This window comes from Podarcis raffonei, chromosome 10 (assembly GCF_027172205.1).
Source record: "Podarcis raffonei isolate rPodRaf1 chromosome 10, rPodRaf1.pri, whole genome shotgun sequence".
NCBI lineage: Eukaryota > Metazoa > Chordata > Lepidosauria > Squamata > Lacertidae > Podarcis > Podarcis raffonei.
The window spans coordinates 73041511-73296879 of NC_070611.1; the positions used below are offsets into that span (position 1 = coordinate 73041511).

General features: G+C 45.6%; 8 protein-coding genes, 1 long non-coding RNA gene and 1 pseudogene across 9 annotated transcripts; 3 read left to right on the top strand and 7 right to left on the bottom strand.

Moving 5' to 3' along the window:
* Nucleotides 1–1358: 1358 nt before the first annotated feature.
* Nucleotides 1359–14240, bottom strand: LOC128421656 (C-type lectin domain family 1 member B-like). Its single transcript, XM_053404689.1, has 6 exons — nt 13920–14240; nt 10871–10969; nt 9306–9404; nt 5195–5346; nt 3467–3609; nt 1359–1967 (listed from the first exon to the last, which is right to left on the bottom strand). The coding sequence occupies exons 1-6, from the start codon at nt 14149–14151 to the stop codon at nt 1844–1846; spliced, it is 849 nt and encodes a 282-aa protein (XP_053260664.1). The 5' UTR covers nt 14152–14240; the 3' UTR covers nt 1359–1843.
* LOC128421657 (C-type lectin domain family 1 member A-like) lies at nt 12871–38688 on the top strand. Its single transcript, XM_053404690.1, has 7 exons — nt 12871–13032; nt 23547–23680; nt 29103–29189; nt 31451–31549; nt 33915–34069; nt 35063–35205; nt 38394–38688. The coding sequence occupies exons 2-7, from the start codon at nt 23581–23583 to the stop codon at nt 38512–38514; spliced, it is 705 nt and encodes a 234-aa protein (XP_053260665.1). The 5' UTR covers nt 12871–13032; nt 23547–23580; the 3' UTR covers nt 38515–38688.
* A 1863-nt stretch (nt 38689–40551) lies between these two features.
* LOC128421655 (C-type lectin domain family 4 member A-like) lies at nt 40552–84805 on the bottom strand. Its single transcript, XM_053404688.1, has 9 exons — nt 84722–84805; nt 73960–73985; nt 72551–72691; nt 70180–70278; nt 68123–68221; nt 55944–56030; nt 48049–48200; nt 43313–43425; nt 40552–40939 (listed from the first exon to the last, which is right to left on the bottom strand). The coding sequence occupies exons 2-9, from the start codon at nt 73970–73972 to the stop codon at nt 40777–40779; spliced, it is 867 nt and encodes a 288-aa protein (XP_053260663.1). The 5' UTR covers nt 73973–73985; nt 84722–84805; the 3' UTR covers nt 40552–40776.
* LOC128421654 (myb/SANT-like DNA-binding domain-containing protein 4) lies at nt 63158–64868 on the top strand (annotated as a pseudogene).
* A 6685-nt stretch (nt 84806–91490) lies between the features above and the next one.
* LOC128422520 (C-type lectin-like) lies at nt 91491–97677 on the bottom strand. The gene is made up of 5 exons (XM_053406613.1): nt 97672–97677; nt 97376–97531; nt 94621–94761; nt 93439–93550; nt 91491–91737 (listed from the first exon to the last, which is right to left on the bottom strand). Exons 1-5 carry the CDS (start codon nt 97675–97677, stop codon nt 91667–91669), a joined length of 486 nt encoding a protein of 161 aa, XP_053262588.1. The 3' UTR covers nt 91491–91666.
* A 5049-nt stretch (nt 97678–102726) lies between these two features.
* LOC128422521 (C-type mannose receptor 2-like) lies at nt 102727–130061 on the bottom strand. Its single transcript, XM_053406614.1, has 10 exons — nt 129995–130061; nt 129237–129331; nt 128285–128434; nt 125905–126016; nt 122662–122731; nt 115337–115551; nt 109250–109344; nt 106203–106352; nt 105256–105379; nt 102727–102997 (listed from the first exon to the last, which is right to left on the bottom strand). The coding sequence occupies exons 1-10, from the start codon at nt 130059–130061 to the stop codon at nt 102927–102929; spliced, it is 1149 nt and encodes a 382-aa protein (XP_053262589.1). The 3' UTR covers nt 102727–102926.
* Nucleotides 130062–136472: 6411 nt separating this feature from the next.
* On the bottom strand, nt 136473–151585 carry LOC128421658 (C-type lectin BpLec-like). The gene is made up of 6 exons (XM_053404691.1): nt 151519–151585; nt 150760–150854; nt 149282–149435; nt 147361–147365; nt 138876–138978; nt 136473–136540 (listed from the first exon to the last, which is right to left on the bottom strand). Exons 1-6 carry the CDS (start codon nt 151583–151585, stop codon nt 136473–136475), a joined length of 492 nt encoding a protein of 163 aa, XP_053260666.1.
* Nucleotides 151586–176273: 24688 nt separating this feature from the next.
* On the top strand, nt 176274–189604 carry LOC128422522 (C-type lectin lectoxin-Lei1-like). The gene is made up of 5 exons (XM_053406615.1): nt 176274–176340; nt 178508–178602; nt 186905–187054; nt 188893–188995; nt 189537–189604. The coding sequence occupies exons 1-5, from the start codon at nt 176274–176276 to the stop codon at nt 189602–189604; spliced, it is 483 nt and encodes a 160-aa protein (XP_053262590.1).
* A 6727-nt stretch (nt 189605–196331) lies between these two features.
* Nucleotides 196332–201899, bottom strand: LOC128422523 (C-type lectin BpLec-like). The gene is made up of 4 exons (XM_053406616.1): nt 201641–201899; nt 200083–200180; nt 198715–198861; nt 196332–196454 (listed from the first exon to the last, which is right to left on the bottom strand). Exons 1-4 carry the CDS (start codon nt 201897–201899, stop codon nt 196332–196334), a joined length of 627 nt encoding a protein of 208 aa, XP_053262591.1.
* Nucleotides 201900–211742: 9843 nt separating this feature from the next.
* Nucleotides 211743–214252, bottom strand: LOC128421659 (uncharacterized). The gene is made up of 2 exons (XR_008332362.1): nt 214153–214252; nt 211743–211966 (listed from the first exon to the last, which is right to left on the bottom strand). It is a non-coding gene; the product is annotated as an uncharacterized LOC128421659 (long non-coding RNA).
* Between the last annotated feature and the right edge of the window lie 41117 nt (nt 214253–255369).

The following is a 255369-nucleotide window of genomic DNA, read 5'->3' on the forward strand; positions in this document are numbered from 1 at the left end:
CTACAATGCTGTCTCATTTACAGTGGTACCTCGCAAGACGAATGCCTCGCAAGACGGAAAACTCGCAAGAAGAAAGAGTTTTCCGTTTTTCGAGGTGTTTCGCCAGACGAATTTCCCTATGGGCTTCCTTCGCAAGATGAAAGCCCATAGGGAAATCTCCGGGGACAGCGGGGAAGCGCAGCGTGTCTTCCCCACTGTCCCCGGACCTCTTCCGAAGGCTGGCGGTGGGGCGGAGAGACCTCCTCCCCCCGCCAGCCTTCGGAAGGCTGCTCTGAAGGCTGGTGGTGGGGCGGAGAGACCTCCTCCCTGCACCAGCCTTCGGAAGGCTGTTCTGAAGGCTGGCAGTGGACCGCCAGCCTTCAGAACAGGTCCGGGGACAGAGAAGCGCAGCGCACCTTCCCCTCTGTTCCCGGACCTGTCCTGAAGGCTTGCGGTGGGGAGAAAAGCCCTTCTCCGCACCGCCAGCCCGGCAAGCGGTTTCCATAGGAACGCATTAATTGATTTTCAATGCATTCCTATGGGAAACCGTGCTTCGCAAGACAAATAACTCGCAAGAAGAAAAAACTCGCGGAACAAATTAATTTCGTCTTGCGAGGTACCACTGTATTTTATAGGACAGCACCTTGATTGTTGCTTTCATTGTATAGATCAATGGTCTCGTTAGATAGTAAAAATCCATGTTAAATTGCTGTTTTAGGGGTTGATTTTAAAAGTCTGGAACGGATTAATCCGTTTTGCATTGCTTTCTGTGGAAAAGTGCAGCTTGGTTTTGGAACGTTTTGGTTTTGGAACGGACTTCCGGATTAAGTTTGATAACCAAGGGACCGCTGTATCTGCAAGGACATGAGCGCCTGGGACTCCTCCCTGACAAGCAGAGACATTTCACTGTGGTGGGCTGGCAGAAGAGGACCCCTGAAGAGTGCCTCCTCCCCCAGCCCACATTTGTGGCTTCCCACCTCTGGTGGAAGGCTACAAAAGGAAAGATCTCTTGGGTTACACCCCTTCTATGATGTATGTATGATGTATGGAGGGGTGGTCGAGCTCCAGGGCAGGGAATTTAAAATGTCTATATAAGGGCGGGCACACCTTTGTTCTGGGTCCTCTTCTGTCCTCCTGCGTGTGAGGGGAGCACCCTGTTGCAACAGCTTTAATAAAGATCAGGCTTACTAGCTGCTTTGCTTCTCAATATTCTCTGGCTGGCCTCTGTTATTTTCTCCTACCAATAGGGAACCTACGTAAGGACTCTATACGGGCTCTTGGATACCCCATAAGGGGAAAAGGGAAGGTTTTGTTTACAACACCACTGAGCATCAGTCTTGGGCAACCCAAGAGAATTCAACGGTCGAGAGCTGCGGAGGTAGTATAATACACATTTATTTTTAACATCTATTGACTTATTCTTCCAGATCACCCTCCCATCTGCCAGGATCACAGAGCGGTTTACCATAAGCACATGAGAACGGCAACGAAAACATCAACAAACCAACGGCCAAGCTGATGCACGGCCGGTCAAACAGTAAAAAAGAACGGCTGCAACTGGATTTCAGCGGCAGACGGGGAGTTTGCATTTCGGCAGATCTCGCCCAGCATGCCTCCAAAGGCCGAAGCGAAAACACAAGTCTTAAGGGGCAGAGGTAGAAGCTCACTAGCGGCGGTGGATGACTTCTCCGACCATTGCAGAGAGAGCAGCTTGTGGCCCTGGCAGAGACAGTGGCCGGAAGACGAGGCCCACACCATGCGCCTTCGTAGGGTAAGATGCGCCCCTTGACGAGAGATGTCCGTGGATGCTGTTTTCGTGAGGGCCTCTAGAGCGGGGCGCCTGGACCCGGGATTGCTGCCTGCTTCATTCCACTGACTTCTTGCACAGACACTGGTGCTTGCTGTTGCATTCAAAGATGGACGAATCACCTTGGCTGAAGGTGACGCAGATGTCCACCATGGCGGAGACGTGCTGCCAGCCTCCAGACCTGTTAGGGATAAGGAAGCTTAGCCTATTTTATTTTTTAACGCAATTCCTGAGATTGGGGAAGCGGGCTGCCATAGCCAGCGGGAAGAATCTGCTGCAAGCAGAGATTGTGGGAGATAACTGCAATTCGCACAGCAAGGCGCTACTACTAAAACATTTGCTAACAGCTACTTGCCTAGTTACCAGGACGCGGGTGGCGCTGTGGTCTAAACCACTGAGCCTCTTGGGCTTGCCGATCCAAAGGTCGGAGGTTCGAACCCCCGCAACGGGGTGAGCTCCCATTGCTCGGTCCCAGCTCCTGCCAACCTAGCAGTTCGAAAGCACGTCAAAGTGCAAGTAGATAAATAGGTACCGCTCCAGTGGGGAGATAAACAGCGTTTCTGTGCGCTGCTCTGGCTCGCCAGAAGCGGCTTAGTCATGCTGGCCACATGACCCAGAAGCTGTACGCCGGCTCCCTGGGCCAGTAAAGCAAGATGAGTGCCACAACCCCAGAGTCGGCCACGACTGGACCTAATGGTCAGGGGTCCCTTTACCTTTGCCTGCCTAGTTGCAGCTTCTGCATCCGCTGTTACAGGCTGGTTTTAAAAAGCTTTATTCATAACCAGAGAAACGGACCCACCAACTCTGGGTTCTCAGAGGGGAAGCGGAAATTTTGGGCTACACAACTGTCTGGAAGGTCGTGTGTTTCTTATTAGCTTATTTAAGGACACAGTCTCACGGGTGGCAAATTCCACCCAATTATGATTTTGCCTTTCACTGTTTTTCCATTATATTTTTTTTCACCCCCTGTTTATGTCTTGGCTTTGAATATTGATGTATCGCCTCTTTTGAATGAGTTTCTTCTAAATACAGTGGTACCTCGGGTTACATACGCTTCAGGTTACAGATTCCCCTAACCCAGAAATATTACCTCGGGTTAAGAACTTTGCTTCAGGATGAGAACAGAAATTGTGCTCTGATGGCGCGGTGGCAGTGGGAGGCCCCATTAGCTAAAGTGGTGCTTCATTTTAAGAACAGTTTCAGGTTAAGAACGGACCTCCGCAACGAATTAAGTACTTAACCCGAGGTACCACTGTATATAGTGCGTTCAGTCGAACCTCGGTTGTCGAGCGTAATCCGTTCCGGAAGACCGTTTGACTTCCGAAACGTACGACAACCGAGGCGCGGTTTCTGATTGGTTGCAATAACGTCCTGCACTTGACCGGAAGCTGCGTCGGATGTTCGGGTTTCGAAAAAGGTTCGGAAACCGGAGCATTTACTTCTGGGTTTCTGGCGTTCGGGAACCAAAACATTCGAAAATGGAGCCGTTCGAGAACTGAGGTTTGACTGTACTGTTGTAAGAAATCACCAGAGAGACCCTTGGCCAATGCAGCTATGCCCTGCGCTCAAAGGACAGGACACAGTCTTTTCATCATTATTATTAAATCAATATTATATGTAGGCAAAACCATTATACATCAAACACCCTTGCTTCTCGTGCAGAACAAGGAGGAGACTCACATCCTGATGTGCAGGTTTGCCCCGTCGGCCCACTTCCAGATTCTGTCGGACGTGTTGTACATCAGGCCGATCCAGTAGCTTCCACCTCGGAGCCGGTTGTTGTGCATCGTGAACCAGTCCACCGTCTCCGACAGCAGGAATTCCTGTGGGAGAAGGAACCCCCAAGGCCCATCATGCGGGGCGCATCATGCAGGGCTGCCAGAATTTTGCAGGGAGCATGCAGGGCCGTCTTACCCATAGAGGCTAGTGGCGCAGGGCGCCAGGGCGCCAAGTTCTGGAGGGCGCCAGGGAAGTGGCTGGATGCGGCCCCTCCTGGCATCAGCTCGCTGCCCTCGCCTGCCTCCACCATGCCACGCCAAAGCAGCGCAGCACCCGCAGTCTCCACTTGCCGTGGCCACCATGGCACGAGGTGGTCAGCTGAGCCAGGAGCTGTCACTTCAAGCCTCCGCCTCTTCCCCACCAGAGGAGCTCCCCTCCAGCCGCTGCCCGCCTCCTCCAGCCCCGCAAAGCTGGGCACGTCGCCGGCAGCGCCATCCTCCCTAAAAAAGGTCGGCAACACTGGGAAACGGGGGGTGGGGTGGCGCCAGAGGGATCTTTGCACCACGCGCCAGATATGCTTAAGAGCATGCAAGTGCACACCAGGAAACTCAGGTTTGCACAAGTAAAGCGATCTGTCACTCTAGCATAACACTAACAAAAACCCAGACTTTTTGCAGTTAGGAAAGTAATGGGGAAAGGCACTGAAAAGCCTGGCTGAACAACTGATTAGCAGAAAGATGGATGTACAAATCCCTGCGTATCAATATCTGGCAGGAGGCTTAACTATTTTCTCTTTTCACAGCTTTTTCGGCTGTGGCCCCGATCTGGTGGAACACTCTGTCCCAAGAGACTAGGGCCCTGCGGGACTTGACATCTTTCCGCAGGGCCTGCAAGACAGAGCTGTTCCACCAGGCCTTTGGCCAAGGTACAGAACTCTAGCCCAATGGTTGCCATTGATTTGATTTTGATTTGATTTTAGAATGAATTGATTTTAGAATGCATTTCAATTGATTGATTGTGATTTTGTGTGAACTGTGTTGCTTTTATTGTTGTTGGCCGCTCTGAGCCCGGCTTCAGCTGGGGAGGGCGGGATAGAAATAAAATTATTATTATTATTATTATTATTATTATTATTATTATTATTATTATTATTTTGAGCACCAAAGGAGGAACAGTTGAGGGAGCTGGGGATGTTTAGCCCGGAGAAGAGGAGACTTAAAGGTGTCAGGATAATTATCTGGAGGGCTGCCAGACGGAAAATGGAGCAAGCTTGCTTTCCTGCTTCTCCGGAGGGTAAGACCTGAACCAATGGATTCAAATTACTGAAATTGAGATTCCAACATCAAGAACTTCCTGGTAGGAAGGAGCATTTGACGGTGGAGTGGACTCCCTCTGGAAGTTGTGGACTCTCCTTCTTTGGAGGTTTTTATGCAAAGGTTGGACAGCCATCTGTCAGGGATGCTTTGGCTGAGATTCCTGCATTGCAGGAGTTTGGACTTCCATGTTTTTAAGAAATTTCAAGGACAGTATATGAGGTCCCAATGTGCAACGAGCCCGAAAGGAGTGTCAGGGTTGCGTGTGAGAACTGCACACCTATCGTGGAGGTTTATGCAATTTCTGCCCTAGACACATGCCCCTACCCCGTGCCAGAGCAGGAACCCCGCACCCCCAACTCCAAAGAGCTTTCACCATTTCTCCTTCGGTGCTCCCGATCAAGAGGCCGCTTTTGAGTGACTTGCAGTGGCTCAAGCAGTCTTTCCAGGACATGGGCTCAGTGGTATGCAGGTAGCAGCTGTCTCCCCATTGCATCCAGTGCCTTTTGCAGGATCTGCATGTCAGGGCTGTGGAGATAAAGCACAAGGGTTGGCGGGAGAGAGATATTTCGGAGGATTTCCGGAGGTTGAGCAGAGATGGAGAAGGTACAAAAAGTTTGCTGGGTTAGGTCCAAGGGCCCATCTGTTCTCCAAGCAGCCAACTAGTGTAGTGATCAGGTGGGATTGCTATGAGGAATTATAACAAATATAGAGTAAGCCATCTGTGTCAACAATGAAAGCATTGCGTTGACTGGGTTTAAACTATTTTGGTATGATTCTTGATCAATCCACACCTCTGGATCCCTGTTCCATTTCTCTTTCTTCACAAGTCACCTACACACTTAGACAGGCAGGCTCCTGGGTCATCAAAGACAGTGGGCAGTTTCTTTGATGTAGCTTTTCTGATATTTTAATCTTAGGATGTTAATCTTAGGGCCAGGAAACAGGTCTCACAAAAAGGTGATAATGATCGCTGTCCTCCTGGCCATCCTTCTTATCATGTGTATTGATTGTTTATGACCTCCGGGGTTGCTGAATGTACTCCTTTGTAGTTTTCATTTATTTACCCCCAAAGTATGCATGCCTAACTAGTGTTTGTAGTTTAACTTTGTCCCCACGCGGGTTTGTTGAAATGCTCAGAAGAAATCTGATTGGTTCTTACGAACACTCTGTAAAAAGTTCTTTTGTGAATAAAATGACCTGGGCTGGAGGGTGGAGACAGGTTATTATACGCACCCTTCCCAGAGTCTTGCTGGTTCAAGCCTCTGTGTGTATTCTAATTAATCAGAGTTCAATCCTTCCTTTACTTTGAGAATGCCTCAAACTAGGTGCCCATTACTGGACATCCGCGAGCAGGATCCGAGCATGAGAGCAACACTCTCCAATCCTGCGGTTTCCAGAAACTGGCAGCATCCAGCCTCTGTTCAGCTGCGTTTATTTTTTGAAACACACACACAAAAACCCTGCGTTAAATATTTTCACTGCACTGATTTCCACATTCGTTTTGCAGAAGAGCCGGATATGCGATGCTGGAAGGACAGGCAAGAGTGTCGGTATCAAGAAATCCCCTTTTGCACCCCGGAATTGCAGCGGCGAAATTTTTCATAGGGGAACTGTTAGGGCCAGAGGCACCAGCTTTCGAGGGCAATTGGTGGTGACGTGAGCAGGGCCGAATTTCGGTTTGATGAGGCCCTAAGCTCTTGAAGATAATGTGGCCCTTGATATGTCCAGCTGTCCTTTGTCAACAACAAATTGTCACTGTTTTTCGTGTGGAATATATGCTATATGGTAATTGATGGACCCAGTAGGTATCTCAAGCCATTTGCACATGTTGCCGTGCAATCAGTCCATGCAGAATGTAGGCACCCTATATATAGAAAGGAGCAAAGCAGCGATATTTTAGGGAGCAGGCGGGGCCCATGACTTACATCATAGGAGCCTACACAACACAAAGCACTATTGCTGTATGTAGGTTTTATTGTATTTTCCTTTAAATTTTTGTTGGGCCCCAAGAGAGTGGGCCCCTAAGCTATAGCATGTTTAGCTTATACGAAAATCCAGCATTTAAGCTATACCGTGCAGGGGTCAGCAAACTTTTTCAGCAGGTGGCCGGTCCACTGTCCCTCAGAACTTGCGGGGGGCCAGACTATATTTTGAAAATAAAAGTGAACAAATTCCTATAACCCACAAATAACCCAGAGGTGAATTTTAAATAAAAGCACACATTCTACTCATGTAAAAACAAGCTGATTCCCAGACCATCAGTGGGCTGGACTGAGAAGGCAATTGGGCTGGATCCGGCCCCCAGGCCTTAGTTTGCCTACCCATGAGCTATAGCGTATAAGCTAAACTGGGCATGAGCATTGTGCCTCCCCACTTAAGCTGGACAGAAATCTTCTCGGGCCTTGGAAAAGAGGTGCCGTGTTTTAATACTTCAGTGCTCTAATTTACCAGGAACATTTAGGGAACTAGCCTCGTACCCGCAGGCCCCTGACCGCACGCCACTGCTTTATTGTCGAATTATTTTTTCCCTTTGCAGAGCACAATTGATGTGGCATTTTTGCAGAGCGACATAAATTCTCCCTGGAGCAAGCTGGATTGGGCTGGGCCTCGGATATCCCCAGAAGAGTCAGGAAAACCAGCGCCAGGAGGGTCGGCAAACCTTGGCTCCTCCGCAGCCTGGCTGGGGAATTCAGAGGCTGGTGGCGCAGATCCAGACCCAGGGACTCCTCATAAGCGCACCTGTGATGTACTGAGTTGAAGAGGATCCAAAATGCAGCAGTCTGATTGGTCCTAGAACAATAGGATCCAGAATGCAGCAGTCGGTTTGGAACAAGAAGGAGACAAATTGAAATTGCAGAGTTTTGAGAAATTAAAAGATATAAAGTGCGAGACTGGCTTCACTATTATCAAATAAGGGAGGCTTACAATCTGGACAAAAACATTGGCTTCCAGGTGGAAAAATCAAAACTGGAAACAGAACTGTTAGATCCCAAAACAAAGATACTTTCAAGAATGTATAACTTGCTGTTGAAATGGAATACTCAAGATGAAACGGTTAAATCTGCTATGATTAAATGGGCACAAGATGTTGGACATAACATTATGTTTGCTGACTGGGAACAGTTGTGGACCACAGGTATGAAATTTACGGCATGCAATGCCTTAAAAGAGAATATTATGAAAATGATATACAGGTGGTACATGACACCAGTCAAGCGGCCTTAGCAACAAGGTTAATAAGAATATGTAAAAATGGATTGATAACGGATGAAAATATAAAGTTATAATATGTTGAGATATTGAGTTAAGATAAAAGAAAGAGGGTAAGGATTTGCTGAATTAATCATGTGAACGGGAATACAAAAAAGGGAGGTGTGAGGAGGTCAGGGAAATAAGCAAATGAAATTTAAGATATAAAAAATTGATTTGCTTTTAACTACTTTTTATCTACTTTTTCTGTATTTTTTATCTTTTTTTCTATGTATTTTTGTATTTTTTGTACTTTTTTACTTTCTTTTTTTCTTCTCTTCTTTTTTCTGCTCTCTTTTTACTTTGTAATTTTCTTCTTTTTGTAAAACTTCAATAAATATCTTTTAAAAAAAAACAGAATGCAGCAGTCGGATTGGACCTAGAACAATAGGATCCAGAATGCAGCAGTCTGATTGGTCCTAGAACAATAGGATTCAGAATGCACCAGTCTGATTGGTCCTAGAACAATAGGATTCAGAATGCAGTAGTCTGATTGGTCCTAGAAGAATAGGATCCAGAATGCAGCAGTCTGATTGGTCCTAGAACAATAGGATTCAGAATGCAGTAGTCTGATTGGTCCTAGAACAACAGGATCCAGAATGCAGCAGTCTGATTGGTCCTAGAAAACAGGATCCAGAATGCAGCAGTCTGATTGCTCCGAGAACAATTGGATCCAGAAAGCAGCAGCCTGATTGGTCCTAGAACAACAGGATCCAGAATGCAGCAGTCTGATTGGTCCTAGAACAACAGGATCCAGAATGCAGCAGTCTGATTGGTCCGAGAACAATTGGATCCAGAAAGCAGCAGTCTAATTGGTCCTAGAACAATAGGATCCAGAATGCAGCAGTCTGATTGGTCCACAGGAGCCACCCAATCCAGCTCCAGGTGGAAGTGAATCCTCAACCTGATTGGCCTACAGGAGAATCCCGGAATTAGCCAATCACGTGGGGCCCATTGTGAAAATAATGTATATAAAGCAGACATTCTGGGGGAACTTCCATTCCTCCTCACCACTATGAGCTGAATAAAGACAGTGAAATCCACTCTCGACTCTGAGTATATTTCAGCAACAGAGCTTCATTGATGAGAAGCAAGGGCTGCTTATTTGCCAGAGACTAATTGGTTTTGCCATTTTACCAATTCCCACCGGTTTCCCTGCTGCATCTCTCCTGCAATAATGATTGCTGCTATTGCTTTAATAAACAGGTGAAGAAAATATCAAGAGCTCCTCTCACTTCTGCCTTCTGCTTGCTGCTGAACGGCCATCTTCAGCCTCTTCTCTGAACGCTGCAGCAGTTTAGATTCGGCAATGATTTCTGTCGCCACGTGGGTGTCTGAAATGAAAACGTATTTCTCTCTGTGTGTTTTGTTTTTAAAAAAAATAATAATAACAATGTTAACGGAGAAATCCGAGGGCTCCCTTGAACAAAAAACAAGGACACCAGCCAGGAATACCAGAGCAAAACAGCAGCCAGTAGGCTTGGTCTTTATTGAAGACTGTCGCGACAGGACTCCCACCTGCCACAAGGTGGAACAAGATGGAAGCCCCAAACAAAGGAGAATCCAAACTTTTATTAGCTGCTAATCTCCATGTTACACCCCCCCCCAAAACTACATCACTAATACATCACGGTTACATCATGAAAGGGGAGGTCTGGTGGCAGGAATCTGAGCATCCTGGACCCTGCCCCACAGTTCTCCTTGCCCTCCACCAAACACCCATCAAGTGTAACAAAAGAGACATTTACATTTCCCTGTTTCCCAGCCAAGTTAATCACACTCTTTTGTCTTCATCTGGGTTTGTTATTTCTGCTACCTGTCTGGCACTCAGGTATCAGGAGGCCAGGGATTATCCCTCAGACAGAGGGGCTGCTGAGGAGCTGAGCTCACATGTCTATATGAATTTCTGAAGATTCCCCAGTGAGCCAGTACACAGAGACATTTATCAGTGAATTCTTACATTTGGTATCGTGCAGGAAAGGCCCTTTGAATAGATAGGAAGAATGTGGTGAAGTGCTTTGTGGGGACAACTCACAAAAGTCACAAAAGCGATTGTGCTGGTTTTGGTAGTGGGCTGCATGTGCATGATATCTGCTGCCCCAACCTATACATAAATTCCTGCAACAACAATAATAAATTTATAGCACTGGGGCAACAGAGCACTTTCCTTGTGCAGACGTAAAGGTATGTGCTTGAAGCTCTCCTGGCTGCCAGTCTTGTTAACTTGCCCTGGGACCGCATAATAATAATAATAATAATAATAATAATAATAATAATAATAATTGTTATGTACTGAAGTTCTCACCCTGGGCCCGCAGGGGGATACTGTAGATAGTTATGCAAATGAAGGATCGAAAGTGACGTTCAGTGATTGGATAGTTTGTATGCAAATGAAGGATCGAAAGTGACGTTCAGTGATTGGATAATTTTAGAAAGTTGCTACAGTAACGTTGTACTGGAGCTCTATATAAGCAGGCTGACTGAGCTCTTCAGTTCAGTTCTGTTCTGGCCTCTGAACAAGAGCTGTTTGAAGAATCGCTGTGTCGTCTGATATGTTCACCCACAACTTAACAATAATAATAATAATGGCCTTGAGTTCTGCAGTCCCAGAGCCAGTTAATGATAGAGAACGACGCGCTGCATCATGGATCATGCAGCCCAGCCCCTTTATGATTATTTCTACCCCAAACAGGGCAGCGGGTGCCCGCTCTAGGGCAGCGTGCAGGCCCCAGAGGAAGGGAGACCCGGGTTGGGGGTGTCAGAAGCCTCTTTCGAAGCCCCACCCCACCCCGGTACTCACAATTGTAAATCAAAATGAGCAGAGTGCAGAACAAGGCCAAGGAAAGAGCCACCAAGAGCAGCGCCCAGATTTGCCACCAGGTGGAGATGCCCAAAACATCTGCGGAGGGAAAAGGAGAAGCATTAGAAGCACGCCCATTCTGCTTTCCTGCCTGGCACGCCGAGGCCCCTGAAGAATTGCAGAGTGTGAAGGGGACCCTCAGAGGCCATCTAGTCCAACCCCTTGCAGTACAGGAACAAATACAGAAATGCAATAGTGTCATACCTCGGGTTGCAGACGCTTCGGGTTGCGCGATTTCGGGTTGCGCACTGTGATAGGAATTTTGAGGTCTTAGATATATGTTAAATGTTCATAAGTGTACCAACCAAGCATGTACATAGATCAGCACAGGAAGACCTGGAACCATTTTGACTCCTAAACTGAGCAAATGTTTTCTCTGCAAGGTCAAAGTGGGAAACCTCCCTCACAAATCCTGTCTTAAGTGCACATTTAAGATATGAATAGGGTGTGAGCCTGTGACTTGGCCCAGGAACTAAGTATTTATCATTACAAAAGACTAGCCAGGCTCCCCAGGCAATCCAATCAAGTGACCATTAACAGTTAACCTGCCAGACAGGAGATAAACAACGACAGGAGAAAAAACAACATTCAAAATATCTGTTTTAGACCACCTTCTTTGTGATGTAGGTATGGTGTATCTGAGGGGTGGTCTTAGGTTACACCCCTTCTGTGATGTAGGTATGATGTTTCTGGGGGTGGTCTTGGACTCCACGGAGGGAATTTAAAATGTCTATATAAGGGCAGGCACACTTTTGTTCTGGGTTCCTCCTCCCTCCTGCGCGTGGTGAGTGAGGACCCTGTTGCAACAGATCAATAAAGATCAGGCTTACTAGCTGCTTTGCTTCTCAATATTCTCTGGTTGGCCTCTGTTATTCTCTCCTACCAATAGGGAACCTATGTAAGGACTCTATATGGGCTCTTGGATACCCCATAAGGGGAAAAAGGGCAGATTTTTGTTTACAACAGCACTGTGCTGAACCCGAAAGTACCGAAAGGGGCTACTTCTGGGTTTTGGCGCTTACGCATGCGCAGAAGCGCTAAATCTCAGTTTGTGCATATACAGAAGCGCTAAAACGCGCTTCCACTAAAATGCGCTTCGCAACCCGAGCGTCCACTATTTAGTTTGTTTCTTAAAGGAGGGGGAATACCCTTCAATGTTTCTCCGATGGAAACGGAGACGTCCTATTTAATAATAATAATAATAATAATAATAATAATAATAATAATAATAGTTTTACTATTTATACCCCGCCCATCTGACTGGGTTGCTCCAACTTTTTCTGGGAGGCTCCCAACATAGACGAAAACACAATAAACATTTTAAACCTTCCCTATATGTACAGGGGTGCCTTCAGACAGCTTGGGGGTCACAAATCTCCATACCCTCCAACATTTCTCTGATGAAAAATAGAAACGTCCTAAGGAAAAGGGGGATCAAATCAGAAACAGGGATTTTCGAAATCTGGGACTGTCCCTGGAAAATAGGGACACTTGGAAGGCCTGGAATCTCAGAATGGCAGAATGGGAAGGGGACCCCACAGGTCATCTAGTCCAGCCCGCTGCAGTACCTAAACAAAGACATAAATATAATGTTGTTGGTTTTATATATATATAAAAGGTAGTGGGTGAATTAAGCCAGGATGGGGTGCAGGGAACAGCGTCCTAAAATCCCCACCCACTGGGACGCTGCTATTGTTACTTTCTGTTTTGCAGAGTTACCATATTTTTCCATGTATAATACTAGGTTTCCCCCCCTAAAAAATATTGTCCAGAATTTGGGGGCATCTTATACACGGAGGCCATCTCCACCCATTTTCTTAAACCGGAGTCCCCCCCAAATAGGGGTCTTCTTATACATGGGGGCGTCTTATAGACGGAAAAATACGGTAGCTGTATAATCCGGTATTTTAACAGGAGGAATTCTGCCTTCGGACGGAGCCGTGTGAGGACCTGCTAAACTCAACCGAAATAAATAAAATTAACAAAGAGTTGCTGATAGAAACGATGTACAGGGTCGGAGCCGTAGACGAAAGACGGCAGCCGGTTCCAGACCTCTGGCTTTAAATCAGCCTTCCTCAACCAGGCTTCAAAGAGCCAGGGAGGTAAAGCAGATAATGATGATGTGGATGTCTAATAATAATAATAATAATAATAATAATAATAATAATAATAATTTTTATTTATACCCCGCCCTCCCCAGCCAAGGCTGGGCTCAGGGCGGCTAACAAGCAATAATGAAAACAAGTTGAATGAATACAACTTAAAAACAAGATTAAAATACAGGAGGAGAAAGGAAAAAGAAAAAAGAAATGGAAAATAAATAAAAATTTATACCGCGGTACCTTGGTTTGCATACGTCTTGGTTTGCACACATTTTGAATTACAAACATATCAAACCCGGAAGTGCATGTCCCGGTTTCTGACCTTTTAAAAATTATTATTACAACCCATTTTTGGGGGGGATTACCGACAAATTTATTTGGGGAGGCGCCAGTGGAGAAAGCGTGCCTTGGGTTACAACCTGTTTTGGTTTACGAACGGACCTCCGGAAGGGATTATGGTTGTGAACCAAAGTACCGCTGTATATATCAATCAATCAATCAATCAATCAATTAATCTGCATGCTCCCCGGAGATCTCGGGGGGCGGTAAGTGAAATAAAAAACCCAAACCCAAAATCAAAAACGGGGAATCTCAAGGGAGCAGGAACCTCCGTAACGGATTATGGTTGTAAACCAAAGTACCGCTGTATATATCAATCAATCAATCAATCAATCAATCAATCAGTCAACCAACCAACCAATCAATCAATCAATCAATCAATCAATCTGCATGTTCCCCAGAGATCTCGGGGGGCGGTAAATGAAATAAAACACCCAAACCCAAAATAAAAAGCGAGGAATCCCAAGGGCCTTGGGGATGCATGGCTGATCCTGGTCGCCAGGGTCGCCCGCTGCCACGCTGAGGTGCACACCCCACCTGCCCCTCACCTGGGGGGCCGGGGATCCTGTTCTGCAGGGCCCAGGAGACCCAGGAGGGCCGGCTGGGGGGCTTGGGCAGCTCCCGGCGCAGCTGGGGCGAAGACTTGCTCCAGAAGGCCGGTCCTTTTGGGGTGGCCCTCACCTCCGCCGAGCGGGACTTGGCGCTCAAGACCTGGGACTTGGCCTGGAGGCTGGAGGCCGGGACCACCTTGGCCCCCGGGGGCCTGGGCTCCAGGGGCATCTTGGGGCCTCCGTGGGGCAAGAGGGGGTCCGGGAAGAGGCTTCAGGGACCCCTTTGCAGGGGTTGGGGGGGGGGTCAGGAGATCTGGGCTCTTGCTGGGTGGCAGAGGGTGCCCCCTAAAAGCAGGGTGGGTGGGTGGGGTCAGGCCTAGCTGGGGGTGGGTGGGGGGCACAGCCTGGCAGCGGGGGGTGGGGGTGGGATTCAGACCCCGATTCTATTGATTCCCCAGGGTCTCAGATATCTATGGTTCCAGTTTTTAAATGTCTTGACGTTTTAATGTATTTTTAATCTTTGGTTGGAAGCCGGCCAGATGGGTGGGGTATAAATAAATAAGTTGTTGTTGTTGTTGGGTATAAATAAACAAACAAACTGTTGTCGTTGGGTATAAATAAATAAATAAATTGTTGTTGTTGTTGTTGGGTATAAATAAATAAATTGTTGTTGGGTATAAATAAATAAGTTGTTGTTGTTATATTTATTACTCTGCTTTTTCCTTTTTATATATATATAATTTTTATTGATTTTAACATCTTTGGGGTGGGTTGAAAACATTGTCACCCTATATGAATATGATGTATAGATATCTACAGTTAAATCAGCAAAAATGTACAAAACTAAGGAAAGCAAGTGTTGGAAATGTAAAATAACTGATTTTTTTCCCCGTATGTGGTGGGATTGTAAAATCATAAAGAAGTATTGGGAAATGATCTATAATGAAATGAAGAAGATGTTTAAAACAACATTTGTTTAAAAAATCCAACAGCTTTCCTGCTAGGCATTATAGGAGTGGATGCACCAGGATTATAAAAGGACTTATTTATGTCTGCAACTACGGCCGCACGAATATTGCTAGCACAATACTGGAAAGAAGAAGGTGTGCCAGCTAAAGAAGATTAATGGAGTCAAATTAATGGAATATGCTAAAATGGCAAAAATGACAATGAAATTGAGAGGAAGTGACTGGCAATGAATTTAAGGAAGAATGGAATATTGCATATACAGTATACAGAAGCATTGTACACAGTTTAATACATTAGCAGGGTTTCAGGATTATGTGCAATTTTGTTATGAATGGGCAACAGGCAATTCAAATGATTTTTTAAAATTTAACCATGGGCATGCGGTATGTTGATGAATAATGGAACCAAGGAAGGGACTAGGGGGAATTCAATCTGTTTTTATTTTGTTTTGATATTGTTTTGGTGTTATTTTTGGAAAATTAATAAAATATTGAAACATGAACATGAAATTGATTGCGGTCAGAGACCAGCTTGTGAAACACAAATGGAACTACAATCCCAATAGCAAAAAAACAACAACATTTAAATTAATAAAATATTATAAAAAAAGGAAAACATTGCCACCCTTTTCAAGGCTTTGGACTCCAGCAAGACTCGCAAAGATGTATAAAAACAGATCAGCAATTTGCTGGAGGTGTAAAGATGGTATAGGGTCATATATGCACATGTGGTGGGAATGCACAGCCATTAAAGAATTTTGGAATAACATCTATAATGAATTTAAAAAACCCTAAGTTTTCATTTAAGAAAAAAACCTGAAACCTTCCTCCTGGGAATAATGTCACCAGAAATCAGAAAAGAAATTAGACCACTTTTTATGTGTACAACAGTAGCAGCCAGGATCCTAATCGCAAGAAACTGGAAAAGTGACAAAACACCTACGATAAATAAGTGGCAGGTCCAAATGATAGAATATCTACAGATGGCCATGATGACAGGGAGAATTAGAGGTTATCCAAAACTGAAATTACAGAAAGAATGGAAAATCTTTAAAGAGTATTTGGAAAAGCATTACAAATATCTCCTGGCAGAAATAGAATGATCCTTGTAAAACAACAAATATAATGTTTATTGATATCGGACGAAAACAAAGGAAGAAATACAATAACATGGAACTGTGTGTGAAAAAATTGTAGAAATAATAATACAATTGAAGCCTTAGATTAGCAGTACCCGGAGGTCCAGCGGTCCGCCAACCCCGTGGCCAGAGGGGAAAAACAATTCCAGAGACTTCTTGGTCAGAGAAAAGAGATTTATTGAGATCTGCGCAGAGGCAGCCAGTGGAGTCCTCTCCAAAGACTGGCTACGCCCAATTTCACATTTGCAAACTTTCTTATACCTTGAAAACACCCTTCCCTCCCCCAAGCTTCCCCAAAACCTTCTCCAATCAGCTGGCAAGTTTTAGCTTACTTCCTTATATGGCATATGGCTATCTAAACACCCCTCCTTCCCTTGTTCGTGTGTTCTTCTCTTGCATTACTGCATCAGAGAGCATGTGCAAAGAGTACTGCAGTTTCTACTTAGCTGAGAGAAAAAACAGGAAATGGGCTTCCCTGCTAGCCAGCAGAAAGAGGAAGCTGGCCTTTCTGCAAAGCCGCTGCTCGCTGTCTGCTAGCCGGCAGAAAGAGGAAGTGGGCCTCTTCCCAATTCAGCAAAGCAGGATAATATGCAATTTTAACAGAGCAGTTTACTTTAGAAAACAATTTATCAGAGCAGAGCAATTTACTTAAATATAAAATACAGGGAATACCTTCCCTGTCCCTTCATTCCCTCCTCTTCTTTTGGGACAACCTATCTCCTAGGTTCGTCCTGGTCTCTCGGGTTTATAATCCTGGGGAAGAGCAATAAGGGCCATGATTCTTTTTGCATCACACCTTGTAAGCATTGCACGAAGCAGGGTATACAGAGGCAAAGAAGCAGAAGGATTAACAGCGGCCCTGCTAATAATACCACAATATGCCTGAGCCAACTGTCATGAGGCAGCCAGGAATATAACCAACCCCATAGATCACCTCCTGTAGTTTTCAGCGGGTTCCTGGCTATCATTGTTTCCATGTGATCAATGGTGGCTGAAATGCTGACATTATTATCTGGGACATATCTATTTTATTGCTGAAGGGCCCACTGATACTCGTGCTCTATCAGCTGCCTTGCTTCTTGGGAGGTTGTGTCCCACCTCTCTAAGGAGGAGCCTATTATCTTAACCAATTTTCCCACCTGTCCTTGTGGATGCTTAATACTCTCATGATTTCTTCCCAACATACTGTATCCGAAAGGGGCTTCTCCCTCTACATATATTAACATATACCCACAGGAATATATATCCACCCTTGCAGAGGCCTGACATACGGAGTGACTATATCAAAGAGTTCTGGCCCCAATATCAAAAGTCCTGGCGGTGCCTCAGACTTTGCTGGGGAAAAAAAGTCTCTACGTTGGGGACGCTGCCCGCGGGCGTCCCTCCCATCCACTTGTCCAGTCGTCTGGCGCTCTTCTGGAGATGGTTAGCTTCAGAGGATCATCAGGATTTGGTGTAACTGTCCAATCTAAAATAGCCTTCTTCACTTAAGTGTGGTGGACCCAAGGGGTGAGGTCAGGAACTTCAACAGCAGTGGGCCTGGGTCCACCTGTTAAAAAAAAGAGAAAATCTCGGGAGAATAACTGCACATAATTATCAAACTGCACATTTTGACTAGCATGGGGGGTTATTGCAAAACTGAGTGGACAAAGGCTGGTCCATTGTCAGATCCTATTGACCTAGGTAGTCCATAGCGGGGAATGATCTTCTATAACAGGCACCTGGTTACCTCTGGAGGTAAGCAAACCTCTTTCCTTCCAGAAGGCTCCATGGGCATGTAAAGTCAGAAATGCATACTTGGAATCAGTATAAATGTTTATCCTTTGTCCCTTTGCCAAGCACAAGGCTCTGGTGAGCGCTGTTATTTATGCCAGCCGGGCCGACGTTCCAGGCGGGAGTGGCTGCACTTCGATCACTTGGTCTTCCAAGGCTACCACTGCATAGCCTGCTTTTCGCTGTCCAGCCTTAACAAAGCTGCTTCCATCCACAAACCATGAAGGCCAATGGGGGTTTGCCTCCTCTTTGAGGTCAGGCCTGCTAAAATATTCTTCATCCATTACTTCAATGCAATCGTGCATCTGCTCCTCACCTTCTCCTACTGTCAACAGGGTAGCTGGGTTGAGGGCGGTGGTGACCTGAAACTTCAAACGCGGATGCAGCAGTAACATCTGGCACTTTCTCATCTTCGCTTGGGAGAGAAAATAGGTACCCTTCATGTCAAGCAGAGCTGGGGCTGCATGCGGGGTCACACAAATGGTGTCTTGGCCAAAAGTAAATTTGTCTGCTTTGTTCAGTAGGGTGGCTACTGCCACAACTGCTCTCATGCACGGCGGTAAGCCTTGTTCTGTAGGCGTCAGGCGCTCAGATAGGTATGCCACTGGCTGTTGCCAGCTTCCCAATTTTTGGCACAAAACCCCTTTCGCTGTCCCTTGGTCCTCATCCATGAATAGAGTAAAGGGTTTCTCAGGATTTGGGATGCCAAGCGCTGGGGCTTGCTGTAGTGCCCTCTTCAAATCCACGAAGGCTTGCTGTTGTTCTGTGCCTCAAACAAAGGGGTCTCTCTCAGTTCCTCTGGTTGACTCATGTAAAGGCTTGGCAATGATGCTGTAATTAAATATCCATATCCTACAAAATCCTGCAGACCCCAGAAAGCCACGGAGTTCTCTGCAGTTCTTTGGCTCTGGTATCAGGATAATAGCCTGCTTCCTTTCTTCACTGGTAACAAAGGGGTGTTTCACTGTGATTGGCATTGCCTCAAGATCCTATGTTGGAGCAGTCGCTCTAGATGCACCCACACTCCTTCAGTTGCCCTTCGTGGGATGGGATACTTATTTACTGCAACAGGATTGACAAATGGCTTGGGCTTCACAATTATTGGTGGGATATTCTTTGCCATTCCTGGGGGGTTCACTTGTTCCAGAATACTGGCGGGGATGGGTCCCTCCTCTTCTTTTATCATCATGAGGCGCCAGTACTCCCTCAGGGGTGCCTCCACAACCAGTTCCCCAAGTGACATAGTGGACAATGTGGCTTCTCCGATGGCTTAAAAATAATTTGGGCTTGCAACTTTACCAACAAATCTCTTCCTAATAATAGAATAGGGCATTCTCTCTTCCAGTGCCCTTCCTGTCGGCAGATGGCGCACTGATTCCTTCCAAGACGGCTTCGCCCTCCTCCCCGGGCACTTCCTCTTTCCTGAGGGGTGGGTGTGGTAGTCTGTAATGCCATCAACTTCCTTGTTTGATACTTCTCCTTTTTTCTCTGGGCTTCCTCATCTCTCTGATTGTAAGTGGTTTGAGCTAACTTCAACATCCATTGCAGCCCATGGTCAATGCACCCCTCATGCTTTTGGATTTTTTCTTTTGGCGAATATCGGACGCTGCCTGAGCTACAAAGGCAGCCTTTATAATGGGGCGTTGGCAATATCATCTGGGTTCTCCTCAAAGGTAGGGTTCTAATTTCTCCAATTGCACACATCAGCACTTGAAAAAGGCACATGTTGGACTGTATAAGTGCATGGTGGTGCTTCCCCACCCTGTCCTGGGGGGCTGGTGGGTCATACACTCTGCGTAGAGGCATCATTGCAGTCCCACCCTTTTTCTGTGCCTTATGGGACTTATGGAGGGACGCCCTGGTTGCTGCTTCTATCCATTTCTTCTGCCATTTCTTCCCTTGTGTTGGGAAACATCCTGCTGCTGCCAACAAATGGGAACTAACATCCACTTCTTTCGCATAGGGTTGTACATACTGTTGCAATCTCAATGTCCACCTTTTTTCCTTTCTTTGCTAACTCAATTAGTCCCTTCATAAACTCCTCATCATTCTCTTCCTCTTTGCTCTCTAATTCATCAACCTTGGAGGGTTCAGGCTGAGGGCCGGCTCCTCCCTGGTCCTGGGGCCCTGGGCCTGGGGGATTCGCTAGAGGGGCAGCTGGTGGAGCATAGGGTGGCGGCGGTTTAATGACTTCCCCCTCTTCTCCTTCCTCTCCTTCCTCTCCTTCCGGCTCTGATATCACCGGGGGCTTTTCTGACTTCCCTGCCGGTCAGACTGCACAAATTGTATTTTGTGGGGCGTCGCCTCGGCAGGCTTTCAGCCACGGTGGATTCTTTTCTACATTGATTTTCCAGGTAGAAATATAAGGGATCTGGTCTGGGTGGACGTTCAAGATATTTTGATATAGTGGGTTGATTAGTTGCAAATTAAATCTGCCCTCCAAGGGCCAATTAGTTCCTTGGGTGGGCCAATCAACCTCACATAATGTCCTCATCCTCTCTCTTCTCAATTTGAACCCAATCATCATGCTTCGTAGCTGCTTTCCAGTTGGTTAAAAAACATTTCAGAGGACTACGTTAGCTTTCCCCAGACCCCATTTTTTTTCAGATACTCCGCTCCTAACCGGGCTTAAGATCCTTTCACACACCAACCACTACAGACTGTGACTTGGCGAACTCGCGTTGCTAAGAAATGCACAGCCCTGCAATCGCTCGGCCAAGGGGACGCTAAGCCCCGGCCCACACTTGACAATTCAGCCACTGGAGTATCTGACATGCAACATACAAAACACCCAACATGCAACACACAAAACACACCAAAATAATTTTCCCTCTGTTTCCCCTTTCCCCAACCTTACTGGCGGCACTCTACTGCCACCTCTGTTTCCCCTTTTCCCTTTTCCCGTCTGGCGGGGCGGCACCTTATTGCCACGGCCAGTTCCTTTGTTCCTTTTCTGGCGGCACTCTACTGCTCACAGCCAGACCCTTTATCCCTTTTCTGGCGGCACTCTACTGCTCACAGCCAGACCCTTTCCTGGCGGCACTCTACTGCTCACGGCCAGGGGAAGCTGATCAGGCTTCCTACCACGCCCTTTCCCTTGGGCTTACCTGTTCCGCTGCGGACCCCTCCTTCGGCCGTCCTCTTTTCTCTCCCGACTGGGTGTCTCGGCTCAGGCACAGCGTGGCGATCTCCCCCTACGAACTGGCAGGGTGCGCGCTGGAGATTGCGAGCGCTGGTCCCGGTTGCTCACCCGGTCGAGTCTGGCCCCTCGGTCCACCTTTCGTGGGGTGGGGACCCATCCCGGACACGAGCCCCCAAAATGAAGCCTTAGATTAGCAGTACCCGGAGGTCCAGCGGTCCGCCAACCCCGTGGCCAGAGGGGAAAAACAATTCCAGAGACTTCTTGGTCAGAGAAAAGAGATTTATTGAGATCTGCGCAGAGGCAGCCAGTGGAGTCCTCTCCAAAGACTGGCTACGCCCAATTTCACATTTGCAAACTTTCTTATACCTTGAAAACACCCTTCCCTCCCCCAAGCTTCCCCAAAACCTTCTCCAATCAGCTGGCAAGTTTTAGCTTACTTCCTTATATGGCATATGGCTATCTAAACGCCCCTCCTTCCCTTGTTCGTGTGTTCTTCTCTTGCATTACTGCATCAGAGAGCATGTGCAAAGAGTACTGCAGTTTCTACTTAGCTGAGAGAAAAAACAGGAAATGGGCTTCCCTGCTAGCCAGCAGAAAGAGGAAGCTGGCCTTTCTGCAAAGCCGCTGCTCGCTGTCTGCTAGCCGGCAGAAAGAGGAAGTGGGCCTCTTCCCAATTCAGCAAAGCAGGATAATATGCAATTTTAACAGAGCAGTTTACTTTAGAAAACAATTTATCAGAGCAGAGCAATTTACTTAAATATAAAATACAGGGAATACCTTCCCTGTCCCTTCACAATGAGTCTAATCGGAAGCCAAATGTGTTTGTTTTGTTTTGTCTTCTTTTTCCTTTTCCCCCTTCTTTTTCCTCTTATTTTTCCTTTTTGTGTGTGTGTGTCTCCTGTCTTGGTCTTTCTCTTTTTGATACGTTAAGAAAGCGATAAAGAGCTAAAAGTGTAATATGAAAACTTCCGTAAGTCAAAAGTGATGTTCAGTAATTTTCTATTACTATTTGTATATTGTTAGAATAGGTTAATTGTAATGAATTGATGTAGGAACTGAAAAAATAAAATAAATAAAGCTGGGGAAGCCAAGGTTTCGGGACATCCCAGAGAGCCATGTTGCCAAGGTTTCTGCATGGACCGGGGTTGGGATGGATGACCCTTAGGGGTCCCACTTCCAAAAATCTTTTAGGATCCTTTAGATAAGTTTTTTCCCTCTCTCAGGGATAGACCCCACAATAAGAGGAGAAATTCACAGGTCCCTTTGGCGGGAAAGGGGGACATTTTTAAATTTGAGAATTTGATGCAAGCGCCCATCGAAACATGGCTGACGTGGCTTCACAAAATGGCTGCCAGGAGGCCATGAAGGGGCACAAAATGGCTGCCGTTTCTGGAAGGCCCCAAACGGCGTTTTGTAGCATTAAATGGAGTTTTTCCTCACGTTGCCCTTTTCTTCTCCCCACCCCCACCCTTTATTTTGGCATGGACATTAAAAAAAAACCAAAATAACCCAGAAAAACTCTCTCCTGCAACCCGGCCTTTGGCCTTTCACTGTTGTCGCTGGCCTTTTAGAAGCCGGACGGTTTTGTTTTAAATAAATGCATTTCTCCCACTTTGCATCCAGTCATTCATTTGATGCATCTTTTTAAAGGACTTTCCGTTTTTTGCTTTCGTGGGTTTTGCAAGTCTTATCTTCGTGGTGCAAGATAAGAGCAAGCGGCAAACCCCATGAACGAAACCACCGATTTCGTCTATTCATTCTTCATTTTATTGCTCCATCGGTCGTTATGTATTTATTTATTCATTCGTCATTATTTGTGGTTTATTTGCTTGCAATCGTCATTTATTGATTGATTGATTGCCGTTTTCATTTCACTCTTTATCAGCTGTTTGTTTAGTCACCATTCCTCACTTATTTATTCGTTTATTTTATTGAATCTATTTCAGCGCTCTCTCTCATTTAGGGAAGTTTTTAATGCTTGATATATTTATCGTGTTTTTAATATTCGGTTGGCAGCTGCCCAGAGTGGGTATAAATAAATTATTATTATTATTATTATTATTATTATTATTATTATTATTATTATTAAACTTTAACCCAGTGTTGCTGAGGTTTTTTTGTGTGTTTTTTTGGGGGGGGTTGTTTGTTTTTTCGCCTTCTGTGGGGCCGCAGAGGTGCGTTGTGGGAAACGTAGTCCCTCATCCGCCCCCCCCGCCAGATTTGAGGCCCTGAGGAATTTATTTTTGTGGGGCCGCAGGGGTGCATTGTGGGAAATGGAGTCCGCCACCCCACCAGATTCAACGCCCTGAGGGATTCACCTGCGCCTGGGAACTACAACTCCCATCCTGCCTCCCTTTCCCCAGCCTGAGGCTGCCCCCCCTTGTGGCTCTGCCCTGAAGCCCCCCAGGAGGAGAAGCCCCTCTTTCCAAGCAAGTCTTCCTGGGGAGCGGTGGCCTGTTCCCTTTCCCTGGTGCCGAGTGCGAAAGGCGGGCGCCTTTAGGCCGCGGTTCAGCCTTGCAGGGTGCCTGAACCCTTTTTTGGGGGCCACAAAGACTCTCCTTGTTCCTCGGGAGGTTTATTTGGGGGGTGTTTTTGGGGGCAGGTGCGGTCGCCGGAAGGCGCTCCCCGGAAGACCCATGCTCAAGGTCGCCCGCTCGGCGCGCTCTTTCCGCTCTAACACTCCCGACAGGTCGCGGGTCACCATCGCCAGCAGAAAACGCCTGGAGGATGAAGAGGGTGAGGAGGAAGGCGGCCGAGCCTGTTGTAAACAAAAATTTCCCTTTTTCCCTTATGGGGTACCCAAGAACCCTTATAGAGTCCTTACATAGGTTCCCTATTGGTAGGAGAAAATAAGAGGCCAACCAGAGAATATTGAGAAGCAAAGCAGCTAGTAAGCTTGATCTTCATTGATCTGTTGCAACACGCAGGAGGGAGGAGAACCCCGAAAAATGGCGCGCAAGGCCTTATAAAAACTTTTGAAATTGCCACTGTAGATCAAGACCACCCCCAGAAACATCATACATACATCACAGAAGGGGTGTAACCTATGACCACACCTCAGATACATCACACCTACATCACAGAAAAGGTGGTCTACAACAGAAATCTGAGTGCGTTTTTTATCTCCTGTCTGGCAGGTTACTTGTTAATGGTCACTTGATTGGATACCCTGGGGAGCCTGGCCAGTCTTTTGTAATGATAAATACTTAGTTCCTGAGCCAGGTCACAGGCTCACACCCTATTCAAAGACAGACATACCCTTAAGACAGGATTTGTGAAGGAAATGACAATGGGGAGGCTTTTCCACTTTGACCTTGCAAAGAAATCATTTGCTCAGTTTAGGAATCAAAATGGCTTCAGGTCGGTCTTCCTGTGCTGATCTATGTACGTGCGGTTATGAACATTACCATATATCTAAGACCTCAGGAAGCAAGGAGCGCGCGGCAGGCCTGTGGAACTCCCTGCCACAGCTTGGCTTGAGAAGATGGCCGTGCTCATGAAGATGATGGGTTTTTCAGAGCTAGCTGACCTGGCTGGCAGAGTCTGTGATCAGAAGGAGGAGGATTACCAGGAAGAACAGACGAAATTTAAAGACTATTTAGTTAAATATGTTAAATTCAACTAATTGGAAAAGCTTGCAAAGAACAGATAGGCTTAGGATTTAAAGACGTAATGCGATGAATTAATATGTTTCATGCTGAATTGGAAAGAAAGAAAGATGTTAAGTGATTAAGTTAATTTCATAAGAAGACTGGTTTTGGAAAACCGTTAAAATGATATACACCAAAATTCAACCCCATGCTCTTTCTTTTCAAAAATTTTTTGATTAATTTTCCAGATTTAACACAACACAAAATAACAAACATATAAAAAGAAAAACAAACATACATTCACAGCTTCTTACAGTTAAAACTCCAAATTGCATTCAATTATTGGGTGACTTCCTCAAATCCTTCCTAACTGATTTTCATTCAATCTCATTTTAGCAGTTTTCCAATATCCACTTTCTAATAAAATTTACTTGTTCAAATGACTAACTTCCTTTCTTTTCGTAATATTCTCAATCCATCATTTTATACAATTCAACATAATTTAATCCTAAACCAAATTTAGCACTTGCAAGTATTTCCACTTACGTTGTATTATTACGTTTTACTAAATATTCCTTAAATTTCTTCCATTCTTCTTGATGTTCCTCCTCTTTCTGAACGCGGATTCATCCAGTAAGGTCAGCCAGCTCCAAAAAGTCCAACATCCTCCTCTGCCAGTCTTCCAATGTTGGTATTTTCTGTGATTTCCAATTTTGGGCAAGTAAAATTCTCGCTGCAGTTGCGGCATACAAAAACAATTGAACATCTTTTTAAGGCAATCTCCCCATGCTCTTAGGGCGCAGAGCTCTCCGTCCTGGCGGAAAAGACCGCCCTGTGGCTAATCTTCCGCCATGCAGGCTGATAGATGAGCTAAATTTTTGGGCACCTTGGCAAGAAATTCCGACTTTTGGAAAGGGTGCATACCTTTGCCACGTTTCTCCGGCGAAAACGGGGGTGCCCTGTTCCGCGCCAGGAAGCTTCTCCCGTAATAATAATAATAATAATAATAATAATAATAATAATAATAATAATAATTTATTATTTATACCCCGCCCATCAGCCACTCTGGGCGGCTCCCAATCAAGTGTTTAAAACAGGACAGCGTTAAATATTAAAAACTTCCCTGAACAGGGCTGCCTTCAGATGTCTTTTAAAGATAAGATAGCTGCTTATTTCCTTCACATCTGAAGGGAGGGTGTTCCACAGGGCAGGTGCCACTACCGAGAAGGCCCTCTGCCTGGTTCCCTGTAGCTTTCCTTCTCTCAGTGAGGGAACCGCCAGAAGGCCCTCGGAGCTGGACCTCAGTGTCCGGGCAGAACAATGGGGGTGGAGACACTCCTTCAGATATACTAGACCGAGGCCGTTTAGGGCTTTTAAGGTCAGCCCCAACACTTTGTGGGTTTTTTTAAAGAATATTTATTAAGTTTTCCAATTTTTTAAACAAACAAACAAACAAACAAAACAAACAAAAACATTAAACAAAAGCATAAAATTCATAAACCATACTTTTAAATAACAAATTTCTCAGACCTCCTCATACTTCTCCTTCTTGTATCCCAATTAAGATTATTTGTTCAGCAAATCCTTCATTTAAAGCATTACAGCTTGTAACATTACCTTACTTTTCAAACCCTTTTCCCCCCCATCTATGTTCTTATATATCATTGCAGCTCGAAACCTCTCAATTTCAATCCAACACCATCTAACTTTCTTAAATTTTACAATATTTCCGTAAATAGTCCTTGAATTTTTTCCAATCTTCTTCAGCCGACTCTTCTCCCTGGTCATGGATTCTGCTCGTCAATTCTGCCAGTCCCATACAGTCAATCAATTTCATCTGCCATTCTTCCAGAGTGGGTAGATCTTGCGTCTTCCAATACTTTGCAATGAGTATCCTTGCTGCTGTTGTAGCATACATAAAAAAAGTTCTATCCTTCTTTGGCACCACTTGGCCGACCATGCCCAAGAGAAAGGCCTCTGGTTTCTTCAAGAAGGTATATTTAAATACCTTTTTCAATTCATTATATATCATTTCCCAGAACGCCTTAATCCTGGGACACTTTGAATGGTGCTCGGAAACGTACTGGGAGCCAATGTAGGTCTTTCAAGACCGGTGTTATATGGTCTCGGCCGCCGCTCCCAGTCACCAGTCTAGCTGCCGCATTCTGGATTAATTGCAGTTTCCAGGTCACCTTCAAAGGTAGCCCCACATAGAGTGCATTGCAGTAGTCCAAGCGGGAGATAACTAGAGCATGCACCACTGTGGCGAGACAGTCTGTGGGCAGGGAGGGGCTCATCCTGCGTACCATATGGAGCTGGTAGACAGCTGCCCTGGACACAGAATTGACATGTGCCTCCATGGACAGCTGTGAGTCCAAAATGACTCCCAGACTGCGCACCTGGTCCTTCAAGGGCACAGTTACCCCATTCAGGACCAGGGAGTCCTCCACACCTGCCAGCCCCCTGTCCCCCCGAAACAGTACTTCTGTCTTCTCAGGATTCAACCTCAATCTGTTAGCCGCCATCCATCCTCCAACCATTTGATCTCGGCGCACATGCAGACGTTGTAGGCGCATTGACGCCGGCCGCCTTGAGCCAGTTGCAACCTCTCCGCCTCGCCTCCCTCTCTGGGTTGTTGCAAAGAATGGGCGAGGGAAGGGATCGTGTGCAACGCCTTCTGCGGATAAATGGAATGAAATAAAATTTTAGCTGTGATTTGTCAGGGAAAAAGGCAGAAAATAATAGTATTATTATTATTATTATTATTATTATTATTATTATTATTATTAATAGAAACTGTGAGAATGATCAGGAGAGAGTAAATCCTCAAAGGGAGTAGAACTCAGGTCAGAGTAAAAATCCTTAGGATTTCATTTTTTCCCCTTTTTATTTTATTAACATATAAAACACATACATATACATTTACACAATACACGTACACAACACACTACCTAACTTTCATAACATAAAACATACCTACATTACTCTATATAATACCTACCTATATCAATATACCTACTCCATATGGACACCCACCACGTGACTTGACTTCCAGCCGTTCTTGTTACGCTACTTTATTTTTCCAACTAGATTAAACGCATTTCATTATTTCTTTAATCTCTTCTTGTATCTTAACTTTACTCTCCTTTCACTCTAATCATTTTCTGGATTCACTCAGTATCTGTCAGAAATTCTACTTTTCCCACATAAATGTTGATGTACTCCTTAAAGATAGCCCACTCCTTATTCACTTTTTGTACCCATTATCTCCTCTTATCCTCCCTGTTAGTTCGGCAATATGGAAGTATTCCATCATTTTAGATAACCAGTCTGTTTTGGTTTGGATGCTGTTGCTTTTCTAAATTTTGGCAATCAATAACCTTGCCGCCGTAGTTGCATACATACCGTAAATATTGGTCTGACCATTCTTTTTATTTCCTCTGACATGATACCTAGGAGAAAGGATTCTGGTTTTTCCCCAAATGAAAATCTAAACATATTTTTCAGTTCATTATAGATATTTTCCCAGAATCCTACTATCTCTTTGCACTCCCACCACATATGTAGAAAGGTTCCTGCCCTGTTGTTGCATCTCCAACATACATTATAACAATTTTTGTACATTTTTGCCAATCTGGAAAAAATCCTTAGGATTTCAGTGTAAGGCTGCACAGTCTTTACCCAGCTACACGGGAGTAAGCTCCATCGAATATTGTGGGACTTACATTTGAGTTGACCTATAAAGGCTTGACAAGAAAGGAATCGACACTGCTAAGAAATGGTTGCCTCTTTGAAGCATCACAAATAAAGAATTTAAGGCGACCTTTTCCTTCAAAATTGTAGGAAGGGCTCTCGATCGGTGCAGGTATTTTATTTTCAGCATAAAGAGGACTCTCTTTTTTAAATAATATAATAAAATTTTATTTATTTTTGCGGGAGAAGCTTCCTGATGTAGAATAGGATGTCCCTATTTTCCTCGGAGAAATGTTGGAGGGTATGTAGCAGGGAGATGTTTATCACGGCCTATTGGAGCGCATTGGAGCCTTCCGTGCCCAGTATACCAGTGTGAGATACTGGGTTTTGTGTGCGTGCAAACTGGGCGGGTGGAACTGTCCCATTTGGAAACATGAGGTTGCATTTGACGGAAACGTGGGCTGATCCATCAGGGCTCTCCTCCTACTCAGATCTGTAAGCAGATGGGGCACCTCGTGAGTTACAACGCAGGGCATATGGCGGACCTGGGCATCAGGAAACCAAAACCATGCGCCATTTCTAGCTCTCTGTATGTTTAGGATGGGCCGAACCCGGAAACTTTGGAGCTCTTCCATCTAGCCCAGTGTTGCCAACTCAGACTTGCAGCAGAGGGGAGCATTTCACATCATATGCTGCCAGCTGCCAGGATCGAACTGGAGTCCTGCATGCAGCCCATGCGCTTGGCCGTATCTCCCTCCCTCGCCATATCTCGGCGGCTTGAGATGCCTGCGTACCTTCATTCTCAAGAGACCAATCTCCCTGGCAACCTGGGATTTCCTCCTCTCACACCTGTCTCTTTCCTTCCCATTTCCAAGACACCAGTTACTGGCGCTCGGCCACCTTTGGCGTCCTGCTCACCTCTGCCATTCTGGCCACGCTGGTGACACTTATGTGCTTCCAAGGTAAGCAAGCGAGAGGGAAGGGGCTGACCGAGTCCCTTTACCTTAAAGAAAAACACGAACCTCGTTTTTGTGTTGGCTTAAGACATGGGTAGGGGATGCGGGTGGTGCTGTGGGTTAAATCACAGAGCCTAGGACTTGCCGATCAGAAGGTCGGAGGTTCGAATCCCCGCGACGGAGTGAGCTCCCGTTGCTCGGTCCCTGCTCCTGCCACCCTAGCAGTCCGAAAGCACGTCAAAGTGCAAGTAGATAAATAGATACCGCTCCAGCGGGAAGGTAAACGGCGTTTCTGCTGTGGTTCATCAGAAGCGGCTTAGTCCTGCTGGGCACATGACCCGGAAGCTGTATGCCAGCTCCCTCAGCCAATAAAGCGAGATGAGTGCCGCTGCAACCCCAGAATCGTCCGCGACTGGACCTAATGGTCAGGGGTCCCTTTACCTTTACTTTAAGGCATGGGTAGGCAAACTAAGGCCCAGGGGCCGGATGCGGCCCAATCGCCTTCTCAATCCGGCCCACGGATGGTCCGGGAATCAGCATGTTTTTACATGAGTAGAATGTGTGCTTTTATTTCAAATGCATCTCTGGGTTATTTGTGGGCCACAGGAATTTGTTCATTCTTATTTTTTTCCAAAATATAGTCTGACCCCCCACAAGGTCTGAGGGACAGTGGACCAGCCCCCTGCTGAAAAAGTTTGCTGACCCCTGGCTTAAGGCATGGGTAGGGAAACTAAGGCCTGGGGGCCGGATCCAGCCCAATCGCCTTCTCAGTCCAGCCCACAGACGGTCGGGGAATCAGCGTGTTTTTACATGAGTAGAATGTGTCCTTTTATGTAAAATGCATCTCTGGGTTATTTGTGGGGCATAGGAATTCGTTCATTATTTCCCCCCCAAAAAAAATATTGTCCAGCCCCCCACAAGGGATTTAAATTAAATTTAACTTTTTTTTTAAAATGCACCAAGTAGGAATGGGATTGGGGCTGCTTCGATGGGAAGGGAGGCTTCACGCTGCCTAACCGAGAGCTACTTGCCCCCTATTGCTTTCACACAAGTAGGAATGGGATCGGGGCTGCTCCGACAGGCAGCGCAAAGCCTCCCTTCCCAGCTGAGGGACCCCAACCCAAGAAGCCATGCGCGCCTCCACGCCTCCTGCTCCTTCCCCTTTCGGAGGAGAAATAGAGGCGGCAACGGCTAGAGAGGTGCCGCCTGAGATGTTTCCCACAACAGAAAGGGACTTGGGCTCCTCCTGCGCCCACTTGCACACAGCCCCTCCCGGGAAAGGCCCTACCCGCAGTGAGTAATTCCCGACTCCTCAGCGAGGCTGCATCGCCACGTGGAGCTGCCCGAGCCGAAACGATTGCGCGCCCCACTGCTCACTCTGTCTGCAGCGCCAGGGCAATTGCCGGGCGCCGGTGGGCCGGGTTTAGAACCCTGGCGAGCCTGATCCAGTCCGGGAGCCGTAGTTTGCCGACCCCTGTTATAAACCGTGGGATCCTTCTGGGTCATCGGGGCACGGTTAGGTCATTGTTATGTACTGAGTTGAATAGGATCCAAAAGGCAGCAGTCTGATTGGTCCTAGAACAATAGGATTCAGAATGCAGTAGTCTGATTGGTCCTAGAACAATAGGATTCAGAATGCAGCTGTCTGATTGGTCCTAGAGCAATAGGGTCCAGAATGCAGCAGTCTGATTGGTCCTAGAACAATAGGATCCAGAATGCAGCAGTCTGATTGGTCCTGGAACAATAGGGTCCAGAATGCAGCAGTCTGATTGGTCCTGGAACAATAGGGTCCAGAATGCAGCAGTCTGATTGGTCCACAGGAGCCACCCAATCCAGCTCCAGGTGGAAGTGAATCTGCAACCAGATTGGCCTACAGGTGAATCCTGGAATTAGCCAATCACATGAGGCCCATTGTGTAAATAATGTATATAAAGCAGACATTCTGGGGGAATTTCCATTCCTCCTCACCACTATGAGCTGAATAAAGAGCATGAAATCCATACTTGACTCCGAGTATATTTCAGTCATCAAATGAACCAATGGGTTCAAAACCAGGGATGCTTCTTCACCATAGCTGTCAAGTATTCCCTTTTCTTCTGAGGAATCCTATTCAGAATAAGGGAATTTCCCTTAAGAAAGGGAAAATGTTGACAGCTATGTTTTTCACAGAGACAGCCTGTGCTTCTCAGGGGCTTTGTGAGAATGGCACGGATGAATTTGGGTCTTCAGTCCACTCAACCTGTCTTGTCTTTGGTTCTCTTTTGAAGTGGACAAGCTGTCGAAACAGGCCGAGAGTCACAAGGACGTGCTGGAGCTACAGATCATCATCCTGACTGAAATTCTGAGGCAGCTACAGATCGGCAAAGGTAGATGGGGGCATTGTTGTGTCTCCCCCTTCTCTTAAACCAGTTTATTCATTCGTTCATTTTAAAAAATAATAATAAATCGTATCACAGGAGAAACAACGGCCAAGGATTGCAAATGGGAAAAGTTTTTAGTAAGAAAGAAATTATTGGTGCCAGTTCTAGTGATTTGTCCATTTACAGATAGGGTGTAATATATAGGACACTCTGGACAGAATTGTTGTAATTTGCAGTAAAAGGAACCACAAGCCAACAAAGAACCGTGGAGATCTTCTGATCTCCTTGCACCTCCTGGAACCTCCAGCTATTGCAACGAACATCTCCAGGGCCGGATTTCGGTTTCATGAGGCCCTAAGCTCCTGAAGGTAATGGGGCCCTTTATATGTCCAGCTGTCCTTTGTCAACAACAAATTGTCACTGATTTTTGTGTGTTGAATAAATGCTATATGGTCATTGATGGACCTCATAGGTATCTCAAGCCATTTGCACATGACAAAAAATGTATTTTATCAAAGAAATGGTTGAATTGAAATACAATTAAGAAGATCGTGAAGCTGAGGCTCCAATACTTTGGCCACCTCATGAGAAGAGAAGACTCCCAGGAAAAGACCCTGATGTTGGGAAAGATGGAGGGCACAAGGAGAAGGGGAGAACAGAGGACGAGATGGTGGGACAGTGTTCTCGAAGCTACAAACATGAGTCTGACCAAACTGCGGGAGGCAGTGGAAGACAGGAGTGCCTGGCGTGCTCTGGTCCAGGGGGTCACGAAGAGGAGGACACGACTAAACAACAACAACATATTAATAGTGAAATACAAGTAAGAAGGAGTACAGTGGATGCTCAGGTTGCGAACGTGATCCATGCGGGATGCATGTTCGCAACCTGCAGCGGCGCATCTGCGCATGGGCTGGTTGCGATTTGGCACTTCTGCGCATGCACAAAGAGCAATTTAGTGCTTCTGCACATGCACGGCCGCTGAAGCCCAGAAGTAACTTGTTCCAGGGTTTGGCGTGTCTGTAACCCGAAAAAGCTCAACATGAAGCGTCTGTAACCCGTGGTATGGCTGTATATTAATAGTAAAATAATTACTAAGCTCTAACTGTATGTAGGTTTTATTTTATTTGTTTTTATCTTATATTTTGGAAATGTATGCTCAGTTTTTTTTTCATTAAATTTTTTGGGGGGGGCCCCCAAGAGAGCGGGGCCCTAAGCTATAGCTTGTTTAGCTTATACGTAAATCCGGCACTGCCTGTCACCCTTTTGGCCCATTTAGTTTTTTTTTTTTAATAAATGTTTATTGGAATTTTACAAAACATAGAAATCAAACAAACACATATATCAAAACAGAAAACAGAAAATACACACTTAATAAAGAAAAGAAAAAGAAAAAGAATCCACTTTTAAATTTCAAGGTTCTATATCCCTCTTTCCTGACCTCCTTGCATCTCCCTTTTTTGTATTCCTCTTTATTCCGTCAAATTCAGCAAATTCTAACCCTCTTTCAAACCTCGTTTATAATTATATATTCCCACTTATTATGTCTCTAATTTCTCTTATCTTGGTCCTTTACTCCACTTTATATACTTTGACATAATATTATTCTAGTCATACCCCCCTTCTCTTTTTTAAAATTCTTTTTTCATACCTCTTTTAACCATGTCCCAAATGCCATGTTACCTTCACATCCCACATCATTTTAACATTCAAACATTTTACAATATTTCTGTAGATAATCCTTGAACTTTTTCCAGTCCTCTTCCATCAACTCTTCTCCCAAGTCTCGGATTCTGCCGGTCATTTCTGCCATCTCCATGTAATCAATCACTTGCATCTGCCACTCTTCCACATTGGGCAAATCTTGTGTCTTCCAATATTTAGCGAGAAGTATTCTTGCTGCTGTTGTTGCGTACATAAAAAATGTTCTGTCTTTCTTTGGCACCAATTGGCCGACTATGCCCAAAAGGAAGGCCTCTGGTTTCTTTGGAAAGGTAAATTTAAATACCTTCTTCAGTTCATTATATATCATTTCCCAGTAAGCCTTAACCTTTGGGCATGTCCACCAAAGATGAAAGAATGTTCCCTCAGCTTCTTTACATTTCCAACACTTGTTGTCAGCCAGGTGATAAATTTTTGCAAGCGTAACTGGGGTCATGTACCACCTGTAAATCATTTTCATAATATTCTCCTTTAAGGCATTACATGCCGTAAACTTCATACCGGTGGTCCACAACTGCTCCCAGTCAGCAAACATAATGTTATGACCTATGTCCTGCGCCCACCTTTTGGCCCATTTAGGGATAGGGAAGGGGGATAAATGATACTTCTGTACAACTGTCAAGCTTTTCATGCACAACCACCCCCCCTTTAGCTATCAACTGCAGTGTGTGCAAGATGCAGTGGTTGCAGCACAAAGATTCCTGCTACCTTTTCCGAGAAAGGAAGATGGGCTGGCGTTCCAGCATGGGCTTCTGCAGAGACGAGTTCTCCTCCCTGGCCGCCATCCACAACGACACAGAACAGATGGTACTGGGGCTTGTCCGGTTCGCTGCCGGGATGGAGATGGGCAAGGCTCGATAGCTTCAGGGTCCCCCCCTCCCCATGCCTCACCCCCATATCACGTAGCAGTAGTTCAGCTGTGCCCCCACCATATACCGTATTTTTCGCTCTATAAGACACACGTTTTCCCCTCCTAAAAAGTAAGGGGAAATGTGTGTGCGTCTTACGGAGCGAATGCAGGCTGCGCAGCTTTCGCTGAAGCCAGGAGAGCAAGAGGGATCGGTGCGCACTGATCCCTCTTGCTTTCCTGGCTTCTCTTTGCTGGAGAGGCGCTGAGCAGAGAGGGAGAGAATATTTTTTTTCTTGTTCTCCTCCTCTAAAACTAGGTGCGTCTTATGGTCGGGTGCGTCTTATAGAGCGAAATATACAGTATTATACCTTTAAAGCAACCCATTTGATGACTGGACTGTGTCCTTAGAGAATAATCAGCGATTTTTTTAAAAAACAGAAACCCGATAGGTACTGTTACAAGTAAAAATACCAATCTCAAGGCCTGAAGCCCTAAACGGCCTCAGTCCAGTATATCTGAAGGAGCGTCTCCACCCCCATCGTTCTGCCCTGGACACTGGGGTCCAGCTCTGAGGGTCTTCTGGTGGTTCCCTCCCTGCGGGAAGCCAAGTTACAGGGAACCAGGCAGAGGGCCTTCTCGGTGGTGGCACCCGCCCTGTGGAACGCCCTCACTTCAGAGGTCAAGGAAATGGGAGCTCAAGAGGATCTCTGTGGGAGTGATCCGGCCCATGCCCAGTAAGCCTTGCCGACCCCTGCCTTATTGCTTTCTGCCATCCCATTGTTCCTCTCCTCCCGTTTTTTGCTGAGCTGGTTGCAAGGGAAGAGAGGCAGATTTCTCTTGCCGGGGTCTTGAACTGACAGCTCACATACTTGGGTTTTTGAAAATTAGGTTGAAAGGCAGTGGTGTATCTTCCCTCCTGAAGGCAGGGTGCTTGTGGCTTTGCCTTGCAGAACTTTCTGAGGTTTGAATCAAAGAAACATTTCCGCCAGCACCGTGGCAAGAATAAATACTACAAATTTTGGATGGGCCTGACGTACGACGTCGTCACGAAGCAATGGAAATGGGCAGATGGCTCTCTCTATGACCCCAAAATGTAAGTGACTCTGGCATCCCCTTACTCCCTAACTCATTTGTCACAAGATTGGGTACTCATTATTAAGCTATATTTCATCATCATCATCATTATATTTATGATTTTCAATTTTATACATTTCAGTACAGTGGTATCTTGGTTTAAGAACAGCCCTGTTTACTAACTATTTGGTATGCGAACTCAGCAAAACCGGAAGTAGTGTCCCGGTTTGCGAACAGTAGCCGAAAGGTGGAAAGGCACCAGCGGCGAGAGGCCTCATTAAGGAAAGCACACCTTTAACATGTTAAAAAGCGCGTTTTAATATTTCAAAACTCGACTTCCTTCCCTTTCTTTCTGTGGTTCCTTAATTATTATTTTTTATATTTTCTGTATATTTCAAATTAACTGAATTTGCTCATTTATTCATCTACTTTAAATATATACAGTGGTGCCTCACAAGACGAACGCCTCGCAAAATGAAAAACTCGCAAGACGAAAGAGTTTTCCGTTTTGGAGGTGCTTCGCAAAACGAATTTCCCTATGGGCTTGCTTCGCAAGAAGAAAGCCCATAGGGAAATCTCCGCCAGCCTTCAGAAGAGGTCCTGGACCTCTTCTGAAGGCCGGCGGGGGACAAAAGTCTTTGCTCCCCCCCGCCTGCCTTCCTGGGATAGCAGAGAAGCGCAGCGCGTTTCTCCGCTATCCCGACGGCTTTTGAAGGCAGGCGGGGGGGAGCAAAGACTTTGGCCCACCGCCGGCCTTCAGAAGAGGTCCTGGACCAGCATTTTCCGCCCGCCAGCATTTTCAGATCGCCCCGGGACAGCGGAGAAGTCTCCGCTGTCCCGGGGGCTTTTAAAATGCTGGCGGGCGGCAGCGCAGCGTTCACTGCCGCCCGCCAGCAGTTTCAGATCGCACCGGGGCAGCGGAGAAGTCTCCGCTGTCCTGGGGGCTTTTAAAATGCTGGCGGGCGGCAGCGCAGCGTTCGCTGCCGCCCGCCAGCAGTTTCAGATCGCCCCGGGGCAGCGGAGAAGTCTCTGCTGTCCCGGGGGCTTTTAAAATGCTGGCAGTCGGGAGGAAAGCCCTCCTGTCCCCGGAGCTTGCGGGGTGGGAGGTGGGGAGAAGGGCTTTTCTTCCCACCGCCAGCCTTCAGAACAGCCTTCTGAAGGCTGGCGGTGGGAAGAAAAGCCCTTGTCCCCCCCCCCCCAGCCTTCAGAAGAGGTCGAGGGACAGACTGTCCCCGGACCTGGTCTGAAGGCGGTTTCCATAGGAACGCATTGATTGATTTTCAATGCATTCCGATGGGAAACCGTGCTTCGCAAGACGAAAAACTCGCAAGAAGAAAAAACTTGCGGAACGAATTAATTGCGTCTTGCGAGGCACCACTGTACTCTTATAAAACTGGAGGTTATTACAATAATCCTGCCAGTGTTCTTATCTGTTTACAGTTTACAGTGGTACTTTGGTTCCCAAACAGAATCCGTTCCGGGAGTCCGTTCGCCTCCCCAAACCGTACAAAAACCAAGGCATGGCTTCCGATTGGCTTCAGGAGCTTCCTGCACTCAAACGGAAGCCGCGTCGGATGTTCGGCTTCCACAAATCGTTCGCAAACCGGAACACTTACTTGCGGCACTCGAGAGCCGATTTGTTCAGGAAATAAGCCGTCCGAGAACCACTGTACTTGTAAATATTCAATAAACCATGGAGGGGCAGTGGGAGGAGGCAGGCTCCGTGCAAAGTGGTGGAGAAGGAGGGAGGGGTGCTGGAGGAGGCAACAGTTGCAGTGTGTAGCCTCAAGCGCGGGGATCTTTCAAGGTAGAGTGGACAGGGGGAGCAATGATAGAGTCACGTCTATTACCGTATTTTTCGCTGCATAAGACGCACCAGACCATAAGACGCGCCTAGTTTTTGGAAGAGGAAAACAAGAAAAAAATATATATTCTGAATCCTAGAAGCCAGGAGAGCAAGTGGGATCGCTGTGCACTGATCCAGCTGGCAGCCCTGGCTTATGGGATAGCCGCATGCAGCCAATCCCGGACTGGGGAGGCTGCGTGCGGCTAAGCAAGAAGCCAGGACAGTCAGGGGGATCGCAGCGCAGCGATCTCGCTGGCTGTCCTGGCTTCTTGCTTGGCTGTGCGCAGCCTCTCCTGGGCAATGGGAGCCCCCAAGAGCCGCGCTCCCTTTAAAGAGCACACGGAGCGTGTGTGCAGCAAGAACCGCACACATGCTCCACGCGGCTCTTTAAAGGGAGCACTGAGCAGAGCCTCCTGCCTGCATTCGCTCCATCAGTCGCACACACATTTCCCCTTACTTTTTAGGAGGGGAAAAGTGCGTCTTATAGAGCGGAAAATACGGTATGTGCAGAGCTTGGGATGCAAGCACACACCACGCAGCTGAGGAGGTGGTGTGTTGCGAAGCCAGCGGAGAGAGCTCTGGACCGCGGGAAAACACCCGAAGCCTTCCCGCCTCCGACGGGCGCTGGAGGTGCGCAGGCACCAAGCCCCCGGTCTGCCTCGCTTACCTCCCCGCTCTCCCCTCCCCGGACTCTCCCCGGACTCTCCGCCTAGCGTCCTCCACTGCTTGGCGCCCTGGCTTGCCGCTCCACTACGCCCAGTGGTAAAGACGGCCCTGCGTAGAAATAAAAGGCTGTCCACAATATCTTTGCTTAGTTTTATTTTCAGAAACGTAACTGTCAAAAACTGCAAGCCATCACTTGTGCATAAATTACGGAACATGCCGAACTGGCAAAATTAACAGATAAATTACATGAAAAGGATAACAAAGACTTTAATAATAATAATAATAATAATAATTTTATTTATACCCCGCCCTCCCCAGCCAAGACAGGGGAACCATTTACAAGATATATGAAGAAGCAACGTAAAGAATTGGACTCATTGGCAGGGTTTGACTAAATGAACACAATTGTATATAACAAAAAGTAAGATTATATGGATTGGGAAAATTTTGGGAAACAACACACAGGGTGAGTAATATGGAAATAAAACAAAATGGGAATATGGAAAATTGTTAGAGAAATGTTGTTAGAGGATGTATACATGGAAAAACCAATTAATGTATATATATTTTTTTTAAAAAGAGAGAGACCACAGGTGTGCAGCTAAGTAGGTCAAACTGCAAACATGCACCTCTGAGTAGCACCATTGACCTTAAGATAAAGAAAAACCGACATCTTCTCCCTTTCTGTGTTGCAGGCATGGAAAGCTGCCTCCCAAGGGCTGCGCCTACCTCCAAAACGGATTGCTTTTCTCCCAGGAGTGTGAGGAATTGGCTTACGTCATGTGTCAGACGGCGCTTCGGTTTGGCTGGAGTTGAGCAGCTGTGGAAGAGGAGAAGGAGGCGCAGAAGCAAGTGTGGGTATGTGGTTGTGATCCCAACATGTCGTCGGATCAGGACCCCCTCCTCTCCCCCATCTCACGGCAGTGTTGTGGCCGTTTCCCTTCAGAAGTCCCCAGAACGTTAAAGTAAATAAATTTTCATTTCTCAGAATGTCTTGAGACTATTGATTCCCCCCCCCCCCATTATTTTTTATTGTTTTTCCACATGTTTACAAATCGGTCCAAATTATTTAAATTTAATACAATTTCTTTTTAAAAAATCAGGTTTTCCGCTCCTGTTGCAAACCTACGTCCATTACTTCCTGATGTAGCGACTTCATTCTTCTTTAATAATAATAATAATAATAAATTTTCTTTATACCCCGCCCTTCCCGGTTCAGGAAACCGGGCTCAGGGCGGCTAACAACAAATTGAAAACACTTAATTGATGCAACAAGAAACAGCATAAAATACAGTATAAAATGTGAGTAACGATAAATTTAGAATTCAAAAATCAATTTAGGGGGTAAATCCATCCAATAAACATTAGATGATCACCAGGGCTAGCTGGCTAATTTAGTCCTATTTGGGCCAACGAGGAGACCAGGGGAGAATTAGCTGTGGGATCCCAGAGCGAGTGATCTTCATAAAAGGGGAGGGGGAGGGAAGGAAGGGGAATAAGAGATCATGCTAAGTTCATATTGAAAGCCAGGTGGAATAGCTTTGTCTTACAGGCCCGATAGAAGGAGGTTAAATCCTGCAGGGCCCTGGTTTCATGGGACAGAGCATTCCACCAGGTCGGAGCCATCACTGAGAAGGCCCTGGCCCTGGTGGAGGATAGTCTGACTTCCTTAGGGCCTGGGACCTCTAAACTGTGATTATTCATGGACCCCAAGGTCCTCTGCAGGGCAGACCAGGAGAGGTGGTCCGTAATACTGAGGAGATTTCACCCCTCCCATATCCACGAATCTCCTGATGAATCTGCTGGGGCCTGATCCTGAAGAGTCCCTGAAGAGACCTGAGTACTCACAGGAGGAGTGGTCGCCTTCAGGCGAGACAGGGAGGTGAGTTGCCGGGGGACCAGGACCGGCCATTACCCCGACAAAGATAAAAGGCTACTGGACCCCGCCCCAGGTTGTGGGAGCAATGTTGCTGTTTGCCAGAACCTGCCTGATTCTGTGCCTGACCTTGCCTGGTTTCCTTCCTCATGTCCTGCCTTGGCCCCATTGGACTGACTCCTAGCGGAACCCTTGGATTCTGGACCGGACCTGGACTGCGTTACTCGGGTTACCCCCCGGGCTCAGCACATCCAGATAGGGGCTGCTTTAAATGGCGGCCGTTCGAGGGGGCGCTCAGCCAACCATGGCTCCTGTCTTACGAGTAGCAGGGGCTGGCGGTGGCGGTGGTGGAGGGATGATGAGCAGTGCACGAAAGGGCTCTGGAGAGGGGCTGGAACCCACAAAGCCTAGACCCCTTCCTCCTCTAGGCAGGGCGGGGAGAAGCCAGGAGGAGGGAGGGAGGAGGCGCTGCCGCTGTGTGTGTGTGGAGAATGATGAATCTCGAACAATCAGAATCAGATCCACGCAGTGATTCCCGGACTGTCCGCGAGCCAGATCCAGAAGGCAATTGGGCCAGATCCGGCCCCCGGGCCTTAAGTTTGCTGACCCATGGGTTAGGCTGAGAGCCAGGGACTGGCCCCTCAAGGTCACCCTGTCAGCTTCAAGGCCCAGTGGGGCTCCGAACACTGGTCTCTCCCAGGTCCTAGCCCAACCCTCTCACCACTACACCACACTCTCTCGCCTTTCGATGGATCTTAAAAGGGCGTCTTGTCCAGATTAGGAACACGTGCTACGCCACAGTGGAGAGACACTCCTTTATTTATTTCAACGAAGAGGTTTGGTGGGGAACTTCAAAGAGCATTTCTCCTCCTTTCCTGCTACATGACATTTCCAGATAAATATTTTTTAAAAATATTATTATTCGTGGTGCTCGTGAGGAAACTCCCCCAAAGATGGAAAACTGGGAAAGGAGAACGTGAGGAGGCAAATGGTTTTATTTTGGGTCTTCATCATCTGCATCTTTGAGGGGTTCAAAATAAGGTCTCCCAATTTAGGGAAGCAACATTATTGATAAGGTGTGAGAGCCAGAAAGCGGAGTGGATTCCTTCCCCGTCTCTCTGCGTCTGCTAGCTGACTGGGTTATCCTTTGTTTTCTTGGGATGAAATGGTCCTCTGTCCATTTTTTCCTTCTTGTGTAGAGCTTAAGGCAAATAGATTGAGTCTGGGAACATCACACAAACTGGGCTTCTTTGATCAGTGCAGTCTGCATCTTCCCAGCAGAGGCCTGGAGTGTTGCATTCATTGAGAACTTCAACACATTCTTCCAGTACTGGCCCAGGGATCTTGCTTAATTCATTCCAGTAACTGAAAAGAAGAGGCAACGTTCGTCAGTGCAGATTGCAATCCTACTTTGGTTCTGTTCTGTACACCGTAACAAAATTTCTCAGCAATTTGATGCGTCCCGCCTCTGTGTCCAGCTACTTTCAAACTACCACACCTGTGTCCAGTTCTGGGTGCCACAACTACATTCCAGGAAGTTTTGTTCATGGGATTTGCAAGTGAAAAGACAATTGGAAAGCTTCCTTGCAGAGAAATATCTGAGGCCCTTTGAGGAGAGTCCAGATGGCTTCAGGATTGCCCTCCTGTACTATTTCAGACCTGTGGCTTATCTGCTTATGTATGTGTGTTTGCCTTGCACATTTATGAGCATTTTCTGTATTCTATGGAGGCACAAGTCAATTCTGTGTCCAGGGCAGCTGTTTACCATCTGGTACCCAGGCCGAGACCCTCCCTGCCCGTGGACTGCCTCGCCAGAGTGGTGCATGCTCTGGTTATCTTCCGCTTGGACTACTGCAATGTGCTCTATGTGGGGCTACCTTTGAAGGTGACCCGGAAACTACAATTAATCCAGAATGTGGCAAGGGTCTTGAATCAGTCCTACATTGGCTCCCAATACATTTCCGGACACAATTCAAAGTGTTGGTGCTGACCTTTAAAGCCCTAAACGGCCTCGGTCCAGAATACCTGAAGGAGCGTCTCCACCCCCATCGTTCTGCCTGGACACTGAGATCCAGCACCGAGGGCCTTCTGGCGGTTCCCTCACTGCAAGAATCCAAGTTACAAGGAACTCGCATCCACCTTCTGTGATAAGAATTTTAAGGTCTCAAATATAGATGAAATGTTCATAAATGTACCAACCAAACACATACATAGATCAGCACAGGAAGACCAACCTGAAACCATTTTGATTCCCAAACTGACCAAATGTTTCTTCTGCAAGGTCAAAGGAAAATGGAGAAACCTCGCCATTGGCTTTTCCTTCACAAATCCTGTCTTAAGGGCACATTTAAGGTATGAATAGGGTGTGAGGCTGTGACCTGGCTCAGGAACTAAGTATTTATCATTGCAAAAGACTGGCCAGGCTCCCCAGGCAACCCAATCAAGTGACCATTAAACAGGTAACCTGGCAGACAGGAGGTAAACAAAGCACTCAGATTTCTGATGTAGACCGCCCTTTCTGTGATGTAGGTATGATGTTTCTGGGGGTGGTCTTGGACTCCAGGGAGGGAATTTAAAATGTCTATATAAGGGCAGGCACACTTTTGTTCTGGGTTCCTCCTCCCTCCTACGTGTGGTGAGTGAGGACCCTGTTGCAACAGATCAATAAAGATCAGGCTTACTAGCTGCTTTGCTTCTCAATATTCTCTGGTTGGCCTCTGTTATTTTCTCCTACCAAAAGGGAACCTACGTAAGGACTCTATATGGGCTCTTGGGTACCCCATAAGGGGAAAAAGGGCAGATTTTTGTTTACAAAACTTCCAAGCACCTTGCGTAGTAGGCCTATCCAAACAGGAATGCCTAGAATGGCTGGTGAATTGTGCTGCGAAATTCGGACAAGACCAAAATTCGAAGCACGATTGTGTTTCGGTCTGTGCATTGACTGGAAGAAGCGTTTGGATTTGATAGCCCGCTTTATCACTACGCAGGTGGTGCTGTGGGTAAAAGCCTCAGTGCCTATGACTTGCTGATCGAAAGGTTGGCGGTTTGAATCCCCGCGGCAGGGTGCGCTCCCGTCGCTCGGTCCCAGCGCCTGCCAACCTAGCAGTTCGAAAGCACCCCTAAGTGCAAGTAGATAAATAGGGACCGCTTACTAGCGGGAAGGTAAACGGCGTTCCGTGTGCTGCGCTGGCTCGTCAGATGCAGCTTGTCACGCTGGCCACGTGACCCGGAAGTGTCTGTGGACAGCGCTGGCTCCCGGCCTCTAGAGTGAGATGAGTGCACAACCCTAGAGTCTGTCAGGACTGGCCCGTATGGGCAGGGGTACCTTTACCTTTACCTTTTTAGCACTACCCGAAGGAGTCTCAAAGCGGCAAACATTCTCCTTTCCCTTCCTCCCGCACAACAAACACTCTGTGAGGTGAGTGGGGCTGAGAGACTTCAGAGAAGTGTGACTGGCCCAAGGTCACCCAGTAGCTGCATGTGGAGGAGCAGGGAAGCGAACCCGGTTCACCAGATTACGAGTCTACCGCTCTTAACCACTACACCACACTGGAGGTGTGAACAAGGTAGCTTCTCGTCAGAATGCCAAGAGAACCTCGTTTTCTGAGTCTGCCCTATTCCCGCTTCTTGTGAAGTTAAAGTCGGGGAAAGGCAACCTTCCGTAAGCTGCTTTCAGGGTGGGAAGGAGAAAACACCGAAGAGTTTCTTTACGGTATAGAGGTTTCTCCAGACACTTGCCTGCTATTTGCATTGTACGGTGTCCCATCAAGCCATCTCCATGTGAGGCCGTCCTTTTTGAGCCCAATCCACACTCCCTTACTCGACTCCTTGGCAATTGTCTCAATGAATAGCTGCAAGAGAGACAAACAGGAGGCCTGACTGGGACGAAGGACCCTTCCGGGAGGAGTGTTCATCAATTTTCTGGCAGAAAGCTCACACAGGAGTGGGGTAGCTGTGCTTTACAGTGGTACCTCTGGTTGCGAACAGGATCCGTTCTGGAGGCCCGTTTGCAACATGAAAAGAGCACAACCCACGAAGAAATAAAGAAAATATTAAGAATATAATATCATAAAAGGCCAGAGGCATTCCTTTTAGGAATTTTAAATGACGATATTCCAAAAGACAAAACTAAATTTTTCTTATGCGCAACATCTGCAGCAAGAATCCTGGTGGCTAAGTACTGGAAAGGGAATCAGTTACCCACTAGGGGAGAATGGCTATGTAAGCTCTCAGAATACTTAGAATTAGCCAAATTGACAGACGTAATGAGACAAAAACCAAAAAGCGAAGTAAAAAAAAGGAATGGGAGTGCCTAAATGAATACCTCAAAAGTCAAGCTTCGAGGGCAGAAATCTGGCTGAGTCTGGAATAACCTTGTGAAGTGAAAGGATATGAAAGAAGGATTTATATCTAGATGTTAGGATAGAGATGATAAAGAAAACAGGAAAACAGGAAGACACAATGAGAGATAAAGGAGGTGCTGTGGGATTGGTGGAAGTCAATGTCTTGTTGTTTTAGTGTTTATAATATTAACTTGTAAGATGGTTTTTTTTGTTTTTTGTTTGTTGTTGCTTTCTTTAGTTTTTGAATGTTGATTTTAGTGTGTTGTGTATTGTTATTTTTTGATATCTTTCGTGTTGTTGCTGTTTGGAAAATACTAATAAAATTTATTAATTTTTTTTTAAAAAAGAAAAGAGCACAACCCGCAGCAGCACATCTGCGCATGCGTGGGTTGGGATTCGCTGCTTCTGTGCATGCGTGTGACGTCATTTTGAGCATCTGCGCATGCGCAAGTGGCAAAACCCGGAAGTAACCCTTTCTGGTACTTCCGGGTCGCCGTGGGACGTAACCTGAAAGAACGTAACATGAAGCAGACGTAACATGAGGTATGACTGTACTGAGTCAGACCCTACACTGGCAGGAAGCCACGCCTCTCCAGGGTTTCAGAAAACGTTCCCAGCCCTACCTAAAGATGCCGTCAGGGAATGAACTGGGCATCTTCTGTTTGCAAGGTATGTTCTCCACCAATTGATCTACACCCCTGGCCACGCAAGGGCAGATGAAACCCTGGCTTCATTGAGCATGCGTTCAGATTTGTCCAGTGGCATAGCGTGGTGGTGGTGGTGGAACGGGATGACAAAATTGTTGTTGTTGTTTAGTCGTTTAGTTGTGTCCGACTCTTCGTGACCGCCGGGACCAGAGCACACCAGGCACTCCTGTCTTCCACTGCCTCCCGCAGTTTGGTCAAACTCATGTTGGTAGCTTGGAGAACACTGTCCCACCATCTCATCCTCTGTCATCCCCTTCTCCTTGCGCCCTCCATCTTTCCCAACATCAGGGTCTTTTCCAGGGAGTCTTCTCTTCTCGTGAGGTGGCCAAAGTCTTGGAGCCTCAGCTTCACGATCTGTCCTTCCAGTGAGCCCTCAGGGTTGATTTCCTTCAGAATGGATCGGTTTGATCTTCTTGCAGTCCATGGGACTCTCAAGAGTCTCCTCCAACACCATAATTCAAAAGCATCAATTCTTCGGCGATCAGCCTTCTTTATGGTCCAGCTCTTACTTCCATACATCACTACTGACAAAATTATTAGGGATGCAAAATATCAACGCCTGGTGCTGCCGCAATGCAGCTGCGCTCTTCCGTCGCTGGACTCTGTTGAAAACAGCTTCTCCATGAGATCAGGAAGTGAACCTCTCCAGACCAATGGAACGATTCTTCTTTTCTTATCTCTGCGCCTGCGATCTCTTGGGTGATGTGGGCGTCATTAGGCAGCCGATTACACACACACATACTCTGTCCGTTTCCCTCCATAGCCCCGGGCTCTGGCAACCCACGCTACACCACTGGAATTGTCTGCAGGATAGCAAGTCCATTCCCAACTAGCCAGAAACTGACCAGCACTTAGCTGTGATGGTTGCGGGTTTATTTTAGCCTGCTGTGGGCTTGAAACACTTCTGCAAAGCAATGGACTTCCTTCATTGAATGGCACTAACAGGGCTCTGCATTTTTTCTTAAAATCTGAAAGCTGGATAAAGCAGTAGAGGAAGGCAGTCGAGTATTTCCTGCTTCTCGAGACAGCATTCAGTTCCATCTCCAGCTAAATTTGGCTTGTGACTGCTGCACAGATGCTCAAAATGGTTCTGAGTGCAAGTGGGAAGATTCTCAAGGGACCATGTGATCCCAAAGAGAAGATTCAGATGTTCTCCCCCCCCCCAAAGATGCATAGCTGTCAACCGCCCCTTATTTGGCGGGAAACTCCCTTATCCCAGTGCCGTGTCCCACTGCTGTCCCTTATTGATGATGTCCCTTAAATTTCCTGAGTTTCAAAGGAAGCAGCTCCTCTCCCTCCCTCCCTGCCGGCCAGGGAGGAGGGAGGCTCCAACTGTGTTGCTTGGCTGCGTTGCTCACCGCATAAGGAGTCTAAGAACGACTGGGGGGTGGAGCTTGCATGCCTTGTGCCGATCAAATTGGCCACGTTGCCTGGGGACTCGCCTTTGCTCAGCGCTTCTCAGCGGAGAGGTGACGGTGGTTTTCCTTGCTGCATCCCCTTTGCCGGGTTGCTGCGCTGTGGGAACCAACGCTTGAGGCTTCGTTTGGCTGCTGGCTGGGCTTTCCGCCTTTGGCTTGGAGGGGCTCAGAAGTTGAACATAGCTGTGTTCTGAAAATCCCTTATTTTGGCTGCTGATTCCCTTATTTTTGAGGCTGCTGGTCCCTTATTTTCAAATCTGTAAGTTGACAGCTATGCAAAGGTGCCAACTCTACAGGGCCCTGGTCTCTTTGTGCACCCAATAAAATATTTACTCCCCCCACCCATATTTTCTCCTCCCCTCCATTCCGTCCTCCTTCCCTCGGGCAATCCCCCACCAAGCCGGGTACCGCTCTACTTTCCTGGGTTGAGTCCTGGCTTTTGGCACCATTTCTGAGTGTGTCTGAGCTGGAACAGCCAGGGAAAGGCAGGCAGGCACCCAGGAGGAATGGCTGACCACTAGGAGTGGGCGAACGGGCAGTGGGTGAGCAGGCAGAAACTTCTTGCATGTGGGTGAGGGGCAAGAGTCGGGCAGAGGAGACAGGGAGGCCTGCACACAGTTGTGCATGGCAGAGGAAGTGTGGAGAGGTGGGTTGGGGGTGGGATTTGAGGTTTGCCTTTAAATCTCCCTCTGCTAAGTACGTAGGCAAGACTTCGCCATGAGTCTTTACAAAGACTCGGCTGCTCCTTTTGCGACATTTCCCTGGCAAACTAACTTGCCGATTCATAAACCCAAGAAAAAAGCCCACCAAGAACTCTGGCCAATATCAGTTTCAGCAGTGGGAGGGGTCCCTACCCGCAAATCAATAATCAACTGTAACAAAAACTAATCCATTCAAAAGTATGTATTCTGACAAGGATAACAAACTCAAATAGAGATGTGAAGGTCTTAGTTTCAATCACTGAGCAGAAGTCAGAAGTCTGCTCAGATTGAAACTAAGACCACCACATCAAATCTGACTATTGACTAACATGAACTTATCTTTACTCATAAACTCTTATCTCTAATTCAGTAACGAATTATTGTGCTATACATATCCTTATGAGTTTGAGTTGTAATCTCTGTTTGGGTTTATAATCTCTATTTGAGTTTGTAATCCTTGTCAGAATACATACTTTTGAATGGATTAGTGTTTGTTACAATTGATTATTGATTTGCGAGTAGGGACCCCTCCCACTGCTGAAACTGATATTGGCCTGAGTTCTCGGTGTGCTTTTTTCTTGGTATATATAATAACAAGAACTCCAACTTATTTAACGATTCGTAAACCCAAACTGCTTTCTGATTATTTCCACAAGGTGTAGATCAAGGGTCTCCACACTAAGGCCTGCAGGCTGGATAAGGCCCTAGGGACTCGTTTATTTGGCCCGCGGCGACCCCCGCCCCCCGCTGTCCACTCTTACTGGTGCTGCGCTGCGCAGCCGCCCACTTCTGGGTCGGAGGAGCACTGAAAATAGCTTGTGCGCATGCGCAAGCATTGTGTGCATGTGCAAGCATTATTTCCGGTGCACATCTGGGTCGGAGGAGGCCCGTGCACATGCGCACAAGCTATTTCCGGTGCTCCCCTGACCCGGAAGTGCGCCGGAAATAGCGTGTGCGCACGATTATGGGCACATGCTCCCCTGCCCTCTGGCTTGCCGCAAGATGGGCTCTGGAGACACCAGCCTGAGGCACAGTAAGTTTGCTGACCCCTGGTGTAGAGCATTTTTGCAAAAGAGCTTCACGTATTGACTTGGTTTCCTTCCACCTGTGATCCTGTCATGCGTGATTTAGTTGAGATTCCTGCATTGCAGGGGGTTGGAAACTAGACGGACCTTAGGACCCCTCCCGGCTATAACAAATGTCCATTTGCAGAAAAAAAAATGGTGGACATTTGTCCTGTTCCAGCGGTCCACAGTGGGTTTACCTGGGGAGAGCGAACATGTGGATCGCGGTCCTCAAACTTACCTCCTCTTCCTTCGTGACAATGGTGGGCAGTATTGTCCTTAATTTCTCACATTCACTCTGAGCGAAATCAAAACCCATCGGGTGCGAGATGAGGTAAAAGAGCCGGCCTTTGAAGGGCTGCCACCCGCCGTTGATCAGTTTAATTATGTTGTCTTGCGAGGAGAACCAGAAGCATGCAGGAGAGAGACAGAAAGAAGGATATGTGTTATAAACTAGCCGGTCCATCTGTTTAACAACAACAACAACAACAACAACAACAACAACAACAACAACAACAACAACATAATAATAATTTATTTTTATTATTTATACCCCGCCCATCTGGCTGGGCTTCCCAGCCACTCTGGGCAGCTTCCAACCAAATATTAAAATACCATAATGCATCAAACATTAAAAGCTTCCCTAACTAGGGCTGCCTTCAGATGTCTTCTAAAAGTCTGGTAGTTGTTCTTCTCTTTGACATCTGACGGGAGGGCGTTCCACAGGGCGGGCGCCACCACCGAGAAGGCCCTCTGCCTGGTTCCCTGTAACTTGGCTTCTCGCTGGGAGGGAACCACCAGAAGGCCCTTGGTGCTGGACCTCAGTGTCCGGGCTGAACGATGGGGATGGAGACGCTCCATCAAGTATACTGGACCGAGGCTGTTTAGGGCTTGAAAGACCAGCACATTGAATTGTGCTCGGAAACGTACTGGGAGCCAATGTAGGTCTTTCAAGACTGGTGTTATGTGGTCTTGGTGGCCATTCCCAGTCACCAGTCTAGCTGCCGCATTCTGGATTAAGGTGAGGGTCTTTGAATGAATGATGCCAATCTTCGTGTGTGTGTGCCAGTGCTTATGTTACTGTGCCAGCAGCCGGATTGGGAAGAGTACTGGAAAATCATCAAAAGTTCCTTTGCGGGAGCCGATGTGGTGTAACGGTTGGAGTGTTGGGCTAAGGCATGAGATGAGAAAGCTGGGTTCGAATCCCCACGCAGACATGAAGCTCATGGGGAGACCTTGGAGTCAGTGGCCGCCTTTCTTGGCCTGGCCTAAATTGTAGGGTTGTTGTGAAGATGAAATGGGGAGGGGTGAACCAAGTACACCCCCTTGATAAGGAGACATACAAATAAGTACAGTGGTACCTCGGGTTACATACACTTCAAGTTACATACGCTTCAGGTTACAGACTCCGCTAACCCAGAAATAATACCTCGGGTTAAGAACTTTGCTTCAGGATGAGAACAGAAATCGTGCTCCGGTGGCAGCAAGAGGCCCCATTAGCTAAAGTGGTGCTTCAGGTTAAGAACAGTTTCAGGTTAAGAACGGACGTCCAGAACGAATTAAGTACTTAACCCGAGGTACCACTGTAAAATGAAATGCTAAAGTATGGAATGTTTAAGTTATAGGTTTATTGCACATCAAAGGTAATCTTTGTGTTATAAGAATTCTCAGGTCCCCAATATAAAATAAGCATTCACAAATGTACGAGGCAAACGCATACATAAGTATATAAACCAGGTGTCTGTAATAGTACAGGAGAACAATCCTGAAGCCATTTTGACTCTCCCAGTCACCTCAAATATTTCTCTGCAAGGAGGAAGGAAATGGGAAATTGTCTTTTGTCTTTTGCTTACTTGACTTAAGGTTGTATTTGCGTGGACAGGCGGAGTCCCCAGATCACCCGCGGTCCCCCCGTCATGCGGAATAACGACTCGAGACAACGTGCTATGGGATTAAATTGGCCACAACTTTATTGAATTTCAAATGTGGGTAGACCTTGGCTCAGGCATTGGGCGTTCTCCCTCCCCAGTCCCCAGCCGGGGACCTAGGGAGCATCAGGGTTATCCAGTGTGTGTGTGGGGGGGATGGGCCGGCTCTGGAGAACATATGTTCAAGCAGAGACAGCTGCCCCCGTTACACCGCCGCCGCAGGGGAGAGCAATGACGACCTTTCGGCGCACGGCCAAAGCCTCCCTTCAGAAACCCTTTTAACGGGGAACCCTGGTATCGGCGCCGCAAAGAGGAAGATGGACTAAAGGATTCCGCCCAAGGCCTGATACCGCCAAAGTTGTGACGTTTTGCTACGGGAAAGGCGAAACCTGCCAATGCAGGGAAATTCCTTTCCGGCCCTTTAACAGCGACCTTACGTAGCAGCGCCCGCATACCTGTGAAGAAAAGTTAACCTGCGAAACCTGTGAAGAAAAGTTAACCTTCAAAATAAGACATTAACTGAGGGTGGGTAGGGTGGGAGAAGCTCTGGAGCCAAGTGAGGATTACCAGGTAAGATCCTCCCTCTATTGTGTGGGCAGGTAATCCCTCCCCTCCCCTACCTGGACTGGTCTCCTTGGCAACGCTTCCCCCAGGTGGGATTGGGCAAATGGCTGAGGTAGGCGGAGACCCCACGTATCCCACCTGAGGGAAGGCAAGGCCAAGCCTAAGTTATTGGAGCTGCTCCAGATCCAGGGGCTGCACGCGTCCACGCAAAGGGCGCCCCCCGTTTTTAAGCGGGGAGCGGTCATTGTGGATGAATAGGGTGAGCCTGTGAGCTGGACTCAGGAATTAAAGTATTAATTCCATCACAAAAGAATGGTCGGGCTGTCCAGGTAAAGCAATCAGTGACCATTATCAGGTATCCTGGCAGACAGGATTTTTGCTGTACACCACCCTCCTTTTGTGATGTATGCATGATGTTTTGGGGGGTGATCTTGATCTACAGGGTGGGCAATTTCAAAAGTCTATATAAGGGCTTGAGCACCATTGTTCAGGGTTCTCCTCCTGCGTGTGGTGAGTGGGGACCCTGTTGCAACAATTAACAAAGATCAGGCTATACATATACTATATAAACAATAACTATACAGGCATACAGTGGTGCCTCGGGTTAAGTACTTAATTCATTCTGGAGGTCTGTTCTGTTGTGGGGTCAATTACGTCCAGGGGTCCGGCACACTTCTCTTGCGCAGCTCTGGTCTTCCCCCCTGGGACCTTTGACTCAGCAGAGCGTAAAACACAGCAGAAGCAGAAGCAGGAACGTTCTGTCGTGTGGTGGCAATAACTCAGGCTGAAACGCAGCAGTCTCCTTATCTTTAAAGTCTTTATTCCTTAGCAAAACACAACAGCTATAAATCTCCTGCCTGGAGACAGAGCGGACATCTCGCTTGCTCAACGGAGCAAACACGCACACTGAAAGAACACAGAGAAACCACTCCCTTTCCGTGTTCTAAACCCGCCCTCAGAATGTGAGGCGTCATCACTCAGAACTCTTAACCCTGTAAGTTCTGAGCCTCTCCTAACACCCCCTCTCGAATCACGTTCTGAGAGGACCTCTGAGTGTTCAACACCTTCCCCATTGCCTTCCGCCCCTTCCTGGCATCGTTGTTAGGCACCTGTTGAACCTCACAAACCTTAGGTTCGCACTGTGCGAAACCAACCCACGCATTTGTGACCTGAAACCTCTCAGGTGGAATTCCCTTTGTAGCCCGCGAAGACCGCCTGGGCACAAACTGGGGTGCTCCTTTTGACCCACTGGGGCCATCATGTGCGTCTTCCTCATCAGAAGACTCCCCCTCTGACTTGACACGTCTGTGAGCTTTCTCCATTATGCGCACAGGAGATGAGGGCTCACTCTTGGACACTCCCTTAACAACCTGTGGAGACGCCCTACTCTGTTCAGGGACCTGGTCTCCACCAGCAGGTTCAGGCTCTGGCTCTCTTTCCTCCTCAGCGTCAGACAGACAATCTGAGTGAACGTCAGAGTGCACTTTGCGCCTTGCCCAACCATCCTGCTCAAAGAACTCAGCCTGTTTACTGACCAGAAGCTTGGTCTGATCACCTTCTGGATATGCGAATCTCCACCCTTTTGTCGCAGGCTCATATCCACAGAAGATCATTTCCTGGTACTTTGGACCACCCTCTTGCTGCAACCATTTTGGTACAGGCACCATGGCCCTGCAACCAAACGAACGGAAGAAATGCACCTGTGGCTTCTGTCCGTTGAGCAAGAAATATGGGGTGTCACCTACCACTGCATTGTAGCACCTGTTCATCGAGAAATTGGCCGTTTTTACCGCCTCCCCCCAAAAACTGTGAGGCAAACCAGAGTCATCCAGTAGGATCTCGGATGCTCGAACCAGAGCTTTACTCCTCAGCTCTGCCACGCCATTCTCCTGAGGAGAAGTCACCTTGTGACGTATCCCCCTCTGGCGAAAGAAACCCTTTAGAGCAGACCCAGTGACCTCAGAACCACGGTCAAACTGGAAACCTTGCACCTTGGTGGAGAACCTCAGTTCCACCTCAGCAACCCAATCTTTGATCAGTTGCGTTGTCTCCTCCTTCGTTTTCAGCGTGAAAGCCCATGCGTTCCTAGTAAAATCATCGATCAAAATCAGCAGATGCCTGGCTTTGCCCAGACTTGGCTGAGGCATAGGCCCAAACAGGTCTGCGTGCACAAGCTCAAAAGGCTTTGTGGTTACCCTCTCCACTCTGGGATCATTAAACCCCTTGTTTTTGGCTTTTCTGCAAGCCTTGCAATTCAAAGGTTTACCACATTCTTTTACCTTGCAACCTTTGGTGCACTCTGATAACATCTGAACGTCCTCACAGGACCCATGTGACATCCTCTTGTGCCACACGCAAGCACACGACACATGAGTGTGATCAGTGGCTTTCCCAGTATTCCCCTCACCCTCCAGAGGTGTTTCTAAAACAAAGAGGTTGTTTTGATCTTTTCCAACACTTAAGAGCTCCTTCCCATCTCTGGAAATTGTACAAACATCTTTTTCAAAACTCACAGAATATCCCTCCTGTAAAAGGCAAGGTACAGATAGCAGGCAATGTTTTATCTCAGGGAGAACATAAACCTTCAATTCAGCCTGCAAGAAAGAGACAAACATGTTAGAAACATGGGTTACACGTCCCTGTGAACCTGTAGCAAATCTAACTGTTTTCTCAGTTGAAACAGCCTTGCAGTTCCACATTTGTCCATCAGGTGGCGCTGTTACCAGATGGGCATTCGCTGCCGAGTCAACAACCCAACGTAGCACTCTCCCCCCTCCGGAGTTGTCCTTCTTTGTTGCCTTAGCAACTGACTTCCTGCTGCCCCCGACCTTGGGGTGTTCGCTGCAGGTGGTGGTGTCCAAAACCGCCATAGACGCAGTCAGCTGATAAACGTTTTCTTCCCCTTCCGGCCGACCCTGGGACTTTCCACGCTGGCCTCTTCTCCCGGGCTGGTTCCCATGGGAAATGTCCTTGGGACTTTCCTGCCTTTTGTTTCGCTGTGGACAGCTTCGGCGCAGATGTTCAGCCGAGGCACAAACAAAACATCGCCTAGTGGAAAACTTTGCAAACGTGCCTTTGGTCTTCTCTGCCCCCCCAACCTTTCCAACAGCACTCCTCCTCGAGGCTTTTCTGCCGTTGGGAAAATGGCTTTTGGCTTCTGCTGTGGTTTCTCTGCAAACCCCCTCCAGCTCCTGCCAAACAGCCTGGGCACTCTCAAGACCCTTGGAATGGCCTTTCTGGCCTGCACCCCCAAACTTGGGTGCACAGCCTCCAGAGGAACAGCTAGCCACTGCTTTCCTCTTCCCAGCTTCCAGCAGCTTTCCAGCACACGGCTGCCTGTCTCTCTGGCGTGTCAAAGCATCGCAGCAGCTTTCAGACACGGCTCCAGCCCACTTTGGGCTTCCAGGGCGTCCCACAGCCCCTCCTTGACTCTCTGGGCGTTCCCCAGCTTCTGTGCAGCTCTTGGCCCCCTCTGGGCGTCCCTCAGGCTGGCGTCTAGCCCCCTCTGGTCTGGCTCCCACTCTCTTCAGTGCCTGCCAACCGACCCAGGGCTCCTTCCCGTCTGCCTCTTCAAAAGGGACTGCACGCGATTCATGGCTGTCTGCCATCTCTCCCCCGGGGGCCCAGCCTACTCACGATACAGTAGCACCTCCCGGTCCGGCAGATCCTTCCCAGCGAGCTCCCTTCGCTCTAGCTGGCTCCAGCTACTCCTTAGCTGGCCTTTGGCTGCTCCTCAGCCGCTTCTGCCTGCAGTTTCACTTCCCAGCGTCTCATCAGCTGGCCTCTGGCTGCAGCCTCCTCACACGCACGAACGTTGCTTATCTTTATTGCTGACCTCCATAACCTGTTGTGGGGTCAATTACGTCCAGGGGTCCGGCACACTTCTCTTGCGCAGCTCTGGTCTTCCCCCCTGGGACCTTTGACTCAGCAGAGCGTAAAACACAGCAGAAGCAGAAGCAGGAACGTTCTGTCATGTGGTGGCAATAACTCAGGCTGAAACGCAGCAGTCTCCTTATCTTTAAAGTCTTTATTCCTTAGCAAAACACAACAGCTATAAATCTCCTGCCTGGAGACAGAGCGGACATCTCGCTTGCTCAACGGAGCAAACACGCACACTGAAAGAACACAGAGAAACCACTCCCCTTCCGTGTTCTAAACCCGCCCTCAGAATGTGAGGCGTCATCACTCAGAACTCTTAACCCTGTAAGTTCTGAGCCTCTCCTAACATGTTCTTAACCTGAAGCACCACTTTAGCTAATGGGGCCTCCTGCTGCTGCCATGCCACCGCTGTGCAAATTTTGCTCTCATCCTGAAGCAAAGTTCTTAACCCGAGGTACTATTTCTGGGTTAGCATAGTCTGTAACCTGAAGCATATGTAACCTGAAGCATATGTAACCCGAGGTACCACTGTACTATAGGATTTCCTGCCTGATTATATTGTGATTTTGCCACCTGAAGCAGCATTCATATACCTTTAATACAGCGGTACCTTAGTTCTCAAACTTAATCTGTTCCGAAAGTCCACTCCAAAACCAAAGTGTTCCAAAACCAAGGTGGGCTTTCCCATAGAAAGCAATGCAAAACGGATTATTCCGTTCCAGGCTTTGGAAAACAACCCCCAAAACAGCAATTTAACATGAATTTTACTATCTAACGAGACCATTGATCCATAAAATGAAAGCAATAAACAATGTACTGCAGTCACACAATCAGTCCATCAGTAGCTGAACTGGGTTCTACAAAACAGAAGCGTAACACTCAAAACGGAGGATGTTCGGCTTCCGAAAGATGTTCGCAAACCGGAACACTTACTTCGGGGTTTGCAGTGTTTGGGTTCCAAGTTGTTTGAGTACCAAGGCATTTGAGAACCAAGGCACCACTGAATCATGTAAAAAAACAACAACCAACCAACATCCCCTCAATCTTTCTTCATTCCTCCTGTGTGAGAACTCTTGGGTGAAAGGTTAAGAGTGAACACATATTTGTAAGTAAAGCACATTATAACTCCAGCCATTGGTCCTAAACCAAATACAAGTCATTGCTGGGTTGGCCTTCAGCAAGGGCAGCCAGAATTGAAGAAGGGAATAAATTCTCCATTTCTGGAAATGATGTTGGGAAACTGTGTATGTGCAGCTACTCACACAGAGGCAATTAAGGTTTGGCAAACAGCCAGAAGGCAATCTGAAGGAGTAAGTCTGCCTGGTGATAACAGAGACATGGAGACAGCTCCCTGATTGGTCAAGCTCTCTCAAGGGAGTGATAATTAGTGGCCTACTAACTGGAATGTGTTAGTTCAGAGCTCACTGTTCAGAGTTCTATGCGTCAGTGTAGGAGTTGAGAGTCGTGTATGAGAGCACTAGCTAAAGATCCGTGTTCTGTTCCTGTAAATAGTCCACTGTATATAATAAACACCCAACTACAAGTTCCTGGTTCCTGCTTCGTCTATCCTGTCTGCAGCCAAGTTGCCAATTGCTTCCGTGGATTCTGAGTTTACCCTGCTAGGTCTGGCTAAGGTCCTGCAACTAGTCAGAAAGTTGCAAAACACCAAGAAGTTTTTACCAATAAATGAGGGATGGGGGGGGGGGAGAAAAGGCTTCCAGCTTGTGTCTCCCCCCCTCCCCGATTCTTTTGCAGACAAACTTACCAATTGCGACATTCACCGCAGTAGTCCTTGTCTTGATGTCGCGTAGAAACCCCGCTAAATTCTCTGCCAACCCTAGGATTTCCGTATCTAGAACAATTTGCAAAAGTGCAAGTCAGGGAGGTCTCGGGCAGTCGAGCATAAATATATAGAAAGGTTCCCGGGAGTGTAAAGTGTGTCTGTCTGCCGATTGCATTGGGTACAAGCGACGTGGCCTGCCTCCAGTCCGGAGAATAATAAACCCGAAAAAAATCCCCCTGTGTTGCAAAACAGAACAATCTGAACAACATCAAGCAACACATAGGCTAATAATATATTGACAATATTTCTATTACCCTATCCAAACTGTTTCAAAATTCATAAGCAGAAGACATGTAATATGTGCAGGGAGTCACAAACTAATAAGAGTCAAGTAACTATTTCATAAAGGGACGCGGGTGGCACTGTGGGTTAAAGCACAGAGCCTGGAACTTGCTGATCAGAAGGTCGGCAGTTCGAATCCCCGCGATGGGGTGAGCTCCCGTTGCTCGGTCCCTGCTCCTGCCAACCTAGCAGTTTGAAAGCACGTCAAAGTGCAAGTAGATAAATAGGTACCGCTCCGGCGGGAAGGTAAACAGTGCTTCCGTGCACTGCTCTGGTTCGCCAGAAGCGGCTTAGTCATGTTGGCTACATTACCCAGTGTGACGTTAACCTATATGAGAGAGTGCTGGAGGGGAAATAGTTAAATAGGTTGCACAGACAGGACTCAGGGGGGTGGAGTCAGTGGGTATATAAAACTAGTTCTGAGAGGAGTTTGTTGGGAGTTGTGGGTGGGTAGTTGGTTGGTTTGAGTGGGTTGGCTGGTTGGGAAAGGCAGTTGGTAATAGAGAGACAGTTAGGGCAGTTGGTCCTTGAGTGTGGTGTTATGTACTGAGTTGAATAGGATCCAAACTGCAGCAGTCTGATTGGTCCTAGAACAATAGGATCCAAAAGGCAGCAGTCTGATTGGTCCTAGAACAATAGGATTCAGAATGCAGCCTTCTGAGTGGTCCTAGAACAATGCAGCAGTATGATTGGTTGGCAGGAACCACCCAATCATTCTCCAGATAGAAGCAAATCCACAACCTGATTGGCTTACAGTAGAATTCCGGAATTAGCCAATCATGTGCAGCCCATTGTGTAAATAATGTATATAAAGCAGATACCTTGAGGGGACATTCATTCATTCCTCCTCACCACTATGAGCTGAATAAAGAGCATGAAATCACTTTGCGACTCTGAGTATATTTCATGTGGGGAGGTAGCAGAGATAGAGAGAGGAACATAAGACTAAGAAAGTAAAGAGGAACACCGTTTGGAATGCTGTACAAGTTTTGTTTTATGTCTGAAATAAAATACACTCTTCTTTATTAATTGAAAAGCTGACTGAGACTGAAGTGGTTTTACCAGGGAGGACCTGGTTGGTGGCAGCGGATTAGTGGTGTACGGGTCAATAGTCCGTGAGATGACCGGGGGCTCCGTACGAACGCCACAAAATTGGCGGCAGCGGCGGGATTCAATAAGTCTAAGAGCCTGTGAGGGGAAGCAATACACCTGGAGAGGGGAAGGGTAAATCGGTGAAGAGATTCCCTGGCCCGAGGGTGTGATTGAAGATAAACCCCAGATGTTGTGTGGCCGAGATAACAATAAGAGCAAGAGATCTCAGAAGACTGTTCTGGCGGAGGCTTAGGCTCAGGGTCAGAGGAAGTAAGCTTGAAAGGTTAGAGGGAAAAAACCTAAAGCTATACTTTGGGGACCAGGGTCTTGGAAAGCCAAGCCGGGAGGAACAGTGCCGAGAGTGAAAGTCTCTTATTTAATTAGTGCAAAATACGGACTCAACCAAGAAGACCAAGCACCCCGTGAGAGAAAACCCACATGAAAGCTCAGGAGAAGAGAATGGGAATCCCCAGGGGGAAGAAACCAGAATAGAAGAGATGACCAAAACCCCGCCTGAAGTAGAAGTTCCACAGTTTTCAGAGGATTTTGAAAAGTGGAAATTAGTTCAAGAATATAACCAGAAATTAGAGCTTGAGAAAAATAGAACTGAATTGGAAAAAGAAAAATTGAGGGCTGAGCAAGAATTGGAAAAATTGAGGGCTGAGCAGGAAAGGGAACAGCAGCGGTTTCAGTTAGAGATGAGATGGTTGGAATTAACGGTTTTAGAAAATCGTAATAATAGTAATAACACCGATGGGCAGAATCAAATGAAGATAGATTTAAAACGCTTTCCTGAGTTTAGAGATAAGGATAGCTCAGAAGCATTTCTAGTATCCTTTGAGAGGGCCTGTCACAATTTTCAAGTGAGAGAGAAAGATAAAATGATGATCTTGAGAGCTAGGATAAGCGGTCCTCTAGCCGAATTATACGCTCAAATGACTGAGGAACAATCCCGAAATGTTGAGGTGTACAAGCAGTTAATATATACACGCTTTGGGATTACCTCAGAGCAGTTGAGGAAGAAATGTAGAAGTGTGACAAAGGTGAGGGAGGAAACCTATGCGCAGATGGGCGCAAAGATAAAAACTTACCTCACAAGATGGTTAGAGCAAGAGAACGCAGACACGGTACCTAAGATTAGAGAAGTGATAGCGTTGGAGCAATTTTACGACACAATAAATGGCCAATTGAAGTACCTGATAAAAGAAAGGAACCCCAAGACAATAGAGGAAGCAGCGGGTTTAGCCGATAAAATAAATGAAATCAGAGACCATGGATTTGATGGGCCAAAATTTGGTGGGAGAAATTGGGAAAAAAACAAAAATAAATTTCAGCAAACCAAAGGAAAGATTACCTCAGAAACAGATAAGAGAAGCAGCCCCTCACCAGAAAGCCCACATGAGAAGGCACACACCCATACAGAGTTTGCTGAGGGAAAAGTCAATAAAACAAGTTCTGCAGGACCCAAAGACATTTCATGCTGGAGATGTGGGAAATTAGGTCATAAAAGTTTTGATTGTAAGCCAGGAGAAGAAACATCTAGTTATGTTGTTGATGTTTAGTCGTTTAGTCGTATCCGACTCTTCGTGACCCCCTGGACCAGAGCACGCCAGGCACTCCTGTCTTCCACTGCCTCCCTCACGTTGGTCTCTTCGAGAACACTGCCCCACCATCTCGTCCTCTGTCGTCCCCTTCTCCTTGTACCCTCCATCTTTCCCAACATCAGGGTCTTTTCCAGGGAGTCTTCTCTTCTCATGAGGTGGTCAAAGTCTTGGGGCCTCAGCTTCATGATCTGTCCTTCAAGTGAGCACTCAGGGCTGATTTCCTTCAGAATGGATACGTTTGATCTTCTTGCAGTCCATGGGACTCTCAAGAGTCTCTTTTTTTAAAAAAAATAAATTTTTTATTAATTTTCCAACACATATTAAATAACAATACAAAACAATACAAACACAAACAAACATATAAACATGTATAATTTCTTAACCTTCTTTTCCTTAAACCTTCTTTCAACAACTTCCCCATACCTCCTTTTTCTGCATCCTTATTTTAAAATTTTTCCAGCAACCCCTAATTTTATTTACTTATGACACTTCCTTTAAATCCTTTTTCCCATGTCCAAGGGACTCTCAAGAGTCTCCTCCAGCACCAGAATTCAAAAGTATCCATTCTTCAGCGGTCAGCCTTCTTTATGGTCCAGCTCTCACTTCCATACATCACTACTGGGAAAACCATGGCTTTAACTATACAGACCTTTGTTGGCAAGGTGATGTCTCTGCTTTTTAAGATGCTGTCTAAGTTTGCCATCGCCTTTCTCCCAAGAAGCAGGCGTCTTTTAATTTCGTGACTGCTGTCACCATCTGCAGTGATCATGGAGCCCAAGAAAGTAAAATCTCTCACTGCCTCCATTTCTTCCCCTTCTATTTGCCAGGAGGTGATGGGCCCAGTGGCCATGATCTTCGTTTTTTGATGTTGAGCTTCAGACCATATTTTGCACTCTCCTCTTTCACCCTCATTAAAAGGTTCTTTAATTCCTCCTCATTTTCTGCCATCAAGGTTGTGTCATCTGCATATCTGAGGTTGTTGATATTTCTTCCGGCAATCTTAATTCCAGCTTGGGATTCATCCAGCCCAGCCTTTCGCATGATGAATTCTGCATATAAGTTAAATAAGCAGGGAGACAATATACAGCCTTGTCGTACTCCTTTCCCAATTTTGAACCAATCAGTTGTTCCATATCCAGTTCTAACTGTAGCTTCTTGTCCCACATAGAGATTTCTCAGGAGATAGATGAGGTGATCAGGCACTCCCATTTCTTTAAGAACTTGCCATAGTTTGCTGTGGTCGACACAGTCAAAGGCTTTTGCATAGTCAATGAAGCAGAAGTAGATGTCTTTCTGGAACTCTCTAGCTTTCTCCATAATCCAGCGCATGTTTGCAATTTGGTCTCTGGTTCCTCTGCCTCTTCTAAATCCAGCTTGCACTTCTGGGAGTTCTTGGTTCACATACTGCTTGAGCCTTCCTTGTAGAATTTTAAGCATAACCTTGCTAGCGTGTGAAATGAGTGCAATTGTGCGGTAGTTGGAGCCTTCTTTGGCACTGCCCTTCTTTGGGGATGTAGACTGATCTTCTCCAATCCTCTGGCCACTGCTGAGTTTTCCAAACTTGCTGGCATATTGAGTGTAGCACCTTAACAGCATCATCTTTTAAAATTTTAAGTAGTTCAGCTGGAATACCATCACTTCCACTGGCCTTGTTATTTGCAGTGCTTTCTAAGGCCCATTTGACTTCACTCTCCAGGATGTCTGGCTCAAGGTCAGCAACCACACTACCTGGGGTGTACGAGACATCCATATCTTTCTGGTATAATTCCTCTGTGTATACTTGCCACCTCTTCTTGATGTCTTCTGCTTCTGTTAGGTCCTTACCACTTTTGTCCTTTATTATGGTAATCTTTGTACGAAATGTCCCTTTCATATCTCCAATTTTCTTGAACAGATCTCTGGTTCTTCCCATTCTGTTGTTTTCCTCTATTTCTTTGCATTGCTCGTTTAAGAAGGCCTTCTTCTCTCTCCTTGCTATTTTTTGGAAATCTGCATTCAATTTCCTGTATCTTTCACTATCTCCCTTGCATTTTGCTTGCCTTCTCTCCTCCGCTATTTGTAAGGCCTCGTTGGACAGCCACTTTGCTTTCTTGCATTTCCTTTTCATTGGGATGGCTTTCGTTGCTGCCTCCTGTATAATGTTGCGAGCCTCCATCCATAGTTCTTCAGGCACTCTGTCCAGCAAATCTAAATCCTTAAACCTGTTCCTCACTTCCACTGTGTATTCATAAGGGATTTGACTTAGATTGTATCTTACCGGCCCAGTGGTTTTTCCTACTTTCTTCAGTTTAAGCTTGAATTTTGCTATAAGAAGCTGATGATCTGAGCCACAGTCAGCTCCAGGTCTTGTTTTTGCTGACTGTATAGAGCTTCTCCATCTTTGGCTGCAGAGAATATAATCAATCTGATTTCGATGATGCCCATCTGGTGATGTCCATGTGTAGAGTCGTCTCTTGTGTTGTTGGAAAAGCGTGTTTGTGATGACCAGCTTGTTCTCTTGGCAGAACTCTATTAGCCTTTGCCCTGCTTCGTCTTGAACTCCAAGGCCAAACTTGCCAGTTGTTCCTTTTATCTCTTGACTCCCTACTTTAGCATTCCAATCCCCTATAATGAGAAGAACATCCTTCTTTGGTGTCAATTCTATAAGGTGTTGTAAGTCTTCATAGAATTGGTCAATTTCAGTTTGTTCAGCACCAGTGGTTGGTGCATAAACATGGATTACTGTGATGTTAAAAGGTCTTCCTTGGATTCGTATCGAGATCATTCTATCATTTTTGAGATTGCATCCCAATACAGCTTTTGCCACTCTTTTGTTGACTATGAGGGCCACTCCATTTCTTTTACGGGATTCTTGCCCACAGTAGTAGATATGATGGTCATCCAAACTGAATTCGCCCATTCCCATCCATTTTAGTTCACTGATGCCCAGGATGTCAATATTTATTCTTGCCATCTCATTTTTGACCACATCTAACTTACCAAGGTTCATGGTTCTTACATTCCAGGTTCCTATGCAATATTTTTCTTTACAGCATTGGACTTTCCTTTCGCTTCCAGGCATATCTGCAGCTGAGCGTCTTTTCGGCTTTGGCCCAGCCGCTTCATCAGCTCTGAATCTACTTGCACTTGTCCTCCACTCTTCCTCAGTAGCATGTTGGACACCTTCCGACCTGAGGGGCTCATCTTCCAGCGTCATAACTTTTATATGCCTGTTTTCTTTGTCCATGGAGTTTTCTTGGCAGGGATACTGGAGTGGCTTGCCGGTTCCTGCTCCAGGTGGATCATGTTTGGTCAAAACTCTCAGCTATGACCTGTCCATCTTGGGTTGCCTGCACGGCATAGTTCATAGCTTCTCCGAGTTATTCAAGCCCCTTCGCCACAGCAAGGCAGTGATCCATGAAGGGGCATCTAGTTATAGCACTGCACAGAAACAGACATATTGTATGCAGCCTGTGGAGCAGGGCCCAACTAGTCAGGTTGTCAAGGAAACGGACATGCCAACTAGGCCCGAGCCTGCTGAGGTAGTAGAGGCCCAAATCCTGCACTGTTATGCGATTCAACAAGATAATCTCTTGTTAAAAAACGCTGGAGAGTGTATCTGGATAGACGGGAAAAATATATCTCGGGTTAAAGGACACGGGATCGCAAGTCACCATAGTCCACCCGGAAATAATCAGGGATGAGGCCATAATTCCAGGAAAAGTAATGAAATTAAAAGGAATTTCGAAACAAGCAGAGATCCTAAAGGTGGTGAAAATAGATGTCAGGTTCAAAAACTGGGCAGGGAAGAGGCAAATAGCCGTTTCGGAAGAAATTCCCGCCCCTGTGCTCATTGGTTGGGACATTTTAGAACATGTGCAGAGTACTTTCATAGTTACCAGAGCAAAAGGGAGCCCACAGTCACCTAATCCTGAGGAGGTGGATACAGTAGCAGAGGCAGACAATGCTGAAGGACAGCAAGGGGGTGATCAGTGTGAGGAACGAAAAAACACCTTTTTATTTCCTTTGACTAAAAGTCAAACCCCAAGTTTTGCCAAAAAGCAAAAGGAAGATACTGAGTTACAAATGTGCTTTGAGGCAGCCGAGTCGGAGAGGCCATTAACTTCTGAGTGCCCAGAACGGTTTTGTTTGAGCAGGGACCTTTTATATCGAGAAGTCCTTGACCCACCATGCAGGGGGGTTGACGAAGTGAGAAGACAGTAATCCCACATGAATACCGAGGCAAAATCCTGCAGCACGCTCACAACAGTGCATTTGGAGCGCATATGGGTATTACATGTACAAAACGGAGAGTGGCTCAAAATTTTTATTGGCCAGGAATGGGGAAACAAATAAAACAATACTGTCAAGCCTGTGACATATGTCAGAGAAGAGGCACCGGGCAAGACAAAACAAAAGCCAAGTTGTGCCCCTTGCCTATCATATTAACCCCTTTTCAACGGTTAGGGCTGGGCTGGATAGGGCCCTTGCCTAGAGCCAGCAGGCGGGGAAATAGATACACTCTCACCATAGTGGATTACGCAACCATTAATGAGATGAAGCGGAAGGCTTGGAGGAAATAGCAGAATGTGTTAATGCTGTTGGTGAAGGAGAGCAAAAGACGGGAACAGAAGTCAAAAGGCGATACTTCGATTGGAGGGCCCTTAAGAAACGGAAGCGACTTAAGACCAACATAAAGCTTGTGGGTGCTGGCTTTCACTTTCCATCATCTGATTTGGATGATTCTCTCAAAGAAGATATTGATGAGAAAATTGGGTTTCCAACTGAAGCTGGTTTTGAATGGCAGAATATTACAGACTTCAGAGAAGCAGGTGGATCGTTAACAGAAATAAAAGTGGAAGAAGAGGAGGAGGATCCACAGAGTTTTGAATTTCCTATTGAGGAAGAAGAGGAGATTCTGTCCTCGGTGTCACCAGATTCTAAAAAGGAAAGTGACCTTCCTGATTTCACTCACATGGAAGAGTTTGGCAATCTAAGCTCTGCTCAAGCTAGGCTGGCCTATGAAGATTCACATCTGATGATTAGCCTTGAAAAACAGAAGCTGGAGTTAGAGAAACAGCGACTGGATATCGAAGCAGAACGCCTGCAAGTGGAGAAGGAGTGCCCGCAGATCGAAAAAGAGCGGTTACGACACATTGACCTGGAGCATGAGAGGCTTCAACTGGAAAAGGAGAGATTACAAATAGAGCGAGAGAAACCGAGGCTTGAGGCTTTGCATGCTGAGAAACCTGTGCTGGAAAATGACCCCAGCCAGTCAGAAAAACCTGCCTTGCAACCTCTGGATCTAGAAACTGAAAAACTAAAAGTGTGAAAGGATCCTTGAACATTGTGGAGGATGCCTTATCACGAAAACCAGAGAGTGAAGGATGAACAAAGACAATCAATACTTTACTTGTTTATGTATGTATATAGATATATATAAAAAAACAAAACCACATACAAAACTGTTTGATCAGAAGTGTAACTTTAAGAAGTTAACCCTCCTGAATCGAAACTTCTTAAGGGGGGAGGTATGTGACGTTAACCTATATGAGAGAGTGCTGGAGGGGAAATAGTTAAATGGGTTGCACAGACAGGACCCAGGGGGGTGGAGTCAGTGGGTCTATAAAACTAGTTCTGAGAGGAGTTCGTTGGGAGTTGTGGGTGGGTAGTTGGTTGGGTTTCATGGGTTGGCTGGTTGGGAAAGGCAGTTGGTAATAGAGAGACAGTTAGGGCAGTTGGTCCTTGAGTGTGGGGTGGTAGCAGAGATAGAGAGAGGAACATAAGACTAAGAAAGTAAAGAGGAACACTGTTTGGAATGCTGTAATAGTTTTGTTTTATGTCTGAAATAAAATACACTCTTCTTTATTAATTGAAAAGCTGACTGAGACTGAAGTGATTTTACTAGAGAGGACCTGGTTGGTGGCAGCGGATTAGTGGTGTACAGGTCAATAGTCCGTGAGATGACCGGGGGCTCCGTGCGAACGCCACAAAATTGGCGGCAGCGGCGGGATACGATAAGTCTAAGAGCCTGTGAGGGGAAGCAATACACCTGGAGAGGGGAAGGGTAAATCGGTGAAGAGATTCCCTGGCCCGAGGGTGTGATTGAGGATAAACCCCAGATGTCGTGTGGCCGAGATAACAATAAGAGCAAGAGATCTCAAAAGACTGTTCTGGCGGAGGCTTAGGCTCAGGGTCAGAGGAAGTAAGCTTGAAAGGTTAGAGGGAAAAAACCTAAAGCTATACTTTGGGGACCAGGGTCTTGAAAAGCCAAGCCGGGAGGAACAGTGTTCAGAGTAAATGTCTCTTATTTAATTAGTGCAAAATACGGACTCACACATAATGCCACCCAAAAGACCAAGCACCCAGTGAAAGAAAACCCACATGAAAGCTCGGGAGAAGAGAATGGGAATCCCCAGGGGGAAGAAACCAGAATAGAAGAGATGACCAAAACCCCGCCTGAAGTAGAAGTTCCACAGTTTAGACTAGTGGTGTACGGGTCAATAGTCCGTGAGACAACCGGGGGCTCCGTACGAACGCCACACCCAGAAGCTGTGCACCGGCTCCCTCGGCCAATAAAGCGAGATGAGCGCTGCAACTCCAGAGTTGGTCATGACTGGACCTAATGGTCAGGGGTCCCTTTACCTTTACCTTTACCTTTACCTAACTATTCCATAAGCAGAATGATAAGAATGGTATGTCACTATAAAGAATCACTGAAATTGAGGCCAAACACCTTTCCACAGTAAATATTATATCCAAAATGCTGTCTAGAGTGAACTGGAGCACGGTGGAGCTATAAGAACAGCAACACAGAAGTGAGATGGTAGGTGCGCCAAAAGTCACAAAAGGTTGCTCAGAGCACAGCAGCAGACAGAACAGTTCTTCTGGGCTAGCGAACTGACAATTCTTCATCAGCTGGCGATAACATAAAATGAAATCCATTACATTCAAATACGGTCATACCTCGGGTTACATACGCTTCAGGTTGCGTTTTTTCAGGTTGTGGACAGCCAAAACCTGGAAGTATCGGAACGGGTTACTTCCGGGTTTCGGCAGTCGCGCATGTACAGAAGCACTAAATCGCGCTTTGCGCATGTGCAGAAGCGCCAAATTGCAACCCGCTCGGCGCTGCGGGCTGCGAACACTGTGGGTTGCGAACATGCATCCTGCACGGATCACGTTCCCAACCCGAGCGTCCACTATACAATGCAGGGAATGATATGACAGGCCTGCATATGAACAACCAATAAGAAATACATACCAAAATAAACCAAAGGTACATCAAGTGGCAATGGATCAGCGATAGTAAGCTGATGCTGTATCAGGCATGTCCAAGGTCTGTTTTGGGGGCCTAATCCGGCCCGCTGGTTGGTTTAATCTGGGCCTTGTGGCAGTTTATTTCCTGGGGTAAAACCCCAACAACTTCAACTTCAACAACTTTGGGGTAAATTGTAAAAAAAAGCTCAATCCCTTAAAAGGTCAACAACCTTGGTCAGCCCTCACGTATGTTCACTTCATCAAATCTGGCCTGCTTTGAAAAACGTTTGGGTACCCCTGGTGTAGACAGAACCCTAGTAGCATGATAAAGGCTACCCACAGGTGCAATGAATCACATGAAATTCGGCCCTGTGTGCCTTCCAACGACATGATCCTATGTCAAGTGGGCACACCCCCCTCTGTCCCCTCCCCACTTCAACCCATGTACTGAGCCACCAGGGGCGTCTTGCCCATAGAGGCAAGTGGTGCGGGGTGCCAGGGTGCCAAATTCTGAAGGGCGCCAGGGAAGAGGCAGAGGCTGGGTGTGGCGCCTCCTGGCATCAGCTCGCTGCCCTCGCCCTCCTCGCTGAAGCAGCGCCGCGCCCGGAGCGTCCACCTTTTCCCCCGCCAGAGGAGCCGCCCTCCAGCCGCTGCCTGCCTCCTCCAGCCCTGCAAAGCTGCTGGCAGCACCGTAAAAAGTGTTAGGATGTTCCATTCCACCGTAAGGAACAGACATGGGACTGTTGTGTGTCACATGTCTGTAACACATACCAGCATTGCATGCTGGGAACTTCCGTTTGTGTATAGCTTTCTGTTTTGCTTTGGACACGAAGGAGATCAGACATGTTTCCTTTTGTCCTGATCGACGCTGAATAAAACCTGCTTGTAAAAACAGCCTCTCGTGCAACTTCTGTTTGCACAGCTGAATAGCGTGCTCAGTCTTCTAAAGCCTGGGTCGCTGCATGCAACAGTCCCATGTCTGTTCCTTACGGTGGAATGGAACATCCCAACACTTTTTACGGTGCTGCTGGCAGCTTTGCAGGGCTGGAGGAGGCGGGCAGCGACTGGAGGGCAGCTCCTGCGGCGGGCAAGGGCAGCGAGCTGATGCCAGGAGGCACTGTGTCCAGCCTCCGCCTCTTCGTATAGTTAAAGCCATAGTTTTCCCAGTAGTGATGTATGGAAGTGAGAGCTGGACCATCAAGAAGGCTGATCGCCGAAGAATGGATGCTTTTGAATTCTGGTGCTGGAGGAGACTCTTGAGAGTCCCGTGGACTGCAAGAAGATCCAACCTCTCCATTCTGAAGGAAATCAGCCCTGAGTGCTCACTGGAAGGACTGATCCTGAAGCTGAGGCTCCAAGACTTTGGCCACCTCATGAGAAGAGAAGACTCCCTGGAGAAGACCCTGATGTTGGGAAAGATGGAGGGCACAAGGAGAAGAGGAAGACAGAAGACAAGATGGTTGGACAGTGTTCTCGAAGCTACCAGCATGAGTTTGACCAAACTGCGGGAGGCAGTGGAAGACAGGAGTGCCTGGCGTGCTCTGGTCCAGGGGGTCACGAAGAGGCGGACATGACTAAACGACTAAACAACAACAAGGATCGGAGGTCGCCCGGCACACCGGGCCGGTGGGCTGGAGCCAGCTAGGGGGCCTGCCAGTTGCCCCTGTTTCCTTGGGTGCATGCCAACAAAAAGGTCGGCAACTCTGGGAAATGGGGGGGGGAGGGGACGCCAGAGGGATCTTTGCACCACGGTGCCGGATATACTTAAGATGGCCCTGTGAGCCACAAGACTAGAGGATGGGGCCAGTGGTTGGGGGCTTGGTGAGAGTGGCTGGTGGGCAGGTAGGCGGGACGCAGGCATTCTCACGGCAAGCCATCTCTTACCGTTCAACGCATCGAGGGTTTGATTGTGACTGACGAAAAAGACCCGTATTGTCTTCGCAGCGTCGATGTTGTCCGATAGCCGTAAGACCCGTTGCTCATCTGTTGTGGAGGAAGGCAGGAAAGACAGGCTGCTATAACACAGGGGGCACGTCCCAGACAAGACTGGCAAGTTAATTTTCCACAGTTACTGTTATATACTGAAGTTCTCACCCTGGGCCAGCAGGGGGATACTGTAGATAGTTATGCAAATAAGGGATCGAAAGTGACGTTCAGTGATTGGATAGTTTTAGAAAATTGTTACAGTTATGTTGTACTGGAGCTCTATATAAGCAGGCTGACTGAACCCTTCAGTTCAGTTCTGTCCTGGCCTGTGAATAAACAAGAGCTGTTTGAAGAATCGCTGTGTCGTCTGATATGTTCACCCACAACTTAACAGTTACGTTTTCACAATTAAAAGCAAGAGTTAGCCCACATTTCTATCAGATCTAGATTTATGCAGATACATTTTCACTAACCTTCTCTTTGAAATTCTTTGAATCTTCCTTCCCTACTCTCTCCTGATTCCTTATGCAAACAAAGTTCTGCTGCATTTCCATACTTAAAACTTTCCTAATTATTATTTCCCTTAATTTTATCTAACTTCCTGCTAGTTGCAAGTGTTTACTTAAAACCCCGCCAATGTACCAACTTGTTTGCAGTATTTTTGCACATAAACAATAGACGATTCCTACTCTTTTTAAAAAACTTATTGTTGTCATAGTCCAGGGATGTCCAACCGGTCGACATGTCGACCCTTGGGCTCATTTTCCTCTGTGGGGAAATAAATAACTATAATTTGCACCCATGCTGCTTCCCTCCACCACAACTCGACATCCTTTACTGCATAATCTTATTTACCTTGTGTCCTTATATTGATCCTTTTATATCTATTAATAACTTTACCTTGAATTAGTTCCTCTTTACACACTTATTCTATACATATCAATGTGTTTTCTTTAGAACAGTGTTTTTTTCATATATTCTTCAAAACATTGCCATTCCTTCCTTAGACTGATAAGGCTGATTTCTTATGGCTGCCGTTAGTTTAGCTAATTCTATACATTCACATAATCTACTGATCCAATCTTCCTTTGTGGGGATAGTATCCCCTTTCCATTTTCTAGCAAGTAATAATCCGGCTGCGGCTGTAGCATATAAGAATAATCTTTTCTTATCCTGTGGGATGTCTTTTCCTAAAATCCCTAATAAATATGCCTGCAGTATCTTTTCTACTGAAATTTTAAACATTAGGTTTTCCTTGATGGCATTACAGGCGGTAAATCTAATATCCAACCTCCCAAGTCTCTACCACTGTTCCATCTGAATTGTATGGCCGATACAAACTATTTGAAGAGCAATTGTAATCAACAAATTACGCCAGTAGGACTACAAGAAGTTTTGTAAGGAGAAATGTAGGAAGCATTGCAAAGTAGAGAAAGAATAGAGATATTAGTTATGAGTTAAATGTAACTGTGGAAGTAAGAAAGGTTTATTTAGTGAACAGATTGTGATTGATGGAAGTCAAAAAAAATATGGTATAAGATATGAAAGTATGTTTAATTACTGTTGAAAATGATATGTCGAAAAACTAATAAAAATTTATATAAAAATAAAAATAATAATTGTATAGCTGATGTCCTGGGCCCATTTTATCATAACATCTTTTACTTGTTCGTCTTTCAGATCCCATTCTAGTAGTAAGTCATGAATTTTAGATAATAATTTCTTATTGGTTCTTAATAGAACAATTTGCAGTTTAGAGTCTTCTTTTCCGAAACCTAATTTTTTTATCCATATTAAATATATTATTTAACTGGTGATACTGGAGCCAATCGGTGAGGTGACTGCAGTTACAAAAATAAATATGAAAAGTAATTGGGCAACCTAGAATCAATTATTAAAAGAAGAGCAAGGACATTTGAAATTAAAACGATTCTGGCCTTTTTCTTCAAGGTGTGTCGCCCGCCTTGCCCTACGTTGGAGTAAAACACACTTATTCTGAACAGAGGTGAACTTACAGTTATGGTACAGCACACTTGAGCCGATTATCATCAACAAACACAGCCAGAATGTATTCGTTGCTCCCCTTTTAATTTTCTGGATAGCTTCCTCTTTTTCTAAAGGGAAGAGAGGGAATGGAAATTAATCCGGCGCCAGCAGTAGCAAATATGCCCCTCTCATCAGTTTGGCAAGGCTATTGGAGACAGTGTGGAGCAGTGGTTACAGTGCTGGGTGAGGACTTGGGTTCGAATCCCTACTTCGCCGTGAACTTTACTGGGTGACCTGGGAAGGGCCGTGGCCTGATCTCAGTCTCACAGGGTCGTTGCACAGATTAAACACATAGCAGGAGGAGGTCCAGCTCCGAGGTCCTTCTGGCGGTTCCCTCCCTGCGAGAAGTGAGGTTACAGGGAACCAGGCAGAGGGCCTTCTCGGTGGTGGCACCCGCCCTGTGGAACACCCTTCCACCAGATGTCAAAGAGAAAAACAACTACAGTGGCACCTCGGGTTACATACACTTCAGGTTACATACGCTTCAGGTTACAGACTCCGCTAACCCAGAAATAGTGCTTCAGGTTAAGAACTTTGCTTCAGGATAAGAACAGAAATCATGTGGTGGCGGCACAGCGGCAGCAGGAGGCCCCATTAGCTAAAGTGGTGCTTCAGGTTAAGAACAGTTTCAGGTTAAGAACGGACCTCTAGAACGAATTAAGTACGTAACCAGAGGTACCACTGTGCCTGACTTTTATAAGACATCTGAAGGCAGCCCTGTTTAGGGAAGTTTTTAAGGTTTGATGTTTTATCGTGTTTTTAATTCTGTTGGGAGCTGCCCAGAGTGGCTAGGGAAACCCAGGCAGATGAGCGGGGTATAAATGATGATGATGATGATGATGATGATGATGATGATGATGATGATGGACAACCCCTTGAGCTCTTTGGGGGCATAAATGCAATAAATAAACGAAATATCCCGCGGCAGACCGTGTAAATGAGGAAGAGACAGCCAGCTTCCAGGGCCGCATTTAGGTTTGATGAGGCCCTCAGCTGCTGAAGGTAATGGACCCAATGAGATGGGCAGGGTATAAATAATAAATTATTATTATTATATTATTACTGTTGTAGCCTTTGAAAGGCGTGCTTTCTGGATTTTGAGATGTATGTGAGAACGTGCATCTTGTGTAACGTACGAAATAGATTCCATTCAAGGCAACTGCTTGGAAAAATGCAACTCTAAGATTCTTTGATTACCGTATTTTTTGCCTTATAGGGGAAATGTGTGTGTGTCCTATGGGGCGAATGCAGGCTCCTTGGCTTCAGCGATAGCAACGCGAAGCCTCTGAAGCCTGCGCTCCGGAGGCTTCACGTTGCTTTCGCTGAAGCCAGGAGAGTCTGCTCTTTGAGGCTGTGGGTGGGGGAAAGCAGCGCTTCCCCCCATCGCCAGCCCCAGAGGATCGGGGGGGGGCAGCGGGAAGGCGCGCAACGCCTTCGCGCTGCTCCCCGACCCCGCTTTGAGGCTGGCGGTGGGCCCTGTTACGAAAAAGGAGCAATGCAGAAGCGAGCTCCAGATGGCTGGGATGCAAAACAGGATGTTGATGTTATGGGACTGTACCGTGGGAACCAGGGACGGTCTATTAAGTGCACTGAGCACCGGATGTTAGCTCAGAGTGGCACATGACCCTGTACTGGAAGTACATGGGTGGAGTAATTCTCTCTCTGCAGTTGGTGATGAGAGTATACAGACATGTTTTCTCTGTACTGCTGGAAAGACAGGAATAAAGGCATGTAAATATATTTCTGTCTGTCTCTTTCCCCTCCCTGGCAATGGGAGGGGGGAGGAGTGGTGTGTTCTTCTTCACGTTGGGAAGAATCGCCGAGTAAGACCTCGCCTTGATCTTGCCGGGAGTCGCAGACAGGAGGTCAACAAGGATTCAAGCCGGGCACCTGGAGGGTGGCCAATTCCTCTGACTTTTGGTTTTTATTGGCTTGAATCAACAGGCCCCCCATCGCCAGCCCCACAAGCTGGGTCGAAAAGCCCGCAGGAGCAGCACACCCTTTAAAGAGCGCACCGCTCTTGGGGGCTTTTCCCCGAGGAGGGACAAGGGACTGACTGGCCGTTTCAGTCCCTTCTCCCTCCTGGTCAAAAAGCCCGCAGGAGTCGCGCTCGGCTTCTATGGGCTTTCGCGGGAGGTGGGGAAATTCCGCCACCTCCCGCAAAAGCAGGGAGAAGGTCTTGGAGTAGCGCACAGGATGTGTACAGTCTGTCTGCTGCTCCCAGAGCTGCGGGGGGGGGGGGAATCATATTTTTTCCTTGATTCCCCCCCCCTGAAAACTAGGTGCGTCCTATGGGCACCTTATAGGGCGAAAAATACGGTAGGTGCGCAGGATACAGACCACGTTGATCTTTTTCTTCTTCAGTTAATTCTTTCTCCTCTCCTTCTACTTCCTCTTCTACCTCTTCTCCTTCTCCTTCTCCTTCTTCGCCTTTTTTCCCACCTTTTTTTGCTTCTGCCCCTCCTTTCTTTGCTTTCTTATCTGCAAAATAATGTCTGTGTTAGAAGAGGCCAGCAACACACACCAGAATTACAAGCAGTTGAGTAGTCAAGCCTTCTCTCTGTCACCCAATACCATTTCTCCGTTTTCTCCAAGTTGAACACCTACCACTTGCTTGTTCTTCCTCTTCCATCAGACATAGCTGAGGAAACCTTTTATTATTTTCCACCTCTCTTGCAAGCCTGAGCTCATTCTGAGCTTTTGCCAGCCTGACTTTCCTGCTGCAACTGCTGGCTCCTTGTGTATACGCCTCCTTTGAGAGTCCTCCTTTCTTCTATTTCTTATACATGGAGCTGACCTTGAAAGCCCTAAATGGCCTCAGCCAAGTATCCTTGAAGGAGCGTCTTCACCCCCATCGTCCATCCCGGACGCTGAGGTCCAGCTCCGAGGGCCTTCTGGCAGTTCCCTCCCTGCGAGAAATGAGGTTACCGTGAACCAGGCAGAGGGCCTTCTCAGTGGTGGCACCCGCCCTGTGCAATGTCCTCCCATCAGATGTCAAGGAAATAAAGAACTTCCTGGCTTTTAGAAGACATCTGAAAGCAGCCATGTATCAGGAAGTTTCCAGCATGAATCCAGAACATTTTTATGCATTGATGCGATGTTAAGCACCACCACAATATGGCCCAGCTCCTTATGAGGTTCGCTGGGCTTGAAGCAATGATTCTTCAACATCAACTTCATGTTGTGCGCATGCTTGGTTATCGTCTTCCAAAGCAACTACTCCATTCCAAACTTAAAAATGGAAAGCGTAATGCTGGTGGTCAACAAAAGAGATTTAAAAACTGTCTCAAGGCAAATCTTTAAAAAATGTAGTATAAACACTGACAACTGGGAATCACTGGCCTGCGAGCGCTCCAGTTGGAGAACAGCCTTGACCAAAGGTGTCGTGGGCTTTGAAGACACTCGAACTCAGGACACAAGGGAGAAACATACTAAGAGAAAGGCACGCTTGGCAAATCTACACCGTGATCAACTCCCGCCTGGAAACCAATGTCCCCACTGTGGAAGGATGTTTGGATCCAGAATTGGCCTCCACAGTCACTTACAGACTCATTGTTAAAACAGTGTTTGTGGAAGGCAATCTTACTCAGCTACGAGGGATCACCAAAGAAAGAAGAATCTTGAAAAAACAGGACACGAAATCCTTGGCAGAGCAGCTGGCTGTCTAGGCCGGGCACCCACAGAGCAGATTTCTCACCCCCTTCCACTGTCTGTTCCTGAACCCGGTATGGGCATGGCGGCATACATACCTACTGCAGGCATCCTTTCATGTTCTCTGTAAAACAAGAAGGGAGAATATCAGTGTGAGCAGACTTAAGGTTATAAGGACATCGGAATGACCTGGGATGGATCTACACTTGTGGTTTATAACGTTAAAAAGGCGTTATTTTAAAAAATGCCTCTTCTGGTTAACAACATGAAAACTTTGCTACAGAAGATGTGAGCCAAGAAACAATGGCTGATTAGACCAGGGGTCAGCAAACCTTTTCAGCAGGGAGCCGGTCCACTGTCCCTCAGACCTTGTGGGGGGCCGGATTATATTTTTTGGGGGAGAAGAAGAATGAATTCCTATGCCTGACAAATAACTCAGAGATGCATTTCAGATAAAAGGGCACATTCTACTCACGTAAAAACATGTTGATTCCCATGGATCGGACGGAGAATAAAGATGGATAATATTAGTTTTGAATTTGAAAAATACCGAAAATGCAGAGACATGAATGAGGACGATTATCTCTAGACATCTGGAACATGGGAAGTCAAAATAATTTTTTTAAAATAATTGGAATATATAATTGGTGTAGTTATTATTGTAATTTGGATTGATTTGATTTGACATTAATTGGAAGATTGTTATTGAAAAGGAATAAATTCTTTAACAAAAAACAAAAAAGGCGTTATTAAAATGTGGCACCAGAGGGTGCTGCAGAGCAGCGAACCTTAGGCAATGGAGAACTGTGTTGAGAGTTAGATAATGTTATATGAAATAACGTTTTTACAGATTAGTGTAGATCCAGTCCTGGTGGAGCAGGTGTCTAGTCCAGTATCCTGTTCTCATAGCGGCGAAGCAGATGCCTGCTCTGGGAAACCCGCAAGCCAGATCAGAGTCCAGTTGCTTTCAGAAAGTGGTTTTCTGAAGCATGGGGGCAGATCAGAGCCATCGTGGCATCTAAGAACTTCTAAAAACCACCCAAATCTTTCTTGTCACCATGTCCCGGGGAAAGTCCAGACCAGAAAATGCCGGATGTAGAAACAAGTTGCAACCAAATTGTACCCACTTCCTCATCCACCCGGGTCCAGAATGGTTGCCAACCCTCCGAAGCAGAGACCCTTTCGAAAATCACAGGCAGGAGAAGCCTGTGACCATGGGACTCGGTGGGCACCTTCAGCGCCCCCCCCCCAATCTGCAAAGGAGCCCGGTTACGGGCTCCGGAGCGAAACGGGGTGTCTGGCGCGGTGCTGAGAGTCAATTGCTCTTTCCGTGGGGTGAAGCCGCACAGCTGTTGCCGGAGAGCGCTGACCTTTTTCCTGTGACAATTCGGCTGCTAAACAACTACCCGCGAGTAGGTGAAGCTTAAGATCTGGGACTAAAAGGAGAAAAAAGGGATTGATTTGGCACTGAAGCGGGAAGGTGTAAACAGGAAGTCCGCCTTCCTTTCTGTATACAGATCAAAGCAAAGACTCTCTGAGCTAAGACCTGGAGAGCGGTGCTTCAAAGCTCCAAATCTGAACATCAAAGTAAAAGAACTCCCTCCCCAGGTTGCAGGAGAGGGGGGGAGGAGGGGAAAGTGACTTTTTTGCCTGCAAAAGAAAGGAAAAGGGAATAGAGACCACCACCTAATTCCTGGGAATAGACTGCAAGGATCGTTAGAATTGTTGCACTGAGAGTTGCACTACTTATGGACAATGTAACTTTTTAATGGTTAACTCTGCAAAGGAGATATTTGTTAAAGGTCTTCTCTGGATTTGAAACTGTTGCCTGCTTTGCTGAGGGGGACTTTGGAAAGTTGGAAAAGACATTTTATTGTAACATTAATGACTGCTACAGTGTCCCCCTAGAGGAACATTGAAACTATACACCCAGCTGGGGGATTTTTCCACTCTTAACTTTTAACTCTGGGGAATTTCCATTGCAAGCTTTTACCGTGGGATTGACCTTGACTCATAGACAAAGTGTGATGAATGAAAAAACAACAAGATCCGGCAAGGTTAGAGTGCAGCAGCCTAGTGCAGCATCCCAGCAGCGTAGACCATCTGTTCCTGGCCCTCCTGTGACACAGGGGGAAGATACTGCACAAGCTGGGTTAAAAGGAATGGCCTCAGAAAAGGGATTCACTTTGGTACTAAGCAAAATTTATGAAAAATTGGAAAGCCCAAGTAAACAAGTTACTGAACAAACAACTAAAATTGACCAGAATACTGTTAGCATTAATAGCTTGGGACAGAAGGTGAATTCCAATACAGAATCTATTGAAAAATTGTTGCAAGAATCTGCCTTTAATCGAAAGACAGCTGAGGAAGCAAAAGAAAAAGCAGCGGCAGTAGAGGAAGAAATAAAACCGATGTGCAAACAGCTCAGGGACCATCAGTCGCTTCTGTCTATGATTGAACTGAGGGAGAAACAGACTAATTTGAGGATCAGGGCAGTACTGGAATTTGAAAAAGATAACCTATGTGACTACCTTGAGCAGGAATTTGCAAAATTTTGGAATCTGGATGCTAATCAAGACTTCAAGATAGTGAGTGCTTTCAGACTTGGAAGAGGAGGGAGAAAGAACAGGGTGAGAGACTGTTTGGTCACCCTCCGAACGAAAGAAGAGAGAGATAAAATACTGAGTCTGCACTACCAGAAAAGTTTGGAAATAAACGATTCAAGAGTGGAGATTTTTAAGGATATTCCGAAATATTTACTGGATCTTAGAACTAACTACGGAGACTTGGTGGCCCTGCTGAGAAGAAACAGAATTGTTTTTAGGTGGGAATTCCCCCAGGGCCTATCCTTTACATTTAAAGGGAAAAAATTTAAAATAAGATCAGTGGAAGACAAGGGAAAATTTCTAAGAGACCACGAAGAAGACCTGCAGAAAGAAGCTTTAGAAGAGTTAAGAGCCTTAAAACCAGGAGTATTAGACATAGCACCACCATCTTTGGGATTGGACAAACCAGCAAAAGTGATACCACCGTCAGAACAAGAGGAATTACTGGGAGCAGTTGGAGGAAAGTAGAATAATTACACAATGTCTCTACAATTGCTAAGTTGGAACATTCATGGATTTAACTCCCCAGAGAAGAGGAGGAAAGTTTTTCATTTATTGAAAAAGGAACAGTTGGACTTAATTTGTTTACAGGAAACACATGTGATAAGGCTACACAGGAAAGTATTGATTAATAAAAGATTGGGTCAAGAGTTTATTTCATTGGATAAGGTCAAAAAGAGAGGAGTTGTAATTTATGCCAAAGAGAGCCTATCACTGAAATTTGTTTTTAAAGATGATCAAGGAAGATTTGTGGCAATCGAAATTCAATCACAAGGAGAAAAAATTTTAATCGTAGGAGTTTATGCACCAAATGAGGGGAAATCTGAATTTTTTTAAGAAATTGCATGAGACATTGTTGGACTACATGGATTACAACATTATTATGATGGGAGATATGAATGGAGTGGTATCTACAAATATGGACAAGTCGCAGAGACAGATTGTAACTAAAGATGGCAGACTACCAAAAACCTTTTTTGAACTGACTGACAATATGGACTTGATTGATATTTGGAGAATTAAGAACCCCTTAGGAAGAGAGGGAACATTCTTCTCTGAAGCCAAAATGACAGGGACTAGAATTGACCAAATATGGATAACTAGAGGACTGGCACCTAAGACTCGAAAAGTGGAAATTTGCCCAAAAACTTGCTCCGACCATAATGCCGTGAAAATGGAGATGAAACTAACACCAATCGGTTCCTTCAGATGGAGGATGAATGACACCTTATTTAGAGATCAAGAGGTTGTTAAGAAGGCCCAAAAAACCTTGAGAGACTATTTTGAGATAAATTTGAATACTAGTATTGAAAAAAGAATAATCTGGGACGCAAGTAAAGCAGTTATGAGGGGGTTTCTGATCCAACAGAATACAATAAAGAAGAGAGCCCAAAATGAAAAAAAAGATAAAATTTTGGAAAAAATAAAAGAGGGTGAGAAGAAACTAAGAGCGAAACCAAAGTCACAAGAGATTCTGAGAGATATAAAGTTATATCAAGTGCAATATATGAAGATGATGAACCAGGAAATTGAATGGAAAATTAAACAAATGAGACAAAAGACATTTGAATCAGCTAATAAATGTGGAAAATTGTTAGCTTGGCAAATAAAAAAAGACAAAAGCTCAATACTATCACTAATTTGAAAGTGGAAGGAAAGAACATTCAGAATCCAGTGGAGATTAGAAAATGCTTCCAGAGGTATTTTAGTTTATAACTGTATATAACTGTATATAACTGTATATAAACAGTTATATACACATGGGCCACAGAAAGAGTTTGACATAGACCAATTTTTAAAAACAAATGGATTACAAAAAATCTCTCAGGAAAACAAGATAATGCTGAACCCCATAAAATTACAGAACAGGAGGTAGAAGGTGCCATTCAGAATATGCAGTTGGGTAAATCTCCAGGGCCGGATGGTTTAACCTCAAAATATTATAGATCTTTGAAGGATTGGTTAATTCAGCCACTAAAAGAAGTTTGTAACAAAATTTTGGAGGGTGAAAAAGCGCCAGAGTCGTGGAAGGAAGCTTATATTACACTTATACCAAAAACTGAGTCGGAAAAGACACAACTTAAGAACTACCACCCCATATCCCTGCTCAATGTGGATTACAAAATATTTGCTGATATTTTGGCTAATAGATTAAAAAAAGTATTAGTGGAAGAGATACATAAGGACCAAGCTGGCTTTCTCCCAGGTAGGCACTTGTCTGACAACACGAGGAACATAATCAACATTTTGGAGAAGTTGCAAGTGAATATTAATACTAAAGCAGTTTTAATTTTCATAGATGCGGAGAAAGCCTTTGATAATATTTCTTGGAATTTTATGAAGAAAAATCTCCAGGGGATGGGGGTGGGTCAAGGGTTTGAAAATGGTATAAGTGCAATTTACTCAGAACAAAAGGCTAAGCTAATAGTCAATAATGTGATGACAGAGGAATTTAAGATAGAGAAAGGTACGTAGGCTGAGACCCTATCTGCCTGCGGACTGTCTCGCCAGAGTGGTGCATGCTCTGGTTATCTCCCGCTTGGACTACTGCAATGCACTCTACGTGGGGCTACCTTTGAAGGTGACTCGGAAACTACAACTAATCCAGAATGCGGCAGCTAGACTGGTGACTGGGGGCGGCCGCCGAGACCATATAACACCGGTCCTGAAAGACCTACATTGGCTCCCAGTACGTTTCCGAGCACAATTCAAAGTGTTGGTGCTGACCTTTAAAGCCCTAAACGGCCTCGGTCCAGTATACCTGAAGGAGCGTCTCCACCCCCATCATTCTGCCCGGACGCTGAGGTCCAGCGCTGAGGGCCTTCTGGCGGTTCCCTCATTGCGGGAAGCAAACCTACAGGGAACCAGGCAGAGGGCTTTCTCGGTAGTGGCGCCCGCCCTGTGGAACGCCCTTCCAGCAGATGTCAAAGCGATAAACAACTACCTGACATTCAGAAGACATCTTAAGGCAGCCCTGTTCAGGGAAGTTTTTAACGTGTGATATTTTACTGTATTTTTGGTTTTTATGGAAGCCGCCCAGAGTGGCTGGGGAGGCCCAGCCAGATGGGCGGGGTATAAATAATAAATTATTATTATTATTATTATTATTATTATTATTATTATTATTATTATTATTATTATTAAAGGTACACGACAAGACTGCCCAATTTCCCCATTGCTTTTTATTTCGGTCCTGGAGGTTTTGCTAAATATGATTAGAAGGGACCGTCTGATTAAAGGTATGCAGGTCGGAGCCAAACAATACAAATTGAAAGCTTTTGCAGATGACCTAGTTTTGACGTTACAGGAGCCAGAATCTAGTACGAAAAGAGTATTAGAACTGATTCAAGAATTTGGTCATGTGGCAGGATTTAAGCTGAACAAGTCAAAAACTAAAGTTCTTGAGAAAAATTTAACACCGATTGAGAAAGAGGTTTCAGAAGGAGACAGGTTTAACATTAGTTAAGAAAGTAAAATATCTGGGGGTTAATATGACTGCTAAGAACTTAAATTTATTTAAAGATAACTATGAGAAATGTTGGACAGAAGTGAAAAAAGATTTAGAAATATGGTCAAATTTGAAGCTTTCCTTGTTGGGTCGAATTGCAGCTATAAAGATGAATGTATTGCCAAAAATGTTATTTCTGTTTCAATCATTGCAAATTTTGGACAAGATGGACTGTTTCAAGAAGTGGCAGAGAGACATTTCTAGATTTGTCTGGCAGGGCAAGAAGCCCAGAATAAAATTTAAAATATTAACTGATGCAAAGGAAAGAGGCGGATTTGCCCTGCCAGACCTTAAACTTTACTATGAATCAGCAGCATTCTGCTGGTTGAAAGACTGGCTGCTTCTTGAGAACACAGACATTTTGGATTTGGAAGGTTTTAATAATGTTTTTGGGTGGCATGCATATTTGTGGTACGACAAGGTTAAAGCACATAAAGCATTTAAAAACCATATTGTCAGGAAAGCATTGTTCAATGTCTGGATAAGATACAAAGACTTATTGGAAAATAAAACCCCAAGGTGGTTGTCACCAATGGAAGCGAAGGCTCAGAAAAAGCTCAATATGGAGGCCAAATGGCCGAAATATTGGGAAATATTGGAACAAGAAGGAGAGAAATTGAAACTGCAGAGTTTTGAGAAATTAAAAGATAAAGTGCAAGACTGGCTTCATTATTATCAAATAAGAGAGGCCTATAATTTGGACAAAAAAATTGGCTTCCAGGTGGAAAAATCAAAATTGGAAACAGAACTGTTAGATCCCAAAACTAAGATACTTTCAAGAATGTATAACTTGCTGTTAAAATGGAATACGCAGGATGAAACGGTTAAATCTGCAATGATTAAATGGGCACAAGATATTGGTCATAACATTTTGTTTGCTGACTGGGAACAGTTGTGGACCACCGGTATGAAATTTACGGCATGTAATGCCTTAAGAGAGAATATTATGAAAATGATATATAGGTGGTACATGACACTAGTCAAGCTTTCAAAAATATATCATTTGCCTGATAATAAGTGTTGGAAATGTAAAGAAAATGAAGGTACATTCTTTCACCTTTGGTGGACATGCCCAAAGATTAAGGCTTTCTGGGAGATGATCTATAATGAAATGAAAAAGGTATTTAAATATACCTTTCTGAAGAAACCAGAGGCCTTTCTCCTGGGCATAGTCGGCCAATTGGTGCCAAAGAAGGATAGAACTTTCTTCATGTATGCAACAACAGCAGCAAGAATACTTATTGCAAAGTATTGGAAGACACAAGATTTACCCACCCTGGAAGAGTGGCAGATGAAGGTGATGGACTATATGGAATTGGCGGAAATGACTGGCAGAATCTGAGACCAGGGAGAAGAGTTGGTGGAAGAAGATTGGAAGAAGTTTAAAGACTATTTGCAGAAACATTGTAAAATTAATGAATGCTAAAATGATGTTGGATTGAAATGAAGTGGCTTTAGCAATAAGGTTAAAAAGAATATGTAAAAATGGACTGATAATTAGATGAAAATATTATAACTTTATATTTTCATCTAATTATCAGTCCATTTTTACATATTCTATATTACATGTTAAGATATAGAATTAAGATAAATACAAAGAGGGAAAGGATTTGCTGAATTAACTATGTGAATTGGAATACAAAAAGGGAGGTGTGAGGAGGTCAGGAAACAAGTAATTTAATTTAATTGTTTTTTATTTTTTCATGTGTTTTGTATTTTTCTTTGCATTTTTGTATTTCTTTTTCTTTTTCTTTTTCTTTTCTTATTCTGTGGTTCTCTTTTGTCTGTGAAATTTCAATAAATATATTTTTTTTAAAAAAAACAGAATGGTTGCCAACCCTCGCCCTGGGAAGGTAAAGGTAAAGGGACCTCTGACCGTTAGGTCCAGTCGCATACGACTCTGGGGTTGCGGCACTCATCTCGCTTTATTGGTGGAGGGAGCCGGCGTACAGCTTCCGGGTCATGTGGCCAGCATGACTAAGCCGCTTCTGGCGAACCAGAGCAGCGCACGGAAATGCCATTTCCCTTCCCGCTGCAATGGTACCTATTTATCTACTTGCACTGGTGTGCTTTCGAACTGCTAGGTTGGCAGGAGCTGGGACTGAGCAACGGGAGCGCAACCCGTCGCGGGGATTCAAACCGCTAACCTAATTGTACCCGCCTCCTCATCCACCTGGGTCTGGAATGGTTGCCAACCCTCACCCTGGCAAAGAACAGAAGAAAAGCACCCTTGTGGAACAGCAGGCATATTTGGGATTTTGTGACTGTCAAGAGTCCAGGTTCCTGGCTTGATAACACAGTAAGTGTAGATCAGGGGTCAGCAAATTTTTTAGCCGCAGGCCGGTCCACTGTCCCTCAGACCTTGTGGCAGGCCGGAGAAGCAGCACTGGGAGGTGGGGTGGGCTGGAAGAAGAGGTGAGGGGGGCAAGTAGTCCTCCTCCCCACCCCCAGCCTCTGCACTTACCTTCCTTTTTTTTTTTAATAAATTTTTTATTAGTTTTCCAACATGAATTAAACACATTACAACTCCCAATACATAGACAAACAAACATATAAACACGTATAATTTCATAACCTCCTTTTCTTAAGCCTTATTTCACCGACTTCCCCATGCCTCCCTTTTCTGCATCCCTGTTTTAAAAATTTCCAGCAACCCCTGATTTCGATTAACTTATAATTCACTTTCTTTAATCCTTCTTCTCTTACCCAATCATTTACCGCTGCAATTCTGTTTTACATTACCCATGACATTTTAGCACTCATTAATTTTACAACAGTTCTTAAGATAAACTTTGTATTTCTTCCAATCTTCTTCCACCATCTCTTTTCTTTGGTCACGGATTCTGCCAGTCATCTCAGCCAGTCCCATGTAGTCTATCACCTTTGTCTGCCACTCTTCCAGCGTGGGTAGTTCTTGTGTCTTCCAATACTTTGCTAAAAGAACTCTTGCTGCTGTTGTAGCATACATAAAAAACGTCCTATCTTTCCTTGACACCAATTGGCCCACCATGCCCAGGAGAAAAGCCTCTGGTTTCTTATGAAAGGTACACTTAAGAACCTTCTTAATTTCATTATAGATCATTTCCCAGAAGACCTTAATCCTTGGGCACGTCCACCAAAGGTGGTAGAAAGTACCTTCCGTTTCATTGCATTTCCAGCATTTATTATTGGGCAAATGATAGATTTTTGCAAGCTTGACTGGGGTCATGTACCACCTATAAATCATTTTCATAATATTCTCTCTTAAGGCATTACATGCCGTAAACTTTATACCGGTGGTCCATAACTGTTCCCAGTCAGCAAACATAATGTCATGACCAATGTCTTGTGCCCATTTAATCATAGCTGATTTAACCGTTTCATCCTGTGTATTCCATTTCAGCAGCAAGTTGTACATTCTTGACAAATTCTTAGCTCTGCACTTACCTTCCCAGGGGCTGCCACTGCTGCTGCCGCCACCACTGCTTCTCGTGAGTAGACAGAGTGAGCTCATCCACTCCACTCTCTGGCCCACAGGAGCACCAGGGTGGCAGAGGCAGAGGGAAGATGAGCGGCACGAAAGGACTGGCTCCGGAGAGGGGCTGTTTAAAATGGTGCTCAGCCAGCTCAGCCCTGCCCCCTTCCTCCTCTAGGCAGGGCAGGGAGAAGCCAGGAGGAGGAAGGAAAGAGGCATAGCCATGGTGTGTGTGAGCGAGAGGGGGGAGAAATGGAATGGCGCAGGGGGGGGGAAATGGCGCAACCCGAACGAACAGAATCCCCACACCAATCCACGGACAGTCCGCGGGCCGGATCCTGAAGCCAATTGGGCCTGATCCAGCCCATGGGCCTTAGTTTGCCGACCCCTGGCGTAGATAATTAAAAAGGAGGATTTATTGCAAAAGCTAACAGATAGCTCCGGACGGTTCTAACAAAGCCTCCGACATCATTACTCAAGATGACCCTTCTGAAGACTCCTTCCGGTGTCTACAGAATATATTGAACTTTCGCACCTTACATCTCTTGTTTTGCTTCAAGTCTAGTAGCCCTCCCAGGGAGCAGAAAAGACTACTTATGTATGTGACTACAGCTGCGCAGATGCTATTGGCCCAGAGATGGAAAGAAGATAAAGTCCCTATCAGAGAAGAATGGCAGATGAAGTTAATGGACTATGCCAAAATGGCTAAAATGACCGGAACAGTCAGAAATCAGGAAGACCAAAATTTTAATAATGAATGAGGGAAATTTATACCTTATCTTAAAGACCACTGTAAACAGTTAAAGTCGTTAGTAGGATTGAAATAACACTTGTAGTTTAATGGTGAATTCTGGACACAATGGAAGAGGCAAAGGGTTTGGATGATCATAAAAGATGCAGGAGGAAATGATTAATAATAGGACCCACAAAGGGGAGGGTGGAAGTCCGGGAGATTCCTTCGAATCTGGTTTTTATGATTTATGTTGGATATATCTCTGTAAAATTTTAATTTGAAAAACCAAATAAATAAATTTTAAAAAAGAAAAGAAAAGTAACGGGCCGGCTGGCGTTTGGTGAGTTGGAGCTGAATGCCTGTATTTTGCATGTGGGAGTTTCCTGGGTTGAACCCGGGTTCGAAGACCCAGAAGAAGGGTCTTGGGGGTTATAACTGGGAGAGATCTCCTTTCTCTAGAGATTTTGGGGAGCTGTTTCCAGCAGTCCCTGGGACAGAGATCACCAGTGAGCTGTCTTTCAAGGCGATATCCCTCCCTCTGCGTTGCCCCTTTGGTTACCTTGGCGCATTGATGGATCGATCCCCCTTTGCTCTGCCTCCGGCTCTTCCGGCAGATGCCCCTCCCTCCAACGGCTTCGACCACCTTCGGATTTGATGCAGAACATTCCAGAACCTCACCATTCAGCTCCTCCTGCGCCCTGATTGGCTGCCTGCCCTTTCTAATCTGCTTCTTCTTCTTTGGCAATCCCTCGTAGCCGAGTAAGATTGTTTTCCATAAACATGGTCTAAACAGTGAGTCCGTAAGTGACTGTGGAGGCCAATTCTGGATCCACACATCCTTCCACAGTGGAGACATTGGTTTCCGGATGGGAGTTGATCACGGTGAGGATTAGCCAAGCGTGCCTTCCTCTTGGCACGTTTCTCCCTTGCGTTCTGAGTTCGAGTGTCTTCAAAGCCCATGACACCTTTGGTAAAGGCTGTTCTCCAACTGGAGCACTCGCAGGCCAGTGTTTCCCAATTGTTAGTGGTTATACTACGTTTTTTAAAGGTTTGCCTTGAGAGAGTCTTTGAACCTATTTTGTTTAAAAAGGGTTGTGTCAGGGAACTGCCATCGGAAGGAGAGGAGGAGGAGGGGCTCCACGACGATGCTGGAGAGGGGCCAAGTAGGGAGAGAGGCAGGTCTCCTGTTGGGGAAGAAATTCAGCGCGACACCAGGGATGGAGGGGGGGCCAATGGGGGAAGCGGAGAGCAGGCTCAGAGACCCTTCACTGGACACCAGCGGAGAGAGCACAGGTCCTCCGCTACCCACGCCCACCCTGCGCAGAAGGCTTCCGCGCAGGGAGGCTAGGAGGAGACTGGGCGTCAAACAACTTTTATGTTGGAAAAGGTTGAAGAAACGCCCACTGTCGAATTCTGCCAGCGACTGAGCAGCCACGAAGTGAGGGGCTGTCCAGCCAGGAAAGGTTTAACCAGGTCACCTACCCAGGAGTGGCGGCAACTTACGCACGAGCAACCCCATAACCATTAGAGGTTGTTTAAAGAGGACGTGGGTGGTGCTGTGGGTTAAACCACTGAGCCTAGGGCTTGCTGATTGGAAGGTCAGTGGTTCGAATCCCTGCGACAGGGTGAGCTCCCGTTGCTCGGTCCCTGCTCCTGCCAACCTAGCAGTTCGAAAGCACGTCAAAGTGCAAGTGGATAAATAGGTACCACTCCGGCGGGAAGGTAAACGGCGTTTTCGTGCACTGCTCTGGTTCGCCAGAAGCGGCTTAGTCATGCTGGCCACATGACCCGGAAGCTGTACGCCAGCTCCCTCGGCCAGTAAAGCCAGATGAGTGCCACAACCCAAGAGTCGGCCACGACTGGACCTAATGGTCAGGGGTCCCTTTACCTTTATACTACATTTTAAAAGATTTGCCTTGAGACAGTCTTTAAACCTCTTTTGTTGACCACCAGCATTACGCTTTCCATTTTTAAGTTCTGAATAGAGTAGTTGCTTTGGAATACAATTATCAGGCATCTGCCCAACATGACCAGTCCAGCAAAATTGATGTTGAAGAATCATTGCTTCAGCACTGGTGATCTTTGCTTCTTCCAGTACACTGGCATTAGTTCGCCTGTCTTCCCAAGTGATGTGTAAATTTTTTTTGAGACACATTCCACCCATGGCCGAAGCCCAGGGAGATGTGGCAAACATGTCTGAAAAGCATTGCTCTTCATAATACTTATGCTAACAGTAGCATCATAAAACTGTAGACTAGGGCTATCTAGTCCAACCCCCCACAATGCAGGAATCATTTGCCGAACGTGGGGCTCAAACCCCCAACCCTGGGATTAAAAGCTCTACTCATGGAGCTATGTGGAATCTTTAATAATAATAATGATAATAATAATAATAATAATAATAATAATAATAATAATAATAATAATAATATTTTTAATATTAAATTCTTTCAACAGCTGCTCTCTGGAGCGGGATCAAACATGCTTACTCAGTCATCCATGGGGCAGCTCTCTTTTTTAAAAAATATATTTTTATTAAAGATTTCTTAGTTTACAAAAATACGTGCATTGTCTCTTTTTTCCAAGTTGGGCTTTCTTCTTTTTTTTAAAAAAAAAAAAATTTATTAAAGTTTCAAAAAGTTACAAAAATAAGAAAAAAATAATAAAACAAAAAATACAAAATACAGAAAAATAAAAACAATTAAAAACAAATCAACCTTCCCATTACTTATCTTTCATTGGCCTTATTTCCTCGACTTCCTCACACCTCCCTTTTTGTATCCCACTTCTAATATTTGTTTCAGCAAATCCTTTCCATCTTTCTCTATTTTCTGTCATCTTATCAATAACATATTCTTTAACCTTATTTCCCATTAAGGGTAAATTACCTATATGTACTTAACTCCTTATATCATTTCTGCTAAATCCATAAAATGTCATTCCATCATTTTTCTAACAGTCATTACTTTAACAATATTTCTAAATAAACATTTTAAATTATCCAATAATCTTCCACTATCTCCTCTCCCTGGCTTCGGATTCTGCCAGTCCTTTCCGTCAGTTCCATATAGTCCATCAACCTGGAGATTTATGTCCGAGGCTCTTAAATCTTTTCCAAGCCCCTTCTGCGGATCTTCTTCATATTCTTTGATACTCAGGAGCAAATCTCGAGAAAACTCCAACCTAGCAATTCCTTCTGAAAAAGTCAACCAAATTTCCATAGTTAAAAGTAAAGTCTATAAAGAATTTCAGGACGTATTTCAGAATTCTTCCACTTCTAGATGTCCCCAAAACTTCAAGCACCTCCAAACCCAAACCCATGTCCCAAAAGTCAATCAATCCCTGGATAGAGGGATCTTTCCAACTTTCCTTCTTCAATCCAAGTTGGGATCCAAACCTCAAAAATTGGCTTTTGCTAAGTTCAATCATGAATGACCTCGATTTGTAATCCACAACTTGCTTCTGAGAAGTTAAGGGTCCCGCTTGTACAACTTTAAGTTCCGCAACAACACCTTTCTCCTTTTCCTCCACCATTTGTCCTGCCAAGATATGTTCCTGTGCCAACTCCTGAATTGTTTCTGTATTGATACTCACTTTTTGGCTCAAATTAGTCACTTTCTGCTCCAAGTTGTCAATTTTAAATATCGTGTCCTCTGTCTTTTTGTGGAGCTGTTCCAGCGTATAATTTATCTTATATAAAACAGTCACAATAGCTTCTCCTATCAACATTTTGAAAAAGTCCAAGGTCAGTCTCTGGTTCTCAGAGTCTTTATCTTGCAGCTGGGGTTCTCCTTGTTACTTTCCTGCAACAGTTTCACATGCTCCCTCTAGAGGGGAACAGTTTCACTTGTAACAATGTTTTTAAACACGACTCAAGCAAATAACAATAGCTTCAATTTTCGGTTACTTTTTCCTCCTTTTTTTTAAACGCAAAAGAGAGCAATGGAAACAGTATCTTTCTTGTGCTAACTGTCAAATCCGTTCTGTCAATAAACATTCCCCGAAAGTCAACTGGCAGCCCTTTCCCAGGCTCGGAGCAGTGGCCATTTAATTTTCACTCTCTCCTGCAGGCACACTAAATCCAAGACTTCCCCCCTCTTCTCCTGCTTCCAAGGGGGGTTATATGATTTTGTCCGATGGAAATTTAATCCTTTGTCAAAAGCTTTCAAAGACTTTAGCTTATGGCATCTTTGCTTCAGTCTATTTACAAAAAGCGGAAGGCGGACTTCCTGTTTCGAACCTTCCCGCTTTGGTGCCAAATTAAAGTATTTCAAGTATTTCAAATCCAATTTTCCGTTCTACTCACGGGTACTTGTTTAGAGTCCAATTGTCCACAGGAAAAAGTCAGCGCTCTCCGGCAACGGCTGTGCGGCTTCACTCCGTAAAAATAGCGGTCGATTCAAAACACCACGCTGCTCACCCCACGTCGCTTCGGATCCCCGGAAAAGGTTTTCCCTGTGAGTAGGGGAGGCGCTCCTGGTGTCAGCCGAATCCCACGTTCCCAGGCTTCCTCCGCCTGGGATTTTTGAAGGGTCTCCGCCTTCGCCGCGGTGGCAAGACCCGATTTTCGCGGAGCGGGTTCCTCTCAGTCAGAGGAACTCCGCCATTGCCGATGGCGCTAACCCGGAAGTCCTCCAAGTTGGGCTTTCCACAGAGCATGGGAAAGCTCTTGAGATGTTTGAAGATAGCTCTCATAACTCCTCTCAGGCTCTTCCTCTCCAGGCCAAACATATCCAACTCCTTCAACCGTTCCTCATCAGGCTTGGTTTCCAGATCCTCAATCATCTTGGTCTTGCACACTTTCCAGCTTGTCAATATCCTCCTTAAATTGCGATGCCCCTAACTAGACACAGGACTCCCAGTCCTGGCCCAGTATAGTGATTAAAACATTACGTAATGGCTTTCATCCTGCCTAACGACGGTGCGATGGACTTTTGCATCGCACGTGTCATTGCATTTTTATATCTTACATTATGTACAGGCCTGCTGATGTTATCGGCTGACGTTTCCTAATTGTTCTTATTCACAAATGAATGAGTCAGGTAATCACCCGTCAAATTGCCATCTGTCCTCAGGCTTAATGAATGGAACAAAGACAGGACCCAGCTGCACCCACCATTTTTTTTGCAATTATATGAGGCATGCAGCAGAACATAAGTTTTTCCTCAGTTTGTGAAACCCAATCATCCCAGCCTGTGCCCATGTCCTGGGTTCGAATCACCCTCCGGCTAATTCATGGCCCTCACTGGTGTTTATGTCAGAGATATTTCACCTGTGATTCCTGCTGGAATAGATCGGGGTCAGCAACCTTTTTCAGCCATGAGCCGGTCCACCGTCCCTCAGACCATGTGGGGGGCTGGACTATATTTTTTTTGGGGGGGGGGAATGAACGAATTCCTATGCCCCACCAATAACCCAGAGATGCATTTTAAATAAAAGGACACATTCTACTCATGTAAAAACACGCTGATAACCGGGTTGTCCGCGGGCCGGATCGAGAAGGCGATTGGGCCGCACCCAGCCTCCAGACCTTAAGTTGCTTACCCCTGGGCCTTAGGATGACCCCCGCCCTGGGTACCCTCCTATAACTTACAGCCTTGAATTGCTTCTTGACCTTACTCTTAACCGTTGTCGAGAGACAATGGAGCGCACCTCTGGGGGTGAAGTCAAACTGCTGGGGAATCACAGCGCCAGTTGTGGCTGCAGAGATGGACAATTCACCATTGCTCCCTCCTGTGCTGCTTTTGCTATGTTCGTAGCACCAAAGTGACCCCCTCCCCGGGCACAAGCCTGGACAGTGTGCTTGGAAATCTTGGGCTGCACAGCCAGCCAGACCCCCCTCCCCTTAGCCGCGGGGGTCTCAGATCCCTTGAGAAGGTAAAGGGACCCCTGACCATTAGGTCCAGTTGCGGACAACTCTGGGGTTGTGGCACTGATCTTGCTTTATTGGCCGAGGGAGCCGGCGTACAGCTTCCGGGTCATGTGGCCAGCATGACTAAGCCACTTCTGGCGAACCAGAGCAGCACACGGAAACACCGTTTACCTTCCCGCCGGAGTGGTATCTATTTATCTACTTGCACTTTGACGTGCTTTCGAACTGCTAGGTTGGCAGGAGCTGGGACCGAGCAATGGGAGCTCACCTTGTTTCGGGGATTTGAACCACACACCTTCCGATCAGCAAGCCCTAGGCTCAGTGGTTTAACCCACAGCGCCACCCGCGTCCTCTTTAAACAAAAGACGTTTAAAAACTGTCTCAAGGCAAATCTTAAAAAATGTAGTATAAACACCAACAATTGGGAAACACTGGCCTGCGAGCGCTCCAGTTGGATAACAGCTTTTCCCAAAGGTGTCACGGACTTTGAAGACAATCAAACTCAAGACGCAAGAGAGAAACGTTCCAAGAGGAAGGCACGCTTGGCTAATCCTCACCGTGATCAACTCCCATCCGGAAACCAATGTCTCCACTGTGGAAGGATGTGTGGATCCAGAATTGGCCTCCGCAGTCACTTACGGACTCACTGTTAAAACCGTGTTTGTGGAAGACAATCTTACTTGGCTACGAGGGATCGCCAAAGAAGAAGAAGATAGCTAAACTGTAGCAAATAATAATAATAAATAATAAATGTTTATTTATACCCCGCCCTTCCTGCTTCAGAAAACTGGACTCAGGGCGGCTAACAACAAATTTAAAACTCTTAATTGATGCAACAAAAAACAGCATAAAATACAGTATAAAACGTGACTAACAATAAATTCTGAATTCAAAAATCATTTTAGGGGGAAATCAATCCAATAAACATTGGATGATCACCAGGGATAGCTGGCTAAATTGGTCCTCTTTGGGCCAGCGAGGAGACCAGTGGAGAATTAGCTATGGGATCCCAGAGCAGGGAATCTTCATAAAAGGGGAGGGGGGGAGGAAGGGGAATAAAAGATCAGGCCAGGTTCAAATTGAAAGCCAGGTGGAATAACTCTGTCTTACAGGCCCTGCGGAAGGTTGTTAAATCCTGCAGGGCCCTGGTCTCCTGGGACAGAGCATTCCACCAGGTCGGAGCCATCACTGAGAAGGCCCTGGCCCTGGTGGAGGATAGTCTGACTTCCTTAGGGACCTTAGGGAACTATAATTATTCATGGACCTTAAGGTCCTCTGCGGGGCAGACCAGGAGAGACGGTCCCGTAAATACGAGGGCCCTAAGCCACAAGTGGCAAAGGCCATGTTGGAACGGGGTGATGCTCATTTGGAATCAAAGAATTTAGGACTCGGTAAGAAATCTCTGGGACTAAAGTCAGCTAAAATATTTTTATTTTATTTTTTTGCTTAGCAAGGATTCTCAAAAGTTACAGAGTAAAGAGGTTAGGTAGCACAACCGCAACAACTTTACCACTGCTAGGCTGTGGGGAGCAGAGGGGAAGGGGGCTGGCTTGCCAGGGGCTGGTTGGTCAGGGGTCCCTCTCGGCTGGTTTCTTGGCTTCATTCGTTGAGCACCCAGACGAACGGCTGCCATCATTCCAGGGGCAAGTTGCACATATACCTCAGCCTCAGCGAACAGGGGGCAGCTTTCCATTTTGTGAACTCTGAAAGACAACGGCAGAGGAAGGAACATGTTGCGTCTGTCTGCACGGGATTGATTTCCCCTGTCCTCTGTGATTGGGGCCGGTGCTACCATAAGGCAGAATAAGATGGTTTGCCCTAATTGTTTCCCAAGGTTTGCTCAAGCAGTGCATCCAACTAAGTCAAGTTGTTCCTGTGCACAACACAAAACTACATTCAGATTGCCAAGGAGAAATTAAAAGGAAAGCATTCCACTTTCTAGACAGCTAATTAAGCTGTTGAAGGGACCAACTATATAAAGAAAGGAGTTATAAAGTGAGGCGGGGGTCTCAGATTCTTTCAGAAGGTAAAGGGACCCCTGACCATTAGGTCCAGTCGTGGCCGGCTCTGGGGTTGTGGCGCTCATCTTGCTTTATCGGCCGAGGGAGCCGGCGTACAGCTTCCAGGTCATGTGGCCAGCAGGACTAAGCCGCTTCTGGCGAACCAGAGCAGCGCACGGAAACGCCGTTTACCTTCCTGCCGGAGCGGTACCTATTTATCTACTTGCACTTTGATGTGCTTTCGAACTGCTAGGTTGGCAGGAGCTGGGACCGAGCAACGGGAGCTCACCCCGTTGCGGGGATTCGAACCGCCGATCTTCTGATCGGTAAGTCCTAGGCTCTGTGGTTTAACCCACAGCGCCACCCGCATCCCTGTTGGGGCCGGTCCTACCATTAGGCAGAATGAGAAATTTAAAGACTATTTAGTTAAATATGTTAAGTTAAATTAATTGGAAAAGCTTGCAAATACCAGATAGGCTTAGGATTTAGATATGTAATGTGATGAATTAATATGTTTCATGCTGAATTGGAAAGAAAGAAAGATGTTAAGTGTTTAAGTAAATTTTTTAAGAATTTAGGTTTTGGAAAACCGTTAAAATGTTATACACTAAAATTCAACCAGGGCAGGGGGATATGAGGAAGTCACTTAACAATGATACAAAGTTTGGTTTAAATACGGTTGAGATTTATGTTTGTTTGTTTGCTTATATGTTTGTTTGTTTTATTTTTTGGGGAAAAACAATTAAAAAATTGAATTTTTTTTGAAAATGACATCATCTCTCCTTGGTCTCTCGCTTCCCAATGCAGAGAAATCAGCAACTGGGCTTTTGTTTGAGTCCCAGACTAGTGAAGTTTCCTTTCCAGCCATCCTTGTTGTTGTTTAGTCGTTTAGTCGTGTCCGACTCTTCGTGACCCCCTGGACCAGAGCACACCAGGCACTCCTGTCTTCCAGTGCCTCCCGCAGTTTGGGCAAACTGGTAGCTTTGAGAACACTGTCCACCCATCTCGTCCTCTGTCGTCCCCTTCTCCTTGTGCCCTCCATCTTTCCCAACATCAGGTCTTTTCCAGGGAGTCTTCTCTTCTCATGAGGTGGCCAAAGTCTTGGAGCCTCAGCTTCAGGATCTGTCCTTCCAGTGAGCACTCAGGGCTGATTTCCTTCAGAATGGAGAGGTTTGATCTTCTTGCAGTCCATGGGACTCTCAAGAGTCTCCTCCGGCACCAGAATTTAAAAGCATCCATTCTTCAGCGATCAGCCTTCTTTATGGTCCAGCTCTCACTTCCATACATCACTACTGGGAAAATCCAGCCACCCAGGTTCCCCCTTTCTCCCCCAAAGCTTTTGCAATTCAAAACCCTTTTGCATTCCTCATTTGTAAAGGCTCTTGAGCCCGATTGCCCTCTTACCTTTGTCATATGTCAGCATGGCACATAACTCGGTCCACGAAGGTTGTGGGGCGGAATCAATCCAAGGTGAGAAAAAGACTGTGGAGGAATCTGCCCATCTCCACTTTCCACTCTGCAAAGAGAGCAAAAAACGGACAGCTTATTTCTCGGAGAAGGTAAGGCTGGAGTGCTTGGTTCGGCCGGCACTCTGCACATGCCCTGGAAAAACTGGAAACTTTCAGTTCCCCTGGAAAGGTGTCATACAGTTTTCGGAAGCTGACATCGAATTTCTGCAAAACTCGTTATTAGCCGGGACACCGCCATGTATGCAAGAGGGCAGCCTGGCCACAAAATGGTTAAAGGAGAGCGAAAACCGACTCTACTTAAAGTTCAAGGAGGGCTCTGCGTGCAGAGTAAAAAATGGGTTGAATAAAGTTGCATTTAGGGATGCAGCTGGTGCTGTGGGTTAAACCACAGAGCCTAGGACTTGCTGATCAGAAGGTCAGCGGTTCGAATCCCTGCGATGGGGTGAGCTCCCGTTGCTCGGTCCCTGCTCCTGCCAACCTAGCAGTTCGAAAGCACCTCAAAGTGCAAGGAGATAAATAGGTACCGCTCCGGCGGGAAGGTAAATAGCGTTTCCATGCGCTGCTCTGGTTCGCCAGAAGCGGCTTAGTCATGCTGGGCACATGACCCGGAAGTTGTATGCCGGTTCCCTTGGCCAATAAAGCGAGATGAGCACCGCAACCCCCAGAGTTGGCCACGACTGGACCTAATGGTCAGGGGTCCCTTTACCTTTAAAGTTGCATTTCAAGGACTGTTGCAGGACAAAAAAAACATGGCGAAGCGATGAGGTAGCAGAATAATAATAATAATAATAATAATAATAATAATAATAATAATAAACATTAAAAACACGATAGAAGATCAAACATTAAAAACTTCCCTAAACAGAGCTGCCTTCAGATGTCTTCTAAAAGTCAGATAGTGGTTTATCTCTTTGACATCTGGTGGGAGGGCGTTCCACAGGGCAGGAGCCACCACCGAGAAGGCCCTCTGCCTTGTTCCCTGCAACCTCACTTCTCGCAGGGAGGAAACCGCCAGAAGGCCCTCGGAGCTGGACCTCAGCACCCCCCTGCTCCCACATACACGGACCCACACCTTCTGCGCCCAGTCGGGGTGCCAGGGGGAGGGCCGGACACTCACCCGAAATGGGTCGTGGAGTCCGATCCAGATTCCTTCGGAACCGGGATGCTTGTCCAGGATGTAGCGGCTGATCAGAGCCGCCTCCGTCTCGGTGAGGATGGAGGAGAGATGGGCGTTGGGGCCATATTTCTGGCAGTTGTTCTGCGTGGGCGCAAGAGAAATGGGTTGAAGTTAAGACGTGCTACTGGGAAAATCCATCAATCAATCAATCAATCAATCAATCAATCAAGGCCTGCATGGAGTCCACATCCATTGAACTATAGGGGTGGCCAACTCCCAAGAGTTGGGTTGAAGTTAAGACGTGCTGCTGGGAAAATCAATCAGTCAGTCAAGGCCTTCATGGAGTCCACCTCCATTGAACTATAAGGGTGGCCAACTCCCAAGAGTTGGGTTGAAGTTAAGACGTGCTACTGGGAAAATCAATCAATCAATCAATCAATCAATCAATCAATCAAGGCCTCTACATGGAGTCCACCTCCATTGAACTATAGGGGTGGCTAACTCCCAAGAGACTGCGATCTACTCACAGAGTTAAAAACTGGCAGTGACCATTTTGGGGGGTTCAGGTCAAAGTTGTTGAGCTTTTTAGGGGAGCCAGTGATCTACCAGTGATCTACCACAGACTGCCAGTGATCTACCGGTACATCACGATCTACCTGCTGGACATGCCTGAACTATGCCCATTCCCTGTGCATTCAAAAGGTAAGGTGAGGACAGGGAAATCTGAAGGATATCTTGAAAGCATTGCACATTGGGGATGGGCAGGCGAAAAGCAGGAAGATGCTGTGAGCATATAACACCCGTGATTAGAACTCAGTACTGGTTGCCTGTTTGCTACCAGGCCAGGTTCAAGTTGTTCCTATTTAGTGTATGATTCCCTGAACAACTTGGGAGTGGTGCGCCCATGAAATCGCCCGACTCCATTTGCACCCACTTCGACCCCTTCAGTCTGCAGAACTGGCTCCGTTAAAGCTGCTGCTTAATTCCACATTTGTGAGAAACCAGGCCCCATCCTTTGGAACTCCCCGCCTCTTGACAAGGGTCTTCGCTGCATACTTTCTGGTGCCTGTGGAAAACATTCTTCTCTTGGCCAGCCTGCCCAGAAATGCAGAATGCTGGTGCATGTTTTGATCTGGCTTTTAGCATAAAAGGTAAAGGTAAAGAGACCCCTGACCATTAGGTCCAGTCGTGGCCGACTCTGGGGTTGCGGCGTTCATCTTGCTTTACTGGCTGAGGGAGCCGGTGTACAGCTTCCGGGTCATGTGGCCAGCATGACTAAGCCACTTCTGGTGAACCAGAGCAGCGCACGGAAACGCCGTTTACCTTCCCACTGGAGTGGTATCTATTTATCTACTTGCACTTTGACGTGCTTTTGAACAGCTAGGTTGGCAGGAGCAGGGACCGAGCAACGGGAGCTCACCCCGTTGCGGGGATTCGAAAAGCCGACCTTCTGATCGGCAAGTCCTAGGCTCTGTGGCTTAACCCACAGCGCCACCCGCAACCCTGGATTTTAGCATAACACTGACTTAATTATTGTTCTTTTGGATGTTTCAGATGGTTCTTTTTCACTGTCCTGATGTATATTTTGCTGTAGGAGGCTTAGTTTGGTCAGAATCGAGTATATACTATAGGACTCCTAGGGGCCAAAGGGTCTTTGCCTCCCCTCCCAATAAAATATTTGAGAGGGCTGCCCCCCCCCCAAGTTGGCAAACATTGCCGTTCAAATGGTGTCTGTGCAGCACGATCGAATATGAAGAGCAAAACTTACTTATCCCCCCTCCAATATTTTATTCAAGTTGGTACCCCTGGAGTATACACTTCCAGAATTGATGCTCTATCCAGGGGACAGCAAACTTTTTCAGCAGACCCTCAGACCTTGTGGGGGGCTGGACTATATTTTGGAGAGGGGGAATGAACAAATTCCTATGCCCACAAATAACCCAGAGATGCATTTTAAATAAAAGCACACATTCTACTCATGTAAAGACACGCTGATTCCTGGACCGTCCAAGGGCCGGATTGAGAAGGCAATTGGGCCGGATTCAGCCCTCGGGCCTTAGTTTGCCTATCCATGCTATATACATTACTTCTGGTAAATGGGCCACTATAGCTACTAGAGGGCTGTGAAAATTCCTGTCCCAGTCTTTTTAGACTCTTCTACGCATGTGCTATCTAAAACACAAGGGGAGCGTGGATTGCCAGAGGTGAAATGTATTTGGTGTTATTTTCAGCTCTCCTAGGTAAAGGTAAAGGGACCCCTGACCATTAGGTCCAGTCGTGGCCGACTCTGGGGTTGCGGCACTCATCTCGCTTTATTGGCCGAGGGAGCCGACGTACAGCTTCCGGGTCATGTGGCCAGCATGACTAAGCCACTTCTGGCGAACCAGAGCAGCGCACAGAAACGCCGTTTACCTTCCCGCCGGAGCGGTACCTATTTATCTACTTGCACTTTGACGTGCTTTCGAACTGCTAGGTTGGCAGGAGCAGGGACCGAGCAACGGGAGCTCACCCCGTCGCGGGGATTCGAACCGCCGACCTTCTGATCGGCAAGTCCTAGGCTCCGTGGTTAAACCCACAGCGCCACCCGCGTCCCATTCAGCTCTCCTACCCCACTATAATTATTTTAATTGTGCAATGCGGCTTATTCTGTTTTATGGTTTCTTTGCAACGGCTTTGGCAGCGCAAGTAAAATAATATTTGCATTCATTTTGGCAAGAATCAGTTCCCCTCAATGCACCGTAGGAACGCTCCTTACTTCTGCATCTTCCCACGAGACTCGTGCGTCGAAGACTCCATAGCAGATTTTCTGAACGTACAACCAGTTTTCAGGGCAGCTCAAGTTTTCTGATGCGCCTGTTCGAGGGGTGGGGAATATAGAGTCGCCACATTTCAAAGAGTAGAAAAGAGGACGCTATGACGGCCGTTCAAAGCAAAGAAATGCAACTTGTCTCAAATGTTACCCCTGAAAAAGAGGACGTGTCCTAGAAAAAGAGGACACATGGAAACCCTGGCTGGGAATGCATGGGCAGGGCCTAGGTCCCTCGTACCTACTGGCATGCCCCGCAGAGGACCTTAAGGTCCACAAATGACAACATATTGGAGGTCTCAGGTCGGAAGGTGGTTAGCTTGGACTCAACTAGGGCCAGGGCCTTTTCAGTACTGGCCCCGACTTGGTGGAACGCTCTGTCCCAAGAGACCCTGCGGGTCTTGACATCTTTCTGCAGGGCCTGCAAGACAGAGCTGTTCCACCTGGCCTTTGGTTTGGAATCAATCTGACCCTTATGTTTCCCTCCCCTTATGGTTTTGATCTATGGGCTACTTTTAAAATGAGGCTGCATAACCCATATTTTAAATTGTTTCCCCCCCCTTCCCCTCCCCTATTATGTTTTTATTGTGATTTTCCTGGTGTTAGCCGCCCTGAGCCCAGCTCTGGCCAGGGAGGGCAGGGTATAAATAATAATAATAATAATAATAATAATAATAATAATAATAATAATAATAATAAATGCCGCAATGGAGCGCCCCCAAATTCCGTAATGCAACAAGGGACAGGACGGCACGTGTCTCCTCCCTGATAGAGCTGGGAGCTGGGCTATCCCTTTGTAATGGTCAGAGGATCAGATTAGGATCTGGGAGACCACAGTTCGAATCCCTTACTGGCCATGAAGCTCACTGAGTGAGACTTTGGTAGACTCACTCTCTCTCTCCCCCCCCCCAGCCTAGCCTACCTCCTTAAATGGGGGGGGGGGAGAGAATGGGGCATACAGTTGTACCTTGGTTCTCAAACAGAATCCGTTCCGGAAGTCCGTTTGACTTCCAAAAACGTTCAAAAACCTGAGCTCAATTGGAAGCCATGTCAGAATTTTGGGTTCCAAAGACTGTTTGCAAACCGAATGCTCACTTCCGTGTTTGCGGTATTTGGGAGCCAAAAAGGACGAGTAATAATAATAATAATAATTTTTATTTATACCCCGCCCTCCCCAGCCAAGGCCGGGCTCAAAGCGGCTTACAAGCAATAATTAAAACAAGCTGAATGATTACAACTTAAAAACAAAATTTAAATGCAACATTAAGATATTGAAACATTAAAATATTAAAATGCAGCCTCATCGCAGGAGGAGAAGGAAAAGAAAAAAAGAAAGTGGGGGAGGGAATCAAATTGGCTCCAAGCCAAAGGCCAGGCGGAACAACTCTGTCTTACAGGCCCCGCAGAAAGAAATCAGATCCTGCAGGGCCCTGGTCTCATGAGGCAGAGCGTTCCACCAAGTCGGGGCCAGTGTTGAAAAGGCCCTGGCTCTGGTTGAAGCTAATCTAACTTCCTTAGGGCCTGGGACCACTAGGGTGTTGCTCTTTATGGACCTTGAGGCTCTCCGTGGGGCAGACCGGGAGAGGCGGTCCCGTAGGTACGAGGGTCCTAGGCCGTGAGTACCAAGGCGTTCAACAACCAAGGTATGACTGTAAATGCAATCAATCAATCAATCAATCAATCATCAATCAATCAATCAAGGTTGGAGCTAAGGCACAACTTTGCTAGAAGCCTGAGGCTGGGGACTTGGGCTTCTCCTATAGCCTGAAGCTTCTACTCTCTCCCCCCTTGCATTTCAGGGGGTTGGACTAGATGACCCCTGGGAATGACCTCCCAACTCTCCTATGATTCTATGACTGCTTAGGTTCAGTCGCTGGATCCCAAGGAGGACTCACCTTGCGGGATGGAGCTGGCGATCAGGAGCCCCAGGAGGAAGAGATGGAGTCTGGAGGCTGGACCCATCTGGGAGAAAGAGAGAAAACAGGGAAGGGCAGGAACAGCGGGGGGGGGGGGGCGAGGTGATTTTGCTGAAGGTTCATCGAAAACAACTTGCAATATGCACCCAAATGTCAAATCCAGAATCATTTGCTTTCCCTTCTCCAACTGAGTTCATCCATCGCCCCCTTTTCAACTGCTGTGGCACCGACAGCGACTGAGCGCCTCTTAAGTCATGGGCAGAATGAAACCACGATACTCACTTATTTGCCCGTGTCTGTTAGAAACGATGGCAACTTCCCTTCCTTAGAGAACTCAATCTTTCTTGCAGGGGTTCGAGGCGAAGGTGGACGCTGTTTCTTTGCTCTGGTGCAAATGCTGGAAGTGACCTGTGTGTTTCAACGGTACATCAAACTCGGATAATGTGCATTTTCATGCTCTCATGGTTGAGCAGTGATCCAGGTACCAGGAAGGACAGAGAAATGGGACTTGGCAGCTGGAATCGATCAATGGCTTTATGTTTTCAAGACAGCAAGTTATTTCAGTCCCCTGCAGCTAGGGGAGGGGAGAAACTCAGCTCAGTTGGTCGTGGGCTGTTGTGGAGCAATCACTGATCCTGAATGGGGTAACTGTGCCCCTGAAGGACCAGTTGCGCAGCCTGGGAGTCATTTTGGACTCACCGCTGTCCGTGGAGACACAGGTCAATTCTGTGTCCAGGGCAGCTGGCTGCCAGCTCCAACTGGTACACAGGTTGAGACCCTCCCTGCCTGCAGACTGTCTCGCCAGAGTGGTGCATGCTCTGGTTATCTCCCGCTTGGACTACGGCAATGCGCTCTATGTGGGGCTACCTTTGAAGGTGACTCGGAAACTGCAATTAATCCAGAATGCAGCAACCAGACTGGTGACTGGGAGTGGCCGCCGAGACCGTATAACACAGGTCTTGAAAGACATACATCGCCTCCCAGTATGTTTCCGAGCACAATTCAAAGTGTTGGTGCTGACCTTTAAAGCCCTAAATGGCCTCGGCCCAGTAGACCTGAGGGAGCGTCTCCACTTCCATTGTTCTGCCCGGACACTGAGGTCCAGCTCTGAGTGCCTTCTGGCGGTTCCCTCCCTGCAAGAAGCGAATCTACAGGGAAGCAGGCAGAGGGCCTTCTCGGTGGTGGCGCCCTCCCTGTGGAACGCCCTTCCAAGCAACTCTGATCCAGTGCAAGCAACTCTGATACTTGCAGAGAGATGCCAATATGTGTTCACAGCATGATACTGTCATAAAAAGACTATAAATCTACCAGATGCTGCTCATTAATTCTTATCCATAAGCTACCAGGAGGGAGAGGGCGGACTCCCATACTTGACAAGTAGGCAGAGTGGGCTGAATCCACTTCTCAATGCAAACCAACCTACTTTCCATTTCCTGAATGGATACCAGGGCCGTCTTAAGCATAGGCACCAGGGGTGCAGGGCACTCGTGCGCTGGGCTCTCAGGAGTCCAGGGCCCAAGAGTTGGAGTCCAGCAAAGATCCGCCTGCCATTTTTTATCTTATATTTTGGAAATGTACATCCAGTTTTTTCCCCTCCTTTTAATTTTTTTTGGGGCCCCCCCAAGAGAGTGGGGTCTTGAGCTATAGCTTGTTTAGCTTATACGTAAATCCGGCACTGGCTGGACTCCTTCACTGGTGGTTTTGAAACAGATGGCCACCTCTCAGGGCTTCTTTAGCTGTGATTCCTGCATTGCAGGGGGTTGGACTGGATGAGCGCTGGGGGTCCCTTTCAACTCTACAGCTCCATGATTCTATGAGAGAGCGAGGAGAGCTTCTGTGCAGAGCAGATAAAGGGTTGCTCAAGGGAAAGCAAATGCCCGTGGAGGTCGAAAATGTATAGAACCAGCTCCAACATCTGCTGGAAATGCAAAGAAGCTGAGTGTGCCAGGTGTCATATGTGGTGGAATTGCAAAAAGGTAAAGGGATTTTGGGAAATCATTTATGATGAATTTAAAAAAAAAAAGGTTTAAATTTAGCTTTTGTCAAAAGACCTGAAGCCTTTCTCTTAGGTATACAGTGGTACCTTGGATTAAGTACTTAATTCGTTCTGGAGGTCTGTTCTTAACCTGAAACTTAACGCTGTTCTTAACGCTGAATAAAATGCTTGTAAATATGCTCATCACAGCCTTTCCCTACCACTTCTGTTGCGTAGTGTTTACTCTACTGAATAGAGCGTGCTCCAGCTTCTGAAACTGGGGTCGCTGAAGCGGCTCTAAGGACTGGAGATGGCCCAGCACATCGGCTGGTGGGCTTGGGAGTCATGGGCAGGTGTGTTGTGGTTCTGGACAGTTAAGAGTTAACACTCCAGGAAGTGTTCTGATTCGCTGAGTGCAGTGCCCACATGACCCGGGCATTTTCCTTTGATCTGTGCTCTGCGGGGGCTGAGCTCCCTCTGGGAGCAGTCTGTCTGAGAATGTGAGCAAGGTAGTGTCGTTTTGTTAGAGACAGAAAGCTGCGAACATGCAGCTAGATTCTGTAGGTCTTTCTTTTCTGTTTTTGTAAGCTTCTAAATGTATGGAAGTATGATGTATGGAAGTGAGAGCTGGACCATCAAGAAAGCTGATCGCCGAAGAATGGATGCTTTTGAATTCTGGTGCTGGAGGAGACTCTTGAGAGTCCCATGGACTGCAAGAAGATCAAACCTATCCATTCTGAAGGAAATCAGCCCTGAGTGCTCACTGGAAGGACAGATCCTAAAGCTGAGGCTCCAAGACTTTGGCCACCTCATGAGAAGAGAAGACTCCCTGGAAAAGACCCTGGCGCTGGGAAAGATGGAGGGCACAAGGAGAAGGGGACGACAGAGGACAAGATGGTTGGACAGTGTTCTCCAAGCTACCAGCATGAGTTTGACCAAACTGTGGGAGGCAGTGGAAGACGGGAGTGCCTGGCGTGCTCTGGTCCAGGGGGTCACGAAGAGTCGGACACGACGAAACGACTAAACAACAACAACAAGATTCTAAATAAAGAGTGATAGATTAAAAGCACTGGTGTCGAGCTGAGTTATTAAAGACGCCACGTTGACACAGACAAAGCCATTCTACGCTGCGTGTGCTCTGACAACTGAGAAGAGTGGCAGTGTGTGAGTGGCAGCGTGTGGGCGCCACTGAAATTTGTTGGAGTGGCAATAAATCAAATTTATTGCAGTGCCGTTGCAGCAGACTCCATGGGTCAAAGGATTTACGACCCACAAACTGTAACAAGGTGGCACGCTGAATGCCACTCCTCTCAGCGAAGACACCCCGGGGTGGTCCGTCCCCACCGCAACCCCCTTCCCCTCTGTCTCCCCATCCCCAGTTTGTCTGCAGGACAGAAAGGAGTCAGCGGTTGAATGGCCAAAACATGGTTTATTGGGTTCAGCAGGAGCCAGTTTGCCTCACCATAACCCCCATGATGATAAGGAGAGGGGCCTGGTGTGCTGGAGTTGGGAAGGGGCCATTCTTTGCCGGTTTTCTTGTCCAAGGACTCTCCAAATGCTGCTTTTCTGATGCCAGGGGTCCTTTGCAGACACAGTCAGACAGCTGCTTTCACCCGAACGTCATCCTGCACATGTACCTCATCTTTTCTGAGCATGGTGCAATGTGAAATTTTGCAAAATCTGGAAGATATGAGCAAAGGTACATTTATGCACATGTGGTGGGAGTGTAAAAGAATAAGAGGATTTTGGGATGCCATATATAATGAACTTAAGAAGATTCTTAAATTTTCATTCCCCCCAAAAAACTTCCTGTTAGGGATAATGCCCACTGAAATAAAGTAAAATCTGATACCCCTTTTCATGTATGTAACCACAGCGACTAGGATTCTAATAGCTAAGAACCGGAAAAGGGACAACATCCCCGCCGAAACGCACTGGCGAGGGAAAATGATTGGATGTTTACAATTCGCAAAGATGACAGGGAGAATAAGAAGAAACTCAATACAAAAAGTTAATAAAGATTGGATAATTTTAAAAAGAATACATTAGAAATTACTGTGATAATGCTAACCTCCTGGCAGACATAGAATGAACCATAAAACATAAAGAAAGTATATAATAAAATCAGTTGGAAGAAATGGAAACTAAAATAATGATAATGAAATGTGTATAGATTAACAAAACGTAAAATAGCACAATGAAAGGAATCGGAAGTTAGTGTCAATGGTGTGTGTGGTGTGTTTATGTTGTAATATGTGTAGTGTGTTGTTTGTACTGTCTAAGTTGAATGTTATTACTAATATGTAAACTTAAACCACAGAGCCTAGGGCTTGCTGATCGGAACGTCAGCGGTTCAAATCCCTGTGACGGGGTGAGCTCCCGTTGCTCGGTCCCTGCTCCTGCCAACCTAGCAGTTCGAAAGCACGTCCAAGTGCAAGTAGATAAATAGGTACCACTCCGGCGGGAAGGTAAACGGCGTTTCCGTGCGCTGCTCTGGTTTGCCAGAAGCGGCTTAGTCCTGCTGGCCACATGACCCGGAAGCTGTTCGCCGGCTCCCTCGGCCAGTAAAGCGAGATGAGCACCGCAACCCCAGAGTCGTCTGCGACAGGACCTAATGGTCAGGGGTCCCTTTACCTTTCCCTAAACTGATCTTAATTGATGTATAATAAAGTTCATTTTTTAAAAAAGAAGAAGATATGAGCAAAGTAAGGCAGACACTGTCTCTACCTACACTGCCCTTGACAGTGAATGCATATTTTGGTTGAGATTCCTGCATTGCAGGGGGTTGGACTAGATGAAACTTGGGGTCCCTTCCAATTCTACGACTCTACGATTCACCCAGAGGACAATAATAATGATAATTTATTAATTATATCCTGCAAATCTGGTTGGGTTTCCCCAGCCACTCTGGGCGACTTCCAACAGAACACTAAAATACAGTAGTCTGTTAAACATTAAAAGCTTCCCTAAACAGGGCTGCCTTCAGATGTCTTCTAAAAGTCTGGTAGTTGTTTTCCTCTTTGACATCTGGTGGGAGGGCGTTCCACAGGGCGGGTGCCACCACCGAGAAGGCCCTCTGCCTGGTTCCCTGTAACTTGGCTTCTCACAGCGAACAAACCGCCAGAAGGCCCTCGGAGCTGGACCTCAGTGTCCAGGCTGAACGATGGGGTGGAGATGCTCCTTCAGGTATACAGGACCGAGGCCGTTTAGGCTTTAAAGGTCAGCACCAACACTTTGAATTGTGCTCGAAAACGTAGAGGAGAAGTTCCCCTCCTTCCAAGCACTGATGTGCCCCGAGGAACAGAGTTTTGCTGGTGCTTATAGATATGGACGAGGGAGAAATTCAATCCAGCTCACGTTTAAAAGCGAAACTATCAAATTTTCACGTTCCAACGCTATACGAGAACCAAAACACAGCTATCCTTCGGAAATCACATTTAATCTGAAGCTGGCAATCCGGAAATTTTACAAAAATGCACAACTGCGCATAAAAGCCAACGCATTGGTGAAAAGTATAAGTGCATTATATTAGGGGAGGTTGCTTGCGGGGGGGGGGGGGAATATGTGCCTTAGTCAAAACTTGCACCCCGAGATGTGTTTATTGGGGGAAGTGTGCAGTGAAACACTGGCGGATTTTAATGAGGATTTTTTTAAAAAAAAGGTCATTGCAGATTGCTGTAGAAATGTGGGGACAGAGGTGCATTTGGGGGAATCTGGACAATGGACTAGATAGTCCCACTTTGGCCTGATTCACACACAGAGCCACGGGGGTCGTAGTTGAGTTCCCCCCTTTGCCAGCAGAAAATGATGAGACTGGCCAGAGTTGGTACACTTGACTTTTGATTGAGAAAGGAGTGAAGGGGGCTTGTGGGACACCTGCTCCCCACATGTCCCTGGGGTGAGATCCTTGACTCCCGGTTGCCTGAGCACCTCCTCACCTGTTCTGGCAGACAGGTAGACGCAGCCTCCTTTTGTCGGGGTACCAGGTTCAGGCAAAACCTCCTCTTTACTCCAAGGTGAATAGTTCAGTATCGAAAGATCTGCCCATTTCCAATATCCCTTCTGCAAAGATGATGATGGATATTATTATTATTGTTATTATTATTATTACTGTTATTATTTAATATGTATGCCACCATTCCTCCAAGGAGCTGAGGGATGCTTATATAATTCTCATCCCTCTTTAATCCTCACAGCAAGGAACTGGGGGTCTTGGTGGACAACAAGCTTAACATGAGCCCACAGCGTAATGCAGCAGCAAAAAAAGCTAATGCTATTCTAGGCTGCAACCACAGAAGTCTGGTGTCCAGATCAAGGAAAGTCATAGTCCCACTCTATTCTGCTTTGGTCAGACCACACCTGGAATACTGTGTCCAGTTCTGGGCACCACAATTTAAGAAGGATGCTGACAAGCTTGAAGGTGTGATGAGGAGGGTGACCAAGATGATCAAGGGCCTGGAAACTAAGCCTGATGAGGATCGGTTGAAGGAGCTGGGTATGTTTAGCCTGGAAAAGAGGCAGAGGGCCTTTTCGGTAGTGGCACCCGCCCCGTGGAACTCCCTCCTGTCAGATGTCAAGGAAATAAACAACCATGTAGAAGACATCTGAAGGCAGCCCTGTTTAGGGAAGTTTTTAATGTTTAACAGACCACTGTATTTTAATACTTTGTTGGAAGCCGCCCAGAGGGGCTGGGGAAACCTAGCCAGATGGGCGGGGTATAAATAATAAATGATGATGATGATGATGATGATGATGATGATGATGATCCCTGGTGCCCCTCTTTGGCTTTCTCACATCTCCCTGCTCCTGCCTTCTCTGACCCACGCCTTCTACTCTGTGGGGCTTTGGCAGAGAGGGGTCTGCAGGTCTGGGATTGTACATTCACCTTGTTGGGGTCGTGCATTCCAATCCAGATACCGGTCGGAAAATCCTCTTCGTCCTCCAGGGTCTGAAGGTGGCTGCTGATCATCGCACCCTGAGACGAGGAGAGGATGGAGGCCAGGTGTCCTCGCTTGTTGTAAGCCATGCAGTCCTCCTGAATTGGTCCGAGAAAAAGCAGGGCTCATTACTATTGGATTTGTAGCTCACTGTTGCACGCTTGAAGAAGCCACGAACGGCACACACCACTCTTTTTTTTAAGTAGGTCTGCCATATGTCTCAGATTTCCCACACATATAATAATAATAATAATAATAATAATAATAATAATAATATCTTTATTGTCATTGCCCCCTCTCAGGGACAACGAAATTACTTGACTGCTCCATAAAAACACTAATTAAAACAATACAGTATAGTACAGCAAGGAAGATTAGATGACTTTCAAAGTCCAGGCTTCCCATTCAGGGCCGAGATCGCTCTGGAGAAGAAGCTGTTCTTAAGACAGCTCGTTCTTGTCTTCATCCTCCTGTATCTCCGTCCCGACGGCAGGAGCTCGAAGAGACAGTGACCAGGATGCGATGGATCTTTTACTATGTCCAGTGCCTTCCTATGGCACCTTGTGGCATAAATCTGCTCTAAGGTGGAGAGTGGGCAGCCAACAATGTTCTCTGCTGCCTTAACAACTCTGCACAACCCCATCCTGTCCTAGGTAGTACAGCTTCCGTACCACACACATAAGCCATAAGTGAGCACGCTCTCAATGGCACAATGATAGAAGGCAAGCAGCAGTTTCTGCGGAAGATGGTTTTTCCTTAGAATTCTCAAAAAGTACAGTCTCTGCTGCGCCTTCTTCACAAGCCCCCTTGTGTTGACACTCCAGGACAGATCCTCTTGTAATTCAATGCCCAAAAATCTGAACGTTGTTACCCTCTCCACACAGACCCCATCAATCAAAAGTGGCTGGACATTGCTCTTCTGTCTCCTGAAGTCCACCACAAGCTCCTTTGTCTTCCTTGTATTTATGAGCAAGTTGTTAGCTCTGCACCACTCTGTCAGCCGCTCCACCTCATCTCTATAATCCGTTTCGCCCTCCCTTTCAGGGATGAGCCCAATCACGGTTGTGTCATCTGCAAATTTGACAACCCTATTACTAGGGTGAGTAGCGACACAGTCGTACGTGTAGAGAATATAAAGGAGCGGACTGAGTACGCATCCCTGTGGTGTTCCTGTATTAGTGTCAGGATCCGTCTGCCGGAAATAGCGCCGGGGCAGAATTTCCGAAAATCATTTAAAATGTCGGGGGGAACCAGGGCCTAGGGCAACCCGTGTAGATTTTTTGGGTGATTTTCCTTAAAAAAAAGTTTGCCCAAACAAAAGCTCAACAGCTTTTCCAGGCTAAATATACCCAACCTACTTATCTCTTTGGCTTGGGAGGGGGTCACATAACTCCATACCCTCCAACATTTCTCCGACGAAAATAAGGATGTCCTAAGGAAAAGGGGACGTGGGTGGCGCTGTGGGTTAAACCACAGAGCCTAGGACTTGCCGATCAGAAGGTCGGCGGTTCAAATCCCCGCGACGGGGTGAGCTCCCATTGCTCGGTCCCTGCTCCTGCCAACCTAGCAGTTCGAAAGCACACCAGTGCAAGTAGATAAATAGGTACTGCTCCGGTGGGAAGGTAAACAGCATTTCCGTGCACTGCTCTGATTTGCCAGAAGCGTCTTAGTCATGCTGGCCACATGACCCGGAAGCTATATGCTGGCTCCCTCGGCCAGTAAAGCGAGATGAGCACCGTAACACCAGAGTCAGCCACGACCGGACCTAATGGTCAGGGGTCCCTTTACCTATTAGGACAGGGGTCAGCAAACTTTTCCAGCAGAGGGCCACTCCACTGTTGCTCAGACCCTGTGGGGGCCTGGACTATATTTTTTTTTGGGGGGGAATGATGCGAGAGCACATGAGCCCCAGTGGCTGCTTACCTGTGTCTTGCGAGCGGCAAGGGCTGGCGGTGGCGGCGGAGGGACGCTGAGCAGCGCACAAAAGGGCTCCGGAGAGGGGCTGCTTAAAATGGCGGCTGCCTGAGGGCTGCTGCTGCTGCTGCTGCTGGCACCAACAAAGCCCAGCCCCCTTCCTCCTCTAGGCAGGGCGAGGAGAAGCCGGGGGGGGGGAGGAGGCGCTGCCGCCATCATGGGAGAAGGAGGGAGGGAGAGGGAAAGAACGCATGCACTGGCGATCCACGCGGCAATTCCCGGACTGTCCACAGGCCAGATTCAGAAGGCAATTGTTCCTGATCCGGCGCATGGCCCTTAGTTTACCAACCCATGTTCTAGGAGGAAGGGACGGAGCTTCGGTGTTTAATGGGAAGCCGCCAAGTGGATTTCACCTGGTCATCTGCTAGTCTCAACCCTGCCCTGCCCTAACTTAACCTGAAACTGTTCTTAACTTGAGGTACCACTTTAGCTTATGGGGCCTCCTGCTGCCGCCGCACGATTTCTGTTCTCATCCTGAAGCAAAGTTCTTAACCCGACGTAATATTTCTGGGTTAGCAGAGTCTGTAACCTGAACCATCTGTAACCCGAGGTACCACTGTAGTTGTTTATTTTCTTGACATCTGATAGGAGGGCATTCCACAGGGTGGGCGCCACCACCGAGAAGGCCCTCTGCCTGGTTCCCTGTAATCTCACAGTGAGGGAACTGCCAGAAGGCCCTCGGAGCTGGACCTCGGTGTCTGGGCTGAACGACCGTGGCCACCGGCAAAGCCACGCAGCTCCCCTACTCGCTGGGGCGCCCTTGAGAGGCCATCGCCCTGGTGCAACGAACCACTAAGCTGTATGGGAAAGATGGCACTGGTTGCGAGGATGAAATAGGGCAGGGAGGGCTGTGGACGCTGCCTTGGAGCAAACCATAGACCATGTGGCCATCATAAGGCCGCTGTGTTTCTAACAAAGGCCTTTGCTTGACGCAGCTCCTCCTGCCTGACCCTTTTCTGCTCGCAAGCATCTCTCGAGATGAGTTTCGGTGCCTTCCAAGCAACAATAACATCCCTCTTACATCAGCATCTTTCCAGGATAATTTAGTGCTGAAGACTCCATAGCAGTAGGCTCCATGCAGCAGCCAGCCGGTGGGACACTCAACCGCCTCGGTGCCTGTATGTGGGGCACAGAAACATAGTCAGGGGCACAATGCCGGAACGAGAGGGGTGGAAATAGTTTCCCCGAACTGAAGAATGGCAGACGAAAACAATGGACTATGCAGAATTGGACAAAAGGACAGGAAGGATTCGAAACCTGCGGGGCCAGAGATTTACAGAAGATTGGAAGAAGTAGATTTGAACTATTTGAAAAGCAATTGTAGCCAACAAATTACGGTAGTAGGACCACAAGAAGTTTTGTAAGGAGGAATATATGAAGTGCTGCAAAGCAGATAAAGAACAGAGATATTGGTTATGAGTTTTAAACGCAACAGGGAAAATAAGAAATGTATACTAAGAGATTAAGTTGGAAAGTTTTCAGACAGGACTGATGGAAGTCAAAAAAATTGAGTAAGATGTAAAAATATGTTTAATTACTGTTGAAAATGGTATGTTTAAATAAACCTTTATATATATATTTTGATTGGTTCAAAATTGGGAAAGGAGTACGACAAGGCTGTATTTTGTCTCCCTGCTTATTTAATTTATACGCAGAATACTAGGGGAGCTAGTCTCAAACGTTTGTTGGGGGAGATATAGGTTTATTTGGGGGGATTTATTTGTCCTGTCTTCACGCTTTTTATGATGGAGGACCGCTGTAGTCACCCCCAACGACACCTTCTCAAGATGGAGGGTGAGGGAACAGCTGCAGTCGCCTGTGGTTCCTGCGCAATGTTTGCCATCCTGCCAAAGGTTGCAGGCAGCTTTACCTGCAGCAATTGCATGTTGATTGCCCTCTTAAAAGACAAAGTCCAGCAACTGGAGGAACGTGTAGCTACGCTCCAAAGAATTAGAGAGCTGGAGCTCTTCTTGGAAGCAACAGAGCACACCGTCTCCACCAAGGAGGAGACAGGGGACTCCCCTGAGAAGGAGGCTAGTTCACCAACACAGGAGCCAGATATATGGAGAAACGTGACTCAAAGAAGTAGGAGGCCCAGGGTTCGCTCTGATTGTTTAGAAATACGCAATCGCTTTGAGGTCCTTTCCCCTAGCATGGAAGACGAAGAGCAGACTCCATTTGAGGATCTCTCCCTCATTACAGTCGATCAGGTATATGAAGACGAGCAGCAAAGGCAGTCTTCAGGGAATGTGCAGGCGACCTTGGAACGGACAGCTCACGGAAGAACCCCGACCAGACCTAAGAGGAGGCGTGTAGTGGTGATAGGGGATTCCCTACTGAGGGGAACAGAAGCAGTGATCTGTGGGCCTGACAAGATGTCTCGGGAAGTGTGCTGTCTCCCCGGGGCTAAGATCCAAGATGTAACTGAACGACTGCAAGGAATCATAAAACCCACTGACAAATACCCCTTCCTCTTGGTTCATGTGGGAACCAATGACACTGCAAGCAATAGCCTCCAGAAGATCAAAAGAGATTACGAGGCTCTGGGCAGGAAATTGAAGCAATTAAATGCACAAATTGTCATCTCATCTGTCCTCCCAGTTGAACGACGTGGCCCAGGGAGAGAGGGAAAAATAGTGGAAGTGAACAACTGGCTTCGCAAATGGTGTAAACAGGAACGGTTTGGATTCTTAGATCACGGAATGCAGTTTCTTGAAGATGGACTTCTGGCAAGTGATGGGCTGCACCTCACAACGGTTGGTAGGAATGTTTTTGCAAAAAATCTCAGAAACCTCATCAGGAGGGCTTTAAACTGACTAATGTGGGGGAGGGAGACAGTGCTCCTGAAGGTAGGAGTCTATCAATTGATGAAGATGATCATCCAAATGTCATAGACCGAATGGAGCAAACAGCACGCAGACCTAGTGGTGGGAGGAAAAAATCCTTAAATAAGAGACACGGGGGAATGATTAATGGACTTCAATGTCTGTACACTAATGCGCAAAGTATGGGAAATAAACAAGATGAGCTTGAGCTCTTGGTACAGCAAACTAAATATGACATAATAGGCATCACTGAAACCTGGTGGGATAAGTCCCACGATTGGAATGTAATAATGGAGGGATACAATCTATTTCAGAGAAACAGACCAGACAAGAAAGGAGGAGGAGTGGCGTTATATGTCAGGGATGTGTATACCTGTGAAGAGATCCAAGATTTAGAACCTCAAAGCCAAAGTGAGAGCATTTGGGTCAAAATTAAGGGAGAGAAGAATAACAGTGACCTCATTGTGGGAGTTTACTATAGATCCCCAAGCCAAACGGAGGACATAGATGATGCCTTCCTGGAACAGATGGCCAAGCATGCAAAAGGAAGGGAGATAGTAGTAATGGGGGACTTCAATTACCCGGATATTTGTTGGATGTCAAACTCAGCCAAGAGCATAAGGTCAAACAGATTCCTCACTGGCCTTGCAGACAACTTCATTGTCCAGAAAGTGGGAGAAGCTACAAGAGGAACAGCCATTTTAGATCTGGTCCTAACCAATGTTGATGACCTGGTTAGTGGGGTAGAAGTGGAAGGATCATTAGGCGCGAGTGATCATGCTCTTCTGAAGTTTACTATACAGCGGAAAGGAGCAGCCAAGCATACTAGGACTCAATTTCTCGACTTTAAGAAAGCCGACTTCATAAAACTTAGGGAAGTGCTGGGTGAGATCCCATGGACAGTAATACTAAAAGGAAAGGGAGTTCATGATGGCTGGGAGTTTGTTAAGAGGGAGATAGTAAAAGCACAACTTCAGGCAATACCAATGAGACGGAAACATGGAAGGTGCCTAAAGAAGCCAGGGTGGCTATCTAAAGAACTTTTAAATGAGTTAAGATTAAAAAAGGATGTGTACAAAAAATGGAAAAGGGGGGAAACCACCAAAGAGGAATTCAAACAAATAGCCAGCACGTGTAGACACAAAGTCAGAAAAGCTAAAGCACAGAATGAACTCAGGCTTGCTAGAGAGGTTAAAAGCAACAAAAAAGGCTTTTATGGGTATGTTCGTAGCAAAAGGAAGAACAAAGAAACAGTGGGGTCACTCAGAGGAGAAGATGGTGAAATGCAAACAGGGGACACAGAAAGGGCTGAACTCCTCAATGCCTTCTTTGCCTCAGTCTTCTCCGATAAAGAAAACAATGCCCGACCTGAAGAATTTGGAGCAAATGATTCAGCAGAGGAAACACAGCCCAGAATAACTAAGGAGATAGTACAAGAATACTTGGCTAGTCTAGATGTATTCAAGTCTCCAGGGCCAGATGAACTGCATCCAAGAGTATTAAAAGAACTGGCAGATGTGATTTCAGAACCACTGGCAGTCATCTTTGAGAATTCCTGGAGAACAGGCGAAGTCCCGGCAGACTGGAGGAGGGCAAATGTTGTCCCTATTTTCAAAAAGGGGAAAAGAGAGGACCCAAATAATTACCGCCCAGTCAGTCTGACATCAATACCAGGGAAGATTCTGGAGCAGATCATTAAGCAAACAGTCTGTGAGCACCTGGAAAGGAATGCTGTGATCACCAATAGTCAGCATGGATTTCTGAAAAATAAGTCATGTCAGACTAACCTGATCTCATTTTTTGACAGAATTACAAGCCTGGTAGATGAAGGGAACGCAGTGGATGTAGCCTACCTTGATTTCAGCAAGGCATTTGACAAGGTGCCCCATGATATTCTTGTAAAGAAGCTGGTAAAATGCGGTCTTGACTATGCTACCACTCAGTGGATTTGTAACTGGCTGACTGACCGAACCCAAAGGGTGCTCATCAATGGTTCCTCTTCATCCTGGAGAAGAGTGACTAGTGGGGTGCCACAGGGTTCTGTCTTGGGCCCGGTCTTATTCAACATCTTTATCAACGACTTGGATGATGGACTCAAGGGCATCCTGATCAAATTTGCAGATGACACCAAACTGGGAGGGGTGGCTAACACCCCAGAGGACAGGAACACACTTCAAAACGACCTTGACAGATTAGAGAACTGGGCCAAAACAAACAAGATGAATTTTAACAGGGAGAAATGTAAAGTATTGCACTTGGGCAAAAAAAATGAGAGGCACAAATACAAGATGGGTGACACCTGGCTTGAGAGCACTACATGTGAAAAGGATCTAGGAGTCTTGGTTGACCACAAACTTGACATGAGCCAACAGTGTGACGCGGCAGCTAAAAAAGCCAATGCAATTCTGGGCTGCATCAATAGGAGTATAGCATCTAGATCAAGGGAAGTAATAGTGCCACTGTATTCTGCTCTGGTCAGACCTCACCTGGAGTACTGTGTCCAGTTCTGGGCACCACAGTTCAAGAAGGACATTGACAAACTGGAACATGTCCAGAGGAGGGCAACCAAAATGGTCAAAGGCCTGGAAACGATGCCTTATGAGGAACGGCTAAGGGAGCTGGGCATGTTTAGCCTGGAGAAGAGGAGGTTAAGGGGTGATATGATAGCCATGTTCAAATATATAAAAGGATGTCACATAGAGGAGGGAGAAAGGTTGTTTTCTGCTGCTCCAGAGAAGCGGACACGGAGCAATGGATCCAAACTACAAGAAAGAAGATTCCACCTAAACATTAGGAAGAACTTCCTGACAGTAAGAGCTGTTCGACAGTGGAATTTGCTGCCAAGGAGTGTGGTGGAGTCTCCTTCTTTGGAGGTCTTTAAGCAGAGGCTTGACAACCATATGTCAGGAGTGCTCTGATGGTGTTTCCTGCTTGGCAGAGGGTTGGACTCGATGGCCCTTGTGGTCTCTTCCAACTCTATGATTCTATGATTCTATGCGAAAGGCTGGGCTGGATGAATCCCAAGCTGGAATTAAGATTGCCGGAAGAAATATCAACAACCTCAGATATGCAGATGACACAACATTGATGGCAGAAAGTGAGGAGGAATTAAAGAACCTTTTAATGAGGGTGAAAGAGGAGAGCGCAAAATATGGTCTGAAGCTCAACATCAAAAAAACTAAGATCATGGCCACTGGTCCCATCACCTCCTGGCAAATAGAAGGGGAAGAAATGGAGGCAGTGAGAGATTTTACGTTCTTGGGCTCCATGATCACTGCAGATGGTGACAGCAGCCACGAAATTAAAAGACGCCTGCTTCTTGGGAGAAGGGCAATGACTGGCCTAGACAGCATCTTGAGAAGTAGAGACGTCACCTTGCCAATAAAGGTCCGTATAGTTAAAGCCATGGTTTTCCCAGTAGTGATGTATGGAAGTGAGAGCTGGACCATAAAGAAGGCTGATCGCCGAAGAATTGATGCTTTTGAATTTTGGTGCTGGAGGAGACTCTTGAGAGTCCCATGGACTGCAAGAAGATCAAACGCATCCATTCTTAAGGAAATCAGCCCTGAGTGCTCACTGGAAGGACAGATCCTGAAGCTGAGGCTCCAGTACTTTGGCCACCTCATGAGAAGAGAAGACTCCCTGGAGAAGACACTGATGCTGGGAGAGATGGAGGGCACAAGGAGAAGGGGGCGACAGAGGACGAGATGGTTGGATAGTGTTTTCGAGGTTACCAGCATGAGTCTGACCAAACTGCGGGAGGTAGTGGAGGACAGAGGTGCCTGACGTGCTCTGGTCCAGGGGGTCACAAAGAGTCGGACATGACTAAACGACTAAACAACAACAACAACATATATATATATAGTTTCCCCGACCCAAACAGTGCCCACAGAAGGGACACCCCAAGAGGAATGGGGCAGCTTACAGTGTGCTGGCAATACCCAGCTCCATGTCTCTATTACACATGAGTCAGGAATGACAGAATGGTGGCCTTGGAAGTGACCCCCCCCAAAGGTCATCTAGCCCAACCCTGGGCAGTGCAGGGATCTCGGGAGAAGCCGTGCTAGTCCTGGACCAGTAAATGGAACTCGATTCCTGGGGAGACTGATGGTTCCCATGTCTGGATAGCCTTCTCTCAGGGATTATTTAGCTGCGGTTCCTGTATTTCAGGGGGGTTGGGCTAGATGACCACTGGGGGTTCCCTCTGAGCTCTTCAAATTTGTGATTTGTTTGCTTTGTGTAGCATGGGCTGGATTCTGAGGGCTTTAGAAAGGGGGACTCACCTCGCGGGAAGAAGCCAGTGGCCAGGAGACCCAGGAGGACACAGTGGAAGCAGGAGATCGGAGACATCAGGATCAGGACCTTGGGTGGTGGAGAGAGGAAGGAAGGAACAAGAGGAACAAAAGCTGAGATGAGCGCCTTTTGCAGAACGTCTATCCAAACCGACTTGTCCTTCCAGCAACCTTTGGGGAGCACCTGTTCTTTCAAAGTGCTTCCCCTGAGGGTGCAAAAAGGGTGCGAAGGGGTTTCACTTGCCTGTTGCACGTCTCTCTCCGCTGCAAAATGCCGTCCTTCTTAGGGGAAGTGAAGCCACACAGGTGAGTGAGCAAATGTTCCCCGGGTGGCAGACGTCAGGCACAACCGCTGTGGCTCAGCCCGCAGCCAAACTCAGGTAGTATTTTTTATTTCAGGGCTTGCATGGTTGAGCAGTGCCCCCGGAGCGAGGAAGGAAATGGGCACAGCAAGAACACAGGAAATTGGATCCCTTCGTCCTTGCAGGTTACATGACCAAACTAAGCGTGCCCAAGCTTAAGAAGTTCTTATAGCTTCTCCGATAACCTTTAGAAATCCAGGACATCTGACGAAGCTGAACGTTGGCAGACTTGGGACAGAGGACAGAAAGTCCTTCTTCACATGGCACAGAGTTAACCTGCAGAATTCCCTCCATCAGGAGGCAGGTTTGCCCGCCACTTGGATAGCTTTGAAAGAGGATTGGACCAATTCCCAGAGGAGGAGAGTGTGCTGGGCCCGGGGGTAACTCGAGTAACACAGTCCAGGTCTGGCCCCGAATCCAAGGGTTCCACTTGGAGTCAGTCCGACAGGGTCAAGGCAGGAAACCAGGCAAGGTCAGGCACAGGATCACAAACAGGTTCTGTCAAACAGCAACGTTGCTCCAACAACCTGGGGTGGGTCCACCAGCCTTTTATCTCTGTCGGGGTAACGACAGTGACTCACCTCCCTGTCTCGCCCGAAGGCGAGCACTCCTCCTGCGAGTACTCAGGTCTCTCCTTCTCTCAGACCTCAGTCTCTGCAACTCCGGAGATGTTGGTGGGTTACTAGACCCAGAGGCCACCTCAGCCTCCCCTGACCCAACTGGTAGTGGAGCAGCTGTAAGTGACGGCCCAGCTGGAGGTAACAAGGTCATCCCCACATCTGGAGCCAGGGCAGGCTCAGGCCCCTGACTCGGCCCAGCTGGTGTTTGTTGCCGGGGGACCTGTGCAGACTGGGACTCTTCAGGATCAGGCCCCAGATTTGGTTCAGCTGCCGCCTGAGGCAAAGGATCCGGTGCAGACTGAGACTCCTCTGGTTCCAGGGAAGGTGAGAGATTGGTTGCACTATCACCAAATAAATGAAGTGTTTAAATTGGACAGTAAAATTGGCTTCCAGGTGGAAAAATCAAAATTGGAGACTGAATTGTTAGAATCCAGTACTAAGAATTTGTCAAAAATGTACAATTTGCTGCTGAAATGGAATACACAAGATGAAACGGTTAAATCAACTATGATTAAATGGGCTCAGGACATTGGTCACAATATTTTGTTTGCTGATTGGGAAAAGTTGTGGACCACCGGGATGAAATTCACGGCATGTAATGCCTTAAGAGAAAATATTATGAAAATGATCTATAGGTGGTACATAACCCCAGTCAAGCTTGCAAAGATTTACCATTTGCCTGATAATAAATGTTGGAAATGTAAAGAAAAGGAAGGCACATTTTTTACCTTTGGTGGACGTGCCCGAAGATTAAGGCATTCTGGGAAATGATCTATAATGAACTTAAAAAGGTATTTAAATATACCTTCCCTAAGAAACCAGAGGCCTTTCTCTTGGGTATTGTCGGCCAAGGGGTGTTAAAGACGGATATAACTTTCTTTATGTATGCTACAACAGCAGCTAGAATACTCATTGCAAAGTACTGGAAGACACAGGATCTACCCACACTGGAAGAATGGCAGATGAAGGTGATTGACTACATGGGCTTGGCAGAAATCACGAGCAGAATCCGAAACCAGGGAAGAGAAGCAGCGGAAGAAGAATGGAAAAAGTTCAAGGACTATCTAAAGAAATATTACAAAATTAATGAAAGTTAGAATGATGTTGGACTGGAAAGTAAATGGTTACTATTAGCAATGGTTAAGACAAGGAGAATAAGGAAGATTAGCTTAAATTTAAAGTAAAATAAGGGAAGATTTGCTGAGTAATTGATTAGAATCGGGAATACAGAAAAGGGAGGCATGAGGAAGTCGGGGAAGAAAGGTATAAGAAATTAAGATATGAAATGGTACTTGTTTTTTGTTTTGTTCCTGTTTTTGTTTGTTTATGTATTTGTTGTTTTTATGTTATGTTTGTGTGGTTATAAAAACTGTTTAATAAAAAATATTTTTTTTTTAAAAAAAGAGACTCCTCTGGTTCCGAGTCTGAGCCCGAGGCCCAGGCCATCACAGAGAGAGCACTCGGTGGCTCCTAGCCAGGATGCCTCCATACTCAGAAGTAGCAATGATTCCGAATATCAGTTTCTGGAAACCGCAAGAGGGGAGAGTTGATTGCTTCTGCCCCAGCCAACTGATGGCAGTAGTTGGCACCGGGTTGGCGAAGGCTGAGTTAATATGAGCTTGATGGTTTGCTCCATGCCCCGCATGTCTCTGGAATACAACTCCTATCATCCCCAGTGCTGGATTTACGTATAAGTTAAACAAGCTATAGCTTAGGGCCCCTCTCTCTTGGGGTCCCCCCAAAAAAATCTAAAGGGAAAAAAACCCTGGATGTACATTTCCAAAATATAAGGTAAAAAACAAATAAAATAAAACCTACCTACAGCAACCGTGTTTTGTGTTGTGTCGGCTCCTATGATGTAAGTCAGGAATAGGCGACCTTCAGCCCTCCAGATGTTTTGGCCTACAACTCCCATGATCCCTAGCTAACAGGACCAGTGGTTAGGGATGATGGGAATTTTAGGCCAAAACATCTGGAGGGCCAAAGGTTGCCTACGCCTGATATAAGTCATGGGCCCTGCCTGCTAGCCTGCTCCCTAAAATATCACTGGTTTCCTCCTTTCTATATACAGGGTGCCTACATTCTGCATGGCCTGGTTGCATGACAGCATGTGCAAATGGCTTGAGATACCTATTAGGTCCATAAATTACCATATAGCATACATTCAACACAAAAAACAGCAACCGTTTGTTGTTGACAAAGGGCAGCTGGACATATCAAGGGCCCCATTACCTTCAGTAGCTTAAAGGTAAAGGTAAAGGGACTGCTGACCGTTAAGTCCAGTCGTGGCCGACTCTGGGGTTGCGGCGCTCATCTCGCTTTATTGGCCGAGGGAGCCGGCGTACAGCTTCCGGGTCATGTGGCCAGCATGACTAAGCCACTTCTGGCGAACCAGAGCAGTGCACGGAAATGCCGTTTACCTTCCTGCTGGAGTGGTGCCTATTTATCTACTTGCTCTTTGAGGTGCTTTCAAACTGCTAGGTTGGCTGGAGCAGGGACCGAGCAACGGGAGCTCACCCCATCACAGGGATTTGAACTGCCGACCTTCTGATCTGCAAGTCCTAGGCTCATCAAACCCAAATCTGGCCCTGCTCCAGTCTTGCTACCTGCAGCGACAAGACTCGTTTCGGTGACCCCTGTTTTTGCTTCTATGACGCTAGGAACCTAAATCCGGCCCTGATCATCCCCGACCATTCACTTTGTGAGTTGCCAGGGCTAATGGGAGTTTTCAAGTCCAACCCCACTTGGAAGATACTAGCTTCCCCCATACTTGCCCTAGATGGCAAAACTCAATGAATGTTCCCTGACGTCAGGCCCCCCTCCTTCTCCTGAACCTTCCCAAGAACAGGAGAACAGTATAGATTTAAAACAGTGGTTTGCAGAAGGGCATAGTTCAGAAGCTGCAGAGGGGAGAACCTGAGAAATATTGGAAGATGAACAGCAGGAAGAAGCAGCAGGGGGGAGACAGCTGACAGACTCAGTGTCTCTAGAAAGCATTCCTGATCCTCCCTCTCCCAGGACCAGGCGTGTATTGAGAGTAGGAGAACAGAAAGTTCAGAGGCAGAAAGCTCAGATTAGCCGGCGCAGGGGTGACGTAGAATAGGGATGACGTAGGGGGGTTGGACTTGGAGCAACACCATCATGGCTTAGAGACTACATTCCTTTGTCTCTCTCTGTGAATACTGAATAAATTACATGGTAAGGACTCTTTGTGTTATCTGCTTTTTTGGCTGCCACCGGGGGAGGGAACCGACACCACCCCTACCACAAATATGTCAGAACCTCCATACGACTGAGCTGTAATTGCTACTCCTCCTCGTATCTTCGGAACCCATCCAGGCTCTCCTCTGACGGTGATTAACGACCTAAGCCTTTGAATGAGACTTCAGGCACGCTCTCCATTGCGCAGAGTACTCAGACAGCATCAGAAGGAGCCAGAAATATGTGCTACATTGCTACTTTATTTCTAGCTACGTAGGACAGAAAAGAATATGCATCTGCTCTCTGTGAGAGACAGAAAACAACAGGACAAAGAAACAGGAAACCAGTAACATCAACATCCGTCTCCCATCTCCTGTGAGACTTCCAACTGTCTGGAATGTCAACAGAGTCTTGTGACTCCAAGAACTGCACAGTGGCACAACAGAAACCTAACAAAATAATTGCAAAACAATCCAGGACATCAATGCAACTGTGTGCGAGGAGGGGAGATTCCCCCTGCCCAACCAAAGCCCAATTGACTAAATTTTGCAGGAAGGGGAGTCTGGGGAACCGAGGCAGTGAACGGTGATGAGAGGTAATTGCACCTTGCAAAGTTCACCTTGCTTTGGTTTTTAATGGCTTGAGGAAGTTAGTGGCCAGATTGCAAGCTGGTCTGGGGACTTTAGGCCCCCTGGTGCATGGCGTGACTTCCTGATGGCATCAAGTTTCTGAACCATGAGTAGCCGATTGGAGATAGCCATCAGTAGACGGCTCCCTTTGCGAAGGTATTCATCGCACAATGCTATCAGTACACGCCGCAGCTGGGGTAATCTTTGTGCTGCAGTTCTGTGAGATCCTCTGCAAGATCTGGGACGTTTGAAAAGGGTTCCCAAAGTGGGAAACATGAAGCGGGAGAGAGCCAGGATGATGTGGGACTTAGAGTGGGAATCCAATGATAACTGGACTTCCTTTGTAGACCAGCACATTCTGGAACCATTTTGCAGTTTCTCGTCTGAGTTCTTTAAGAGGCAACTGGACCCTGCAATTAGTTAGCTATAAGTTTACCTCCTAGATCCCCTAGCCCCACAAAGGCCCACTCGGCTGCATCCATCAGTGCAACTGGCACAGTTAACCAGTGCCACATAATCACCCGTTCCACTTGGGCAAGAGCCTTCACCTTTCTGTGCCTGCTAAAAATAGTATACCTAAAGAAGCATATACCTGAAGGATTCCTGAAGGCCCAGCATACCTGAAGGAGCATCTCCACCCCATCATTCAGCCCAGACACTGAGGTCCAGCTCCGAGGGCCTTCTGGCAGTTCTCTCCCTGTGAGAAGCAAACTTACAGGGAACTAGGCAGAGGACCTTCTCGGTAGTGGCACCTGCCCTGTGGAACGCCCTCCCATCAGATGTCAAGGACATAAACAACTACCTGACTTTTAGAAGACATCTGAAGGCTGCCCTGCTTAGGGAAGTTTTTAATGACTGATGTTTTAATGTATTTTAAATCTTTTGTTGGAAGCTCCCAGAGTGGCGGTGGAAACCCAGCCAGATGGGCAGGGTAGAAATAATAAATTATTATTACTATTATTATTATTATTATTAGACATGTGTGGCGCTGTGAGTTAAACCACAGAGCCTAAGGCTTGCTGATCAGAAGGTTGGCGGTTTGAATCCCCGCAACAGGATGAGCTCCCGTTGCTTGGTCCCTGCTCCTGCCAACCTAGCAGTTCAAAAGCACGTCAAAGTGCAAGTAGATAAATAGGTACCACTCTGGCGGGAAGGTAAACGGCGTTTCCGTGCGCTGCTCTGGTTCGCCACAAGCGGCTTAGTTATGCTGGCCACATGACCCGGAAGCTGTACGCCGGCTCCCTCGGCCAATAAAGCGAGATGAGCGCTGCAACCCCAGAGTTGTCCGCGACTGGACCTAATGGTCAGGGGTCCCTTTACCTTTTATTATTATTATTATTATTATTATTATTATTATTATTATTGAGAAGCCCACCCAGTTGTTTGGGAAGCTGGTGCAAGTTTTAACCTTGCTTTTAGCCTGTTGCCATTTTAACTTTCCAAAGTCTTAAATTATTGGCGTTTGTTCCAATTACGGATAATTTTATAACTTTAATAAAAAATAAAAATAATACAAGCATTAGGCAAACTCATGGAGGAGAGGGCTAGGGATGGACACGATGGCTCTGCTCTGACCTCCGCAGTTGGAGGCAGCCATGCTTCTAAATCACAGTTGCTTGAAACAGCAGGAGGGGAGAACGGTCTTGTGTTCAGATGCCGCTTGCTGGTTTCCTATTGGGCCTCTGGCTGTTAGAATTCCTGCTCCTTGATTGCAGTCATGGGATTGTTGTCTATCACATGACGGTGTAGGTTTTGACTCCACAGAGTGGGAAGTGACGGAGACAGGATGTTTGTGTTATTGTGTTTCGTGAAGTGGGACTATTGTCCTTTGTTCTTTTTCTCTTTGCTGTCTGATGCTAGAGAGAGAGGGAGCCATGTTGCAGTGCTCCGTGTGTGCTTATATGTAAACAAAGTAGATTAGCCAAAATGCTGAGTTGCTGAGCTCTGTTACGCAATCTGTGACGACTCTGCAGATCCCTAAGTGTGCCGATGTCTGTTGGCATTGGTCGCTGTGATGTTCGGAAGTGAAGAAAGCTTTTGAAGCTCCCGAACGATCGACCAGGAGGGAGAGAACATGCCAGTCGGGCATGTGTCTCTGCCAGGGTCCTAGTCGAGTGTTGGACGAGCTCCTGACACTGGCCACTCACTGTGAGAACAGGACACTGGACCAGAGGGGGCCATGGCCCTGATCCAGCAGGCCATTCCCATGTTCTCATGGATTCGCTTCCCTTCCAGATATGCTCAAAGAAATTGATGTGCGCTGTGTCTGCCTCTGCAGCTGACGGACCCCTCTGGCATCCCTGGCAAGCAGCGCCACGAACAGACACAAGGAGACAGAGGCAGGCATGGAGGAGACTTTCTTTATTGATTTCTCATGAATGTAGGAGCTGCTGCAGAATTGGGGTGGGGTGTTGCAGTTGGGACAGAAGGTCTTGGGCCTCCATGGAAGGGCCTTAATCCTCGTTCTCCAAGGCACTCATTTTGCCGAACCCTTGTCCGAATACCACGACACTGGGATTTTACAGATGTAATAGTTCTCTGCCTCGCAACTATTGTCTTCCCAGAACATGTATTCTAGAAAAACAGGGAAGGAGAAGCATTAGAAGTCACTGCCCTTCGTCACCTCCTCCCGGCTCATCCTTCTAAACTGGGAAACCAAAATGGATCAGTTGAAAGAGGGGCTGTCCCGGGATCAGAGAAAGTAGAGTCAGAAGGGATCCCTAGGGACCCCAAGTCCAACCCTTGCAATGTTAGTTTTGACGTGCTTTGCTTTCTTCTTAGCAAGTAAGTAAATGTGGGCTTCTTGATCGTGAACTTTTAAAAATCAGTTTGACATTATAGTCCATGCCCACTTAATTTTGCGTATTGATCTAATCTGATCTAAGCTGAATTTGTAACTGATCATTTTGTTGTGATATTATAATTATCTATTAAATTTGTATACCCACAGATACATTAGGTATATAGATTAACCTGCCCACTTAACTGGGAGGGTTAAGATTTGAATGGATCTTTAAAAATCGGGCATCTTTTAAAGAAAAAACAACGCACACACAGTCTCATAAGCCTCCGAGTTGAGAGTAATAGGGAGCAGGATTCAAACTGGTATGCAAATTATGATACCACAGCTCTTTGCCGGTCACCCTGAATACCTTTTGCAGTACTCTGTTCCTGGCTGTGTCCTACACGGCTATGAATGTGAAAAGAAAATGCTCCGAGCTGTATATAAACTGAAATTTTGCATTTGAGTAGATTTGGGGATTGTTAAACTTGGCCTATTCAGGGTTTGCGACCATGTAGACACTGCTTTTGGCTAATAATTGCCACACTCTAACTCAGGGGTCCTCAAACTACCATCCGCAGGCCAGATGCGGCCCGCCAGGCTCGTAAATCTGGCCCGCAGGCCGCCCGCTCAGTCAGTTTCCGTGCGATGAGGTAAACCCGGCGCAGTGTTTCCCACAATGCACCGTGAAAGCAGACTCGGTTCGGCCATGCCCCCTTCCCCTTCCCACTATCCCATAATCCATTGCAGGGAGATGGGAGCTGTAGTGTCGGTGATGTTGTGCTCAAGGGTTAGATATCAACGAGGATAAGTTTGATCAAACGAAGTGTCGGTGATGTTAGGCACAAGAGTTAGAAACAGGTGACAAACGCTGGCACCCTGTCTAACTCTTGTGCGTAACATCGCTGACACTTCATTTGATCAAACTTACCTTTGTTGATATCTACAGGAGCCTGGCTAAAGGAACTTTAAAGACTGAATCTTCCTTTTGGACACAATTGGAATGAGATCTCTCTTTGTGGCTTCTGTAGATGATCTTGTACCTAGCTCTCTCAATTTTTGGATTATTAATATAAGATTTGGAAGTAGAATGGTTTGGTAGCACTTTGTGTGCTGCTTATGTGCTACTTACTTTATACTGGCCAGGTAAGGCCAGCAGCCCCGTGGAGAGGTGTCCGCATTCCTCTCGCTTCTGACTGTTGGGGGTCCTTCATCGAAGACCTCTCTCCCGCCAAGTGCTCTTCACTAGCTGCAAGGCAGGAGGCAGCGAAGAGGACCCTCGGAGCCTCTTATCTTTGTTTATGTAACCGTGCAAACCAAAGGCTGTGTCTAGTTGCAGTGGGACAGCTCAATCTCTCCAGCGAGAGTCTGCTTTGCCTTCAGCACTGAAGCTGGCGTTCACCCAACTGTGGTAGCTTGCTCCTTCCTGCATCCCTCCTCTCTCTCTCTCTCTCTCTCTCTCTCTCTCTCTCTCTCTCTCTCTCTCTCTCGTATTCAGTAGTGCTGAGTAGTTCTTGGAGAATGCTTTTAAGTGCATACTTGCCCATTTCAGCAGTGACCTTGAAAATCAGCGTACAGTGGTACCTCGGGTTAAGAACTTAATTCGTTCTGGAGGTCCGTTCTTAACCTAAAACTGTTCTTATCCTGAAGCACCACTTTAGCTAATGGGGCCTCCTGCTGCCGCCGCCGGGCCGCCGGAGCACCATTTCTGTTCTCATCCTGAAGCAAAGTTCTTAACCCGAGGTACTATTTCTGGGTTAGTGGAGTCTGTATCCTGAAGCGTCTGTAACCTGAAGTGTATGTAACCCGAGGTACCACTGTATAAAAGTTCAAATTGGTCGTACTTGGCACAGATCCTCTCTGATGAACACTTGCTACGACTAGCAGTGACAAATATGTAACCAGATATTGACCATCTCCTTAGCCAAAAGCAGGCCCATACTTCCCATTGAAATACTTATAAGTTTATGTTTATTAAAATTGTTCTCCATTTTAAATTTTATATTGTTTTTCCTGTTTTTGTGTGCACTAGAAATAAAATAAGTGCACTGTGCATAGGAATTCGTTCATCCCCCCCCCCAAAAAAAATATAGTCCGGCCCCTAACAGTGTCTGGGGGACAGTGAACCAGCCCCCTGTTTAAAAAGTTTGAGGACCCCTGCTCTAACTTGTGAGTCGCAAGTCATGCGGCCACAGTTATCTGGTCAGTGACTTGACCCAGTGGGTCCCTTCCAACTCTACAATTCTATGACTTGCTGCTTCTATGCTAGTAACGCAGAACTTTTCATTTTTCTTTTAGGAAACTTTTATCTTCATTTCATACAAACCTCACGGTCCCCCTAAGGCTGTTTTGGAGAAAGACAGCCCAGGTCTGGTGGGGGGCATAAATAAATTTCACCCAGTGACAGGAGAAAGGTTGAAGATTCCCCACCCCTCAGAGGACAATATACAGTACTGCTGTTTTGTGGTGAGGGCTCCAGGAGACAGAAGGAAGCAGAGTAGGACCACCTATGATATCTGTGGAGAACCAGAAATCTGCAGGCCAGATTTGGCCTACTAGGTTTCCCATTTAGCCTACAAGGTCATGTTGGCCAAACCATGTCCACCTCTCCTACCCCTGGTATCAAGTATCATGTCAGGTGAGGAGCATGTAAAGATGTCTAACCCTGTCAAAAGTTGGCCCATAGAAGTGAGGGGGTGAGGTGACCATCCCATCCCCATGTCTGATCCAGTTGCCCACCTATGACCCAGTCTAGCTAGTCTTCCTCCTAACCAGCCTGGTCAATCTGCCACAAAATGTCCCGCGAGGTGGACACAGTTCTTGGGTTCACATTGTTGACTCTGTTTTCTTTCTTTCTTAGCAGGCAAAACATGAATAACTTGTTATCAGAAGCATGGAAACAAGGTTCAAGGAAGCCCTCCCAGAAACCCCATAGAATTTAAGATCCTGGAACCCTCTTCCTCACCTGCGCCGTACAACTCAATGCAGAATTCTTGATTGTGAGAGTAGGAAGGCTGTCCAGGCCCCCAGGGCATATAGTTGACCACAGCACTATCGGTCCATTTCCACACTGTAATCTGTGGAGACAACCAAAAGAGACAGGGTCTCAGCTGAGGAAGAACCAGGGCCCTTTGATGTCCTCCCTAATTCTCAAGCAGAAATAAAACATTCAGATGTTCAGGACCCCAAACCTATTTCAAGGAGGAGGAGGAGGAGGAGGAGGAGAGTTTGGATTTAATATCCCACTTTATCACTACCCGAAGGAGTCTCAAAGCGTCTCACAATCCCTTCCTCCCCCACAACAAACACTCTGTGAGGTGAGTGGGGCTGAGAGACTTCAGAGAAGTGTGACTAGCCCAAAGTCACCCAGCAGCTGCATGTGGAGGAGTGGAGACGCGAACCCAGTTCACCAGATTACGAGTCTACCGCTCTTAGCCACTACACCACACATACAAGTGGATAGCTCTGAGGATAAGAGACCACCAAGACTTTTGTGGCCCACACATGGGGCCATGTCAGCCTCGGGCAGCAGAATCTACAGGAGCAGCAGAGCGAGCCTCCAAGGAACATCAAGGACTCTTGGGATGGGAGGCAGGAGAGAGCCCGACCGCAGTGTAGCTATATCCATTTGGCTACTTCAGACCCTCCATGTCCCTGTTTCCTTATTTGATCCCACGCCACTGATCTTGGAATGTCCCGCTTTTCCTTAGGACATGGGTAGGCAACCTAAATAAGGGACGCGGGTGGCGCTGTGGGTTAAACCACAGAGCCTAGGACTTGCCGATCAGAAGGTCGGTGGTTCGAATCCCTGTGACGGGGTGAGCTCCCGTTGCTCTGTCCCTGCTCCTGCCAATCTAGCAGTTCGAAAGCACCTCAAAGTGCAAGTAGATAAATAGGTACCACTCCGGCGGGAAGGTAAAGGGTGTTTCCGTGCGCTGCTCTGGTTCGCCAGAAGCGGCTTAGTCACGCTGGCCACATGACCCGGAAGCTGTATGCCGGCTCCCTTGGCCAGTAAAGCGAGATGAGCGCTACAACGGCAGAGTCGGCCACGACTGGACCTAATGGTCAAGGGGCCCTTTACCTTTACCTAGGCAACCTAAGGCCCGGGGGCCGGATCTGGCCCAATCGCCTTCTAAATCTGGCCCATAGATGGTCCAGGAAGCAGCATGTTTTTACATGAGTAGAATGTGTGTTTTTATTTAAAATGCATCTCTGGTTTATTTGTGGGGCATAGGAATTCACTCATTCCCCCCCCCATTATAGTCCGGCCCCCCACAAGGTCTGAGGGACAGTGGACCGGCCCCCTGCTGAAAAAGTTTGCTGACCCCTGCCTTAGGACATCCCTTAGGACATTCATCGAAGAAATGCCGGAGGGTATGGAGTTAAGCGACTCCCCACTCCCCAAGCCAAGGATATAAATAACTCTACAACTTTTAGAAAACATCTGATGGCAGCCCTGTTATGTTTCATACTTGTTGGAACCTGCCCAGAGTGGCTGGGGCAATCCAGTCAGATGGGGAGGGGTGTAAATCACCACCATCATCAACATCATCAACATCATCATCCCTGCTTTTTTCTAAAGGAAATGTTATGGGGTACTCTCATTCTCCTACTCATATTGAAATTTTGTTGTTGTTTAATTGTTTAGTCGTGTCCAACTCTTCACTGCCCCTCAATGAGGCCAAACTTAGATTCACAAAATGTTTAGGGGTATGCGTACCCCTGCGTCCCCCCAGGAAAAAAGCACTGATAATAATAATGGAATAAAAGGTAAAGGTGACCCCTGACTATTAGGTTCAGTCGTGGCCGTCTCTGGGGTTGCGGCGCTCATCTCGCTTTATTGGTCATGTGGCCAGCATGACTAAGCCGCTTCTGGCGAACCAGAGCAGCGCACGGAAACGCCGTTTACCTTCCCGCCGGAGCGGTACCTATTTATCTACTTGCACTTTGAGGTGCTTTCGAACTGCTAGGTTGGCAGGAGCTGGGACCGAGCAACGGGAGCTCACCCCATCGCGGGGATTTGAACCACCGACCTTCTGATCGGCAAGTCCTAGGCTCTGTGGTTTAACCCACAGCGCCACTCGCATCCCAACAATAATGGGATAGGATGTCCCTAATATCACAGGAGAAATGTTGGAAGGTATATGCCAGTTAGCGAGTGCATGACAACCTTAAGTCCAGTGTGTATTAGCTGAACAAGCCTTAGGAACTTTTTTGTTTTAAAGGTTGATGCAGCAGCCGTGGAATTCAGAGCTCTCGTCTTCTGGACTGCTCCTCTGTGTGCTTGCAGGCTGATGTTTCCTGCCAGAGGCAAATGAAAAGCAGAGGCTGCCTCCTTTACTTACCCTCCCACCGCGTTTGACTCTGAACAACCCAATCCAGATGTGGAATCCAGGGTCTTCGCCTTGTACTATAGCACTGGCTATAGACCTGTGCTCTTCCCAGTTAAGGATGGAGGCCAGGTGGCTGTCAGTCCCAAACCTTTGGCAGTCTGCCTGGGAGAGAAAAGAATAAGGGGTTTTACCCTGCAGGTGAGCTGCCTAGCTGCATCGAGCGGCTCCTGTAAGATTTCCCAAGCAGGATTGTGCAAGGACCACAGCACAACGATAAGATTTTTGTGTAGATCACTGTGACCTCACAACCATGGATGGATCTGCAGTACCAGGTGCCAGGGATATACTAAGCAGTGTGATCAAGACAGTTATTGGTTCTGCTTCTCTCAAAGATGGCATCTGAGGCCAGAAAGAGAGACCCGAGGTGGGGAATAAATGGAGGGCAGGTGTACTTAGAATCCTTTCCCTGGTTCAACAGGTGCTCTTTGTGTGCTTACTAGGTGGAGGTGAAACTGTCTGTTTTGATTTCCCCCAATTTCTCATTTTTCCAACATTAAGTTTAGCGCCACCAGATTTCCACATCCCTTTGATTGGTTTATTAAAGAAGAAGTCCTCATGGAAATTTTTGATTTCTCCTTTCTCCATTTTGATTCCCCCAGTTTCTCCTTTTCACAACCCCACATTTCTACATCAGTTTTGGGGGTGGGGGTGGGTTTTTTTTTTAATCCTCATGAAAATTCACCAGCACTTTGTTGCAAGTTTCCTCTAAGAAACACATTTTTTTTTGCAAGTGTTTTCCCCTAATATATTGTATTTTTTTACATCACCAAGCAGGTCTTATGCACCAACAGGGAAGGGAGATCACTAGTGAAGTTCTGCATGGGTGTGCCTATCTGTCTCTCTGACACCAAACATGGTGTCTTGAGGAATTTGCAACACAGGGCTTCCGAGAATCTCTCCTTACCTCTGCATCATTCCAGTTCCGCTTCACTTTTCTTAATAAATAACAATGTCCATGAAAGCCGAACCAATTCTGAGGGCAGCCTGATGCTTCTGTCCCTGCCAGAGAAGAGGGAAAACATTATAAAGGTCAGTTTGGGGAGGAGATCTCTACGAAATGAATCCACAATCCAGATTATTAGCAGGAGGGGGATGTTCACCCAGGACTGAGGGTTGAAACTGGAAATTCTGGCTGAAAAAGAGCCTTGGTTGGCAAAATATTGCTCAAAAAAAGATATGCTAATATGCCTAAATTAAAATGTGAAGTACTGGATGGAAGAAAAATTAGTAAGGAAAGATAATAAGAACTTATAGATGACTTGAGAAGACTGTAGAATGCAAAGATTATTGTAAATTGTATAATGTGGAGGAAATTGAGTGGGGGCGGAGGGAAGTGGGAGGAGGGAGAAGAGAATAATATGATGGATCGAGGAAATATAAATGTAAATGTATGGGGGGGATGGGGAGGAAATGGTGCTGGCTTTGGTACATTTGTATTGTAATGTAATAGGTGAAAACCAATCCATTAGGAAGGAAGGAAGGAAGGAAGGAAGGAAGGAAGGAAGGAAGGAAGGAAGGGAGCCTTGGTGCCCCCATTTCGTCCTCTGATGTTTCAAATCTATATTACTAGGATTTGCCTCATGAGCCATGCCTTTTCTCCTAAGGATTGCTATCTGCTTGGCTTCTCCCAGTCCAGGTTTGTGGAGCCCAGTTGGGATGTACCTTGCAGAAAGGAGCAGGCAATCAGGAAGCCCCAAATGGAGAGGTGGAAGAAAGTGACGCGTCCCATCGGCACCTGAGGAGAGAGAAATAAAGAAGAAGAGACTCCTGAGATCTGTGAAATGGGATCGTGCATTTTATAGTCTCCTCTAGATCTGTCATCTGTTGATAGAAGGGTTATGGGTGGCAGGCCAAAAGAAGTCACCTAATGGAGTTAATGGACAACAAGTCTGCAGCAGACGAAAGGCAGTCCCTGTTCGCACAACTCGTCATGAAAACTCCCTACTTCAAGCATAAGGAAGGCTACTGAGGAGCAGCTCCCCAGCTGTGAGAGATGGGATGGCAGCTGTTGGGAAGACCACCTGCTTATTATTAAGGCATGGAGAAAGTGGACAGGGACAGGTTTTTCTCATCACATTGGAAGTCGTGGGCATTAAATGGATCTGAATGTTGGAAGAGTCAGGACAGGGAAAAGAAAGAACTTTCTCATGCAGTTCATCATTAAACTATGGAATTCACTCCTCCAGTAGGATTAGACAAATTCACAGAGGCCAAGGCTTTCGGTGGCTATTTACTCTGATGTTCTACCTTGCCTGTCCAACGCCACAGTATGGCACTGAATACCAGTTGCCAGAAACCGCAGGAGGGGATGTGCTGAATAAATTTGGTTTAGAGTTTATTGGACTCCACTACTCTTGCTTAGAAAGAAGAAGAAGAAGAAGAAGAAGAGTTTGGATTTGATATCCTGCTTTATCACTACCTGAAGGAGTCTCAAAGCGGCTAACAACCTCCTTTCCCTTCCTCCCCCACAACAAACACTCTGTGAGGTGAGTGGGGCTGAGAGACTTCAGAGAAGTGTGAGGAGCCCAAGATCACCCAGCAGCTGCAGGTGGAGGAGCAGGGACACGAACCCGGTTCCCCAGATTACGAGTCCACCGCTCTTAACCACTACACCACACTGGCTCCCAAGGGGCTGTCTACACCAGGGGTGCCCAAACTATTTTTCAAAGAGGGCCAGATTTGATGAAGTGAACATGTGTAAGGGCCGACCAAAGTTGTTGAGCTTTCTTAACAATTTTTTTAAGGGTTTTACCACAGGATATATACTGCCATGGGGGCCAGATTAGGCCTCTGAAATGGACTTTGGACATGCCTGGTCTGCAACAACACGCTGCTGGAGGATGTGAGAAGGAAAATGCTTTTTTGAAAAACATGTGGGCATTAAATGAACTGAATGTTGGAAGATTTGTGGAGGAGATTGTGCATTTTGTGGTTTTATATTCTGATTTTAGTCTGTGAACCACCCCGAGACCTGCGAGTATAGGGTGGGATATAAAAATAAAAAAGAAGGCTTTCAGTGGCTACTAACCCTGAAGACTGAACTCCAGAAGGGGCAAGGAGATTCTTCTTATGATTGCTTCTGTTGGTCCTATGCCCTGATGAAGGAGCTGCCAAATTGTTTGCCATTTACTGTATTTGCTTTTGTGAATTTTTTCAATTGTGTGCACTATTAGAAAAAGGCATTTCTTTTCTCGTCATTTTATTTGCTGCTCCTTGCTCTGGGACTGAATGTATTCAGTGAACACACACACACACACACACACACACACACACACACACACAGACGTATGGATGTATACTGTCAAACCTCGGGTACAGACGCTTCAGGTTGCATTTTTTCAAGTTATAGACCCACCAAACCCAGAAGTACCAGAACGGGTTACTTCCGGGTTTCGGGGGTTGCGCATGCACAGAAGTGCTAAATTGTGCTTTGCACATGCGCAGGAGCACCAAATTGCAACCAGCGTGTGAGCGTGTACGGGTTGCGAACACTGCAGGTTGCGAACGTGCATCTCGCATGGATCATGTTCACAACCCGAGCGTCCACTGTACTGCCCTTCGTTCACAGATCTAACGATGGTTCACAACAACAAATGATCATATAAAAAGCACAAAATACATAGTAAAAATAAGAACAAAAACAAACCAATAACCCCCTCCCCTCCGCCAGAATACATTTAAAAGGCCCAGGAGCGCAGATTAGACTGCTACTAGGCCCATGAAGATTTGGCCATCCATACTTCTGGGTGGTTAGTGAAGTTCCACAGCTGAGGCACCACAACCGAAAAGGCCCTGCCCCAGGGAACAATGACACCCCTACTGGGCAGGCTGATATGGCAGGAGATGCAAATAGCTGCCATAGCCATTACATTCAGGGCCGTCTTAACCATAAGTGCCAGGGGTGCGGGGCACCCGGGTGCCGGGCTTTCAGGGATGCCAGGCCAAGAGTCTGGGGCCCGAGAGTTGTGTCTGGGGAAGAGCCCGTCTGTCGGTCGGAGCGCTGTGGCAGGCTCTTCTGCTGCTCTGCACCATGAGTTTGGGGGCGACCAAGCCAGAGAGTCGCTGAGGCAGCCAGCCAACTCCGTCCTCCTGAACACCTGGGACTGGGCAACCGGGGGCGGCGGTGCCAGGCAGATCTTTCCACCCCAGCGCATATGCTTAAGACAGCCCTGATTACATTATAGCATGTGTTATATGTACGTAACTGATATCAAGGTTTCTTATAAAGGTCACACAGCCCATCATTCTCTCAGCACAAAACCCACATTAATTTTCAGCACTACGTTGCACAAAACGAGGAGCCAGTTTGAAGAATTGCAAAATTGCAAAATAAAAACACAACAAGATAAATTTCTCTAGCACAAGCGATGCTTGGGTGAGGGGCTACTTATATTTCCGCAAGTGATGTCACCTTCAGCGTCTCACTCCCGCGAGAATGGATGGAAATATCTATTGCAAAAATATATGGCAATTACAAATTTATTTATTTTTAAAATTATATATATTTAAAAGTAAGCATGAGATCACATCCTAGGCCCTATACGGCCTAGGACCCTCGTACCTACGGGACCGCCTCTCCTGGTATGCCCCACAGAGAAACCTACGGTCTGCAAATAAAAACATCCTGAAGGTCCCAGGCCTCAGAGAGGTTGATTGAAACAAAAACAACATTCTCGGCAGTACATTCATCTTAATGACAGCAATCCGACCCAGCAAGGAAAGCTTCAAATTCGACCAAATCTCTAAATCCTTCTTCACTTCTGACCAACATTTCTCATAATTATCTTTAAATAAATTTGCATTCTTAGCAGTCATATTCACCCCCAAGTATTTTACCTTCTTTACTAATGTCAGATCTGTCTCTTTCTGAAACCTCTCTCTCTCCATCGGCGTCAAGTTTTTCTCCAAAACCTTAGTTTTTAACTTGTTTAACTTAAAGCCTGCCACATGACCAAACTCCTGGATTGAGTTTACTAAACCTTTGAATTTCCAGAGGCACAGTGAATTCATAGTCCCACTCTATTCTGCCTTGGTCAGAGAACACCTGGAATACTGTGTACAGTTCTGGGCACCATGTGCTGCCAAACACAGCAGTTCTTTCCAAGGATATCAGGACAAAAGGAATGAGGAGGTAGAAGGGGAACCAAAACAGTTTTATTAACAAATAAACAGCAGGCATACAAAGCTTAAGATAAAACATACCAGACAGGGGCTACCCAATCTCCCCTTCAGCTGCCCGGAACCCCAGGTAGAGCAGCAGGAGAAAGACCCCGACCGTCGGTCTCCAAGCATCAGGTCCTTTGATCTGGGCAGAAGCTCACCGGGCCCCTCCCACCTATGGCTTTTATAGCTTGCCTTGATGTAATCAAGTGCATTTGACATTACTCATGATTAATGCAGAGCGGCTGAGAGTCTCCCACTACCTGCAGCTGGCATCCAGCCAGCACTTGCAACACAGAAGAACCCAATAAACTCCCGACAGGTGTGTGAAACACAGGAATCCAGCAGACCTCAAACTGGGGATGTTAAAGGGAAAGGGACATGCCACCTAACTCCTCGAAATACAATTGTCTTCTGCATTTCCACTACATACCACAATTTAAGAAGGATGTTGACAAGCTGGAACGTGTCCACCGGAGAATGACCAGGATGATCAGGGGCCTGGAAATGGTTATGAAGAACAGTTAAGGCAGTGATGGCCAAACTCAGCCCTCCAGATGTTTTGGGACTACAACTCCCATCGCCCCTAGCTAACAGGACCAGTGGTCAGGGATGATGGGAATTGTAGTCCCAAAACAGCTGGAGAGCCAAGTTTGGCCATCACTGCGTTAAGGGAACTGGGCATGTTTAACCTGGAGAAGAGGAGAGCCATAGGAGAAATCTGAAGGGCTGTCACAAGGAAGATGGAGCAAGCTTGTTTTCTCATGTTCTGGAGGGCAGGACTCGGATTCAAACTGCAAGAAAGAAAATTCCGAATAAACATCAGGAAGAACTTTCTGACAGTAAGAGCTGCTCAGCAGTGGAACTGTCTCCCTCAGGAGGTGGTGGACTCTCCTCCTTCCTTGGAGGTTTTTAAGCAGAGGTTGGATGGCCATCTGTCATGGATGCTCTAGTTGAGATTCCTGCATTGCGGGGGGTTGGACTAGATGACCCCTGAGGTCCCTTCCAACTCTACAATTTTATGATTCTATGTTTCTATACTTGGTGGGTAGGGCTGCTTGTTTCTATGCATCTTCTCCATGATTACTTAGGGTTTTCCCATTATTTCTGTGCATCCACTAGTAGTAGCAGGACTGTTTATAGTCAAATTAAAAACATAAGAAGAGTATGCTGGATCAGGCCAATGGCCCATCTAGTCCAAGGTTACCAGACGTCCCCGTTTCCCAGAGACAGTCCCCAGATTTACAAATCAGTCCCCATACAAAATCCATTGAAGTCCCCGGATTCATTGAAAAAAATCTGGTAACCTTAATCTACCCCAGCATCCTGTTCTCAGAGGGGCCAACCAGATGTCCCAGTGGGAAGCCTGTGAGCAGGATCTGAGCACAAGAGCCCACTCCCCTCCTGTTGTTTCTGCCAGCTGGGATTCAGAAACATTAATGCCCCTGGCTGTTGAGTCTGAGCACAGCCATCCTGGCTGCTAACCCTCTCCTCCGCGAATCTGTCTCATCCCCTTTTAAAGCCAACTAAGTTGGTGACCTTCATGGCCTCCGGTGTTATACCATTGGGGGAGTGGTGCAGGAAAAACAACTTACTCCTTAACTTAAAGAAAACAAAAAAGATTATTGTGGACTTTAGGAAATGTAAATTGAATATTCAGCCACTCATTATTGAGGGGAAGTGTGTGGAACAGGTCTCGGTGTTTCGATTTCTGGGAATGGAGTTGAGAGATAATCTAACCTGGGGAGAAAACAGCAAAGACCTGATGAAGAGAGCACTGCAGAGGTTATATTTTCTGAGAATCCTCCGGAAAAACAATCTCTCAAAGGACCTGTTGATGGCATTTTACCATTGTACTGTGGAGAGTGTATTAACTTATGGTCAGTGTGTGTGGTTTGGGAGCTGCACGGTCAGGCAAAAAACAATTGTGTCCAGGGTTGTAAAGACTGCGGAGAGAATAACTGGGTGCCCTCTTCCCACCTTGGACCAAATCTATGCTTCCAGGTGCCATAAGAAAGCTGCAGAGATAGCGCAGGATAGTGCGCACCCCAGAAATGATCTCTTTCAGCTTCTGCCTTCTGGAAGAAGGTCCAGGGTTATAAAGACTAGGACTAGCCGCCTGAGAAACACTTTCTATCCAAATGCGATTTTGGTTTTAAACACAGTGTAAGGTAGTCTCTATGGGAGTATATTGTATTTAAAAATGGGGCATCAGAGTTTTTAGGGGGCTAACCAGGTTGGGATAGTTGGGATAGCTGGGATAGCAGGCTTGTTGGTTTTTGAATGTCTTATGTAGATTTTTTCAATTTCGTTGTTCTGTATGGGACAATGACAATAAAGATTATTGCACTGTATTGTATCATAACATAAGCCTCACTCCCCCCCCCCCAAATTCCGAACATGAAAAGTTAAAGTGCGGCTTATATTTGCGACCTTACTGTATGAAGACAGGAGCACGGGGTAAACAGCGCCAGGAGCGTGGCAAAATGGCGCCCACCCTGTGTGTAGGCCCCTGTCTGGAAAGGGAGAGAGCGAGGAAGGGGATAGGCCGCCAGCAACGCAGCATGGCCCCCCCCACGCCCAGTATGCAGCCAGGAACAGCGAGGAAGAGAGCGGCTACTATTCAAGTATTTTTTTTTCTCCCCACCCCCTCCAATTTTAAAGGTGCAGCTTATATTCGGGTGCGGCTTATATTCGGGCCAATACGGTATGTGTTTTGTTTGTGGTGATGTAATTTCTCTCCACCCCAAAAATGTTACGAGTCCTTTGGTATCCCCATGGATGTTTTGAAGGAGACAGAGGCAGATGTGCAGGAGAATCTCTTTATTGATGTCTCGATACAGAGAAGAGCAAGTCTGGCTCACGAGCGATCTCAAAAGCTGCGACGGCTGGGCAGGCAGGTGGACATGGGCAACGCGGAAGACAAGGACCTACAACTTGGTCCCGTTCTCCAAAGCACTGAAATTGCCGAAGCCCCTTCCTACAGCAGGAGTTTGCAGATGTAGTAATTCTCAGTATCGCAGTGATTATCATTCCAGTCCATCAAGTCTAGAAAGACGAGGAAGAAGAAACATCAGTTGGAGGAAGCAGTGTTTCTGAACAACAGCTGCTGGAAGCCAGAGGAAGAGAGAGGCCTCAGAGTCCTACTTGTGGGTTTGCAATTGCAATTGCTCTAGGAAGCATTTTTTAAAGGGAGCCTAGTATTACTCATGCTAGCCAGTTTCATCCAGTATAGGGCTAGAGCTACATGCACACTGGTTTGTAAGGAGAAGGGCCTTCTTGGTGGTGGCGCCCGCCCTGTGGAACACCCTCCCATCAGATGTCAAGGAAATAAACAACTATCTGACATTTAGAAGACATCTGAAGGCAGCCCTGTTTAGGAGGGCATTCCACAGGGCGGAGTTTAGGAGTTAATTGCTTTAATCCACAAAGAAGAAAGGTATTCTCACAACCTTAGTAATAAAATCCTTGCTTTACGATCTTTACAAGGCGGGTGGGTGGACTTCCTTTTTACACCTCACCCGGTCGTGCCTAATTCCCAAAGAAAATTTCCCTTTTAAGTCCAATTTCTGTATTACTCACGGGTTGTTACTTTTAGTCCAAATGTTCAGAGAAAGAAGTCAGCGCTCTCCGTCCATGGCATGCGGCTTCACTCAGCAGGAGAAGCAGTCGACTCACAGCACCGCGCTGCTCTCCGTGCCCCGTTCCGGAGCCTTTAAAAAGGCTCCTTTGCGGGTCGGGGGGGCGCAAATGGTGCCCGCCGAGTCACCAGGTCCACAGGCTTCAACGCCTGTGGTTTATGAGGGTCCCCGCGTCGCCGCGGCGGCAGGACCCAACCCCTGCTGAGCCGATTCCCTCCGGAGCTCGGAGGGAATCCGCCATTAGGCGATGGCGCTAACCCGGAAGTCTTAATGACTGATGTTTTAATGCAGGCTTCCTCAACCTCGGCCCTCCAGATGTTTTGGACTACAATTCCCAACATCCCTCACCACTGGTCCTGCTAGCTAGGGATCATGGGAGTTGTAGGCCAAAAACAACTGGAGGGCTGAGGTTGAGGGAGACTGTTTTAATGTATTTTTAATCTTTTCTTGGCAGCCGCCCAGAGTGGCTGGGGAAACCCAGCCAGATGGGCAGGGTATAAATAATAAATAATAATAAATTAAGATTATGATTATTAGCCCTGTTTCAGCTCTTAAAAAGGGGACGGGTGTAGTTTTGGAGACAAACAGCAGTGATTTCAGGAAGGAGTTCTGACGGGAGGAGATTCCTATATCCCCAGATCTCTGCACCGTACAATAATTGTGGCACTATCTTCTTTTGAAATACCTCAACTGTGGGAGCTACTAAGCTCCCCCCGTCCTGAACTCTTGAAGCCTCAAATAAAATTCAAGATATTAACTGATGCTAAAGAAAGAGGTGGATTTGCCCTGCCAGACTTAAAACTTTATTATGAATCAGCCGCTTTTTGTTGGCTGAAAGAATGGATGCTTCTTGAAAACACTGAAGTGCTGGATTTAGAAGGTTTATCAATGTATTTGGGTGGCATGCATATCTGTGGTATGACAAGGTTAAAGCACATAAAGCGTTCAAAGACCATATTGTCAGAAAAGCACTGTTTAATGTTTGGATAAGATATAAGGACTTGCTTGAAAATAAAACCCCAAGGTGGTTGTCACCAATGGAAGCGAAGGCTCAGAAAAAGCTCAATATGGAAGCGAAATGGCCGAAATATTGGGAAATTTTGGAACAAGAGGGAGATAGATTAAAACTGCAGAGTTTTGAAAAATTAAAAAATAGAGTGCGAGATTGGCTTCATTATTACCAGATAATGGAGGCATATAACTTGGACAAAAAAATTGGCTTCCAGGTGGAAAAATCAAAATTGGAAACAGAACTGCTAGATCCTAAAATTAAGAATTTGTCAAGAATGTATAACTTGCTGTTGAAATGGAATACTCAGGATTCCCCACCTCTGACCAAAGGGCCCCATCTAATAATAATAATAATAATAATAATAATAATAATACAGTGGTACCTTGGTTTAAGAACAGTCCGGTTTAAGAACGATTCCGTTTACAAACTCCGCAAAACCGGAAATAGTGTCTTGGTTTGAGAACTTTACCTCGGTCTGAGAACGGAATACGAATGGTGGAAGGGCACCGGTGGTGGGAGACCTCATTAGGGAAAACACGCCTTGGTTTAAGAACGGGTTTGGTTGAAGAATGGACTTCTGGAACGGATTAAGTTCATAAACCGAGGTACCACTGTAATATATTTATATGCCACTCATCTGACTGGGTTGCCCCAGCCATTCTGGGTGGCTTCCAACAAATTCAACCCATTAAGCACAATCTTTACAACTTGTGAAACCCCCCCTCCTCACCTGCACCAAGCATCTCGACACAGTGTTGGTTATTTTTGCAGTTGGAGGGTTGTCCAGATCCCCAATGCATGTAGCTGAACACGGCATTATCGGTCCATTTCCACTGTACATTCTGTAAAGGTAAAGGGACCCCTGACCATTAGGTTCAGTCATGGCCGACTCTGGGGTTGCAGCGCTCATCTCACTTTACTGGCCAAGGGAGGCGGCGTACAGCTTCCAGGTCATGTGGCCAACATGACTAAGCTGCTTCTGGCGAACCAGAGCAGCGCACGGAAACGCCGTTTACCTTCCCGCCGGAGCGGTACCTATTTATCTACTTCCACTTTGACGTGCTTTCGAACTGCTAGGTTGGCAGGAGCAGGGACCGAGCATTGGGAGCTCACCACGTCGCGGGGATTCGAACCGCTGACCTTCTGATTGGCAAGTCCTAGGCTCTGTGGTTTAACCCACAGCACCACAGTAAAAAGAGTTGAGGTCTTGACTGAGGAAGGGATGTCCCAACGTGAGGTCAGTCTCCCTTCTGCAGTAAGCGGCTCATGAAAATACAGTGTCTGGTTTTCAGCTAGAGGGATGGGAATAAATCCCAAGGAAGATGAGGCGGTTGGACCTCTCAGACTTGTAGTGGATGGGGGAGATCTAGGAAGGATCAGCTGTTCTCCATCACCCAGCACAAGAAATGCACCTGCTACATCCCTCTACTCTGCAGAAGTGTTAAAGGTAGAAAAGACGGTATGTCCTCCTTTCCAACTGGATAGTCAAATACAGTGGAACCTTGGGTTACATATGCTTCAGGTTACAGACTCCGCTAACCCAGAAATAGTACCTCGGGTTAAGAACTTTGCTTCAGGATGAGAACAGAAATCATGCTCCAGTGGCGCGGCAGCAGCAGGAGGCACCATTAGCTAAAGTGGTGCTTCAGGTTAAGAACGGACCTCCGGAACGAATTAAGTGCTTAACCCGAGGTACCACTGTATTGCTCCAAGGCTAAGAGGCATATCAACTTTGCTGATTTAAAACCTTATTAAAGTAACATTGCGAGAGTTCTAAATGGGACCTGTGTTGCATCCTGGGGATGCAGGCAGATGGCTACTCTTTGAATTAAGAGCTTCACCAGAGCCCCAGATCCTCCCTTACAGAGATGGGAAGACTAGACCATGTCATTACAGAGGGGGCAGGTTTAGTCGTTGTCTGAGGACTATCCCTGCCTCCGGGTCTGGTCCTGACCGGATGGATACTAGAATCAGCAAGGGATACCCACATGACCTGAAGGTGCTGCTGTGCAATGCCAGGTCAATGATTCATAAGACCACTGCCATCCATGACTTGATCATGGATGGAGGACTTGACCTGGCATGTGTAACAGAGACTTGGTTGGATGAAGCAGATGGGCCTGTCCTTGCCGCTGCTTGTCCACCAGGTTTCTCTTACGCACAGCAACCCAGGTCATGTGGGCGGGGAGGGGGGGGTTGCAGTGATTTTTAGGAAGTCATTAGTTTGCACCAGGCGTCCTATTGGGAAGACCCAGTTTTCCGAGTGCATGTTCTGGAAGTTGGGCAATAGGGGCAGTACAGGATTCCTTTTGGTGTACCGACCTCCCCGCTGCACCAAGGATTCCCTGCCTGAGCTGCTTCAGGTCGTGGCGGATGTTCTCCTGGAGACACCTAGCTTGGTCGTCCAAGGGGATTTTAACATCCATGCGACACGACCTTACAAGGGGCCGCTCTGGACTTCGTGGAAAGCATGGCCTCCATGGGGCTGTCCCTGAATAAGTCTGGCCCAACCCATAGCCGCGGACATGCCTTGGACCTGGTGTTTACCTCTATGGATGTTGGTGATCTGACACTAAGTAAAAGCGAAATGAAAGAAGTGCCATGGTCAGATCACTTCCTGGTGCAACTGGACTTCTCTGCGACCCATCCCCTCTGCAGGGAGGTGGGACCAATTCGGATGGTCTGCCCCGCCACTTAATGGATCCAAATGGAACTTCCGGAGGCGGCGCCAACGGCAATGGGGGTCTCCTTCTAGCTCGGAGGGAGAAGCTCCGCGGAAATTGGGTCAGTCCGCTACGGCGAAGCGGAGACCCTTGTGAAAATCACAGGCAGGAGAAGCCTGTGACCGTGGGACTCGGCAGGCACCTGCAGCGCCCCCCGAATCAGCGAAGGGACCCCGTAAGGGGCTCCGGAGCACAACGGGAGTTTGGCGCAGTGCTGAGAGTCGATCGCTTTTTCCGTGGGGTGAAGCCGCACAACTGTTGCCGGAGAGCGCTGACCTTTTTCCTGTGACAATTCGGCTGCTAAACAACTACCCGTGAGTAGGTGAAGTTTAAGAATTGGGACTTAAAGGAGAAAAAAAAGGATTAATTCGGCACTGAAGCGGGAAGGTGTAAACAGGAAGTCCGCCTTCCGTTTTCTGTACACAGTTCAAAGCAAAGACTCTTTAAGCTAAAGACCTAGAGAGCGGTGTTTAAAAGCTCCAAACCCGAACATCAAAGTAAAAGAATTCCCCCCCCCCAGGCTACTGGGGAGGGGGGGGAGAGGGAAAAGTAATTTTTTTACTTGTGGAAAAAAATAGAGACAATTATCTAACTCCTGGGAACGGACTGCCAGGTCCACTAGAATTGTTGCACTGAGAGTCACACTATTTATAGACAATGTAACTTTTTAATGGTTAACTCTGCAAAGGAGATACTTGTTGAAGGTCTTCTCTGGATTTGAAACTGTTGCTTGCTTTCTTGAGGGGGACTTAGGAAAGCTGGAAAAGATTCTTTATTGCAACTTTAATGACTGTTACAGTGTCCCCCTAGAGGTACATTGAAATTGTACACCCAGCTGGGGGATTTTTCCATTCTTGACTCTGGGGATTTTCCATGGCAAGACTTGACCATGGGACCGACCTTGATTCATAGACAAAAGTGTGATGACTGATAGGACAACAAGATCGGGCAAGGCTAGAGTGCAGCAGCCCAGCGCAGTTTCCCAGCAACATAGATCATCTGTTCCCGGCCCTCCTGTGACACAGGGGGAAGATTTTGCACAAGCTGGGTCAAAAGGAATGGCTTCAGAAGGGAATTTTACTTCTGTGTTAAATAAAATTTATGAAAAATTGGAAGGCCTAAGCAAACAAGTTACTGAACAATCAACTAAAATAGACCGGAATACTGCCAGCATTAATAATTTGGGACAGAAGGTGAATTCCAATACAGAATCTATTGAAAAATTGCTGGAAGAATCTGCGTCTAATCGAAAAATAGCTGAGGAAGCAAAAGAAAAAGCAGTGGCTGTAGAGGAAGAAATAAAACCGATGCGCAAGCAGATTGGGGACCATCAGTCACTTCTGTCTATGATTGAACTGAGGGAGAAACAGACCAATCTGAGGATCAGGGCAGTACCGGAACTTGAAAAATATAACCTAAGTGACTACCTTACGCAGGAATTTGGAAAATTTTGGAATTTGGAGGTGGAGCAAGACTTTAAGATAGTAAGTGTGTTCAGACTTGGAAGAGGAGGGAGAAAAAACAGGGTGAGAGACTGTTTGGTTTCCCTCCGAACGAAAGAAGAGAGAGACAAAATACTGAATGCTCACTTCCAGAAGACTTTGGAAATCAACGATTCGAGAGTGGAGATTTTTAAGGATATTCCGAAACATCTATTGGATCTTAGAACCAACTACGGAGATCTGGTGGCCCTACTGAGAAGAAACAGAATTGTTTTTAGGTGGGAATTCCCCCAGGGACTATCTTTTACCTTTAAAGGGAAAAAGTTCAAAATAAGATCAGTGGAAGACAAGGGAAAAGTTTTGAGAGACCACGAAGAAGACCTGCAAAAAGAAGTTCTAGAAGAGCTAAGAGCTTTAAGATCAGGAGTACTAGACATAGTACCACCACCTTTGGGACTGGACAAACTAAAAAAAGTGATACCACCGTCAGAACAAGAAGAACTTTTGGGAACAGTTGGAGGCGAATAGAATAACCACACCATGTCTCTGTAATTATTAAGTTGGAACATTCATGGATTTAACTCCCCGGAGAAGAGGAAGAAAGTCTTTCATTTATTGAAAAAGGAACAATTGGATTTAATTTGTTTACAGGAAACACATGTGATAAGGCTACACAGGAAAGTACTGATTAATAAAAGATTGGGCCAAGAGTTTATCTCATCGGACAAGGTTAAAAAGAGAGGAGTTGTTATTTATGCCAAAGAGAGCCTATCACCAAAATTTGTTTTTAAAGATGAACAAGGAAGATTTGTGGCAATTGAGATTCAATCACAAGGAGAAAAATTTCTGATTGTAGGAGTTTATGCACCAAATGAGGGGAAATCTGAATTCTTCAAGAAATTGCATGAGACATTGCTAGACTATATGGACTACAACATTATTATGATGGGAGATATGAATGGAGTGGTATCTACAAATATGGACAAGTCGCAGAGACAGGTTGTAACTAAAGATGGCAGACTACCAAAAACTTTTTTTGAATTGACTGACAATATGGACTTGATTGACATCTGGAGAACTAAGAACCCCCTTGGAAGAGAGGGAACATTCTTCTCTGAAGCCAAAATGACATGGACAAGAATTGACCAAATATGGATAACTAGAGGACTGGCACCTAAGACTCGAAAAGTGGAAATTTGCCCAAAAACTTGCTCCAACCATAATGCGGTGAAGATGGAGATGAAACTAACACCAATCGGTTCCTTCAGATGGAGGATGAATGACACCTTATTTAGAGATCAAGAGGTTACCAAGAAGGCCCAAAAAATCTTGAGAGACTATTTTGAGATAAATTTGAATACCACGGTTGAAAAAAGAGTAATCTGGGACGCAAGCAAAGCGGTCATGAGAGGGTTTCTGATTCAACAGAACACAATAAAGAAGAGAATTCAAAATGAGAAAAAAGATAAAATCTTGGAAAAAATAAAAGAAGGAGAGAAGAAATTAAGAGCGAAACCAAAGTCGCAAGAGATTCTGAGAGAAATAAAGCTATATCAAGTACAATATATGAAAATGATAAATCAGGAAGTAGAATGGAAAATTAAGCAGATGAGACAAAAGACATTTGAATCGGCTAATAAATGCGGGAAACTGCTAGCTTGGCAGATGAAAAAAAGACAAAAATTAAACACTATCACAAATCTGGATGTGGAAGGAAAGAACATACAGAATCCACTGGAGATCAGAAAGTGCTTCCAGAGATATTTTAAACAACTATATACACAAGGGCCACAGAAAGAGACTGATTTAGACCAATTTTTAAGAACAAATGGATTACAAAAAATCTCTCAAGAAAATAAGATAATGTTGAACCACAAAATTACAGAACAGGAGGTAGAAGGTGCCATTCAGAACATGCAGTTGGGTAAATCTCCAGGGCCGGATGGTCTAACCTCCAAATACTATAGATCTTTGAAAGACTGGTTAATTCAGCCACTAAAGGAGGTCTGTAATGAAATTTTATAGGGGAAAAAGGCGCCAGAGTTGTGGAAGGAAGCCTACATTACACTTATACCGAAAACTGAGTCTGAAAAGACACAACTCAAGAACTACTGCCCCATATCCCTGCTTAATGTGGATTACAAAATTTTTGCTGATATCTTGGCTAACAGATTAAAAAAGGTATTAGTCGAAGAGATACATAAAGACCAAGCTGGCTTTCTCCCAGGTAGACATCTGTCTGACAATACGAGGAATATAATTAACATTTTGGAGAAGTTGCAAGTGAACATCAATACCAAAGCAGTTTTAATTTTTATAGATGCGGAAAAAGCCTTTGATAATATTTCTTGGAATTTTATGAAGAAAAATATTCAGGGAATGGGGGTGGGCCAAGGGTTTGAAAATGGTATAAGTGCAATTTACTCAGAACAGAAGGCTAAGTTAATAGTCAATAATGTGATGACAGAGGAATTCAACATAGAGAAAGGGACACGACAAGGCTGCCCAATTTCCCCATTGCTTTTTATTTCGGTTCTGGAGGTTTTGCTGAATATGATTAGAAGGGACCGTCTGATTAAAGGTATTCAGGTCGGAGCCAAACAATACAAATTGAAAGCTTTTGCAGATGACCTAGTTTTGACGTTACAGGAGCCAGAATCTAGTATGAAAAGAGTATTAGAACTGATTCAAGAATTTGGTCATGTGGCAGGATTTAAGCTGAACAAGTCAAAAACTAAAGTGCTTGAGAAAAATTTTACACCAATTGAGAAAGAGAGGTTTCAGAAGGAGACAGGTTTAACATTAGTTAAGAAAGTAAAATATTTGGGGGTTAATATGACTGCTAAGAATTTAAATTTATTTAAAGATAACTATGAGAAATGTTGGATAGAAGTGAAAAGATTTAGAAATATGGTCAAAATTGAAGCTTTCCTTGTTGGGTCGAATTGCAGCTATAAAGATGAATGTATTGCCAAAAATGTTATTTTTGTTTCAGTCATTGCAAATTTTGGACAAGATGGACTGTTTCAAGAAGTGGCAGAAAGATATTTCTAGATTTGTCTGGCAGGGCAAGAAGCCCAGAATAAAATTTAAAATACTAACTGACGCAAAGGAAAGAGGTGGATTTGCCCTGCCAGACCTTAAACTTTATTATGAATCAGCAGCTTTTTGCTGGTTGAAAGAATGGCTACTTCTTGAAAACACAGACATTTTGGACTTAGAAGGTTTCAATAATGTTTTTGGGTGGCATGCATATTTGTGGTACGACAAAGTTAAAGCACATAAAGCATTTAAAAACCATATTGTCAGGAAAGCATTGTTCAATGTCTGGATAAGATATAAGGACCTATTTGAAAATAAAACCCCAAGGTGGTTGTCACCGATGGAAGCGAAGGCTCAGAAAAAGCTCAATATGGAGGCCAAATGGCCGAAATATTGGGAAATATTGGAACAAGATGGAGACAAATTGAAATTGCAGTGTTTCGAGAAATTAAAAGATAAAGTGCGAGACTGGCTACATTATTATCAAATAAGAGAGGCCTACAATTTGGATAAAAAAATTGGCTTCCAGGTGAAAAAATCAAAATTGGAAACAGAATTGTTAGATCCCAAAACTAAGATACTTTCAAAAATGTATAACTTGCTGTTAAAATGGAATACGCAGGATGAAACGGTTAAATCTGCTATGATTAAATGGGCACAATATGTTGGACATAACATTATGTTTGCTGACTGGGAACAGTTGTGGACCACTGGTATGAAATTTACGGCATGTAATGCCTTAAGAGAGAATATTATGAAAATGATATACAGGTGGTACATGACACCAGTCAAGCTTGCAAAAATATATCATTTGCCCGATAACAAATGTTGGAAATGTAAAGAAAATGAAGGTACATTCTTTCACCTTTGGTGGATGTGCCCAAAGATTAAGGCTTTCTGGGAGATGATCTATAATGAAATGAAAAAGGTATTTAAATATACCTTTCTGAAGAAAGCAGAGGCCTTTCTCCTGGGCATAGTCGGCCAATTGGTGCCAAAGAAGGATAGAACTTTCTTCATGTATGCAACAACAGCAGCAAGAATACTTATTGCAAAGTATTGGAAGACACAAGATTTACCCACCCTGGAAGAGTGGCAGATGAAGGTGATGGACTATATGGAATTGGCGGAAATGACTGGCAGAATCCGAGATCTGGGAGAAGAGTTGGTGGAAGAAGATTGGAAGAAATTTAAAGACTATCTGCAGAAACACTGTAAAATTAATGAATGTTAAAATGATGTTGGATTGAAAATAAGTGGCATTAGCAACAAAGTTAATAAGAATATGCAAAAATGAATTGATAATGGATGAAAATATAGAGTTAAAAAATGTTAAGATATTGAGTTAAGGTAAATGAAAGAGGGTAAGGAATTGCTGACTTGATTATGTAAATGGGAATACAAAAAGGGGAGGTGTGAGGAGGTCAAAGAAACAAGCAAAGGAGTTTAAAGTTATGAAAAACGGATTTGTTTTTAAATTTTTCTTTTTTTTGTTGTCTTTTGTATGCTGTATTTTTTATTTTTATTTTTTATTTTTTCATGTATTTTTGTATTCTTGCCTTTGTAAAACTTTAATAAATATTTCTTAATGGATCCAAATGGTTTCCAAAGAGTGGTAGGGGATGCTTTATCCCATGTTGATGGCCTTTCAGCTGATTCCCTGGTGGCCCACTGGAATGTGGAGTTAACCAGGGCTATTGACTGTTTGGCTCCGAAGCGCCCTCTCCGATTGCATGGAGCCCGGACAGCCCCGTGGTTTTCCACGGATCTGAGGGCAATGAAACAATCGTTGAGATGGCTAGAGCGCCGGTGGCGGATAACTCATTCCAAATCTGACCGGACACAGGTTAGAGCTCAACGTCGAGCCTACCAAGTGGCGATAGCGACGGCGAAGAAGACTTTCTTCACCGCCTCTATTGCATCTGCAGAAAACAGCAGCAGGAGACTTTTTCAGGTGGTTCACAATTTAGCGGAACCACCTGCAATATCGGGGCCCAGTACGGGCCACATGTTCTCCTGCAATGATTTTGCAAAGTTTTTTGCAGATAAAATCGCTCAGATTCGGGAAGAAGTAGACTCCACCGTGGGAGCAGGGCCGGGGCGGGAGAGTGCTAGAGTTTTGTCTAGTCAAGTTGAGTGGGATCAATTCCAATCTGTTACCTCCGAGGATGTGGACAGGCTGCTTGGACGAGTGAAACCAACCACCTGTCTCCTGGATCCTTGCCCATCCTGGCTTATAAAAGCTAGCCGGGAAGGACTGGGCGATGGGCTTCGTGTGGTGGTGAATGCTTCCCTCCGTGAGGGAGCCTTCCCAGACCCGCTGAAAGAGGCGGTTATTAAACCGCTTCTTAAAAAACCATCTTTAGATGCAGCCACGATGGCCAACTATCGCCCAGTCTCAAATCTTCCATTCTTGGGCAAGGTGATTGAGCGAGCGGTTGCTGAACAACTCCAGGCACGCCTGGAAGAAGCGGATCATTTGGATCCCTTCCAGTCGGGATTCAGGCCTCATCATGGGACTGAAACTGCCTTGGTCGCACTGGTTGATGATCTCTGGCGGGCTAGGGACAAAGGTGAGAGCTGTTTCCTAGTTCTGCTGGATCTCTCAGCGGCGTTTGATACCATCGACCATAACATCTTTCTGGACCGTCTTGAGGGACTGGGAGCTGGGGGCACTGTCATACAGTGGTTCCGCTCCTTCCTCCTGGGCCGTGATCAGAAAGTGGTGGTGGGGGATGAGTGTTCAGACCCCTGGGCTCTCACTTGTGGGGTGCCTCAGGGTTCTGTCCTCTCCCCCATGTGTTTCAACATTTACATGCAGCCACTGGGAGAGATCATCAGGAGGTTTGGGCTGGGTGTTCATCAGTATGCGGATGATACCCAGCTCTACCTCTCTTTTAAATCAGAACCAGTGAAGGCGGTGAAGGTCCTGTGTGAGTGTCTGGAGGCGGTTGGAGGATGGATGGCGGCTAACAGATTGAGGTTGAATCCTGACAAGACAGAAGTACTGTTTTTGGGGGACAGGAGGCGGGCAGGTGTGGAGGATTCCCTGGTCCTGAATGGGGTAACTGTGCCCCTGAAGGACCAGGTGCGCAGCCTGGGAGTCATTTTGGACCCACTGCTGTCCATGGAGGCACAGGTAAAATCTGTGTCCAGGGCAGCTGTTTACCAGCTCCATCTGGTACATTGGCTGAGACCCTATCTGCCTGCAGACTGTCTCGCCAGAGTGGTGCATGCTCTGGTTATCTCCCGCTTGGACTACTGCAATGCACTCTACGTGGGGCTACCTTTGAAGGTGACTCGGAAACTACAACTAATCCAGAATGCGGCAGCTAGACTGGTGACTGGGGGCGGCCGCCAAGACCATATAACACCGGTCTTGAAAGACCTACATTGGCTCCCAGTACGTTTCCGAGCACAATTCAAAGTGTTGGTGCTGACCTTTAAAGCCCTAAACGGCCTCGGTCCTGTATACCTGAAGGAGCATCTCCACCCCCATCGTTCTGCCCGGACGCTGAGGTCCAGCGCCGAGGGCCTTCTGGCGGTTCCCTCATTGCGAGAAGCAAACCTACAGGGAACCAGGCAGAGGGCCTTCTCGGTAGTGGCGCCCGCCCTGTGGAACGCCCTCCCATCAGATGTCAAAGAGATAAACAACTACCTGACATTCAGAAGACATCTTAAAGCAGCCCTGTTCAGGGAAGTTTTTAACGTGTGATATTTTACTGTATTTTTGGTTTCTATGGAAGCCGCCCAGAGTGGCTGGGGAGGCCCAGCCAGATGGGCGGGGTATAAATAATAAATTATTATTATTATTATATTATTATCCCTTCCCTGCAGGGAGCTCTCGTCTTCTGGACTGCTCCTCTGTGCCTTTGCCGGTTGCTGTTCCTACTGAGAGGCAAATGAAAAAGAGAGTTTGCCCCCTTTACTTACCTTCCCGCCCCGTTTCTTTCTGAACAGTCCAATCCAGATGGGGCCTTTGATCTCATATGCCCCTGTTATCGCAGAAGCTAAACGTCTGTGCTCTTCCTCGCTAAGGATGGAGGCCAGGTGGCTTTTTTCCCCATACGTTTGGCAGTCTGCCTGGGAGAGAAAAAGAATAAGGGGTTTTACACTGGAGGTGAGGGAAAGCTGCCTGGTTGCATCGAGCGGCTCCTGTAAGATTTCCCATGCAGGATTGTGCAAGGACCACAGCACAGCTATCAGCTTTTTCTTTAGATCACCGTGACCTCATAACCATGGATGGATCTGCAGTACCAGGTGCCAGGGATATACAAAGCAGTGTGATCAATACAGTGATTGGTTCTGCCTCTCTCAAAGATGGCACCCCAATTTCTCATTTTTCCAACGTTAAGTTTAGCCCCACCAGATTTCCACATCACTTTGTGATTGATTGGTTTATTAAAAACGAATTCCTCATGCAAATTCTTCGATGAGACTTTCCACTTAGATACACCATTTTGCAAGCAATTTCCCCTAACATGATTGAAGTTTGCACATTTCCCCCCACTAATATCTCCTATCTGTACTGTGCAGCCACCTTTGTGGACATCATTTGGATGGAGAACTTCATGCATTGGCAACTTCAAGGCTTCCTGCTTCATGGCTGCCTGCAGAGAATCCTGGGAAATGTAGTTTGTTAAGAGTGCTGATGTCACAGAGCTCCAAATCCCAGCATCCTTATCAAACCGCAGTTCCCAGGATTATCTAGAATTGTCAATATGATAAAGGAGTGTTTTAAATGTGGTGCGGATGTGAGCCTTATCTTCCGATTCAGAAGGAAAATAATCAACTGGTTTCTTCTCTTCATTGAGAAACCAGTTTTATGTATTCCTTTTGTTATGTACTGAGTTGAATAGGATTCAGAATGCAGCAGTCTGATTGGTCCTAGAACAATAGGATTCAGAATGCAACAGTCTGATTGGTCCTAGAACAATAGGATCCTGATTGCAGCAGTCTGACTGGTTCTAGAACAATAGGATCCAGAATGCAGCAGTCTGATTGGTCCACAGGAGCCACCCAATCCAGCTCCAGGTGGAAGTGAATCCGCAACCTGATTGGCCTACAGGAGAATCCCAGAATTAGCCAATCATGTGTGGCCCATTGTGTAAATAATGTATATAAACCAGACATTTCGGGGGAACTCCCATTCCTCACCACTATGAGCCAAATAAAGAGCATGAAATCCACACTCAACTCTGAGTATCTTTCACCTTTATAGCAGCAGCAGCATCTTTCTTTCATTATTTTTTCAACCTGCCATGTGACATATGCAGGGTTAACTTTGTATCCCAAGACTATGCTTCATTTGCTGTGAGTTGCTTGCCAGGGAGGAGAGGAAGGGTGGGTGGGAAACATGGTGTCTGGAGGAATTTGCTACACAGGGCTTCCAAGAATCTCTCCTTACCTCCGCATCATACCAATTCCGCGCAGTTTGCCTATATGAATAGCAATGCCTCTGAAAGTTGATCCAGTCCTGGGGGCAGCTATATGCTTCTGCGCCTGTCAGAGGAGAGGGAACACAATGTCAAGGTTGTGGAGGAGGTGGCTGGGTCAGAATCCGGACTATTTGCAGGAAGTGGAGAGGGGCCTCACCCAGGACCTTGGGGTGAGACCTGAACGGCTGTCTGGCCAGCACCATCTCAAGGATGCTGAGAACTTGTGGGAATGGGGATCTAATATCTGCTGTGATTGAGAAGCAAGGATTTGAGCAAAATGGCACTTAGGGAAGAAGATGCCGGAGAGAGGTTGATACAGCACCCATGGGAGGTAAGCTGGGTGAGGGGAAGATAAAAGAACTTTTCCCATATTGTCCAGAAGTGAAAATAAAGAGGGCATAGAATTTCTCTCTATTCCAAGCCCCTCAGAAATTCAGTTAAGGATCTCTCCAAACAAATAGACAATAGGTTAAAGATAAGTTTGGTTCCTCCTTTGATGAACTAAGGAGAAATTCTACAACTTAAGTCCTATGAGCTTAGGACAATAAAGCTTACATCAGTATGTTACGTTTGTCACAAAAACATATAATGCCCCCGTTTCGCCCTCTGATTGATGTTTCAAATCTATATTACTAGGATTTGCCTCATGAGCCATGCCTTTTCTCCTAAGGATTGCTATCTGCTTGGCTTCTCCCAGTCCAGGTTTGTGGAGCCCAGTTGGGATGTACCTTGTAGAAAGGAGCAGGCAATCAGGAAGCCCGAAATGGAGAGGTGGAAGAAAGTGACGTGTCCCATTGGCACCTGAGGAGAGAGAAGAAAAGAAGAAGAGACTCCTGAGATCTGTGAAATGGGATCGTGCATTTTATAGAATCCTCTAGATCTGTCATCTGTTGATAGAAAGGTTACGGGTGGCAGGCCAAAAGAAGAAGACACCTAATGGAGTTAATGGACAACAGGTCTTTAGCAGACGAAAGGAAGTCCCTGTTCGCACAACTCGTCATGAAAACCCTCTACTTCAAGATATAAGGAAGGCTACTGGCACTGTGGTTTAAACCACAGAGCCTAGGACTTGCTGATCAGAAGGTTGGCGGTTCGAATCGCCGCAATGGGGTGAGCTCCCGCTGCTTGGTCCCTGCTCATGCCAACCTAGCAGTTCAAAAGCAAGTCAAAGTGCAAGTAGATAAATAGGTGGGAAGGAAACTGCATTTCCGTGCGCTGCTCTGGTTCGCCAGAAGCGGTTAGTCATGCTGGCCACATGACCTGGAAGCTGTACGCCAACTCCCTCAGCCAATAAAGTGAGATGAGCGCCGCAACCCCAGAGTCGGCCATGACAGGACCTAATGGTCAGGGGTCCCTTTACCTTTACTTACTAACTGAGGAGCAGCTCCCCAGCTGTGAGAGATGGGATGGCAGCTGTTGGGAAGACCACCTGCTTATTATTAAGGCATGGAGAAAGTGGACAGGGACAGGTTTTTCTCATCACAATGGAAGTCGTGGGCATTAAATGGATCTGAATGTTGGAAGAGTCAGGACAGGGAAAAGAAAGAACTTTCTCATGCAGTTCATCATTAAACTATGGAATTCACTCCTCCAATAGGATTAGACAAATTCACAGAGGCCAAGGCTTTCGGTGGCTATTTACTCTGATGTTCTACCTCCCCTGTCTAACGCCACAGTATGGCATTGAATGCCGGTTGCCAGAAACAGCAGGAGGGGATGTGCTGAATAAATTCAGTTTAGGATTTTATTTTATTTTCAATTTTTTTATTAATTTTCCAAAAATTTAAAACAAACAAACAAATACACACAAACCCTATTTATAATTAAACCAATCTTTGTAACATTATTAAGTGACTTCCTCAGATCCCCTTGGCTGAATTTCATTATATATCATTTTAACAGATTTCCAAAATCAATTTTCTCAAAAAATTAACTTGATCACTTAACATCTTCCTCTCTTTCTAAATTAGCTTTAAACATCTTGAATCCTATCTTTACATATTTAAATCCTAAGTCTATCTAATATTTGCAAGCTTTTCCAATTAAGTTATCTTAACATATTTAGCTAAATAGTCTTTATATTTCATCCATTCTCAGTTTAGGATTTATTGCACTTGCTTAGAAAGGGACTGTCTACAACAACACACTGTTGGGGAATGTATTAAGGAAAATGCTTCTTTGAAATATATGTTTACATCATGGGCAACACTCAAACATTTTTGGAGAAAAAAACTAAGATGTATAAATACTACTTGGGGGGAGGGAAATAACATTATCAGATGATGATATTATTTTAAACTATATGCCAACTATATGGGGTTTGACAAAGGGTCACCGCAAATGGATTCTCCATGCCCTTATTTCTGCTAAAAGGCTGATTTTAATTCCTTGAAAAGATAATACCATGGCCGCCTTTGATCGATGGATAGAAGATATGACAGTTCTTGCAACATATTGCAAGAATTGCTTTTAGCTGCAGATTTTGTATGGATAAATACAACCATATGTGAAATCTATTAACAAAGCATATAATGTCTTGATAATAATTTTACATTTATTGGATTAATTGTATTCCTTATATACATATATACTCTATTGTATTGTTTATGGTTATTTTATCTCCCCCTCTTTCACATTATTCACATTTCCTTTCCTTTATATTATTTTTTCACTGAACGCTTATAATAGAATATAAATATTAAAAATTGTATACATTTATTCTCATTATCATATCACTTTCTCCCCTGCTCTGAGATTGAAAATATTCAGTTAATAGGTTAGAAAGGAATAAAAAGGAAAAAAATGATGATGATGATGATATAAAGTAAATTATGAAGAATTACAGACAAACAACAGGCCAAGGGATCACATTCATACCCTGCTGAGGGGCTTTCCAAAGGCATCTAAGTGGCTGTTGCTGGCTATTTCTATGAACGTTACTCACCTTGTGGCCTATTAGACTCTCTTTGTTTGGCAAGTCTGGAGAGATGGGAAGCTGATCTCTTCTGCAACTGCTATTATACAGTCCTGAAGCTTCCTTAGGCGAACTGGTGGGAGTGGTGTGTGCATGTGGCCCCGTCATCAGGAAGAACTACTGAACCCAAAAGCACATCTCAGCCATTTGGGAGTTTCATGGCTGAGCAGTGATCCATAAGGAATCACAGCAATAAAATGATCAGGAAACTCTCTCCTTCAGTACAACAGCGGGAGATTATTGAGTCGAGTAGCACATCACAGCAAACGTGGCGCCTCTGCTCCCATCATCCTTGACCATTGGTCTTGCTGGTTGGGACCGATGGGAGTTTGTAGCCCACTAACATGCAGAGGGCACCACCTTGGCTTGGTGTGATGAAAAGTGGTCTTCCCAGGAAAGTGGCTCGGCTGTTCTGCTAGGGAATTCAGAACCCTGGACAGCTCCCAGTGGACTCTTCCAGCATAGCTCAGTTTGGGGCAAAATGCAGCAAAATGCTAACAGTCTTTTAAAAAAGGCTGGCAGGCCTTCGCCTTCTGCTGGTCTCCCTCTTCTGGAAGAGCTGTTCACAGTGTTTGAAGTTCTGGTTGTCTGTTTGTCTGTTTGGCAATCTTCCTCTCCAAGATGGTGTACCTGATTCTCTCCCCCCCCCCCATTTAACCCCCACAACAACCCTGTGAGGTGGGCTAGGCTGAGAGACTTCCGGAGTTGGCGCCATCGGCAATGGCGGATTCCCTCTAACTTCGAGGGAGTTAACTCTACAGAAATCGGGTCTTGCCGCTGCGGCGAAGCGGGGACCCTTTAAAAAACCACAGGCGGGTGAAGCCTGTGACCGTGGGACTTGGCGGGCACCTTCAGCGCCCCCCAATTTGCAAAGGAACCCAGTTACGGACTCCGGAGCGAAACGGGGTGAGCGGCGCGGTGCTGTGAGTCAATTGCTTCTTCCGTGGAGTGAAGCCGCACAGCTGTTGTCGGAGAGCGCTGACTTTTTTCCTGTGACAATTCGGCTAGCAAAACAACTACCGTGAGTAGGTTGAATTTAAAGATTTGAAAATAAGGGAAGAAAAAGCACTAATTTGGTACCGAAAACGTGAAGGTGTAAACAGGAAGTCCGCCTTCCATTTTTTGTAAACAGATCAAAGCAAAACTATTTAAACTAAGACCTGGAAAATTGCTTTAAAAGGACTTAAATCCTAACATCAAGACAAAAGATCTCCCTCCCTGAATTGCAGGAGAGGGGAGGGAAGAGGGAGAAGTATTTTTGCCTGCAAAAAGAGAGGAAAAAGAAACAAAGACCACCGCTTAATGCCTGGGAACGGGCTGTCAAGTGCTAGTAAGATTGCCGTACTGTGAATCGCACTGTTTATGGATATCGTAACCTTTTGACAGTTAACTCTGCAATAGAGATACTTTTGATTCTGACTGGCTTCTCCGGACTTTAAGGAACTGTAAAGTAACTGAAATTGAAATTGAAACGGTTGTTTACTTTGTTAAATGGGGGACTTGGAAAAGTTACTTTAATGCAACAGGAATTGACTGTTACTGTGTCCCCCTAGAGGAACTTTGTAATTGTTACAACTGGCCAGGGAATTTTCCACTTTAAACTGGCCAGGGGAATTTTCCACAGCAAAACAAACTCCGGCAGTGGGATTGACCTTGAGCTTTAGATAAAGTGTTATGGCAAACTTGCCTCAGGAAAAAACAACAAGATCTGGTAAAATTCGGCAGCAGCGAAGAGCATCAGCATCTGGCCCTTCTGCACCAGCAGGGGCAGCACCTGTTCAAGTTGGGCCAAAAGGAATGGCATCTGAAGATGTTTTAGCTGTGGCATTAGGCAAAATTAATGAATCTCTGGAAAAACTGAGTAAATAAGTACCTGAAGCATCAACTATAATTGACCAGAATACTACAAGCATCAATAATTTGGGACAGAAGGTGAATTCTAACACAGAATCTATCGAGAAATTGCTGCAGGAATCTACTTTGACCCGAAAGACAGCTGAAGAAGCAAAGGAAAAAGCACTGGCCGTAGAGGAAAAGATACCACCGATATGTAGGCAACTTGAGGACCACAGGTCAATGTTATCTATGATTGAACTGAAGGAAAGACAGACAAATTTTAGGATCAGGGCGGTACCTGAACTTGAGAAAGATAACCTAAGTGACTTTCTTATGCATGAATTTGCAGACTTTTGGAACTTAGATTCAGAGAAGCAAGATATCAAGATAGTAAGTGCTTTCAGGCTCGGAAGAGGGGGGAGAAAGAACAGGGTGAGAGACTGTTTGATTACCCTCCGAACAAAAGAGGAGAGAGACAAAATATTGAGTCTGCATTTTCAGAAGACCTTGGAAATACATCAATCAAGAGTGGAGATATTTAAAGACATTCCGAAACACCTTCTGGATCTTAGGTCTAACTACGGAGACCTGGTGACCCTGTTGAGAAGTAATAGAATTGTTTTCAGGTGGGAATTCCCTCAAGGCCTATTTTTTACTTTCAAAGGAAGAAAGTTAAAAATAAGATCAGTGGAAGATAAAGAAAGATTTTTGAAAGATCACGGAGAAGATTTGCAGAAAGAATCTGAAGAAGAGCTAAGATCACTAAAACCAGGAATACTAGACATATCATCACTATCCTTTGGATTGGACAACTTAGAGAAAGTGATACCACCGACAGAACAAGAACAATTGCTGGGTGCAGTTGGAGGAAAAGCAAAGTAACCACGCATGGCTCTGCAACTATTAAGTTGGAATATTAATGGTTTTAACTCCCCGGAGAAGAGGAAAAAAGTCTTTCATTTATTGAAAAAGGAACAATTTGACTTGATTTGTCTACAGGAAACACATGTGATAAGGCTGCATAGGAAAGTATTGATCAATAAAAGATTGGGTCAAGAGTTTATTTCATCAGATAAGCTTAAAAAAAGAGGTGTAGTGATTTATGCAAAAGAGAGCCTATCACCGAAATTTATGTTTAAAGATGACCAAGGAAGATTTGTGGCAATTGAAATTCAAGCACAAGGAGAGAAATTTCTGATGGTAGGAGTTTATGCACCAAATGAGGGGAAATCGGAATTTTTAAAAAAGTTGCATGAGACATTGCTGGACTATATGGATTACAACATTATCATGATGGGAGATATGAATGGAGTGGTATCCACAAATATGGACAAGGCACAGAGACAGGTAGTTACTAAGGATGGCAGACTACCAAAAACCTTTTTTGAGATGACTGATAATATGGACTTAATTGACATTTGGAGAACAAAGAATCCCTTGGGTAGAGAGGGAACTTTCTTTTCTGAAGCCAAAATGACATGGACAAGAATTGACCAAATCTGGATAACTAGAGGACTGGCTCCTAAGACTCGAAAAGTGGAAATTTGCCCTAAAACTTGCTCCGACCATAATGCTGTGAAAATGGAGATGAAACTAACACCAACTGGTTCCTTCAGATGGAGGATGAATGACACCCTGTTTTGAGATGAAGAGGTTACCAAGAAGGCCCAAAAAACCTTGAGAGACTATTTTGAGATAAATATGAACACTACCATTGAAAAAAGAGTAATCTGGGACGCAAGCAAAGCGGTTATGAGGGGGTTTCTAATTCAACAGAATGCAATAAAGAAGAGAACTCAAAATGAGAAAAAAGACAAAATTTTGGAAAAAATAAAAGAGGATGAGAAGAAACTGAGAGCGAAACCAAAGTCACAAGAGATTCTGAGAGAAATAAAGTTATATCAAGTCCAATATATGAAAATGATGAATCAGGAAATAGAATGGAAAATTAAACAGATGAGACAAAGGACATTTGAATCGGCTAATAAATGTGGAAAACTGTTAGCTTGGCAAATGAAAAAAAGACAAAAACTTAACACCATTACCAACTTGGAAGTGGAAGGAAAGAATATTCAGAATCCAGTGGAAATTAGAAAATGTTTCCAGAGGTATTTTAAACAGTTATATACACAAGGGCCACAGAAAGAGTTTGATATAGACCAATTCTTAAAAACAAATGGACTACAAAAAATCTCTCAAGAAAACAAGTTAATGTTGAACTATAAAATTACAGAACAGGAGGTAGAAGGTGCCATTCAGAATATGCAGTTGGGCAAATCTCCAGGGCCGGATGGCTTAACCTCAAAATACTATAGATCTCTGAAAGATTGGATAATTCAACCACTAAAGGAGGTTTGTAATGAAATTTTGGAGGGGGAAAAAGTGCCAGAGTCATGGAAGGAAGCTTATATTACACTTATACCGAAAACTGAGTCTGAAAAGACACAACTTAAGAACTACCGCCCCATATCCCTGCTTAACGTGGATTACAAAATTTTTGCAGACATTTTGGCTAAAAGATTGAAAAAAGTACTAGTGGAGGAGATACACAAAGACCAAGCTGGCTTTCTCCCGGGCAGACACCTGTCTGACAACACGAGAAATATAATTAACATTTTGGAAAAACTGCAAGTGAATATTAATACTAAAGCAGTCTTAATATTTGTAGATGCGGAGAAAGCTTTCGACAATATTTCTTGGAGTTTTATGAAGAAAAATCTTCAGGGGATGGGGGTTGGTCAAGGCTTTGAAAATGGTATAGGTGCAATTTACTCAGAACAAAAGGCCAAACTCATTGTTAACAATGTGGTGACAGAGGAATTTAAGACAGAGAAAGGGACACGACAAGGCTGCCCAGTTTCCCCATTGCTCTTTATTTCGGTCCTGGAGGTTTTGCTAAATATGATCAGAAGGGACCGTTTGATTAAAGGTATACAGGTCGGAGCCAAACAGTACAAATTGAAAGCTTTTGCAGATGACTTAGTACTGACGTTACAGGAGCCAGAATCTAGTACTAAAAGAGTATTAGAACTGATTCAAGAATTTGGTCATGTGGCAGGATTTAAGTTGAACAAGTTAAAAACTAAGGTTCTTGAGAAAAACTTAACACCAATTGAGAAAGAGAGGTTTCAGAAGGAGACAGGTTTAACATTGGTTAAGAAAGTAAAATACCTGGGGGTTAACATGACTGCTAAGAACTTAAATTTATTTAAAGACAACTTAAATTTATTTAAAGACAACTTAAATTTATTTAAGTTTAAATTTATTTAAATTTATTTAAAGACAACTTAAATTTATTTAAAGACAATTATGGTCAGAAGTGAAAAAGGATCTAGAAATATGGTCAAATTTGAAGCTTTCCTTGTTAGGTCGAATTGCTGTTATAAAGATGAATATATTGCCAGGAATGTTATTTTTCTTTCAATCATTGCAAATCTTGGACAAAATGGACTGTTTCAAGAAGTGGCAGAGAGATATTGCTAGATTTGTCTGGCAGGGCAAGAAGCCCAGAATAAAATTTAAAATACTAACTGATGTAAAGGAAAGAGGTGGATTTGCCCTGCCAGACCTTAAACTCTATTATGAATCAGCAGCATTCTGCTGGTTGAAAGAATGGCTGCTTCTTGAGAACACAGACATTTTGGATTTAGAAGGTTTTAATAATGTTTTTGGGTGGCATGCATATTTGTGGTATGACAAGGTTAAAGCACACAAAGCATTTAAAAACCATATTGTCAGGAAAGCATTGTTTAATGTCTGGATAAGATATAAGGACCTATTTGAAAATAAAACCCCAAGGTGGTTGTCACCGATGGAAGCGAAGGCTCAGAAAAAGCTCAATATGGAGGCCAAATGGCCGAAATATTGGGAAATTCTGGAACAAGAAGGAGATAAATTGAAATTGCAGAGTTTTGAGAAACTAAAAGATAAAGTGCGAGACTGGCTTCATTATTATCAAATAAGGGAGGCTTACAATTTGGACAAAAAAATTGGCTTCCAGGTGGAAAAATCAAAATTGGAAACAGAACTGCTAGATCCCAAAACTAAGATTCTGTCAAGAATGTATAACTTGCTGTTGAAATGGAATACTCAGGATGAAACGGTGAAATCTGCTATGATTAAATGGGCACAAGATGTTGGACATAATATTATGTTTGCTGACTGGGAACAGTTATGAACCACAGGTATGAAATTCACGGCATGTAATGCCTTAAGAGAGAATATTATGAAAATGATATACAGGTGGTACATGACACCAGTCAAGCTTGCAAAAATCTATCATTTGCCCGATAATAAATGTTGGAAATGTAAAGAAACTGAAGGTACATTCTTTCACCTTTGGTGGACGTGCCCAAGGATTAAGGCTTTCTGGGAGATGATCTATAATGAAATGAAAAAGGTATTTAAATATACCTTCTTGAAGAAACCAGAGGCCTTTCTCCTGGGCATGGTCAGCCAATTGGTGTTAAAGAAGGATAGAACTTTTTTTATGTATGCCACAACAGCAGCAAGAATACTTATTGCAAAGTATTGGAAGACACAAGATTTACCCACTCTGGAAGAATGGCAGATGAAAGTGATGGACTATATAGAATTGGCGGAAATGACTGGCAGAATCCGAGACCAGGGAGAAGAGTCGGTCGAAGAAGATTGGAAGAAATTTAAGGACTATTTACAGAAACACTGCAAAATTAATGAATGTTAAAATGATGTCGGAATGAAATGAAGCGGTTTTAGCAACAATGTTAAAAAGGAGTATGTAAAAATGACTTGTTAATAGATGAAAATGTAAGGTTATAATATGTTAAGATAAAGAACTAAGATAAAAACAAAGAGGGAAAGGATTTGCTGAATTAACCATTTGAAATGGAATACAAAAAAGGGAGGTGTGAGGAGGTCAGGGAAACAAGTAAATGAAAGGCAAGACATTGAAAGATGGACTTATTTTTAACCGTTCTTACCAACACAAGCATTAAGAAACAGCCAGTCAGTCTTCTTCATTCTGTTTTTTATTTGCTTTAGTTTTTTGAAGTCAACTTCAAGTTCTTCTTTGCTGCCAACGGCTCCAGCCAGCTCAATTCTCTGAAAGTCCATTTTCATTTCAGATTCCCGTTTGGTTGTAGGAGGTGATCTTCTTTGGCTATTACCACTACTACAGCTGCCCCTCCATCGAGTTCTGTCTTGCTCATTTATTATTGAGGAAGCTTCGTCTGTTTCTGCCAATTCTATTGCTTCAATGTTGTTGGGTCTTGGATGATCACACACAACACACTTTCTGGCTTTAGCCCAGTTTCTTTTTTCTATTTTCTTATCACCTTTGTAATCTTTTTCTTGAAACTTTAATAAAATATCATTTTTTAAAAAAGAGATTATTATCACCCGTATTTTTCCGTCTATAAGACGCCCCCATGTATAAGACGCCCCCTATTCTGGGGGACTCCAAATTAAGAAAACACCCCTCAGCACTACCAGTGTATAAGACAAGCCCCAATTTTAAACCTATTCTTTTGGTTTAAAAACCACCCTAGTTTTAGACAAGGAAAAATACGGTATTTAATACATTTGTAGGTTGTCCTATACCCGCAGGTCTCAGGGTGTTTACAACGTAAAATCAGAATATAAAAACACAAAACACAAAACAAAAACAACCCAATACACCCCCCCTTCAACAGTGACCAAGGTTGAAGGCCGAATGGGGATTCAAACCCTGGTCTCTCCCAGGTGCTTGTTCAACACTTTAACCACTACACTGCACTGCCTCCCTGTCTCCACCATGAGTGTTTGGCTCCCAACAGCTCCATATTTGCCCCCCTTCTTCACCTTCCACCCTTCTTCCTCTCTGGTGATCCCTTGTAGCCGAGTAAGATGGTCTTCCGTGAATGTGGTCTTAACAGTGAGTCTGTAAGTGACTGTGGAGGCCAATTCTGGACCCACACGTCCTTCCACAGTGGGGACAGAGGTTGCTGGGCAGGAGTTGAACACGGTGAGGGTTTGCCAAGCGTGCTTTCCTCTTAGCACGTTTCTCCCTTGAATCCTGAGTTTGAGCGTCTTGAAAGCCCACGAGACCTTTGATAAAGGCTGTTCTCCAATTGGAGCACTCGCAGGCCAGTTTTTCCCACTTGTCGGTGTTTATACTACTTTTTGGGGACGCGGGGGTGCTGTGGGTTAAACCACAGAGCCTAGGACTTGCCAATCAGAAGGTCGGCGGTTTAAATCCCCGCGACTGGGTGAACTCCCGTTGCTCGGTCCCTGCTCCTGCCCACCTAGCAGTTCGAAAGCACGTCAAAGTGCAAGTAGATAAATAGGGACTGCTCTGGCGGGAATGTAAACGGCGTTTCCGTGTGCTGCTCTGGTTCGCCACAAGCGGCTTAGTCATGCTGGCCACATACAGCCTGGCTGTACGCCGGCTCCCTCGGCCAATAAAGCGAGATGAGCACCGCAACCCCAGAGTCGGTCATGACTGGACCTAACGGTCAGGGGTCCCTTTAGCTTTATACTACTTTTTAATATATAGATTTGCCTTGAGAGAGTCTTTGAAGCTCTTTTTGTTGACCTCCAACATTACGCTTACCATTTTAAAGTTTAGAATAGAGTAGTTCCTTTGGAAGATGATAATCAGGCAGCCGCACAACGAAGTTGATGTTGAAGAATCATTGCTTCGACACTGGTGATTGCTTCTTCCAGTACACTGGTATGAATGAATGAATGAACTTTATTACAGTCTCAGACCAGGATTAAGTACACTGGTATTAGTTCGCCTGTCTTCCCGAGTGATGTGTAAAATTTTTCGGAGACACATTCCACCCATGGCCGAAGCCCAGGGAGATGTGGCGAACATGCCGAAAAAGCATTGCTCTTCATGATACTTATGCTAACAGTAGAATCATAGAACTGTAGACTAGGGCTATCTAGTACAACCCCCCACAATGCAGGAATTGTTTGCCCAACGGCTAACGGATTGAGGTTGAATCCTGACAAGACAGAAGTACTGTTTTTGGGGGACAGGGAGTGGGTTGGTGTGGGGGATTCCCTGGTCTTGAATGGGGTAACTGTGCCCCTGAAGGGCCAGGTGTGCAGTCTGGGGGTCATTTTGGACTCACAGCTGTCCATGGAGGCGCAGGTCCATTCTGTGTCCAGGGCAGCTGTCTGCCAGCTCCATCTGGTACACAGGATGAGACCCTACCTGCCCGCAGACTGTCTCGCCAGAGTGGTGCATGCTCTGGTTATCTCCCGCTTGGACTACTGCAATGCGCTCCATGTGGGGCTACCTTTGAAGGTGACCCGGAAACTGCAATTAATCCAGAATGCGGCAGCTAGACTGGGGACTGGGAGTTGCCACCGGGACCACATAACACCGGTTCTGAGAGATCTGCATTGGCTCCCAGTACATTTCCGAGCACGATTCAAAGTGTTGGTGCTGACCTTTAAAGCCCTAAACGGTCTCGGTCCTGTATACCTGAAGGAGCGTCTCCACCCCCATCGTTCAGCCCGGACACTGAGATCCAGCGCCGAGGGCCTTCTGGTGGTTCCCTCATTGCGAGAAGTGAGGCTACAGGGAACCAGACAGAGGGCCTTCTCGGTAGTGGCGCCCGCCCTGTGGAACGCCCTCCTATCAGATGTCAAAGAGATAAATAATTACCTGTCATTCAGAAGACATCTTAAGGCAGCCCTGTTCAGGGAAGTTTTTAATATGTAACGCTGTACTGTTTTTAACACTGATTGGGAGCCGCCCAGAGTGGCTGGGGAAACTCAGCCAGATGGGCGGGGTATAAATAATAAATCGAATCCCCAACCCTGGGATTAAGAGCTTTACCCACAGAGCTATGTGGAATGCTCCTAGGTGGTTGAAGACCAGCTTGCGTGGGCCTTGGCAGTGTAGAAAGGGCTGCCAAGGGCACCTCCTTAAGTGGGGTGATTGCGGCTTCATTCGTATCAGAGTCCTCCTCGGTCCAACAGTGAAACTCAGGGGCATGAAGCATTATGGGTATTTTGATTTCTCCTTCCCTTTGGCATATTTAGAAGACCTCATGTAGTTTAGGGCTGGGTACCTCATGGTGCTGTCTCTGCTTTTTTTTAAAAAAGCAGAGACATCACCTTGCCAACAAAGATCCGTATAGTTAAAGTTATGGTTTTCCCCGTAGTGATGTATGGAAGTGAGAGCTGGACCATAAAGAAGGCTGATCACCGAAGAATTGATGCTTTTGAATTCTGGTGCTGGAGGAGACTTTTGAGAGTCCCATGGACTGCAAGAAGATCAGACCTCTCCATTCTGAAGGAAATCAGCCCTGAGTGCTCACTGGAAGGACAGATCATGAAGCTGAGGCTCCAAAACTTTGGCCACCTCATGAGAAGAGAAGACTCCCTGGAAAAGACCCTGATGTTGGGAAAGATGGAGGGCACAAGGAGAAGGGGACGACAGAGGACGAGTTGGTTGCACAGTGTTCTTGAAGCTACCAGCATGAGTTTGACCAAACTGCGGGAGGCAGTGGAAGACAGAAGTGCCTGGCGTGCTCTGGTCCAGGGGGTCACAAAGAGTCGGACACGACTAAACGACTAAACAACAACAACCTCATGGTGCAAATCTCCCAGTAGTAATTTTACTCCATGTTTAAGCCATTGGACGTTTGCTCCCTTTGACTGTTTTGCTCTATTAAGAGGACAAAAAGAAGTCTGCTTTCTATGTAACAGCCAGTAAGCCTCACAGTTACGTTCTTCTCCTTAGTTTTCCCTGTAAGAACTGCCTTATTGAGGGATTGAACCCCCCCACACCCTGTGTAAGGACACACCTGAGGTTAATGGTATAAATATCTTCATAAGATACTAACATTACCAAGCTGATAACGTGATAAAATGTCAAGGAAAAACAAGACTGCATTCCACTAAATATCCTACTTTATAAAGGGATTTGATAAATCATATGCCCCAAGTACATTCCTTGAAACGTCTGCAACAATTTTGATTAAACTTAGTTCTGCTATCATTAAAGTAAAATAATTGTAAAGGTAAAGGGACCCCTGACCAATAGGTCCAGTCTTGACCGACTCTAGGGTTGCAGCGCTCATCTCGCTTTATTGGCCAAGGGAGCTGGCGTACAGCTTCCGGGTCATGTGGCCAGCATGACTAAGCTGCTTCTGGCGAACCAGAGCAGCACACGGAAACACCGTTTACCTTCCCGCTGGAGTGGTACCTATTTATCTACTTGAACTTTGACGTGCTTTCGAACTACTAGGTTGGCAGGAGCAGGGACTGAGCAATGGGAGCTCGTTGTGGGGATTCAAACTGCCGACCTTCTGATTGGCAAGTCCTAGGCTCTGTGGTTTACAGTGGTGCCTCGCAAGACAAAATTAATTCGTTCTGCGAGTTTTTTCGTCTAGCGAATTTCAATTCAATTAATGCGTTCCTATGGTCAAAAAAAAGTCCAAACAAAGCCAAATTTGGTACAACAAGAGTTTATTAACTGCTCTTTAAAGTCACACATACTGTAAAGACCATTTCAAAAATTGAAGGAACAATAAATAAAGTTTTTAAGCATGACAGAAAAACATTTAAAAATCAACAAAGTGTACCGTACATTTTCTAAGACTCTGGGGGACCACTCGAAGAAGGTTCCTCTTCCACTGTTTGCTTCTTGCTGAAGAACCTGTCCATGGTCTGCTGCTTCATCCGCCTTTTCAGCACCTCCCTGAAAGGCGACATGACCCTCGTATCAAAAGTGTTCGCAAGGTCATGTGCCACGTGCTTGTCAGGGTGGTGCCGCTGTGCAAAAGCCTGCACATCCTTCCACTTCATGCAAATGTCCCTCAGTTCTTTAGAGGACAGCCGTTCCTCAGTTGCTTCCTCCTCTTCCAGCGAGGCCTGCTCCTGCGCAGCCTCTGCCTGCAGTTCGACCAGCTCCTGGGTGGTCAGCTCGTGGTCGTGCTCCTCCACCAGCTCGCTGACGTCCTCCTCTGTGACCTCCAGTCCCATGGTCCTCCCCAAGGCAACAATGTCCTGCACCACTGTTGACTCTGGTGCATCAGAGTCACTTGGTGCCACACAGTCCGGCCACAGGCTGCGCCAAGCGCAATTCAAATTTCTCTGGCTGATCCCGTCCCAGGCCGTGGTGATCATCTTCAAGCAGGTGACGATGTCGAAGTGGTCCTTCCAGAATTCCCGCAGGGTGATGGTGGTGCAGTCAGTCACCTCGAAGCATAGCCTGAAAAGCTCCTTGGTGTAGAGTTTTTTGAAATTGGCGATGACCTTCTGATCCATCGGCTGGAGCAGTGGCGTGGTGTTAGGTGGCAGGAACATGATTCTGATGAAGCTGAACTCCTCCAACAAGTCCTCCTCAAGGCCTTTAGGATGAGCAGGAGCATTGTCCATCAGAAGCAAAGCCTTCAGCGGGAGGTCGTTGTCCAGCGGGTACTGTTTGACAGCAGGGCCAAAAGCAAGATTGACCCAGTCCACAAACAGCACACGTGTGACCCAAGCCTTGCTGTTGGATCGCCACATGACACTCAGCTGCTCCTTGTTGACCTTGTGTTTCTTGAAGGCCCGTGGGTTCTCCGAGTGGTACACCAGCAGGGGCTTGATCTTCAGGTCGCCACTTGCGTTGGCACGGAAGAGCAGGGTCAGACGGTCCTTCATGGGCTTGTGGCCAGGCAACTTGGCCTCCTCCTGTGTGATGAAAGTCCTTTTGGGCATCCTCTTCCAAAACAGCCCGGTCTCGTCGCAGTTGAAGACCTGCTGTGGAACGTAGCCCTCCGTCTTCACAGCCTCCAGGAACTCTGCTGCAAAGTCTTCAGCCGCAGGAACATCAGAACTGGCAGCCTCTCCATGCCTGTCCACGCTATGGATTCCAGATCTTGTCTTGAACCGGTCAAACCAACCTCTGCTTGCCTTGAAGACTTCTGGCTCGCCTGAGGTTCCTGGCTGTTCCCGGACAAGGTCTGCGTGCAAGGCCTTGGCCTTCTCACAAATGACGGCCTCAGTCACTGTGTCCCCTGCACGCTGCTTCTCTTCTAACCAGATGAGCAGCAACTTCTTGACCTCCTCCAGAACAGCTGGGCAGTTCTTCATGATCCTGGTGACTCCCTTGGCTGCATCCGTTGCAAGGATCTTCTCCCTCATCTTCAGGATGGTCCCGATGGTCGATGGATTCCTGCCGTACTCCCTGGCGAGGTCTGTCACACGCATTCCACCGTCGTGCTTCCGGATGATCTCCTTCTTCATTCCCAGCGTCACCTTCTCCTTCTTCCTCTCGCCGGCCTCTGCAGCAGCAGTCTTCTTGGGTCCCATGGCAGCACAGCTCCTACCTTCGTAAACTCAGAAAAGAAAAAAAAATATCAGTGCTCCACTTCCAAAAAATTCAAAAGCACCCAGCCACCCACCACACAGAAAATCAAACCCAGAACCAAGTCCTTGAATTCCAAACACCCCAACCCAAAACCCCCCCAAAAAAGTTTTAAAACTTTAACTTACCAAATGGCTGCAAATCACCAAAGTCTTCAAAATCCTCAAATGGCTGCAAAAGAAGTTTTGGAAAAGCTTTAAAAATCACCAAAGTCTTCAAAAACCTCAACTGTTCCCCCAGCCACCCAGCCACCACACAGAAATTGCAAACCCCTCCCCAACTGTTCCCCCAGCCCCTCCACAACTGTTGCAAACCCCTCCCCAACTGTTCCCCCAGCCAGCCACCACACAGAAATTCAAATCCAGATTTTTTTTAAAAAAACAACAACATGGCCCAATGGTCACAGAAAATCATAAAAATGCAGAAAAAACCACACAAGCTCCCAGATTCTTTCAAACCCCTCCTCAACTGTTCCCCCAGCCAGCCACCACACAGAAATTCAAACCCAGAATTTTTTTTAAAAAAAACAACATGGCCCAATGGTCACGGAAAATCATAAAAATGCAGAAAAACCCATACAAGCTCCCAGATTCTTTCAAACCCCTCCTCAACTGTTCCCCCAGCCAGCCACCACACAGAAATTCAAATCCAGATTTTTTTTAAAAAAACCACATGGCCCAATGGTCACAGAAAATCATAAAAATGCAGAAAAAACCCCACACAAGCTCCCAGATTCTTTCAAACCCCTCCTCAACTGTTCCCCCAGCCAGCCACCACACAGAAATTCAAACCCATATTTTTTTAAAAAAAACACCACATGGCCCAATGGTCACAAAAAATCATAAAAATGCAGAAAAACACCCACACAAGCTCCCAGATTTTTTCAAACCCCTCCTCAACTGTTCCCCCAGCCAGCCACCACACAGAAATTCAAATCCAGATTTTTTTAAAAAAAACAACAAGGCCCAATCATCACAGAAAATCATAAAAATGCAGAAAAAAACACACAAGCTCCCAGATTCTTTCAAACCCCTCCTCAACTGTTCCCCCAGCCAGCCACCACACAGAAATTCAAACCCAGAATTTTTTTTTTAAAAAACCACATGGCCCAATGGTCACAGAAAATCATAAAAATGCAGAAAAAACCCCACAAGCTCCCAGATTCTTTCAAACCCTTCCTCAACTGTTCCCCCAGCCAGCCACCACACAGAAATTCAAACCCAGAATTTTTTTTTTAAAAAACCACATGGCCCAATGGTCACAAAAAATCATAAAAATGCAGGAAAAAAACCACACAAGCTCCCAGATTCTTGCAAACCTCTCCCCAACACCAAGTCCTTGAATTACAAACACCCCAACCCAAAATCCAAAAAACCCAAAAAAAGTTTTAAAAGTTTGACTTACCAAATGGATGCAAAAGAAGTTTTGGAAAAGCTTCAAAAATCAGCAAAGTCCTCAAAAACCTCAAAAAAGGCTACCACACCGTGTGCTATGTGTTGCTCCTCGAAGTTCAAGTCGCAACTGCACCTCTTCAAGCAATGCACGCTGGGTATTAACGGTTTTACGAAAAAGGAAACAAACTTGCAAGACATTTTCGTCTTGCGAAGCAAGCCCATAGGGAAACTCGTCTTGCGAAGCACATCGAAAAATGAAAAACTCTTTCGTCTAGCGAGTTTTTCGTCTTACGAGGCATTCGTCTTGCGGGGCACCACTGTAACTCATAGCGCCACCTGCATCCCTCCTTCAAGGAATAACATGCTGTAAATGTCAGATCGCTCTTCCAAACATCTAGACCTGCCTTTCAAACCACTGTTCTGGGCGCTGCATGATGGGATTTGTAGTCCCGTGCAGGTGTGGGGCGCCAGGGCTAATGAAAGCAGACCTAGGATCTATTTTAAAAAACCCTCTGGGATTCTCAGGGGCTTGAATTGAGCCCCAGAATCTGTTGCCAGTGCTAAGGGGACACACGCCTGAAATTGCACTTCAGCTGCAGTCTCCTGGTCCTAAGTGGGGCCTTTTCTGGATATTTTGTACCCTTAGATCTTCAAATATCTGAGTGGCTGTCCCATGGAAGATGGAGCAAGCTGGGTTTTTTGCTACTCTGGAGAGGAGGACCCGAACCCACGTCTTCGAATGACAAGGAAGGAGAGTCCCAACTAAATGTCAGGAATATTTCCCTGATGCTTGGACTGTGGAAGATGGTGGACTCTCCCTCCTTAAAGGTAAAGGGACCCCTGACCATTAGGTCCAGTCGTGACCGACTCTGGGGTTGCGCGCTCATCTCACTTTATTGGCCGAGGGAGCCGGCGTCCAGCTTCAGGGTCATGTGGCCAGCAGGACTAAGCCGCTTGTGGCGAACCAGAGCAGCGCACGGAAACGCCGTTTCCCTTCCCGCTGGAGCGGTACCTATTTATCTACTTGCACTGGTGTACTTTTGAACTGCTAGGTTGGGAGGAGCAGGGACCGAGCAATGGGAGCTCACCCCGTCGCGGGGATTCGAACCGCCGACCTTCTGATCGGCAAGTCCTAGGCTCTGTGTTTTAACCCACAGTGGCACCCGTGCCCCTTAAAATAATTGTAGTAACATCTTATAAAATTATATCAAAAACAAGCAGCTGCTATTAAAAGAAAAGGCATATCTGAATGGAAGTTCCAAAGGCCTATTATCAAAACCTAAATTATACAAATACTGCCTACTAACGGTATCAATTCTAATAATTGCTGTCGCATTCTGAAATGTCAAAAAGATGTGCTTGGGCTCTGTGCCTTCAAATCATGTTGCCTGGCTGTACCACAGCATCATGGAGATGTTCTCTGTGCAGTTCACTGACTACCAAATGCCCCAAAACGTAAAGGATTATTGACCCAAGTTATGCTCATATCTCAGAAATGTTAATTTGAAAGGAAATTTCTTCCTGATGCAAGGGGCATAAGCAAGATTTAGATGGTTTTGATTAGCACTAAGCTTCCTGAAGAAACTCACCAGGCATACATCAACTTTGGTTGCAACAACTTGCGTGGTGCTGATAATGCGATGGTTGCAAGTTCAGTCCTTGCATGGGACAACGCCATATCCCTGCACTGCAGGGGGCTGGACTAGAATCAGCCTTTCTCAACCTGTGGGTCCCCAGATGTGGTTGAACTACAACTCCCATCACCCCTAGCTAGCAAGGCCAGAGCTCAGGGATGATGGGAGTTGTAGTCCAACAACATCTGGGGACCCACAGGTTGAGAACCACTGGACTAGATGATTCTATGATTCTATGACTTCAGCATTAAGAAGTTGATGAGATTAGAAAAAGCTTTGTAACCTGGAGTAAATTAAAATTAACATTTCTGGGTAGGATTTCTATTATAAAGATGAATGTGCTTCCAAAATTAATCTTTTTATTTCAAATGATTCCAATACTGGGCAAAGCAGGTTGTCTCAAGATATGGCAAAGAGAAATTTCCAAATTCCTGTGGGAAGGGAAGAAACCTAGGATTAAACACCTGGTCTTAATAGACATAAAAGAGAGAGGAGGCTTTTCTCTACCCGACCTAAAACTTTATTATGAGGCAGCCTGTTTCACCTGGCTAAAAGATTGGTGCACGTTGCAGGATCCGGATCTCCTGGACCTGAAAGGTTTTGACAACAGTTGGCGATGGGACGCCTACCTGATATATGGAAAAGCGAAAATTCATAAAAATTTTACTAACCATATAATAAGAAAGTCACTTTTTGCTGTATGGGAAAAATATAAAGACCTGATGGCATCTAAAGTCCCGTGGGGGACTTCTCCAATAGAAGCCATAGCAGTAAAACGGAAAAATACTCAGGAAAGCTGGCCAACATATAAAACACTTCTAAAAAATGAAGATAACCAAATAAAATTAAAAACCTTTGTGGAAATAAGAGAACACATCTCAGACTGGTTCCAATACCATCAGTTATTTGAAAAATTTAAATCTGAAAAACAAAAGGGGTTCTCAACAGAAATTTCCCGATTCGAATCTGATCTTGTAAATTCTAAAAGAAAAACGCTCTCCAAAACTTATCGACTCCTCCTTGACTGGACAGTCAAGGAGGAGGAGGTAACAGTGGCAATGGTGAGGTGGTCCCAGGATTTTGGCCATTCAATAACCATGGCCCAAAGGGAAAATTTATGGAAGATCAATTGGAAATTTACAAATTGTTACACGATTAGAGAGAACTTTAAAAAAATGCAACATCGATGGTATCTAACACCATGGAAACTTTCAAAAATGTATAAAAATGTGTCAAGTAATTGTTGGAGATGCGGAGACTCAGGAACATTCTACCATATGTGGTGGACATGTAGGAAAATGCAGGTATTCTGGGAGAGTATCCATGCAGAACTGCAAAAAATGCTAAAGATCTCTTTCAATAAAAAAACAGAGCATACCTCCTGAGAATAACAGATTCGGATATTCCACAAAAGAGGAAGGGTATCTTTTTATATGCGACTGCGGCAGCAAGAGTTTTGATCGCAGCAAAATGGAAGAGTAATGAAATCCCCTCTATACAAGATTGGATCAAAAGCTGACAGAATATGCCGAATTAGATGGTTTATCAGAAAAAATAAAGAATAAATCAAAACAGGAATTTGTTTCAAAATGGGAGGTTTTCAAAGAATATCTGAAAAATAAATATAGTAGTTTAAATTCTGTTGCAGCATTCGAGGAACTTCAGAAATAGTTGTAAGGTAGATATAAGAAATTAGATTTATTAAGAATAAGTTTAATTATGATAAAAGTGTATATTGGCAATAAGTAAAATGAATTTGAAATATGGAATAGACGGGAGGTTGGGTCTTTAGTGTTAAAGTGTTAAGACCAATAGATGTTTTATTGTTTGCTAAGAAAATTATGTGTCTATGGTTATTCTTGTGTGTAATTTGGTATTTGTGTTTTTTTCTTTTTTCTTGTATCAATAAAAAACTTTATTAAAAAAAAGTTGATGAGCCTTCCTATTCTGCCACTCACAGGACCATTATTTGGGGGGAAGGTGCCCCGAATTAGGCCCACTCTTGTTTTCACACCATGAAAAAAGAAGGGTAATGTCAGGGAACTGACATCGGAGCCAGAAGTGGAGGCAAGGCTCCCAAGCGATGCCTGAGAAGGGCCCAGCAGGGAGAGAGGGGACTCATCGGCTGGGGAAGGAAATCAGCGTAACACCAGGGATAAAGGGGGGCGGATGGGGGAATTGGAGAGGAGGCTCCAGGACTCTTCGCCGGAGACCAGCGGGGAGAGCACAGGTCCTCCGCTACCCACACCCACCCTGCGCAGAAGACTTCCGCGCAGGGAAAGTAGGAGGAGACTTGGCGTCAAATAACTTCTTTGCTGGAAGAAGTTCAAGAAACGCCCACTGACGGATTCTGCTAGCGACTGAAACAGCCACGAAGTGAAGGGCTGTCCAGACAGAAAAGGTTTAACCAGGCAACCTAGCCAGGAGTGGCGGCAACTTACGCACGAGCAACCCCATATAACCATTACAGGTAACATGCCCATACCTTGTGGAGCAATTTCACAAGATCAGTTAACAATTGGGGGGGGGGGAGAAAGAGTGGATCTAACTGAGGACATCCCCCACAAATGATCCTTTGAGAAATAAAATGGAAAGGTATGTCATGTCCTTAGCCCTGAAGTAATTGAAACCAAATGCCTGGTGAATTTGTCCAGGAAGATAATGCCTAATCAAAACAATCTAAATATTGTTCATGCTCTTTGGGTCATGAAGAAATTTCCTTTCGTATTAACATTTCTGAACAATAAACATAAGTTGGGTCAGTGGTTGTTGACATTTTAGGGCATTTGGTAGTCAGTGAGCTGTACATTGGAGGCATCAGAACGATGCTGTGGTACAACCAGGCAACATTATTTTAAGGTACATAGCCCAAGCGCATCATCTCCAGGGTTCAGAATGTGATGGTATCATCCACAGTAGTCCTTCTGAAGGAAGGTCAGAGTGGTAACTTACAGAACACTCTAAAAGAGGAAATGTTGTTTAGTCATTTAGTCGTGTCCGACGCTTTGTGACCCCCTGGACCAGAGCACGTCAGGCACTCCTGTCTTCCACTGCCTCCTGCAGTTTGGTCAAACTCATGCTGGTAGCTTCGAGAACACTGTCCCACCATCTCGTCCTCTGTCGTCCCCTTCTCCTTGTGCCCTCCATCTTTCCCAACATCAGGGTCTTTTCCAGGGAGTCCTCTCTTCTCATGAGGTGGCCAAAGTATTGGAGCCTCAGCTTCAGGATCTGTCCTTCCAGTGAGCACTCTGGAAAGAGGAAATACACCACCCCAAAAAATGAAAATGAAGACACAGGTATATGCAAGATTTGTGTTTGCCAAATTAAATGCAAATCTAGAAATGGTTACTATAATCTAATTTATAATCTAACTACCATAATCTTAGGGTTGCTGTAGAAGAAAAAGAAGAGTTTGGATTTGATATCCCGCTTTATCACTCCCCTTCAGGAGTCTCAAAGCGGCTAACATTCTCCTTTCCCTTCCTCCCCCACAACAAACACTCTGTGAGGTGAGTGGGGCTGAGAGACTTCAGAGAAGTGTGACTGGCCCAAGGTCACCCAGCAGCTGCATGTGGAGGAGCGGAGACATGAACCCAGATTACGAGTCTGCCGCTCTTAATCAGTACAGCACACTGGAGAATTCCACAGGAAATGGAAATGCTCCCCATAGGAGCAAGCCACTGCCAAATGTTAAACAATGTGAACAGCTTTCCCAGAAGAATGAGAGCACAGGAAGGTCAAGGCTTGCCAGGCTGTTTTTAAGGCTTCAGGTGACTGTTAGCGTTTTGCTGCAACATCATCTCCCCAAGACCAGCTATGCTGGAAGAGTCCACTGCGAGCTGTCCAGGGTTTTGATTTCCTTAGCCTAACATACCCAGCTCTGCTGGGAAGACCTAATAATAATAATAATAATAATTACAACCACCACCACCCCAATTTATTATTTATACCCCGCCCATCCAGCTGGCTTTCCCCAGCTACTCTGGGTGACACCCAATAGAATATTAAAAACTTTCACAATAAAACATCAAAGAATTTAAAACTTCCCTAACGTGGGGTGCCTTCAGATGTCTTCTAAAAGTCAGATAGTGGTTTATTTCCTTGACATCTGATGGGAGGGAACCGCCAGAAGGCCCTCAGAGCTAGACCTCAGTGTCTGGGCTGAACAATGTGGGTGGAGATGCTCCTTCAGGTATACTGGGCTGAGGCCATTTAGGGCTTTCAAGGTCAGCACCAACACTTTGAATTGTGCTCAGAAATGTACTGGGAGTCAATGTAGGTCTTTCAGGACCTGTATTATGTGGTCTTGGCAGTTGCTGCCACATTCTGGATTAGTTGTAGTTTCCAGGTCACCTTCAAAGGTAGCCCCACATAGAGCGCATTGCAATAGTCCAAGCAGGAGACAACCAGAGCATTACATTCCACCACAACAGGGATAACCAACATGGCAACCTCTGGATGCTGGAGGAATACAAACTCTCATTGGTTCCAACCTACAAAGCCAACAGTCAATGAAGGATGACTAGTGGCACCATGTTTTCTGTGAGATTTTGTCTAGATGAGCTACTCAACCAGCCACAGGACTCAATAGTCTCCCGCTGCTGTACCGAAGGAGAGAGTTTCCTGATCGTTCTACTGCTGTGTTTCCTTATGGATCACTGCTCAGCCATGGAATTCTCAAATGGCCTAGATGTGCTATTGGGTTCAGTAGTTCTTCCTGATGACGGGGCCACATGCACACACCACTCCTCACCAGTTGCTATATAAAACTGCAGGAGTATCTCACATCCTTCACAGAAGACCTAGACTAGCCAAACAAGTGCAGTCGAAAAGGACACCTGGTGAGTAACTTCCATAGCTAGTTTTTATGGGAATGGCCACAACCTCTTAGTTTCCTTGGAAATCCCAACAGCAGGAAGCTAAAAAAGCCAATGCAATTCTGGGCTGCATCAATAGGAGTATAGCATCTAGATCAAGGGAAGTAATAGTGCCACTGTATTCTGCTCTGGTCAGACCTCACCTGGAGTACTGTGTCCAGTTCTGGGCACCACAGTTCAAGGAGGACACTGACAAACTGGAACGTGTCCAGAGGAGGGCAACCAAAATGGTCAAAGGCCTGGAAACGATGCCTTATGAGGAACAGCTAAGGGAGCTGGGCATGTTTAGCCTGGAGAAGAGGAGGTTAAGGGGTGATATGATAGCCATGTTCAAATATATAAAAGGTTGTCACATAGAGGAGGGAGAAAGGTTATTTTCTGCTGCTCCAGAGAAGCGGACACGGAGCAATGGTTCCAAACTACAAGAAAGAAGATTCCACCTAAACATTAGGAAGAACTTCCTGACAGTAAGAGCTGTTCGACAGTGGAATTTGCTGCCAAGGAGTGTGGTGGAGTCTCCTTCTTTGGAGGTCTTTAAGCAGAGGCTTGACAATCATATGTCAGGAGTGCTCTGATGGTGTTTCCTGCTTGGTAGGGGGTTGGACTCGATGGCCCTTGTGGTCTCTTCCAACTCTATGATTCTATGATTCTATGATTCTAGGATATGAAGGAGTGCTGTTGGCTATTGTATTTGGTATTCAGATCTAGAGGCTCTCTCTAAGTGAGAAGTTTTTTGAGATATTGGGACTCATGAAAATTAAGGGGGAATCTTCATTATTTTATATGATTCTTATTTTTGGCATTTCTAGGTCCTGCCCCCCTTAGAGCCAAACTAGACAATATCATAAAATGCATGGCTTCGTTTCACATATCTGGGGTGTGTTGTGGTAAAATAACAGCTGTGGAGAAACCTGATTGGGAGTTACTCCTTTGTCACTGTGCTGTGTTCTTAAGAACCATCCCCTCGCCCTTGAAGCCTCTATTTGCTGCAGAAGGAACATTAATCTTGCCTTCCCACCATATTCCAGAAGATGACTGAGGTTTCCCAGCTGCTCTTTAGTTTTAATTCAATATTTATTAGATGTCACAGAGTCCCTCTTGAGGGCTTAGGGTGGGTGGGCAGTCTTCTGAACATTGTGGGATAGGGTAGGAAAGGAAAGGATGAAGAACAGCCAAGCTGAAAACTTCATCAAGTTAATGATGTTGGGTCCCAAGCCAGAATCTTCTCTGCACCCCAGTTCACACTGCTTAGGAGCCCCTCTCCCAACTGAGTCTCAGGGGAACCACCAGAGATGCTCCATCAGAGTATCTTAGTGATCGAGGTGCAGCATAAGGAATCATAGTCCTCTTTTTAGAAGAATGGCAGAGGTTGCATGAGAGCATCTGTTCTACTAACCAGAACTTCCTCTTCTTTGATTTTCCCTCCTCAGCTGAAGATGAGTCGTATCACTTTCTTCCATCTCTCCATTTTGGGCTTCCTGGCTGCCTGCTTCTTTCTGCAAGGTACATCCCAGCTGGGCTCCTCCATCTCTGGCTGAGAAAAGCCAAGCAAACTATAGTAGTTCTCGGGAGGAATGGCATGGCTTGATGCCTAGCCAAGTGGGGTTTCTGCCGTGCTTGAGTCAATGTGCATGTACAGAGGGCAAGAGAGAAGAAGAGTCCCTTTTAACTTTCCATCAGGGAAGCGGGGCATTCATGATAAGAATAATAACAATAATAATTTTTTATTTATATCCCGCCCTCCCCAGCCCAAGCCGGGCTCAGAGTGGCTAAACAATAACAGTACTAACAATTAATAACAATAAAAGTAACACAATTTACATAAAAACACAATCAATTGGTTGAAATGCATTCTAAAACCAATTCAAAATCAAATTAATGGCAACCAGAGTTCTACGAGGATCACCAAAGGAGGCGGTCAGACTGTGCCTTGGCCAAAGGCCTGGTGGAACAGCTCCATCTTGCAGGCCCTGCGGAAAGATGTCAAGTCCCACAGGGCTCTGGTTGAGGCCAGCCTAACCTCCCTGTGGCCCGGGATCTCCAAGATGTTTTTGTTTGAAGACCGTAAGGTCCTCCGTGGAACATACCTGGAGAGGCGGTCCCATAGGTACGAGGGTCCTAGGCTGTATAGGGCTTTAAAGGTTAAAACCAGCACCTTGCCCTCCTCCAGGAGAAAATCATGCTAAGCATGATGGTTGGCAGTGCTGGAGATGGTTTGGAAGGGCTGTCCAGCGCAGCCAAAGAAAGAACATAAAAAGGGCTCGCTGGTTCAGGTCAATGGTCCATCTAGTCTAGCATCCTTTTCTCATAGTGGCCGAACAAAAGCCAGCAAGCAGAAGATGAGCACAAGAGCTCTCTCCCCTCCTGTAGTTCTTACCAAGTTTGATTCGGAAGACTGCCTCTAGCTGTGGAGACAGAGCAGAGCCATCATGGCTGGTAGATTCTCCATAAATGAGCTACATAAATATTCAAATGCAACTTTCTAGCCCGCTAGGAGTTTGGGGAGTTTGGGGGTAAGGTGGACAGAGGAAGTTTTCTGAGACTCTCACCTCAATATCTGGCTGGTGAAAATGTTGCTGGAAGACCTTTCTGATGGTAAGAGCTGTTTGACAGCGGAACAGGCTTTCATTTGAGGTTCTGAAATGGAGGCTGGATGGCCACCTGTCAGGGATTATTTAGTTGTGATTCATGCATTTCAGGGGATTGGATTAGATGACCCTTGGGTCCCATACTAAAACTAAAACTAAAACTAAAACTAAAACTAAAACTAAAACTAAAACTAAAACTAAAACTAAAACTAAAACTAAAACTAAAACTAAAACTAAAACTAAAACTAAAAACTAAAACTAAAAAACTAAAACTAAAACTACTAAAACTACTAAAACTACTAAAACTACTAAAACTACTAAAACTACTAAAACTAAAACTTTTATTATTTAAACCCTGCCCATCTGGCTCGGTTTCCCCTGCCACTCTGAGCGGCTTCCAAAAGAATGTTAAAAACACAATAAAACATGAAACATTCAAAACTTCCCTAAACAGGTTTGCCTTCAGATGTGTTCTAAATGTTGTGTAGTTCTTTATCTCCTTGACATCTGATGGTAGGGCATTCCACAGGGCGGGTGCCGCCTGGTTCCCTGTAAATTCACTTCTCACAGTGAGGGAACCACCAGTGAGGGAACCAGGCAGAGGGCCTTCTCGGTGGTGGCGCCCGCCCTGTGGAATGCCCTCCCATCAGATGTCAAGGAGATAAACAACTATCTGACTTTTAGAAGAGATCTGAAGGCAGACCTGTTTAGGGAAGCTTTTAATATTTGGTAAATTATTGTGTTTTAATATTTTGCTGGAAGCTGCGCAGAGTGGCTGGGGAAACCCAGCCAGATGGGTGGAGTATGAATAAATTATTATTTTTATTATTGTTGTTATTGTTACTGTTGTTATTGTTCAATAAGTGTCTTTTTGCACAAATCCTTGCTTCTCAATAGCACATATATTAGATCCCCCTCCCCACAGGTCCTCAGCATCCTTGAGATTGTGCCCGCCACACAGCCTTTCAGGTCTCACCCCTAGGTCCTGGGTGAGGCCCCTCTCCACTTCCTGCGAATAGTCCGGATTCTGACCCAGCCACCTCCTCCACAACCTTGACATTGTGTTCCCTCTCCTCTGACAGGCACGGAAGCACGTAGCTGCCCCCAGGACTGGATCAACTTTGAGAGGTATTGCTATTCATTAAAGAAAATTGCGCGAAATTGGAATGATGCGGAGGTAAGGAGAGATTCTTGGAAGCCCTGAGTAGCAAATTGCTCCAGACACCATGTTTCCGGTCAAATGTCAAACACCCACCCACCCTTCCCCTCCTCCCTGGCAAGCAACTCACAGCAAATGAAGCATAGTCTTGGGATACAAAGTTATCCCTGCATATGTCACATGGCAGGTTAAAAAAATAATGAAAGAAAGATGATGTCGCTGCTATAAAGGTGAAAAATACTCGGAGTCGAGTGTGGATTTCATGCTCTTTATTCAGCTCATAGTAGTGAGGAATGGGAGTTCCCCCGAAATGTCTGGTTTATATACATTATTTACACAATGGGCCCCACATGATTGGCTAATTCTGGGATTCTCCTGTAGGCCAATCAGGTTGCGGATTCACTTCCACCTAGAGCTGGATTGGGTGGCTCCTGCGGACCAATCAGACTGCTGCATTCTGGATCCTGGTTTATGTGGATCCTATTGTTCTAGGACCAATCAGACTGCTGCATTTTGGATCCTATCGTTCTAGGACCAATCAGACTGCTGCATTCTGAATCCTATTGTTCTAGGACCAATCAGACTGCTGCATTCTGAACCCTATTTTTCTAGGACCAATCAGACTGCTGCATTTTGAATCCTATTCAACTCAGTACATAACAAAAGGAATATATAAAACTGGTTTCTCAATGAAGAGTAGAAACCAGTTGATTATTTTGTTTTTTTATAATAATATTTATTAAAATTTCAAAGAATTACAAAAGTAAAAGAAAATAAAACAAAAATGCAAAATACAGAAAAATACAGAAAAATAAAAACAATTAAAAACAAGTCAATTTTTCCATATCTTATCTTTCATTTGCTTGTTTCCTTGACCTCCTCACACCTCCCTTTTTGTGTTCTAGTTCAATTAGTTAATTCAGCAAATCCTTTCCATCTTTGTTTTTATCTTAATAATTTATCTTAGTATATTGTAACTTTACATTCTCACCTGTTAACAGTCCATTTTTACATACTCCTTTGTAACATTACTGCTAAAACCACATAACTTCATTCCAGCATCCTTCTAACATTCCTTAATTTTACAATGTTTCTGTAGATAGTCTTTAAATTTCTTCCAACCTTCTTCTACCGACTCTTCTCCCTGGTCTCGGATTCTCCTTCTTTGGAGGTCTTTAAGCAAAGGCTTGACAACCATATGTCAGGAGTGCTCTGATGGTGTTTCCTGCTTGGCAAGGGGTTGGACTCGATGGCCCTTGTGGTCTCTTCCAACTCTATGATTCTATGATTCTATGATTCAGTCATTTCCGCCAGTTCCATGTAATCCATCACCTTCATCTGCCATTCTTCCCAGCTGGGTAGATCTTGTGTCTTCCAATACTTTGTGATAAGTATTCTTGCTGCTGCTGTAGCATACATAAAAAAAATTCTATCCTTCTTTAACACCGATTGGCCGACCATGCCATCTCCCAGAAAGCCTTAATCCTTGGGCACGTCCACCAAAGGTGAAAGAATGTACCTTCAGTCTCTTTACATTTCCAGCATTTATTATCAGGCAAATGATATATTTTTGCAAGCTTGACTGGTGTCATGTACCACCTGTATATCATTTTCATAATATTCTCTCTTAAGGCATTACATGCCGTAAACTTCATACCCAGTTGATTATTTTCCTCCTGAATCGGAAGATAAGGCTCACATTCGTACCACACATTTAAAACACTCCTTTACCATAGTGACAATTCTGGGTAATCCTGGGAACTGCAATCTGATAAGGATGCTGGAAATTGGAGCTCTGTGACATCAGCACCCTTAACAAACTACATTTCCCAGGATTCTCTGCAAGCAGCCATGGCTGCCTAAGCAGTTACCTCCCTACGAGAAGTGAGGTTACAGGGAACCAGGCAGAGAGAAGAAGAAGAAGAGTTTGGATTTGATATCCCACCTTTCACTCCCCATCAGGAGTCACAAAGCGGCTAACAATCTCCTTTCCCTTCCTCCCCCACAACAAACACTCTGTGAGGTGAGTGGGGCTGAGAGACTTCAAAGAAGTGTGACAAGCCCAAGGTCACCCAGCAGCTGCCTGTGGAGGAGCGGAGACGCGAACCCGGTTCCCCAGATTACGTGACTACCGCTCTTAACCACTACACCACACTGGCTCTCTTGGTTGTGGAGCCCGCCCTGTGGAACACCCTCCCTTCAGATGTCAAAGAAATAAACAACCATCTGACTTACAGAAGACATCTGAAGGCAGCCCTGTTCAGGGAAGTTTTTAATGTTCAATGCTCTATTGTGCTTTTAATTCTGTTGTAAGCTAGATGAGCACGGTATAAATAATACATCATCATCATCACCATCATCATTATTATTATTGAAGAGTGCTTTAGTGTATGTCATGAATGCCGAAGAAATACAAGCAAAAAGCACACCAAGAACTCTGGCCAATATAAGTTTCAGCAGTGGGAGTGGTCCCTACTCGCAAATCAATAGTCAATTGTAACAAAAACTAATCCAGGAAGGAAAGAATATACAGAATCCAGTGGAGATCAGAAAGTGCTTCCAGAGGTACTTTAAACAACTATATACAAAGGAGACGCAGAAAGAAATGGACATTGATCGATTTTTGAAAATAAATGGATTACAAAAAATCTCTCAGGAAAATAAGCTAATGCTGAATTATAAAATAACGGAACAGGAAGTAGAAGGGGCCATACAGAACATGCAATTAGGTAAATCTCCAGGCCCGGATGGTTTGACTTCAAGATACTACAGATCTTTGAAAGAATGGTTAATACAACCTTTAAAGGAAGTCTGTAATGAAATATTGGAAGGGAGACAGGCACCAGAGTCGTGGAACGAAGCTTATATTACACTTATACCGAAAACAGAGACTGAAAAGACACAGCTTAAGAACTACCGCTCCATATCGCTGCTTAATGTGGATTACAAAATTTTTGCAGATATTTTGGCTAAAAGATTAAAAAAGGTTTTAGTAGAAGAAATTCATAAAGACCAAGCGGGCTTTCTCCCGGGCAGACATTTGTCTGATAATACGAGAAACATAATTAATATCTTAGAAAAACTACAAGTGAATATTAATACTAAAGCAGTTCTGATATTTGTGGACGCGGAGAAAGCCTTTGACAATATTTCTTGGAGTTTTATGAAGAAGAATCTACAGGGGATGGGGGTAGGTCAAGGTTTTGGAAATGTTATAGGTGCAATTTATTCAGAACAAAAGGCTAAATTAATTGTGAATAATGTAGTGACAGAAGAATTTAAGATCGAGAAAGGAACACGACAAGGTTGCCCAATCTCTCCATGGCTTTTTATTTCGGTCCTGGAGGTTCTGCTAAATATGATTAGAAGGGACCAATTGGTTAAAGGTATACAAGTGGGAGCCAAACTGTACAAACTGAAAGCATTTGCTGATGATTTGGTATTGACTTTACAGGAGCCAGAATCTAGTACTAAAAGAGTACTGGAACTGATTCAAGAATTTGGTCAGGTAGCAGGCTTTAAGTTGAACAAGACCAAAACTAAGGTTCTAGAGAAAAACCTAACTGTGATATAGAGAGATAAGTTTCAGAAGGAGACAGGATTAACATTGGTTAAGAAAGTGAAATATCTAGGGGTTAATATGACTGCTAAGAATGTGAATTTATTTAAGGATAATTATGAAAAATGCTGGATTGAAGTGAAAAAGGACTTAGAAATATGGTCAAATTTGAAGTTATCACTATTAGGCCAAATTGCTGTGATAAAAATGAACGTATTGCCAAGGATGCTTTTTTTGTTTCAAACATTGCAAATCTTGGACAAAATGGACTGTTTCAAGAAGTGGCAGAGAGATATTTCCAGATTCGTCTGGCAGGGCAAGAAGCCTTGAATAAAATTTAAGATATTAACTGATGCTAAAGAAAGAGGTGGATTTGCCCTGCCAGACCTTAAACTTTATTATGAATCAGCCGCTTTTTGCTGGCTGAGAGAGTGGCTGCTTCTTGAAAACACTGACGTGCTGGACTTAGTAGGTTTCAATGATGTATTTGGTTGGCATGCATATTTGTGGTACGACAAGGTTAAAGCACATAAAGCATTTAAAAACCATATTGTCAGAAAAGCACTGTTTAATGTCTGGATAAGATATAAGGACTTGTTAGAAAATAAAACCCCAAGATGGTTGTCACCAATGGAAGCGAAGGCTCAGAAAAAACTAAATATGGAGGCCAAATGGCCGAAATATTGGGAAATTCTGGAACAAGAGGGAGACAGAATAAAACTGCAGAGCTTTGAAAAATAAAAAAAACAGAGTGCGAGACTGGCTCCATTACTACCAAATAATGGAGGCATATAATTTGGACAAAAAACTTGGCTTCCATGTGGAAAAATCAAAATTGGAAACAGAATTGTTAGATCCCAAAATTAAGAATTTGTCAAGAATGTATAACTTGCTGTTGAAATGGAACACTCAGGATGGAACGGTGAAATCTGCTATGATTAAATGGGCACAAGATGTTGGACACAACATCATGATGGCTGACTGGGAACAGTTATGGACCACAGGTATGAAGTTTACGGCATGTAATGCCTTAAGAGAGAATTTAATGAAAATGATTTACAGGTGGTACGTGACACCAGTCAAGCTTGCAAAAATCTACCATTTGCCCGATAATAAATGTTGGAAATGTAACGAGACTGAAGGTACATTCTTTCACCTTTGGTGGACATGCCCAAGGATTAAGATATTCTGGGAGATGATTTATAATGAAATGAAAATGTATTTAAATATACCTTCCTGAAGAAACCAGAAGCCTTTCTCCTGGGCACGGTCGGCCAACTGGTGCCAAAGAAGGATAGAACTTTCTTTATGTATGCTACAACAGCAGCAAGAATACTCATCGCAAAGTATTGGAAGACACAAGATCTACCCACCCGGGAAGAATGGCAGATGAAGTTGATGGACTATATGGAACTGGCGGAAATGACTGGCAGAATCCGAGACCAGGGAGAAGAGTCGGTGGAAGAAGATTGGAAAAAAATTAAAGACTATTTACAGAAACACTGTAAAATTAATGAATGTTAGAAGGATGTTGGAATGAAGCTATATGGCTTTAGTAGGAATGTTATAAAGAATTAAGTAAGAATAGATTGTTTAATGGGCCAAAGGGGAAAAAATAAGGTTAGATTGGGTTAAGATAAGTTATAGGACAAAAAAATGAGAAAGCTGGAAAGGATTTGCTGAAATAGCTAACTGAACTGGAATACAAAAAATGGAGGTGTGAGGAGGTCGTTGAAACAAGTAAATGAAAGACAAGATATGGAAATATTGATGTGTTTTTAATTGTTTCTGTTCTTGCTTTTGTTTTGTTTAGATAAGCAGTGTTTTTTTGTATTGTATTGTATTGTTTTGCTTTGTTTAACTCTTTTTCTTTTTTTGTAATCTTTAAACTCTTAATAAATATTACTTAAAAAAAATAAACTAATCCATTCAAAAGTATGTATTCTGACAAGGATTACAGGCTCAGATGGAGATTACAAGCTCAAACTCATAATGATATGTATAACACAATAATTCATTATAGAATTAGAGATAAGAGTTTATGAGTAGAGATAAGTTCATGTTAGTCCATAGTCTGATTCAACGTGAAAGTCTTAGTTTCAGTCATTGAGCAGAAGTCAGAAGTCAATTATGGATCAGAAACCAGGACAGGGCCCTGTTTCGATGTCTTCATCTTCATCAGCTAATTTTTAAGGGGTGGTGTAAGATTGAGGAATTTGTATAAATATATCCTGTTATTTTCTACGTTTCTCAGAGATAACAACTAAGTGTGAGTAGATCAACGTGTATCTTGAGCTTTTCTCAAGCTTCACGTCGAATTGGACTATGGACTAACATGAACTTATCTTTACTCATAAACTCTTATCTCTAATTCTATAACGAATTATTGTGTTATACATATCATTATGAGTTTGAGTTTGTAATCTCTGTTTGAGTTTGTAATCTCTATTAGAATACATACTTTTGAATGGATTACAGTGGTGCCTCGCAAGACGAAATTAATTCGTTCCGCGAGTTTTTTCTTCTTGCGAGTTTTTTGTCTTGCGAAGCACGGTTTCCCATAGGAATGCATTGAAAATCAATTAATGCGTTCCTATGGAAACCACTTGCCGGGCTGGCGGTGCGGAGAAGGGCTTTTCTCCCCACCGCAAGCCTTCAGGACAGGTCCGGGAACAGAGGGGAAGGCGCACTGCGCTTCTCCTCTGTTCCCGGAGCTTGCGGGGCTTGCGGTGAGGAGAAGGGCTTTCCTCCCCACCGCCAACATTCAGAACAGCATTCTGAATGTTGGCGGTGGGAAGGAAAACACTCCTCCCACCGCAAGTCTTCAGGACAGGTCCGGGAACAGAGGGGAAGGCGCGTTGCGCTTCTCCTCTGTCCCCGGACCTGTTCTGAAGGCTGGCGGTCCACCGCCAGCCTTCAGAACAGCCGTCCGAAGGCTGGCGCAGGGAGAAGGGCTCTCCGCCCCACCACCAGCCTTCGGAGCAGCATTCCGAAGGCTGGCGGGGGGAGAAGGTCTCTCCGCCCCACCACCAGCCTTCGGAGGAGGTCCGAGGACAGTGGGGAAGACGCGCTGCGCTTCCCTGCTGTCCCCGGAGATTTCCCTATGGGCTTTCGTCTTGCGAAGGAAGCCCATAGGGAAATTCGTCTGGCGAAGCACCTCGAAAAACGGAAAACTCTTTCTTCTTGCGAGTTTTCTGTCTTGCGAGGCATTCGTCTTGCGAGGTACCACTGTAGTTTTTGTTACAATTGACTATTGATTTGGGAGTAGGGGCCCCTCCCGCTATTGAAACTTACATTGGCCTGAGTTCTTGGTGTGCTTTTTTCTTGGTATATCAACGAAATACAAGCACACTGAATGGATCCATCTTTACTAGGTGAACCTTGCCAGTCCCTTCTAACTCTATAATTCCATTATTCTTTGTAATGGGTCATTGTCAGATGATGGATTTCCTCTTCCTCTTGCAACAGAAACCAGTGATGTGGTCGGAAAGGTGTGGTACACAGAGTGTACACTCACACAATGTTGCATGTTAATAATCATAGAAGTATGCAACTCAGCAGTTTGCAAACACAAGTAGGCAAACTGTACATGGGTTGCATGTAGAATCATAGAATCATAGAATCATAGAATCATAGAGTTGGAAGAGACCACAAGGGCCATCGAGTCCAACCCCCTGCCAAGCAGGAAACACCATCAGAGCACTCCTGACATATGGTTGTCAAGCCTCTGCTTAAAGACCTCCAAAGAAGGAGACTCCACCACACTCCTTGGCAGCAAATTCCACTGTCGAACAGCTCTTACTGTCAGGAAGTTCTTCCTAATGTTTAGGTGGAATCTTCTTTCTTGTAGCTTGGATCCATTGCTCCGTGTCCGCTTCTCTGTAACATGTGAACATGCCCTAAGATCATGACAACGACGACGACGATGATGATGATAATTTATTTATACCCCGCCCATCTGGCTGGGTTTCCCCAGCCACTCTGGGCGGCTTCCAACAAAACAATAAAATACAATAACCTATTAAACATTAAAAGCTTCCCTAAATAGGGCTGCCTTCAGATGTCTTCTAAATGTTTGGTAGTTATTTTTCTTTGACATCTGGTGGGAGGGCGTTCCACAGGGTGGGTGCCACTACCGAGAAGGCCCTCTGCCTAGTTCCCTGTAACATGGCTTCTTGCATCGAGGGAACCGCCAGAAGGCCATCGGCGCTGGACCTCATTGTCCGGGCAGAACGATGAAGGTGGAGACGCTCCTTCAGGTATACTGGACCGAGGCCATTTAGGACTTTAAAGGTCAGCCCCAACACTTTGAATGGTGCTCGGAAACGTACTGGGAGCCAATGTAGGTCTTTCAAGACCGGTGTTATATGGTCTCGGTGGCTGCCCCCAGTCACCAGTCTGGCTGCTGCATTCTGGATTAATTGCAGTTTCCGGGTCACCTTCAAAGGTAGCCCCACATAGAGCGCATTGCAGTAGTCCAAGCGAGAGATAACCAGAGCATGCACCACTCTGGCGAGACATTCCATGGGCAGGGAAGGTCTCATCCTGCGTACCAGATGGAGCTGCTAAACAGCTACCCTGGACACAGAATTGACCTGCACCTCCATAGACAGCTGTGAGTCCAGAAGGACTCCCAGATGAAGTCTCATCTTTGAGACCCCACATAATCCTTCTTGGGAAATCTTGCAGGAGCCACTCGCTGCAGCCAAGCAGCTAGCCCTCATCTCCAAGGTAACCCCCCATGTTCTTTTCCTCTCACAGGCAGACTGCCAAACGTATGGGGAAAAAAGCCACCTGGCCTCCATCCTTAGCGAGGAAGAGAACAAGCGTGTGGCCGCTGTTATAGCAGGAGGAAATGATCCCGGATATCGTATCTGGATTGGACTGTTCAGAAAGAAAAAGGGTGGGAAGGTAAGTCAAGGGGGCAAACTCTCTTTTTCATTTGCCTCTCAGTAGGAACAGCAGCCGGCAAGGGCACAGAGGAGCAGTCCAGAAGACGAGAGCTCCCTGCAGGGAAGGGAAGGGCAGATATTCCCATCTCTGTAAGGGAGGATCTGGGGCTCTGGTGAAGCTCTTAATTCAAAGAGTAGCCATCTGCCTGCATCCCCAGGATGCAACACAGGTCCCATTTATAACTCTCGCAATGTTACTTTAATAAGGATTTAAATCAACAAAGTTGATATGTCCTTTAGCCTTGGAGCAATACAGTGGTACCTCGGGTTAAGCATTTAATACGTTCCGGAAGTCCGTTCTTAACCTGAAACTATTCTTAACCTGAAGCACCACTTTAGCTAATGGGGCCTCCTGCTGCTGCCGCGCCGCTGGAGCATGATTTCTGTTCTCATCCTGAAGCAAAGTTCTTAACCCGAGGTACTATTTCTGGGTTAGCGGAGTCTGTAACCTGAAGCGTATGTAACCCGAGGTACCACTGTATTTGACTATCCAGTTGGAAAGGAGGACATACCGTCTCTTCTACCTTTAACACTTCTGCAGAGTAGAGGGATGTAGCAGATGCATTTCTTGTGCTGGGTGATGGAGAACAGCTGATCCCGGCTAGATCTCCCCCCAGGCAGTACAAGTCTGAGAGGTCCAGCCGCCTCATCTTCCTTGGGATTTGATTCCACCAGCTGAAAATCTATTCATTTTACAGCCTTGCTCTAAAATCACACTGGGGAGAAGAGCTGAAAGGTCAGGGCAGGGGCGTAGGAAGGTGGGTGCGGGGGGGTGCGGACACGGATGGGTGTCATCCGTGGGGGTGTGTGTGGAAAAAAAGGCACCACCGCCGCTGTTGTGCGCCATGGATCGCCCTGCCTCGCGCAGCAGATCACTCCACCACCACCGTTGTGTGCCGTGGATTGCCGTGTGTGGCGGGTCACCCTGCTGCCATTGCATGCTGCATGCATGGCGGATCGTGCCCCCAGCTTGCACCGCCCCTGCCGAGTGCATGGCATAGTTGTCGCTCCAGGTGCCCATGCAGCTAGCTCCGCCACTGGGTCAAGGTCCTCAAATCAATGCGGCTCACTGCTGCCTCCAGAAGTCTTAAGGAATGGGTGCCCTCGCAGCACCCCTGGCCTCAAATGGAGTCCTTGCAGCTCCTCTCAAGGATGGGCAAAGTCTCAGGGAGGTATCCCAGTGTGCCTCAGGCTGAAGCTGCTTGGGGGTGATTGCTTGGTGCCACAACAAATGATCCCATTGGGGGGAGAAAGGTTGTTTTCTGCTGCTCCAGAGAAGCGGACACGGAGCAATGGATCCAAACTGCAGGAAAGAAGATTCCACCTAAACATTAGGAAGAACTTCCTGACAGTAAGAGCTGTTCGACAGTGGAATTTGCTGCCAAGGAGTGTGGTGGAGTCTCCTTCTTTGGAGGTCTTTAAGCAGAGGCTTGACAACCATATGTCAGGAGTGCTCTGATGGTGTTTCCTGCTTGGCAGGGGGTTGGACTCGATGGCCCTTGTGGTCTCTTCCAACTCTATGATTCTATGATTCTATGACTCATGTCCCTGGGAGTCAGTTGGTAGAACAATGGGAATCTTCATCTCATGGTTGTGGGTCCGAGCCCCACGCTGGGCAAGAAATTATTGCATTGCAGGAGGTTGGGTCCCTTGCAACTCTACGATTCTAGGAATGTGCCCCCAAAGCTCCACGCCCAGCGAGGCCAAACCAGCCACGCTCCCCTAAATTCGATTCTGAATGAGGCAACTGGAAGCTCCTGTTCCTTCCTCAGCAAAGACTTTTTGTTCTCTCTACAGAACGTACAGTTAAGATGGTCTGATACCGCCAATTTTGACTACGCAGCTTGGGGAGAAGGACAGCCAGACAAGAGCGGATACTGTGTCGAGATATTTGGGGAAGGTAAGAAGGGGGCTTCATAAGCTGAAGACCTTTGCTTCTTTGTATTCTGTGAACCTTGATTCCGTTCTATTGATTACTGTTATCTATATAAGGCCTTTCAGGACATACCGTATTTTTCGCTCTATAGGATGCACTTTTCCCCCTCCAAAAATTAAGGGGAAATGTGTGTGCGTCCTATGGAGCGAATGCAAGCTCCCTGGCTTCAGCGATAGCAATGTGAAGCCTCCGAAGCCTGCGCTCTGGAGGCTTCGCGTTGCTTTCGCTGAAGCCAGGAGAGTCTGGTCTTTGAGGCTGGCGGTGGGGGAAAGCAGCACTTCCCCCCACCGCCAGCCCCACAAGAATTTTACAGCTGGAATTCCCCCACCACCTAGAAAAGCCCACAGGAGCCGTGCATCCTTTAAAGAGTGCGCGGCTCCTGCGGGCTTTTCGACTGAGCTTGTGGGGCTGGCGGTGGGGGAAAGTTTTACATTTATCCATGCTGGTTTCTAAACGTGGAGGGAGGGAGGCAGGTCTGACGGTTCTTTTTTGCTGTTTTCTCTAGATTATGATATGTGGAATGATACCGACTGCGACGACGAGAACTATTACTTGTGCAAAATTCCACTGTAGAGATGGGCATCCTTCACTACTGAGGCTTTGACAAGCTCAGCACCTTGGAGAATGGGACCAACCTGGAGGTCTTTTTCTTCCACCGGGGCATTCGTTCACCCACCCTCATAGCATCCCCATGTCATAGCCTTTGAGATGTCTCCATCTTGAGACTTCAATAAAGAAATTCTCCTCTGCATCCCATCTCTGTCTCCTTCAAACTGATCACGGGGCTAATCAACCAGGGATGTCAGAGGTCGCTGTCAGAAACACAGGCAGAAACAGCCAATGTCTGCTTTTCTCACCCCATGTCTGGAAGGGAAGCTGTAGCCTTCTTAGACTTTACCGATTGGTTGGGTGAGTGTTGCTCCCAGAGAGGGAGGAAGGAGTCAAAAGACACCGAGGTTGATTCAGAGAAAGAGTTCTTTATTTCTGCTCTCCGGAGGAGCAGGAAGGCACTTGCGTGGTCAGTTCACAGCAAGCCCACTGAAAGAGAAATTTCAAGCAGTATATATCCTCTCCAGGCACCCTCTTCCCTCTCCCCAGGAATCCAGCCACGTTGGCTTATACATGTAAGTTGACATCCATGACCATAAACAGATGTTCCTGTTCCTGTCTTCCTTATCTTGGGGTAAGAAGGTCACCAACTCTAAGAGCACTCCTGGCACCATCCCTGAGCATGGGGGGGGGGTGTTGCAAGGTGTGTGCATCAGTGTGTCAGGATATTTACAACCTACAAGATAAGATAAGCCCCAGCTCTGCTGTCCCGTCTCCACTTCGGAACTGACAAGGCCATCTATTAAGCGTCACGTACTGATAAAGGAGAGGGCTTTGTTTATACAGCTGGGTCCCTGTTATACATGAGCTCAAGTTAATGGATTTTAGCTAATGGATCCCTGGAGAAGGAAAAATTGGGATTTTGGGGCCCGTTTCAGACTGACTGCACAGTCAGGTTTTAGGTTTGGGAAACCTGCTCCTTCAAAGCTAATCCACCCTGGCTTACGAGTTCCCTGTTCCCTAATCTTACTTCTTTATTACACTTATAGCTCTTTCTTCCCTCCAAGGAAATCGAGGTGGTGTACCTGATTCTCCTCCCCCTATAACAACCCAGTGAAGTAGGCTAGGCTGAGAGATTCTTCTTCTTCTTCATTACATTTGCATCTTGCCCTATACCCGCAGGTCTCAGGGTGTTTACAACATAAAATCACAATATAAAAACAACCCTATAACATCCCCCCCCGAAAAAAAACAGTGACCAAGGTTGCCTGGTGAGCCTCAAGACATAATGGGGATTCGAACACTGGTCTCTCCCAGGTGCTCATTTGACACTCTAACCACTACACTGCACTGCCTCCCTGTCCCTACCATGAGTGTTTGGCTCCCAATAGTTCCATGTTTGCCCCCCTCCCTCGCCTTCCACCTGTCTTCTTCTTTGACGATCGTAAGATTGTCTTCCATGCCCACAGTCCTAACTGTGAGTCTGTAAGTGGCTGTGGAGGCCAATTCTGGATCCACACGTCCTTCCACAGTGGGGACATTGGTTTCTGGGCGGGAGTTGATCACGGTGTGGATTTGCCAAGCATGCCTTCCTCTTAGCACCTTTCTCCCTTCCGTCCTGAGTTCGAGTGTCTTCAAAGCCCATGACACCTTTGGCAAAGGCTGTTCTCCAACTGGAGCGCTCGCAGGCCAGTGATTCCCAGTTGCTGGTGTTCATCTACATTTTTAAAAGATTTGCCTTGAGAGAGTCTTTGAACCTCCTTCGTTGACCACCAGCATTACACTTTCCATTTTAAGTTCAGAATAGAGCAGTTGCCTTGGAAGACGATAATCAGGCATCCACACAACATGACCAGTCTAATGAAGCTGATGTTGAAGAATCATGGCTTCAACGCTGGTGATCTTTACTTCTTCCAGTACACTGCAAGTACCCAGATGCCTCCTCACATGCCCCACAAATGGGTTTTGCTTTGCTTCCCTGCCCTGTGCTAGACTTGTTCTTTGCAATAGCTTTTGGTCCCTCTGGGCAAGTCCAGGCCCCTCAACTTTGGCCGGACTGCACTTGCCATGCTGCTGAGCAAGGAGATCCAAACAAAAACAATATCTTATTAAGCAGATGCAATAGTTGTGGGAATGCTTAGGTATGCGGGGGAGGATATATTGTCTAAGATATCCTATCCCAATTTGTCTTTACAAGTTCAACAAAATCAGCAGAGTTAACATTCCCCTTTTTTAAAACACATGCACAGCAGATAGCTTCCTCAGACTCGTTAGAGTCTCTGTAAATATTTCCTGGTATTTCCCCTGTTTAATCCCTCCTAAAATAAGACGCTACGCAGTATCCTGTAAAGTATAAAAGTTACTCACAAGTAATCATCTGTTCACACAAAGGTTCCCAGAAGGCGGACTTAAACGGTTATAACATAGTTTAAATGTGGTGACTATCTCCTTATGGGAGAAAGCCTCCCCTTTTCTTCTCTTGGCCTGGAGCCAAGGGTGCATCTTAGTAGTGCTGTTGTTAAGATGGCATCAGTAGAGAAAAGAGAGACAAGAATGGTCGCCAGCCTGTGGTTCTGGTTCTTTCTACTTCAGGAGAGGCCACGCTCATCTCAAGTTACACACAGGAAGTTTAGTCTCAGTCTTGGAAAGCAGGAAGTTCCGGCTAGAGGACTGAGATAACCTTCATGTCTACTCTAGCCATGTTGTGTTTGACTGCGCCTGATTCTTACATCCCACATACCCCTTCTCAGACAAATACAACATACAAAAATGCAGATAACTTCAATCAACCACCCAGAGTCTCACTTTGATACGTAGGTTCTGGAAACTCTCTCTTGGTAAGGGTTTTGTCAGGATGTCAGCAGTCATCTCGTCGGTGCAGCAATAAGATAATTCTACAAGTCCATCTTGGATCATCTGGCATATATAATGTTACCTGACTCCAATACGTTTCGTTCTGGCTAGAAATTGCTCACTCTGCGTCAGCTTTATGCAACTCTGATTGTCCTCTAGCAAGCTGACAGGTTCTTTTCTCATCAACCCAAAGTCTTTTCTCATCAACCCAGAGTGCAACAGGCTCAGAGGTAATGTTTGTAACAAATTTCTTTACTGGTTCCTTCCTATTATATGGATCCAATTCAGGATGTGCACCATATACAATCCTTAAGCAAGGTATAAAGGTAAAGGGACCCCTAACCATTAGGTCAAGTCGTGGCCGACTCGGGTTGCGGCGCTCAACTCGCTTTATTGGCCGAGGGAGCCGGCATACAGCTTCCAGGTCATGTGGCCAGCATGACTAAGCTGCTCCTGGCGAACCAGAGCAGCGCATGGAAACGCCGTTTACCTTCCCGCCGGAGCGGTACCTATTTATCTACTTGCACTTTGATGTGCTTTCGAACTGCTAGGTTGGCAGGAGCAGGGACCGAACAACGGGAGCTCACCCCGTTGTGGGGATTCGAACCGCCAACCTTCTGATCGGCAAGTCCTAGGCTCTGTGGTTTAACCCACAGCGCCACTTGCGTCCCTCCGCGTCATGTTTTAATAATGGGTTAAAAAGGTAAAGGTAAAGGACCCCTGACTGTTAGGTCTAGTCGCGGACGACTCTGGGGTTGCGGCACTCATCTCGCTTTACTGGCCGAGGGAGCCAGCGCTTGTGCGCAGACAGTTTTTCCAGGTCATGTGGCCAGCATGACTAAGCCGCTTCTGGCGAAACCAGAGCAGCGCACGGAAACGCCATTTACTTTCCTGTCGGAGCAGTACCTATCTATCTACTTGCACTTTGACATGCTTTCGAACTGCTAGGTTGGCAGGAGCAGGGATCGAACAACGGGAGCTCACCCCGTCGCGGGGATTCGAACCGCCGACCTTCTGATCGGCAAGCCCAAGAGGCTCAGTGGTTTAGACCACAGCACCACCTGCGTCCCACACAACACATTTAAAAGGCCATAAATTAGACCAAGGCCTGGGAGAAGAGGAATGCTCTTGCCTGGTGCCTGGCACAGCCATTGTGATTAATCTTGAATTGTTTTGTAGACAGATGAAACAGGCTATTGGGAGACATTAATGAGTATGAAAATGAGTCAGTCGTAATAGCGAAAGACATCAGAATTTTAAATATATATAATCGCCCGCATGAGATTATGATGAGGCTCAGTGGTTTAGACCACAGCGCCACTCGCGTCCCTAATAATGGGTTATGAACCTTAAAAGTAGGACGTCCTGAGTCCATATAGTTACCAAAACCATTCCTTAACCTTTCCTTAACATTTTAAACCAGGAGTGTATAGGGAAGCTTCCCGTCAAGCAGAAACACACTGAGACACAGCCTGACACGCCAGAACTTTTGTAAGCCAGTATTAGCAGCAGCGCCATCACTAGATTCAAGGGGGCAGAGACAAAACCGGCGTCACATATGTGCTTGAAAGAGAGTTTATTCGTCGGTGTGTCACACACAGGCCAGGCAGGAAAGATGCGAAGGTGCTGGATCATAGCAAGGACAATGGCTTGGGCCCCCAAGGAAGGAAAGGACTCGAAGCCAACCCTGTTATTCAACGTGTGGGGCTCATGGAAGCTGTTTGGAAAGCCATGGCAAACTGCTGCACTCAGTACAATGAAAATCGGCACAGAAAGGGAAACTTTTCATCACACTTATTATCATTCCATAGAGAAAGGTCTGGAAGAAATCAGAAAGAAATGTCACCGGGTTTTCCCTACTGAAACAGTGCTATTTATCACAGCTGGTAAAATGATACCGATGGTATCATGTGGCTCACACATGAGAGCACATAGCGTTTTCAAGAAAAACCTTTAAAAAGGAACTTTCCAAATTCTTTAAACATTGCAGGTTTCTTTTTTTGTCTTTTAAAAAGGTAAAGGGACCCCTGACCATTAGGGCCAGTTGTGACTGACTCTGGGGTTGCGGCGCTCATCTCGCTTTATTGGCCGAGGGAGCCGGCATACAGCTTCCGGGTCATGTGGCCAGCATGACTAAGCCGCTTCTGGCGAACCAGAGCAGCGCACGGAAACGCTGTTTACCTTCCCGCTGGAGCGGGACCTATTTATCTACTTGCACTTTGACGTGCTTTTGAGCTGCTAGGTTGGCAGGAGCAGGGACTGAGCAACGGGAGCTCACCCCGTTGTGGGGATTCGAACCGCCGACCTTCTGATCGGCAAGTCCTAGGCAAGATCAGCTGTGCCAGATGACAGGGACTGATGGAGACTCCCCTTTATTCTTGAACTGAAAATTGATATATGCCACCCAGAGCACAGGGCAGAGAAAACTCTGAAGGATGAGCTCTGCTCTTTGGCAACAGCTTTTCTTAAAAACATACAAATAAACAAACAAAACAAAAAACCATTGGTGGTGCATTTGCCAAATGATGGGGGCGGGGAAAAATCTAATATCTGATCCCTTTGATTTTCAATCTAAAATCAATAGTGGCAATCAATCTGGTATGGCGCATCCAATGGGTAGATTGTGATCTACCAGTAGATCACAGGACACCTGTGGTAGATCACTGGCTCCCCACAAAGAAGGTCAACAACTTTGGCTCCCCTACTTTGGTTCAACATTTTAGCTCTGTACCCCCAACTTTGATGACCTGAACCCCTGAAACCCCCCAAAATGGGGTAGATCACTGGCAGTCTGTAACTCTCTGAGTAGATCACAGTTTCTTGGGAGTTGGCCACCCCTGCTATATCAGAATTTGGGATCTCTGCAATATTAGTAATACAGCAAAGTTTGCCAAAGAGAAACGGTGTGCTGCACACACAAAGCTTCATTTCAAAGGGGGTGGCACTGTGGTTTAAACCACTGAGCCTCTTGGCCTTGCTGATCAGAAGGTCAGTGGTTTGAATCCCCGCGATGGAGTGAGCTCCCGTTGCTCTGTTCCAGCTCCTGCCAACCTAGCAGTTCGAAAGCTCGTCAAAGTGTAATTAGATAAATAGGTACCACTCAGGCGGGAAGGTAAACAGTGTTTCCATGCGCTGCTCTGGTTTCGGTGTTCTGTTGCACCAGAAGCGGCTTAGTCATGCTGGCCACATGACCCAGAAAACTGTCTGTGGACAAACGCCAGCTCCCTTGGCCAGTAAAGCGAGATGAGCGCCACAACCCCATAGTCATGTTTGACTGGACTTCATCATCCAGGGGTCCTTTACCTTAGAAGCATGGGAAAAGGAAGTCCTCACTGGTGCCAGATATGAGTAAGTAAGATTTCTCATATGGCAGACAGGTTCTGAGACTGTGTCCTGGTTCAAATAAAGCTCTTCTTGCAACTGAGAACTCAGCTAGACTGGTAAAAAAAAAGTGATTTATATGTGTTGTATGTGCGATATAACACCCTGCCATCAGATTGCGATGTGGAGTCCTGTTTGTCTCTACCTGCTTTCCCTGTTTAAATTTATGCTTTAAACTGAAATGCTTCTTCGACGTGTCTAGATCCAGCCTAACAAGCCCTGTGTGACTGCTAATCTGTTTTGTGGACTATACAACCAGTCCTACTCTGCCCTGAAGACTTAGGGTTGCCACACCTCTTTTTGTCAGCTGGCTGGCTCTGAAATGGGACTCTCCTGCTGCAATTCAAAATCCCAATTTTCAAATGCAGCTGCCCAAGAACATTCTGAATTATGCGGGGAAGCTTGTCCTTGCTATACAGTGCGTATCTGCAAAGGGTTGCCTTAACAGGGAGGGCAGGAAAGAAGAATTGGAAGACTGAAATTAAGAGGAAATGTTCTCTGAACCCCACCAAGGTGGTCAAATCTCCTTACTTTCAGCATGCAGCGCTACACATTGCTCTTTTTCCCGAGGGTGCGATTCCCCAACTGCCCAAGGCATGTAGTCAGCTGACGCAAAATCTGCCCACCTCCACCTTGGGAACTGTAGAGATAGCAAAAGGGTCAGTGTCTTTTTGAGAAAGCAGCACCTTCCAATTCTACCTCCTCATCCCCGACTCAGACTCTTTCATTGGCTCTGCCCAAGTAAAAGACAAGACAAAACCCATATGGATTTCCAAAGTATGTAAGGATTTGCTGAGTTACAACAGTCAGTTTTGGGGAAAATATTAGGCGGGCAATGGTCTCACACCAACATGGAATGGAGACAGTGTGAGGTGTAACATAAGCATAACAGCCTTGGCCCAGTATACCTGAAGGAGCGTCTCCACCCGCATCGTTCATCCCTGAGGTCCAGCTCTGAGGGCCTTCTGGCGGTTTCCTACCTGTGAGAAGTGAGGTTACCAGGAACCAGGCAGAGGGCCTTCTCAGTGGTGGTGCCCGCCCTGTGGAATGCCCTCCCATCAGATGTCAAGGAGCTATCTGACTTTTAGAAGACATCTGAAGAAAGCCCTGTTTAGGGAATTTTTTAATGACTGGTGTTTTATTGTGTTTTTAATCTTTTGTTGGAAGCCTCCCAGAGTGGCTGGGCAAACCAGGCCAGATAGGCAGGGTATAAATAAATTATTATTATTATTATTATTATTATTATTATTATTATTATTAGTCAAGTACAACACTTCCTGTTTGCCCAGAGTGGACACACAGGAGGGTGTTATTCCACAGCCAGTAGGACTTCGTGTCACATCCTCAGCGTGTGACCAGGTAGGTGGGCATGACCCCGGAAGACCCCATAAAAGGGCCAGTCACACAGCCACCTCCCTTCTCTTGATGCTATGTTCTCTTGATACTGATGTATTTTGCTGTCTGCTGGCCCTTAGCCACCAGGACACAGGCTCGTTCCCATACAGGATGAACTCTAACCCTCTTCTGTAACTCTGAGCCAGGCTTCCTCAACCTTGGCCCTCCAAGATGTTTTTGGCCTACAACTCCCATGATCCCTAGCTAGCAGGACCAGTGGTCAGGAATGATGGGAGCTGTAGTCTCAAAACATCTGGAGGGCCGAGGTTGAGGAAGCCTGCTCTAAGCTAAAACCTGTCTTCAGGGATCCAACCGTGAACTGAATGTGAGTAAATTTCTTAATACTTTTAAAAGAATACTTTTGTGTCTTTATTCTTTTTAGGAGGGATAAAAGGGGGCTTTTGCGGGAGGTGGGGGAAAGGGACAGTGTCTGGGGAAAATATCTAATTTACCTTAAAAACCATTGTAAACAATTAAAATTATTAGTAGGATTGGAATAACACTTGTAGTTTACTGTTAAATTTTGGGTGTCGTGGAGATGTCATAGATTTGGATTAATAGACGAGATGCAGGAGGAAAAGGTTAATATAAGGACCCACAAAAGGGAGGAGGGAAGTTCAGGAGACTCTCCGGAAACTCTCTTTCTTTGTTGGCTGTTTGATAACCGTTTGCAAATTGGTAAAATCTGAAAAACTAAATGATTTGTTTGTTTTAAAGGAGAAAAATGAAACAAGATGCCAAATGTAAAGGAAGCTAGGACCTCTGTCCCTCTAACATTCATACCAAAGAGGGGATAGTGGCAGGTGCACCATTAGCGGAGGAAGGGGGTGTGGGGGTGCGGCCTGCCTTGGGTTTCATCCCTGGGGGGGGGTGACATCGCTGTGCCACTCTCCCTGGGACGCTCGCCACAGCAGCGCTCCCCAGGAGGCTTGCTGGCGGTGGCGCACGCCCGGGAGACTCACCACCGTTGTACCGTAGTAGGCCTGGGAGGCTCGCCACTGTTGCACACTCAGGAGGCTCGCCGCCACCAGCGCAGCCCCCATGCACCGTGCCGTCCCTATGGGTGGTTTGCCCCGCCCCTGAGCTCACTGCCCCAGGATAGCAGCAAAAAATGCAGGCTGCCTCTGTTGGGATACTGCCAGGGAGATAAAGTCCATCTGAGCCCCCAAGCTCGGTGCCGGACGATCCATCGACCTCCCGTAGTCACGCAGTACCAGCAATTTAGCGACACTAAGCCTCAGGCTTAGTGCACACTCTGACAGCAGAATTCACACAGCAAAAGTTGCACAGCATGAGAGCAGAACATGCATATTTACAGTTTATTCAGCGTAGGTCAGAACATGAGAAGACATGACCGTCTGCTCCGACTGCTCAGGCAAAACAGCAGAAAACGAAAGGAACAGACAACATAAACATCCTGTGAGACAGGAAACGCGCAGGCTGTTATACAAACATCCTGCTCTCTTTTAAGGTGGAACGGAAATATCCTAACAGCCTCTACTCACCTTGCCACCTTTAATCCTGTGCATCCCAATCCAGACCTGATGCTTAGCTCGAACGCGCTTAGCTAGTTCTTTGGCCACACCGGCCATTTCTTCACAATTGGCAATGGTGGCAAGATGCACGTCTGGGCTGTAGGCTTGGCATTTGGCCTGAGAGAGAACGAGGAAAAGGAGTCGGTTAGCCCAACGAACAGACGGTCGCCTCGTGAATACCACAAAGTTCTTCTTATTCCTTCTGTGCATCTGAACAAACAATCACTTCTGAGGGATAACAGGATAGGTCACACACACCCCTGCCAAGTTTCCCTGAACCGGCATTTTACCCTAAAAGAGCAATGGAGCAGGGAGAGAAGTGGAGCAGGGAAAGGAAGTAAATTGTGGCACCAGCTAGTTTTGGTGAGGATTATTGTCATTTATTGCTACTTAGCAACATCCCTTCTCATTTCCTGAACCCTTCCGCTATATTTTCTGGCTAGCAGCTACCATAGGTAAAGGTAAAGGGACCCCTGACCATTAGGTCCAGTCATGGCAGACTCTGGGGTTGCGGCGCTCATCTCACTTTACTGGCCGAGGGAGCCGGCGTGCAGCTTCCGGGTCATGTGGCCAGCATGACTAAGCTGCTTCTGGCGAACCAGAGCAGCGCACGGAAACGCCGTTTACCTTCCCGCCGGAGCGGTACCTATTTATCTACTTGCACTTTGATGTGCTTTCGAACTGCTAGGTTGGCAGGAGCTGGGACTGAGCAATGGGAGCTCACCCCGTCGCGGGGATTTGAACCGCCGACCTTCTGATCGGCAAGCCCAAGGCTCTGTGGTTTAACCCACAGCACCACCCGCGTCCTTAGCAGCTACCATAGTCCCATATAAATAAACCTTAATAAAAAGCCCTCTCTCTGTGTGTGTAATCAATAATGAATACCAATATGAAGTGCTTTCCCCCCCCCTTCTAAAAAACTATTTAGGAGTACTCTCATTTTGACTCAAGAAAACCACCATTTTATAGTTCGAATCGGGGAAAATAAATACAGGCAATGGACAAAAGTGCAAAGATTCACAAAATGTGGGGGAAACACACTGCCAATATGACAATATGCCCTTACCATATGGACAAACCATTGTTTTCTTCAATTACTACTGCACAATTCGACTACTACTCCCTCCCTTTGATCCTGGGGTACATTTGCTTGGCCAAGGTTTTTACCAAAGGAAAAGGGGTTCACCTGTTGCAGGATCTCATGGCTTCCAAGAGTGTGGTTTTGATTGTAGCTTAAAGATCATCAGAGAAATAAGTTTTGGCATGCAATGCAAGTTGGGCAGCAAAGTCAGGGGCTTAGGGATTTGGTGTGCAGAAGTTCCAAGATTCATGCCTTACCTCTGCTCTGTTCCAAGATTCTGGGTTCTCGTTGTATTTATAGCAAAATCGGGAAAAGGAGAACCAGTCTTCGGGGCAGCGGCCTCCTGAGCCTTTCACTGGAGAAGGAAAGGAGGGTCAGAGGGGAAGCAGGGTTTGTTTCCCAACAAAGCCACTTCCGCCCTTCGAAGGAGGTGGAGTTGTGGGCTTCACAGCCCAGCCCCGAGAGATTGGGGAGATTCCCGGCCGCGTCATCCTCTAGCCAGCAAATTGGTTGGCTCTGGGGGCGTGGCCTGCCCTATTTAATGCAGGCGCGGCCGGGGATCTCCCTCTTTTCCCGCCTGCCAGCTGTTCCGGTTTTTCCCACCCTCTCGCCCTATAAGGTTTTCGTTCCTTGACCTTGCTATGGACCTTGGTTGGTCGCCATTGAGGAGCCTGGTAGGAATTTTTCCACTTGGCAAATTGGCCCCAGCCACTTGGTTTTTGCCTACCTCATAGCAAATCGTCACAACTTTCTGGGTATTGGCGGGTAGGCATTGGTATTGCTCTGTAGATGGAAGAGGGGAGGAAGCGCCATCACCTGCTCCCCATTTTGAAGGGTAGTCCAGTAAAGGATTATGGGGGGCGTGGCCCTATCCGAAGCCTGGGGAGGTGAGGGCCTAAGGCACGCCCCCTAACAGTGACCCCAGGGGAGTTCCTAGTTGATGTGCATCAGCAGGACTCCCCCTACTGGTGGTTAACCCTTCCAAGACTTCAAGCAGATGGGCTGAAGCCGGATATAGTCAGTTAGGACCAATGCCTAAGCCAATACCGCTCATCACCTATAACCAATAAAGTTGTGGCCTTATTTAGCCCATTAACCTTAATAATTATGTCATGAGTCATTATTTCCACTGTGGGGGCGGGAATCCGCCACGCAATTAAAGCCATAGCCTTCCTGCATTTCATCCAATAAAGACTGAACAGGAGACCCCTCTTGATATCTAGCACAGCATATTTTATGTTCCAACATCTCCCATTAAAAAGTCCTGTATAAATTTAGCAGACAATGACAAACCTAGACAGCATCTTAAAAAGTAGAGACATCACCTTGCCAACAAAGGTCCGTATAGTAAAAGCTATGGTTTTCCCAGTAGTGATGTATGGAAGTGAGAGCTGGACCATAAAGAAGGCTGATCGCAGAAGAATTGATGCTTTTGAATTCTGGTGCTGGAGGAGACTCTTGAGAGTCCCATGGACTGCAAGAAGATCAAACCTCTCCATTCTGAAGTAAATCAGCCCTGAGTGCTCACTGGAAGGACAGATCCTGAAGCTGAGGCTCCAAGACTTTGGCCACCTCAGGAGAAGAGAAGACTCCCTGGAAAAGACCCTGATGTTGGGGAAGATGGAGGGCACAAGCAGAAGGGGACGACAGAGGACGAGATGGTTGGACAGTGTTCCCGAAGCTACCAGCATGAGTCTGACCAAACTGCGGGAGGCAGTGGAAGACAGAAGTGCCTGATGTGCTGTGGTCCAGGGGGGTTACAAAGAGTTGGACACGACTAAACGACTAAACAACAACAAAATTTAGCAGACTAACCTTGGCCACCTTTTAGACCGTCTTCAATTTTACTTATTCTGTCCATCAACACAATGTTATTCTTTCGCAATCCTGTTATTTCTTCACGATAGGCTGCGGAAAGGTTTTCCAGCTGGGAGAGTCTTAATTCTACCTTTGCAATGCGATTGATAATGTCCTTCATGGAGCTTTGAGGTGGAGCAGCAAATTTTCCATCATTTGATCTCCAAGCCATCTCTGTAAGAATAAGCAAAACATTGGGCTCTTCGGAAGGGCTCATTTCGCCAACAGCTGGCATCTACAAGCTCTTTCAGGCACACAGGGCAAAGAACGGAGGAGAAATTTGATTCAGTTGTTATTATTAAATTTAATTTATTACAGTCGTACCTTGGAAGTCGAGCAGAATCCGTTCTGGAAGTGCTCTTGACTTCCAAAACGTTCAGAAACCAAAGCGTGGCTTCTGATTGGCTGCAAGAAGCTCACTTCTGGGTTTGTGGCGTTTGGGAGCCAAAACGTCCGAGTACCAAGGCATTCAGGATCCAAGGTATGACTGTAGTTGCTTTATCTATTTGCCATGGCAACTCAAAGTTACTTACAACATGAGTTATCAGCCTGCCCACCTCATGCAGACAGTAAAACCATAGGAAATATACAATAGAACAGCCCACCTGCACTGTGGTTCAATAGTGCTTGTAAACAGGCTAGACAACTTCTTGGTAACATATATAAAGAGTATAAAGCCTCCGGGGCAACGGTCCTGCCAAAAGAATATTTCCAAGCAAAATCGGCCTACAAGCAAATTCAAAAGGGAGCCAGACAGGAATGGCAAGTGAATCAATGGCGGGCAATCATAGAAGCCTCATCATCACGGAACTCCAGACAATTTTGGCTCCTGGTAAACAAAAGAACTAAAAGATACCCTTTAACTATTATTTCTGCCCCGGTTTGGGAATCTTACTTAAAAAACTACTTTGCCACAACTGACTGTATTGTTAACACAAGAGATGAATCTCAAGATCAGCTTCCCCTCTGGCCCCCCACCGATCCGGAAGACATCCATAACTTGATCGTTAAACTTAAAACAGGGAAAGCGCCTGGACCAGACCTGATCCCGACTGAAGCTATAAAATACCACGCGGACTGGTGGGCCAAAGCCCTGGCAACCATCTTCGATGCCGTTAACAACTCTGGAATGATCCCGGAAGTATGGAAGGACGCTGTTATCGTTCCAATCCACAAAAAGGGCTCACCAGATGACCCGGGGAACTACAGAAATATCAGTCTGCTCTCAATAGTGGGGAAACTGTATGCCCGCTCCCTGTTGAACAGACTTATTCAATGGGCCGAAGAGAAAAAATTAATTGGGCCCGAACAAGCTGGATTCCGCCCAAAACAGTCAACAATAAATCGTATTCTAATTTTACAGCATCTTGCCTGGAAATATTCCACCCCAAAGGGTGGCCAACTCTGTGTGGCATTCATTGACCTAAAGGCAGCATTCGATAGTATCTCCAGGAGCATCCTCTGGGAAAAACTCACCCGCTGGGGCATCGACAGAAGGCTTCTCTGGCTAATAATCAAACTCCATGAGAACTCAGCGGCTAGAGTGAGACTCACCCCGGAGGGCGATCTCACCAATTCAATTCCCATTAACAGAGGTGTCCGACAGGGTTGTATATTGGCTCCATTCCTGTTTAATTTGTTCATAAGCGACATGAGGACTCCCCTAATAGAGGCTCAAGAAAGGATTCATGCACCCCGCCTAGCACTTTATCGCTGCCCTTTGTTACTATATGCGGATGACGCAGTCATCCTTTCTTTTTCTAGAGTAGGTCTTATGAGGGCCTTAAAATTTTTTGGATCATATTGTAACGCAAATTCCCTTACAATTAATTATGAGAAATCTAAAATTCTAATTTTCTCAAAGAGCCGGAAACTCCATAATTGGAGAATTGATGAGAGAGTCATCGAACAAGTCTATAGATTCCAATACTTGGGAGTTTGGTTACAACATAACCTTAGATGGAAGGCCCATGTAGCCTATGTTACAAATAGAGCCAAAGCTATCTCCTTGGCAATCTTGTGATTTTTCTTCACTGATGGGGCCCTTCATATCCCATCGGCGTTGAAAGTCTTCAAGGCCAAGGTGATCCCAACAATTGCTTATGCCATCTCAATTTGGGGGACTTTTGTCAACTTATCCCACCTAGAGGTTATTCAAAATCAGTTTTTAAGAGGGATATTGAAACTGCCCAACTGTGTAAGTAATACAGCGCTACGCATGGAACTTAATATTGTATCCCTGGAAAACGCTCTGTGGAAGCACATACTTTGTCACTGGTTATCTCTATGGCACAATCTCCCAAACTTGTACTTGATACAATGCATGTGGAGAGACGATTTCCAGAGCCCATGGGTAAAAAATTTACAACTGAAAATTACGGCAATGGGAATCTCCCCATCCAAATTACTAGAGCAGGATATAGTTCCAGCTAAAAGAACAGTAACCTGTAAACTAGAGGAGATGGACTTGCAGCAGAAAATGGTCTTGGGCAATGGTACCTGCTCACCTCTAAACCTTGGTTTATTACCCCTCTTAAGGCTCCCAAACTATTTGAATTCCTTAACTTCTTCGGCTCATAGATATGCCTTTATAAAGGCAAGATTCAACACCTTCCCATCGAACGTGCTGAGAAATAGATTCTCCAATGGACAGATATCGCTCTTATGTGATTGTAATTGTGGGGCACCAGAATCGTTGCATCACATAATTTTTGATTGTGCATTTCACTCATCGGCCAGGAGCAAGTTTCTTGCTCAGTATCTAAAAGGAATTGCCGATGATACGAATGAAGCCAAACTGAGATATCTATTAAATGATGATGACCCCCTAAGATCACTCATGGTTGCCAGATTCTTGATCAGCGTTCTATCCCTAAAGAAGAGAAACAGACTCCTGTGCAGCTCGGATAATCCCTCTAAACTATGATCTATGTTTTAGGATGTAATTAGGTGATATCACCATTGATGTCTTCTACTAATTTATGAGTAGAGGGCGATGTTTATGTTACAAATTTATTGTAATGATGATGTTGGTCTGTTGTTTTTGTTTTGCTTTGGTTCTTGTCTGTTTTTTGTAAGTTTTGGTGGTTTTAAATTTGGAGTTTTAAGTACATTATGGTGGTATGGGAAACTGTTGTGTGATGGGCCAATGGCCGTAATAAAGTTCAATACAATAGCCCACCTGCTCTAAAAGGCCACAGATTGTTAAAGGTCAAATGCTTGGTTAATAAGGAATGTTTTTGGCTGATGACTGAAGATGGGTAATGCTAGTGCCAGGCGAAGCTCCCCAGCAAAAACATCCCACTAATGGGGAGCCACCACTGAAAAGATCCATTGTTCTTGTGTTTCCACCCTCCAAATCTCCCATGGAAGGGACACATGAGGAAGGGGCCTTGGATGGTGACGACAAGTATTGTAGCTGCCTGAACCTGGACCTAGGGACTGAGATGGACTTCCATGATTGCAAAAGCAGGAATGATAGCTGGAGGGGACCAGAGATGGATTTCTACGGCTGCAAAACGTAATAGTCTAACATTCGTGTAGTTGCCATGCTTGGCCAAACCAGATAGTTGAGCTGGTTAATTATAAGCTAAAAATGAAGCTAGTTGACTCTTGAGGTCAACGCTTTCCTGTTTTGTCAAAGGAAGGGAGATACAATGAGGAACTACAAAACTTGACTTGGCTGGTTCTACCAGCTAGTTTCAGAAGGGAAAGTTTGAACTGGTAGCTATGGAAATATATCTTCTCCTTCTCCTTCTCCTTCTCCTTCTCCTTCTCCTTCTCCTTCTCCTTCTCCTTCTCCTTCTCCTTCTCCTTCTCCTTCTCCTCCTCCTCCTCCTCCTCCTCCTGTATACCACCTTATACCCGCAGGTCTCAGGGTGCTTTGCAACATAAAATAACAATATAGAAATACAAAATATAAGCAAAACGAACCCAAGCCCTCATGGTTGGCTTGTCCCAGGCAGAATATATCTTCGTGGAAGATGACCAGGAGCCTCAAAAGAGAAAGTCTGAACTTGAGTGATAGAGGCCCCATCTGTACCTAGAGAGCAAGGGGAAAGGATTGGTAGAAAAGTTCATGTGCTCATGCAACTGTATTCAGCCGCATTGCTGAGGGTAGCCATTTGCTTTGACTTAAACAGGAAGAACTGCTGTAAAAATCCTACCACATCCTTGTAAGGTACTACAATACGAAGCCAGCTACCTCCATTCCAAATGAACACCACCGACATTAATTAGTCGTGTATATGATGTGCTGAATGTGTCCGTGGCATTGCTTAATAAACAACTAGGTAGGGAGCCCCAATCCATGCTTCAAAGAGACTATATAGTGGAACCTCTACTCACGACCACAATCCGTTCCGGAGGCCCGTCCTTATGGCGAAACGGGACACTGGGAGAGACGCCGTTGTGCACTTGCGCGAACGGCAATCGATGCTCCTGCGCATGCGCGAACGGCGAGTGGCGGCAAACCTGCCGGTTACTTCCGGGTTTGCTGCGGTCGCAACCTGGAACGTCCGCGAGCGGAGGCGGTTGTAAGTAGAAGTTCTACTGTACAATGATCTACTGGCAGTGATTTACCTGAACAGATAAGAGCATCCATCTAGCTCAGCACCCTGTTCTCACAGTAGTCAACCTATGGGAAACAGGATGCAGAATTTGAGAATAAGAGCACTTTCCCCTCCTGGGGTTGTTTATAATTGCTCAATTACACATTGAAATGGAGCATAGGAGCCAACTCCAAGAGGCCCTGGGAGCTTCGACCTCCACAATAAAATATTTGAGAGGGCCAGGCCCCCATAAAGTTGATGGGCATTCCCATTCAAATGGTGTGTGCGCATTGCATCATGTGATCAATTATGCAGGGCAGGGCATATCTACACCCCCACCATATTTTATTCAAGTTGGCACCCCTGAAATGGAGAAAACCTGTATATATATTGGTGAAGGGTTTGACACTGGGAAATTCCATGGAAGCACACTGAAGCTGTCTCCGAGCTCTAACAGATTGATAACTAACTGCTGGTGTTCTCTGCTAACACTCAAGTGAGTGTTTAACCTTAGATCATGTGAAGGGATTCAGTTGCAAATCTCCCGTTAGTCTTTCTCTGGACGCCACAGAAAACATAAGAACGCGATCCTGGTGCCTCTCCATGGAGCTGCATAGTCTTAGGCTAGATGCAGGCTATGGGAGAGGCAGAGTTTTGATTTTGGCTCTGATCGTAATTCTATATTTAAGAAGAACTTATGCTTGAATATGCATATGTTTTATACCACTTTTGGGAGGTATCATTGCTTGCTTTTGGTACCTGTTTTGAAGAAGTTCCAAAGGGCTTCATGGAGGAAAGGCGGGGTTTAAAAAAAGCAATAAATAAAAACATAATCCTCGGCCACACACACTTTTGCCGGTCAGTTGCTCTCTACAGCTCTCCATTTGCTCTGCTATGGCTCTTAGCCCACCAACACATAACAACACCAACAGAAGGATTAGGAGGTCCAAGCACCGGAGAGGCTGATTTTTAAAAAACATATCTTTAGTTTAGACAGGCTACTGAGAGATTGTGAACAATGAGCAGAGAGGGTATAAAGCGATTTATTCTTCCTCTCTTACAAAGGGGTTGGTTTTCTAGGACCAAAGCAAGCACACCTTCAAGCACCCCACAATCATCCTATGGAACTCACCGCCACAATATGTGATCTTGGCCTTTAGGTTAGGCAGGTTTTTTAAAATGATGGCTCAGAGAGAGAAAATTTGTCTCCCAACAAGTATTAGCCATGACTTGGTAGAAACGCCAAGAAACAATAAAAATATCACTACTACTAATGATTATCTTTTTGTGCCTGCCAAACAGCCGTGTCGTGCTTATGATAACATTCGATTCTCTTGTTAACTATGCTGTTTTAAATGTGCATTTTATATTTGACTTCACTTAGCAATGCTTTCTTTTGAAATGTTAAAGATTTCTTTGTGTGTTAACTTTGTTTTGTGTTAAATAAGTGTTCTGTAGTTGACCTCCTTTATTTTGAAATCTTTAAGGTAATATTTTATTGTCCTGTTAACTATCTTGCTTTGACTGTATACTTTATATTTGACTTTCTTCAGAAATGCTTGATTCTGGATTGTTTTATTAATGCTTAATATGCTGTAAACTGTTTTGAGGTTTTTCTTAAAAATATAAAATGATATATAAATAAAATTATTATTATTATTATTATTATTATTAATAATAATAATAATAATAATACAACCAAATTATTAATCACCTAATAAAGCAGCGTATTAAGTAGCAACCCCCCTTTTCTTCCTCTGTGACTTCTGCTGTGCCGTCTAAATGCCCTGCCTTCCTTCTACATCCATGCATGATATTTCTAACCCAATCTTCACCAACCAAGCACCTGGGAGGAATTGCAATCGAATAACTACAGCTTTTTAATAAATCTATTATATAACATTGAAACTGATATAGTAAAACTTAACACTCCTGCACTGCAGGGGGTTGGACTAAAGGATGTTTTCCAACTCCACAATTCTTTGGATCCATGATTGTTGGCAAGCAAACCCTGCACATTTCAAACGCAGCCACAGTTTATTTCGTCTTCCCAACGGAGACCCATCCATTTCCCTTCCAACTTTTCCCTTCCACTGAGAGCCTCTGAAAGATTAGCAAAGCCAAAGATAACTACTTACCTCTTCTGTCTCACTGCCTTTCCCCAATTAACTTGTCCAGGGCAAGGGAAACTTATGTTCCTTCTGCACAGGTTTCTATATACAGAGACTGCCAAGGGGAGGCATGTGCTGGCAATGCAGTCATCAGTCACAACCTATTAGAACAACAGTTTATTTTTCCAGGTGAGCAGTGACCTGTGAACCAGGAACTCCCAATGAACTGGTGTAGGGTGCATGGAGAATATAATATTAAAAGCTGAAGTTCTGGACAGGACAGACATAAACGATTGGGACATTTCTTTCAATTCTGATCACTGGTCCACTGAGCTCACTACTGGGTCTAAACGGACAGTCAGACTAGGGTTGCCATATTTCAAAGTTGCTAAGTTTTTTTGGGCAAAGTTGTTGAGCTTTGCCATTTTTGAACTATTTTTCAATGGAAAATTGGCAAAAACGACACTGCTGCCATATGTCCGGATTTTCCTGGACGTTTTTCCGATTTCCGTTTTCAAACGATAGATGCTGCAAAGCCCTTGAAGTTTTCCTTTATCTCCGGCTTAATTGTGAACACTCATGAGTTGACCCAGTTTCTTCTTGGGCTTCCCAGAGTGTTTAGGAGGAAACATCCCTTCTTCTGGGGTCAGCAATAGTCATACCTCGTGTTGTGTAACCTCCAGGTTATGGAATCTTCGGGTTACGGCTGTGGCAAACCTGGAAGTGGGTTTGCCACTTGCGCATGCGCAGAAACGCTCTGCAGCGCATGTGAGCAAAAGTGATCCTCTGGTTACAGAATTTTTGGATACGGCAGGGCCTCCGGAACGGATCCCATTCATAACCTGAGGTACCACTGTACTCACCTTTCTAAATGTTCCTAGAATGTGCCATTTTCTTCATTTTAATCCATGGGTAGGCAAAGTAAGGCCAGGGGGCCAGATCCGGCCCAATCACTTTCTAAATCCGGCCCACGGACGGTCAGGGAATCAGCATGTTTTTACATGAGTAGAATGTGTGCTTTTATTTAAAATGCATCTCTGGGTTATTTGTGGGGCATAGGAATTCTTTTTTTCTTAAAAATATAGTCCGACCCCCACAATGTCTGAGGGACAGTGGACCGGCCTCCTGCTGAAAAAGTTTGCTGACCCTTGTTTTAATCTCTACACTCTTCTACAAATGTTTTTAGAAACATTTCCTCACCAAGAAATCTCACCAATACAGTGTTCAGAGCTAGTGAACAGAAAACCCCAAATTCCAACAGAGATCTGAAAGAGTCTTTCATATAGGATGGCACAATTACCTTATGACCCTCAGAATACATTGTAAGATCTATGCTATAGAACAGTGTTCACTTTGTGTTGAGTTATGATGTTCCCTAAAATTGTCAGCCTTATCCATCACATCAGATGCTCATGATTCAGAAATGTTTGGCTAGAAGGAAATGTCTCCATGATCCAATGGACATTCCGTACTTTTCCGTGTATAAGACGAGGGTTTTTTCTTATGAAATAATGTCAAAAATGGGGGGTCATTTTATAAAAGGACAGTGCAGAGTGGGGATGGGGGAATTGGTTGCTGCCGCAAGCAGGAGTTTTTCTGCGGCAATTGGGCGGGTGATTGGTGGCTGCGGCAAAGGCTGCTGTCAATTGGCTGTTGCAGCGGCAATTGGGCGGCGGCTGGCAGCAAGCGGACAGACAATTGGCAGGTTTGGTGATGCGTGCAGTTGCCATCGTCAGTCTTGCGGGTGTGTGATTTTTTGCAATTCCCCCCCCCCCAAGAAAGCTCAACAACTCTGGGCAATCTCCCCCCATTTTCTTAATTTTGTGTCCCCAAAATAGGGGGTGTCATACACGGGATGGTGGTTTATAGATGGTAAGCAGTTATTAGATTTTTAGATAAGGTGATTAATTCCCCGAAGAAGAAGAAACCTGCAACTAATCCATTTATATTAGTATATTACTTTGGTTTGAATGAACCTAAAGACATTCCCGCATAATGTATGGGAATATGTACGGGAATATGTATGGGAATATGTCTGAGGGTGCGACAGGTGTCAGAGGGCCAAAGGGGAAAGAACTGCACCAGCGGGGTTACTGGAATCCTTACCGACACCGGGGAGGCCCTGGGAGGTGGTGTCCATTGATTTTATGACAGATCTGCCCAAGTCAAGGGGAAAGACAGCGGTGATGGTGGTGGTCAATCTATTGACCAAAATGTGTTACTTCGTGGCCTGCTCCCATGTGGTGTCAGCCGAGGAGACAGCCAAGCTATTTGTGGATCACATTTTTAGGCTGCATGGAACTCCATTAAGGGTCGTCTCCGATCACGGAAGACAGTTTACCTTGCAGTTCTGGCATAAACTCATGAGCCTGCTGCAGGTAGAGGTGAGCTTCTCAATGGCTAGGCACTCAGAAACCAACAGGCAGGCCGAGAGAGCGAACGGCATATTGCAGCAGTACCTACGCTGCGACGTCAGTGAGAGGCAGAATGATTGGGTGGGTGGAGAAATTGGCGCTAGCTGAGTTTGCGTATAACAACGCTGAACATGTGTCCGCGGGGATGAGCCCCTTTATGGCCAACTATGGGCCTTCCCAGGGCGTGGAGAGGAGGAATGGAGTGTGCCAGCTGCAGAGCAATTTGCAGAAGATATGGAGGGACTCTCAGATTGCTATTGTGCCTATTAGGTGGTTGCTTGAGAGCGAACAAGCAAGATCCCTCACTGGTCTTTATGATTGATGTGAAGCATTTACATTGCAGAAAGCCTCAATTCCATGTCTTGCTCAGTCACTAGCAGAATCTGAGAGTGGGCGGTCCTTAAACTTTCCCCAGCAGAGTAGTCTCTTGACCCCCAGCCGACGCCTCCCCTCTCTGTGTGAAAACCTTGCTGTGCAGGGAAGGCTTGGGTAAAGGGGGACCTCCCTCCTCCCCACTTTGCTCAGGCACGGTGCCTTGCATCCTCCGAGCCCTGCAGCTCTTCCCCACTAGAGGCGGGACCTCTCTCCTCCGCTGAGGAAGTGCTGCTTCCCACGATCTTTGAAGGCTCTCTGTTATCCAGCTGCCCTTCCACCTCTCGCCTTGGAGCTGATGGCAGTTCCCTGACACAGACTGATGCAGAAGCACAGGGCAACAGGACATTTACAAGTGGGGCAGGACTTTTGCATCCTCTGTACACTGTGTCCAGACTTCCACCCAGGAAGTTTGACCCCCTGAAGCACAATCCATTGTCTCTCAAGACAGAGGAATGCCTACAACCAACAACATTTTTTTTTAAATGTTCCCCTTGGGGCAGAAAAGCAATTTCTCCACGACACTCAGGTGGAGATGCCAGAACTTCTGTAAACCAAAGATGCTATGAATGGATGAAAGGAGAGGAGACAGAGAAACTCCAAGCCCTTGTGCTGATTTGAGAGAAAGTTTATTAGTATCAGAGGCCAGAGAAGAGAAGATCTGACCCACAGGCAGCCTATGGGGAAGGGGCATTGGAAGGCAGAATTCAGCCCCATATTCCTCAAAGGTCACTGAGCGTGTTGAAGCCTCGATAAACGGCTGCCCTCAGTACCTGGAATATCTGCAGAGATAGGAAAGGGCAGTTTCACAGTCACGGTCATTCCACTGCAGGTAATCTAGAGGGGGAAAGAGAGAAAAGGTGTCAGGTGTCCCTGTCCTTTCATGGCTTCTTCCGGCTGAAAGAAAATCTTAATTCAGACCTGGCAAAATGATCCCGCTAAATTAAATTGGATGGCAGTTTCCACTCTACACATTTGACCAAGCGATTTTTGTTTTCATTGTAATTGACAGAATCTAGGACAATTCTGGACTGCAGCGATTTATGTAGGAAATGGTTCAGTTCAGTTTTGTATTTTTTGTTAATGTTTTATTTATTGCAGCCAAACATAACTGTGCATGAGTGTTAGTTTGTGTATGAATGGGTTCAGATCATAGAGATGTGCTCCTGGGTTCACTAGGTCATGCCCCCTCTTCTCTGATGAGGGAGTAAGTGAAGTCTTCACTCCTTGTCCGTCCCCCCACTCTTTGCACCATGGTCAAGAAAGACATGCCTACATGGGCTCTAAGCTTAGAGCACATGGTTGAAGCTACCATTTTGCATTTACTACCCAAGAATATTCTGCCTGTGTTTTCCTTGCTGCTGCTTAGATAAACCAAAGCAGGTTGGGGCACCTCCAAGAGACTCTCTCTCCCTGTCTATATCTATCTATCTATCATCTATCTATCTATCTATCATCTATCTATCATCTATCTATCTATCTATCTATCTATCTATCTATCTATCTATCATCTATCTATCTATCATCATCATCTATCTATCATCTATCTATCATCTCTCTCTCTCTCTCTCTCTCTCTCTCTCTCTCTCTATCATCTATATCTATCTCTATCTATCTATCATCTATCATCTATCTATATCATCTATCTATATCATCTATATCTATCTATCTATCATCTATCTATCTATCTATCATCTATCATCTATCTATCATCTATCTATCATCTCTCTCTCTCTCTCTCTCTCTCTCTCTCTCTATCATCTATCTATCTCTATCTATCATCTATCATCTATCTATATCATCTATATCTATCTATCTATCTATCATCTATCTATCATTTATCATCATCTATCTATATCATCTATATCTATCTATCTATCTATCTATCTATCTATCTATCTATCTATCTATCTATCATCTATATCTATCTATCATCTATCTATCTATCTATCTATCTATCATCATCATCTATCTATCTATCATCTATCTATATCTATATCTATCTATCTATCTATCTATCATCTATCTATCATCTATCTATCATCTATCTATCATCTATCTATCATCTATCATCTATCATCTATCATCTATCATCTATCGATATCATCTATCTATCTATCTAATTTCAGATCGAAGTTTTACAATCACATATCCAACATACAGCATAAAGACAAAGAAACTCCTGAACTTCCTCCCCCCCCCCTTTGTGGGTCCTTTTATGAACCATTTTCTCCTGCATCTTTTATAATAATCCAAGTCCAAATGTTTTACCTCTCCATTGTATCCCAAATTTGCCATTAAACTACAAGTGTCCTTCCAATCCTACTAAAGATTTTAGCTGTTTATTAAGATAAATTATAAATTTCCCCCATTCCTTATTAGAATTTTGGTCTTCCTGATTTCTGATTCTTCCGGTCATTTTTGCCATTTTGGCATAATCCATCCACTGAAATCTGCCACTCTTCATTCACGCAGTCGCGGTTTCATACATAAATTGTCTTTCCTGCTCCATTGGGACCCAAGAGACTTTCTCAAAGAAGAAGAAGAAGAGGAGGAGGAGGAGGAGGAGGAGTTTGGATTTGATATCCCGCCTTTCACTCCCCTTCAGGAGTCTCAAAGCGGCTAACATTCTCCTTTCCCTTCCTCCCCCACAACAAACACTCTGTGAGGTGAGTGGGGCTGAGAGACTTCAAAGAAGTGTGACTGGCCCAAGGTCACCCAGCAGCTGCATGTGGAGGAGCGGGGACGCGAACCCAGTTCACCAGATTGCGAGTCCACCACTCTTAACCACTACACCACACTGAATAGGCAGGTCACTGGTTCGTGAAAGCCTCCCTTCTGCTGACATGGCCAACTGACCTGCTGGTTTGCTCAGGTAGGAGGTGGCTAGGGACAAGTTCTTCTCTACGCACTCACCCTTGGACTGCTTTCAACCAGGCCACGAGTGGCACACAGTATAGAAGAAGCTGACTGCTGGCACTCCCAAAGGCATATTGTGATACACACACACACACCCTTCTCACCATTAGTTATTAGTTCGGCACACTTCTCAACGCCACCTGTCCCACTGGGCTCCCCAGGTGCCCATGCAGTGTATGGGAGTGGAGACATGTCAACCCACTGCCACTTGGAGATCTGTAGAGACAGAAAAAGAGACAGGAAATTAAGAGTTAGTTAAATAATTGAGATTTAGAACCTTAAGATAAGTTAAGAAATTTTATTTTAATTGGAATACGGTGTTTTAATAATGATGTTAGAAAACTGCTGCATTTAAATACAAGGAAATTCAGATGGGAGGGATCAGAGGAAGTCCAAAACATGTTTATGATGTTAGAAGTTTAAATAACCAATTAATTTGTATTGGTTAGGTGTTTGTTGACATGTATCCCCCCCCCTTTTCCTATTTACTTTTTTGTTAAGTTTGTGATTTTGTTTCTTTCTTTTTTGTCATAGTACGTGTTATATTTGTAAGAAACTTAATAAAAACTATTTTAGATAAAAGAAAAAAGAAAAAGAGACAGGGGCCTTCACATATATTCCTTCACTCCCTGAAGGAATATATGAAAAAATAGGGTTCCGAAACTGGAATATTAATAGATAACGTGTAAAACGCACAGGGGTAAGCGAGGAAATAATAAAAGAATCAGCTGAACAATGATTAAATTATAACAACACAACAAGATGGAAGAAGGAGAGAGAGAGAGAGAGAGAGAGAGAGAGAGAGAGAGAGAGAGAGAGAGAGAGATCAAACATGGGTGAAGGGGAAGGAGGGGTATAGGGGAATTTGAAATATTATTTATAATATAAAAGCTTTAATATAATATTTCTTTAATATACAGCTTTAATATAAAATTGGGAAAGGAGTACGACAAGACTGTATATTGTCTCCCTGCTTAATTAACTTATATGCAGAATGCATCATGCGAAAGGCTGGGCTGGATGAATCCCAAGACGGAATTAAGATTGCCGGAAGAAATATCAACAACCTCAGATATGCAGATGACACAACCTTGATGGCAGAAAGTGAGGAGGAATTAAAGAACCTTTTAATGAGGGTGAAAGAGGAGAACGCAAAATATGGTCTGAAGCTCAATATCAAAAAAAACGAAGATCATGGCCACTGGTCCCATCACCTCCTGGCAAATAGAAGGGGAAGAAATGGAGGCAGTGAGAGCTTTTACTTTCTTGGTCTCCACAATCACTGCAGATGGTGACAGCAGTCACGAAATTAAAAGACACCTGCTTCTTGGGAGAAAGGCGATGGCAAACCTAGACAGCATCCTAAAAAGCAGAGACATCACCTTACCAACAAAGGTCCGTATAGTTAAAGCTATGGTTTTCCCAGTAGTGATGTATGGAAGTGAGAGCTGGACCATAAAGAAGGCTGATCACCGAAGAATTGATGCTTTTGAATTATGGTGTTGGAGGAGACTCTTGAGAGTCCCATGGACTGCAAGAAGATCAAACGTATCCATTCTGAAGGAAATCAGCTCTGAGTGCTCACTGGAAGGACAGATCCTGAAGCTGAGACACCAATACTCTGGCCACCTCGTGAGAAGAGAAGACTCCCTGGAAAAGACCCTGATGTTGGGAAAGATGGAGGGCACAAGGAGAAGGGGACGACAGAGGACGAGATGGTGGGACAGGGTTCTCAAAGAGACCAACATGAGTCTGACCAAACTGCAGGAGGCGGTGGAAAACAGGAGTGCCTGGCGTGCTCTGGTCCAGGGGGCCATGAAGAGTTGGACACGACTAAATGACTAAACAACAACAACAACATGTTATTGTAAATTTAAGTCTGCTGCAACTGGATTTTGTATGGACTGTTCCAATCCTGATTGTATTGGATTTGTGACCATTATGCTCATTTTCCTTCAGTAGCAGTAAAGCTCTGCTGTGTGAAATATTAATCGCCTCGGGTCTATTTTTGGGAATCCTGCAACGTGTTTAAATTTTTGCTCTGCTAACTATCTGCTGGAATCTGCTCTGGATCACTATGAGTAGAATTTCATGACAAATCTCAGGGTTGTGGGTTCAATGAAGATTTCTTCATTGCAGAGGTTTGGATGAGGTGGCCTTTCTGGTCCCTTCCCTCTCTACAGTTCTATGATTCTATGGCCTTTATGAATCTAAGTCCATTCTACTGTCGAACAGCTGTTACCATCAGAAAGTAAGAAAAACAAAGGAAACAATAGGCTATTGAAAGATGATGCAAAGGAATTGTGCTGCACCTTCCAAAAAGCCAACACAACAAACCAGCCCAGTGGAGGACTACAGTCTATTTAAGGTCCCTAAAATTCTTCTATGGCTTGGATTAAATTCTGAGCTGGGGAAGAGCTGCCAATTTCTTGACCTTTCAATTCTCCCCTATTCAACATGATGGAGTGTGAGGCCAGAAAATGACCTTATGGTATAACTGAAGATATATCTAGTATGCCAAAGTATGAATGGAGATATGTCTGAAGTGTGAGCAGAACCAGATGGTACGTGACTCTGAAGACAAAAGATAAAGAGGTTATTGAGTCAAAGATAAAGAACTATTGAGCCAGTTAATGGACTGGGCAAAACTGGATGGATGAGTTAATGGACTGCAACAAAAGCAGGATGTACCAAATGTCTGGGTGAATTAGAGGACAAACTGAAGACATGTTGAAACAAGCAAGCTATTCATGGAGACAGCATGGCAGCATGACAGAAGCCAGACTGTGGGAGACTCTTCATGAGGACATCATGAGGGACCAGCGTAACAAAGGGAACATTGATTCCTATGAGAGAGGAGACTATTTAAGAAGCTGCAAAGCCCTGGCAAGGTGCATTGGCTGTCCGACAGCAGAGGAAAGGCACCCAACAGACTCTTAAGAAAGGCTGATCACCTTTCTTAGTGGGTCCAACCATCTGGTGAGTATGAATGAGAGGAGTGGATGAGTCCTTATTAGCTCTTACCAGTTAATCAATAAAGGGTTGTATTCTGAAGAGATCTGTGTCATTCTGTCTTTCTTGAAAACGCTCTGATCCAAAAAGAACTTAGCTGTCGCTCTTATGACAGGAGCACTGGGAAGGAGGAAGTTAAGAGGCTGTAGCACCTCAACAGTGATGGCAGAGTTGCCTCTCCTCCATATAATAATAATAATAATAATAATAATAATAATAATAATAATAATTTATTTATACCCTGCCCATCTGGCTGGGTTTCCCCAGCCACTCTGGGAGGCTTCCAACAGAATATTAAAATACAATAAGGAAGGATGGAGTGGCCTTTGTTCCCTCACTGTCCTTGGACCTTCTCCTTCCCTCTGTGGAATTCAATCCTATCCCAAGTAGCAAAGAGCAGGGAATGACACGTCCTGTTCCACTGCCTGAGGAGAAATGGGAATGTGCTGCCCCTCCTCATTGCTGCCAAAGGCATGGGTGGCAGTGCCTGTGAAGCAGCAGGACGGGTTTCAGCAAGCTCTCGCGAGATTTTGACAAGGTCACCCGTGATCTTGCCAATAGCAGGCGCTGCTGCCAGCACCTTTTCTCTTTTCTTGACAGAGGTGGTGTGGGGTGACCGCGGCGGTGCCACCTCTTGGGGTTCTGCCATGACTGCTTCACCCCACCTCAGGGAAGGGCCAGTCCTGTAAGAGAGGCTTCTCTCCATTTAGTTGAAGAAGTGATGGGGATACTGTTCTCCACACTGCATGGCAGTGAATTTTCAAATATTTGAAAATTTCTGGCACAATGGCCTCTTCTTCTAACGTAGGGCACACTTTCTTGGTTCAACGGCATCTTCCTAAGCTTTCGATCTGCAGTTTCCTCGGCCACAGAATATGGAGAGGAAGAAGAAACAAAACAAAACAAAACTAGAAGCTTCCTGTACACACCTGACTTGCCTTGTGGGCAAACAGCCCAATCCAGACCGCAGAATTTTTTTCTTGATTGGAATGGATATAGGCTGCTATTGTCTTCATCTCGTGGTCATCAAGGATGGAAGCCAGATGTGCTCCTTGCCTCTGTGTTTGGCAATCTGCCTGAGAGAGACAAAGAGTTAAGGTTTTCACCCTAGAGGGTGCCCTCTTTGACTCCATCCCACCCCAGGGGGATGAATTTCAGTGGCCAGCTTGGGTTGGCAGGATCAGCCCCACAAAGTATCTAGGGTTAGGGCTCCAGGTGAGCTCAAACATTCTTGAGCATAAAGATCGCAAAATTAGAAACGGCATCTTTACTTACGTCTACTTTGTGTGATATAGACTCTTATGCCTCTATGGAATCAGCACTGAATTTTATTTGATAACAAATCAGATAGAAAGAACAAGAGATCGTTTTGCCAGTTAGTGGTTTGAGTTTTTAAATAGACCTTCTCTTCCCACCACCACGCTGTGTACGACACATAAATGCGTACCTTCCTTTTATAATTTTGAGTGCATTGGGTCATGATTACTCCTTGAGAAGATTATTAGGAAAATACTTTGAGAATTTTTTTAGTAGTTGAACAGACTGCAATATTCCAAGAATAGCTTCTTACCTCTGCATCATTCCAAGATAGGGGATTCTCAAATAATGCATAGCAACCTCCACCAAAGAACATCCATTTCTCTGGGCAGGGACTTGCTTCTGCGCCTGCTAGAGGAGAGAAAATCTTGGTGAGGGGGTGTAGCAAAGTCATGCCCTTAACTGTAATTTAAATACAATCAACGAATTTCAATTACACTTAGAATCATAGGATCATAGAACTGTAGAATTGGAAGGGGCCCAATAGTCCAACACTTTGCAAAGCAGGAATCACAACTGAAGAACATCAACCAAACTCTGTTTAAAACTTCTAATGAAGGAAAGTCCACCAGCTTCTGAGGGAATCCATTCGAATGCAGAGTTGTCATACAAGCTGAATTTCCTGGCCATATCTGGAACACTGCAGTCGGTAGCAGTGTCCAGGCAAAAATTGTCAAAATTTCGGGGGGAAATTTCGACGTTTGGCAACCCATGTTGGCAGTGTCGTTTTCATCAGCTTTCCATAAAAATAGCTCAAAAACGTCAATTATCGATGTGATTTTGCCCAAAGCTTTCCATAAAAATAGCTCAAAAATGTAAATTATCTATGTGATTTTGCAAAATAAGCTCAGCAACTTGGGGCAAACAGCAACAACAACAGCTCAACAACTTTCTGTCTGGATTTTCACTGTTTGAAATATGGCAACCCTGCTCGAACAGCTCTTGCTGCCAGAAAGTTAACCCTGATGTTTAGTTGGAATCTCCTGTCATTGGTTTGAGTCGCACCCTCTGGAACGGCAGAAGACAAGTGTGCTCCATCTTCCTTGGGTCAGTTCTTTAGATATTTGAAGATGGCTATATTTAAACATTTATACTGAGTTATTTGTGTTGAATTGCTTGCTAGAGTGAACGATTAATTGCAAAGCAGAAAATGCAATCCTATACAAGCTGCGTTCAATAGGTTTACCCCCTTAAACTGCAATCCCGTAACACCTAATTCACCTATGGGCTTATCCACATTGGAACAAAATATGGACCCCACCACAGTGTTGGCCCAAATCTTTTCCGTTTCACATAGGGTGGTGTTGATGGTGTTCTTATCTGGATTTTCCAAGAATCGACCTCTCCTCACTGCATTTAAAAGGGGAAGGTCCAGGACAGCACTGGGGTGAGGAGAACATCATGTGGACATCTCTACACCAATGGTGAGACCTCCACATTTTCCTCCAGTGTGGACGTGCCATGTATATAAAATATAGCTTCTTGTGGGGAAGAGTAGGTCAGAATTCAGATACAGATTTGCTCAACGCTGTGTGCGGAGTTCTTTGTGTGACATCACACAGGGTGTGGTGACTATAATGCAGCGGCTATAGATACAGGCAAAGACTAATTTGGGAAGAGGAGTCAAGAAGCACCTGAAGGAGGTGGTAGATGCACATTCAAGGGCATGAGGACAATTGGACTCTGTCATGCTTGATCTCCAGTAGATTGTACTCAGGACATGGTCCTGGATAGTCATTGATAGTCTGTTCCTCCATGAGAAAAGTGATTTGGGGAAAACAAAGCCAGAAGGACTTCTTTGTTATGGGAAGACCTTGTGTCTGTGGTGTGTCTGGGAGAGAAGTGTTTTTACTATTACCTGCCACCTGATCCTCATTTTAACTGGAGATATTGTGGGTCCAGCGTAGGACCTTTACCATGCCTAGTCTATGCTCCACCACTAAGTGATGGCTCCAACACTGCATACCAGCAAGAAGGAACCCCTGCTGCACCTGAGTGCCAAGCCATCCTGTTTCATCTTGGCTTGCCCCATCTGAAAGAGAAATTGAGGAGTCCAGCTTGGATGTACCTTGCAGGAGAAAGGTGATGACCAGGAGTTCAGAAAGGAAGGAAGCGACTGGCCTCATCTGTACTTGCAGAGAGAAGAAGAAGAAGATAAAGGAATACATAGAGACACTCGCTCTCCAGTAGACTAAGTTTCCTATCTTGTATCCAGTTCCCCACCCTATAAGAAAATACTTATTTTCCTGGGAGTTGACATGACTGTTGTAGTCAAGTTTATTCCTCTTTATTTATTGGCTTTATATGCCACTTTCTTTCCTCTGAGGAGCTCCAGACGCTGTTCATAGTTCTTCATCTCCCCATTTCACCCTCATAACAAACCTGAGAGGTTGGTTAGGCAGAGAAGGCGTGACTGGCCCGAGATCACCCAATGAGCTTCCAGGCTGAGTGGGGATTCATAAACCCTGGTCTCGCAGGTCCAAGTCCAATCACTTTGCCAAGCTGGCTCTCTCAAGCTGGGATATCAGGGCTCAGGTGGACCTTAAGGTATCCTCATTGTCCCAAAATATTTTAGTTTCCTCCCCACCTCCCTTTTTCCTCTGAAAATGTTTTTCTTTCATTTTTTACCTAAACTGGTTTCCCGTTTGGATTTTCCTGGATCCTATTCCCTGGATACTAGATTGATCACTAGCAAAAAAAAAAATCACTAGCTTCTGAGACTCCAGGATCTTGATTCCTGGAATGTCTCTCTGGGTTGGCCGTGGGGATCATGTAGTAAGCTTAAACTAGAGGGCTGGTGAAATTTAGGTGGTTGAAATATAGGATTCAAAGAATTATAGAGTTCTAGAGTTGCAACGGGACTCCAAGGTTCATCTAGCTAGCTCAACTCCCTGCGAAACAGAAACCACAGCTAAATATTTCCTGAAAGATCCAATCTGTTTAGGGAAGTTTTTAATGTCTGATATTTCATTGTATTTTTCATATCTTGTTGGAAACCGCCCAGAGTGGCTGGGGAAACCCAGACAGATGGGTGGGATATAAATATAATCATCATCATCATCATCATCATCTCTGTTTAAAAACCTCCAGTGGAGGAGAATGTACCTTTCAACTGTATATGTAGCACTGGATCCGAGCTGAAACAAAGCTGGAAAAAAGGCTTCAAACATATTCACCTAATACAGTACATCTCTCTCTCTCTCTCTCTCTCTCTCTCTCTCTCTCTCTCTCTCTCTCTCTCTCTCTCTCTCTCTCTCTCTCCCCCCCCCCAGATAAAAAAAATCTAATTGATGGTCCAGAGAAGTTTGCTTTTCCAATGACAGTTTGGGATTTTCCTTTTCTCATTTGAAAAGAATGTGTTTTATTGACTCTTAATTTCTTTGCCATGAAATGTACCATCGACATTTGAGATTTAATGTTCTTGACTGTGTTGAATGCACCCCCTCCCTGCTAACTTCCTGGTTAGCGCCATCGGCAATGACGGAGTTCCTCTGACTGAGAGGAACCCGCTCCGCGAAAATCGGGTCTTGCCGCCGCGGCGAAGGCGGAGACCCTTTAAAAATCCCAGGCGGAGGAAGCCTGGGAACGTGGGATTCGGCTGACACCAGGAGCGCCTCCCCTACTCGCAGGGAAACCCTTTTTCGGGGATCTGAAGCGATGTGGGGTGAGCGGCGTGTTGTTTTGAATCGACCGCTATTTTTATGGAATGAAGCCGCACAGCCGTTGCCGGAAAGCACTGACTTTTTCCTGTGGACAATTGGACTCTAAACAAGTACCCGTGAGTAGAACGGAAAATTGGATTAAGAAACATTTTAATTTGGCACTGAAGCGGGAAGGTTCTAAACAGGAAGTCCGCCTTCCGCTTTTGTAAATAGACTGAAGCAAAAATTGTACAAGCTAAAGTCTGGAAAGTCGTATATAAAGGTCTAAATTTCCTTCAGTTTTAACCACCAAAACCCCTCTTGGAAGCAGGAGTAAAGAGGGGGGATTTTGATTGTTTAAGCCTGCGGAGAGAGAGTAAAGAAAGATAAATTTCCACCGTCTCAAACCTGGGAACGGGGTGTCAGAGACAGAAATTTTTGGGGAAGTTCATTGACTGTGAATGGAACGTCTTTTGACAGATAGTTAAAGAAGAGAAACAAATTGATTCCAATGTTGCCTTTTGCATTTAAAAGAAACAAAAAAAATTGAAAAATGAAAGTAATTTTCTTTTGTTGGACCTGCTTTCAAAAGATGGATACAAATAGAAATTGTCTCCTCTAGAGGGAGCTTGTTAAATTGTTGCTGGAGTCGATTTGGGGATTTCACAGCTGTGGAGATTAGGATCGTGGGACCAGACTCTGACCTTGAATAAAAATGTGTTTAGAAGAAGTTTTGGTGCTTGCTTTTTGCAAGACAAGCGCTTTGTTGGAGCAGATGCATGAGAAGATGGATTTGATGACTGTTGCAGTCAAAAACTTTGGACAAACAGCGAATATTTATACAGAAACCATTCAGGAACCAACCCAGGAACCTGTTTTGACAGGGCAAGTGCAAATGCAGAAGACAATGGAGGAGGTTGCTGCTGAACCTCAAGTAACACAAATGGAGAGACCCGAGGCCCTGCAGGAGCATAAGCTGCTGTTCTTGAAGATTGAATTTGGAGTGGGCCAGGGGGGGTCTGGAGTTGTGGGGGCTCTTAATTTTGGAGGGACTTTGAAACATGCTTTTAAATACTTTCTGGACTCCACTGCTGACTGTGGGGAGTGGGACTGTGGGGAATGGGCTGATCTGCTGAGGGGAGACGGAGATATTTTTGGGTTGGAGTCTCCCCGAGACCTACTCCTCAATGAGAAAGGAAAGAAATAAGAAAGAGATCAACAAAAGACAAGGTAAAGTGCAGGTATAAACAAGAAGAAGATCTGCAGAAGGGACATGGAAAAGACTTAAGAGCCTCGGACATAAGATTACCAGGTTGATGGACTAGATGGAATGGACAGTAAGGACTGACATAACCCGAGACCAGGAAGAAGAGACGCTGGATGAAGATTGGAAGAAAGTTTTTTAAAAAAATTATTTTGGGAATTAGTGTAAAATTAACGAGTATTAGGAAAAATGTTGGAATGAAGCTATTTGGCTTTAGTAGAAATGATATAAGGAGTTATGTATAAATAAGTTTTAAGCTTTAAGGTACTTTATGGTAAGATAAGGTTAAAATAAATTAAGGTAAATTGAACGACAGAATATAGTGAAAGATGGAAAGGATTTGCTGAGTTAATTAATAGGTTAGATTGTTAAGATAAATTACCCAATAAAAAATGAGAAAGATGGAAAGAATTTGCTGAAACAAATATCTAAACTAGAATACAAAAAGGGAGGTGTGAGGAGGTCAATGAAACAAGTAAATGTAAGATAAAGATATGGAATATTGGATGTGTGTTTTTTTATTGTTATTGTTGTATTGGCTTTTATGTTTTTCTTTTTTTCCTTTTGTTTTTTTATGTATTGTAATGTATATTTTGTTAAATTTGTTGTTGTTGTTTTTTCTTCTTTTCTCTGTAATCTTTTAAACTTCTAATAAATATCATTTTAAAAAAACGAAAAGAATGTGTTTTATTGACTCTTAATTTCTTTGCCATGAAATGTACCATCGACATTTGAGATTTAATGTTCTTGACTGTGTTGAATGCACCCCCTCCCCAGCTGAAACACCTCCCCAGCTTTGAAATTTGCCAACTTTTGGCTTTGTCTCTGCAGTGGCACTGTGGTCTAAACCCCTGAGCCTCTTGGGCTTGCCGATCAGAAGGTCGGCAGTTCGAATCCCCGCGATGGGGTGATCCCCCGTTGCTCTGTCCCAGCTCCTGCCAACCTAGCAGTTTGAAAGCACGCCAGTGCAAGCAGATAAATAGGTACTGCTATGGCGGGAAGGTAAACGGTGTTTCTGTGCACTTTGGTTTCCATCACAGTGTACCATTGCACCAGAAGCGGTTTAGTCCTGCTGGCCACATGACCCAGAACGCTGTCTGTGGACAAACATTGGCTCTCTCGGCCTGAAAGCGAGATGAGCGCCGCAACCCATAGTCACCTTTGACTGGACTTAGCCATCCAGGGGTCCTTTACCTTTTTTTATAAAAAAAAAACAACAACACCCCTTTAGTTCCACTTCAAAACTGCTGTGAGAATCTGGTGCCACTGAACACCACCCCAAGGACTGGGCAAAAAAATAGCAATCTAGGAAAGCTACTCACTTTTCTGTCTGTCGTTCTCTGCTTCAGTTGCTGAAAATCATGGCAGCTTTAACTTCTCCTGTTTGTGATCGTTTCAGAGGATTTATAGATAATATTGTGGAGGGTATGGGGGTGTCATATTCATTATGAGTTTGTAATAATCGGACAGATGCACTCAACCCAAAAGCACACCCCGACCACTTTCCTTTGAAAGCTCTATGGATGAGCAGCCGTCCAGGCAGCGGAAATTGCAGGAAATATAATATTAGGAAATAATGGAGAAACAATTGGACTAGGGTCTGGGAGAGCCCATGTTTCAAATCCCCACTCAGCCATGAAGCTCAGTGGGTGACTTTGGGCCAGTAATTGTCCATGAAATGAATCTGAATCAAGACCGGCCGCTGAGGTTTTAGGCAGCTGCTTAGAGGCAACACTGGGTTGAATGAAGGCCAAAGACTGGATCTGAATCTAGAGAAGGCTGCAAATCTTACTCTGCATTCTGTCAAAATTTTCATTTATTGGCGTGTGTTTATCTAATTCAGAAAGTCAGCAATCCATTTTTGCTATCTGTACTGGCATTATGTACCATCTATACATCATTTTCATATAATTTTCTTTCGAAAGAGAGCAATCTGTAAATTTTAAGTCTGTTTTCCACAGTTTTTCCCAGTCTTCAAATTGTATGTTATGGCCTATATCTTGTGCCCATTGGATCATGACCGATTTCACTTCTCATCTTTTGTTTCCCATTCTAGCAGAATACTATATGCACCCTTCAGCAACTTCACCTTCCCTTCTATGACTTCCTTTTGAAATCTAGAAGGGGTGTAACTAAATCCTTTCTTCTTGTCTTCTTTATACATTTCATGTAGCTGCCTATAATGTAGCCAATTCTGAAAATGGTCTTTTATTACCTCATATTCTTTTAATTTCATTTTTCCTTCTTGATCTTTTAATAAATCACTGTATGTAAGCCACTTCCCTTTCTTGCCAAGTGGTTTGAGCAATAAAGCTTCAATTGGTGAGAGCCACCAAAGTGTCTTTGGTTCTATCAAATCTTTATATCTCTCCCAAACCCTCATAAGGTAAAGGTAAAGGTACCCCTGACCATTAGGTCCAGTGGTGGCCGACTCTGGGGTTGCGGCGCTCATCTCGCTTTATTGGCTGAGGGAGCTGGCGTACAGCTTCCAGGTCATGTGGCCAGCATGACTAAGCTGCTTCTGGCGAGCCAGAGCAGCGCACAGAAATGCCGTTTACCTTCCCAGTGGAGCGGTACCTATTTATCTACTTGCACTTTGACATGCTTTCGAACTGCTAGGTTGGCAGGAGCAGGGACCGAGCAACGGGAGCTCATCCCGTCGCGGGGATTCGAACCGCCGACCTTCTCATCGGCAAGTCCTAGGCTCTGTGGTTTAACCCACAGTGCCACCCGCATCCCAAACCGTCATTAATGATTTCCTAATTATATGATTGTAGAATCCTTTATGCACTTTTCCTTTCCCATACCATAAATATGCATGCCATCCAAAACAGTTATTGTGACCTTCTAAGTCCAATGCTTCTTCCTTTTCCAGTTTGATCCAGTCCCTGATCCATACAGCAATCCATTTCATTTATTTTCATACAGTTGTTTTATATTGAGAGTGCACCTGAGAAACTAAACTCGTGGGTTATTTTGGGTGGCCTACTTGTGTGTGGCCTATGAGTGTCTTAGAGTATGAATGGAGATATGTATGTTTTGAGTGTGAGTAAAACCAGGTGGTATGTGACTCTGAAGATAAAGGGATTGTTTGATTCTGAAGATAAAGAAAGAGGGACTGTTGAACCAGCTAATGGAATGTACAAAACAGGATGGATAATCAGGATGTACCAGATGTTTGGATGAGTTGAGGACATGTTGAGACAAATAACTGTTCACAAAGGACATGCTGAGACAAAGAACTATTCACAAAGATAATATGAGGAATCAGCGTGATGAAAGCTATGCTAAGACTTATACATAGTGAAACTATATAAAGTTGTTGTTTAGTCGCGTCCGACTCTTCGTGACCCCATGGACCAGAGCACGCCAGGCACTCCTGTCTTCCACTGCCTCCCGCAGTTTGGTCAAACTCATGCTGGTGGCTTTGAGAACACTATCCAGCCATCTCGTCCTCTGTCTTCCCCTTCTCCTTGCGCCTTCCATCTTTCCCAACATCAGGGTCTTTTCCAGGGAGTCTTCTCTTCTCATGAGGTGGCCAAAGTATTGGAGCCTCAGCTTCAGGATCTGTCCTTCCAGTGAGCACTCGGGGCTGATTTCCTTCAGAATGGAGAGGTTTGATCTTCTTGCAGTCCATGGGACTCTCAAGAGTCTCCTCCAGCACCGGGACTTCCAGTTGAGCATGATCCCGTCGCAAGCGGGGATTTTTCCCAGTGAAGAATCCCTGGGTTTTTGGGAGGAGTTAGGGGTGCCACAGGGCGCAGTGCCCCCCAGAAATAGTACCTGGAGGGTGTCCAGATACTCAGGTTCCCGCGGAAGCCGAAAATGCAGACCACCTGGCCGCCAGGTAACTCCCGGTAGGAGCGAAGAGTGCGGCGGGGGGGAGAAGCGGGCTGAAGGGAAGCCATAGCTACCTCTGGAAAACGAAGCCCTGAGCTTGTAGGGGAAGCGCTTAATTCTCGAACGCAAGGAATTCAACCCCAAATTGATTTTAAAAAGCGGATTGCAACATCAAGAAGGATTCGGATATGAAAGAAATAAATACAGAGGTCAGCCGTCATCTGCAATCAGCTTAGACGCATCATACAAGCAAAGCTGGAGAAAGGGAAGTGAGTTGCCGCTAGCGGCTATTGTCCCCCCCCCCCCCCGTTTGACTGACAAAGAAATAACTTTTAAAGAGGATACTGAATAACTTAAGGAGGAACAAAGTAAAAGGGGGGACAGAGGGACTAAAATTGGAATTTGAAGGTCCTCTTTGTAACTGTGAGAGAAAAGAGAAGGGAAAACGTTTCCAGTTTCACTTTTAAAAAAACTGCGCAATGGAAGAAGAGCTTTTTACAGACGGAGACAATCGTGAAAAGGATCTTTTTTCGATTTATTTTGGGTATTTCTGCATATCCTTTTTGGGGGGGTTTATTATTTAGATGGACTTATTTCATTTTTTCATTGGCCACTGCTACCTTTGGGGTTTTTTTCTCTTAGAAAAACTCTAAGTAAAGTTTGACTTATAGACTCCTTGCTTAATTTTTTGAGTCTGGGCCCCCGGTGGTCAGAAGAGAAATTACAACTTGTTTTTCGCACTTGTTTTTCCTGTTCTCTTTGGTTTGGTGTATTTTTTTTTACCCTTCAGAAGGGGTTGGGCTTTTCTGGTTTTTTCCCCCTTTTCCTCATTACTGGGCTTTTGCGGAGTATTTGCTTGGATCTTCTTCATTTGGATATAAGTGTAAGGATTATATTACCCTTTATTTGGATATAAACATTTGGATATTATTTTTTATGTGGAGACCACTTTTTAAATTTTTAAATCTTCTTTGGTATAATTAAGAGGCTAAAGTGGATTATAAAACTAAATTGGATTATAAATCTAAACTGGATTACAATTTGAATTACAACCTGATTATAAAGGTTTCAAAAGGAATAGCCTAATTGGTGGCAGAAGATTTTAAACTTTAAACTTTGATTTTTAGGAGTAGAATAAACTTTTTTTTGGCAGCACAGCTGGAACAAAACTGGATTAAAAATTTGATTATAAATGGAGTACTAAGATGTAATGGTTATAGGGGTTGCTCGTGCGTAAGTTGCCGCCACTCCTGGCTAGGTTACCTGGTTGAACCCTTTCTGTCTGGACAGCCCTTCACTTCGTGGCTGTTTCAGTCGCTGGCAGAATCCGTCAGTGGGCGTTTCTTTAACTTCTTCCAGCAAAGAAGTTCTTTGACGCCAAGTCTCCTCCTACTCTCCCTGCGTGGAAGTCTTCTGCGCAGGGAGGGTGTGGGCAGCGGAGCACCTGTGCTCTCTCCGCTGGTCTCCGGTGAAGAGTCCTGGAGCCTCCTCTCCGATTCCCCCATCTACCCCCCTTCTCCACTGGTGTTACGCTGATTTCCTTCCCCAGCAGATGGGCTGCCTCTCTGCCTGCTGGGACCCTCTCCGGCATCCCTCTGGAGCCTTCCCTCCGCCTCTGGCTCCGATGGCAGTTCCCTGACATCCACCTCCCCCCCAGGACCCCCTTCACCCCCGGCCCGACCTTCTGATTCAACCTCGTCCCTTTCCTCGGCCGACGATGCGGGGAATCCCCGGAAGGAGCTGTCGCCCTCCTCTGAGGATTCAAAACCCGCTTCCCACCCACTCCGATCTCTTCCCGCGGGGTGGGCCTCCCAGTCTGATTCTTCTCCCTCTGACACCTCCCCTCCTTCCTCTTCGGAGGCAGGAAAACCCACAAAGTCCTCTTCGTCGTCTGTGGTTCCAAATTCTTCCTCCCAGAATCTCGCTAGTGGTTTTGGTTTATCTGGGAACAGGCTGTGGAACTCTTCCATCAGATACCCGTCATTGATTGCCTCAGCGGGAACCCACGTGTTTTCTGACCTGGGTTCTCCCTCCCAAGCTACCAAGTACTCCACCTGGCGCCCTCGCCACCTTGAATCGAGTATTTCTGTGGCTTGGTTGTGGTGTTCCCTCTCCTCTACCCGGGGGGGTGCTGACTCCTCCCTCCCGCCCCGGAAATTCCCGCCCCTCCCTGTACGGTGAGAGTAGGGACCTATGGAACACCGGATGTATCTTCATGCTGTCAGGCAACTTGAGCTTGAAAGCCACGGGGTTCACCCGCTGTGTTACCTCAAAAGGTCCCAGCTGCCTCAGCTGCAACTTCTTGCACCCTCCCTTAAGGGGTAACCCTTGGGTTGACAACCACACTCGGTCTCCCACCCATATGGCCTCCCCCTCCCGATGGTGCTTGTCTGCCTGCCTCTTGTAAACTTCCTTGGCCCGCTCCAAGTTCATCTTGAGTTGCTGGTGCAAGGCCTCCATTTCTTCCACAAACTGCTCTGCCGCAGGTACACTCCATCCTTCCTCCCCCCTCCCCGGGAAGGCCCTGGGGTGACACCCATAATTGGCCATGAACGGGCTCATTCCCGTGGACACATGTTCAGCGTTATTGTACGCAAATTCAGCCAGCGCAAGTTTCTCTACCCAATCGTTCTGTCTCTCACTGACGTAGCAGCATAGGTATTGCTGGAGTATACTGTTTGCTCTTTCTGCTTGCCCGTTGGTTTCAGGGTGTCTCGCCGTCGAGAAGCCCACCTCGACCTGCAGCAAGCTCATGAGCTTCCTCCAGAACCGGGAAGTAAATTGTTTCCCGCGATCTGAGATGACCCTCGAGGGGGCCCCATGCAGCCTGAAGATGTGATCCACAAACAACCTGGCTGTTTCCTCTGCCGTCACCGCATGTGAGCAAGCTATGAAATGGCACATTTTTGTCAGTAGATCGACTACTACCATGACTGCTGTCTTCCCCCTTGACTTGGGCAAATCTGTCATAAAATCGATGGACACCACCTCCCAGGGTCTTCCCGGCGTGGGTAAGGGTTCCAGTAACCCTGCGGGGGCCACCCTCTCCCCCTTTGCCCTCTGGCAGCGGTCGCACCCCCGTACATATTCCCGTACATATTCCCTCACCCTGGGCCACCAGAACTGCCTGGTGACAAGCAGCATGGTTTTGTGCTGTCCAAAGTGCCCCGCTGTTGGGTTGTGGTACCTTCCCCCTCAAGGTCTCCCACAGTATGTACAGCGCCCCCTTATAGTACAGTAGCCCTTCCTTTTCCTCAAACCATCCATGGTTTTCCCTTCCGTCCCAGAGTTCCCTGATTTTAGTTTGAGCGAACCCGTCATTTCAAGTAAGCCCGGCCAGTTCTCGTTTCCCAACCAACGCTCCCCCACACACCCATCGGTTCTCGGGGAACACGTGTCGGATCTCCGGCGGTCCCTCTCCTTCCATGTACTCCGGCTTCCGGGAGAGAGCATCTGCTCTTACGTTTTCCTCTCCCGGCACGTATCGGATCTCGAAGGAAAACTTGGAGAACTGTGCCCATCAAATCTGTCTCTGGTTGAGTACTCGCGCAGTCCTCCAGTATTCCAAGTTCTTGTGATCCGTACAAACCTGGATCTTGTGCTGCGCCCCTATTAACAGATGTCTCCATCGGCGAAACGCTGCATAGATTGCAAGCAGTTCGCGGTCATACACCGTGTAGTTTTGCTCCGACTTGCTCAGCTTCCTCGAGAAAAAGGCACACGGCCTCCAGCCCTGCTGGGCCCCTGGCTGCAATAGTACCGCTCTGATGGCTCGGTCTGATGCGTCGGTCTCCAGCCTCATGGGCTTCTCCAGATCAACGTGCAGGAGCTGCTATTCCGAAGTGAACGCCTTCTTCAGTCTTTCAAAGGATTGCTGAGCACTTTCTGTCCAGGCGAACTTCTTTTTGCTACTGAGACAATCTGTGATGGGCGCTGTCAAGTGGGCGAAGTTCTTGATGAACTTCCTGTAGAAGTTGCTGAACCCTAGGAACCTCTGCACGTCCTTCCGGGTTTTGGGTGCCTTCCATTCCAGCACCGCCTGCACTTTGCTTGGGTCCATAGCTAGGCCCTTGCCTGACAACTTGTACCCCAGAAACTTGGCCTCTCTGGCGTGAAATTGGCATTTTTCCAGCTTGACCCACAACTGGTGCTTCTGCAGTCTCTTTAGCACTTCCCTGACGTCTCTGACATGTTGCTTCTCATTGTCTGAATAGATTAAGACGTCGTCCAAAAAGGCTACACAGTTCTTGTACAGCAGGGACCCCAACACGTGGTGCATGAAAGCTTGAAAGCAGGCGGAGCCCGACTGTAATCCAAATGGCATAACTAAGTACTCAAAGGCCCCAGGGGGGTGAACATGGTTGTTTTCCATTCGTCCCCCTCCCTCATCCTAATCAAATTGTACGCTCCCCTGAGGTCCAGCTTGGTAAAAATTTTCCCCTGCCTCACCCGTGTTAAAATGTCGTCAATCCTGGGCACTGGTTCTGACACCAGGTTTAACCCCCTGTAATCCACGACAAGACTGGGCTGATTAGTATCCTTTTTGTCCACAAAGAACATCGGACTGCCTCCCACCGCCTTTGATTCTCTTATGAACCCTCTCTTCAGGTTCTTGTCAATAAATTGCCACAACTCCTGCATCTCCCGGTCAGACATGGCATACAGCTTACCCACCGGCAGCTGAGCCCCTGGTAGTAAGTTGATTTGGCAGTCAAAGGGCCTATGGGGGGGTAGCCTATCCGCCTCCTTCTCGCTGAAGGCTTCCTTCAGGTCAGCATATTGTGGTGGCACCTCCCCTTTTGGCTCCACAGCCAGCCCAGCCACCCTGGCCACTGTCATCCTTGGGTTCTCTCCCCCCAGACAGTGTTCCAAGCAGTAAGCTGACCCAAAGGTGACTGACCGCTGATGCCATGACACTACTGGATCATGCAGTGCCAGCCAGCTCATCCCCAGTATTATTGGGGGTCCTGCCAGTGTGGCTACGTGAAAGGCAATGGTCTCTGTGTGCCTGGAAACCCTCATTCTCATTGGTGGGGTCTGGTGTGTCACTTCCCCTCCCAGAAGTTCCCTGCCATTGATGGTGGTCACTTGCAAGGGAAAATCCAGGGGCAGCAGGTGGAGTTGGTGCTCTAGAGAGAAGTCCCTGCTGAAGAAATTGCAGGAGCTGCCTGAATCCAGCAGCCCTTCCACCTTGACTGGGTGCCCATTCGGGAGTTCTAGCACCACTTCTATGGCTATAGCTGCCCTGGGAGGGTCAGACTGGGGCACTTCTATTGGTTGCTGGCCTGGCTGCTGGCCCTGCTGGTTGGCAGCCAGGCGTTGTCGTTCCCTGCGCCTGCCCTTCTCCCCCCTTCTCCTCACAGCCAGCAGCTCCCACCATCCCTGGCTCTGATGGCAGTTCCCTGACATAAGATTTCAAAAGGAATAGCCCAATTGGTGGCAAGAAGAACATATTCATTTGGTTTGGGTTTTAAGTTTTCACTTTTTCTAAGTATAAGGATCCAATTGGGCGGAAGATAATTGGACATTAAAGTGAAGATTTGAAATTAGAATTAATAAAGGACTAAATTACAAATTTAAAAAGATATTGAATACCAAACTTGAAGTTAATTTGATATATTTATACCTTGGGCAAGGTTTATATAAGGTTGTGTAGTAAGTAGTGGTGAGAATTTATTTTCATAACTTCAAGTTGGATTATTATGTGAGAAGTGTTTAAAGCATATTTGTGGAAATGTCTCATCAACCGAAAAAAGGAGGAGAGGGGGGAACACCAGCAGATAGAAGAGGATCAAAACAAGAATCAGACTTCAAGGGAGAAATATTTAAAATGTTTGCAGAAATCAGGCAAAGCGAAAAGAACTTAGAAGAAAAATTAGAACAAGTGGATACGAGAATTGGAAAAATGGATAAAAAAATTGATGAGACAGTAAACGAGCTGAAAGATCAAATTAAAGAGCTATCTAGAAGAACACAATCCCTAGAGGAAGGGATGAAGAAGACAAGAACTGAAATGAAGGAAGTGAAGCGTGAGGAAGAAAAAATCAAAGTGGGACTATCGGAAATCAACAAGTCACAGGAGGAGATATGGGATGCAATTGCCATGAACGAATTGAGGCAGAGGGAAGTGAACCTGAGGCTGAGAGCTGTGCCTGAGGTTCAAGGAGAGAACATTAGAGAGAAATTAATAACAGAGATAGCACAATGGTTAGAGTTACAAAATGAAGAGGTTGTGAGAACAGTGCAAAATGCATTTAGGATGAGAGTAAGAACAACAAAGTCAAGGAAAGTTCCAGGAGATTGCCTAATTACTTTTAAAGATAGAGAAATGAGAAATTTGATACTTCAAAAAAATAGAGAAAGAAGACTAAATATCGATGGGAACTATATAATCATCTTTAAAGACATCCCAATTAGATTGTTGAAACAAAGAGACCCATATAAACCACTGGTGCAAATTCTTAAGAAGAACAAGATTGAATTTAAATGGGAATTCCCGCAGGGGATTTCCTTTTTTTATAAAAGCAAGAAGCACAGACTTACTAGCCCTGAGGAAGTGGGTAAATTCCAGAGAAGATACAAGGAATTAACAGAAGAAGAGGAAGAAGTAAAAGGAGCAGTTGGAGGAGTAGATCCCCTAGGGGGGAAGCATTTGGAAGAGAAGAAGGAGGAGAACGGGGAAAAGACGGACGAGGAACAAGAAGAAGAAGAACAAGAACAAGAAGCTGACAGATTATAAAAAATAATAATTTAAATTAATTTATTTAGGAGTTCACTATGGCGCTGAAATTATGGAATTGGAATATTAATGGAATGAATGACAGGAAAAAACGAAATAAAATTGAACAATATTTTAAAAGGAAAAATTTGGACATTATTTGTTTGCAAGAGACACATGTGGCAAGAAAACATAGGAAAATGTTGATTAATAAAAGATTAGGAAATGAATTCATATCTTCTGACAAAGGGAAAAAGAGAGGGGTTGTATTTTATGTAAGAAACAAAATTGAAGCCCAGCAAATTTTTAAGGATGAAGAAGGAAGAATTATTGCTGTCCAGATCAAATGGCAAGGCGAAAAATTAATTGTTGGGATCTGTGCACCTAATGGAAATAAGACTGATTTTTACAAAAATTTGGAAGAAAGACTGAATACATGGATCAAAAAAATATAGTAATGGGAGACATGAATGGAGTAGTTTCAATGGAAATGGACAGGTTAAGAGATAAAGAAGTTAGCAAAGAAGGAAAAGTACCTAAGACTTTCTTTTCGATGACGAAGAATTGTAATTTAATTGATATTTGAAGACTCAGACATCCACTAGAGAAACAGTTTACATTTTATTCGGAACCAAATCAGTCAATGTCAAGAATAGATCAAATTTGGGTCTCAAACGGACTAACTCCAAGAATTCTGCAAATTGAAATCCAGCCAAGAGTGATCTCAGATCACAGTCCAATAAAATTGGAGATTAAAGGCTACGAAGAAAGAACATTTAGATGGAGAATTAATGACTACCTCTTAGATGACCAAAAATTTTTACAGGATGCACAAAAGAAGCTGATGGAATATTTTGTGGACAATTGCAATAAAGGTACGAAGATGAGTACAGTTTGGGATGCAGGTAAGGCGGTAATCTTATAGGACGCTTATGAAAGCATATGAGATGGCTATGAAAGCTGCTAAGAAATCTTACTTTGCAGCTTCCATTGCATCCGCTAGCTCTCGCCCGGCACAACTTTTTAGAATAATTAGGTCAATAACGTCCTTAGGAGGACAACCAAATTTAAGCACAAATTCGACCCACAGCTGTGAGGCATTCGCGAGCTTTTTTGCGGAGAAAGTCCTGTTGCTCCGCCGTGACCTCCCTGCCAATTTAGATACAGTGACTGAACTGGAGGCCCCTCGACTGACTTCAGGTCCAGTGTTGGACCATTTCGATCGGTTACTCCCTACTGATGTGGATAGATTCCTCCAAGTTGGTAGGCCCACCACCTGCCTCCTTGATCCGTGCCTGATTAGGGAGTGTCCAGATGTTACGTGGACCCCCCCTGGTTGAAATTATCAATTTGTCCCTTCACACGGGGACATTCCCAGGGGAACGGAAGGAAGCAGAGGTGTGTCCACTCTTAAAGAAAACTTCATTAGATCCCTTAGACCTATCCAATTACCGCCCAGTTTCAAATCTTCCATACCTGGGTAAGGTAATTGAGAGAGCGGTTGCTGAACAGCTTGGTAGGTTTCTGGAGGAAACATCGGCATTAGATCCATTTCAGTCCGGTTTCCGTCCTGGTTTTGGGATGGAGACGGCTCTGGTTGCCCTAACAGATGATTTCCATAGACAACTGGATCGAGGCGGGTCAGGACTGCTGATCCTTTTAGATTTGTCAGCAGCCTTTGACATGGTCGATCATGATCTTCTGGACCACCGCCTCGCAGACGTGGGGATACAGGGCATAGCCCGTAACTGGCTGTGCTCTTTTATCTCTGGTCGGGCACAGAGGGTGGCACTAGGGAGGGAAATGTCGTCGCGCCACTCCTTGGTGTGTGGAGTGCCGCAGGGCACAATTCTCTCCCCGATGCTTTTTAACATCTTTATGCGCCCCCTTGCCCACATTATCCGGAGCTTTGGGCTGGGCTGTCACCAATATGCTGATGACACTCAGCTCTATCTGCTGATGGATGGCCACACCGACTCGGCCCCGAACACACTGACCAGATGCTTGGAAGCTGTGGCTGGATGGTTTCGTGGGAGCCGATTGAAACTAAATCCTTCGAAGACAGAGGTCCTATGGCTAGGTCGGGATGGCATGGGGATGAGGGACCAACTCCCTTCTCTTGCGGGGGCCCAATTAGTGCCATTGCCTTCCGTTAAGAGTTTGGGTGTAATCCTTGACGCCTCCCTTTCCATGGAGGCGCAAGTTACAGCAACAGCCAAGGTGACATTTTTCCACCTTTGCCACATCAAGCAGTTGGTCCCTTACCTTTCCCACCCCGACTTGGCCACAGTGATCCATGCGACGGTCATCTCCAGGCTTGACTACTGTAATTCGCTCTACGTGGGGCTGCCCTTGAAGCTGTCCCAGAAACTCCAGCGGGTACAGAATGCTGCAGCGAGGCTTCTCACGGGGTCTCTGCCATGGGAGCATATCCACCCAGTGCTTTTCAAGCTGCACTGGCTCCCGGTGGAGTACAGGGTCAGATTTAAGGTGCTGCTTTTGACCTTTAAAGCCCTTCACGGCCTAGGACCCTTGTACCTACGGGACCGCTTCTCCTGGTATGCCCCACGGAGAGCCTCAAGGTCCATAAATAACAACACCCTAGTGGTCCCAGGCCCTAAGGAAGTTAGATTGGCTTCAACCAGAGCCAGGGCCTTTTCAACTCTGGCTCCGGGCTGGTGGAACGCTCTGCCTCATGAGACCAGGGCCCTGCAGGATCTGATTTCTTTCCGCAGGGCCTGTAAGACAGAGTTGTTCCACATGGCCTTTGGCTTGGAGCCAATTTGATTCCCTCTCTCCCTCCCTCTCTTTCTTTTTTCTTTTCCTTCTCCTCCTGCGATGAGGCTACATTTTAATATTTTAATGTTCCATTATTTTAATGTTGTATTTTATTTTTGTTTTTAAGTTGTAATCATTCATCTTGTTTTTATTATTGCTTGTAAGCCGCTCTGAGCCCAGCCTTGGCTGGGGAGGGCGGGGTATAAATAAAAAATTATTATTATTATTATTATTATTATTATTATTATTATTATTATTATGAGAGGATTCTTCATTCAACAGAACACAATCAGAAATAAGCACAGAGAGAAGGGCAAGAAGGAAATCTTAAAACAAATAATGGACAATGAACAAAAATTAATCAAGAAACCTAACAACTCAAAAATAAAACAAAATATCAAAGTTTTGCAAACGCAATTTGCAATGATAATAAACAAAGAGGTGGAATGGAACATTAAAAAGTTAAGACAAAGAAACTTTGAGTTCGCTAATAAGTCAGGCAAATGGCTTGCGTGGCAAATAAAGAAAAGAAAGGAACAAAACACAATCAGCAAAATTATTGTGCATGGAGAAAAGATCGAAAACCCGAAAGGCATCAGAAAAGGATTCTTGGACTTTTATAGTCATTTGTACTGAAATAGAGAAAAGAATAATATGAGGAAAATAGAAAGATATCTAAAGGAAAAAAAGGTGCAAAAGATCCCGACAGAAAAGAAAGACAGACTGAACGCCCCAATTGAGAATGAGGAAATAATAGAGGTCATAAAGAATTTTAAAAAGGACTTCCGGAGGCGGCGCCAATGGCAATGGCGGTCTCCTTTTAGTCTGGAGGGAGAAGCTCCGCGGAAATCGGGTCTGTCCGCTACGGCGAAGCGGAGACCCTTTCGAAAGTCACAGGCAGGAGAAGCCTGTGAATGTGGGACTCGGCGGGCACCTTTAGCGCCCCCCGGATTTGCGAAGGAACCCTGCAAGGGGCTCCGGAGCGTAACGGGAGCTTGGCGCGGCGCTGAGAGTCAATTGCTCTTTCCATGGGGTGAAGCCGCACAGCTGTTGCCGGAGAGCGCTGACCTTTTTCCTGTGACAATTTGGCTGCTAAACAACTACTCGTGAGTAGGTGAAGCTTAAGATCTGGGACTAAAAGGAGAAAAAGGGGATTGATTTGGCACTGAAGCCGGAAGGTGTAAACAGGAAGTCCGCCTTCCTTTCTGTATACAGATCAAAGCAAAGACTCTCTGAGCTAAGACCTTGAGAGACTATTTTGAGATAAATTTGAATACTATTATTGAAAAAAGAATAATCTGGGATGCAAGTAAAGCAGTTATGAGGGGGTTTCTGATCCAACAGAATACAATAAAGAAGAGAGCCCAAAATGTTGAAAGCTTTTGCAGATGACTTGGTTTTGACAGTACAGGAGCCAGAATCTAGTACGAAAAGGGCTTTGGAACTGATTAAAGAATTTGGTCATGTGGCAGGATTTAAGCTGAACAAGTCAAAAACTAAAGTTCTTGAGAAAAATTTAACACCGATTGAGAAAGAGAGGTTTCAGAAGGAGACAGGTTTAACATTAGTTAAGAAAGTAAAATATTTGGGGGTTAATATGACTGCTAAGAACTTAAATTTATTTAAAGATAACTATGAGAAATGTTGGACAGAAGTGAAAAAAGACTTAGAAATATGGTCAAATTTGAAGCTTTCCTTGTTGGGTCGAATTGCAGCTATAAAGATGAATGTATTGCCAAAAATGTTATTTCTGTTTCAATCATTGCAAATTTTGGATAAGATGGACTGTTTCAAGAAGTGGCAGAGAGACATTTCTAGATTTGTCTGGCAGGGCAAGAAGCCCAGAATAAAATTTAAAATATTAACTGATGCAAAGGAAAGAGGCGGATTTGCCCTGCCAGACCTTAAACTTTACTATGAATCAGCAGCATTCTGCTGGTTGAAAGACTGGCTGCTTCTTGAGAACACAGACATTTTGGATTTGGAAGGTTTTAATAATGTTTTTGGGTGGCATGCATATTTGTGGTACGACAAGGTTAAAGCACATAAAGCATTTAAAAACCATATTGTCAGGAAAGCATTGTTCAATGTCTGGATAAGATACAAAGACTTATTGGAAAATAAAACCCCAAGGTGGTTGTCACCAATGGAAGCGAAGGCTCGGAAAAAGCTCAATATGGAGGCAAAATGGCAGAAATATTGGGAAATATTGGAACAAGAAATTGAAATTGCAGAGTTTTGAGAAACTAAAAGATAAAGTGTGAGACTGGCTTTATTATTATCAAACAAGAGAAGCCTATAATTTGGACAAAAAAAATGGCTTCCAGGTGGAAAAATCAAAATTGGAAACAGAACTGTTAGATCCCAAAACTAAGATACTTTCAAGAATGTATAACTTGCTGTTAAAATGGAATACGCAGGATGAAACGGTAAAATCTGCAATGATTAAATGGGCACAAGATATTGGTCATAACATTATGTTTGCTGACTGGGAACAGTTGTGGACCACCGGTATGAAATTCACGGCATGTAATGCCTTAAGAGAGAATATTACGAAAATGATATATAGGTGGTACATGACACCAGTCAAGCTTGCAAAAATATATCATTTGCCTGATAACAAATGTTGGAAATGTAAAGAAAATGAAGGTACATTCTTTCACCTTTGGTGGACGTGCCCAAAGATTAAGGCTTTCTGGGAGATGATCTATAATGAAATGAAAAAGGTATTTAAATATACCTTCCTGAAGAAACCAGAGGCCTTTCTCCTGGGCATAGTCGGCCAATTGGTGCCAAAGAAGGATAGAACTTTCTTCATGTATGCAACAGCAGCAGCAAGAATACTTATTGCAAAGTACTGGAAGACACAAGATCTACCCACCCTAGAAGAGTGGCAGATGAAGGTGATGGACTATATGGAATTAGCGGAAATGACCGGCAGAATCCGAGACCTGGAGGCAAGCAATAGCCTCCAGAAGATCAAAAGAGATTACGAGGCTCTGGGCAGGAAATTGAAGCAATTAAATGCACAAATTGTCATCTCATCTGTCCTCCCAGTTGAACGACGTGGCCCAGGGAGAGAGGGAAAAATAGTGGAAGTGAACAACTGGCTTCGCAAATGGTGTAAACAGGAACGGTTTGGATTCTTAGATCACGGAATGCAGTTTCTTGAAGATGGACTTCTGGCAAGCGATGGGCTGCACCTCACAACGGTTGGGAGGAATGTTTTTGCAAAAAATCTCAGAAACCTCATCAGGAGGGCTTTAAACTGACTAATGTGGGGGAGGGAGACAGTGCTCCTGAAGGTAGGAGTCTATCAATTGATGAAGATGATCATCCAAATGTCATAGACCAAATGGAGCAAACAGCACGCAGACCTAGTGGTGGGAGGAAAAAATCCTTAAATAAGAGACACGGGGGAATGATTAATGGACTTCAATGTCTGTACACTAATGCGCAAAGTATGGGAAATAAACAAGATGAGCTTGAGCTCTTGGTACAGCAAACTAAATATGACATAATAGGAATCACTGAAACCTGGTGGGATAAGTCCCACGATTGGAATGTAATAATGGAGGGATACAATCTATTTCAGAGAAACAGACCAGACAAGAAAGGAGGAGGAGTGGCGTTATATGTCAGGGATGTGTATACCTGTGAAGAGATCCAAGATTTAGAACCTCAAAGCCAAAGTGAGAGCATTTGGGTCAAAATTAAGGGAGAGAAGAATAACAGTGACCTCATTGTGGGAGTTTACTATAGATCCCCAAGCCAAACGGAGGACATAGATGATGCCTTCCTGGAACAGATGGCCAAGCATGCAAAAGGAAGGGAGATAGTAGTAATGGGGGACTTCAATTACCCAGATATTTGTTGGATGTCAAACTCAGCCAAGAGCATAAGGTCAAACAGATTCCTCATTGGCCTTGCAGACAACTTCATTGTCCAGAAAGTGGGAGAAGCAACAAGAGGAACAGCCATTTTAGATCTGGTCCTAACCAATGTTGATGACCTGGTTAGTGGGGTAGAAGTGGAAGGATCATTAGGCGCGAGTGATCATGCTCTTCTGAAGTTTACTATACAGCGGAAAGGAGCAACCAAGCATACTAGGACTCAATTTCTCGACTTTAAGAAAGCCGACTTCATAAAACTTAGGGAAGTGCTTGGTGAGATCCCATGGACAGTAATACTAAAAGGAAAGGGAGTTCATGATGGCTGGGAGTTTGTTAAGAGGGAGATAGTAAAAGCACAACTTCAGGCAATACCAATGAGACGGAAACATGGAAGGTGCCTAAAGAAGCCAGGGTGGCTATCTAAAGAACTTTTAACTGAGTTAAGATTAAAAAAGGATGTGTACAAAAAATGGAAAAGGGGGGAAACCACCAAAGAGGAATTCAAACAAATAGCCAGCACGTGTAGACACAAAGTCAGAAAAGCTAAAGCACAGAATGAACTCAGGCTTGCTAGAGAGGTTAAAAGCAACAAAAAAGGCTTTTATGGGTATGTTCGTAGCAAAAGGAAGAACAAAGAAACAGTGGGGTCACTCAGAGGAGAAGATGGTGAAATGCAAACAGGGGACACAGAAAGGGCTGAACTCCTCAATGCCTTCTTTGCCTCAGTCTTCTCCGATAAAGAAAACAATGCCCGACCTGAAGAATTTGGAGCAAATGATTCAGCAGAGGAAACACAGCCCAGAATAACTAAGGAGATAGTACAAGAATACTTGGCTAGTCTAGATGTATTCAAGTCTCCAGGGCCAGATGAACTGCATCCAAGAGTATTAAAAGAACTGGCAGATGTGATCTCAGAACCACTGGCAGTCATCTTTGAGAACTCCTGGAGAACAGGCGAAGTCCCGGCAGACTGGAGGAGGGCAAATGTTGTCCCTATTTTCAAAAAGGGGAAAAGAGAGGACCCAAATAATTACCGCCCAGTCAGTCTGACATCAATACCAGGGAAGATTCTGGAGCAGATCATTAAGCAAACAGTCTGTGAGCACCTAGAAAGGAATGCTGTGATCACCAATAGTCAGCATGGATTTCTGAAAAATAAGTCATGTCAGACTAACCTGATCTCGTTTTTTGACAGAATTACAAGCCTGGTAGATGAAGGGAATGCAGTGGATGTAGCCTACCTTGATTTCAGCAAGGCATTTGACAAGGTGCCCCATGATATTCTTGTAAAGAAGCTGGTAAAATGCAGTCTTGACTATGCTACCACTCAGTGGATTTGTAACTGGCTGACTGACCGAACCCAAAGGGTGCTCATCAATGGTTCCTCTTCATCCTGGAGAAGAGTGACTAGTGGGGTGCCACAGGGTTCTGTCTTGGGCCCGGTCTTATTCAACATCTTTATCAACGACTTGGATGATGGACTCAAGGGCATCCTGATCAAATTTGCAGATGACACCAAACTGGGAGGGGTGGCTAACACCCCAGAGGACAGGATCACACTTCAAAACGACCTTGACAGATTAGAGAACTGGGCCAAAACAAACAAGATGAATTTTAACAGGGAGAAATGTAAAGTATTGCACTTGGGCAAAAAAAATGAGAGGCACAAATACAAGATGGGTGACACTGTCGGAATTCAAGCGAGCAGAGCCTCCAGCTCTTAGGAATTTGGCCACCCTCCAGGTGCCCGGCTTGAACCCTTGTTTACCTCCCCTGCCAGTGTCTGCCGGCAAGATCAAGGGAGGTCTCTTCGGCGATCCTTTTCAAACGTGAAAAGAACACACCACTCCTCCCCCAGGGAGGGGGAATGAGACAGACAGAAATATATCTACATGTCTTTATTTCTGTCTTTCAGCAGTACAGAGAAAACATGTCTGCACACTCTGCTTCCCAGTGCAGAGAGAGAATAAACTCCACCCATGTATTTCCAGTACAGGGTCATGTGCTGCTCTGAGGTAACATCCGGCTCTCAGAGCACTTTACAGACAGTCCCAGTTTCCCACGGGACAATCCAATAACAGCCACATCCTGTTTACCATTCCAGCCACCTGGTGCTTGCTTCTGCATTGCTCCTTTTTCGTAACATCCTCCCCCAAAAGAATCAATGCGTGTTGCAGCAAGCAAAGCATGATCCAGAGAAGAAAACAAACAGTTGTTATACACATAACACTCCCCTGTTGTTTCAGTTCCACCCTTGGAACTCCCCGCCACTGGTTTCCCCAGTGTACCTCTCTGGTTGTCTGATTTCCAAGGAATGAGTGCATCTGCATTACCTTGGCTAGCAACTATCTGTTGTGTCTTTGTCTCTGACTTAGACACAGCTCCAACCTGTCCTCGGTTGTTTACAACAGCAACACATGCAACAGCTAAGTTAGCAAACTCTTTTGAGTACCTCTTGGGTGGTTGACCCTTTGTAACTCTCTCAGACCTACGTATGAGGTGCTGATCCTCTCTGCTCACTGGTCCAGTCTCAGGACTCTTTGGAGAACTAGTTCCAATGGTAAACAGTGGTTCATCCTTCAGTTGTGAAGGCCTATCCATTGTGTGAGACTTCCTCTCAATGACTGTGACAACTGAGCTCTCCGAGCTATCAGTGTCATCACTTTCTGTACAGCTGAAATCAGTAAAATCATCATCATCTGAATCGTCATCAGTGGGAAATGTGTGTACTATCACTCTCTCCTGTTCAGGAGCACTCTCTAGAAATTTTGTGAGAATCACCTGACCAGATTCAGACAAAATTACTCTGTAGAGACCCTTTTCATACCCCACAAAAATGCCTCTGGCATTCTTTACTCCACCTGGAGCTTCTGTTCTCACATGAGACCCAAAAACCTTGAAATGGGCAACAGAAGGTTTTCTGTGGAACAGTTTCTCAAAAGAACTTCCCAACTCTTTTGAAACCTTTCTCACTTTCGTATAACAGTACGACATCAGAGACTCGGCCCAGTACTCATGTGACAGATGTGAACTTAGCAATTGCGCTTCCATCCCCTTTTGCAATTCTCTGTTCACCCGTACACAGACACCCCTGTTCCACGCTTCCGCTGAAACAGAAATCTTGTGTCTGATCCCCTTCTTCTGCAGGAACCTTTGGAAATCCTGTAAAAGAAAAATCTGCTTCTCATCTGTGAATAGACAATCAATGTTAGCATCATGCATACTCTTAACTTTGTCACAAAACTCCTGAAACCTCTCCAAGGCTTCCTGTGGCTTTCTCAACACATAAACCCAGACATAGTTAGAGAAATGATCCACACACACAAGATAATATCTTGCATTGCCTCTAGATGGTTCTAGAGGACCAATCACATCAGCATACACCCGCTGGAATGCCCTGTTGACTCCGGTCTTCTTCTTGCTCACACCTGCAAGAGAAACTAGGTTAGACACAGATGAATTACATTCCATGTAATCACTTTGTGCAAAAGTCAACAAATAAAGTCCATCCTTCTGTTTGGCAGAAAGATATAACTCTCCATCTTTGTAGATCTCGCAGCTCTCAGCATCGTAGGACAGTTTCAGTCCTCTCTTTGCAATCTGCGAAACACTCAGCAGATTGAACTTCAATTCAGGAACCAAGTAAACATTGTTTATTGTCAAGTCCAGACTCTTAAGATAGACAGTTCCCACGCCGGCCGCTTCTAGCTCCTGACCATTGGCCTGTGTCACAGTGAAGCTTTGCTTCTTAAACGTTGAAAAGAGCCCTCTGTGTGGAGACATATGAACTGTCGCTGCAGTGTCGATAACAAATGAGTTCCCAACATCTGGCGTGGTTCCCTTCGCCATCAAAGCCTTTGCAGGTTCCACCATAGGCTTGGTACGACCTTTGCCTGACGCCTCAGGCTTTGCTGAGCGGCCCTTCGCTCCTTTTGGCTGACGTGGCTTCTTGCAGTTCCGCTCAAGATGCCCAGCCTGTCCGCAACTGTAACACTGGACAACATTCAAAGCTACAGCATCCTTTCCAGTAGCCTCATCGGTGGGGGAATTAGAACTCCGTTCCTCCCTCCCCCTGTCCTTTACTTCCAGTGCAGCATGCCGGCTGTGTTCATCTAGAACCACGGCACTCAGGGGCACTCCCCCCTTCTTGGCATCCATGCTGAATCCAAGAGTCAGCTTTACACTCAACCCCAAGCCAGCTTTCACTTTTCAAGTCAGTAAACTCCAAAAGTCTCTGTTTACTGCTTCACTGGCAGGCTTGCCTTTGGGCTGTTTTTTTAAAACCCTTGCACAGCTGCGCAGATACACTTTCGATTTCCCAGGCTCTTCTTAGGCCACTCAGTAACTGGCAGACGTTGCCTAGCAACCTGCTCAGGACGGAACTCCTTATCTAAACCACAGGAATTCCTGGTATGCAAGCTTGCTCTTTCAGAGCTGTTTTTCTTACGCAGCTTGTGAACCAGAAAATAAATCTTTCTGCGTTCATTCTCTCTTGCCCGAAATGCAGCATACCTTTTTTTCAGGCTCCGTTGCCTTGAAACACACTCCTCTCGGTGTCCAGCTGTCTGTATCAGCTTTCTGGCTGCAGGCAGACGCTTTTCTTTATCTCCTTAGGTGCAGAGGATGGCAACGATTCATCGACCTCTCACCTCTCATGCAGATTCTCACAGATCAGATAACCATCGGTCTGCTACCAGTTGTCGGAATTCAAGCGAGCAGAGCCTCCAGCTCTTAGGAATTTGGCCACCCTCCAGGTGCCCGGCTTGAACCCTTGTTTACCTCCCCTGCCAGTGTCTGCCGGCAAGATCAAGGGAGGTCTCTTCGGCGATCCTTTTCAAACGTGAAAAGAACACACCACTCCTCCCCCAGGGAGGGGGAATGAGACAGACAGAAATATATCTACATGTCTTTATTTCTGTCTTTCAGCAGTACAGAGAAAACATGTCTGCACACTCTGCTTCCCAGTGCAGAGAGAGAATAAACTCCACCCATGTACTTCCAGTACAGGGTCATGTGCTGCTCTGAGGTAACATCCGGCTCTCAGAGCACTTTACAGACAGTCCCAGTTTCCCACGGGACAATCCAATAACAGCCACATCCTGTTTACCATTCCAGCCACCTGGTGCTTGCTTCTGCATTGCTCCTTTTTCGTAACAGACACCTGGCTTGAGAGCACTACATGTGAAAAGGATCTAGGAGTCTTGGTTGACCACAAACTTGACATGAGCCAACAGTGTGACGCGGCAGCTAAAAAAGCCAATGCAATTCTGGGCTGCATCAATAGGAGTATAGCATCTAGATCAAGGGAAGTAATAGTGCCACTGTATTCTGCTCTGGTCAGACCTCACCTGGAGTACTGTGTCCAGTTCTGGGCACCACAGTTCAAGAAGGACATTGACAAACTGGAACGTGTCCAGAGGAGGGCAACCAAAATGGTCAAAGGCCTGGAAACGATGCCTTATGAGGAACGGCTAAGGGAGCTGGGCATGTTTAGCCTGGAGAAGAGGAGGTTAAGGGGTGATATGATAGCCATGTTCAAATATATAAAAGGATGTCACATAGAGGAGGGAGAAAGGTTGTTTTCTGCTGCTCCAGAGAAGCGGACACGGAGCAATGGATCCAAGCTACAAGAAAGAAGATTCCACCTAAACATTAGGAAGAACTTCCTGACAGTAAGAGCTGTTCGACAGTGGAATTTGCTGCCAAGGAGTGTGGTGGAGTCTCCTTCTTTGGAGGTCTTTAAGCAGAGGCTTGACAACCATATGTCAGGAGTGCTCTGATGGTGTTTCCTGCTTGGCAGGGGGTTGGACTCGATGGCCCTTGTGGTCTCTTCCAACTCTATGATTCTATGATTCTATGATTCTATGACCTGGGAGAAGAGTTGGTGGAAGAAGATTGGAAGAAATTTAAAGACTATCTGCAGAAACACTGTAAAATTAATGAATGTTAAAAATGATGTTGGATTGAAAATAAGTGGCATTAGCAACAAAGTTAATGAGAATATGCAAGAATGAATTGATAGTGGATGAAAATATAGAGTTATAATATGTTAAGATATAGAGTTAAGATAAACGAAAGAGGGTAAGGATTTGCTGATGTGATTATTTAAATGGGAATACAAAAAGGGGAGGTGTGAGGAGGTCAAGGAAACAAGCTTATGAGTTTAAAGTTACAAAAAATGGATTTGTTTTTAATTCCTTTTTTATCTATCTGTTTTTTGTATTTTTTTTGTATTTTTTATTTTTTATGTATTTTTGTATGTTTTCTTTTTTTTATCTTTTTCTTTTCCTACGTTCTTTCTGTAAACCTATGTTTTTGTAAAATTTCAATAAATATTTTTTTTAAAAAAAGGAAAGGCTCCGGGACTTACGTCAAGTTATTATAAAGAATTTAGGCATACCCTGACAGCGCCACTGAAAGAAGTAATGAATAACATCTTGAAGGAAAAAGATATTCCAGAAACTTGGAAAGATGCCTTTATTTCACTAATTCCTAAGCAAGAATCCGATTTAACACAAGTAAAGAACTACAGACCGATTTCATTGTTGAACACAGACTATATTTCCCCCCCAGGAATATTAGCAAAAAGAATGAAAAAGGTTTTGCAAGAAATTATTCATGAAGATCAAGCAGGCTTTCTTCCAGGCAGACAGATGAAGGATAATGTTAGAAATATAATTAATACTTTGGAGTATCTGACTGCCAGGAATGAGAAACAAGCCATATTGATATTTGTGGATGCAGAAAAGGCCTTTGGTAATGTATCATGGGAATTCATGCTGAAAATTTTAGAGTATATGGAGGTGGGGAATGATTTTTATAATGGAATAAGGGTGATTTATACAGAACAAAGAGCAAAATTGATTGTGAACAATGTAATTACGGAAGAAGTAAAGATATCGAAAGGTACAAGGCAGGGGTGTCCTCTTTCACCATTGCTATTTATAACGGTCCTGGAAGTCCTTTTGAGCTCAATTAGACAAAATGAATTAATAAAAGGGGTGACAGTAGTTCAGAATGAATATAAAGTTAAAGCCTTTGCAGATGATCTGGTAATAATGATAGAAGATCCATTAAAAAGTTTAAATGAGGTGTTGGAGGAGATTGAGCGATTTGGTAAAGTGGCTGGGTTTATATTAAATAAGAAAAAAACTAAGGTAATTGTAAAAAATATGGATCATAGTGTAATAGAAACAATGCAAGAAAAAACAGGGATTGAAGTGGCGAAGAAAGTAAAATATTTGGGAATATGGTTAACATCCAAAAATATTGATTTATTTCACAACAATTATATACCGGTATGGAATGGAATTAAAAAAAGATCTGGAGGTGTGGGGAAGGATGAAACTCTCCTTTCGGGGTAGAATGTCAACAATCAAGATGAGTGTACTTCCAAAGATGTTATTTTTATTTCAAATGATTCCAATAATTAAAGGGACAACGATTTTTAAAGATTGGCAAAGAGTAATTTCAAGATATATCTGGCAGGGTAAAAAGCCAAGAATACATAATAATAATAATAAGTAATAAGGTCAAAGCACATAAAGTGTTTAAAAACCATATTGTCAGAAAAGCACTATTTAATGTCTGGATAAGATATAAGGACTTGTTAGAAAATAAAACCCCAAGATGGTTGTCACCAATGGAAGCGAAGCCTCAGAAAAAACTCAATATGGAGGCCAAATAGCTGAAATATTGGGAAATTCTGGAACAAGAGGGAGACAGATTAAAACTGCAGAGCTTTGAAAAATTAAAAAATAGAGTGCAAGACTGGCTCCATTACTACCAAATAATGGAGGCATATAATTTGGACAAGAAAATTGGCTTCCAGGTGGAAAAATCAAAATTGGAAACAGAACTGTTAGATCCCAAAACTAAGATTCTGTCAAGAATGTATAACTTGCTGTTGAAATGGAACACTCAGGATGAAATGGTGAAATCTGCTATGATTAAATGGGCACAAGATGTGGGACACAACGTTATGCTGGCTGACTGGGAACAGTTATGGACCACAGGTATGAAATTCATGGCATGTAATGCCTTAAGAGAGAATATTATGAAAATGATATACAGGTGGTACATGACACCAGTCAAGCTTGCAAAAATATATCATTTGCCTGATAATAAATGCTGGAAATGTAAAGAGACTGAAGGTACATTTTTTCACCTTTGGTGGACGTGCCCAAGGATCAAGGCTTTCTGGGAGATGATTTATAATGAAATGAAAAAGGTATTTAAATATACCTTTCTGAAGAAACCAGAGGCCTTTCTCCTGGGCATGGTCAGCCAATTGGTGTTAAAGAAGTATAGAATTTTTTTTTATGTATGCCACGACAGCAGCAAGAATACTGATAGCAAAGTATTGGAAGACACAAGATCTACCCACCCGGGAAGAATGGCAGATGAAGGTGATGGAGTATATGGAACTGGCGGAAATGACTGGCAGAATCCGAGACCTGGGAGAAGAGTCGGTAGAAGAATATTGGAAGAAATTTAAAGACTATCTACAGAAATATTGTAAAATTAAGGAATGTTAGAAGGATGCTGGAATGAAGTTATGTGGTTTTAGCAGTAATGTTACAAAGGAGTATGTAAAAATGGATTGTTAACAGGTGAGAATGTAAAGTTATAATATATTAAGATAAATTATAAAGATAAAAGCAAAAATGGAAAGGATTTGCTGAAATAACTAATTGAACTAGAATACAAAAAAGGGAGGTGTGAGGAGGTCAGGGAAACAAGTAAATGAAAGACAAGACATGGAAAGATTGATTTGTTTTTAATTGTTTTTACTTTTCTGTATTTTGCATTTTTTGCTTCTTTTTTCTTTTTTCTTTTTTTTTGTAACTTTTTCTGAAACTTTAATAAATTTTATTTAAAAAAAGAAGAAAAAGCCAAGAATACAATTTAAGTTATTAACAGATGCGAAGGAAAGAGGAGGCTTTGCCCTGCCAGACTTGAAATTATACTACGAAGCGTCTTGTCTCTGTTGGTTAAAGGAATGGATAAAATTAAAAAACAATAAATTGGAGCAAGCTTGCTTTCTGCTGCTCTGCAGTGGAGGACCTGAACCAGTAGACTCAGATGACAAGAAAGGAGATTCTGGCTCAACATTAGGAAGAACTTTCTGGCAGTAAGAGCTGTTTGGCAAAGGAACAGACTCCCTGGTGGACTCTGGTTCCTTTGAGCTTTTTAAACAGAGCTTGGATGGCCACCTCTCATGGATGCCTCAGTTGCGATTTCTGCGTCGCAAGGGTTTGGACTAGAGGACCTTTGGAGAACTTTCTCTTTCCACAATTCTATGATTCCGTCAGTATCTATGTTCACCCTGCTTTCCTCAGACCCCTTCTGCTTGTCAGATGCACTCTTGGGGAGCCTGTACTTTGCATTGGGGCATTTGGCTTTAAGAAAAAGATGGAAAGTTTCAGTGGTGGAACCGAAAAAATGACTGAGGACCTTGGGTCCACTTCTACAGTCTATTTTGTGCTGAGCAGTAAGAAGCTTTAATACAACCTTTCTGTCACCACTACCATTTACCACCGTTGGTGAATATGCTGGTTCTTCCAATAGCCTCAGAAGCTTACTGTGAACGTTATCTGCATTACTAAAATCAGAAATATTTCCATTAAACCTAATAGGCAGGTTGTGGTGTTTTTTAAGGCTACTGCCAAGACAGTCTGTCTTGTTGCAGGCTGCTGGTTTATTAAATGTGCTTTTCTTTGGCTTATTCTGAGAAACTGGTCGCCTGACCGTGAAGTTGTTTTATGCCTTCTGGTACAAGGAGAAATTTCCTTATGGAATAAAGTATCTGAGCAATGAGCAAAAGATTGCAGATAACCACGACTATTGCAATGATGTCCGTCCACCTGATGCAATCCTGGGTTGGGTTCTGAGTCGCTTCGGTGCATGTTCAGGAAATACCGTATTTTTCGCACGATTGGACGCACCGGACCATAGGACGCACGTAGTTTTCAGGGGGGGAAATCAAGGAAAAAATATGATTCCCCCCCCCCAGCTCTGGGAGCAGTGGACAGGCTGCACGCAGCCTGTGCGCTACTCCAAGACCTTCTCCCTGCTTTTGCGGGAGGTGGCAGAATTCCCCCACCTCCCGCAAAAGCCCACAGGAGCCCCGCGTGACTCCTGCGGGCTTTTCGACCAGGAGGGAGAAGGGACTGAAACGGCCCGTCAGTCCCTTCTCCCTCCTTGGGGAAAAGCCCCCAAGAACCGCTCGCTCTTTAAAGGCTGTGCGGCTCCTGCGGGCTTTTCTAGGAGGTGGGGGAATTCCTAGAAAAGCCAGCAAAGCCGTGCAGCCCCTTTAAAGAGCGCACGGCTTTTGCCTGCTTTTGCGGGAGGTGGGGGAATTCCCCCATCTCCCGCAAAAGCCCGCAGGAGGGAGAAGGGACTGACTCGGCCAGTCAGTCCCTTCTCCCTCCTTGGGGAAAAGCCCCCAAGAGCCGCTCGCTCTTTAAAGGGTGCGCGGCTCCTGCGGGCTTTTCTAGGAGGTGGGGGAATTCCCCCACCTCCTAGAAAAGCCAGCAGAAGCCACGGAGCCCCTTTAAAGAGCGCCTGGCTTTTGCCTGCTTTTGCGGGAGGTGGGGGAATTCCCCCATCTCCCCCAAAAGCCCACAGGAGGGTTGGAGAGTAGCGGGAAGGCGTCGCACGCCTTCCCGCTGCCCCCCAATCTCTGGGGCTGGCGATGGGGGAAGCGCTTTTTCCCCCACCGCCAGCCTCAAAGCCGGGTTGGAGAGTAGCGGGAAGGCGTCGCACGCCTTCCCGCTGCCCCCCAATCTCTGGGGCTGGCGATGGGGGAAGCGCTGCTTTCCCCACCGCCAGCCTCCAACCCGGGTTGGAGAGTAGCAGGAAGGCATCGCTGCCTTCCCGCTGCCTCCCAATCTCTGGGGCTGGCGATGGGGGAAGCGCTGCTTTCCCCACCGCCAGCCTCAAACCCGGGTTGGAGAGTAGCGGGAAGGCGTCGCACGCCTTCCTGCTGCCCCCCATCCTCTGGGGCTGGCGATGGGGGAAGCGCTGCTTTCCCCACCGCCAGCCTCCAACCCGGGTTGGAGAGTAGCGGGAAGGCATCGCTGCCTTCCCGCTGCCTCCCAATCTCTGGGGCTGGCGATGGGGGAAGCGCTGCTTTCCCCACCGCCAGCCTCAAACCCGGGTTGGAGAGTAGCGGGAAGGCGTCGCACGCCTTCCCGCTGCCCCCCATCCTCTGGGGCTGGCGATGGGGGAAGCGCTGCTTTCCCCACCGCCAGCCTCCAACCCGGGTTGGAGAGTAGCGGGAAGGCATCGCTGCCTTCCCGCTGCCCCCCAATCTCTGGGGCTGGCGATGGGGGAAGCGCTGCTTTCCCCACCGCCAGCCTCCAACCCGGGTTGGAGAGTAGCGGGAAGGCATCGCTGCCTTCCCGCTGCCCCCCAATCTCTGGGGCTGGCGATGGGGGAAGCGCTGCTTTCCCCACCGCCAGCCTCCAACCCGGGTTGGAGAGTAGCGGGAAGGCATCGCTGCCTTCCCGCTGCCCCCCAATCTCTGGGGCTGGCGATGGGGGAAGCGCTGCTTTCCCCACCGCCAGCCTCCAACCCGGGTTGGAGAGTAGCGGGAAGGCGTCGCTGCCTTCCCGCTGCCCCCCAATCTCTGGGGCTGGCGATGGGGGAAGCGCTGCTTTCCCCACCGCCAGCCTCAAACCCGGGTTGGAGAGTAGCGGGAAGGCGTCGCACGCCTTCCTGCTGCCCCCCATCCTCTGGGGCTGGCGATGGGGGAAGCGCTGCTTTCCCCACCGCCAGCCTCGAAGCCGGGTTGGAGAGTAGCGGGAAGGCGTTGCGCGCCTTCCTGCTGCCCCCCATCCTCTGGGGCTGGCGATGGGGGAAGCGCTGCTTTCCCCACCGCCAGCCTCAAAGAGCAGACTCTCCTGGCTTCAGCGGAAGCAACGCAAAGCCTCCGGAGCGCAGGCTTCGGAGGCTTTGCCTTGCTATCGCTGAAGCCAGGGAGCCTGCATTCGCTCCATAGGACGCACACACATTTCCCCTTCATTTTTGGAGGGGAAAAAGTGCGTCCTATAGAGCGAAAAATACGGTATAATGGAAGGCGGAAAATGTTATCTACATGCATACATGCTCCACCAGAACCTCTGCTTTTTAATGCAAATTTGTTTGTGCTTCTTGTCATGTCCATTCCTTTCTGCTATCAAATAGCGCAGAGATACTTCACATCTTGCACAAAAGTAATAGATGTTTTAGTCACTCTGGCAAGCTAAGCGGAGGCAGGCCCACAGAGACGAGTAAATAACTCTCAGAAGTTGCTCCGAAGGGAACCAGGTCCACAAAGGTAACTCTGGGTCAATGGTTCCCAAAGTGGGCAGCAGCACCCCTTGTGGTGGGCAGTGGGATTACCTTGGGGGGATTCAAAGAGGAACGAGGGGTGCAGGGAGGCGCTGAAGCCTAGTGAATTCAAACCAGACAATGGGAAACTTGCATCACTTCATGAAGCCCATCCATTGCATTGAGAATCTCAATCTCTTAAAAAAAGAAAAGAAAGGAATCGACTGAATAGAGAAGTTCTTTTGAATATGGGTTGTCTCTGCTCTTTTGGCAATATTCTTTTACAGCTTCCTTCAATAATAATAATAATAATAATTTATTACGTATTTATTTATTACTTAGAGAAAAATAACTACGAGGAATGAGGGGTGCAGGGAGGCGCTGAAGCCTAGTGAATTCAAACCAGACAATGGGAAACTTGCATGACTTCATGAAGCCCATCCATTGCATTAAGAATCGACTGAATGGAGAAGTTGTTTTGAATATGGGATCTCTCTGGTCTTTCGGCAGTATTCTTTTACAGCTTCCTTCCATCATCATCATCATCATCATCATCATCATCATCATCATCATATATTACTTATGTTTTTATTACTTAGAGCTAAAAACCTACCAAATTTTTAGAAGACACCTGAAGGCAGCCCTGTTTAGGGAAGCTTTTAATGTTTAATAGGTTATTGTATTTTGGTGTTCTGTTGGGAGCCAGCCAATTGGGCGGGGTATAAATAAAAAAATATTATTATTATTATTATTATTATTATTATTATTATTATTATTCCCCGCCGATCGGGCTGGGTTTCCCCAGCCACTCCAGGCAGCTTCCAACAAAAGATTAAGAATACATTAAAACATCAGTCATTAAAAACTTCCTCAAGCAGGGCTGCCTTCAGATGTCTTCTAAACGTCAGATAGTTGTTTATCTCCTTAACATCTGATGAGAGGGTGTTCCATGGGGCAGGTGCCACCACCAAGAAGGCCCTCTGCCTGGTTCCCTGTAAACTCACTTATTGCAGTGAGGGAACCACCAAAAGACCCTCAGAGCTGGACCTTAGTGTCCAGGCTGAATGATGGGGGTGGAGACGCTCCTTCAAATATACTGGACTGAGGCTGTTTCGGGCTTTCAAGGTCAGCACCAACACTTTGAATTGTGCTCAGAAACGTACTGGGAGCTAATGCTGGTCTTTCAAGACTGGTGTTTGGTGGTCTCGGCAGCCACTCCCAGTCACCAGTCTAGCTGCCACATTTAAAGCAGAAGATGAATGCCTAATGCTTTTGCTGATGCAGATGCTTTTGGGTTCAGAAGTGGGAAACCAGAGCTTTAACTATAGGGACCTTTGTTGGCAAAGTGATGTCTCTGCTTTTTAAGATGCTGTCTAGGTTTCTCATCGCTTTTCTCCCAAGAAGCAGGCGTCTTTTAATTTTGTGACTGCTGTCACTTTCTACTATTTCTAAGAAGGTTTGTGTCATTTCGTTTTTTTCTTGAAAAGGCTCTAATCTGAAAGAATCACCTGCCACCAGTCGTGTGACCCTTGTATTACAGTGTTGCATCAATAACTCCTGTTAGGCACACAAAATCTCCCAAACCATCACCCCATCTTGTACTCCTTGTTCAAAAATATTATTTCTCCATCCTCCAGAGGATTCGGCTAATAACTTCCCGGAAACGTTAACTAACGGCACACAACTAAGCCACTTTGCTTTGAATGAGATAGCCATCTCCACAAATCTGAAGCACGAATCACATGGAAGATGGAGCAAGCTTGCGTTCTGCTGCTCTGCAGTGGAGGACCTGAACCAGTAGACTCAGATGATAAGAAAGGAGATTCTGGCTCAACATTAGGAAGAACTTTCTGGCAGTAAGAGCTGTTTGGCAAAGGAACAGACTCCCTGGTGGACTCTGGTTCCTTTGAGCTTTTTGAACAGAGCTTGGATGGCCACCTCTCATGGATGCCTCAGTTGCGATTTCTGCGTCGCAAGGGTTTGGACTAGAGGACCTTTGGAGAACTTTCTCTTTCCACAATTCTATGATTCCGTCAGTATCTATGTTCACCCTGCTTTCCTCAGACCCCTTCTGCTTGTCAGATGCACTCTTGGGGAGCCTGTACTTTGCATTGGGGCATTTGGCTTTAAGAAAAAGATGGAAAGTTTCAGTGGTGGAACCGAAAAAATGACTGAGGACCTTGGGTCCACTTCTACAGTCTACCGTATTTTTCGCCATATAGGACGCACTTTTCCCCCTCCAAAAATGAAGGTGAAATGTGTGTGCGTCCTATGGGGCGAATGCAGGCTTTCGCTGAAGCCTGGAGACCGAGAGGGGTCGGTGCGCACCGACACCTCTCGCTCTCCAGGCTTCAGGAAGCTCTCCGCAAGCTTTGGGAGCCCGCGGGAGTTCCTGTCAGGCTCCCTAGGCTGCTTGCGGATAGCAGCCTGCATCTTGAAGCCCGGGGCGCGCTGCACAGCACGTCCCGGGCTTCGGTTCCCCGACCTGGTTTGCAGGCTGGCGGCGGGAAGAAGCATGCTTCTCCCCGCCACCAGCCCCACAA

Excerpts from the sequence above, each read along its gene's own strand:
- LOC128421657 (XM_053404690.1), top strand. The coding sequence starts at position 23,581 with ATGCTCAAGGTCGCCCGCTCGGCGCGCTCTTTCCGCTCTAACACTCCC. Across the intron at positions 34,070-35,062 it reads ACAACGACACAGAACAGATG|AACTTTCTGAGGTTTGAATC; the intron begins GTACTGGGGCTT and ends TTTGCCTTGCAG. Across the intron at positions 35,206-38,393 it reads TCTCTCTATGACCCCAAAAT|GCATGGAAAGCTGCCTCCCA; the intron begins GTAAGTGACTCT and ends TCTGTGTTGCAG.
- LOC128422521 (XM_053406614.1), bottom strand. The coding sequence starts at position 130,061 with ATGGGACGCGTCACTTTCTTCCACCTCTCCATTTGGGGCTTCCTGATT. Across the intron at positions 129,332-129,994 it reads TGCCTGCTCCTTTCTGCAAG|GGACAGAAGCATCAGGCTGC; the intron begins GTACATCCCAAC and ends CTTCTCTGGCAG. Across the intron at positions 106,353-109,249 it reads TATCCTGGAAAGATGCTGAT|GAGGACTGCATGGCTTACAA; the intron begins GTAAGAGGGATG and ends GGACCAATTCAG.
- LOC128421656 (XM_053404689.1), bottom strand. The coding sequence starts at position 14,151 with ATGCCCCTGGAGCCCAGGCCCCCGGGGGCCAAGGTGGTCCCGGCCTCC. Across the intron at positions 10,970-13,919 it reads CAGGATCCCCGGCCCCCCAG|ATGTTTTGGGCATCTCCACC; the intron begins GTGAGGGGCAGG and ends TTCCCTCCGCAG. Across the intron at positions 9,405-10,870 it reads GCTCATTTTGATTTACAATT|ACACCCACGTGGCGACAGAA; the intron begins GTGAGTACCGGG and ends TTTTCATTTCAG.
- LOC128422520 (XM_053406613.1), bottom strand. Across the intron at positions 94,762-97,375 it reads TCTCGTGGGAAGATGCAGAA|AACAACTGCCAGAAATATGG; the intron begins GTAAGGAGCGTT and ends GCGCCCACGCAG. Across the intron at positions 93,551-94,620 it reads GACTCCACGACCCATTTCGG|AGTGGAAAGTGGAGATGGGC; the intron begins GTGAGTGTCCGG and ends CTCTCTTTGCAG.
- LOC128422523 (XM_053406616.1), bottom strand. The coding sequence starts at position 201,899 with ATGAGCCCTTCCGAAGAGCCCAATGTTTTGCTTATTCTTACAGAGATG. Across the intron at positions 200,181-201,640 it reads CGGTCTAAAAGGTGGCCAAG|TGAAAGGCTCAGGAGGCCGC; the intron begins GTTAGTCTGCTA and ends TTCCTTCTCCAG. Across the intron at positions 196,455-198,714 it reads ACAGGATTAAAGGTGGCAAG|TTCCCAAGGTGGAGGTGGGC; the intron begins GTGAGTAGAGGC and ends CTATCTCTACAG.
- LOC128421655 (XM_053404688.1), bottom strand. Across the intron at positions 70,279-72,550 it reads AGAAGAAAAAGATCAACGTG|AAAAAGAGGAAGCTATCCAG; the intron begins GTCTGTATCCTG and ends TCTTCCCTTTAG. Across the intron at positions 40,940-43,312 it reads CCGTACAATGCAAATAGCAG|TTACTGGAATGAATTAAGCA; the intron begins GCAAGTGTCTGG and ends TCTTCTTTTCAG.
- LOC128421658 (XM_053404691.1), bottom strand. The coding sequence starts at position 151,585 with ATGGGACACGTCACTTTCTTCCACCTCTCCATTTCGGGCTTCCTGATT. Across the intron at positions 150,855-151,518 it reads TGCCTGCTCCTTTCTACAAG|GCGCAGAAGCATATAGCTGC; the intron begins GTACATCCCAAC and ends CTCCTCTGACAG. Across the intron at positions 136,541-138,875 it reads TGTCGAGATGCTTGGTGCAG|ACTTGATGGACTGGAATGAT; the intron begins GTGAGGAGGGGG and ends TCGTCTTTCTAG.
- LOC128422522 (XM_053406615.1), top strand. The coding sequence starts at position 176,274 with ATGAGTCGTATCACTTTCTTCCATCTCTCCATTTTGGGCTTCCTGGCT. Across the intron at positions 178,603-186,904 it reads GAAATTGGAATGATGCGGAG|GCAGACTGCCAAACGTATGG; the intron begins GTAAGGAGAGAT and ends TTCCTCTCACAG. Across the intron at positions 188,996-189,536 it reads TGTCGAGATATTTGGGGAAG|ATTATGATATGTGGAATGAT; the intron begins GTAAGAAGGGGG and ends TGTTTTCTCTAG.